Source organism: Carassius carassius, chromosome 1 (assembly GCF_963082965.1).
Source record: "Carassius carassius chromosome 1, fCarCar2.1, whole genome shotgun sequence".
Classification (NCBI taxonomy): domain Eukaryota; kingdom Metazoa; phylum Chordata; class Actinopteri; order Cypriniformes; family Cyprinidae; genus Carassius; species Carassius carassius.
The window spans coordinates 10,992,211-11,227,024 of NC_081755.1; the positions used below are offsets into that span (position 1 = coordinate 10,992,211).

The 234,814-nt window shown below is 39.8% G+C and overlaps 2 protein-coding genes, 1 long non-coding RNA gene and 1 pseudogene across 5 annotated transcripts; 1 reads left to right on the top strand and 3 right to left on the bottom strand.

Annotated features, from left to right (window-relative positions):
• Nucleotides 1-32,484: 32,484 nt before the first annotated feature.
• Nucleotides 32,485-225,764, bottom strand: LOC132148025 (zinc finger protein 271-like). 3 transcript variants are annotated; one of them, XM_059557150.1, is made up of 3 exons: nt 225,528-225,764; nt 142,880-142,967; nt 32,485-34,270 (listed from the first exon to the last, which is right to left on the bottom strand). In XM_059557150.1, the coding sequence occupies exons 2-3, from the start codon at nt 142,884-142,886 to the stop codon at nt 32,601-32,603; spliced, it is 1,677 nt and encodes a 558-aa protein (XP_059413133.1). In that variant the 5' UTR covers nt 142,887-142,967; nt 225,528-225,764; the 3' UTR covers nt 32,485-32,600. The 3 variants fall into 3 exon arrangements, with proteins under 3 accessions (XP_059413133.1, XP_059413124.1, XP_059413114.1); XM_059557141.1 differs by having other exon boundaries at nt 142,880-143,027; nt 225,306-225,764; XM_059557131.1 differs by lacking the exons at nt 142,880-142,967; nt 225,528-225,764 and adding an exon at nt 78,512-78,972.
• Nucleotides 80,732-89,774, bottom strand: LOC132152786 (uncharacterized). The gene is made up of 5 exons (XR_009436582.1): nt 89,658-89,774; nt 89,062-89,130; nt 88,880-88,915; nt 88,625-88,707; nt 80,732-80,993 (listed from the first exon to the last, which is right to left on the bottom strand). It is a non-coding gene; the product is annotated as an uncharacterized LOC132152786 (long non-coding RNA).
• LOC132127903 (zinc finger protein 501-like) lies at nt 118,968-131,682 on the bottom strand. The gene is made up of 3 exons (XM_059540152.1): nt 131,448-131,682; nt 121,135-121,199; nt 118,968-120,467 (listed from the first exon to the last, which is right to left on the bottom strand). Exons 1-3 carry the CDS (start codon nt 131,680-131,682, stop codon nt 119,424-119,426), a joined length of 1,344 nt encoding a protein of 447 aa, XP_059396135.1. The 3' UTR covers nt 118,968-119,423.
• Nucleotides 215,511-216,952, top strand: LOC132143009 (zinc finger BED domain-containing protein 5-like; annotated as a pseudogene).
• Nucleotides 225,765-234,814: the final 9,050 nt, after the last annotated feature.

Consider the following 234,814-nt stretch of genomic DNA (forward strand, 5'->3'; position numbering starts at 1 on the left):
TCAGGGACATGGTAGGGCCATTGCCGGATGATGACTCCGGCTGGGGTGTGGATCTAGTGTTGGATGACGTGGGTTCGCCCGGGGGCCGACGAGAACACGTCTGGGAACTGACCGACTAGGTGTTGCAGCTCTGTCTTTTGGGTCGCCGACAGTTCCGGGTTGACATCCACTATGACCGGGTCCCTGGTGGCGAGGGCCGCTAGCTGGTCTCTTGTCCCGACCCACTTTTTGAGTAAGTTGATGTGGTGAGGGCCGCTAGATGGTCTCTTGTCCCGACCCACTTTTTGAGTAAGTTGATGTGGTAGATCTGGTCTGGTTTCCGCCACCCCGGCTGGAGGACTCGGTAGGTGACGGGCCTGACTTTTTTTTAGCGACGGTGTACGGGCCCTGCCAGCTGGCCAGGAACTTGCAGGCGGAGTTGGGGATGAGCACATTACCCGGTCTCCAGGCTGGAACCCGCGGGGCTGGGCGGCCCGGTCATAGTGCCGCTGCTGTGCTTGCTGTGTCCTGGCAAGGTGTTCCCGGACTAATGGCATGACCCGGTCGATTCTTTCCCTCATTGCCTTCACATGTTCAATGATGGAGTGGTGGGGGGCCGGCTGTTGCTCCCACGCTTCCCTTGCGATATATAGCAGTCCCCGAGGCTGGCGCTCGAACAGCAACTCGAAGGGGGTGAAGCCCGTGGACGCCAGAGGGACCTCTCGAATGGCGAACAACATGTAGGGGAGCATGAGGTCCAAGTCGCGCCTGTCTTCGGCCACGAACCGCCGTAGCATTTGCTTGAGGGTTTGGTTGAACCTTTCCACAAGGCCGTCAGTCTGGGGGTGGTAAACAGAGGTTTTTAGCTGCTTTACCTGGAGGAGTTTGCACAAGTCAGCCATTAGCCGGGACATGAAGGGGGTCCCCTGATCGGTCAGTATCTCCGCAGGGATGCCCAACCGGCTGAAGAGCAGGAAGAGCTCACGGGCGATGGTCTTGGCAGTAGCCTTACGGAGGGGCACGGCTTCAGGGTACCGGGTGGCATAGTCCACAATCATCAAGATGTGCTCGTGGCCGCGGGCAGACTTAGGCAATGGCCCTACGAGGTCCATTCCGATGCGCTCGAAGAGCACCCCAATGATGGGCAGTGGAATCAACGGGCGGGGGGGGGAGGTTTCCGTGGGGACGTCTTCTGGCAGATTGGGCCAGCCTGGCAGAAACGTTTGACTTCTGCTTCCAGCCCGGGCCAATGGAAGCAATCCCTAACCCGGTGAGTAGTATTCTCGGGCCCCAGGTGCCCCGCCAGGGGGTGCAAGTGAGCCAACTCTAGCACTGTTTCCATCTTCGTCCGGGGTACCACTAACAAAGTTTTTTCCTCCCACCTTCGCTGTGTGACGCAGTAGAGTAGGGCATTTTGGACGATGAAGTGCGGGAGAGGATGGGCCCCGGTTTTAGTTCCTTTCCGTCCACCATGCGCACTTGGGACCTGCAATGCTTGAGATGATCATCCTCGCGTTGTTCTTGGGCAAATGAACCTCCCCCATTCACCTGTTGGAACAGATCATGGTAGAGGTTAGTTTCAACATCCGGGGACTCACCATCTCTCCCGCTGTCCGTGGCCAGTAGGGCCGGCTGCTGACGGGTTCCTCTTGCTGGCCTTTTCTTGGGGTGGCTCCCCTTTGTGGTGGCGGGCTGTACGGCGGCAGCCAGGAGGTGGTCGAACCCCGGCCAATCTCGGCCAAGAAGGAGGGGGACGGGCAGATCCTTCAGCATGCCCACTTCAAGGGGCCAGATGCCTGGGAAAGCGGAGATCGTCACTCTCCGGGTCAGGACATGGCGGGAGTCTCCATGCACACAGGTGATGGGGCAGGTAGCCTTGGTTTCTCCGCGCAGCATGAGGATGCGAGATTGCACTAAGCTGACCGCGATGCCGGAGTCAAGGAGGGCTAGGACTGGACAGCCGTTAATTTTCAACTCCGCTTCCGGCTCCCCCTTGGGCAGGTCGCGGTGTACGATACAGCCCGCCAACCACGTCCGCTTGAAAGATGCAGAGTCCGGGCATCGGTTCGTCCTTCGGGGAGGGAGCCGCCGGTCTAGCTACTGGTCGCAAGGTGCCCTCCGGCGTGCGCCGCTCCTGGACCACCCTCCGGGAAAATGGCCTTGACTGCTCCCCGGTGTCCCGTTGTTGGGCAGCATTCGCCAGTTCCACCGCCTCGACATTCCAACTGCTTGCTGGTGAGTCCGGGGAAGGGCCTGGAGGAATCGGTCCACGGCAATGCACTCTACAACTTGGGCAGCCGTGGGCTCCACGGCCAGCAACCACTGCCTTGCGAGGCGGGACAGTTCGGCCGCCAGGGCTCGGGCTGGGAGGCGGAGTTCATAGTCCCATTCATGGAAGTGCTGGGCAGCGCAGACCGAGGAGAGCCCCAACTGGTACAGGATTTCCTTTTTTAGCTCGCCGTAGTCATTTGCCACTTCCGTCGGCAGGGCAAAGAAGGCCCGCTGAGCTTCGCCGGTGAGGAGAGGGGCGACCAACCGTGCCCAGTCATCGCTCTCCCAGCCCTCCTGGGCGGCTGTGTTTTTGAACATTTGGAGAAAGGCCTCTATATCCTCATCAGTGGTCATCTTGGGCAGTAGCTGGGACACTTTCGCTCGTGGGTCGGGCAGTGAAACGCGTCGAGCGGGCGCCGCCCGCAGCTCGCCGGGTTCCCGCTCGGTCTGGTCCACTCGAGCAGCTAGGTGTTCCGTAATCTGTTGCTGGCGGATGCTGACCTCTGTTAGTCGCTGGAGGATTTCTTTCATTCTGGGGGTCCGGGGATCAGCGGCCACCTGGCAGAGAAAAACACAAAAAAAAACAAGAAGGAGTGTGAGTTGCTGGGGAATCGCAGATTTGTATTCCTTCCACAGTTATGCCCACATTCTCCACCAGTGTGGCGGGGTGGAAGGAATACGCAGGAGCAAACTCAAGTGTAAAGCCCTGGAGGGTGGATTTTATTATAAAGTGAAGGGTTGCGGGGGTGATGACGGTGATTCGGCGTGCGAAGGTGCTCTCACTCGGGTCCAGGTGCAGGTGAGTCGGTGGAGTGCTCGTGGCAAAGTCTTCCGGTCACAGGCTGCTTTCTGGAAGGCAGAGAGAGGAGAGTCAGTGTGCTAGCTCGTGGAGAGGCTTCTCACCCTTTTCCTGTGTGCATGCTGTTTATATGAGGCCCGGCTGATGAGAGGCAGGTGCGGGTGATCAGCCCGTGATAAGCCTCGAGTCGGTGCTCCTCGTGAATTACCAGGGAGACGCTGATGTGGAATCGGGACGCTCGTCACAATATATATATATATATATATATATATATATATATATATATATATATATGTGTGTGTGTGTGTGTGTGTGTAAAATGTACTGGCTTTCCAATGCCATTGCCATTGATAATAGGAGTAAGCAAGTTTAGAACACCTACAAACAAAAGTCCATGCAGACGAATGAAGATGCATAACAAATGTCTTTCTTCATTACTTGAGCTCCATTAAACATAATCTCGAACTTCTTGTGGCCTCTCCTTGTCCACATGTACACACAGAGCCATACCTTATGGACCACATAAAACTACAATCCACCTTGCGAGCTACTCTGTCATGCGCTGAAAAAAAACGTGTCCTTCCCAATTTCCAGTGCACACACTTGTTGCTCAGATGCTTTTATTAGAAATAGGCACAGCACTACCCAGAGTACAAAACCTTTACCATCCCTAAAATGCCTCCTACTATATATATATAAGAGATTTCTTAAGCTGTAACAACAAAAAACAATAACAATATAAAATATTGATTTTTTTTTTCTGATGATTAATGATCTCTCTCTCTCTCTCTCTGTATCAGACCGCCCCTCCCCTCCCTACAATCCACACACACTGTCAGTCACCAAAAATTCACAGTCAGTCACCAACCCATGTAAACCATGTACAGTTTCATGTAAATCTGAGCTTGTTTTCTGCCTCAAAATCACCAAAACATGATATTCAAGTTTGACACATTGCCATGGCAACATTATATTAGATATCAATATCCCCACAACAGATTTACATCGGCCTTGTTTTGTCATTATTCTGATGAAGTCTGAAGCAAATAGAGTAACAATAAGATGCTGAATTCAAAGCATTTAGAAAATGACTCACTTACTGCTGCCAGTTGGTGGCGCTATACCTTTGACTCTTAATAGTCACATATATACAATCGGCATCATACAATGAACAAACCGATGAAGTTTTATCAAACTACGGTAATGTAAGTGGATGTTATTAGGCATTTCCTGTTTCAAATTTTTTGCCCTAATTTCTAAGCCTCACCACAAGCAAATTGTTCGAGATATTAAAAATCCTCTGTCAATTTTTCATCCCAAATGTCTTGAGATCATTTTCAACAAGTTTTGTGGCAAACGGGTGGAAAACCTCAGAGTAGTATTTCAAATTCCAGAGAATGCTTTTTTTAAACAGCCCTGAATAGCTGACTTCTGGTTGGGCAGAGCCTATAACATAGTGCAAAAGTTGTTTGGCTCAATGAGGTCTATAAGTTTACTGAGTTTCATATAAATACATGCAAGTGTGTGTGAGCTATGTTCAAGATTCCTGACTGTGTGCCAGCTGTAGAGCCCCTGTGCCACGCCCGTGTATCAGTCTCTGCCCGGCCCTAATAGCCGCAGGTTCCAAGGTGTGTGCCAATTTTCAACTTTTTAAGCTTATTTTAGGGCCCCAAAAGCCCCCGAAACCTTGGAAAAAAATTAGAGGAATAATAATAACAAATAATCCTAAGGAAAACAATAGGGCTCTCGCCCTCCAGGCTTGAGCCCTAATAATAATAAACGGAGCAGATACAATAGGGTCCTCACACCATCGGTGCTCGGGCCCTAATAAGAATTAAAGCTGCAAGCAGCGATGAAAGGGCCCTTGCACCCGGGCTCACTACCACCCGGTGCCCATAGGAGGAACAGTGAACGTTGGGCCATATGCTTATAAAATAGTAAATATTTGTGCCACATTTCCTGCTGCCAACAGGTGGCGCTATGATTACAACTGAATATCGGCATGTTAATGTCTTCAGGCCAGGACTCTTACCAAACATGCAAAGATTCGGGCAGATCAGACATCTCATGTTTAAGTTAGTATAAAAGAAGTCATTTACTGTTGCCAGCAGGTGGCGATATACTTATAGTTGAATATTGGCCTTTAGTTGTGTTCAGGCCAGGACTCTTAAAAAACGTGAAGTTTGGGTCAGACTGGGAATGCTGGGTATGCATGAGTTACAACAACTTCCTGTTTCGTAGTATTAATAGCATCCTTTAGCACATAGTAAGTATTGCTAGCATGTTTGAGAATATTTCTAGCATGATTAGCACACAATGGCATATTTTAATGTGTTGCAAATAGTGCATAAAAGTGTTAAAGATGCAACTTCCTGTTGCCATTAGGTGGCGCTATGACTATAATCGAATACGGCATGTTGATGCATTCAGGAAAGGACTCTTACCAAACTTGTTCAATTTGGGGAAGATTGGACACTGTATGCCTGAATTACAGTATCTTCCCAATTCACTGCAGTAATATGATGCTTTAGCATTTAGCTAAGTGTTGCTAACATGTTTTAGTGTGTTTCTAGCATGCTGCCTGTGTATTTATCTCTTAATGGCACTTTTTAGTATGATGCTAGGAGTCCATAACAGTGTTACACATGACACTTCCTGTAACCAACAGGTGGCGCTATGACTATAACCGAATACGGGCATGTTGATGTGTTCAGTACAGGACTTTTGTCAAACGTGTGAAGTTTGGGGCAGATCAAACGTTGCCTGAGTTAGAGCAACTTCCTTATTCAATGCAATAGTTGCATGCTTTAACACTTAGCTAAGTGTTGCTAGCATGTTTTATTATGCTTCTAGTATCTTGCCAGCCTATTTAACACTTGTTGATGCTTTTTATTATTTTGGAAGGAGTCCATAACAGATTTAAACATATCACTTCCTGTTGCCAGCAGGTGGCACTATCATCGAATATGGGCATGTTGTTGTGTTCAGGAGAGGACTCTTATTAAATTTGTTAAATTTGGGGCAGATTGGACACTATATGACTGAATTGCAGTAACTTCCTGTTTCACTGCATTAGTAACATGCTTTAGCACTTAGCTAAGTGCTGCTAGCATGTATTAGTATGTTTCTAGCATGTTGCCAGCCTATTTACCACTTGTTAACACTTTTTAATATGTTGCTAGGAGTCCATAACAGTGCTAAACATGACACTTCCTGTTGCCAGTAGGTGGCGCTATGACTATAACCAAATACGGGCATGTTGATGTGTTCAGGACAGGTTTCTTGTCAAACATTTGAAGTTTGGGGCAGATAGGACATTGCTTGCCTGAGTTAAAGCAACTTCCTTTTTCTCTGCATTAGCAGCATGCTCAAGCACTTAGCTAAGTGTTGCTAGCATGTATTAGCATGCTTATAAAATTTTCAGAGCCTATTTAACACTTGTTGATGCCTTTTATTGCCTATTTAACACTTGTTGATGCCTTTTATTATTTTGCAAGGAGTCCATAAAAGTATTAAATATGCCACTTCCTGTTGCCAGCAGGTGGCGCTATGAATAAAATAAAATACGGGCATGTTGATGTCTTCAGAACAAGACTCTTGTCAAACATTTGAAGTTTGGGGCAGATCAGACATTGCTTGACTTAGTTACAGCAACTTCCTTTTTCAATGCATCAGTAGCATGCTTTAGGACTTAGCTAAGTGTTGCTAGCATGTTTTAGTATGTTTCTAGCATGATGCCAGTGTATTTATCACTTGCTGGCACTTTTGAATATGTTGCTAGGAGTCCATAACAGTGTTACATATGACACTTCCTGTTACCAACAGGTGGCGCTATGACTATAACCGAATACGCACATGTTGATGTGTTCAGAACAGGACTTTTGTCAAATGTGTTAAGTTTGGGGCAGATCAGATGTTGCTAGCCTGAGTTAAAGCAACTTCCTTTTTCAATGCAATAGTCGCATGCTTTAACACTTAGCTAAGTGTTGCTAGCATGTTTTATTATGCTTCTAGCATGTTGGCAACTTATTTAACACTTGTTGACACTTTTTAATATGTTCCTAGGAGTCCATAAGAGTGTTCACCATGTAACTTCCTGTTACCAGCAGGTGGCACTATGACTGTAACTGAATTTGGTCATTGGTGTTTGCTCAGGACAGAACACCTATCACAAGTGTGAAGTTTGGGTCAGATCGGACATTGCTTGCCTGAGTTACAGCAACTTCCTGTTTCACAGAGAAACATCAAACTTTGTCAGGCCGCCAGGGACACACCCCTTGACGAAAACTCAAAACCTTTGCAATTTAACAGCACAAAGGTCTTATGATGACCCTCACCAAATTTTAAGACAATCAGATTAAAACTGTAGGAGGAGTTCGTCAAAGTACGAGGCATGGAAATGGCAAAAACTGCACAAAAATTGTACAGGAAATTCAAAATAACTTACTTCCTGTTGGGTTTTGGATTTTGTACCAAGAGACTTTTTTGTAGAAAATGATGTGTTACATGTGTGTACTGATTTTCATGCATGTATGTGAAACGTAGCTTGAAATTTAACAGGTGGCGCTATCGAGCCATTTTGCCACACCCACTTCTGAAACCTATATCAGATGTAAATTTTCGCCAGTTCTGATGTGTGTGCAAAGTTTCGTGAGTTTTGGAGCATGTTTAGGCCCTCAGTGTGCTACAGCAGGTGATTTTAAAATCAAAATATAGCTGCAAGCAGTGATGGCGGGCTCAAGCCATCAGTGCGAACGCCACCCCGTTGACATCAGGTAAACTGTGCCCAGCGGGCACATGCATTAACAATATCCCTCTGGCAGTGAGGTTTTAAAGGATACGGCAGTTAAAGGGTTAATCCGAATCATCTAGACTTTAAAATCACATTCACAGAACAATATATATAACTTTAGTAACACTTTACAATAAGATTTCATTTATAAACATTAACTATGTTAACATGAACAATATTTATATAGCATTCATTCATGTCCGTTAATATTCCAAACTTAAACATTAAAACATTGTTTTATTATGATTCTTTTTCCAAGCACATTTTACCAATTCCAAACCATATCATTCTTAATAACTACCATTATTTTTTATTTAATCATTTATGAGTGATATACAATAGTCCAGGAAAGCTGGAAGAGAAAAGCTTATATTCATGTGTGCAGAATTTTTAGGCATATTTTCTTTTACAGATGAAATGCGCTAAAAAAGAGTTTTAACTCAAACTGTAAAGTCGAAAATTATGAAATCCCCATGAGAAATATCAAACACAAATGCAATACAGAAATTGATAAGTTAAGACTTGACCATTGTACAAAAAATGCTGACTGGGTCATGAGGTCAGAAAAAAAAAGAAAAAAAAAACAGGTAGAGAAGAACTGACAAAAAGAATTGCAAAAGAATTAGGAATTAATGTGAAGATTAATATTTAGTCAATTCTGCAAGACAAACTTATGTATTGAGATTATGTTGACCGAGTGTGGTGGCAATCGGGTAAAAAAACCTATGACAAGTATATCAAATTCCAGAGCATGCGCTTTTTACATAACTCTAAATAGCTGACTTCCTGTTGGGCGGAGCCTATGACATGCAATACGAAAGTTGTTCGGCACAATGATATCTATATGTGTACTGAGTTTCATATTAATACGTGCAAGTATGTGTGAGCTATACATCAACATTTCTGACTGTGTTCCAGGGGGCGCTGTAGAGCCCCTGTGGCACGCCCGGGTCCCAGCCTCTGCGGCCTTCTAAAGGCCACAGATTCCAAGGTGTGTGCAAATTTTCAAGAGTTTTTGAGCATGTTAAGGACCCCAAAAGCCCCCAAAACTTTGACGACAAATATGAATACTAAACCCAAAATAGCCAAATTCCTGTTGGGCGGAGCCTATGATATGCAATACGAAAGTTGTTTGGATTGATGAGTTTTATATGTGCACCGAGTTTCATAAGTCTACGAGCAAGTATGCATGATAAATAGCCCTTTATATTCCAGGGGTGCTGTAGAGCCCCTGTGCCACGTCCGTGTACCGTGTATTTAAGCATGTTAAGGGCCCCAAAAGCCCCGGAGACGTTGGAAAAAAAAATAATAATAAGATGAAGAAGAATAATAAATTAAAGCTGCAAGCAGCGATGAAAGGGCCTTCGCACTCGGGCTCAACACCACCCGGTGCCCATAGGAGGAGCAGTTAACGCTGGGCCATATGCATATAAAATAGTAAATATTAGTGCCACATTTCCTGCTGCCAACAGGTGGCGCTGTGATTATAAATGAATATCGACATGTAAATGTCTTCAGGCCAGGACTCTTACCAAACATGCAAAGTTTCTGGCAGATCAGACAAGTCATGTTTAAGTTAGTATAAAATAAGTAATTTCCTGTTGCCAGCAGGCGGCGCTATACTTATAATTGAATATTGGCCTTTAGTTGTGTTCAGGCCAGTACTCTTATAAAACATGTGATGTTTGGGTCAGATTGGGAATTGTATGCATGAGTTACAAACACTTCCTGTTTTATAGTATTATTAGCATCATTTTGCACATACTAAGTGTTGCTAGAATGTTTGAAAATATTTATAGCATGATTAGCACACAATGGCATATTTTACTGTGTTGCAAATAGTGCATAAAAGTGTTAAAACTGAATATTCCTGTTGCCAGCAGGTGGCGCTATGACTATAACCGAATATGGGCATGTTGATTTATTTAGGACAGGACCTTTGTCAAACGTGTGAAGTTTGGGGCAGATCGGACATTGCTTGCCTGAGTCACAGCATCTTTGCTCTTTGCACCTTTTTCACTGCATTAGTAGCTTGCTTTAGCACTTAGCTAAGTGTTGCTAGCATGTTTTAGTATGCTTCTAGAAGGTTGCCAGCCTATTTAACACTTCTTGATGCTTTTTATTATTTTGCAAGGAGTCCATAACAGTTTTAAAAATGCCACTTCCTGTTGCCAACAGGTGGCACTATCATCGAATACGAGCATGTTGATGTGTTCAGGACAGGACTCTTATCAAACTTGTTGAATTTGGGGCATATTGGACACTGTATGCCTGAATTACCCTAACTTCCTAATTAACTGCAGTAATATGATGCTTTAGAATTTAGCTTAGTGTTGCTAACATGTTTCAGTATGTTTCTAGCATGCTGCCAGTGTATTTATCACATGCTGGCACTTCTTAATATGTTTCTAGGACTCCATAACATTGTTACACATGCTAGGAGTCCATAACAGTGTTACACATGACACTTCCTGTTGCCAGTAGATGGTGCTATGACTATAACGGAGTACGGGCATGTTGATGTGTTCAGTACAGGACTCTTGTCAAATGTCCTGAGTTTGGGGCAGATCGGACATTGCTAGCCTGAGTAACAGCAACTTCCTTATTCAGTGCATTAGTGGCATGCTTTGACACTTAGCTAAATGTTGATAGCATGTTTTATTATGTTTCTAGAATTTTACCAGCCTATTTAACTCTTTTTGACACGTTTTCATTTGTCCCTAGGAGTCCATAAAAGTGTTAACATTGTCACTTCCTGTTACCAGCAGGTGGCGCTATGACTATAACTGAATTTGGTCATGGGTGTTTGTTCAGAACAGAACACCTATCACACGTGTGAAGTTTGGGGAAGATCGGACATTGCTTGCCTGAGGTAAAGCAACTTCCTTTTTCATTACATTAGTAGCATGCTTTAGCACTTAGCTAAGTGTTGCTAGCATGTATTAGTCACCTTTATTTATATAGTGCTTTAAACAAAATACATTGCGTCAAAGCAACTGAACAACATTCATTAGGAAAACAGTGTCAATAATGCAAAAATGATAGTTAAAGGCAGTTCTCCTCTGACCAGACGAAACCAGTAGTTCAATTCCAGGCTGCAGCAAAGTCAGATTGTGAAGAAGAATCATCTGTTTCCTGTGGTCTTGTCCTGGTGCTCCTCTGAGACAAGGTCTTTACATGGGATCTGTATCTGGGGCTCTAGTTGTCCTGGTCTCCGCTGTCTTTCAGGGATGTAGAGGTCCTTTTTAGGTGCTGATCCAGCATCTGGTCTGGATACATACTGGATCCGGGTGACTGCAGTGACCCTCTGATCTGGACACAGACTGGATCTGGTGGCCACGGTGAACTCGGAACAAGAGAGAAACAGACAAATGTTAGCGTAGATGCCATTCTTCTAATGATGTAGCAAGTACATAGGGTGCTATGGGAAGTGTTTCCGGTTCCGGTTTATGTAATAAATGCAGCCTAAAAATCCTTTAACGGATTTGGATAATAAAAGCATATTAGTATGTTATGTGTATGCCACATCTAGATTTAATCTAGATTTAGACTGCAAGAGTGTGTCTGCCTCCCGAAAAATGTTAGGTAGGTTATTCCAGAGTTTAGGCGCCAAATAGGAAAAGGATCTGCCGCCCGAAGTTGATTTTGATATTCTAGGTATTATCAAATTGCCTGAGTTTTGAAAACGTAGCGGACGTAGAGGATTATAATGTAAAAGGAGCTCATTCAAATACTGAGGTGCTAAACCATTCAGGCCTTTATAAGTAATAAGCAATATTTTAAAATCTATGCGATGCTTGATAGGGAGCCAGTGCAGCGTTGGAAGGACCGGGCTAATATGGTCATACTTCCAGGTTCTAGTAAGAACTCTTGCTGCTGCATTTTGGACTAGCTGTAGTTTGTTTACTAAGCGTGCAGAACAACCACCCAATAAAGCATTACAATAATCTAACCTTGAGGTCACAAATGCATGGATTAACATTTCTGCATTTGACATTGAGAGCATAGGCCGTAATTTAGATATATTTTTGAGATGGAAAAATGCAGTTTTACAAATGCTAGAAACGTGGCTTTCTAAGGAAAGACTGTGATCAAATAGCACACCTAGGTTCCTAACTGATGACGAAGAATTGACAGAGCAACCATCAAGTCTTAGACAGTGTTCTAGGTTATTACAAGCAGAGTTTTTAGGTCCTATAATTAACACCTTCAGAATTTAGCAGTAGGAAATTACTCGTCATCCAGTTTTTTATATCGACTATGCAATCCATTAGTTTTTCAAATTGGTGTGTTTCACCGGGCTGCGAAGAAATATAGAGCTGAGTATCATCAGCATAACAGTGAAAGCTAACACCATGTTTCCTGATGATATCTCCCAAGGGTAACATATAAAGCGTGAAGAGTAGCGGCCCTAGTACTGAGCCTTGAGGTACTCCATACTGCACTTGTGATCGATAGGATACATCTTCATTCACTGCTACGAACTGATGGCGGTCATATAAGTACGATTTAAACCATGCTAGTGCACTTCCACTGATGCCAACAAAGTGTTCAAGTCTATGCAAAAGAATGTTGTGGTCAATTGTGTCAAACGCAGCACTAAGATCCAATAAAACTAATAGAGAGATACACCCACGATCAGATGATAAGAGCAGATCATTTGTAACTCTAAGGAGAGCATTCTCAGTACTATGATACGGTCTAAATCCTGACTGGAAATCCTCACATATACCATTTTTCTCTAAGAAGGAATATAATTGTGAGGATACCACCTTTTCTAGTATCTTGGACAGAAAAGGGAGATTCGAGATTGGTCTATAATTAACTAGTTCTTTGGGGTCAAGTTGTGGTTTTTTGATGAGAGGCTTAACAACAGCCAGTTTGAAGGTTTTGGGGACATATCCTAATGACAATGAGGAATTAATAATAGTCAGAAGAGGATCTATGACTTCTGGAAGCACCTCTTTTAGGAGCTTAGATGGTATAGGGTCTAACATACATGTTGTTGGTTTAGATGATTTAACAAGTTTACACAATTCTTCCTCTCCTATAGTAGAGAATGAGTGGAACTGTTCCTCAGGGGGTCTATAGTGCACTGTCTGATGTGATACTGTAGCTGACGGCTGAATGGTTGCAATTTTATCTCTAATAGTATCGATTTTAGAAGTAAAGTAGTTCATAAAGTCATTACTGCTGTGGTGTTGGGAAATGTCAACACTTGTTGAGGCTTTATTTTTCGTTAATTTAGCCACTGTATTGAATAAATACCTGGGGTTATGTTTGTTTTCTTCTAAAAGAGAAGAAAAGTAATCGGATCTAGCAGTTTTTAATGCTTTTCTGTAGGATATGTTACTTTCCCGCCAAGCCATACGAAATATCTCTAGTTTTGTTTTCCTCCAGCTGCGCTCCATTTTTCGGGCTGCTCTCTTTAGGGTGCGAGCATGCTCATTATACCATGGTGTCAAACTGTTTTCCTTAACCTTCCTTAAGCGTAAAGGAGCAACTTTATTTAAAGTGCTAGAAAAGAGAGAGTCCATAGTTTCTGTTACATCATCAAGTTGTTCTGAGGTTTTGGATATGCTAAGGAATTTGGTTACATCAGGAAGATAACTTAAAAAGCTTTTAAGTCTTTTAAACATAATAATAGCTGCAGAAATGTACTTAGTTTTTGGAAATGTGTATATATACAGCCATTACAATGAAACGAAATATTATATAAATTGACTCTGGTGGTTTTTTTTTTCCATTTTAATATTTTATGTTTAACCACTAAAGAGACATCAGAGCCAGCAGCACATATCAGAAGGTCTAGCCGAGGTGAGGCTGCTCTCGGCGGATACATTATCACTGAGCTCCCGCTGATCGCGTGGAACTGATCGTCTCTGAAATCAGTGAAACACATTTTTGAATAGGCACTGTCTTTATAAATAAACCACAAATTTGAGTTTTAAACAACTACATTCTCGCCTGAAATACTTTTAAAATTACATTACACAATAACAGAAATATTTTGAAAATTATCAGAATAAATGGTGATTGAAATCACAATGCTGCGTGAACTCAACCAATCAGCATGTTTAGCGCCCAAGTCCCACCCCTGAAAGTTCCGGAAATTTGAAAAAGTACTACCTCGCCAGCAGGGACTTTCTGAGGGGCAATGTTTTACCTGGAACTTTATTTAGTTCCTGGTTCCTGTGGTGGAAACACACCGAGTACCAGCCCAAAGTCCCTAGTTCCTGGGTAAAGTTCCAGCGGTGGAAACGCAGCTTTAGATTTAAGCTGTGATCAAGTGCCCAGAGCAGCTGCTGTTGCACAAAAGAGTGGTGGTGCTGTTTCGAAAATCAGTGCAAACAAACACAAAAGAAAAGAGAACGGAGTGGATGCTGAAAACTAGACGTCTGTTGATGAGAGTCTTAAACGAGGACTGGTGGGACATGGTGGTGTTCCACTTCACATACACTGAGTGAAAGGGGAGATTTATAATGACAGGACACTTATTTATGACATTTTATTCACCAGGAAGAACACCTTGTTCCGCACGTCATACGTCATTATGCTATTTTCCAGTTTCGGTTTTCAATCCGATCAAGTGTTTACATGTCCTCTCGCTCGGATTACAAAAGGGTTAAACCACCCCTTACAATCTGATCGAAATTTTAGTCGGATAGAGCAAATTCAATCCGATTGACGTGTTTACATGTGACATTTTTATTCTGATTGTGCTTCTAGTCCTATTACGATCGGATTAGAAGGGTCCATGTAAATGCAGCTACTGACTGCACACAGAAACCTGTGTAGTCTGTTTTTCCTTTTTTTTCCTCTGATTTACTGCTTTTCAGCTTAGAATTATAAATTGGTACAAGATGTACCACATTATCATCCGATTTTGCAGCCGGTGGCCTTATCCGAGACACATATACTCCCTCCACATTTACAAAACATTTATCCAGTAAGTTACTCTTCTTTGTTTGCCCTGTTACATACCAGGCACGTGCACACATAGACATGAAAGGGGGCTTGAGCACCTGCCCTTTTTATTCCTGGAGAGAAAGTGCCCTTATTTCTGGGATGCTTTTTTTATTTTTGAAAAATAATATATATTTCTGTATGCACACAGCTTCCCTGTCAAACAAATATATTTATTGAAATATAGTATCTAAATATCAGGTCAGGAGTTCTGAAGCGCTCCCTCTCCCTCTCCCCCGATTGTTAAACCCGATTGTATTGCTTCCGCTAAAGAAAATAGTCCGCTCCGTCTCTATGGTTAGAATCCTGTGAGTCCATAGCAACGCTCTGTTTTTCATGGCAACGGTCTGTTATACTCCGCACAGCGGTCTGTTGGTTATAACAGACCGCATTCTACATTGGAATTCAACCAAGCCATGTAATAAAATAAGTTAATAAAATAAGCATATATCACCAGCAGGTGATATGCTTTAGTTATTTTGTTTATCCTATTTACATGCATTTCCCTGTCAATTAGATGCAAATGTGTGCATTTTAACTAGTTGACGCCTAATTTGCATACAGAACGTCCCCAGTTATTGACTTACATCATGAGTCTTTCCTCCTGAAATTTAGAAATCTAAATTGGTGAATTTAGAAGAAATCTACAGATGCAAACAGATGGAGGATACACTCTAAAAAATGTAGTAAATCTGAGTAACTGCATCTGGTACATTAATAAATAAAACTGGGTAGAAATAAGTTAACATTAAACTTTTAAAATAACAATATTTATAAATTAACTATTTAAGTAATTTAACTTTTTTTTTATTTCCTCGAAACCTTTATAAAATAGTATTCCATACCACCACAAATACATACATGACATTGGCTTTTATTGAATTTTTACTCAATTATTTTGGTAAGTTTAATTTTAAAGTCTTATGTATTCTGATAACACCAAAATAATTAAAACGATGTAGTGCCTTGTGCAAAAATAAACAAATTATTAGTAAAACACGCCCCTCTGTTTGATGCAGTTATTTAGGTTATTCTAAATATGAAGAGTTCAGATGAAAAATCCTCTAAGTGCCATCTGAAATTTCCTTCAATAATGATCATTTTTATCAAGCTTGTATGTTTATGTTCACTTATTTCACATTACTGGCAATGAAAATTACCTATTAATTGTCATTTAAGTTAAATTACTGAACTTAAATACGAGCTTGAAAAAAAAAGCTCATAAGAAAATTTCAGATGGCACTTAGAGGCTTTTGCATCTGAACTCTTCATATATACTTGAAACTAGTAGCATAGAAAATGTTTTAAAAACATGCATATTGTGGAATGCTTTCCTTTGCTGCTCTATAAACCTAGTGAATACTAAGGAGACCATGGTTTCTGTGAACTGATTATTTTGTAGACATCTTTTGAAAATGAAACAGTTGCGTGAGTTTGAGGAAGATAAAATTAATTAACTTTTTTAATTTTTTTTTTTTAAATGAAGTCAGAGTTGCGTTAATATATATATATATATTTTGTTAAAAAAAAAAAAAAAAAAACCTAATTATGAGAAGTGCCCTTTATTTCACTTGAGCCCCTGCCCCTCAAAATGTCTGTGCACGTCCCTGTTACATAATGCTTAAAACCTGGCATTGTTATATCCAGTTTACACTGGTTCATATCTCCCGCAACAATTACTAGGGGCCTCTGGATGCTGCTGCTGTAGCATATGAATACAATCTTGCCACTGGGAGGTACATAAACAACAACCCCCAGAACACATCCAAATTCCCTGGACAGGTAGAAATGTCTTAGAGTCAAATATAAATCTCCACAATCTGTGTCACAGATCCTCCCATTCCCTTTATACAGACGACGCCATCGATCATTTATTTAGACACAGAGCCCACATTATCTCTTATATGTTCTTTATACTTCAGTATCTGCAGCTGACAGTTTGGACTCTTCAGTTCATCAGAGAGCAGCTTTAATTCTGAATCATGTAGGTCATTGTTACTCAGATCCAGCTCTCTCAGGACACAGTTTGAGGATTGAAGAAATGATGACACCATTTCACAAGTGAGATTACATCCAGCAAGACTGAAAGAGAGCAGAACACACAAAAACAGTCAGATAATATACAGACACACACAGTCAGATCATCTACAGACACACATCATCAGTGTGATTAGTTAACTAAATTATCTCTTATATGTTCTTAATACCTCAGTATCTGCAGCAGACAGTTTGGACTCTTCAGTCCATCAGAAATATACTTTACAGCAAAGTCCTGCTGGTCATTTTTACTCAGATCCAGCTTACTCAGGACAGAGTTTGAGGATTGAAGAGCTGATGACAACATTTCACAATGCTGATCTGAAAGATCACAGCCAGAAAATCTAGAAGAGACAAATAATAATAATGTAGACATGTAAAGAGGATTTTTTTGGGAGGATCAAACTATAACACTGTGTGGCCCAACCAGACGTGATGCAACGGGATATAAAATGATCTTTTCCATGTAGTTTTTGTCCTAACCACCCGAGACAGTGAAACGTGACAATAAGCGACATGGAAATCTATTTTGGAATTTTTTTTTCAACATCTCGGCAGGAACAACATTCAAAACATGACAGTGATAATATCAGCTAATCATTATGTGCTTTATTCAATGTTAAGTTGGCTTTCTAAATCCTGATCAGAAAGTTTGAAACATTTTTCATATCCCCTGACCACTAGGTGGCGCTGCGTCGAAACACTGCAGGTAGTCTCCGGTCATAGTTATTAGGACACACACCAAGTTTGGTCTCAATATGCCAAACTGTTGCCGAGATATAGCCTCACATTTTTGCGTGCTTTTTGTCAAATTTGTTCACGTGTCATTCAAGAACAGTTGGACGAAACAACAATATAAATTCTATAACTTTTTGCCAGCATTGTCTGAAGATGATCTGAGCCAATTTTGGGAAAATCGGACTAACCGTCTAGGATGAGTTCGAAAAAGTAGGTATTTCGTACAATTGAAAATAGCAAAAAAACTAAACCTTGCGATTTTTGAATTCATTTGACTTGGCATGAGCCAATGATTCAAAAGAAAAAAGTTCATCAAGACAAACTTTAAGTTGGCTTTCGAAAGCCTGATCAGAATGTTTGAAAAGGTTTGAAAAGCTAAAAAATTCAATTTTAAGTTAAGAAAAAATAATTTTCATTTTCTGGCTTACGGTTCAAAAGTTATTAGCATAGAAACATTGAAAGTTTGGACAAGTGGTGGCGCTAGAGAGTTGGAATTAGAGACTTCAAATTTGCTATGGTTAATGTTGGGACTGTGCCAAATCTCACAACTTTCCCGCAAGTGGTTCTATGGGCTGCCAAAGACTTGCGGTGGAAGAAACGGAAGAACAAGAAGAGGAATAATAATGCCAAAAAATTCTATAGGTGTTTGGCCCCTAATAATAATAGGAAATCTAACGACTACAATAGGTGCCTAAGAAGAGAGATATAGATAGGCTACATTCTATGAGAACTTATATTTCACACGAAACAAAAGAAAATTAACGCAACAGTTTGCATTTTATTTTTAATTTTTTTTTGGAGTTTAAGGCAACTTCCTCTGAAATTAAGTTCTAATAACTAATAAACTATATTGCGCTATACAGTAGTCAACATTTGAAGTGGATCAAAACCTTTCTCCAACGTTATGACAAGGCAATTGTTTGGTTACTTTGGTTAAACCGGCTCTGCAAGTTTGAAACCCTCATAAGACACTGTCCATATGAAAGAGCAAGAAATTAACACCTTTATTTTGACCCCGACAAGCTACACAGAATTACCCCAAAAAACCCAGCCCCCTCCAGCTGGACTGTTGTTTGGCTGCGAGGAACAGGGTGTTGTCATGTTACTGGGTTGAAACATGCCTGCACTCACAGCAGCCATTCTTTTTTATTCATTATTACTCGCAGCCCATATAATTATTATCACTAGACCGAAATAATAACAAATTATCAATTGATAATTAATCATTGTTTTTACGAAAATCATTGTTATTTGTGAATGAAGGCATTTGTGGAAGGCTTTAAGACCAAGCGGAATCCTCCGTCAGCTGCTCCTGCCTCACAGCACGCAGGACTCGTGCCATCTGACCCAACATTTAGCAAAACATTCAGTCTGCCTGAAGGAAGACATTTTTCATTGTAAGTTAATGCTGTTAAATAGAGTTATACAAGAAAAAACTTCATAAATATATTCATGAAGCAACTTGGCGTTGTTGGCGGCTGTACTGCGTTTGAGCTCCGTCACTATATTCTTTTCATTGACTATTTTTAACTCAAAAATCAATTTTATACATCATCGTTTCCGTTTATATAACGTGTGAATATATCCTCTATTGTATTCTACAACAAAAACAATCAGAGCGCCTCGCTATCACTAGTTTTATTTTGATCTCCCGGGTCCGCTATTAGCTTTTAGCCCGTTAGCATCAGCGGCGTGGTTGCAGCTAACTGCGCTAACATTGCTAATACTCTATTCACACACATTACCACTGCTGTACTCACTGTTACTTGCTTTAATGGCGGATGAATGTCTCCACTCTGTGCAGCTCGAGCTCGAGGCCGTGGGAAAGCAGATTCGCGACCTGGAGGTGAGGCAGGCCCAGCTGAGAGAGCGGAGAGCCGCGCTGGAATCATCCCGGGCTGACACTCACAAGTCCGGGGTAAGTATACAGCGATCTGCTAACAGTCCCACCACGTCTACTCCGTGTGTTTCTCTGCACAGGCCCGGTGCACCCAGGACGCGATCTTCCCAGATGTCCTTCACTGCGACGCCGGGACACCACGGACCCTGGGTGCATCCACAGCGGAGGACGCGAGCCGGGTCCCGGGCGACGACTTCTCCCCCTCCTGCCTTCGACATCTCCACCCGGAACCGCTTCGCTCCCCTCCACGAGACAGGACGCGACGCTGTGATCATCGGAGACTCCATCGTCCGACACATAAGTGCTACGTTAGCCGAAGGTAAAGTGCACACTCATTGTTTGCCTGGTGCTCGTGTTCTCGATGTTTCTGCGCAGATACCCGCGATCCTGAAGGTCGACGAGAGCCCCAGAGCGGTCGTGCTTCACGCCGGGGTTAACGACACCACGCTGCGGCAGACGGAGACGCTGAAGAGGGACTTCAGGAGCCTGAACGAGACGGTTCGCAGCACGACGCCCGCGGCGACGATCGTCGTGTCTGGACCACTGCCCACGTATCGACGAGGACACGAAAGGTTCAGTAGACTTTTTGCTTTAAATGAATGGTTGTTGTCATGGTGTAAAGAACAGAAACTGCTATTTGTTAATAACTGGAATCTTTTCTGGGAGCGTCCTAGGCTGTTTCGCGCTGATGGATTACACCCCAGCAGAATCGGAGCGGAGCTGCTCTCTGACAACATCTCCAGGACACTTTGCTCCATGTGACTAGTAAGACAATTCTCTAATAACTATTATGATGACTTTTGTTCCACCCGCTTAAATGATAAAAGTACTTGTGCTGTAAAAACTATTAAGACTGTGTCTGTTCCCCGAATAGTGAGGTCAAAATATAAAGTAGGATCTAGAAAAAATCTTATCGTAATTAAACCAGAAAAATGTAAAGTAAATGAACAAAAACAATTTTTAAAGTTTGGGCTCATAAATATTAGATCACTCACACCCAAAGCAGTTATTGTAAATGAAATGATCACAGAAAATAGTTTTGATGTACTCTGCTTGACTGAAACCTGGCTAAAACCGAATGATTATTTTGGTCTAAATGAGTCTACTCCACCAAACTACTGTTATAAGCATGAGCCCCGTCAGACTGGTCGTGGAGGAGGTGTTGCAACAATATATAGTGATATTCTCAATGTTACCCAGATAACAGGATACAGGTTTAACTCTTTTGAAATACTTTTGCTAAATGTTACACTGTCAGACATGCAAAAGAAATCTAATGTATCTCTTGCTCTGGCTACTGTGTATAGACCTCCAGGGCCGTATACAGAATTCCTAAAAGAATTTGCAGATTTCCTCTCAGACCTTCTAGTTACAGTTGATAAGGCGCTAATCATGGGAGATTTTAATATTCACGTTGATAATGCAAATGATACATTAGGACTTGCGTTTACTGACCTAATAAACTCCTTTGGAGTCAAGCAAAATATCACCGGGCCCACTCATCGTTTTAATCATACACTAGATCTAATCATATCGCATGGAATCGATCTTACTGCTATAGATATTGTACCCCAAAGTGATGATATTACAGACCATTTCCTTGTATCGTGCATGCTGCGTATAACTGATATTAACTATATGTCTCAGCGTTACCGTCTGGGCAGAACTATTGTTCCAGCCACCAAAGACAGATTCGCAAATAACCTGCCTGATCTATCTCAACTGCTATTTGTACCCAAAAATACACATGAATTAGACGAAATTACTGACAACATGGGCACTATTTTCTCTAATACATTAGAAGCTGTTGCCCCCATCAAATTGAAAAAGGTTAGAGAAAAACGTACCGTGCCATGGTATAACAGTAATACTCACTCTCTCAAGAAAGTAACTCGTAGTCTTGAACGCAAATGGACAAAAACTAACTTGGAAGTTTTTAAAATTGCATGGAAAAACAGTATGTCCAGGTATAGACAGGCTCTAAAAACTGCTAGGGCAGAGCATATCCACAAACTCATTGAAAATAACCAAAACAATCCAAGGTTTTTATTTAGCACAGTGGCTAAATTAACAAATTACCAGACGCCACCTGATTCAAATATTCCACCAACATTAAATAGTAATGACTTTATGAATTTCTTCACTGATAAAATAGATAACATTAGAAATACAATAGCAAATGTAGATTCTACAGCGTCTAACACTTCAGTTTCATCCATCGCACCCAAAGATAAACTGCAGTGCTTTACAAATATAGGACAGGAAGAGCTAAATAAACTTATCACTGTATCTTAACCAACAACATGTTTATTAGATCCTGTACCCACTAAATTACTAAAAGAGCTGTTACCTGTAGCCGAAGAACCGCTTCTCAATATCATTAACTCGTCGTTATCTTTAGGTCACGTCCCAAAACCATTCAAGCTGGCGGTTATCAAGCCTCTTATTAAGAAACCAAAACTAGATCCTAGTGTACTGGCAAATTATAGGCCTATTTCAAATCTTCCATTTATGTCTAAAATTTTAGAAAAAGTTGTGTCTGCTCAATTGAGCACCTTCCTGCATAAAAATGATCTGTATGAAGAATTTCAGTCAGGTTTCAGGCCCCACCATAGCACAGAAACTGCACTTGTTAAATTTACAAATGACCTGCTTCTTGCGTCAGATCAAGGCTGCATCTCATTTCTAGTCTTACTTGATCTTAGTGCTGCGTTCGACACCATAGATCATGACATACTCATAGATCGATTACAAAACTATACATGTATTCAAGGGCAGGCTCTAAGATGGTTTAGATCCTACCTGTCCGATCGCTACCATTTTGTTTACTTAAATGGGGTGTCATCTCATTTATCATCAGTAAAATATGGAGTGCCACAAGGATCCGTCCTAGGTCCCCTTCTATTTTCAATATACATGTTGCCCCTTGGTAATATTATTAGAAAATACGGAATTAGCTTCCACTGTTATGCTAATGATACTCAGCTATATATCTCAACGAGACCAGATGAAACTTCCCAATTATCTAAGCTAACAGAGTGTGTTAAAAATGTAAAAGATTGGATGACAAATAATTTTCTCCAATTAAATTCGGATAAGACAGAGATATTAATTATTGGACCAAAAAACACCACACAGAATCTTGTAGATTACAATCTGCAACTAGACGGATGTACTGTTACTTCCTCTACAGTCAGAAATCTGGGTGTTATATTGGACAGCAATTTGTCTTTTGAAAATCATATTTCCAATGTTACAAAAACCGCATTCTTCCATCTTAGAAACATTGCCAAGCTACGAAACATGTTATCTGTTTCTGATGCAGAAAAGCTAGTTCATGCTTTCATGACCTCTAGACTGGACTATTGTAATGGACTTCTAGGTGGTTGTCCTGCTTCGTCAATAAACAAGCTACAGGTAGTCCAAAATGCAGCAGCTAGAGTCCTTACCAGGTCAAGAAAATATGATCATATTACCCGAATTTTACAGTCTCTGCACTGGCTACCTATTAAGTTCCGTATCAGTTACAAATTATCATTACTTACCTATAAGGCCCTAAATGGTTTAGCTCCTGCGTACCTAACTAGCTTTCTACCACGCTACAACCCATCACGCACCCTAAGGTCACAAAACACTGGACTTTTGGTAGTTCCTAGGATAGCAAAGTCCACTAAAGGAGGTAGAGCTTTTTCACATTTGGCTCCCAAACTCTGGAATAGCCTTCCTGATAATGTTCGGGGTTCAGACACACTCTCTCTGTTTAAATCTTGATTAAAAACGCATCTCTTTCGCCAAGCATTCGAATAATGTATCTCTTAAATTGTGATTGTAGTTGCATCTGCATTTTTATTCTTTAGCTTGGGTTAAACTAATTTTACTTTGTTGGATCAGCAGCTATGCTAATGATGTCTCTATTTTGTTTCTATGTTTTGCCACGGGGTAACTAGGATTTACATAAGCTCCAGTCTGGATCCAAAACACCTGAGAAGAGATGATGCTGACCCTCAGAGGACCCCAGATGATGCTAACCTTGAATCAACAAACAGAACTAACAATTATTGCTACATGTGTGACTGCATCCTATAATTACTATTAATTAATAATATTGATAGTTCATCATCTAGCTGACTACGTCTTGTATTATTATTATTTTTTTTATTTTTCTAAAATCCTGTCAAACGTGCACAAACTACTAGCTACTACTAAATATTGTAGAAACATCATTTTCTGTAAAGTTGCTTTGTAACGATTTGTATTGTAAAAAGCGCTATACAAATAAACTTGAATTGAATTGAAATAAAGAATAAAAGAATCTCAATTAGCCCTTATTTTACATTTATGAAGTCAATAGGCAACTCTAATGATGATGTTATCTTTTGACTCCCTGAGTGGCACCTTGCTCCAAAAAAAAAAACTTGTAGGAGATATGACAGCTATTAATAGATTAAAAATTTGAAAAAAGTGGGTGCTTGGTTTCGGGAAAATGAATGTAGCTCGTAAAAAATGCTATGATGAAAAAGTCATGTTAACATTAATTCATAGAAGAAATTTAAGCAATTAAAACCTTTTTAATAGATTCAACTTGAATATCAATAGCCTTGATTGCATGTTAGCATTAAACTAACAATATATTTAGATTTTTTTATTCTTTTTTTTTAACCCTTGTGGATTGTTCAAATTCACTACCCTTTCGAGTTGTTCGGGAAGCCAGAAACCAAGCCTTTTTTTGCACAGGCCTATTTAAAGGGTTAATGGTCCCACCTAGTGATCAACTGTAAAAAAAAATTTTTTTACCTCTTCCCAAAAGTGAAAACCACAAACAATCAAGAATGCATGATTATATGGTGTCATGGCTTTGCAATAAAAAAATCTCGTTATAATGGAAGTCAATGGGGCAAAAGCAGCCACCAACAACAAATTAAGGAGAAAAAATGTAAATCTAATGCTGCACAAAAACTAAAAATGCATCAAAGCCAATCTTGTTACTAATCTTTGACATGCCCAAGACTGTAATAAAAGGTAAAAAAAATCCAGTCCACAATCACTTTTTAATATGTAATTTTGTGTGTTTTTTTCCCCAAATCAGTGACATCATTTATGAACTTGGTAATTAAAAAGTAAAAATCTTGGAATTTAAAAAAAAAAATTTGGTAGTTTTGATCAGGACCGAGGTTGATTAATAGATTAATGCAAAAAAATTGAAAAAAATATTTATCTGATACATTTTTACAGCAGTTTAATTTAGTGGATGTTTTCATCCACAAACATCCCGAAAGGGTAGTGAATTTGCCCACAGTGTACCGTTGAGTTTTTGAAAAATTTCAAAGCATTTTCCCAAAACATGGGTCGAAATAAGATTTGTCACCAAAAATCATTCCATTAGCTCAAAAACAGAGAAAGTTGTGGCCAAAATAAGACTCAACTTTACCCCCTAGTGTACGAAAACGTCCCCCACAACACACTAGGGTTAAATGAACAGTTCATATATAAAATGGGACCGCAATCTTTATATCAAGCATTTTGTAATCATCCACAGCTGAGCAACGTGAGAGGCAGGTTCTGAATGCGCATGCACAAAATAATTTTTAGACACAATGAAAAAACTGGATTAAAACATACACAAAACCCAATACTCTAGGCCAGTAATTCTGGTCCGCCCCCTAGTGGTTCGCAAAAAGATGACCTAAACTAGGCAAGTCACTTGTTTAAGTAGATTTTTAATGTTCTTGCGAAACCGTTCTTGCCATTCTGTTTTAATAACGTAAAAATGGATCGGTGGCTAAAGAGAAAACGTGATGAGCTTGAGCGACACATGAGTAAAAACACCTCACAGTTTTTTATGCCCGGTGAAAATGCAAAGGTATTGAGGCATCATACAGAGTGTCTCTACTCATTGCAAAAACAGGAAAACCCCATTCAATTGGAGAGACTCTAGTTAAGCCTGCTGCAGAAGTTATTGCACACGTAATGTTAGGGAAGAAAGCTAGTGATGACATGCACAAAGTACCTCTGTCCAATGACACTGTCCAGCGACGCATAACTTCAATGTCAGAAACTGTCCAAGAGCAGCTGATCACACGATTACACCAGAGTCCCTTCTTTTCTCTTCAGCTGGACGAGTCCACGGATATTGGTAACAAGGCAAATCTTCTGTGTTTTTTAGGTACATCCATGCGTGCTCAGTCCACGAAGATTTTCTCTTCTGTAAATCCCTTCCAACGAACACCACAGGAGAAGCGATCTTTGATGCACTAAATGCCTTCATTGTGCATAATAAAATTTACTGGAAATGTTGTGTTGGAGTTTGCACTGATTGTGCAACTGCGATGACAGCCAAACACAAGGGCCTGGTAACGCGTGTGCGTAATGTTGCTCCATCCTCTGTATCTACTCATTGCTGCATTCACAGAGAACAGCTCGCGGTGAAAAAGATGCCCAAGTTGCCTTAAAACTGTTTTAGACAAGGCAATTAAAATAGTCAACTCAATCACAGGCAAGGCTCTCAACTCGCGTCTTTTTAAAGTCCTGTGTGAAGAAATGGGGAGTGAGCACACAAAACTTCTGTTCCACACTGAAGTGCGCTGGTTGTCCCATGGCAAGGTCCTGTCTCGTCTCTTTGAACCGCACGATGAAGTAAAATTATTTCTGCACCAAGCTGATGAACTGTATGATCGACTTCATGACTTTATGTGGCTTTCAAAACTAGCCTATCTTGCAGATATTTTCAGCATGCTCAATACACTCAACTTAGCACTGCAAGCTCTGGTGCGCACGTATCGATCGCCGTGAATTTGACTGTTTCCCCACTCTAGCAGACTTTCTTCTCGAAACTGAAGAGACCCTGGGTGACGACACCGTCACAGCCATAAAGGAACATCTACAAGGCCTTCACATGCAGCTGGGGAAAAACTTTCCAGAGCTAGATGTGGACTTTGAGTGGATCAGTAATCCGTTTGGCGACATCATTGAGCAATGTACCAAGCTCTCAATACAGGAAGGCAATAGACTTGTGGACATTGCATCAGATGGAGGTCTCAAAATGTCATTCAAACAACAGCCCTTAACAGACTTCTGGGCTCAGCTCCTTCCTGAACATCCAAAGCTTCCAAAATCTGCCCTCAAAGTGCTCATGCCCTTCCAAACTACATACAACTGTGAAGTTGGGTTTTCCACACTGGTTGGTTTGAAAACACAACAGCGCAACAGACTAAACGTGGAGCCTAGTATGAGACTGAAACTCTCCTCTTTGGAGCCAGACATTGAGAAACTGATAAGCAGCACCACCCGTCTCATTAATATTCACGTTAAGTTTTAGATGGAAATCTCAAAATCTAAAATTCACAGATCTATTCGTTTTGTAATATACTAGTTTTTGTTTCATGTGTAAAATCCCAGTAATTTCAGTGATATTGGACATTAAGGGGAACATTCTTTTCAGCATTTTATTGTTACCATAGTTACAACCATAGACATCCTATACCCACCACCTCAGTTTTAAACTAATGGCTCTTTGGAATGGCATTAAGTGGGACCTAGGCTGTTACAGTATGTTTAATTTTTTTTCCACATGTGCAGTTTGTTGTTCATATTAAGCTGCAACTCATTTCACATTTACTTTTTCAAATTAAATAAAAATTAATATAATAATTTCTGATCATATCATTGCATTTGTGTTTGAATAATTAGTTTTTGACTTGAAACAGTTGCATATTAAACTTAAATTTAGCTTATCCTTTCTATTTTGTTGGTTTTTGGGGGTGTGTTAGAGTGGGATTCTGTTAGGTGGTCCTCAGAAAAAAATTGTAAGATAAAGTGGTGCTTGGGCTGAAAAAGTTTGAGAAACACTGCTCTAGGCCAATACTCTGTTCCTAAGTATATGTGTTTTTTTTTTAACCCACAGTAACACATTTTAACTGATTAATGGCCTATTTTCTTTTGCTGCATGTTTTTTGGTTAGAGGAAAAAAAAAGTTGCACTTTATTACATTCAGAAAAAATAACGGCAGGCCTAATAATGTTATAATGTGCCAACAGGATATTTTTAGTTCCCCTCACTTTACAACAAATCCTTTACATTTAACAAATTTATCAGAACAGAACAATAATTAAAAATGTATAATTCCAATGGATAAATGTAATTGCAGTATACAGTATGATGCTTAGTTATATATAAATAATAATAATAATAATAATGATAATTTATGGAGAAATTCTGGAGAAATCCAAATGTTTTCATATTCGTGATGTTGCCCATTTCAAGCTTAACTATTATTCAGTAGGTAAAATAGGCTTTGTAGTTCACATGTTTTTTAGTATAGACGGAAAAAAATCATAATGAACAAAAATATACCAAAGTGAACCGCTACTCGTGCCGTATGGCTCAGTGAATGGCTGCTGTTTCCAATGAATATGTGCACAAGGCACCAGCACGATTAAACAGCTGAAACAGAAAATACTGAATTTTTGGTCACACAGTAAACGCATAATTAAAAAATGCAAAGTGTTAGCAGGTAAAAAAATCAATAATAATAACAGATTTAATAAGAATTATTTATAGATGCTGGACTGTTCTCATTTCGCTTTGCATATGGAACCTGAAGATTTTTTATTTTTTTTTAAACCAAGAATGAACCAACATGAAAACATTTAGCTTTTATTCCTTAATATTATATATATATATATATATATATATATATATCGTATTTTCCGGAATATAAGTCACACTTTTTTCATAGTTGGGCTGGTCCTGCGACTTATAGTCAGGTGCGACTTATCAAAAAGAACTTGACATGAACCAAGATAAAACATTACCGTCTATAGCCGCCAGAGGGCGCTCTTTGCTGCTCAGTGCTCCTGTAGACTCTCCCTGAAATCATAGAGCGCCCTCTCCTGGCTGTAGACGGTAATGTTTTCTCTTGGTTCTAAATAAATGAGACTTGTATATGTTTTTTTCCTCGTCATGACGTATTTTTGGACTGATGCGACTTATAGTCTGAAAAATATAGTATATATATTTATATACACACACACTGTAGACTGTAGCATAAGACTATTCCACGTTTTGAAATTAACTTATTGTAAAAATATTCCGTTCCCAATTCGTCCCTTTTTGCGCCATCTGGCGGTAGTTTCATGAATGATTTTAACATGCGACTGACAGTTAATGCCTCGGCCCTAAGACTATTCTAGGTCTGGCAGTAGTTTCGCGAATGATGACCCATTTTGGTTGTCTACCTACTGTACATTACTTTTTTCTCCATGAAATTTATGAAAATAAATGTTTGTTATTACAGCATCAACATTCACAGATCAGTTATTCTTAACTAAAGCAAGTGGTTGCTGTGTGCGTAGTTTATATGGTTTCGTGGAATGCCAGCAAAGAGCACTGCATTTATAATCTCTAAAAGACATCTCAGTTTATCCAAATCTCACAAATCTGTTACCACACAATAAAAATATGCATAATGAATCTACATTTTCCTCTTACTTCAAACTAGTGCTGGGTGGTTTAACCAAAAATTTATATCACAGTTTTTTTCAAAATTATGCTGGTTTTCCGGTTTATGACGTTTTTTTTTCCATGCATAATCAGGTGTACAGTCGTGGCCAAAAGTTTTGAGAATTACATAAATATTAGTTTTCAAAAAGTTTGCTGCTGAACTGCTTTTAGATCTTTGTTTCAGTTGTTTCTGTGATGTACTGAAATATAATTACAAGCACTTCATACGTTTCAAAGGCTTTTATCGACAATTACATGGCATTTATGCAAAGAGTCAGTATTTGCAGTGTTGGCCCTTATTTTTCAGGACCTCTGCAATTCGACTGGGCATGCTCTCAATCAACTTCTGGGCCAAATCCTGACTGATAGCAACCCATTCTTTCATAATCACTTCTTGGAGTTTGTCAGAATTAGTGGGTTTTTGTTTTTCCACCCACCTCTTGAGGATTGACCACAAGATCTCAATGGGATTAAGATCTGGGGAGTTTCCAGGCCATGGACCCAAAACTTCAACATTCTGGTCCCCGAGCCACTTAGTTACCACTTTTGCCTTATGGCACGGTGCTCCATCGTGCTGGAAAATGCATTGTTCTTCACCAAACTGTTGTTGGATTGTTGAAAGAAGTTGCTGTTGGAGGGTGTTTTGGTACCATTCTTTATTCATGGCTGTGTTTTTGGCCAGAATTGTGAGTGAGCCCACTCCCTTGGATGAGAAGCAACCCCACACATGAATGTTGTCAGGATGCTTTACTGTTGGCATGACACAGGACTGATGGTAGCGCTCACCTTTTCTTCTCCGGACAAGCCTTTTTCCAGATGCCCCAAACAATCAGAAAGGGGCTTCATCGGAGAATATGACTTTGCCCCAGTCCTCAGCAGTCCATTCACTATACTTTCTGCAGAAGATCAATCTGTCCCTGATGTTTTTTTTGGAGAGAAGTGGCTTCTTTGCTGCCCTTCTTGACACCAGGCCATCTTCCAAAAGTCTTCACCTCACTGTGCGTGCAGATGCCCTCACACCTGCCTGCTGCCATTCCTGAGCAAGCTCTGCACTGGTGGCACTCCGATCCCGCAGCTGAATCCGCTTTAGGAGACCATCCTGGCACTTGCTTGACTTTCTTGGACGCCCTGAAGCTTTCTTTACAAGAATTGAACCTCTTTCCTTGAAGTTCTTGATGATCCTATAAATTGTTGATTTAGGTGCAATCTTAGTAGCCACAATATCCTGCACGCGTTTCTTTGCAGGTCACCATGGTTAACAATGGAAGAACAATGATTTCAAGCATCACCCTCCTTTTAACATGTCAAGTCTGCCATTCTAACCCAATCAGCCTGACATAATGATCTCCAGCCTTGTGCTCGTCAACATTCTCACCTGAGTTAACAAGATGATTACTGAAATGATCGCAGCAGGTCCTTTAATGACAGCAATGAAATGCAGTGGAAAGGTTTTTTTGGGATTAAGTTAATTTTCATGGTAAAGAAGGACTATGCAATTCATCTGATCACTCTTCATAACATTCTGGAGTATATGCAAATTGCAATTATAAAAACTTAAGCAGCAACTTTTCCAATTTCCAATATTTATGTAATTCTCAAAACTTTTGGCCACGACTGTACAGTGGATTTTCTGCTGGTTGATATTCCAAGACGTGCTATGGTGCTGGAGCAAATTGCTCGTGTTGCCGCCTTTGGTGAAAATTTTAGCCCGACAGCACTTGCATAAAATGGTTGTTTGGTCGACGTCGGATTTTTGGAAACCTAAAAACCTCCAAACAACAGACCCGGCTTCCCTTTTTGGCTGTAACGCCTGTTTCACACATACTCCCCCTGCAATGCATATGCAGTCCGCAGCACGTAAACACATGTCCATAAACACAACATTTGTTCATTGTTTTGATTTCATATAATGTAAAGAAAATATACATTTAAATCTTTATCACAAGCAATCCCACGGGTCTTAATGAACTTTGTTTTTCTGCTTCCATAAAAGTTAATATATATTGTTTTCCTTGTTTATCTAAAGTGACCTTTTTCTTGTTTTAAACCTCGCCAAAAACCCATGTGTTGCTTGTGAAACACAGTAGGCTTTAATTAGTGTACATTTATTGTGAAATGACTGTTTCCATGTCAATCCATGTTAATTTTTCCCGCGAACAATTCGCTTTCACTTTAATTCAGCGCCTGCATCACAGCAAAAATAGACTCAGTACATTAACAATCGTTGCACTGCTGCAGACGCACCGCTCCTTGAAAGCACTGACGGACCACAACACCGCATTGCAGACGGACTATGTGTGAAACCGGCGTTTTAACGTAACACCAGAGCACTGCTGAGTTTACCCTCACCACGCCTCGCAGTCGCTGCTTAGAAGTGCAACATTGTAAAGGGTCCGTATGAAAGTGTTGCGCAGAAATTAACAAAATGAAAAAATAAAATTATATTGTAACCAAAATAAATAAGGTATTTTCCCTCTTTTAAAACAAATGCTTAGTTTGGGGTTCAATGTCTTATTTATTTTAAATGAAAACCGCAACAATAATGACAAACTTGCTTTATTAAAGGAATATTAAAGGAAGAAAGCTTTTTTATTAACAAAAGGTGTGCTTTTGGATCAGTATCTCCCATCAATCCCTGTTATAGCCTAAATAGTAACTCTGCATTCGCTTGCACCTGTTTATCATGTATATTTTGTATGATTTCATTTTGCTTTTGAGCAATAGATGAATAACTATTTATTTGTTTTAGATATTTTGTTTAGATATTTCTACTTTGCAGAGTCCCATGAATCCTTTTATTTTCCTGCACACACACACACACACACAAGTCCTGAATCCTGCACACACACGAGTCTTGTCCCACGCCGCTCTCTGTTGCGTTGGGTCTCGCGGGAGCAGGTCTGTAATCCACTGGCACTTGATTTGACAGTGCATGTGCTACATCCTCTTTACAATCTCTAGATTATAAACACTGCATTCTGTCAGCAATGTAACGCAGCAGTAATGTATTAGACTTAACTGTAACAGACAGTAACAGTTGGACTTACCTGAAGAATATAAAGCACATCATTTTTCTATTATATTTATCAATTATTGTAATTTGCTTTTTTTCTTAGTTAATTTATTCACTTACAAAATCACCCCAATCATTGATATATTTTTTTTTTTCAAAGACAGCTGTTCAAGTCATCTGGTGATTTTTTTTAAAAATCATATCGCAATATACATCGCTGAGAAAAATTATCACGATGTGAGTTTTTTTTTTCAATATCTGCAGCTCTACTAGTAAGTTTAGTCAAGCTTACAGACTCAGTAGCTTCTGTAGCATGAACACAAACATGAAGCCCTCCATTGTTGTTGGTGTTAAATGACGTAGCAGTGTCTGACTATGGTCAAGACGTGGGGTGAAGACATCAGTGTTTTACAAAATATATGGATTGGCAGTACACAAAAACCCAAAGGTGTCATTTTCAGATTTATCCACTCTGGGACCTGGTTTAAAAAAAATTGCATTTTCACTCCCCCGAATGCTGGATCAGTCTGGACGAAACACATATACCATACAAAATATTTACATATACAGCTAAATGTGTCTCTGCGTGTAAGGGGCCTTACTGGGATTAGTTTTTGTGCTTTTTATGTGCTTTCTCTCCAGTGTGCATCCTCTCATGTCTTTTCAGACTCGATGAACCACTGTATCTCTTGTCACAGTGTGAACACTTGTAAGGTTTCTCTCCAGTGTGGATCCTCTCGTGTGTTTTCAGATCTACTGACTGAATGAATCTCTTGACACAGTGTGAACACTTGTAAGGTTTCTCTCCATTGTGAATCCTCTCATGTCTTTTCAAATCTACTGACTGAATGAATCTCTTGTCACAGTGTGAACACATGTAAGGTTTCTCTCCAGTGTGAATCCTCTCATGTGTTTTCAGATGTGTTAACCGACTGAATCTCTTGTCACAGTGTGAACACATGTAAGGTTTCTCTCCAGTGTGAATCATCTCATGTGTTTTCAGATGTGTTAACCGACTGAATCTCTTGTCACAGTGTGAACACATGTAAGGTTTCTCTCCAGTGTGGAACCTCTCATGTGTTTTCAGATGTGTTAACCGACTGAATCTCTTGTCACAGTGTGAACACATGTAAGGTTTCTCTCCAGTGTGGAACCTCACATGTGTTTTCAGATTTGATGAACGACTGAATCTCTTGTCACAGTGTGAACACTTGTAAGGTTTCTCTCCAGTGTGGATCCTCTCATGTGTTTTCAGATCTCCTGTTTGACTGAATCTCTTGTCACAGTGTGAACACATGTAAGGTTTCTCTCCAGTGTGGATCCTCTCATGTGTTTTCAGATCTCCTGTTTGACTGAATCTCTTGTCACAGTGTGAACACTCATAAGGTTTCTCTCCAGTGTGGATCATCTCATGTGTTTTCAGATTTGATGATTGACTGAATCTCTTGTCACAGTGTGAACACTCATAAGGTTTCTCTCCAGTGTGGAACCTCTCATGTGTTTTCAGATGTGTTAACCGACTGAATCTCTTGTCACAGTGTGAACACATGTAAGGTTTCTCTCCAGTGTGGATCATCTCATGTTTTTTCAGATCTACTGACTGACTGAATCTCTTGTCACAGTGTGAACACATGTAAGGTTTCTCTCCAGTGTGGATCCTCTCATGTTTTTTCAGATTTGATGATTGACTGAATCTCTTGTCACAGTGTGAACACTTGTAAGGTTTCTCTCCAGTGTGGATCCTCTCATGCAGTTTTAATCTGCTCACTGAACTAAAAGCTTTTTCACACTCAACGCACACGTGCTCTCTCACACCATTATGTATTTTCTGATGTTCTTTATAACTTTGTAGATGCAAACAACTCTTACCACACAAATGACATGAATGTGGCTTCTTCTTTGCATGAACTTTCAAGTGTTTCTTCAGAAGTGAAGCCCGTAACAATTTTTTACCGCATTGATCACATGCGTGCTGCTTCTCTCTAGTGTGGATGTTCATGTGATTCTTAAGGTTTGATGATTGTGTGTAACTCTTCCCACACTGATCACAAGTGAATGGTTTCTCTCCAGTATGAACTCTCAGGTGACGATTAAGATTTGATTTACATGTGAAACTCTTTCCACACTGAGTGCAGGTGAAAGATTTCTTAACTATTTTTTTCTTTAAATCTTTCAGTTTACTTTGAGAGCAAATCAAAGGTTTTCCACCAGTTTCGACATGATTTTTCTCCTCAGCTTCACTTGATTCTTCATTTTCCTCTTTTTCTTCAATGAACTCTAAAATAAAAAGTAAAAATTATTTATTTTTAAATACACAATTTACTTTTCTTTCTTTAGATTTACCGTCTTGTCTACTGTAATGTTACTGTAATGTGTTTTACTAATTTAATAGAGACCCGTTAAACATTTTAAAGCATCATTGTTCTTTTCAGTCAGTTTGACCCCAGGGTCTGTAAGCTGTATATAACAAAAAATATATAAATCTTACTAGGGCTGTAATGGTGGCAGATTTTTACCACTTTACCACCATCACAACCCTAGTAAAATGTATATATTTATTTATTTTATATACATATACAAACATTTATATACATATATATAGAACAAAATTATAAACACAACACTTATGTTTTTGCCCACATTTTTCATGAGCTGAACTCAACGATCTAAGACTTTTCCTGTGTACACAAAAAGCATATTTCTCTTTTCTCTTAAACATGGTCTTATTCTGAAGGCATATATATACATATATATACATATACAGGTGCAACGGTACGTGTATTTGTACCAGACCATTTCGGTACAGGGCTTTCAGTACAGTGCAAGTGTGCACCGAATGACCGAATGCTATATCTGTGTGCGGAACATTTGAATGAATTGAACAAATGAATTTTCATGTTTCTACATGAACATATGAAGGGGTGGAAGTCTCCGCGTTCAGCGCAAATCCCGCCCTGCAGCTGATTCTAAAGTTTTCAAAAGGCATCACGCGAGTGTGAACAATGAACATCACAACAACTAGGAAAAAGATGACCATAATTCAAACGCAGCTCCCGTTGGCATTTAAACAGACCTTTGCTCTTAATTCCGATCGGGCCAACACCATAATGAAATCTGAGCCGGTCTAAAAACTGAAACTGTTGATGCCGCACATTACACTTTGGAAAAATTATATATACCGTATATTTTAAATAAGAGCAGGCCTAAAAGCTGGGATTGGTAATGCTGCACTGTAATCATAGTTATTTGTATATATTTTTCATTATATTTTATTATGTGATATTGGTTTGAGACTGAGAATATTTTATTTCTTATTCTTTTTTTATTTTATATATATCTTATTAAAAGTGTTTAAAAAAAAGTGTAAACCAATTGTTAAAAAAAAGTGTGAACCGAACCGTGATTTTAAAACTGATCTACGTACCGAACCGTGATTTTTGCGTACCGTTACACCCCTAATATATATATATATATATATATATATATATATATAATATATATATATATATACATACATACACACACACACACACACACATATATATTAGGCCTGGGCGATATATAAAAAATATATATATATCGGTATCTTGATTTTGTCAAAATTTGTATGATATTCGATATATATACCGTATTTTCCGGACTATAAGTTGCACTTTTTTTTCTTAGTTTGGCTGGTCCTGCGACTTATAGTCAGGTGCGACTTATCAAAATTAATTTGACATGAACCAAGAGAAATTAACTAAGAGACATAAACCAAGAGAAGACAGTACCGTCTACAGCCGCGAGAGGGCGTTCTATGCTGCTCAGTGCTCCTGTAGCCTACCACAAAGCAGCATAGAGCGCCCTCCCGTGGATGTAAACTGTAATGTTTTCTCTTGGTTCTAAATAAATGCGACTTATAGTTCAGTGAAACTTATGTTTTTTTTCCTCATCATGATGTATTTTTGGACTGATGCGACTTATACTCAGGTGCGACTTATAGTCCGAAAAATACAGTACCTCAATATATTTTTATTTTCATTTAAATAAAAAACTCTATACTTACAGGTTTTTATTAAATGAATATATATATGTATATATATAAATCAATCTTTTAATTGTGATGATTTTGGCTCACATTGAACAAAAACCCATCAATTCAACATTCATTCATCTCAACAAATTTGAATACTTCATAATTTAAAAAAAAAAACATTTTTAGTGAATTGTTGGCCTTCTGGAAAGTACGTTCATTTACTGTACATGTACTCAATACTTGGTAGGAACTCCTTTTGCTTTAATTACTCCCTCAATTCGGCTGGGCATGGAGGTGATCAGTTTGTGGCACTGCTGAGGTGGTCTGTAAGCCCAGGATTCTTTGACAGTGGCCTTCAGCTCATATGCATTATTTGTGCTCGTTTCTTATTTTCCTCTTGACTATACCTCACAGGATGGGCAGGTGCCAACCCTGCTGGAAATGAAATCAGCATCTTCAAAAAGCTGGTCAGCAGAAAGACACATGAAGTGCTCCATAATTTCCTGGTAAACAGGTGCAGTGACTTTGGTTTTCAAAAAAACACAATGGACCAACACCAGCAGATGATGTATATAATAATGTATACAACTTGCACCACAAAAATAAACAACAAAAATTTGTTTGTTCATTGACAACATGACATTTAAAAAAAGATTTTGAAAAACTAAATGTACCCATTTTTTACCACTGTTTTCTCTTGGCTAATGAAGTACACACACTTCAGTTTGGGACAGCCTTCGTCGCGCTGCTGTGATGCATTCACACTTCAAATGCACACTTCGGAGTCCATGCACTTAAGTTTGGGACACAGCAATTGTCTATATGACACTTGTAAGTAGAAAATCGCTGTGGAGAGATATGTGTTGTTTCTGCCATCAGTGAGTGTGCAACGGTAATGTTTTCTCTTGGTTCTTGGGTCTAAATAAATGCGACTTACATATGTTTTTTTTTTCTCATCATGAGGTATTTTTGGACTGATGCGACTAACACTCAGGTGTGACTTAAAGTCTGAAAAATACGGTACCTAAAATAATAAACATGTTTGGAGAAACTGTATTTGAAGAGTAGGCTAGTGTCACTTTTATGAAAAGTGTGGGACTTATGATGACCTGTAGCCATAATAGCCAGACATGAGGGGTCTCACTTTGACTGAATGTTATGTCCTCACCATAGGCTGTAATCACTCATCATGTCATCACTCTCTTTCATGTTCGCATAATAATAAACACGTTTGGAGAAACTGTATTTGAAGAGTAGGCTAGTGTCACTTTTATGAAAATGTTTGCATGCTTAAACGCCAGCAAGAGCCTATTTCCCTGCCCGCCCCTGACCAGGTATGGTAACTATTGACGCTACTGTCGTTCAAAATGTCCAACGAATCGGCGTTAGGCGAGAGCATAGGCTCATGCTGTCGTTTAAGCATGCAAACATTTTCATAAAAGTGACACTAGCCTACTCTTCAAATACAGTTTCTCCAAACGTGTTTATTATTTTAGGTAGTCATTATCACGATAATCCATGTCCAAGAGTCAATTTCCTCGGATGAGATGGTTTTTATTCATTACTTATTTGACACAATGCTATACACATACACTGACCTCATCGAGCTTTTATTTGGGCACTTCCGGTTAGTGGCATTTTGAATTTGCATATTAGCTATATATTTAGTTTCACCCTGAATTTAGATTAAGCATTTAAGATGACAAATATTGTTGTAAATGTGCTAAAAAAGTGACCGTCAAATGTGACAAAATGTTGCTGTTATTTTCAGCCTGAGCTGCTTTACAAACTTAATTTTACTAAACATATCAAGAAAATCTCTAAAACATAACAAAGAAATCTCAACTGTTTTAAATTAATCAGACACTATATACCAAATCAGGCAGCCCTACTGTACATGCATGCTATGGTGTTTTCACATATTTCATACTGTATGACAGTTTGGGGGCAAGCAGCTCCATCTGCAAAAAAACACATTGGTTCACTTTACAATTATGGATAAAAAGCCAATCCGCTATCATCACTGTTACATACTGGAGAAATATAAAATATTAAGCTTTGAAAGCTTTAGTAATTTATGTTTCCTAAAATTAATCTTCAAGTGTATTAATAATTTAGCACCTGAGCCTCTTAGTAAATTTATTGAAATACAGAACAACCAAAGAGTTACTAGAAGTAGTCCAAATCATAACTGTACAATACCATACTGTAGGACAAGCTTTGCACAGACTGCCTTTTCTGTTAAGAGCTGTAGGCTATGGAATGCATTACCATCTGATATTAAGGCCATATCTGACTTCAAAAAGTTCACTTCCAGGATTTAGCTGTGGCTAAAGACAAATCAAAATTGTATACATTTTTAATTGTTGTTATAATTGTGTATGATTATGTATGTATGTATGTATGTATGTGTGTGTGTGAATGTGTATATCTATATATATGTAGTATTTCTTGGTTTAATGTATGTATTTGTTTTATAATGTTCTTAGAAATGCCCAACCAGGAACAGGAGTTGAAAATTAGCTATAAACTCTATATGCTGTACATCAGTTACAGGCTTTGTATTTTAATAATGTTTGCTTGTATGGTCCCTGTTAAATAAACTTTAAATAAAAATAAATAAAAGAACGGCGCCCTATATATATATATATATATATATATATATATATATATATATATATATATATATATATACAGTCGTGGCCAAAAGTTTTGAGAATTACATAAATATTGGAAATTGGAAAAGTTGCTGCTTAAGTATTTATAATAGCAATTTGCATATAATCCAGAATGTTATGAAGAGAGCCCAGATGAATTGCATAGTCCTTCTTTGCCATGAAAATTAACTTAATCCCAAAAAAACCTTTCCACTGCATTTCATTGCTGTCATTAAAGGACCTGCTGAGATCATTTCAGTAATTGTCTTGTTAACTCAGGTGAGAATGTTGACAAGCACAAGGCTGGAGATCATTATGTCAGGCTGATTGGATTAGAATGGCAGACTTGACATGTTAAAAGGAGGGTGATGCTTGAAATCATTGTTCTTCCATTGTTAACCATGGTGACCTGCAAAGAAACGCGTGCAGCCATCATTGCATTGCATAAAAATGGCTTCACAGGCAAGGATATTGTGGCTACTAAGATTGCACCTAAATCAACAATTTATAGGATCATCAAGAACTTCAAGGAAAGAGGTTCAATTTTTGTAAAGAAGGCTTCAGGGCATCCAAGAAAGTCCAGCAAGTGCCAGGATCGTCTCCTAAAGAGGATTCAGCTGCGGGATCGGAGTGCCACCAGTGCAGAGCTTGCTCAGGAATGGCAGCAGGCAGGTGTGAGGGCATCTGCACGCACAGTGAGGCGAAGACTTTTGGAAGATGGCCTGGTGTCAAGAAGGGCAGCAAAGAAGCCACTTCTCTCCAAAAAAACATCAGGGACAGATTGATCTTCTGCAGAAAGTATAGTGAATGGACTGCTGAGGACTGGGACAAGTTATATTCTCCGATGAAGCCCCTTTCCAATTGTTTGGGGCATCTGGAAAAAGGCTTGTCCGGAGAAGAAAAGGTGAGCGCTACCATCAGTCCTGTGTCATGCCAACAGTTAAGCATCCTGACACCATTCATGTGTGGGGTTGCTTCTCATCCAAGGGAGTGGGCTCACTCACAATTCTGGCCAAAAACAGAGCCATGTATAAAGAATGGTACCAAAACACCCTCCAACAGCAACTTCTTCCAACAATCCAACAACAGTTTGGTGAAGAACAATGCATTTTCCAGCACGATGGAGCACCGTGCCATGAGGCAAAAGTGATAACTAAGTGGCTCGGGGACCAGAATGTTAACATTTTGGGTCCATGGCCTGGAAACTCCCCAGATCTTAATCCCATTGAGATCTTGTGGTCAATCCTCAAGAGGCGGATGGACAAACAAAAACTCACTAATTCTGACAAACTCCAAGAAGTGATTATGAAAGAATGGGTTGCTATCAGTCAGGATTTGGCCCAGAAGTTGATTGAGAGCATGCCCAGTCGTATTGCAGAGGTCCTGAAAAAGAAGGGCCAACACTGCAAATACTGACTCTTTGCATAAATGTCATGTAATTGTCGCTAAAAGCCTTTGAAACGTATGAAGTGCTTGTAATTATATTTCAGTACATCACAGAAACAACTGAAACAAAGATCTAAAAGCAGTTTAGCAGCAAACTTTTTGAAAACAAATATATCTGTAATTCTCAAAACTTTTGGCCACGACTGTATATTGTTTTCCTTGTGTATCTAAAAGTGTTCTTTTTCTTGTTTTAAACCTATGTGACTGTGTTCCCATGTCAATCCATGTTCATTTTTCCCGGGAACAATGTGCTTTCACTTTTATTCAGCACCTGCAGCACAGCAAAAATAGACTCAGTATGTTAACAATCGCTGCACTGCTGCAGAAGCACCGCTACTTAATTAAACGGTATATTCAAAATGAACATCGTAACGAAAATATACACACTAATGGAGCCATAGAGAATCGTAGCGAGAGATCGGTGCGCTTTGTGCTGCCGCCGCCCAACGAGTTCCACTGTCAGATCCCCACGTTCAGGCAATGCAGCTGTTGCCGAAGATGACCATACACTACGATGCAGAAAATTACTTGCAAATGTTCGAGGCCATCGCGACCAGGGAAGGCTGGCCGCGGGAGGATTGGTCACGTGTCCTAGCACCACTCTTGACAGAAGCACAACATGCATCACCTGCATAAATGGAGACTCACGACAGGTCCCCATCTCGGCTGCCCCAGGCACCTGGCTCATCGAAGTGGGAGTCATGAGGGATCTCCCTGTGCCCGTGCTGCTCGGGAGAGACTGGCTGGAATTCGACCAGCTGCTAGCCACTGCCCCTCAGCCTGCCGGGACCCGGAAAAACCCGAAGTCGACCCGAGGGCCTTGGCGGTGCCCTGCCTTGCTAGCCTTAGACTGTGCCGAGATGGTGAGCCCCACTCCCAAAGTACTAACCTTTACTTTGATGTGTTTAAACAGGTGCTGGGAGGGAGGGGGGGGGGGGGGGGCATTTGCAAAGGAACAACACAGGGATGATTTTCTTACACCTCTAGTGCATGTGGACCATATTTATGTGAATATAGACCAGTGCAGGCATGTTGAGACTCCGTGTTTTGGCCATTTTAGATGTTAAGTGTTCCACTCGGACCTCGCGCAAACAACATCCCGTCAGAAGCAGATTGAGTTCTGTTTGGCGGCTTTACTTTTCTTTTTTTCTTTTATATATTTTTAAAAAATTTAAACAAATTGTTAAAAAAGGTTTATAGTAATAAACAACCTGCAGTTGTTTGCATTTCTTTCCCTTACTGTACCGAAAATGAACCAAACCGTGACTTTAAAACCGAGGTACGTACCGAACCATGATTTTTGCATAACGTTACACCCCTAACTGCCACAGTGAGCATTTGTATGGAATTTGGCAAATAAGATTTGACAAATAAAATCAGCCACAAATGCAGAAAAAAAAGATATAAAGGAATGAGACCTAATGCGTGAGCGCGCACACACACACACACACAAAGACACTTACACTCACACAGAGATAAACACACATGCTCTCTTCCTCTCTCACTCTCTCTCTATCTCTCTCTCTCTCTCACACACACACACACACACACACACACAGCCACAGAGTATGATTGCCACAGAGACGATTTTCAAATTAGGCAAAGGTAATCAGCCATACATGCAGAACACGTGTGTGTGTGTGTGTGTGTGTGTGTGTTTGTGTGTGTGTGCGGCCTAATCCATGCACACACGTTCAGAGAGAGCACGAGAGAGATCAAACAGAGGTTAAAGACAACTGACCTTTTCCACTTTGAGAAAGTTTATGTTGAGATGTAAGAGCTGCATCTGTGTTTTGAAAACATAGAAATAGTTACCAGTGAAAGGTATAAAAGAGTGCCTTTGGTGTCCTGCACACGGATCAATCTGTGCTGGCAGCATGGCAATGAGGTACACACTTGTTGAGATCCTGGACTTTCTGCTGGTTTCCAGCGAAAATTAAGAAAACCCAGAAGACCCTAAACCTGAGGACTCCGAGCCAGAGGACTGCAATTCCCCTGAGGAGGAGGAGGATAACCAGGAATCAGAGGATGTCTGTGAAGAGGCAGATGGAGACCACACCCTGATTTCTAAAAATGGGCAAATAACCTAGTCTACCATTCCACCTGCACAAGTTGACATCTGGACCAACTAGGTATGTGTGTTCTCGTGTAGAGGACAAAGTTCACTTTTTTATAATTTTTTCCTCCAAGCATCCAAAGCGTCTTGGTGGAGATGACGAATGTAGAAGGAAGGCTTGTACATGGTGGTGACTGGAGGGATGTGGACTGGACCGATATGGAGGCCTATATTGGTCTGCTCATTCTTGCAGGAGTTTATCGCTCCAACAACGAGACCCTGGCAAGTTTGTGGGAGGCTCAAACTGGGCGTGCAATTTTTGGTGCTGTCATGCCACTGAAAAGATTTAAAATTTTGTCTAGAGTCATCCGATTCAATGACAAAATTTGCACGCCCAGTTTGAGCCTCCCACAAACTTGTCAGATGACTCTAGACAAAATGTTAAATCTTTTTAGTGGCATGACAGCACCAAAAATTGCACGCCCAGTTTAAGCCTCCCACAAACTTGCCAGGGTCGCGTTGTTGTATCGCTCCAACGAGACCCTGGCAAGTTTGTGGGAGGCTCAAACTGGGCGTGCAATTTTTGGTGCTGTCATGCCACTGAAAAGATTTAACATTTTGTCTAGAGTCATCTGATTCGATGACAGGGCCACAAGACCTGGCCAATGAGAAAATGACAAGCTGGCACCAATATCGGGAGCTGAGGAACTCATGGGTTGAGCGTCTTCCCATGATGCTCAACCCTGGAGTGTTTGGTGGCCTTCCGATGCCGATGCGTTTTCAAACAGTACATGCCTAGTAAGCCAGCAAAATAAGAAATTAAATTCTGGGCAGCATGTGACGCCAAGACAAGCATGCATGCAAGTGTACACCGGCAAGCCTCGTGATGGACCACCTGAGAGAAATCAGGGAATGTGTGTGGTCCTTGATTTGACAACTGGACTCCAGGAACACACAGTTACGTGTAACAATTTCTTCACTTCCTATGCCCTTGGCCAGGAGCTCCTGAAAAGGAAAATGACCATGGTCGGCACAGTTCGCCGAAACAAACCGGAACTCCCATCAGCACTTCTCACAATGAGAGACAGAGCTGTGTTTTCATCTTTTTTAGCATTCACGGACACACAGTCTTGTCTCATATTGCCCCAAAAGGCATAAAAATGTGATGCTCATGAGCACCTGTCACAAGGATGCCAAAATCAGTAATCAGCAGTTATACTAATTTCTCTGTGTGTATGTTTGCAATATTGCAGATGGTTGCAAGCTACAGCTGCAAGCGTAAGACTAATCGTTGGCCTATGGTTGTCTTCTCTAGGGTTGTGTTCCTGTAGCTCAATTGGTAGAGCATTGCATTATCAAGCGCAAGGTTGGGGGTTCGAACACATGATAGGTAAAATTTGATACCCTGAGTGCACTGTAAGTCACTTTGGATAAAAGCGTCTGCTAAATGCATAAATTTAATTTAAATTTAATTTTTATTTAATTTCTCTACCATCCTTGATGTCACGGCCATAAATGCATTTGTGGTGTGGAGAGAAGTCAATCCATTGTGGGAGAGAGGGAAGACCACGAAAAAGAGGATCTTTCTAGAGCAGCTGGGGATAAAGCTCTGGTGTCCCCTCTCATGGAGCGACGACAACACCTGCCTCGTGCACCAGAATCTGCAGCAATCCTAAAGAGACAGTGGGATTCTTCCAACGCTCCAGGGCCCTCCACTGAACCTCAACCTTTTCACTAACCTCCAGATGGCAGAATTCTACACCTAACACCTAGATCAATATCCAGAAACAATTTTAATTAAATTTAGATAATCATTTAAGTGATTTTTTTTTTCATTAAAAAAATATATTTCACATGCAAGCTAATGGTGTAGTTGCAGATTTTTGTGGTAAATGGGTAAAAAAGTACTTCAAATCTCCCAAAACACAGCATTAATGCATAGATGAGAAGTAAACAAAAAAATTTATATTATTTTTATTATTGAAAATTTATATATTTTCTACAATTATGCCTTCAATTTTGGGGTCACACTGACCCCAAAGACAAGATTAATAAATAGGAAACCAGGACAATTTGATGGATAATATTCACTCCCGATACCTGTGCACCGATACCAGAAACACGCTCCACCTTCACTCTGTGCATTAAGTATTTTAGTATGTTTGAAATGTTATGTTCATAACATAGCCTATAAAAAAAAAAAAAAAATAACAGGAGAGTTTCGAAGTGGCTTAGGCTATTGTGTAAACTTTTTTCCCTATCACATGCCAAACTAATAACATTTTAAGCATTAGGCCTAAATCTTTAATTGCGGCTTTCTGCTTTGCAAATTTTGTTTGCGAGGAAAACAGTACATTTTTGTCAGTTATTTTATATAAACAGATCGATGAATTTCTTCAAGATTTCAAAATCAGATAGCATGCTGATAATGTAGTTGCACTGTAAGATTATATTTGTTTGAATACATTATTGCTAAAGCGATTGCGTGTGAATGTGCTGTATCTGTTTAAATCATGCTTTAACCCGAAAATAATCAGTAAAAGAAACAGACAAACTCTTATAGCCTGTAACATCCTGCTCGACTATTGCAGTCTTTGTAACCGTCTGATCAAGCTATAGCTACATATGTTTAACATCAATTCTTGCTGAATATTCAGTTATATTACGGGCTGTTGGCATGAATTGTACTCGTGATGGAGTCTCTTGGAGCGAGTGAAAACCATGACGCTCAGACTCTTAATATCCTCTCCTCGCTCCAGTCAGAGTCACACAGCTCCGCTCATCCTCTGCTTGGCAGCGTGTCTCTGTCAGACTCGCGGGGAAGGTTGAGCCCACTCTGAACTACGGGAGTCTGAGTGTCGGTGGATGTTAAAAAGAAAACTGATTTTCATTCAAACAAACCGATGTACATTACAAATTCGAGTTAATCGATAAAATCGATTTATCATCCAGCCCTACTTGCTTTCATATAATTTTTTTTTTTAAATGCAGCTGCATTTAAATGCAGGTGTGTAACATATGTGCAAGATTTGCACTGCACGCGTGATGGTAGATGTGCAGCATTTATTCTTATTTTTTTTATCTTCATTACAAATCTTGTTTGGTTTTATTTTGGATAATTGCATGTAAAAAAAAATATTTACAATGCATATGCAAAATGTGAATTAATATTCATATTCAAGTCTTTGTGCAAAAATTATTAATGCACATTAATGACGGGGCGCATTAATATTCAACATTCAACAATCTGTGAATGTTGCATTTCTCTCGTCGGAGAGAGCCAGCACTGTGAATTTCATCTTGCAGCTGACAAGAAAACATTTGTTTATTAGTAGATAATTAAAATGTTAAATCTTTCACAATTATTAGGCTACTTCTGCATGTGCTTTGTGGCAAACTTAATGCATGTGCTTGAGCGCAGAATATATTAAGACTTGATTATGTAATATAATAAATGAACCACTAAAACGAGAGAAAGCTTACATGTTGGCAGACAATTTTTAGCCTATAACCCACACAACAGTCCTATATAAACCTGTTCAGCAAGTTTGAAAGCCTCATAAGACACTGTCCATATGAAAGAGCAAGAGATTCACACCTTTATCTCAACCCCACAAGCCATACATAACTACACCCAAAAAACCCAGCCCCCTCCAGCTGAACTGAACTCAGTCTGTTTTTTGGCTCTGAGGAACGGTGTGTTGTCAAGGTACTGGGCTGAAACATGCCTGAACTCAACAGCACTACTCTTTGTATTCATTATTTCCTCGCAGCCCATATTATTATTATCACAAGACCATAATGATAATAACTATCAATTAATAATTAATCATTATTTTACGAAAATCATTGTTATTTGTGATCATGGGTGTTTGCGGAAGGCTTTTAGGTAGAGTTGTTCCGATTCCGATATTAGTATCGGAAATATCACCGATACCACAACAAATTCTGGCATCGGCGAGTACATGAACCCAAATAGCGATCAGATACCATTTTCTTAAACAAGACCTAGTTATGACCGCTAGCTTTGCCTAACCGCTGCATGGTTCTTCTTCGCTGCTCAGAATGCATTGCAAACACAGGAAGTTGTGCTGTGTTGCCACAAGCAACCCCTGTTTTAGAGCAGCGAAGAAGAAATGAAAACACGTTAGCAGCACTGATCTATATATGACTGGATCGCTCATCGCATTCTAAACTGCCAACAGACAGTGAAGCCACTTCTATATTATAGATCAGTGGTTAGCAGTATGTCCGCTGTTTAGCAGTATTTCAGACTGGACCAACCAGACAGTAAAACGGCAACTAGGGATGCCACAAATACAGGCAATATTAAACTTCAAAATACTATTTAAATATTACTCCTGCAAATTCTACATCTCTGTGGGTGACGCTCGCTGTTTTGTAGTCTCTGCCGTGTGTCACTATATGAGGACACGAACGCACAAAACGTAACTTCATGAGAATTTACCGTTTCATTGGAGAAAACTGTTGTAACGGATATGCAGGTCATCGATTCATGGGTTCTGAACTAATGAATCACGGTTCGTTGAATCTAAAACAATGCAAACCTAACACTTTCAGATTTTAAACTCAGACATACAAATGAAACCTTTTTACTCTAAATGCCGGATTTAAATTATTTACGACACAGGATGAGACATTCCAAAGTCACGTGAGCAGCCTCAAAGGAGAAATTAACTCTCCTTTCAACTTACACACACCCACGCACACACACACCCACAAATGTTTTATCTTACACTCATCATGTAAATCCTTAATAATGAGTATTTTGAATAGGTTTGTGTATTGCATAAAAATGGTTAATCCTGTGATGCGAGGATTATAAGTATGACTTGTAAATAGGAAATGTTTATCCTAATTTTAACTTTCTCAAATAGAGTCATGTTTCTGTAACCCCACTCCTGAACAGGTCGTAAAACTTTATGACCTAATAAACAGGACAGGAAAGCTAACTCTTAGAAAGAGAATAGCACCCTTTTATTTTCTCAATGACTTTTAAAGGTATAGAATGTATCTCTTTTGTGCTTAGATGTCTCCCCATATCAAATTGGAGTATCTGCAATTTTATCATGTGTTAATCAAATTTTAAATATGTGTAATTCTGCATTTGAATGTAACTTCATGTTTTGATCATTTATATATGTCACTTTTGGTGTCTGTTTAATCGTCATGCTTTGACGAACTCATTTATCTAAAGCAAATTAATGAAAAATGTATTTAATCTTGAATTACGAACTTTCTAAAATATCACTGTTGAAATCTGATAAACCCTACTTTTTCCCGCTTTAGATCGCGGACGTTCATTAGTTGTTCACGCGAACAGAGGCATGAACCATTTCAAGCTATAAAGGACTGACCCAGGAAGCACTTCCCTGCTCTTTTTATTTTTGTTCTCTCTCTTCTCTGGTCCTCGCTCTTCTCTTATGCGCTGCTCGTCCCTCTGCGCGGCCTTGGGCCGCGCTCCTATCGCCGTCCCTCTCAGCACAGGGGCTGAGAGGACAGCCATTCTCATGACTCCTTCGGAAGCTTTCGTTTTCGTTGTTTTGTTTATTTTCTTTACTAAGTTTATTCACCTATTCGCCTCTCCACACGAGGAAGACGAATTCTGAAACATTGCTTTCTTTGAACTTTCAAATATCCCGCGATTCCGCAGCAGCCCGGAAAGCAGAAAGGACACACCCAGACTGACGCACGCTGCACGCTCGTTCGTCTTTCACATACACAAAGAGAACATGCAAGTATCATTCTCTATGGAGATTTTAAATGCTGCTTAAGTTGTCTATAATTTGATTTCTATGTTGCCTCTCAAGGTTTAATGTTTGTTAGTTTGCATATCACGCCTATTCTCTCATTCTCTCTTTCACTCTATCCCTCATTTGGATTCCGTTATGTCTTGTACAAAGTTTACTGTCTATATTGTCGTACGCGTATTTACTCTGTATAAATCGTAGTTTGATGTATCATTAGTTCAATTATTAAATTCCATATACTCCAGATTGTCTGTCTAAGTTGCTCATGTTACGAAGTCAATGAAATGTCGATCTTAGCTACAAAGCTCATTTGTTACTTTTAAGTAATATAAATTTTATAAGGACAGGAGAATGGTTTCATGGCCAGAAACTATTCGTCCTGGAATTATAAGATGTGATAGCGTTACTGAGAATTAATAAAACAAATCTTACGGCCGTTTGCTGGACGAACCACGTTTGATTTACATTAATTTCTAGTAAAAGATATCACAATAATTGATATGAAGAATAGAATATTGAAATATTAATGAGTAAATTACAGTGCCTTGTGATGAGTTATTATTATATGCAATTGACCTATTTTTCATCTTCAATAATTTTAATGCAACTGTAATATGATATATATATTAATCATATTCCTGATTAATTACCCAAATTCCCTATATATCATTTGAGTTAATTATTATGTACAACCCAGTGCGGCTACACTGTCATATCATAAACACAGACACTCAAAGATCTTCATGGCAACCCATCAAAGTTTAATAACAATAGCATGCATATGATCCTTTGTGTAAAGGTCTTCTTTTAATTTTTGATGAGTAGACTCTAGCCTAAGACTATCCTACATTTTGAAATTAACTCACTGTAAATGTTTTAATATTTTTAAAGATGTTACAATGTTATATCATAATGTTATTGTTGATTTACTTCCTCCTTTTATCTCATTTTACAATTACATTCATTTCACAATCCTATAAAATATATACAGTACAGACCAAAAGTTTGGACACACCTTCTCATTCAAAGATTTTTCTTTAATTTCATGACTATGAAAATTGTAGAGTCACACTGAAGGCATCAAAACTATGAATTAACACGTGGAATTATATACATAACAAAAAAAGTGTGAAACAACTGAAAATATGTCACATTGTAGGTTCTTCAAAGTAGCCACCTTTTGCTTTGATTACTGCTTTGCACACTCTTGGCATTCTCTTGATGAGCTTCAAGAGGTAGTCACCTGAAATGGTCTTCACTTCACAGGTGTGCCCTGTCAGGTTTAATAAGTGTGATTTCTTGCCTTATAAATGGGGTTGGGACCATCAGTTGTGTTATGGCCCAGGAAGGTGAGGGATAGGTCACGTGTAGGGGGACGAAGTAGTGACGCGCATCGGCCATTTTGAGTTGTTTGTTCATCGAGGAGTGCTTGGGAAGGTTTTGAGTGGATTGCAATAACCTACAATAATTAAGTCATTGCTTCTGCAATGCAGGACAAGGATGAAGGTGGGGGAGGATGGGATCAAAATAGTAAGGGGAAGAACAGGAAAAAGAGAAATAAAACTAGTGACTCGCAAGAGTCACATGGAGGGAGAGATCAGCAGGTAAAGATAATGAGAAGAAGCAGTATCCAGTTGGAAGAGTATAAAGTGATTTTTAAGTTGAAGGAGGGTCAGTCTGGGTTAAGTTCTCTCAACCCAATTAGGCTTGCTGGGGCATTGAAGGAAGAGCTGGGTGATATCTTGAATGCAAGAATTTTGGCTGATGGGAAACTGCTTGTATTTTGCAAGTCTGTGGCTCAGATGAATAAAGCTGTTTCACTGGATGCGATAGGGAAGAGGCGAGTGGAAGGATTTATTCCAGGGAGCAATTTGGAATTGGCCATTTGGAATTACTTAGTGTCAGTAGGAACATAGTTTCATGCCACAGAGCTTCTCTTAAAACCGCAGACAGTTGACAGACTTGTGTTCTTAGCTTAAAAACTTGTTAAAAAAATTAAAATAAAATACTTATCCCAGTTGCATAGTTTTAATTGTGAATTGCATGCACTAAAAAGTTGACAGAATGCACTTTCTTTAACTGTTATTAAATTTGCAATGTATTCATTTAATAAAAAGCAGTAAGTGATCTCTTGGTCTAGATTTTTTAACTGCTTAAATTAGCTGTTTAATCTAAAAAGTTTTTTAGTTTTGTTTTTAATGGGCAAAAGAAAATCATGTTTTATTTTTTATTATTTAAATGCAAATGCAAACATATCGAGATATATATCGAATATCGTAAAATTTTAGACAATATCAAGATATAATTTTTTTTTATATATCACCCAGCCCTAGGCCCGACACTGAGAATACTAAAAGGAAATACACCTTCAAGTACCATGTGCAACAAGGAGGCCAAAGACTTGCTGTTTGTAAGCTCACCTTTATGTCAGTCTTTCAACTGACCAACAGTCGCCTACAGGCAAGTTTTATACAGCCTAGCCTTTTCCATTTGTTAACTTTTTATTACATGCATGATTTTAATTAGATACATTGTCCATAACATATTTATTATATACTTATCTTTGAAAAGGTTATTCAAGAAAAGTTAGGCAGTCAGTCTGAGGGAACAGAGCAGGTAGTCAGGTCTCCATTAGAGGACTTCAGAGGAAAACATAAGAACAGGTAAAAAAAAAAAGAAATCTTGAAGGACCTCATGCTCTCGTCCTGTTAGTTTTTAAAAGCTGCACCAATGTCAGCATCAGTTGCCCTACAACATTCCCTGATCTAATGGTGCACTGGACGCTGGCATTATAGGGCGTCGGGTGCCTTGCCACCCTATAACGCCAGAATGCACAAACTGTAATGGTTAGGATTCAGCTCACTGTTGTTGCCCAGTCAGGAAACATATTTTTGCACTTTGAGATCAATATCAGAGGTAAAGTGCTATGCAAATGTAATGTATGATCCCGGGATTTCGAGATCGGCCAAAATGCCCGGGATTCGGCTTTTGCGTTCTACAGTGGCCATTCATTGTGTTTACTGTGGCAAGCAGGACGAGACTGAGGGCCGCGGGAGAACGGCGCGAGGCCGGTGGCGTGTTTACTGATGAGCGACACCTGTGAGACGCACCGGTCTCGTATCTCTCACGGAGGAGCGGGAATTTTCTTAGCAATGCTAAAACGCACACATCAATCGATCACATGTTTAGCATTCATGTAAACACTACATTCAGATTCACCAATCAGAATGAATTCAGTTAGATTGAAACAAAAGGTGTGCATGTAAACAATGATGATTTTTGCGTCATCGGAGGATTTTTTCCAGACAAAAAATACATAAATCTCTCATCCCAGGGGAATATGAGGGAGGAAAGCATGGTAATTCGAAAATACTACTGGTTTTCTACTAATACAAAGCTTAATGCTACATCCTGAAGTATCCCTTTAATGATTGTTTGTGGAAAACAAAATCCTATAGTTTAGAGAAAAGTTTACAATTATATTACATTTTATTGTCACAGAAACAATGCAATTGTGCAAAACAGACCAGCATAGTTTATTATAATTCCCTTGTTCATGAGTTGTGTTGTCTATTTTTAAGGCCTCATAGCATTCATCCTGCAGTGAGAGAGGGGATAAGAGAGCACATCCTGAGCTTCCCACGCCAACTAAACCACTACTCAAGGATGAAGGGAGATGTGGAGAGGGAGTACCTGAGCCCTGATTTAAACCTGCTCCGCATGTTCCGCCTGTACAAGGAAAACAATCCAGCATCCACTGCAAAGTTCTGGCTCTATAGGGACATCCTCAAGCAGCAAAACCTCAGTTTTGGGCAGCAAAGAAGTGATACTTGTGCAAAATGTGACGCCCTGTTCTCAAAATTAGCTACAACAGATGGAGAAAGGTTGAAGATCACAGCCGAGAGTGAGCTTCACCACCGGAAAGCCGAAAAAGCGTACACCCAGCTGCAGGCTGACAAAGAGTGGGCCAAAGCCAATGATGACTGCCATGTCATTTGTATCGACATGCAGGGGGTAGTGTTCCAGCCAAACTTGACACACTCCAACGTGTACTATCAACGGCAGCTGGCCAACTGCAACCTCTGTATCCAGGAGATGGGCACTGGCAAACCTCCTACAATGTGCCTCTGGCATAAGGGCATCGCTCACAGAGGTTCCATCGAGGTGGCAAGCTGTCTTTTGAAGTGGGCAGAAACATCTTTCGCTCCCCTAGTCCAGGCAAAGGAACGGAAGCTCATCATCTATAGTGACCGATGCTGTGGGCAGAACAACAATTGGCGAGTCCTAAACCTCATGGCCCTACTCGTATCTAGAGGGTACTTCAGTCAGATAGAGCAGAAGTTCATGGTCTCTGGTCACTCCTTCCTTCCCGTTCATTTGCCACGCTGGACAAGAGGCGTAAGGTGTCCACACTCCACACACCCAGCGATGTCACCGAGATGATCCGTGGAGCCAGGCAGCTGCATCAATTTAAAGTAATTGAGATGAAATGTGCGGACTTCAGGCAGCTCCCTGATGCAACATTAAAGCATCCACCTGGCTTCCTAATCACATCCATGATGTGGTTGAAAGTGACTAAAAAAACGAAAGAACTAAAGAACTAAAACTAAAACTGGAAGGAGAAGCACCGTGACTTTATGAAAATGCTAGCCTACATGCCAGCGGAGGCCCAAGCATTTTATGGGACATTAGAATGTGAAGTGTAGCCTGGTGTGTGTAGGTCATGTGCAGGGTACAGTGGGATATATTGTGTATATTGTGTGAAATTAATCATAAAAGTAGTTGTAGCTTATCTTGTATGCCTTATCTTATGTTGTATAATAGGAATATACAGGTATTTAATTTTATTTAGAACCAAAAAAAGGAAGACGTATATGGTAAACTAGCATATGGAACCAGCATGGTATGAAGATGATGTCTGTATTGTAAATATATATTGTTTACCGTTATTACTGTTCATTGTTCGTACCGTATTGTCCGTGTTTTTGTTCTGTGATTTACGTTAGCAAAAAATAAAAGAAATTGAAAGAAAGAAATGCTTAATATTTTCTTTAAGGTTCTGTTACTGTATTAAAACTAAGATAAAGGAATCAAATCTCCAGTGGTTTAAATTGATATGATTAATTGGACTTATACTGTTATTCCACATTAACTGGACATATACAGGGCAATTCCATGCAAAGCTCATCTTTACCTTGAAAAAATAGTTTTAACAAAAACCTTTTTATGTTGTCCATTTAGCTCTGTAATATGCTGTATTAATGTGCTTTAACAAATTTTTTAAGAAAATTTACATTTACATTTACCTTTAATCATTTAGCAGACGCTTTTATCCAAAGCGACTTACAAATGAGAACAATAGAAGCAGTCAGGTCAACAAGAGAACAACAACAGTATACAAGTGCCATGACAAGTCTCAGTTAGTCTAGTATAGAACGCATAGGTAGGTTTTTTTTTTTTTAATTAAAAGACAAGAAAAGGAAAAGTGCTAGTGTTAGTTGGTTAAGTGCAGGCGAAAAAGATGAGTTTTTAGCTGTTTCTTGAAAATGAGTAAAGACTCAGCTGTACGAATTGAGATTGGGAGGTCATTCCACCAGCTGGGCACAGTCTAGGAAAAGGTCCGTGAGAGTGATTTTGAACTTCTTTGGGATGGTACCACAAGGCGTCGATCACTTGCAGAGCGCAAACTTCTGGAGGGCACATAAGATTTAACCAATGAGTTTAGGTAAGTTGGTGCCGTGCCAGTGGTCGTCTTGTAGGCTAGCATCAGTACCTTAGTACCTTGAATTTGATGCGAGCAGCTACTGGTAGCCAGTGTAACCTGATGAGGAGAGGAGTAACGTGAGCTTTTTTTGGCTCATTGAAGACAACCCTCGCTGCTGCATTCTGGATCAATTGCAGAGGCTTGACAGTACATGCAGGAAGGCCCGCCAGGAGAGCATTACAATAGTCCAGTCTGGAGAGAACAAGAGCTTGGAAGTTGGGTTGCTTGCTCTGACAGGAAGGGTCTAATCTTCCTAATGTTGTATAAGGCAAACCTGCAGGACCGGGTAGTTGTAGCAATGTGGTCTGTGAAGCTTAACTGATGATCCATCACAACTCCTAGGTTTTTAGCTGTCCTCGAAGGAGTAATGGTTTATGAGCCCAGCTGTATAGAGAAGTTGTGATGAAGCAATGGGTTAGCTGGAATCACCAGGAGTTCTGTCTTCGTAAGGTTAAGCTGAAGGTGATGGTCATTCATCCAGCTAGAGATGTCACTCAGACAGGCTGAAATGCGAGCAGCTACCGTCGGGTCTTCTGGTTGGAATGAGAGGTAGAGTTGGGTGTCATCAGCGTAGCAGTGATAAGAAAAGCCATGCTTCTGAATGACAGATCCTAATGATGTCATGTAGATTGAGAAGAGAAGTGGTCCAAGTACTGAGCCTTGAGGAACCCCAGTAGCAAGGTGGTGTGACTTTGAAACATCACCCCTCCAAGACACACTGAAGGATCTGTCAGAGAGGTAGGACTTAACCCACAGGAGTGCTGTTCCAGAGATGCCCATCTTACTGAGGGTGGACAGGAGAATCTGGTGATTAACAGTGTCAAAAGCAGCAGAAAGATCCAGTAAGATGAGTACTGAGGATTTTGAAGCTGCTCTTGCTAGTCGCAGGGCTTCAGTAACCGAGAGCAGAGCAGTCTCAGTTGAGTGGCCACTTTTGAAGCCAGATTGGTTGCTGTCCAGGAGGTTGTTCTGTACAAGGAACATAGAAAACTGATTGAACACAGCTCGCTCAAGTGTCTTTGCAATGAATGGAAGAAGGGATACCGGTCTGTAGTTTTCAAGAAGTGCTGGATTTAAAGATGGTTTCTTGAGCAGTGGGCTTACCCGAGCCTGCTTGAATGCTGAGGGAAATGTTCCAGAGTGAAGAGAGGAGTTGATAACGTGAGTAAGCGAAGGTATGACTGAAGAAGAGATCGCTTGAAGGAGGTGAGTGGGGATCGGATCAAGTGGACAAGTAGTAGGATGATTGGACAGGAGAAGTTTGGAGACCTCCATCTCTGAGAGTGGGGAGAAGGAGAAGAAAGAGTGTGCGTCGGTCATTGTGAAGTTGTCCTCAGTCTGCGGTGTGGAGAATTGGTCGCTGATGGATCTTGTCTTATTTGTGAAGAAAACTGCAAAGTCGTCTGCTGTAAGAGTTGATGGAGGAGGTGGTGGCGGCGGATTAAGAAGAGAAGAGAAAGTCTTGAAGAGTGTCCGAGCGTCACAACAGCTGTTAATTTTTTTGTGGTAGTAGGATGTTTTAGCCGTGAAGACATTTGCAGAGCAGGAACAGAGGAGAGACTGATACACAATGAGGTCTGTAGAGTTTCTTGATTTCTGCCATTTCCTCTCTGCAGCCCTGAGTTTAGAGCGATGTTCACGGAGAACCTCAGACAGCCAGGGGGCAGATGGGGCAGTGCGTGCTGGTCTAGACAACAGTGGGCAAAAGTTGTCCAAGCAAGATGTTAAAGTGGAGCAAAGAGTGTCCGTAGCGCTGTTCGTGTCCAGAGCAGAGAACTGAGAGAGTGCAGGAAGCGAGGATGAAACCACCGAAGATAGGCGAGATGGAGAGAGTGAGCGTAGGTTCCGTCGAAAGGTGACCTGCGTTGGAGTGTGAGGCACTTCAGGAGTAAGTGCTAGGTTAGCAGTAATGAGGAAGTGGTCTGAGGTGTGCAGTGGAGCAACTGAAGAATTGTCCACAGAGCAACAGCGCGTGTAGATGAGGTCCAGTTGGTTGCCTGATTTGTGAGTCGCTGTAGTAGACACTAGCTTGAGATCAAATGAGGAGAGCAGAGTTTTGAAGTCAGCAGCCTGGGGTTTATCTAGGTGGATGTTGAAGTCACCAAGCAGTACCAGAGGAGTACCATCTTCAGGAAAGTTTGATAGCAGCACATCCAAGAAGTTTCCCAATTGACCTGGGGGACGATAGATGACCACAAAGTGGATTTTAACAGGGTGGGTTACAGTAATGGCATGTGATTCAAATGAACAGTACCTGTAGGTGATGGCTGAAGATCAAATTTCCATTCTTTTGATATAAGGAGACCTGTCCCTCCACCCCTCCCAGTGGTACGAGGAGTGTGGGAACAAGTGAAATTAGTGGAGAGGGCTGCAGGGGTGGCAGTATCTTCAGGTTTGATTCAAGTCTCTGTCAGTGCCATGAGGTTGAGACCGGAATGAGTAGCAAGAGAAGAAATTAATTATGCTTTGTTAACTGCAGACTGGCAGTTCCAGAGACCAACTGGAATAGAGAGCGTAGTAGTAGAGGTCAGATGGACAGGCTGTAGGTTTGTCAGACAGGCCTTCCTGTGACGTCCATAGCGTGCTCTCCGAGTGTTAGTAGTGATAGTAGAGATCTGAAAGCACATAGTGACTACAAGTGTAAGATATTTGAGAACAAGGTATACAAAAAGTGAAGAAAGAGGAGAAAAAAAAGCAATACTCAAGTGCCCTGTCGGTGTCCTTGCTCGTTGGAGTCGCACAGGTAGAGTCGATTGTCTTTACACTCGTCGGTCTTCACACGAGGAGGGCTCACACGAGGGCTGCCGCGACCGCTGCCACGGTGAAACTTATTAGCCTGATTATCTGTGATTGAAGTCAGCTGGCCACGCCTCACTATTTAGCAGATCGAAACCAGGCAGTCCCGCGATAGGCAAACGCAAAACCAAGCGCCACTTTCAGCACATATTAACCAGGGTAAGACACACACAATTTAAACCAAAAACTTTCCTAGCAATGACGATCACACACTAGTCTGATGAGAAAACAAGGCAAAACACTCACAAGCTGCTGTCCTTCTCTGTAGCTCGACTGTTTCTTCTGACAAGTGCTTTCTAAACAGCTAATTAAGTACTTTCACTGGCTTTGGCCACGCCTCACTATTTAGCAGATCGAAACCAGGCAGTCCCGCGATAAGCAAACGCAAAACCAAGCGCCACTTTCAGCACGTATTAACCAGGGTAAGACACACACAATTTAAACCAAAAACTTTCCTAGCAATGACGATCACACACTAGTCTGATGAGAAAACAAGGCAAAACACTCACAAGCTGCTGTCCTTCTCTGTAGCTCGACTGTTTCTTCTGACAAGTGCTTTCTAAACAGCTAATTAAGTACTTTCACTGGCTTTGGCCACGCCTCACTATTTAGCAATTATTGCCTTGTTTATCCACCAGATATGAGGTGAGCAACAATGCTTAAATTACATTTTCAACCAGGCATATTTCATGCTTTCAAAAAAAGGTATCAAAAACCCCCCTTTTTAAACTTTATTTTAACAGTAAGCATTTTGCAGAAAGATGGAGGCATGCCTGAGAAATAAATGTACTAATTTGGTCATAACAGCACTGCCTGTTGAATTTATAAGGGCTATAATAAAGAGGTCTTGGCGCTTCAGTGCACTGTCACGTCCATAACGTTTTAAAGGTTTAGTTTATTTAATATGACAATTATAAATACAAATAACTTGAAACTTTATTTACAAAGCTAAATTATGTTTATGCTTATTAGGATCGACAATTCATCTCATTACTTTGCTCTGAACAACCATAATAATGCGTTACGGACGCTTCATATTAAATCATGCATATGGACTGTTGTGATCTGATTCGAAACAGAAATGATTTTTGCCAATTCAGTAAATGTTTGATTTGTAGAAAGACTTTCTTTATAGTGAATTTCGTTTTGTATAAATTGTATCTTAATAAAATTGATGATTTTGACTTGCAACTGTGCATTAAAATCCATAAACGGCCGAAAACCGTGCGATCATTTAGACACAAAAAACGTAGGCTACATGATTGCTAGTGACTCACAGTGACTGCTAGTGACTTGCTAAGGACAATAATGTCCATCGGTTCACCTGACTGTGGAGGAAACCTGTGATTTGAACTCCTATATGACAAACATTAATTGTTAATGTATTTAATCTCGACTGTCTTCCGTAATAGTCTCTGCTTTGTTCCGTCTGTTTGTTTATGCCTATTCATTCACATCCTAGTCGAGAGGCGCCCTGCAATTGCGCGAGGAACCTGATTGGTTTAGGCGCGAAACAGGCGCCCTCTAATTCGCTCACGCTTCCTGTCATTCAAGCTCAGGTTTTGACAGCTCAAAGATAGCGTTATCTTAAAGCTATACGCCTACCACAACAACAGATGGATAAAATGGTAAGATGATACTAAAAACCACACACAATCAGGGAAAATAAATTGAATAAAAATCTAGTTATATTAATGTGTCATATCAAATATTGTCACCTCAGAGTCATTACCTCAGATGAGATACCATGACAATATAACAACCTACTTTATAGTAGGCTATATATGTATACATATTTGTGTGTGTGTGTGTGTGTGTGTGTGTACACACATACATGTTCACACATATACACACACATACTAGGGTGACCACCTGGCTATTGCTCTGTTGCAGGTCAGCAGATTTGATTTTGCGGGACAATGCTGGACACGAGGGAGATAACTTACTATTATTATACTAGGTGAATAAATATAGATTTTATATTAGATGTCTTTTTGCAGTCATGTTAACATGTTTTAAATTGCTAATGGGCTTTATAAAAATGACGGTGCTGGCTGGCGCTGTGTGAATGTCACTAATAATATAAAACTCTATTCAACAGCACGTGTCTATTCAGTCTAAATAATTAAGTAAAAATAATAATCCAATCGCTAAAAAGCACATTTCCAAATAAGCACATAAATTCCATTAGGAAAGACTAGAAATACTAAATGCGTTCTTACCGGATTCAGTGCATCTTGAATTTTTTTTAAAATATATATTTTTTGTCTGATCTGGCAGCTTCGAGTAGGGCCATCTCATTTATTATGTGTCTTTAGAACTCCTGGCAGGTGTAGCTGTAGTTAACTTTCACCAGGAGTTCAGTTCACTTTTTATGAGGTCCACAGTTGTGTCTCTGTCCACACAGCAGTCATCATCAGAGAAAACACCCTCTTTTTCTCAGTGTTTGTTTTCCCGCTCTGGCTAGAACCAATAATAATGGCTGCGCATGTTCAAAATGCAGGACAGGTGGTCACCCTAACACACACATATGTTAAATAACTTTATAAAAATTATAAATGTCAATGGACCTAATACTAGGCTGCTACACTATAGGTAAAAGCTATGTCCAATGCTGAACGTCAGAAAACTTTCAGGGAAAGGCACAAAGATGATGAAAACTACAAAGAAAAGAAGAGGAAAAGAAAGAGAGAGGAAAGGGCCAGAAAAAACCTCTGCAAACTAAAGAGGAGAAAGAGAGAGTTTGCAATCTTGCAAAAGAGAGACAAAGAAAAAGGAAACTCCGTTTTAAACGTCAACGTTTAGATGTACAAAGGGCTCCTGTCCCGGCATACAAGAGTAAGCAGTCTCTTGGGAGGGCAGTGAAACGAGTCCTCACTGCTCTTCCTCAAAGTCCAAACAAAAAAAGCAGTGATGAAAAAGATTGTTGACACAATTGGATGTGTTGAGCACAGTGAAATGAAACAAGTAGGCAGTTACAACTGATCACATTAAAGAAAAGGTTAAGCAATTTTATGTCCGGGATGACATCTCACGACAGGCACCTGGGAGGAAAGATTCTGTTACCATAAAAGAAGATGAAGTTAAGAAGACATATCAAAAGAGGCACTTAACTATGTCTATTTTAGAGGCATATAGAGTCTTTCAGCAAGAGTACCCAGAGATTCAAATCGGAAAATCTAAATTTGCAGCACTGCGGCCAGGAGAGGTCTTCACAAAAGCAGAAACACCTCGAAATGTTTGCCTCTGTAAATACCATGAGAACATACAAATGCTACTTGAGAGTGTACATAAACACATCCCACGACATGCTTTCGAAAGCATACCAGCATTTATCAGAGCTGTGGTCTGCAGTCCTGACTCTCCGGAGTGTATGTTAAATGGATGTGAAACATGTTGTGATGCAATTCTCCTTCAGAACATCATTAGCAACATCCCAGATGAAGATAAGAACATCCAAACAACATGGAATACATGGGAATCTGAAGGGGGGTTACAGGTTAAGATAATGAAGAGTGGAGTATTGCGCGGTGTGTTCGCATTGCTGCTGGCGTCGACCACTAAATTTCTTAAGCACTGCTTCATAAAAAGAAATCAAAGTGCAGTTTTCCAACAGAAGATGAAAGATGCAAGTTGAGACTACAGTGGTGTTGCAGATTGATTTTGCAGAAAATTACACTACTGCATATCAAGATGAAATCCAGGCAGCCCACTGGACCAGCAGACAAGTCACAATTTTCACTGCTGTTGGATGGAGCAAAGCAGAGGTGCAATCCTATGCTACTGTCAGTGATACACTGGAGCATGAAAAGAAGGCTGTTGCTACATTTCTCTCCAAGGTGGTGGATGACCTGATGAAAAAAAAACCAAGCATGGAAAAGTTGCACATCTTCAGTGATGGAGCAGCATCGCAGTTTAAAAACAAATTCATTTGGTCATTCATGTCCACAATTTTCAGGAACATCTTTCCAGACCTTAAGGTATGACTATTCAAATGTTATTGTATCATTATGGACTTGTGTGCTAGAAGGTTACATATGGTGTTCCTTAGTGATATTCATTTGACTCTTTAATCCAGGTGGAATGGCACTTCTTTGCCACAAGTCATGGAAAGGGAGCCGTTGATGGAGTAGGTGGGACAGTGAAAAGGTGCGTTAGATCAGCTGTGCTAAGCCGCAAGATAATTGTGAACGATCCACAGTCCTTTGCGGAAACAGCTGCACATTACTGCCCGGACATTAATATCAAACTCGTTTTGGAAAAGGACATCCAGATGTTCACACATGAACACCAGCTAGAGCGTCTGTGGACTAATGTAAGACCTCTCATAGGTAAGTATTGGATAGCAATTTGTGCTCCCTAATGAATGTGTACATAATGTTATTCAAAGCGATATCTGTATTATTATGATGACCTCTTTGCACTCTTTCTTAGGAACCCAAAGTGTGCACCACATTGAGCCCACCTCTTGGGGCCTCATCAAACATAGTCCGTATTCATCCTCAGAGGCAGCAACACATGCATTTCATCATTCAAGTGAGGTTGAGCCTCAAGCCCACCCATGTGAGCCATTGGGCAACATAAAAACAGGTGATTGCCTGCTGATCAGTTACAAAGGAAAGAAGTCCAGCAGGGAGTTTGTCGGCCTTGTCACTGATTTGGATCCTGATGGTTGTGAAATGCAATTCCTAAGGAGAAACGATGAACTGGGATTTGTCTATCTGGTTCTTCGTCTCAAGCCCTCATTTAAGGTGCATCCATACAGAAGGCCACCTTTGAGGTGCTTTAAATGTCAGAGGTATGGACATATTGCGGCTGCTTGTAGAGGAGATCGAAGATGTGGAAAATGTGGAGGTGAACATGAGTTCTCGGAGTGTAAGGAGAAGGTGGTAAAGTGTGGTTCATGTGGTGGAGGGCACATAGCTAGAAATCGTGAATGTGAACAATATAAGCAGGCTATGAGGGTGCAGCAATTTAGGGAGATTAACAAAGGGGTGTCTTATGCTGAGGCTGTTAAAAAGATTGCAACATGTAGTAAGGTGAGTGATTCAAGGAGAAGAGAAGAGGAATGCCCTCCGTCGGTAGCTTGTGTAACAGAAGATTCAGTGGTGGTGAGTAAGATGATATATATATATATACACACACACACACACACACACACATATATACATATACACACAAAATATCAGATTGTAGCCATATTTGTGCTAGATTTTCTGCTAGATTGCTGCTTTAATTTGATAAAAATGTTTATTTATGCCCTATTTAAATACACTCTCTCAAATATTTCTCAAATGTTATGCAGATGACAAACTCAACTGCTCATCAGCTAGATGGTTATCTGTCTGAAGTCCCCATCCCCAGAAGTGATAACAGTCTTGTCTACTGGAGAAGTAATGCACTTTCTAGTCCTACAGAGAACAATTTCAAATGCACTTCACCTGAACGCACTTTGTTTTTATGAGAGAACAGTTAATTTTAAAACCTTTCTGCAGGCCAGTAGGCCTGTACATTATTATTTAATATTCACATGAGTGGGATACATTTTTAGTTTGAATTTTATTTTATACTGTGCATTGTTGCAATGTGCTTAATAAATATTTGCATAATTTGTAATTATGTATTTTTATGTTTTTTTATAATTTATGTAATATAACTAAATAACTTTAAATAACTTTTATGCTATTTAAACTTCTTATTTTTATTTTTATTATGTTGGCTTGGCAAAGCCAACATACTGTTGTGTTATTTAAACTTCTCCTTCTTATTATTTTTCTGAGACTAAAAATTCTAAACGTATCTCCTCCTAGGGCTTTAAAGCCACAAGCCCCAAACTCGGCAGACACCTGCGGGATAGAGCGGTGGTGTGTGCTATATCTTTTCAGAGTGATCAGACTTAAAGTTTTTTTTTATTAATTTTTAAATGTTTAATACATTACCCATAGACTTACATTGTCTGAGAAAAATTGCGCCCCTACAGTTGCAATACCCGGTCTAAGGTTTAATTTCACTTTTAAATCGGTCAATACAAGTAAATAATACAATTTCCCTCAAACTGACAAGCTAAACCAACATATCTGATTATTACAGGGGTCAGGGCTCATTAATAATTGATTTCTAGGCAGAGAGCAGTCAGAAAGACGAGAGAAGAATCACGGCTTGTCAGCTCAGGCATTGTCTCCACGGAACTCACAACGAGCGAATTTATTCTTATTTAAGACCTTTTTAAATTAAATTATATCGGCGATTGCACGCAATCTACCCGTTAGAACACACCAAGAGCTAAATTCAGATGTTTCTGAACTGTTTAAAGTAATAACATGATATATTTGCGGCAGCCAACTGGACGCGAGCTCGAGATGTATTTCTCTGAACACTTGAAGTCCACATAGAGAATTTACAGCCTTTCACATTAAAACGCTGCAGCGAAATGGCACAAAACAATTAGAAGAATATATTATACATATGAAAATGAGTGTTTATATGTGCTTGTGAGATTTTCTCTGTCAGGCTGAAGGTCACAGCGAATGATCGGCGCTGCACAACAAAGCAGGGAACTACACTGCGACCAAAATGGTCACATATGCATCACTGATTATTTTTGTACCTACTTATGTGTTATGCTATGATTTAATATGAGCATTTATTAAAACAGAAATGTGTATTTTAAGAATACGTTTTATAACGTGCTCCGAGCATTCAACACATCAAGTTGGCTTCAGCCCCGCGATGAGGGAAAGCTGAACTGAGCAGCTGGTGACTCACGCTGTGTTCAGTCTGCGCGAGAGAGAGAGCCGCGTCTCACGAACAGCAACACTGAACCGAGCTCTCCTTCAGGACGTTCACGTCCTCCTGTACCTGAACGAACAAATACAAATCGCAGTTTAAATAAACAGAAAAAAAGAGCGAAAAGCGAAAGAGCTCAATTCAGCACCGTGGTGTTTTTGTGTTCAGGGAGCAAGCAGAGAAAAGTCTTCTTGCTTATGTACCGACAGCAAATAAATACAAAATATGTCGAAATACCCGACAGAAAGTCACATAGATTGATCGGCGCTGCACAACATGGTAAAGTCATTTATATATTTTTTAAGAGCTTCTTAAAATACAATATTACTCCGAATGCACACAATCCACCCTTTAGAACACAACAAGAGCAAAATCCAGGGTTTTTTGAGCCGTGTATGTGTGCAAAATGCAATATTTGACAAAGCCTTTTAAAACCCTCTGGAGTCGATTAATGCATATACGTGTTTTGAGTCATTTTCTCCTGATATACCCAAAAATTACTTAAATTACACCTTCAGTTTTAATCGTACAGATATGAGCAATACATCAATCGAATCTGTAAAGGGTCTACTTTTTTTGGATACAAATATAATAACAACAAAACTTTGTGCACTTATAAAATAAAGATAACAAACAAGGTGTGCTGTCTGCAGCCTTTGTCTGCGCTGATCTTCATTTACAAACACGTCATTAAAATGAACTGTAACTCTATGAATACTCAACGAAGAGACATGAGAGATATATCTATAGAAAGCTTGACATGTCTACTTTTAAACTAAACAAGTGCTGCCGAACAAATATTCTGTGATAACGTAATCCATATCAAAACAACGCGATGTCCTTTTTTCACGTCTCCCTTCATTATATCTAATGTGTATGGAAGGCCAAGAGGGTCAAATATGGAAGGCCAAGAGGGTCAGATACACGTGAATTTTAACGCGTCAACAACACGTTAAATACGTGTATTTCACGTGTAGACAACACGTGAAAAATCAGCACGTATTTAACGCGTATTTCACAACCCTCTGGGCTTCTTCGGGTCAAAAAAGACCGAAACCATGTACGTTTTAAATTTTTAAATTTTTTTGCTTCATCGGAGGGGGATGAAACTTGGTGACTTTTGTTGTATTACCTATGTGAACACACAAAAAAATCAAGGAGATGATTCTGATATGTTAAAGGGTCGTAAAAAAAATTGCACACTTAGCTTCCTACGGGTCAAAAATGACCCACATAGGAAATGAATGGGAAATACAAGAAAATCCGAAAACTCAGAGAACCTTTGGTGGTACAAACTACAGATCAGCCACTGTGCAGAAAAAAAGTGTACAGCAATGAAGGGGTGACACTCTAAAACATCAAGAGTGCAAATAAGACACCCTCCCCCCCACACACACACACCCACACACACAAACACACACACACACAGAGAAATTAACTGGTAAGACTGAAACAGCAAATTTTGCTATATTTTACTATATAATCATAATAACTCCAAAACTATAGCAAGGAGAGTCAAAAGGTAGGTATCGTTTGAAAGAACTCTTTTTAAATTTTTCAAAAATATAAATTAGATTACATTTAGACATTGTCCTGCAGAGAAATTGCGGATAAAAGACAAAATATATATATAATTTGTATTATGATTTTGCATATCTTTCTTATTTGTCATGGAATAACTCAGGAAGGAAATAAGGTAGGAGGAAAATTCTTTTTTAGTGAAGTCCCCCTACATGTTAGCTGCATCTGGATAAAAAATAATAATAATTTGGATAAAGGAATCAAAAGTTACAGCATTTGGAACAGAGATAGCCTTTTTGTACAGTCTTTGACGCCCCCTCATGGGCAATTGTTTCTCCATGAAGAATATCTAGTCATAAAAGCAATAGATTATGTTAATTTTAGGCTCATTGTAATTGTAATAATATGCTGTAAAAAATGAAGTGCCATTTTCAATGATCTGTGAATGTTTCATGAGCTGTATGATGTTTTTGACACATTGCAGTACATTATTTTATAGATTATGAAAAAAAAAGAAATTGTATTTATCACCAAATAACTCAGCAATACTTAAGATTTTTTCAAAGTGGATACATTCACTGTAAAGGTCATACCCTAAGCTTTCAAATGACATCAACTTTGTGTTAATCAAGGCAATATTTTTGAAAAATATGGTAATGAATATTTTCGCAGCTAGGTGGCGCCTGCTGGCGGTACACTCGGTTTTAGAGGGATTACTCAGCACTCGTTAAGAGTTAATAAATGTGATTAGATGCATTAAAAAGCTGAGATCCTAAGCTTTAAAATGATATATAGATTGTGTTGTTCCATTCAGTGGTTGCTTAGTAATTCGATTTTTTTTCTTTCCAAATGGGAATAAAAAAAATAAATAAAAAAAAGCTATGGCAGCCTATAGGCGGTTACAGGACATTACACACATTTATTATATTTTAAAGCCACTGGATGGCGCTCTTCTCACTTGAATTTTTTTTTATTTTAGGCCTGCACTCTATTTTGATGTGCAATGGTGCATTTATTGAAAAAAAATTAAAATTAAAATAAAAGAAAAATATATATATTAATTCTAATGGAAAAAATTGCTCATAAAAAATATATAATTAATGCAAAGTATCATAAAAATCTTTAAAAATTCTAAATAATATACAAAAAATATTATTGAACAAAAATATATTTGATTGGTTTTCCTGGGAAAAAAAAAGTTACATTTTTAAGGCTTCGGTCTTTTTTGACCCGGAGGAAGCTAAGTGTAACCCATTTACGAAGAAGCCCAGAGGGTTAAATACAAGTTAAAAACACGTGCAATACATGTGAAGTACGCATTCAAAATCAGTTTGAACGGGTCAATGTCATTGGCTGCTGAGGACTTGGGTCAAACCACTTTTGTGAGCTTAGAGGGGTGTACCATTCATAGACAGGCAACCACCATTTAACATGCTATAGATCAGCTTATTCAGCCTTATTATTTAGTCTTTTTTCTTTTCTTTTTTGTATAGCCTATAGAAATAATATATTTAAGTTTCAGTTTTATAAAATATTTATTTTTTAATAAATATAAATTAAAATTTTGTGGTGATAGTATAAAGTTTTGTTGAGCTCTTGACTCGCCGAAGTATACTATATATAGTGTCCCTTCTTTAATTTTTCAGTACTGTGTGATAACTTAAAATATGTTGTCAGTACTATTAAAATAAGATCAAATTGAATGGTATTTAGGAGATTATAGTTTTTGCATGACTTATTTCGCATTCAGATAGACAACCCTGTCCTTGCTGTTATCATAGCCTAGGCTTTTTATTAAAAAGGAAAACAGCAAGGGACCATGGAAAACGACTGTTGCAGGTGTATTTTTTTATGGTATTATTATTTTTTTTTTGGCAGCAGGGCAACTCAAGAGTGTTGGGCACACAAGTACTGTGGCTCTTTTGCCCCATGGCCAAGATGGCCAAGCCAACATCAAAGTTAGTACACTAACTTTTAATTCTAGTTATCATTGAAACTTTAATTTTTTATTTATGCAATTGCAATGTCTTAATTTTAGTAAAGTTAGTACACGGTCATAGCAATAAATGCAATGGAGTAATTGGCATAATTTCTTTCGGTGTTTCGGTTTCGGCCTTGGTTTTCTCTTTTTCGGTTTTGGCCAAGAATTTTTATTTCGGTTCATTTCGGTGAAGGCTGCGGAGAGGAGTCTTAGGGTTGTAGAGGTTGAGCCAGCTGCCCTCTATTGATATGTGTTTTCAAGAGACCGAAGGGGTAAGAATAATGGAGGTCAAATGGAAGATGATGACGATGGTGAAATTGATAGTTAGTATATTAATGTTTTGTATCTTGCAGTGGAATTCCAGGAGTTTGATAGCTAATGGACAGGAATTTAAAAAGTTTGTGGATGGTTTAAAAAATAAACCGCAGTTAATATGTATTCAGGAGACTTTAGATTTTGTGATGCCAGGTTTTATTTGTTTACGTAAAGACAGAAATTCGACTGGAGGGGGTTGTGCAATATTTGTTAAAAAAGGTGTTCAATACAAGCAAGTTAATATAACCTCAGGGCTTGAATGTTTAGCAATTGAGGTATGGAGTACAGCAGGTAGGTTTTCATTTGTGAATTTTTATAATCCTTGTCTTCGGTTAGAAATGGATAAGTTAGATGATATAATGGATCAGGTGAGACCTCCAGTAGTGTGGACAGGAGATTTTAATGCTCACAATCCTATTTGGGGCAGCAGAATCAGAGATGGAAATGGGGTTTTAATTGAAGATTTTATAGATAAAAACAATTTGGTGGTATTAAATGATGGAAGACCGACTAGGATACAGGTGAATAGTGGGAGTTTGTCATGTATTGACTTAACATTTGCATCAGGTGAACTTGCTGGGTGTGGGAAGTGGTATCCTATGGATCTTAACACATTAGGGAGTGATCATTTCCCTATTTTTAGTGAATTTGGCAGTGCTTTGCAGGTGGAGAAGGAGAGAGTGAAGAGAGGGTATAATTTTCTAAAAGCAGATTGGGATAAATTTAGAGATCAGTTGGTAGGAAGTTTAGGAGATGTAAATAGCCAAGGTAGTACTGATGAATGGAGTATTTCCTTTTGTGGAAAGCCATTAGAATGAAGGGAGAGAGGAAAGAGAGGAAATCAGTGCCATGGTGGAATCAGGCTTGTGATGAGGCTGTGCGGGCTAGAAATAGAGCTTATAGGCAGCTTCGCAGATGTCCTGTTGAGAGCCATGTTGTTGAATAAAAGCAACGGCGAGCTGAGGCTAGGAAGGTCATAAAGTGTGCGAAGAGAAAGAGTTGGCAGAAGTTCTGTGGCACTCTTGGTTCTGAGACTACTGTTAAAAAGGGTTCGGAATATTATTCATCGTATGGCGGGAATTAATAGAGGTTTTTCTATTCCTGTTTTGGTAGAAGGGTGTAGAGAAGTGGTTAGTAACCAGGATAAGGCTGATCTGTTGGTTAGGAGTTTCCAGCAAGTGCACAATGATAAGAATGTTGGTGGTGATGGTTTGATTAGGAGGGAGCTAATGCTTAAGCAGGAAGGGTATACACTTAAATTAACTAAATCATTATTGTCATTACTTTTGTTCTTTTCTTTACATGAATTAAGAAGGACAATAAGACGAGGGAGGCACACTACTCCTGGGAGAGATGAATTGGGATATGAGATCTTTCAGCATATGGATGACTTTGCATTGGAGGAGGTATTGGCGTTGATTAATACTGTGTGGGAGGAAGGATCAATTCCAGCTGAATGGAAACATGCAGTGATTGTGCCAATTTTAAAACCCGGTAAGGAAGCTGAAAGCCCTGGATCACATAGACCAATTGCCCTTACAGCTGTTATCTGTAAGATTATGGAAAGGATGGTTACTGATAGGTTGGTATATAGATTAGAAAAGAAAGGTTTTTTTCTCTACATATCAGAATGGTTTCAGACTTGGTCGTGGTACTATGGATTCAATTTTAGTGTTGGATGATGATATCAGGAAAGCCCTTGTAAATAAAGAGGTTGTGTTACGTGTGTTTTTTGACATCGAGAAGGCATATGATATGCTGTGGAAAGGAGTTATTATTAAGCTGTATGATGCAGGGATTCGGGGTAGAATGATTAATTGGATTAAGGACTTTCTGAGGTTATGGTGAATTCAGGTAAGAGTAGGTGGGAGTTTTTCTGAATCTGTGTTTGTAGATAATGGGACTCCGCAGGGTAGTGTAATCAGTCCAGTCCTGTTCAATATAATGGTTAATAATATGTTTGATGAGGTAGGAAGTGGATTTCAGCAATCTTTGTTTGCAGATGATGGAGCATTGTGGAAAAGAGGCCGTAATACTGGGTATTTTTTTTAAACAAATGCAGTGTGATTTGAATAAGGTGCAGGCTTGGAGTGATAAGTGGGGCTTTAGGCTATCATTGACAAAAACAAAGTATATGGTTTTTGGCAGGAAGAGGAATATAGAAAGTCTAGGTCTTAAGTTGTATGGGGAATCTCTTGAAAGAGTTGGGGTCTTCAAGTTTCTTGGGGTCTGGGTAGATGAAAAGCTAACGTATAACGAACATGTAAGTAGAATGGTGAGTAAATGTGGAAAAGTTATTAATATTTTGAGGTGTTTGGTGGGATGCTCTTGGGGTGCAGACAGGAATCTTATGCTGATGATTTATAAAGCTATTGATTATGGCTTTTTGATTATGGATGTCTTGCATATGGATCAGCAGCTAGGTCCACACGTAAGTTAGATGTGGTACAATCTAGGGATATGTACTGGGGCATTCCAGACAACGCCGATTCTGTCGCTGCTGGTGGAAACAGGGGAAGTTCCGCTGAGGCTGCGACGTGCTAAATTGACATTAAATTATTTCGTTTAAATTAAAAGCTCTGGGTCAGTTCTTCCTTCATTTTCTTTGTTAACAGAGTGTTGGGAGTTCAGGAAGGGTGAGAGTAGACTTAGATATAGTGTTTTACATTCCGTTAAGACATATGCAGAGGAGCTTAAGCTTAATGAAAGGAAAATGGTGCCTTCTGTCTATTGGCCATCTATTCCTCATTGGTTATTGCCTGTGGCTGATGTAGATATATCTATAAAAAAATTAATAAAGGAAGGAAGTGTAAGTAATGTTGCATACTATGTACAGGAGCATCTTAGGAATTTGTGGAATAGCTACATAGATATTTATACAGATGGATCTAGAGCCCCTGAGAGTAAAAAAATGGGCTTTGGTTTATATGTTCCGTATTTCCATGTTAGACAGTGTAATAGATTGCCTGAGGGTCTTTCAATCTTTACGGCTGAACTTGTAGCAATCATATGGGCTCTGAGGTGGGTGGAAGAAGGTGGGGTGGAGAAAGCCATCATTTGTTCTGACTCGCTATCTGGCTTGATGGCGATAGGGGGAGAAAGAGGAGGGGCTAGGTTAGAATTAGGCGGGGAGATCTTAACAAGTGTTTATAGATTAGAGAGACGGGGGTGTACTGTGGGTTTCTTGTGGGTTCCAGCACATGTGGGGGTTGAGGGGAATGAGGCTGCTGATGAGGCTGCTAGGGCAAGTTTAGTTAGGGGAAATGTGGAGGTGGAGGTGCCTATTTTTGATAGACTGGAGTGCCGCAGCATCATTAATGAAAGACTTACACAGCAATAGCAGCACGAGTGGAGTTAAGACATTAGCGGGAGAAAATTCTATGACATAAAACCATTAGTCAACCCTGGGAATTCAATAATCCTGCATCGGATGGATCAGATTAAGTTGGCCCGACTAAGACTGGGTTTGTGGATTGGCAAGTGGGCTGTTTCTGGTGGGAAAGCACATGGACGGCAAGTGACAAGCCTGTGGAGTACAGGAGTCTGTCAAGCATGTCATCATGTTCTGTCCGAGATATGCTGAAGAAAGGAGACTGTTATTCATTGGTCTGAACTTTCTGGGAGTTGATTTAGTGTCTGTTAAAACTCTGATGGGTGATGGCCCTAATCAAATAGAAAGAGCATTGGAATTACTTCACTTCCTATAGGCCACTGGCAAATATTGGAAAATATAGGCTAGGGGGAGCTTTAATGTAGATTATCTTTATCACCAGTGGGAGGCAGCAATGCACTAGAAGTGCCTAGTCTGCCGGAAAGGAATAGAAGAAGAAGTAGTGTTATGCAGAAGTCAGGTGGATACACAGCTGATAGTCCTACTGAATAGACTGTTAGAATTTGTATTATGGCAAGAAAAAAGCAGCTAAGTATAGGAAAAGGAGTGGCCATCATTACTTTAAGAAATGAAGGTCAGTCAGTCCGAAAAATTGGAAAAACTTTGAAAGTGTCCCCAAGTGCAGTCACAAAAACCATCAAGTGCTACAAAGAAACTGGCTCACATGCAGACCGCCCCAGGAGAGAAAGACCAAGAGTCACCTCTGCTGCGGAGGATAAGTTCATCCGAGTCACCAGCCTCAGAAATCGCAGGTTAACAGCAGCTCAGATTAGAGACCAGGTCAATGGCACACGGAGTTCTAGCAGCAGACACATCTCTAGAACAACTGTTAAGAGGAGACTAGGGATGGGTATCGTTAAGGTTTTAATGGTATTACTACTCTTACCGATACTGCTTAATGGTCCGGTACTTTAACGGTATTCTTATCGGTACTTTGTGTTTTGTTACTTTGTGTTGTGTTAGGCAGTCGAAAACTTTGCATTTCTCTGTCTGCACATAATGCACTTTTGAAAGATGCTTTGACAGATTGCTTGTGTTTCCGCCCTTACATGCAAAAATTTTGTTGCAGTTATTACAAGGAGCGTTGTCTGCATCAGCTCTAGTGAAGTTTAACCACACTTTGGAACGTTTTGCTCTCTCCGCCATCGTCACTCTTTGTATTAAGCGGGAGTTTTGGTACTGTAAGGGTCCGTTCACCGTGTGCGCGTCGAGACCGCGCCGCTTCCTTTATGAGTGCGCATACCGCGGTCTACATTTGAAATAAAGAACTTGAGCGCGCAAAAGACATGATATGTGAACGGCCCCTTATGTGTGTGTGCGCCACGCTCGTTCTTGTGTTTGTGTTACTAACAGACAGCCTCCGTGGCGCGCATGAAAGATCTCGCAGATCTCACAGACAAACGTATTAATAATATTGCAAATTTGAAATGTTTGTTAAGATAAAATGTGCACGATAACATAATTAAACAAATTTCTTTGCCATCGTCACTATTATTAAGCAGGAGTTTTCATACTGTTATGTCTGTGCGTGCGCCGCGCTCGTTGTGGTGTGTGTGTGTGAATGACAGACAGCCTCCGTGGCACGCATGAAAGATCTCGCAGATCTCACAGACAAACGTATTAATATGATCGCACATTAAAAATGTTTGGTGAGATAAAATGTACACGATAAGATTATTAAGCAAAAATACATTGTACATAATTTTTTTTCCCTCCAGTACCGAAAGCAGAACCAATAGCATCAGATCTTACTAATACTACGGTCTTTGAAAAATTTAGCCCTGGGGCCAGTTTAATACCGGGTTTCGGTACCCATCCCTAGAGGAGACTGTGTGAATCAGGCCTTCATGGTAGAATATCTGCTATTAAGCAGGAGTTTTCATACTGTTATGTCTGTGCGTGCGCCGCGCTCGTTGTGGTGTGTGTGTGTGACTGACAGACAGCCTCCGTGGCGCGCATGAAAGATCTCGCAGATCTCACAGACAAACGTATTAATAATATTGCAAATTTGAAATGTTTGTTAAGATAAAATGTGCACGATAACATAATTAAACAAATTTCTTTGCCATCGTCACTATTATTAAGCAGGAGTTTTCATACTGTTATGTCTGTGTTAATATCTGCTAGGAAACCACTGCTAAAGAAAGGCAACAAGCAGAAGAGACTTCTTTGGGCTAAAGAACACAAGGAATGGACATTAGACCAGTGGAAATCTGTGCTTTGGTCTGATGAGTCCAAATTTGAGATCTTTGGTTTCAACCACCGTGTCTTTGTGCGACGCAGAAAAGGTGAACGGATGGACTATACATGCCTGGTTCCCACCGTGAAGCATGGAGGAGGTGTGATGGTGTGGGGGTGCTTTGCTGGTGACACTGTTGGGGATTTATTCAAAATTGAAGGCATACTGATCCAGCATGGCAACCACAGCATCTTGCAGCGGCATGCTATTCCATCCGGTTTGCGTTTAGTTGGACCATAATTTATTTTTCAACAAGACAATGACCCCAAACACACCTCCAGCCTGTGTAAGGGCTATTTGACCAAGAAGGAGAGTGATGGGGTGCTGCGCCAGATGACCTGGCCTCCACGGTCACCGGACCTGAACCCAGTCGAGATGGTTTGGGGTGAGCTGGACCGCAGACAGAAGGCAAAAGGGCCAACAAGTGCTAAGCATCTCTCGGGGAACTCCTTCAAGACTGTTGGAAGACCATTTCAGGTGACTACCTCTTGAAGCTCATCAAGAGAATGCCAAGAGTGTGCAAAGCAGTAATCAAAGCAAAAGGTGGCTACTTTGAAGAACCTAGAATATGACATATTTTCAGTTGTTTCACACTTTTTTGTTATGTATATAATTCCACATGTGTTAATTCATAGTTTTGTGTGAAACAGCTTTAATTAGTATACATTTATTGTGAAATGACTGCATTTCCATGTCAATCCATGCGCTTTCACTTTAATTCAGCGCCTGCAGCACAGCAAAAATAGACTCAGTACGTTAACAATCGATGCACTGCTTTAGAAGCACTGCTCCCGGAACGCACTGACGGACCGCCACACCGCACTGTAGACGGACTATGTGTGAAACAGGCGTTATAACGTAACACCAGAGCACTGCTGAGTTTACCCTCACCACGCCTCGCAGTCACTGCTTGGAAGTGCAACATTGTAAAGGATCCGTATGAAACAGTGTAACGGCGCAGCATAACATTCGTTCTGTACGTTGAGTAATTAAATACATCGGTATGGCGGTATATAAAAAATGTATAATCTCACCAAAAATATACACCGGTTTTCGGTATGAACCGGTATACCGCCCAGCACTATTAGAAACCTAGTGTAGCTGAAGAAAAACCTTATATCTGCAGACGATGTACGTCTGTTTGTGGATGGAGACTTCATAGCGGCCAAAACTATGTATTTTGCGTGCTTCACATTATAGTGCGAAGTGCATAAAAATAATAACAAGGCAGCAGACTGAATTTATCCATGGTGATTCTCACGTAGTCCTTCTACGTCATCACCACATAGTGAGTGTTATAAGTGATCGGTCTTTAAGAGAAGGACTTTGTGAGAACTATTATGGATGATAAGTTCACTCTGCCACCTTGTAATTATTTTGCCTTTACTTTATTTGTAACACGAGAAAGAGGCCATCCTTAAAAGTATTTTGGTTTGCAGTAACAGTAATTTAAAAAAAAAAGGGTCGGTAGTTTCAATGTAAAAAAAAAAAAAGTAAATTTTTGTGATGGTGATGACGTCGGTATGAATTTAAACAAATTAGCATATCGTGACGTCACTGACTGGGTCTTCAACCTGTGCCTTCGGGCGCATCATTGCAAACCTCATTTTGATGCAGGCTATATAGACCACAAACAAATTTAAATCTTTGTCAAAAACATGTTTATTTCATGAATTTCAGGTGAGAAAAAAAATGAGGTACTGTTTTACTTGCATCCACCGCTACGTATCAATTCAACCTACAAATGAGAGACCGTTTACTTTGCTTTCTTGGGTTGTCACTTTTGTGAAAAAAATTCAGTTTGATTTGAGTGACGAGTGTTCATTGAATCGATTGTAAAATCAATTTTGCATGTCTAAAGTTTTATACGGCAAATAACACCAAATATAGGTAAATCCACGGACAACAGGCAGGAGTAGGGCTGGGACAACGCGTTGAGGTCATCGGTGACGTCGACGCAAAAAATACGTCGACGCAAAATATGCGCATCGATTCGTCGACCTGTTTTTATTTCTCTAAAAAACGTTTGCAAAACGTTTACCTTATGTGCCCTGAATATACGCGATGGCCGGATCATCATTCTGTCCAACGTTATATAACCAATCCAGGGGTTTTTCTGCATTGATCTTTTTTTTTTGGCAGCTGTCAAAGCCTTATTTGATCAGTGAGTGATGTAGAATAGAATGACTGTGCTGCGCCTGACAGGGCGCGTACGAGAGAGAGCCCCGGCTGTGCGCGCGCACTCACAGTCTTCAAACAACACGAGCGCTTCTTGCTCTCTCTCTCCCTCGTGCATATTAATCAAAATCATTAAACACGATAGAAAAAGGGCGAAACACCCAAGTTTCACGCGCGCTTACACACTCACAGTCTTCAAACTACACGAGCGCTGTCTTGCTCGCTCTCTCTCTCTCTCTTTCTCTCTGTCTCTCTCTCTCTCTCCCTCGTGGATATTAACCAAAATCATTAGACACGATAGAAAAAGAGCGGAACGCCAAAGTTTCACGTGGAGCATCCTGAGATTTTTTTTTTCTACATGACAGGCTGCTGGCTCCCACTGTTAATTTTTATTTTTTATTTTTTGGAAAAGCACTCTCTGTATTAGCTTAAAGTCCTAAAGTTTACATTGGTTACTGTATTCTTTCAATTGCTCTAAACAAGTATTTTGGGTGAACTTTTTTATTGAATGCTAGACATCAAGTTGTTGTTATTTTCATCTGAAAGAAGAACTTTTTTCAGTAAGCTTGGCCCTATGTGTTCAGTAAGCTATGTGTTTTCAAGGCTTCAAGGTTTTATTGAATGTTATCTCTATACAAGTGCAAAGTAATGCATTCTTAGTCAGTCTTTTATTTTGTAATTTCAAGAGCAATAAACATATATTGCAATGTTAAGGAATTCATGTTTTTTTTCATTCAGATATGTAAATCAACATGTATAAATTGTTAGTAGTCAATTAATGGGGAGATAATCGAAATCTAATCGGTCTGGAAAAATTAATCGTTAGATTAATCGATGCAGCGAAAAAATAATCGCTAGATTAATCGTTTAAAAAATAATCGTTTATCCCAGCCCTAGGCAGGAGGAATGTAAAGATTCAATATATTAGTAAAGACCAATATTTCTGATGATTTATTGGCGTGAAGTTACGTGCAAAATGACATACAGGAGTGCAACATTTTCGAAAAACAATAAGCAGAGTGGACTGCCATAATGCAAAACATTTACTGCAGGCTTCAACATAGCTGTGTTTACGATTAAATTTAAAAAAAACAAAAAAAAAAAAAAAAAACGCATAAGCGATTTTCTTAGGCTATCAAAAAAAATATTTTTTCGAATATTCGTCGAATTTTAAATAAAAATCCACATTCTAATGCGCATATGAATTTTAGGTGTGCATTAAGGAAGCTGCCTTATGAGCCCCGGTACGTGTTCCATTCCATCTGGCCGCGCGCACAGCTGTGTCTACACAACTTTCAAAGGCGAACGGGCTCGAGACGCAGTATCTGCTTTCTCATCTTCCACCTCGTGTACGCGCACGAGATGCGATGACAATATATATGTCATTGCATTATAAAGGTTATGTTAGCCTATCCAGTTGAAGCCATTTAAAAAAAAAAATCAATGAGGAGAAGATCTTGTTTACATCAAAACTGAAACCAAGCCGTTCACACAGAACACATATTTCGTGCATCTCATGTTTTTAAAACAAAAAATGTATCCTGTGTGACTGGTTTTCTGCCCTTTTTATTTAACAATGCATGCATACATGATGCTGTTTTGTTTATAGTTCTTTAAGCAACTTAATTAATAATAATTGGTTCATAAACATTATTTTAAATATTATGTAGTTTTCACATTCATGTATTCTAATGCTTTGAATAAACATGCAGTAATATTTTGCTCAATGCGCTATCTTGACCCTCAGCTTTTCTTCACCCTAACTGAAATTATGCATTTAAAATTCGAATACAATTCGAATCTTGATCATATTTAAGTAAAAAAAATTTGAATTTAGTTTTTTCAGCTATTTTGACAGCCCTAGGCAATTCAAGCCCGAAACTGTATGAGACTGAATACCGGCTGAATTCACATTTCTGTTGTAAAAAAGATCTGGGCACAGTTTTTCCAGAACTTTGTGCCAAGTTAAAGCGGTGTCGAGCTGTTTTAATGAATTTTTTTAGATGTATTATGGTGCCCGAACCCGTATGACTTTACTGCAGCCGCAGCCATCATTACCAAGCATGAACCGTTGACTCTGACAGTGAGTGAGAGTATGAGACGAAGCGAACGCACAGGCCACAGTGTGATATCCGTGTAAACACAGATGACGTCAAGGGTTTTTTTTTTTTTTTATTAAAGATGATAGCCTTCATTTGTATGTAGGCCAAGGCAATTTATATATTTACAATACTTAAATATAATTAATAGTATTTTATTGCGTTTGTATTAGTTGTATGAAGAGTAAAAAAATAATTGGTCGTTCTTAATGCAAATTTACAATCGGCAAGTCGGTCCGACTAAAAGCAAAAAAATAAAAAAATAATTGAGTTGGTGCTAAATTGACAGGGTCGGTCGGGTTAAGGCAAACAAGAATATTTTTAAGGATGGCCTAATCTTTCACGAATGAGAATAGCGCATCGTCGTGTAGCAGCCATTGTGTTGGACAACAACTCCTCATTCTTGGTCTCTATCATTTCCTGGATTTAACGAGTTATCTGAGTCAAAGCGGACAACTTCAGCAACTACAACAATTACTCTAATCCTCCTGCGTGCAGTGTGTGTGTGAAATGCGGTGCTAAAGTGAAATAGCTGGGCAGTTTGATAGCCGAATTATAATAAGCCGCCTAATAAAAAAAAATTATAGTTATTATTATAATCTAATACATCAATAGGAAAATTATACTAACGTCTATCGGCACAACCCTACTACAGGAGGCCTTTATTCATCCCTCGGAGCCATGTGAGGCACTTTTTATTACAGATGCGCATGCTTTATTTGACTACTTTTGGACTTTTTTATTTGACTTTTGGACTAAATACACCCTCCTATTCCAATTCCAACGCTTGGAAGAGCCAGGATAATTTTTTATATAAATAAGATTGGATTAATCTGAATAAAAACAGTCATATACACCTAAAGGATTCTTGAGAGCGAGTAAAACATGGCCTGATTTAAATTTTTTGGTGAACTAACCCTTTAAATTCTTTCTTGCGGTGAACACAAAAGAAAAAGATATTTTGAAGAATGTGGGTAACCAAACAGTAGCTGGTGCACATTTGATAGTAGAAAAAATACTGTTCAACTGTCTGGTAATACACATTATTCAAAATAACATTTATCATGAGATCAGGATATTGTTATGTTTTGTGAACAAATGTTCTGTATGTGTATCGTGGCCTTATTTTAGTGACTTAAAAAAAAAAATCTCACTAACCATAAAAGTTGTTTTTTCAAAAACACAAACATGTAGGCAACATCCATGCTGCACAGCATATTATTGATACACAGATTGTGCCGATTACAGTGTTATCACAAGTTATTAATATGCTTATTTTTATACAAACACACACACATAAGTCTGAATATATTAATAGTATTAATATGCGTGTGTGTGTGTGTGTGTGTGTATATATATATATATACACACACACACACACACACACACACAAATGTCTACACAGAAATTCTCCAGTGCTCAAAAATACCCAGAAAAGAAAAGCTTTTTAAGCCTAATGTACAACAAACAGTCATTAAAGATGAATGAAGAATAAACACCAACCTCCTTGTTCCTCGTGTTTTATTCTCAAAGTTTCTGGTTCCTTGTGTTTTATTCTCAAAGTTTCTGGTTCCTCGTGTTTTATTGTGCAGGTTTCTGGTTCCTCATGTTTTATTCTCGAAGTTTCTGGTTCCTCGTGTTTTATTATGCAGGTTTCTGGTTCCTCGTCTTTTATTCTCCAGGTTTCTGGTTCCTCGTGTTTTATTTCTGGTTCCTCTTGTTTTATAGTGAAGGTTTCTGGTTCACTCGTGTTCTCTTCTCTCTCCTCTTTCACAAACTCCATCTTCACAGCAGCAGATCTCAGTTCAGATGATAAACTCCTCCAGATATTCCTGCTCGCTTCAAGACTCAGTCACGAATATGAGGAAGAGAATATTACAGGTATTTACTGAACTGATTCAAAAACTGTATTTTTTTTTTAGAAACATGTCATACCGACATAACAACAAAGAGCGCGATGAAACTGAACTCTGAGGTTTAAGTTGTCAAACAAACGTATGTGTTAAGCGCCTCCCGCTGGACTGGAGCGAAGCGACGGGACTCTCTTGCCAGTTCGTCGTCATTTGGGGCGAATACCAAACTGAAGTGAGCATCCCTATAGCCTTTCGAATATGGGGTGTGGTTTATGCATTTGACTTGCAAACTAAGCAATCATCGGGTCGATCGTCGCGTACCTTGCCGTGACCAAAGACGTGTGATAAGAAGCGCGACACTTTCGTCGCCCCCCTTCTCGCGTGAGAAGCCACGTGACGTCATGCGCCTTGTCGTTTTTAATATCTTTTTTTTTTCATTTGTGTGTGTGATTGTGTCAAATGGCTTAAGTGCTGTAGGTAAGTGTTTTTTTGTTGTTTTTTTGTTCGGAGCAAAAAGAAAGAAAAACCTGCATGTTATAACAATTTAGCTCCTCCAAATCCCCAAATATTTCATAATCTTCAGAATGCTGACGAAAATATGAGTAAAATTAAAATTACACTGCAGTATATCTAATCAATGAACTTACAATGTTATTTAGAAGAGCACATGTAACACAACAACCAGGAACAACCAATTCACAGCTTTCTTGTAAGCATCATATATAATTAATGGCACCAAGATAAGGAGAATATAAACCAAAAAGACAACATTAGTATAAGTTTAAATGTTTTGTCCACCAGAAAACATAAATTGAAAAATGGCTTAATGCATTAATAGTTAAATCCAAAGGCCAAATTCGAAATTAACAATGGACCATGGGCCATGAGTAAACACTTCAATCATGTAATGTTTTAATTTAGTAGTTTAGAAATTATAATATTCATATATACACACATTACAATTTTTTTAATGATTTCTCCAAAGTTGGCCTCATTTTACAGATATTTTATGTTCTCATTTATAAAACACAAACACATCAAATAGTTAACTCTATTGTCACAGTGTGAACTCAAATAACACACAATTATCCATAAGCAAGCATTCAGTAGCATCTCAGGAAATTATGAACAGGAGCACAGGTGACTGTTTTAAAAATGCATCCTAGCACTGGACAGAGAGCTGAAAGAATCACACAGTGTAGTACAGTATAGTAACAGTACTTTATTACAGTTACAGTGTTCTGAATTGATCTCACTAGTGTGCACTGGGAAGGGAAGGTTGTAAATTATACACTGTAACTGTAAATTATAATGAGTAAACCTTATTTTAAAAAAGCATACAAACCGATTGCCTTGAAAAAAACAAGTAAAGTGAAATCAGAATAGGTTTACTTATAAGTGTTGTAAACTTACACGCAAGTTCTTGTAACTCAGAATCACTATTTTCAACAACTAAATTAAGTACATTATACTATGTACGTATTTCAAACAACTCGTTTAAATTTAGCTAAATCAAGTAACATTTCCTACAACTTGGAATTTCTAAGTTGTATTTACTTGAACAGAAATCTAGTTTTGACCAATTGCCTTAAAAAAAAAAAGTTACCGTTACTCTAGTAACTTAAATACTTCAAAAATCTATTACAAATTCATAACAACAATGTTCTATTCTTCACACACATAATTAAATCAAATGTAGTGACAGTTCAAAGTTAAAGATGATATATTTTTTTTCAATGTAGTTTTAACTTGTATTACAAAAATTCTGAAAAAAAGCAAAAATAATCTGCTTTTGGTTATGTTAAACAATGGAGGTAGCGGTAGAATGATTTTAAATACAGCAATGTGTTGGCCACACAAGTTGCCAATGTTTTTCTGTCCCAAGTCAAGCATCATATTGTAGGTGTTCTTCACAGTATCAGGGTAACCCACATGTAGCAGTGATGCAAACGTAGCACATGGTGGTCGGGAAGCAAATGTTGGAGGTAGACCCTGGAGACTGTTCTTTGCAGTACTACCCTGAACAATGATGGCAGAAGACACAGGGTCAAGATTTGGAGAAGTACTTCATCGTCAGTGATAGTCAGCAAGCCAACAGATACTAGTGCCCTGACTGCATCAACATCAGACACCTGTATAAAACCAAATAAAAACAATATTAGCAGGGAAATGTGGATGATCAGTTTTCAGTGTTTTCTGTCTTGCCTACACTGCCATGACATTGGGTTAGTTCACCAAACTTTAAATTCATGTCATCATTTACTCACCCATGACTTTAAGTTATTTTCAGAACACAAATAAAGACATTTTCAGTGAAATCCCAGAAATTTCTGTCCTTTAACTGAATGTCTATTTACCCAGAATTTTAGACAGTTGATCATATAGCAATCACGTCTCTTTCAAAGACTTGAGCCAAACCATTCTTAATTCTCAATGGTTAACCATTCCATTCTGAACCATGCCAAAACAGATATGGTTTAATTTTTCACTGTTGGGCTGTTAACAGATAGCCTGGTTCTACCAGACACTCGTACATTTCATTTGTACAGAGAGTCTGGCCTCGCTCCATTGAGAAACGTTTACTTCCTTGTAGGCGGGTTCTCTGTTAAAGTTCTAAACTATTGGATCTGCCCAGAGTCACTCAGGATCTGCCATAGCCAATCGCTAACGTGTGGTCGTGACGTATGTCATGCGTCGAAACCGGCCGGAAACAACAAGTCCGTTGGATAAGATAAGATGTCTGTCAACGAGAGCTGCAGGTTTTGTGCATTGAATTTAAGAGTTCAAGGAACAATTAAACATTCTAAATGTATATTTGACAAAAAGGACAGTGGTGTATTCAGTCAATTGTCGAAGCTGGGTCTAATCATTAGTAATACGCCGCTGCGGTCGTTTCGGATCTGCAGCAAATGCTGTACAGTCATCACCAGGCTACTGCGCGATACCGAAACATTTCAAAGGTGGAAGAACGAGGAGACGAAGGAGACATGCCAGAGGGGAGATGCCGGTTCCACTGACAAGAGAGACAGAGACCTCGCACCCTCTAAAACTCCAAGGGCCGTAAAAAAGTCCAGAAAATCCAGTGAAATACCATTGAGAAACAGTGTGACCGAGGTAGGGAAACTAAACCAGATTTTGTTTATCTGTAAGTTTCTGTCATGCTGTTTTGTCTTTAGTTATATTGCCTCAGATAAGAATCCATGTGATTTTTATCAACAGTAGCTGATAGTTTGTTTGAAAACGTAGCCTAACTAGGAGTCTCTGACCTTCAGCATCAGTTAAAGCCAGCTAGAGTTACTTTGACCAAATTAATGTTGCATGACTTATCCATTTCTGTTTTTAGTGTCACCATGAGATAGCCTGGTCCCACTAGACTTTTGGAGCCAGGCTATCCGTGAGACACACGCATGTTTAATGTCTTATTTATGTTTGCAACGTCTGACGTTGCGGATCATCTGTATCGGCTTGTTTATTAGTTCGGTGTTAGAGCAAGTCATATAGGAGGGGAGCTAGAGCCTGTAGAGCTAACTGTTGTATAACCTCCCCCCAAATAAGCATACCATAGACGTACTCCTATATGTAGATTTATCATGTGAATGATTTTCAAATAAAATTTTAATGCTTGATTACACTTTTGTTGTTATTTCAGGTTGTGATTATGGCAATGGATGCATGCCAGGCTGAAAGACTGGAGAGCTGTAGCACTTTAACCAGTTACTTGCGTGGTTTATAATGGTCCAGCTTTGAAGCTGTCATAGAATGGCTACTTTGAATGTTTGTGTATGCGTCTTTAAATAGTTTTTTTGTTATGTACAGACAAGGAATAAATATTGAAATAACATCTGTACACTAAGTGTCCCTGTATATAATGATGTTATTTTATAATAGTTTAAATAATCTGCAGTGCATACTCTCTATCTGCAGATGTGTAATAAACAAAAGATTTTCATATTATGTCTTATTTTTCTTAATTACCTTATTTAACTAGGGTATTCAAAGTCTTGTACATATTTTTGACATTTAGTTTATTAAAACAAATTAAATATTTACAACAAGTAAAACTGAAAATGAAACACAAATTAGTCTTCAGAGTATGTGTTTTCACATGTTTATTTTTTTTAACTATTTACAACATGTAAAACTGACACACCAAACATGCTCCTGCACGAGTACACAAAGGGCCTCAAAGTTTTCTATTCAACACAAGAATCACTAAATTTACTGTTCAGAATCTGAGCTACTGACATGACTCCTGAGTGCATCTTCAACAAAAGCATCATCATCATCATCATCATCATCATCAAAGTAGTTACTGTAATAAAGATCTGGATCAGTTAAATACCCCCCTGAATCATCTTGCAGATCCACATCAATATCACCAAAAACATCATTAATGATGATTAAAATCTCTCTCGCATGGTCCAATCTAAACACAGGGAGGTTAGCAGTAATGTATGTCAGGTCAAATATGTGTTGACAATGGTCCAAAACGGCATCCACCAGTTGCTGACTGAATCCAGTGCAAGCTGCATGTGAGGTGTACAGTCGATTACAGGATTTGAATAAACTATCACTGTACTCCTTGAGCAATTCTGCAATCAAAGATTTGTCTTTTGCATCCACATGCCTACATCTCAGAGTGATTGGTTCATCTTCAATCAGTTCATAATTAGGCGTTGGTTCTGTACATGTTCCAGACGAACAAGAGCAAACCTTCTGACAGTTTGTACAACAGAGATGGCGTGGCTCTACATGGCTGGTTTCTGCTTCAAAATGTGCATAGAGAAATTTCCTAAGACATGTGTTTTTTCCAAGATCAAGCAGTTGTTTTACTTCTTCATCCACCTTGAAATACCGTCCGGTGTTGTAGAGGATGGCATGTGCTAGTTGACCATGTCTTCCAGCCCTGCCGACCTGTTGTAAAATTGCCTCTATGTCCCCTGGAGCCCCATACATTACCACATGTGAAACATTAGGGAAATTCCACCCCATCCCCAAAGCTGTAGTTGCAACAACTACCCGGCACTTCCCTTCCCCCCTCAGTGAAGCCAACACTCTCTGCTTGTTTTGGGGTAGGGTTTTGCTGTGGAACATGCCAATGAGGAGGTTTTCACTTGTACAGGACGGATCACAGTCTTCCCAGGCATGTCCTTGCAGTTCAGCCTTTAGGTATGAGAATACTCTCCCCACTGATTTAAGTGTTTGACAGTAAATTAAAACGGGTTGCATGGTTGAGCCCTTGTTTTTAGCATGTTGAACTATTCAGTCTAGGCAGGTCATGTTATGGCTGGGCACCTTGCACAATACAAGACTGATGTTTGTCTTGTCGGGACTAGCAATGATTTGTACGGCATTGTCCATATGGAGTAATCTGATGACTCTGATGCTTCTGGACTTGATGTCAGCTGAGGCAGTCAGAGCCAAAACAGGTGTACCTGGGAGAATAAAAAATACAAGATAAACACAATTGCACACTACCAAACAATTTGTCAGGTGTGTTTGTGTTATAGGCTATGGCAGGGAGGACTTAATGAACGTCACTATGAACAGTACTGCACTAAATCCATGTAATCACGCAATCCTTTTTTATTACAGGGAAAGTAATTAATCTGTGCAGTAAGAGATTATACATAAACTAACTATTGACGTTACAACAACAGTTGGGCAGAAGCAACACAGGGGTCAGTGCATTTAACTTACCCTCCTTGAGGATAGATCTCAGCTCTCCGAGCTTGGCAAAACTTTCTATGAATGCCGACTCGCCTTTGGAAGCCTCGCCCCTGAGGTAAACGAAATAGAGAGTGCAACATTTCTCATGAATCTTGTATCATATTCTCAAATTACAACATTGTCTAAGCTATCGATTATGCACAAAACAGCCCTTATTTTGTTTTAACGTATTTAAGTGTTAACTTACCATTTGTATGTAACGTGGACCTCATCCACAACGATGCCAACGAGGTTGTCCTGGTATATTGTCGAGGCTAGCATTTGACGCCATTTGTTGTTTAGCAGCCAGGACTCGGGGCTTCCGAACACCAGGCTAAAGCGTCCGTCCAAAATGTCACGGTCATCGCGCATGCCGAGCTGCCCAGCACTAACTCCTAACTTTTCTGCCTCCTTCACTTGGTCCTCCATTAGTGCAACAAGCGGGGAGACGACAACAACTATCGGCTTTGCATCCCTATCGTTCGCCTTAGCTAACTCACTCACCACTAGCGGAGTGAGCTGGAAAATCAAACTTTTCCCGAACCCCGTGGGAAGGAGGGCCACAACATCATGGCCACCAACAAAACTTTGCAAACATTGTTCTTGCTCCGGCTTTAACTTCTGTATATTCGGCAGTTTTGCAACAACGGACCAAATAGCATTACTCACGTTTATCTCCGCTGCCATTACTCCAACTCAAACTGACGCACTACATCAACGTCGTCATTCTCAGCCACTCCCTCTGTTCGCTGATTGGTCCTACAAAAAATTTGGTTCTGGAAACCTAAGAATATACTGCAAACCCAGACGGAGTACTGAAGGGAAATGAAATTGAGCGGAAATACGTAGGAGGGCAGAGCCAGGCTAGTTAACAGGGCTCTTTTGAATATAACATAAACGTGTCAGTCGTTGCCTTAGTAATGCAATAGTTAAGATATCGAACCTGATATAAATAGCACCCACATAATGAAAGATTAAATATTACTTTTAATTTTAATATTACCTAGTTTACTTAACTCAAATAGCATGTCTCCCGTGAACTGCCAAAATACAGACAGCATGTTACATGTCCCACCAGAGACAGTAATATATTGGATCACTGTTACACCACAATAAAGGATGCATTTCACTCTGTTCCACGAGTAGCTTTGGGACGTTCTGATCACCTTCTGGTTCATCTTATACCGACCTACAGGCAGAAACTAAAATCAGCTAAACCTGTATTAAGGACCGTAAAAAGATGGACTAATGAAGCAGAGCAGGATTTACAATCTTGTTTTGACCTCACTGATTGGAGTGTTTTTGAAGCTGCTGCCACCGATCTGGACGAACTCACAGAGACCGTAACATCATATATCAGTTTCTGTGAGGATATGTGTATTCCTACCAAGACTCAACTAAATTACAACAATGACAACCCGTGGTTCACTGCAAAACTCAGACAGCTCCGTCAGGCCAAAGAAGATGCTTACAGGAAGGGGGACAATGTCTTGAATAAACAGGCTAAATACACACTGGAAAAGGAGATCAGAGTGGCAAAGAGGAATTATTCTGAAAAAATACAGACTCAGTTCACTTCGAACGACTCTAAGTCTAAAGAAGATCACCAATTACAAGACACCACCCCCCAGCACTGTGGAAAATCAACGATTGGCTGAACGAGTTTTACTGCAGGTTTGAAAGAACACCCATCACCTGCCCTGAACACCTCTCCACACAACCGTTCACACCAATAACAACTCCTGCAACCAACCCTGAATGCCTCTCCAAACAACCGTTCACACCATTAACAGCTCCTGGAACCCATCCTGAACACCTCTCCAATCAAGCACTCTCACCATTCACACCTCCTGCATCCCCCCTCTCCCCCACACCTGCAATACAGATCAGCGAGGATGCGGTGCGCCAGGTCTTCCAGAAGCAGAAAAGGAAAAAAGCACCAGGCCCAGATTGTGTTACACCAGCCTGTCTGAAATCCTGTGCTGACCAGCTGGCCCCCATCTTCACAAAGATCTTCAACAGATCGCTGGAGCTGTGCGAAGTCCCTTCATGCTTCAAACGCTCCACCATCATCCCCATCCCAAAGAAATCCAAAATTACAGGACTAAATGACTACAGGCCTGTGGCTCTAACGTCTGTAGTCATGAAGTCATTTGAAAAACTGGTGCTGGCCCACCTGAAGGACATCACTGGACCCTTGCTAGATCCTCTTCAGTTTGCCTACAGAGCAAACAGGTCTGTGGACGATGCAGTAAACATTGGACTGCATTATGTTCTGCAACACCTAGACAGACCGGGGACCTATGTGAGGATCCTGTTTGTGGACTTCAGCTCGGCTTTTAATACGATCATGCCAAACCTCCTCCTGCCCAAACTAACTCAGCTCTCCGTGCCCACCTCCGTCTGTCAGTGGATCAACAGCTTCCTGACAGACAGGCAGCAGCTAGTGAGGCTGGGAAAATACACATCCAGCACCCGTACAATCAGCACCGGAGCTCCCCAGGGCTGTGTTCTCTCCTCACTGCTCTTCTCCCTGTACACTAATGACTGCGCATTTAATGACCCCTCTGTCAAGCTCCTGAAGTTTGCAGATGACACCACACTCATCGGCCTCATTCAGGATGGTGACGAGTCTGCTTACAGACAGGAGGTTAAAGAGCTGGCTGTCTGGTGCACTCTCAACAACCTGGAGCTTAACACGCTCAAAACAGTGGAGATGACTGTGGACTTCAGGAGAAACCCCCCTGCACTCCCCGCACTCACCATCATGAACAGCACTGTGACTGCAGTGGAGTCATTCAGGTTCCTGGGAACCACTATCTCTCAGGACCTGAAGTAGGACATTCAAATTGACTCCATTGTGAAAAAGGCCCAGCAGAGGTTGTACTTCCTTCGCCAGCTGAGGAAGTTTAACCTGCCACAGGATCTGCTGAAACAGTTCTACTCCACCATCATCGAATCCATCCTCTGCACTTCAGTAACTGTCTGGTTCAGCTCAGCTTCTAAATCGGACCTCAGAAGACTACAGAGGGTAGTCCGAACTGCTGAGCGAATCATCGGTTCAACCCTCCCATCTATTCAAGAACTGTACTTATCCAGAGTGGGCAAAAGGGCTGTTAAAATCACTCTGGACTCCTCGCATCCAGCACACTCCCTCTTTGAACTGTTACCATCTGGTCGACGCTACAGAGCACTGAGCGCCAGAACGACCAGACACAGGAACAATTTCTTCCCTCAGGCAATCCATCTTATGAACAGCTGATACACACTGAACACACTACACTTTATATTTATATACACATAGACTTAATTTATCTAACACACATACTTAGTATACACTTAAACTTTGCACATAATATACATGTACATACATAACTGCATTTTTGTAATATACCTGCCTACAATTGTCAATTTGTATATTGTCATTCCTTGTCTACTTAATTGTATTTTTTGTATTTTTATATTCTTTTATTATGTGTTTTATGTTCTGTCGCTGTCATTCTGTTGTACTGCGGAACTTCTGTCACGAAAACAAATTCCTCGTATGTGTAAACATACCTGGCAATAAAAGCTCATTCTGATTCTGATTCTGATGTTGCCCAGCTACAGATAAACTGGTGGCTAGGCAAAAACAAACGACCAACCCTGAGCAGTGACTACCATCTAGGCTTTCTACAGCACGATCATTGTGTTCAGCTAAGAGTTCTGGATCAAGAACAGAGTTCAAGTGGAAATATAACTGAAACTGCTCCTTACAATTCATTGAACAGTTTGGCCCAAAAAGTAGATTAATCGGCTCCATTCATATAGATTAATTTGATGGTTTCTTGGGTGTCAGAGATTTGGGTTAAATATCTTCATTCGTGTCATGTTTTTTATCGAATAGAATGACAGGAGGGAGATTAAATGGCACATTTTTCATTTTTGATTGAACTAGGTATGTAATCAACATTAATCTTTATAAAGGTATCTCAGTAATATACCAGCAAATACACAGGTATTTTTTTCTAAAATGATGTGCTTCTTTAAGTTGTTACCAACTATGAGAACTTACCAAGCGGGTTAGTTGTAGAAGAATCGGGGGCGATCATGAATTAAAACAGGTAGGCCTCAGATGGGTGTGTAGTTCTGTCAAATCTGCATTTTTAATTAGTTAAAAAAGAAAAACTAAGTTTAAGAAAAGTAAAAATTACAATAGAAACATGTTTTTCAAAGTGTGAATAAAGAAGACATTGAAGTCAATAAACACTGTTTATTTTAAATATCATTAATAAATATAATAAAAATATTAAACATTTAAGGTAGCAACATACATTTTTATGGGTTCTAGGATGTGAAGTGTACTCTTAGATATGTGAAAAGAAACACGGTTACAAATACGGAAATACGGTTACAGGTATTCTGGAACTGCAATAAATTACTTGAAATTGCAAATAAAGCATAGCACATGACTGAGTCAAGAACTGCTCTACTGTTGTTGAAATACCTCACCTTTATTATACTGAGGCCGGTGATCACAAGACCGCTGCTCAGAGAAGACAGCTGGCACAAGCTTTTTTCCTAAATATGAAAAATAATTCTTCATATAAAGTCAAGTTCCACTAATGTTGTGAATTGTAGAACAAGGACACATTCATTTCTTGATATGTGCATGTTTAACAATAGAAATAAATGTTCTATACATCTCTATTTGAGGCCTCAGTAATAAAACCAATTCAAAAGCAGCATTTCTTCCGTTACAGTACTCAGTGTTTTTAACAGCAAAGAAAAAATTACTGCAAAACAACGAGCTCATTCAGTTGCATGTTCTTGAATTGTTCCTCGGAATTTACATGCTTTCATTTTTAACTAGAAAAACATTTTTCAATTTGAGAAATGAAATTAAAAAAAAGTCTTTAAAAGTTTTTACCTTTACCCAAATGTGCCACAAGTTGTGTATTTCTATAGTTTTTGTTTTAATAGCAGAATAGCAAAGATCGTTGCTCCCTGTTAGCTAACACTGGTGCTGACAAGAAGCTAATGTTAGTCAGTTCAAATTAGCAGCACACAGAAAGATACATCCACACACAATTATTTTTTTAACTTACTTTATTATTATTGTGTAGATGTAATCAATCATTCTTTGTCCAGAGGTGAAATGTAAACAAACTTTCTACTTCTTAATTTCACCAAATTCGACGCAGCTTCAAAACTTTGCTTGCTGCCATGCTCGCCGTCCTTCTTCTTCTTCTTCTTCTTCTTTTCGTTTTATGGCAGATTGCAACCATGACTATAAAGGTGCATACCGCCACCTACTGTATAGGAGTATGTAACATGAGAAAATATTATCATGACTATATCATCAATCAAAAAAAATAAAAATAATAATATACTACCTAAATCCTATTATATATTCCTATATTTTTCAAATATTGTACAACTGCTTTCTGTGCATGCTTTACCCCATCTCCTGTTGTGCCTAATAAACCTTCAATATTCCACTTTCTTCCTACCTGACTTATCTTTTGATTTAGTCTCATCCTCTCATCCCTATATTTCTTACAATGCATGGGAGATCATGGGAGATTTTAATATTCACGTTGATAATGCAAATGATACATTAGGACTTGCGTTTACTGACCTAATAAACTTCTTTGGAGTCAAGCAAAATGTCACCGGGCCCACTCATCGTTTTAATCATACACTAGATCTAATTATATCGCATGGAATCTATCTTACTGATATAGATATTGTACCCCAAAGTGATGATATTACAGACCATTTCCTTGTATCGTGCATGCTGCGTATAACTGATATTAACTATATGTCTCAGCGTTACCATCTGGGCAGAACTATTGTTCCAGCCACCAAAGACAGATTCGCAAATAACCTGCCTGATCTATCTCAACTGCTATTTGTACCCAAAAATACACATGAATTAGACGAAATTACTGACAACATGGGCACTATTTTCTCTAATACATTAGAAGCTGTTGCCCCCATCAAATTGAAAAAGGTTAGAGAAAAACGTACTGTGCCATGGTATAACAGTAATACTCACTCTCTCAAGAAAGTAACTCGTAGTCTTGAACGCAAATGGAGAAAAACTAACTTGGAAGTTTTTAAAATTGCATGGAAAAACAGTATGTCCAGCTATAGACAGGCTCTAAAAACTGCTAGGGCAGAGCATATCCACAAACTCATTGAAAATAACCAAAACAATCCAAGGTTTTTATTTAGCACAGTGGCTAAATTAACAAATTACCAGACGCCACCTGATTCAAATATTCCACCAACGTTAAATAGTAATGACTTTATGAATTTCTTCACTGATAAAATAGATAACATTAGAAATACAATAGCAAATGTAGATTCTACAGCGTCTAACACTTCAGTTTCATCCATCGCACCCAAAGATAAACTGCAGTGCTTTACAAATATAGGACAGGAAGAGCTAAATAAACTTATCACTGTATCTAAACCAACAACATGTTTATTAGATCCTGTACCCACTAAATTACTAAAAGAGCTGTTACCTGTAGCCGAAGAACCGCTTCTCAATATCATTAACTCGTCGTTATCTTTAGGTCACGTCCCAAAACTATTCAAGCTGGCGGTTATCAAGCCTCTTATTAAGAAACCAAAACTATATCCTAGTGTACTGGCAAATTATAGGCCTATTTCAAATCTTCCATTTATGTCTAAAATTTTAGAAAAAGTTGTGTCTGCTCAATTGAGCACCTTCCTGCATAAAAATGATCTGTATGAAGAATTTCAGTCAGGTTTCAGGCCCCACCATAGCACAGAAACTGCACTTGTTAAAATTACAAATGACCTGCTTCTTGCGTCAGATCAAGGCTGCATCTCATTTCTAGTCTTACTTGATCTTAGTGCTGCGTTCGACACCATAGATCATGACATACTCATAGATCGATTACAAAACTATACAGGTATTCAAGGGCAGGCTCTAAGATGGTTTAGATCCTACCTGTCCGATCGCTACCATTTTGTTTACTTAAATGGGGTGTCATCTCATTTATCATCAGTAAAATATGGAGTGCCACAAGGATCCGTCCTAGGTCCTCTTCTATTTTCAATATACATGTTGCCCCTTGGTAATATTATTAGAAAATACGGAATTAGCTTCCACTGTTATGCTGATGATACTCAGCTATATATCTCAACGAGACCAGATGAAACTTCCCAATTATCTAAGCTAACAGAGTGTGTTAAAAATGTAAAAGATTGGATGACAAATAATTTTCTCCAATTAAATTCGGATAAGACAGAGATATTAATTATTGGACCAAAAAACACCACACAGAATCTTGTAGATTACAATCTGCAACTAGACGGATGTACTGTTACTTCCTCTACAGTCAGAAATCTGGGTGTTATATTAGACAGCAATTTGTCTTTTGAAAATCATATTTCCAATGTTACAAAAACTGCATTCTTCCATCTTAGAAACATTGCCAAGCAACGAAACATGTTATCTGTTTCTGATGCAGAAAAGCTAGTTCATGCATTCATGACCTCTAGACTGGACTATTGTAATGCACTTCTAGGTGGTTGTCCTGCTTCGTCAATAAACAAGCTACAGGTAGTCCAAAATGCAGCAGCTAGAGTCCTTACCAGGTCAAGAAAATATGATCATATTACCCCAATTTTACAGTCTCTGCAGTGGCTACCTATTAAGTTCCGTATCAGTTACAAATTATCATTACTTACCTATAAGGCCCTAAATGGTTTAGCTCCTGCGTACCTAACTAGCCTTCTACCACGCTACAACCCATCACGCACCCTAAGGTCACAAAACGCTGGACTTTTGGTAGTTCCTAGGATAGCAAAGTCCACTAAAGGAGGTACAGCTTTTTCACATTTGGCTCCCAAACTCTGGAATAGCCTTCCTGATAATGTTCAGGGTTCAGACACACTCTCTCTGTTTAAATCTAGATTAAAAACGCATCTCTTTCGCCAAGTATTCGAATAATGTATCTCTTAAATTGTGAGTGTAGTTGCATCTGCATTTTTATTCTTTAGCTTGGGTTAAACTAATTTTACTTTGTTGGATCAGCAGCTATGCTAATGATGTCTCTATTTTGTTTCTATGTTTCCCGTGGTAACTAGGATTTACACAAGCTCCAGTCTGGATCCAGAACACCTGAGAAGAGATGATGCTGACCCTCAGAGGACCCCAGATGATCCTAACCTTGAATCAACAAACAGAACTAACAATTATTGCTACATGTGTGACTGCATCATATAATTACTATTAATTAATAATATTGATAGTTCATCATCTAGCTGACTACGTCTTGTATTATTATTATTTTTTTTTTTTTTTCTAAAATCCTGTCAAACGTGCACAAACTACTAGCTACTACTAAATATTGTAGAAACATAATTTTCTGTAAAGTTGCTTTGTAACGATTTGTATTGTAAAAAGCGCTATACAAATAAACTTGAATTGAAATTGAATTGAATTGAATAATACGTGTTCAACATCTTCCTTGGACCTACATTCTATACATTCAGCAGATTGGCTTTTACCCATTAAAAACAATGTTTTATTTAATCCTGTGTGATCAAACCTTAGCCTGGTTAAAACACTCTCCTCTCTTCTGTTACTTCTATTCACCCCCTGTGCCTTAATATATTTTTGCAATCTGTAATATTTCCTTCCACTTTTATCCACATCCCACCTGTCCTGCCATTTTTTCATCATTTCTTTTTTGATTATTGCCTTAGCCTCTCCTTTTCCAAGGGGTATATTTATTGTATCATTTGTCCTGGTTGATTTTTTTGCTATTTTATCTGCTCCCTCATTCCCTTTTATTCCTATATGAGCAGGTACCCAACAGAATCTCACATCTATCTGTAGTCTCTGTAATCTAAATAAACTTTGTTGGATTTCTAGCATTAGATCTTCTCTACTAGATTTCATATTTTGAATACTATATAGAGCTGCTACAGAATCAACACAACACACCACTCTGTCTGGTTTTACTTCCTCAACCCACTGTAGTCCTACAATAATCGCCATCATCTCTGCCGTATATACTGAAGCCTGATCAGGTAATCTTTTTCCAATACTTATGTTCATTGTTTATATATATATTCCTATTCCTACATTGTCCTTCTCATCCTTAGATCCATCTGTATAAATTTCTAAGTAACTATAATATTTGTTCCTTATATATTGACTTGCCAGGTGTCCTTTCTCACTCTCTTCCCATTCATTTTTTAGTTCCAAAATGTTTAAGTCTATCTCAGTTTTAGTAAATAACCATATAGGTACAACCCGAATTCCGGAAAAGTTGGGACGTTTTTTAAATTTTAATAAAATGAAAACTAAAAGACTTTCAGATCACATGAGCCAATATTTTATTCACAATAGAACATAGATAACATAGCAAATGTTTAAACTGAGAAAGTTTACAATTTTATGCACAAAATGAGCTCATTTCAATTTTGATTTCTGCTACAGGTCTCAAAATAGTTGGGACGGGGCATGTTTACCATGGTGTAGCATCTCCTTTTCTTTTCAAAACAGTTTGAAGACGTCTGGGCATTGAGGCTATGAGTTGCTGGAGTTTTGCTGTTGGAATTTGGTCCCATTCTTGCCTTATATAGATTTCCAGCTGCTGAAGAGTTCGTGGTCGTCTTTGACGTATTTTTCGTTTAATGATGCGCCAAATGTTCTCTATAGGTGAAAGATCTGGACTGCAGGCAGGCCAGGTTAGCACCCGGACTCTTCTACGACGAAGCCATGCTGTTGTTATAGCTGCAGTATGTGGTTTTGCATTGTCCTGCTGAAATAAACAAGGCCTTCCCTGAAATAGACGTTGTTTGGAGGGAAGCATATGTTGCTCTAAAACCTTTATATACCTTTCAGCATTCACAGAGCCTTCCAAAACATGCAAGCTGCCCATACCGTATGCACTTATGCACCCCCATACCATCAGAGATGCTGGCTTTTGAACTGAACGCTGATAACATGCTGGAAGGTCTCCCTCCTCTTTAGCCCGGAGGACACGGCGTCCGTGATTTCCAACAAGAATGTCAAATTTGGACTCGTCTGACCATAAAACACTATTCCACTTTGAAATAGTCCATTTTAAATGAGCCTTGGCCCACAGGACACGACGGCGCTTCTGGACCATGTTCACATATGGCTTCCTTTTTGCATGATAGAGCTTTAGTTGGCATCTGCTGATGGCACGGCGGATTGTGTTTACCGACAGTGGTTTCTGAAAGTATTCCTGGGCCCATTTAGTAATGTCATTGACACAATCATGCCGATGAGTGATGCAGTGTCGTCTGAGAGCCCGAAGACCACGGGCATCCAATAAAGGTCTCCGGCCTTGTCCCTTACGCACAGAGATTTCTCCAGTTTCTCTGAATCTTTTGATGATGTTATGCACTGTAGATGATGAGATTTGCAAAGCCTTTGCAATTTGACGTTGAGGAACATTGTTTTTAAAGTTTTCCACAATTTTTTTACGCAGTCTTTCACAGATTGGAGAGCCTCTTCCCATCTTTACTTCTGAGAGACTCTGCTTCTCTAAGACAAAGCTTTTATAGCTAATCATGTTACAGACCTGATATCAATTAACTTAATTAATCACTAGATGTTCTCCCAGCTGAATCTTTTCAAAACTGCTTGCTTTTTTAGCCATTTGTTGCCCCCGTGCCAACTTTTTTGAGACCTGTAGCAGCTATTAAATTTTAAATGAGCTAATTAAGTGGATAAAAGTGTAAAATTTCTCAGTTTAAACATTTGCTACGTTATCTATGTTCTATTGTGAATAAAATATTGGCTCATGTGATTTGAAATTCCTTTAGTTTTCATTTTATTAAAATTTAAAAAACGTCCCAACTTTTCCGGAATTCGGGTTGTATATTACTAATAGGCATAGGTGAATTAAACCATATATTTTTCACTCTATATTCCTCTGATTTTGTTTTTGTTACCCATCCAAAGCCATTACCTTTAAAATACCTATATTCCCAACATTCTTGAATAATACTTTTTGCATGATTTACATGTCCACATCCACTTAAGCGACTCCAATATGTAAGCATGAGCTTATCTCTTCTCAGATCTGACGGCACTTCTCCTAACTCAACCTGTATTGCTTTAATTGGTGTTGATCTCATTACACCTGCACATATCCTCAATGCTTTGTTACTAATTCTATCTAGCTTCAGTAAATGTGTTTTAGCTGCTGCTCCATATACATAACATCCATAATCTATTGTTGACTTCATTAAAGCCCTGTAAATATATATTAGTGATTGTTTATTTGCTCCCCAGTCTTTCCCCACTACTGCTCTCATTAAATTGATGACTTTCTTGCATTTTGATTCCACCTTTTCAATGTGTATTTTCCATGTTCCCTTTTGGTCTAACCACATACCAAGATATTTAAAACGATCTACTGTTTCCATATTATGTCCATATAACTGTAGGTTCTGTTTTTCTATCCCTTTCTTCCTTGTAAATATCATATGGCAAGACTTACTTAGAGAAAGCTTAAAGCCCCAGCTATACGACCATTATTCTACCTTTCCTATGGCTTCCTTGATTTTATTTCTTACCCTTATAGGATCTCGTCCTCTTGCCCAGATGGCCCCATCATCTGCATACAAAGCTGATCCAATCCTTCTGTCCAGATTTATAAAATTATCATTGATCATAACATTAAATAAAACTGGACTAATAACACTACCTTGTGGAATTCCATTGCCAATTTCGCTCGCCGTCCTTATTTCTTCTTCTGATGTTTTGTTCCTGTCGCACATTAGCGCACTGCTTCTTCTTCTTCTTCCTTTTAATGGCGGTTGGCAAACAACTTTTAAGTGTGCATTACCGCCACCTTCTGATATGGAGTGTGGATCACAATAGCCTTTTCTCACTGTCACTACTACCCTTTAATAAATAAATAAATACATAAATAAGCCAATAAATAACTTCACAAATATGTAATAACATTATTAATATTCATACATTATCATTATTATTAAATACAACTTTCTAATACAACTAAACTCATATCCTTCTACTAAGCCCTGTTTTATTCAAAAACACAAATATCGCTCTATACCCTACATGCCCTGAATTCATTTGTAATATTTCCTTCATTTCAAATCTAATTTTTTCTTTTCTAAACCAGTCTTTTAGCCTCATCCTTTCCTCCTTATACCTATGACAATTAAAAATTACATGTTCTACTGTTTCGTTAATATTACAGACCTCACACATCCCAGTCTCATGTTTCCCTATTATTTTAAGCGTACTATTTAATCCAGTATGTCCAAATCTCATTCTAGAAATAATGTCCTGTTCTTTTTTATTCCTATTATTTTCTCTCATACCTCCTACCCTCTTTTGGATACTGTAGTACATTCTCACTTTTGTTTCTATATTCCACTCCTCTTGCCACTTCTTTCTCATTTCTGCTTTAATTATGCTTTTAACTTCCGCTTTACTATACCTTATTACCATATCTATCTCTGTCTTTTTTGTAGCATTTTTTGCATATTTATCAGCCAATTCATTTCCTTCTACTCCTATATCGGCTGGAATCCAGATGAATTTTATTACTACTCCTACTCTATTAATTCTATAAACAGCTTGGGCTATTTCCAACAAAATATCCTGTCTTGCTTCTGATTGCATGTTCTTAATACTGGTTAACGCACTGCTTGAATCTGACCCTATTAACACTTCCCTTGACCTACTATTTTCAACCCACTCAAGGGCTAAGAGAATGGCCAGCATTTCTCCTGTATACACTGACAATTTATCATTTACTCTCTTAATAAACATAACATTCTTTTCTGGTATAATGAACGCAGCTCCTACTCTATCATCTTCTGTTTTTGATGCATCTGTATATATCTTAGTAAACATAGAATACTTCTCCTCTAGGTATCTACTAACCTGACTCCTATCAATATTATTCTCTTTTTTCCACTCTATAAAATGCAAATCTACCCCAAACTCCCCTAATAACCACGGTGGAACATTAGATAATGGCACAGTTGGGCTTACTGTAATATCTCCTATCCCTATTTCATTGACTGCATTGCTTATTATCCAACCAAAGCTCTTAATCTGTCGTCTTTCCCTTTCTTGATAAGGTTGTCGGGTGTCTTCCATTATGCCCTTTTAAATTTGCCCAATACGTTGATGTTATCTGATTTCTTCTAAACTCCAATGGCATTTCATTCATTTCTACTTGTAATGCTGCTACTTGAGTTGTTTTAAAAGCACCACAACATAGTCTCAGCGCCTGACTTTGAATAACATCCAACTTTTTTAATAATGTTCTTGAAGCAGACTGGTAAACTGCACATCCATAATCAATAACTGCCCTAATTAATCCAATATATACTGCTTTCAACGAGGTCCTACTTGCTCCCCACTCTCTACCTCTCAGACACCTTACTACATTCAATATTCTTTTACATTTTTCAACAACACTCTCAATATGTATTTTCCAGTTAAGTTTTTTGTCAAACCATATCCCGAGATATTTAAAACATTCCACTCTCTCTAGATTTTTGTCATAAAGTTTAAGTTGAATCTGTTCTTGATTTTTCCTTTGAGAAAAACAGACTACTTTGGTCTTTCCCACTGAAAACCTAAAACCCCATTCCATTCCCCATTTCTCTACTTCCCCAATTGCCTCTTGCATCTTCCTCACTAAATATTCTATATTTCTTCCCTTTTTCCACATAACACCGTCATCTGCAAATAAAGCAACACTTATAGATCTATCAACTCTACTAAACACTTCATTTATCATAATTGAAAACAAAACTGGACTAACTATACTCCCTTGAGGAGTTCCATTTTCCACTAAAAACTTTGTACTCACTTCTTTACCTACTCTTATTGCGATCCACCTATCAGTTAAAAAGTTTTTGATCCAACTATACATTCTCCCTCTTATTCCCATTTGATAAATCTTAATCATTAGTCCTTGTTTCCACAACATATCGTACGCCTTCTCAACATCAAAAAATACAGATACTTCACTTTCTTTATTAATTTGAGCTTTCCTAATTTCATTCTCTAAACATATAGCCGGATCTATTGTGCTTCGTCCCTTTCTAAACCCGCTCTGGTAATCCTTTATCAATTTCTTTGTCTCCAAATAATACTTTAATCTTTCATTTATAATTTTTTCCATAATTTTCCCTACATGTGAAGTTAAAGCAATCGGTCTATAACTTTCTGCCAAAGTCGGATCCTTACCTGGCTTACATATGGGGACAATAATTGATTCTTTCCACTGTTTTGGCAAACATCCCACTTCCCATACCTTATTATATAACTTTAATAACACTTCTTTACTCTCATCATTTAAAATTTTTTATCATACTATAACTTATTTTATCATTCCCTGGAGTTGTTTTTCCTGACTTTCTTAATACATTATTCAACTCACCCATTGTAAACATCACATTTATAGTACTTTCATTATCCCCATCAACTTGTATTACTTCCACACTATCTCTCACTGTTTTCTCCCTCTGTATCTTTTTCTCATTACTCAAATTACCATTACTATGTATTTTAACAAATGTCCTTGCCAGCAACTCTGCTTTACCTTTGTTCTCTACTATTACTTTCTCTCCTTCTTTCATTATAGGATATCCATACTCTCTTTTATTTCCTGACATTCTCTTAATCATACCCCATACTCTATCTAATGGTGTACTTCTTCCTAGAGATTCACAATACTTCCCCCAAAAGTTTTTCTTAACTCTCTTTATTGTCTTCCTTACCACAGCCTGCTTCCTTTTATATTCAATTAAATCCTGAAAGTTATGTGTTCTTTTCAAAACTTTAAATGCTTTATTTCTCTCTTTTATTACCTTTGTGCACTCTTGCGTCCACCATGATACTATTTTCTTTCTACTACTGCCTCCTCTTCTTGGTATTGACTCTTTTGCTGCATCTAAAATAATACTACTTATTTCTTCATTCAGATCTTCAACTCCCTGATATATACAAACCTCCTTTAATTTTCCTTTGGAGAAAATTCTAAACCTGTTCCAATCTGCTTCCTCAAATTTCCACCTACTTACTCTCTCTTTCTTTTGCATATCCCTTTCTATTCCAATTTCTGTATATACAGGATAATGATCACTCCCTATAGTACTTTCCTTATTTACTTCCCAACTACTTATCCCTACCAAAGACTGGGACACCAACTTAAGATCTATTGCGGTTTCTGTACCCATACTTAAATTTATCCTTGTACCAGACCCATCATTTAGACATACTAATTCCTTTTCATCCATTATTTCTTCTAAAATTTCTCCATTTAAATCTTCTCTTTCATCCCACACTGAAATGCTCTTACTATGTGCATTAAAATCCCCACACCAAATAATTTTCCCTCTCCACTCCTCCAGTATTGACTCTAGTTGTACTCTATCTAGCTTTTTACATGGGTTTTTTACTGCTGCCTCTCACTGGTGAATTAATGTCATCGGTTTTGTTGTAGCTACTTGAATATTTTAAGAAAGAATTACTCATTGCAGCATGTTGTTTTATTCGCCTTAAAATTAGCTGTAACTTAAAAAAAACCTAGTAAGTATAACAACTAAGTAAAGATAACTTATTATATTTAAGGAAGCTAAACTATTGTAGTGTGTGTATTTGTACTGTAGGTTTTGTCATCTGAGGCCAAAGTTTGATATTGATAGATGTAAGGGTTTTTGACTAGATAATTAGATTTTGACATGGAAGTTTGCACAAGTTTGTGGCCTAATGGTTAGAGACTTGGACTACTTACAAGAAGGTAGCCGGTTCGAGTCATGGTGCTGGCAGGAGTTGTAGGTGGGAGTGAGTGAAAGAACAGTGCTCTCTTCCACCCTCAATACCCATGACTGAACTCAGTACCCTGGCACTGAACCCCCAGTTGCTCCCCGGCGCTGGATCTGTAGCTGCCCACTGCTCCGGGTGTGTGTTCACTTCTCACTGCTGTGTGTGTGCACTTGGATGGGTTAAATGCAGAGCACCAGTTCCGGGTATGGGTTACTTGGTAAATGTCAGGACTTTCACTTTCAAATAGGCCTAATCCATATAATTTGGCTCACTCTAGTGGACAAAATGTATATCACAGCTTTTAGCCTCAGGTTATGTCATTTGATAATAAAATAAACTGCATAACAGTTTTTTTTAGCGCTCATTATAAGTCACTTTTCAAGCAATATCGCCTAAAAATCAATTTTTAAATCATGTAAGTCTAATCAGTGACTAACATGCAGGGGCGCTGCACAAGATTCCGGGCCCTATGCATAGAAAGTCCTAATGTCCCCCCCCCCGAAAATACAAACCCGATTGCAAAAAAGTTGGGACACTGTACAAATTGTGATTAAAAACTGAATGCATCCCCTCTTCTTTTTATAACAGTCTGCAAACGTCTGGGGACTGAGGAGACAAGTTGCTCAAGTTTAGGAACAGGAATGTCGTCCCATTCTTGTCTAATTAATGCTTCTAGTTGCTCAACTGTCTTAGGTCTTTGTCGCATCTTACTCTTTATGATTAACCAAATGTTTTCTATGGGTGAAAGATCTAGACTACAGGCTGGCCATTTCAGTACCTGGATCCTTCTTCTACACAGCCATGATGTTGTAATAGATGCAGTATGTGATCTGGGATTGTCATGTTGGAAAATGCAAGGTCTTCCCTGAAAGAGACGACGTCTGGATGGGAGCAAATGTCGTTCTATAACTTGGAAATACCTTTCAGCATTGATGGTGCCTTTCCAGATGTGTAAGCTGCCAATGCCACACGCACTCATGCAACCACATACCATCAGAGATGCAGGCTTCTGAACTGAGCGCTGATAATAACTTGGGTTGTCCTTGTCCTCTTTAGTCCGGATGACATGGTATCCCAGTTTTCCAAACAGAACTTCAAATTATGATTCTTCTGACCACAGAACAGTTTTCCACTTTGCCACAGTCCGTCTTAAATGAGCCTTGCCCCAGAGAAAACGCCTGTGCTTCTGGATCATGTTTAGATATGGCTTCTTTTTGGACCTATATAGTTTTAGCCAGCAACAGCGAATGGCACGGAGGATTGTGTTCACTGACAATGTTTTCTGGAAGTATTCCTGAGTCCATGTTGTGATTTCCATTACAGTAGTATTCCTGTATGTGATGCAGTGCCGTCTAAGGGCCGAAGATCACAGGCATACAGTATGGTTTTCCGGCCTTGACCCTTACACACAGAGATTGTTCCAGATTCTCTGAATATTTGGATGATATTATGCATTGTAGATGATGATAACTTCAAACTCTTTGCTATTTTTCTCTGAGAAACTCCTTTCTGATATTGCTCCACTATTTTTCGCCGCAGTATTGGGGGAATTGGTGATCCTCTGCCCATCTTGACTTCTGAGAGATACTGCCACTCTGACAGGCTCTTTTTTATACCCAATCATGTTGCCAATTGACCTAATAAGTTGCAAATTGTACCTCCAGCTGTTTCTTATATGTACATTTAACTTTTCCGGCCTCTTATTGCTACCTGTCCCAACTTTTTTGGAATGTGTAGCTCTCATGAAATCCAAAATGAGCCAATATTTGGCATTACATTTCAAAATGTCTCAATTTCAACATTTGATATGTTATCTATATTCTATTTTGAATAAAATATAAGTTTATGAGATTTGTAAATTATTCCATTCCTTTTTAACTCACAATTTGTACAGTGTCCCAACTTTTTTGGAACCGGGTTTGTATATATTCCAGACTTTTCAAGGGCCCTCTCTTCCTTTGGGGCCCTGGTAATCAGTACTGGTTTTACCCCCAGTCCGACTCCCCTGCTAACATGGAGTGTCCAAATATATTCGCAGTTACAGCTTAAATAAAATAATACAATAGTAATATAGGCTAATTTTAATCAGAGCATATATGAACTTACTGGTAGGCTAATAGTTAATACAACACGTCTCTAAAGAAAAAACGATCACTATACATTAGACCTCATTTCTGAAAACTAGATAATTGTATGATCAGCAGATGATTATTATTTAAGAGTTCAGGTTTTTTTTTTCATGTCATAAAGCTGCTTATTACAAGACGAGCAGTTTCTTGTAGGCTACTCTACATGTTCAAATTAATAGCCTATATATTGATAATTAATTAATACGTTTATATATGCCTATTTGAACATTTTTGAAACTGTTTTGACACATTTTCATTTTTCAAGTATTATGTCTATTAAAATAAGTTGGTACTATATAGTAGCCTACTTTTGTGTAGTTGTCTACTGAAGCCTTATGATCACAGGGAGTCTGTCATAGCGAGTCAGTTCCAGACATATATGCAAAAAACTTCTACGTACACTAAGTAGACATCCAAAAGGCCCTTTTTACCGCCACACGTACCGCCGCGGCGGCGGTATAAAGTGCATTTGCAGCCTTTGACCGCTGAGTGGCGCTTTGACCACAAGCTATCAAACAAGCGCATCAAAGCACATTTTCTCTAATAGACGTCAGTTTTGCCTCACTGATGTGTTAGATTTGATGGCTTCAGTCAGGGAAAATGAAAGAAAAACACTGTCGTTAAAATATTTAATATTTAATATTGAATATCCACAGATGAGATCCACAGTTTGGTACTTATGAAGTTATGTGCATTTCTTAGAACGAATTCAAGCAGGATAAATGTCAAGCTTGTGCCTGAACCTGTGATAATATTTTCTCTAATCTACATGGTATTAAACCATATTTTAGATTTGACACATTTAAAAGGTGTGCAGTATTATTTATATTATATTATGCGTTATATTATTCAAAAGAAATTGTGGTTTACTTTGCATCGGAGCATTAAAAGTGGTAGCCTATTTTAGGGGGGTTGGCTACATGGATTAATATGCAAAATGTCAATATTTTTATATATTATGCCTATAGCCTATTTTAATTTATATTTTCAATATAAATATATTTTGTTGTTTTCATAAGGATTACTTTATCACAGAATATCTGTTTTCGGCGGCACTTGTTTAGTTTAAAAGTAGACATGTCAAGCTTTCTATAGATATCTCTCTCATGTATTTTCGTTGAGTATTCACGGAGTTACAGTTCATTTTAATGACGTGTTTGTAAATGAAGATCAGCGCAGACAAAGGCTGCAGACAGCACACCTTGTTTGTTATCTTTAGTTTATAAGTGCACAAAGTTTTGTTGTTATTATGTCTGTATCCAAAAAAAAAGTAGACCCTTTACAGATTCGATTGATGTATTGCTCTTATCTGTATGATTAAAACTGAAAGTGTAATTTAAGTTCTTTTCGGGGTTATCAGGAGGAAATGACTCCTAACGCGTATCCGCGTTAATCGACTCCAGAGGGTTAATAAAACAACATGCATTTTTGTTATTCGTTACCTGTCCTTTAACTTATTGGGGAAAAAACATTTGTCTGTAAACTGATTAAGAAATTGTTGCATGTCTAAATGTGAAGCACTGTATAATTTCGTTCCCATTATTTAGGCCTAATTTGCTTAAAACAAGAAACGAATAAAATTAAACCGGCACGATTAAATCTTAGAAACTCTAAAGAATTAATAAAACGTCCTCACAATTAAACTCAAGTTCTCTCATTATAATCAACAACATTCACATGATGTAAAAAAAAAAGCTTTAGTAATTGACAACTAAAGTAATTTTAAAGGGAACCTTCTTCCTACTTGTTTTTAAAGTAGGATAATATCATATGGCCTAAAAAAAAATCCCTGTTTATTTTAGGGAAAAAAAATCTGATTTATGATTTAAACCGATTTTTAAATCAATATTCAAATGAAGAAGAAATTTTACAAAAGTTTTTTTAATAGTTCTTTATCATTCATTTAGCAGTCAAATTTATAACTGCAACAAGATGATTAAAAAAAACTGTACTGTTATTACCTTAATGCTGGAAAGATGCTATTTTTTTTAATACTAGCCCATCATGCATCTAACCACTCAGCTTTAAGAGCTGTTCAGATTAAAACTGCCAGCTCAGCAGTGAGTCAGTGTCATGGACGGAGGACCTGTTAATATTTTTTCTAGTTTATATTTCCATCTCGTTATGCCACTGGTTTAGATTTTTTTTTTCTTATAGAACTTATTTGTAAATAGAGCAGTCACTGTCTGTGTCTACACCAGATGCGAAAGTTGTCATCTGTGCCCCACAGCGAAAAGTGTGTCTAAACTTGAAGACATCACACTATAGTGTCAAATCATCTGAATGCAGTGTCAGAACATTTCATCATAAATAGAACGAGCATCAGTTCACTGATGGGGATCGTGTCCAGTGTATCCATCACTGTGTTCTGTTGTCTTTTGTTGGATCGTTCCACTTGTGTCCAGTGTAGACCTGGCATGCGTTTTTTATTGTTTTATTATACAGCCCTGCTTGTTTTAATGTTTTTATTAAATATCTGTGTTGACTGCATGGTCATAATATCGAATTATTTACTGCCATGCGACGTACAAAAGTAAAGCTTTGCGAGTCGATGAACGAGCATTGCTGCAGGTTGATTTTTGGCGGATATGCCGTGCTTGTGCTGCCGCGGTCGTCTTCATTTCATCAGGTGAAACATCTCTCTCACTCGCAGCAGAGTCTGTGAGAAGCAACAACTTCCCCTCCGCGCGCCCTGATACCAGAAACATAACATAGCATATAAAATAATAATAATAAAAAAATAACTGGAGAGTTTCAAAGTGGCTTAAGCTATTTTGTGTAAACTTTTTTTCCCTATAGCCTATCACATGCCAAACTAATAACATTGTAAGCATTACATCTTTAATTGCTGCTTTCTGCTGTGAAAATTTTGTTTGTGATGAAAATAACAGTATATTTTTGTCAGTTTTTTTTTTTATTTAAACAGATCGATTAACTTCAAGATTTCAAAATCAGATAGCATGCTGATAATGTAGTAGCACTGTAAGATTACATTTGTTTAAACGCATTATTGCAAAAGCGATTGAGTGTGAATCTGTTTAAATCATGCTTTAACCCGAAAATATTCAGTAAAAGAAACAGACAAACTCTTAACATCCCGCTCGACTCTTGCAGTCAACCTTCTGATCAAGCTAAATATATTGGCTGTTGGCATGAATTTTACTCGTGATAAGAAGCTCATATTCAAGTGTTTGTGCAAAAATTATTAATGTGCATTAATGACAGGGAGGCGCCGTCTAATCACTTTAATTTTTCATGATAAGGAATGTATAATTTTTTAATTAACATAATATCGTGGTGTCTCACATAGGTACATTAAAAATATATCTACAGAAAGCTTGAAATGTTTTTAGACGAAAAGGAATAGTGTAATGTGTGAATGTTGCATTTCTCTCGTCGGAGAGAGCCAGCACTGTGAATATAATCAAAACAACAGTCCTATATAAACCGGTTCAGCAAGTGAAAGCCTCATAAGACACTGTCCATATGAAAGAGCAATTCACACCTTTATCTCGACCCCCATAAGCCATGAATAACTATCCAAAACCCAACCCCCTCCAGCTGAACAGAATTCGGTCTGTGTTTTGGGTCTGAGGAACGGTGTGTTACTGGGCTGAAACATGCTTGCACTCAGCAGTAGCCTACTCTTTGTATTCATAATTTTCTCGCAGCCCATATTATTATTTTCACAAGACCATAATGATAATAACATATCATCAATTAATAATTAATCATTATTTTACGAAAATCATTGTTATTTGTGATCGTGGACGTTTGCGGGAGGCTTTAAGACCAAGCAGAATCCTCTGTTCCCGCCTCACAGCGCACGGGTCTCGAGGCTTCACTGTCTGTGGTTTGACTTTACTGAATCTGATTGAGGCCAATACAACTTATTGATCATGAGCCCAGGGTCAGCGCAAGCTCAAATGCCGCTCCTAGCAGAGCACGATCGTGCCGCCCCCCTCACATTCACTATTAGGGATCCTTAAGATGCATGTAAACTTTTTTTTTTTAATCTATGAAATTACACTAAAATAAAAATGTGCAAGCATGTTTTCAGAGTTTTTAATTTTTTCATTCTGCAAAAAGGTGAAAAGGGTAGCCTACACAATGCAACAGCTAAGTATAAATTCTGTTTTATAGGCTAATAGATAGTGTACAGAATAAAACTAAACATATGCACACTTTTTTTTAGCTCACAAAACTGTCTTCTCTTACGAGAGCTCTCTCGTACTGCGTCTTAGCTAAGACGCTACGGGAAAAGTCTCTTTTCATGAAATACTGAAGCAAAAAATTATCCTTAATTTTGTATTTTTGTAAAGCACGTTTGCAGCAGTACACAGCCATAGGAGAGACGGCTCGTTCGCTCATTGGCTTGTTCTGCGGCAACTGCACAGCCTATCGAGCGCAGGCTGATGCAACATCAGACCAATGAGGGCGCTTCGCGCCCTTCTTGCCACTTCCCGCCGAAACGGGTGTGGCCCAACCTATAAAAGGAGCTCGAAAAGGCTGACTCACCTGATTTTTCATCTCTTCAGCGAAGCTCACGCATCGCTGGATCACGAAGGAAGCAAGCGCCGTCTGAGAAGCATATCAGCGGGACGAGCCATTCTGAAGCTGCTGGCCTTTGCCGCCTTCCACTGCCGTTCCTGCTGCGCTGTCCGGCACCTATATCCTTTCAATTCTGTTATATCCAACTGTTCTTTATGTGTGTGTGTAAAAGCTCGTAAAAGAGCTTGCGTCTTTTTTAAGATGCCTTCCTGCGGCTCGTCAGAGCCCCACTCAGCGAGGGAGACCGGTACGTCATCTGTGTCTCCTGCCTGAGTGAAGATCATGCAGCGCTCGCGCTCGCTGACGGCGGATGCCCTCACTGCGAGCTGTTGCCATGGTGACTCTGAGGACTCGCCTGGCCTTTTTCTCTGAGCCTGCATTCTTCGCTGCGCTGAGGCGCCATAAAAGCGCCGCTTCCAGCGGATTCCGGAACCGTCTTCAGCTCAACCGAGCTCGCCGGTTCACCCTGCTTCACCGGCCTCCCCTGCATCGCTTCCCGATGGGCAGCGGCCGCTGTTTGCCTCCGCGTCGCACAAAGAAGTTGATCTCAGGGCCGCGTCGGGGGAAGAGGACACGCGCTCTCTGCTAGCTTCGGGCAGTGAGGGCTGGGCGAGCTCCGAGGATCTCGCGCCTTCTGCCCAGAAGCCCAGCGGACGAGCTGACATCGAGAAGGAGCCAGGGCGAGTGCTCGCGCTGGCCGCAACGAGTCTCGGCCTCGAGTGGTCAGCGCGCTCCCCGCCTCAAATGCCACAGGCGTAACGCCCATGGTGCAGCGCACCCAAGCGCCGCCGTTGCCCAGTCAACAGAGCGCGCTTCGCATCCAGCCTTTAGCCATTCATGCAGATGCATGGTCAATGCTTCCAGTAGTTTCGGATTGGGTGCTAGGCATTATAAAGAGAGGCTACTCGCTACAGTTTTTAAGACGCCCTCCACGCTTTTTAGCGGGCGTCGAAACTACGGTCAAAACAGAAATAGCACAAATACTTCGGGCCGAAATATCAAAACTGTTGAGCAAAGGGGCTGTAGAGCCTGTGTCTCGGGCTGTACAGCAGATACTTTCTGGTGCCCAAGAGAGACGGGGGTCTCAGGCCCATACTTGATCTAAGACAGCTGAACAAGGCATTGATGAAACGCAGTTTCAGAATGCTTACGACCAGGAAGCTCCTCACGCAGATTCGCAGAGGGGACTGGTTCATGTCAATAGATCTGAAGGACGCGTATTTTCAAATACAGATCAAGTCACAGGCGGTATTTGAGATTCGCCTTCGAGGGCCAGGCATACCAGTTTACAGTCCTACCGTTCGGCTTGTCCGGGCTCCTCGTACGTTTACGAGGTGCATGGATGCAGCTCTCGCTCCTCTCAGACTCAGAGGCATGCGGGTGCTGAATTATTTGGACGACTGGCTGATTCTGGCTAGATCACGAGCGGAGCTCGTGGAGCACAGGCCCGTTTTACTCGATCACCTCGAGAAGCTCGGTCTCAGTGTCAATTGGGCGAAGAGTTCGCTGAACCCCAGTCAGACGATTCTGTTTTTGGGTATAGTTCTGAACTCGTGTTCCATGACGGCGCGGCTGTCACGACGGCGCGCGTTGGGCATTCAGCGCGCAGCGAGTTCTTTCCGCTGCGGCGCGACCGTTTCGCTCAAACACTGTCAAAAGGTGCTGGGCCTCATGGCCTCAGCATCTCCGGTTCTGCAGCTGGGCCTGCTCCGCATGCGCCCCCTGCAGCTCTGGCTGAAGGCGCGGGTGCCGCGCAGAGCGTGGGTGTCTGGCCAACTGCGTCTCAAGGTCAATCAGAGCTGTGTCACAGCCCTGAAACCCTGGACAGCAAACGGCTGGTACCAATCAGGTGTAAGCCTGGGGACTTCCCCGAATGTGAAGATGGTGTTGACGGATGCCTCCACTTCGGGATGGGGAGCGCTGCTCGAGGGCAGACCGTCCTTTGGCCTGTGGTCAGAACGGGAAAAGCTCCATCATATCAACTGTCTGGAAATGCTGGCAGTGGAGAACGCGCTAATGCGCTTTTGTCCCCAAATCAAGGACCACCACGTCTTAGTCCGTTCGGACAACATGTCTGTGGTGTCCTACATAAATCGCCAGGGCGGTCTTGGGTCCCACATTGGTCAGGCCTTGCCTCGGCTGTGTGATGTCATATTGCCGCATCTACGGATGCTGCTAGATATGGGACGGAGGGCTTCCCCCCTTCCTGTCCTGGACTCTCTGTGAGTCCCTCAGGTGACTGTGCACTGTAAATCCTGGGCGTTGCTTCAGGTTTATTGGTGTGTGATCCCTGCGCGCACAGCGTTTTACATTGGGTTCCCGTAGCGTCTTAGCTAAGACGCAGTACGAGAGAGCTCTCGTAAGAGAATGTACTCGGTTACTAAACGTAACCTCGGTTCTCTCTAGAAGAGCGAACGATTACTGCGTTCTCTGCCGTGCGTACGATTCACTCTGGTTCGCTTCGGCGATGAAATAAATCAGGTGAGTCAGCCTTTTCGAGCTCCTTTTATAGGTTGGGTCACACCGTTTCGGCGGGAAGTGGCAAGAAGGGCGCGAATCGCCCTTATTGGTCTGATGTTGCATAAGCCTGCGCTCGATAGGCTGTGCAGTTGCCGCAGAACAAGCCAATGAGCGAGCGAGCAGTCTCGCCTATGGCTGTGTACTGCTGCAAATGCGCTTTACAAAAATACAAAATTAAAGGATAATTTTTTGCTTCAGTATTTTGTGAAAAGAGACTTTTCCCGTAGCGTCTTAGCTAAGACGCAGTACTCGTTCGCTCTTCTAGAGAGAACCGAGGTTATGTTTATTAACCGAGTATGTTTTTGATTGTTTTCTTGACTGATACACACATTCACACACCTTCATTTCAGAAGCGTGCGCGTCGGGCTTTCGCAGCGGCAAACGCTTTGATTGCGTCCTCGAGTTTAACTTGTACTTCGGAGATCATTTTTATCAGTTTAAGCTTTGAGAAACTGCGTTCTCCATAGCTCACAGTGACAGAGAGAGTGAGAAGCACTCTCAATGCTACAAAAACATTTGGAAAATTGTTTTCCATCCCTTTTTCACAGATGAATTTAAGCGCATCCAGTGGTTTAGATCCAGCAACCAGGCGTCTCCCTTGTTTTCCTAAAGAATAAACACGTATTTTTTTACAAGAATAAACATGATAACATATTAATTAATAAAAATAATTGAAGCAATTAAAACCTTTTTTTAAACTTGAATTTAAATACTATTAAACTAACTTTAAATTCTCAAGGAGTTTATAAGTAAAAAAAAAACAGTTCTAAATGAACTTGTGTTAACAATATAATTAGAACTAACAATATAATTTGATTTTTTAAAATGAACAATTCCTGTATAAAATGGGACAGCAACCTTTATATCAGTGGTTCTCAACCTTTTTTTCCAGCGGGCCGCACTATGGTCTAAGTGCAAGTCTACGCATATAATTTACATATTACGTCAGCAATACAAAAACCAACCTGATTTATAATATTATAGCCTAACTATTATGATATATAATCTATTACATTCATTGAAATTAACAATTCTACTCCCCATAAATAAAACACCTGATGCTGTCGGGAGCTGACCAATTTTGTGAGATTCAGCTTGAAAGGAATAACACAAAGAAGTTGCGATTGTAACGCCTGTGTTATACTTTCCGCATGAGCAATCCGGATGCAGACACGGCAAGCCCGGACGCAGACTTCTTCAATTTATACTTCTGAATGCGCAGGCTGATGGTCCGCTCTGCAATTGCCCAGAATTATTGCACATCTGACTGTCTTTATATTCTTTTGCTGACGGATTGCACAGGTTCGAGTAGCAATGAGCTTCTTCACTCTGCCTGCACATGTGCAATTTTGCTTTTGAAGCCTACTGACCTCGCGCACCTGTTCGTGCGGTCGTCTGCTCATGAGCCTCGGCACACACTTTCCAATGACGATAAGGATTGTTACATAGTGTATGGTGTTTCCATTTATCTGAACTTCTTCAAGTGAGTTGCGGGGCAAAAAACAAACAAACGAAAATCCAGCACTTCTCCTTCAATACTGATACTGCGACCATTCACAGTTTGTACATGTTCATTCGCTGGCATTTTTTGAATTTCTTTTTTTTCTCCCTTAAAAAACAAATGTGTCCATTCTGATGCGCAATTTTACCTAATGGCTGTTGATGACTATTTGAATTGAATTCTGCCAAAGTGCGCGCTTGTATGTGTTCGTTAAATGCTTATGCCAGTGCTCATGACTGAAAATAATATATGAAGAAAAAAAAATCACATAAAAACATTAGGATATAGCTTATATTTCATTAGTAGCATAATTTTTTTAAATTGATATAAACAATAAAATTTTAGAAAATGATAAAGTTTTTTTTATTTTTTTTATTCAGCATGTGGTGCGGGCCGCATTTGAATTCGTGACGGGCTGCGGGTTGAGAACCACTGCTTTATATCAAACATTTTTAAATTGTCCACAGCTGAGTTTTGCGGGAGGCTGATCTGCGCCAGATCGCGTGAAGTGAATGTAATGAACAAAGTCATTTTCAGATGCAATGAAAAAAAAAACCATGGATAACCTAGATTAGTCCCAGGCTCTGTTCTGAAGTAAAATAATTATAATTACTGTTAACCAAGAGTAACACATTTTTAACACATTTTAACGGATTAATCGCCTATTTTCATTTGCTGAATGTTTTCTTTATTTTTTAAACACAAATTAAGTTTGTCAGAGGAAAAAAATATATGAGTCGTGTATAGGTTTTATTTTAACGGATCAATCACCTATTTTCGTTTGCTGCATGTTTTTTTTTTAAACACGCTAAAAAATAAATCGGAGTTTGTGAGAGGAAAAAAATAGGCTATAAGAAAATATTTTACAACAAATCCTTTAAATTTAACAAATTTATCAGAACAAAATAATAATAAAAAATATTTAATTCTAATGGATAAATATAATTGCAGTATATAATAATATAGGCTTAATATTAAAACAAAATAAATAATAATAATTTAAAGCTAAGCATAAGGTAAGGTTTGGCTTTCTCAATCGGGAGAAATCAAACGTTTCCATATTTGTGATGTTGCCCATTTGAAGCTTAACTATTATTCATGAGGTAAATAGGCTGTGTGCTTTCAGTATCGATGGAAAAAAAATCAGAATTAACAATATGTCAAAGTGCTCAGGCCGAATGTCTGGTGAACAACTGCTGTTTCCAGTGAATATGTGCGCGAGGCACCAGCACGATCAAACAGCTGAAACAAATAATACTTCATTTTTGGTCACACATAAGGCATAATTCAAAAATGCTGGTAGTTTGAAAAATCTAGAATAATAACAGAGTTAATATACTAATTATTGCTAAATGCTGTACCGTTCCCATTTCGCTCTGCATATGGAACCTGAAGATTTTTTTAAACCAAGAATGAACCGAAATGAAAATGAAATTATAACATTTAACTTATATATATATATATATATAGGCCTTATATTTATTTACTGTTTAATAAAAATAGCATGCATATGATCCTTTGTGTTAAGGTCTTCTTTTAATTTTTGTTTAGTAGACTGTAGCCTAAGACTATCCTACATTTTAAAAATTGTAAAAAAAAATTTTTTTTTAAATGTTCCAATGTTATATCATAATGTTATTGTTGTTTCATTTCCTTCTTTCATCTCATTTTACAATTAAATTCATTTCGCAATCCGTCCCTTTGCGCCACCTGGCGGTAGTTTCGCGAATGATTTTAACACACGACTGAATTAGCTACCACCGCGGCGGTACACGCGGCGGTAAGCCCCAGATAGGATGGCCACCTACTGTACAACCAATAAACTTTTATGCTTAATTTAGTGAGATAATTTGTTCAGTAACTGCACATGAATCAATTATATTTTCCTCTTCAATATTTGCAGCACGAACATTAAACATTAATATTTGAATGAATGTTGAAAAAAAAAACTGGGCTGAGTTTCCCAAAAGCTTCGTAACTTAAGTAGCACTTGAAAATCATCGTAGATCTACGGGTGCTCGAGTAATCGTTAAGCCCTAAGTGCATCGTGAGAAGACAGATTAATGCGGTTACCTGCAGGACAATCAGCAGATTACACCTTTAACTTGATTCAAGCGTAATGTGATTATATTTACATTCACATTTAGTCATTTAGCAGACGCTTTTATCCAAAGCGACTTACAAACTTAAACAGTGGACGCAATCAAAAACAACAAAAGAGCAATGATATATAAGTGCTATAACAAGTCTCAGTTAGGTTAACACAGTATACGTAGCATAGGCTTTTAAATAATATAATAAATAAAAAGAAGTGTTAGAGGTAGTGTTAGAGGTATTTATATCTTTATACATACATACATACATAGATATAATTGCATAATACATGAAAAGATAAGATGGAAGTGATGGATTTTAAGACGTTTCTTGAAGATGGCTATAGGACTCAGCTGCTCGGATTGAGTTGGGGAGGTCATTCCACCAGGAGGGAACATTTAATTTCAAAGTCCGTAAAAGTGACTTGTGCTTCTTTGGAATGAACATTCAAGCGACGTTCACTTGCAGAACGCAAGCTTCTAGAGGGCACATAAATCTGAAGTAACAAATTTAGGTAAATGGGTGCAGAGCCAGTGGTAGTTTTGTAGGCAAACATCAATGCCTTGAATTGTATGCGATCAGCTATTGGAAGCCAGTGCAAATTGATAAACAGAGGTGTGACGTGTATTCTTTCCGGCTCATTAAAAATGATAATTATAAGGATTTGATTGTGCTTTATTGTACACTTTATGACTCATTTTCTTTATACATTTATAAATGAATTAATTAAAAGGGGGAGGAAAAAATAGAAATACACATCTAAATTAAATGACTGAAAATAATAATAAAAAAACGAATAAAAGAAATAATGTAGGAAATGCTTCAAAGACTGGGGGGGGGGGGGGGGGGGGGGTATGTCAACGACTTGCTGAAGTTCAGAAAACCAATAACGTCTCTCTCTCTCTCTCTATACTGTATATAAAGTACATTATATATGATTATGTAAAGTATAATAAACTATAATATAATATAATATTGTACTGTATTATAATGAATTATAATTATTATATCCAAGTTGTCTGTCTGGAACGCAGCGTTAGGTTAACATCAATAAGCAATTGTGTACTACTGTTACGAGCCATTCTAAGGTGAGATTTCAGCATTTGACAAAGGATAGCAACTCCTAAGTAGCACTTAAAGCACTACGTGCGATTGCTTTACGTGCATAGTTGGGAAATGCACGTGAAACAATAACGAACGATCGTAAAATTACTCGTAGAAAACACTCTTAAGCGCTAAAATCAATCGTTAACGGGAAACCCGCCCAGAACAGTTTAATACAAACGAATGTCTCATGAATCGATCAGTTAGTTAAAAAAAAAAAGTTAAAAGAATGATGGATGCCACAGACATCTTTTATTTCACAATATAATATAATTTTACTATCGTAAGCTTGACTTTATTCTTAAATTATGACGTTAATCTTATTTATTCAGTTATTTTTGAACGTGGCACAAAATGCTGCCTTAGGCTACTGAATGAAAACACAATTTTGGCACAGCGGCCCAAAAAAAAAAAAAAAAAAGAAAAAGGTAAAACAAGTGGCGATATATTTGTATTATTTATTAATAAAATAATGTCTTCTGAGTCAATCTTGCAAAAATGAATTTGACGAACCTGACTTGCCTCCTCATTGTACATGCCTTTGAAAGAGTTTTTGTTTTCGATTTGAATTATTACGTTTTAAAATAGTAATTTAAAACGCAAAAAGCATTCTATAGATATATTTATCATGTCGGTGAAGCGCTCCTGCTAAAGACAGAAATTGTTTTCCTTATTTTACAAAAGCATGAGGTTTTGTTGATATTGTGAGTGCACATAGCCTACAAGTAGACCCTTTGGAGTTCGAAATGATGCATAGGCCTACTCTTACCTTTATGAGCAAAAACGACGGCGCATTTTTAAGTTTATACTGTCATTAAAAAAAATCAAGCTGGCTCCTCCATGTCCTGCAAAGCGCTCACTCTCCGCACAGACGATTGGATATGCGCCTAACAGTGCTCATTTACCTAAGTTAAATGTTTAAATGAATACTGTGAAATGCATGAAGTGTAGGCCTATTATGTCTGTTTATTTTAGGCATGTCTTGTTGGTTTGAGAAGGCTAAATTGATCAAACATAATGCTCAACTTACTGTCTAAACGAGCTGCAGCTTGCTCGTTCCTTTAAAAATCAAAAACTTGAATTTACCAAACGCAAAATTTTCCAAACATATTTCAAAATTAACTTATAAAGAAACGAATAGAAAATGACAACTTTTCTATTAAAAATCAAAAGTGAACTATTTAAATAGCTGTGTAATAGGGAAGAGAGAGAGAAAAAAGTCACAGTATCCAGTCGACTCGGGCAAAGGCCGGGCCCATGCAGGGCTCTATTCGTTCCCTTGTTTTAATTAGAAGTTCTCCCCCAGCTATGTCCCAAAACTGCCCGGGCTCATATGCACCTGCATATCCTGCACCCAGACTATTCCACTGAGGAGACAGATGTGTACTTAAGGTGCTGTTATCATGATTATTACCTTAAAGCCTTCCTTAGGGCAAAATAGGACAAAGCCAAATTATTATTAATGTACTTATTCACACGTACATCATCCATGCGTACGTTATCCACACGCTTATCCACTCGTACGTTATCCAGACGCTTATCCACACGTACGTTATCCAGACGCTTATCATCGCGTACGTTATCTAGACGCAAAGTACAAAAAAAACCTTTCTTTGCTACGCCGCGACTGCGCAGTTTGAGCGCAGCTCCGACACGTGACCGTGACGTCTCATATCTTACGTCTGACGCCTGAATACTATGGGATTTTGGCCAGACGGCTGGCGAGCGTATACACGTTAGTTCTTCTCTCAGTTTGCTTAGTGAGTAGCAGAACTTGCACAAGATACACCTCGTATTCGAAGGGCCCTTTAAGTGAGATATTCGAAGCGTGTAGGGCATTCAGCGACATCCAGCACTACATCCGTTGCTAAAGTTGATAAAATATATATATATATATTTATTTAAAATGTAATTTTTGTCTAATTGTGTCTTATTTTAAATTACTTTCCTTCCGTCAGCGTGGTGTTTAATACAAATAAATGGAAATACATATACACAATCTAAAGTACATTTCCTGCCACTATAATTAGATTTAATTTGTTTTGTGTTTGATGAGAAATAAAACAAAAAGCTGAAGAGTTTTTCTGAAGATGAAGATTAGGTGTATTTATCAGTGTCTTTGCTATCACTATATATACAACTATGAACTGACATGACAGACAGTGATTAACCAAGCATTTAAGGGGCCTGCTAAAAAGGAAGCTATATTAGCGTACATATATATATATACATATATATGTATACATATATATATATACACATATATATATATATATATATATATATATATATATATACACACATATATATATATACCGTATTTTCCGGAATATAAGTCACACTTTTTTCATAGTTTGGTTGGTCCTGCGCCTCAAAATGAATTTGACATATAAAAACATTGCCGGCGAGAGTGCTCCTGTAGCCTGAAATCATAGAGCGCCCTCAAAGAGCACTGCATTTATAATCTCTAAAAGACATCTCCGTTTATCCGAATCTCACAAATCTGTTATCACACAATAAAAATATGCATAATGAATCTACATTTTCCTCTTACTACAAACTAATGCTGGGTGGTTTGATCAAAAATTTATATCACCGTTTTTTTTCAAAATGATGCCGGTTTTCCGGGTAATGACGTTTTTTTTTTCATGCATAATCAGGTGTACAGTGGATTTTCTGCTGGTTGATATTCCAAGACGTGCTTGCGGCTATGGTGCTGGAGCAAATTGCTCGTGTTGCCGCCTTTGGCGAAAATTTTAGCATAAAACTTGCATAAAATGGTTGTTTGGTCGACGTCGGATTTTTGGAAACCTAAAAACCTCCAAACAACAGACCCGGCTCCCCTTTTTGGCTGTAACGCCTGTTTCACACATACTCCCCCTGCAATGCATATGCAGTCCGCAGCACGGACTCATTGTGCTTTCACACAGGACTCGTTTGCAGTCCGCTACTGATCCACGGCTGTTTAGTCCATAAACACAACATTTGTTCATTGTTTTGATTTCATATCATGTAAAAAAAAATATACATTTAAATCTTTATCACAAGCAATCCCCAGAGGTGGAAAGAGTACAAAAATATTCTACTCAAGTAAAAGTACCATTACATTAATGAAATTTTACTTAAGTACAAGTAAAAGTACCAGTCTAAAAATCTACTCAAGTAAAAGTAAAAAGTAGCTCATTTAAAATTCACTCAGAGTAAAAATTACTTAGTTACATTTTAACAGTGGGAGGGAGTCAAAATGGGACAGGCCAAGGTTGTCAAACTTTGTTTTTCTGCTTCCATAAAAGTGAACAAATATATTGTTTTCCTTGTTTATCTAAAGTGTTCTTTTTCTTGTTTTAAACCTCGCCAAAAACCCATGTACACACAGTAGGCTTTAATTAGTGTACATGAGTTTCCGTGTCAATCCATGTTCACTTTTCCCGCGAACAATGCACTTTCACTTTAATTCAGCGCCTGCAGCACAGCAAAAATAGACTCAGTACATTAACAATCGTTGCACTGCTGCAGACGCACCGCTCCTTGAACGCACTGATGGACCACAACACCGCACTGCAGACGGACTATGTGTGAAACCGGCATTATAACGTAACACCAGAGCACTGCTGAGATTACCCTCACCACGCCTCGCAGTCGCTGCTTAGAAGTGCAACATTGTAAAGGGTCCGTATGAAACAGTGTTGCGCAGAAATTAACAGTGTAACGGCGCAGCATAACATTCGTTCTGTACGTTGAGTAATTAAATACATCGGTATGGTGGTATATTAAAAATGTATATTATAAACGAAAATATACACCAGTTTTGAACCGGTATACCGCCCAGCATTAATTCAAACGAATGCTTAGTTTGTGTCTCATTATTAGCCTATTATTATTAATAGCGAAACAGGCTAAAACAGTGGGATGAGAAATTCTCTTACACTTTGAACTTTTATTAACAAAATGAATAAGGAAAATATGTTTTATCCACATTGTAACACAAAAAAATTTAAAAGACTTTGGATTTCACCTTTCTTTAAAACTATAGTTTGTGGTTCATTGTTAGCCCATTAATTAAAACACATAAGCAATAAAATAGTACAGTGGTACAAATTCCCATTGGCATTTAAAGGCATTTTACTTTTATTAACAAAATGAAAAAAAATGTATATTATATAGCCTAAATAGAAGCTCTGCATTCGCTTGCACCTGTTTATCATGTATATTTTATGAGTTAATTTTGCTTTTGAGCAATAGATGAATAACTATTTATTTGTTTTAGATATTTTATGTTTAGATATTTCTACTTTTTGGGAGTCCCATATATAATTTTATTTTCCACTGTCCTGCACACACACACACACACACAAGTCTTGTCCTGCGCCGCTTTCTGTTGCGTAGGGTCTCGCGGGAGCAAGTCTGTAGTCCATTGGCCCTTGATTTGACAGTGAATGTGCTACATCCTCTTTACAATCTCTAGATTATAAACACTGCATTCTGTCAGCAATGTAATGCAGCAGTAATGTATTAGACTTAACTGTAACAGACAGTAACAGTTTGACTTACCTGAAGAATATAAAGCACTTTTTTATTTCATTAGTATCATTTTTCAATTATATCTATCAATTATTGTAATTAGCTTTTTTCTTAATTTATTCACTTACAAAATTACCCCAATCATTGATTTTTATTTCTTTCCAAATAGAGCTGTTCAAGTCATCTGGTGATTTTTTTTTTTCCATATCACGATATACATCGCTGAGAAAAATGATCACGATGTGATTTTTTCCCCCAATATCGTTCAGCTCTACTAGTAAGTTTAGTCAAGCTAACAGGCTCAGTAGCTTCTGCAGCATGAACACAAACATATAGTCCTCCATTGCTGTTGGTGTTAAATTACGTAGCGGTGTCTGACTATGGTCAAGACGTGGGGTGATGACATCATTGTTTTACAAAATATATGGATTGGCAGAACACAAAACCCCAAAGGTGTCATTTTCAGATTTATCCACTCTGGGACCTGGTTTTAAAAATAATAGCGTTTTCACTCCCCCAAATGCTGGATCCGTCTGGACGAAACACATATACCATACAAAATATTTACATATACAGCTAAATGTGTTTCCGCGTGTAAGGGGCCTTACTTTGATTGGTTTTTGTGCTTTTTATGTGCTTTCTCTCCAGTGTGAATCCTCTCATGTGTTTTCAGATTTGTTAACAGACTGAATCTCTTGTCACAGTGTGAACACTTGTAAGGTTTCTCTCCAGTGTGGATCCTCTCATGTTTTTTCAGACTCGATGACACACTGAATCTCTTGTCACAGTGTGAACACTTGTAAGGTTTCTCTCCAGTGTGAATCCTCTCATGTTTTTTCAGACCTTCTGACTGACTGAATCTCTTGTCACAGTGTGAACACTTGTAAGGTTTCTCTCCAGTGTGGATCCTCTCATGTGTTTTCAGATTTGATGAGTGACTGAATCTCTTTTCACAGTGTGAGCACTCATACGGTTTCTCTCCAGTGTGGATCCTCTCATGATTTTTCAGATCTACTGACTGACTGAATCTCTTGTCACAGTGTGAACACATGTAAGGTTTCTCTCCAGTGTGGATCCTCTCATGTGTTATCAGATTTGATGATTGACTGAATCTCCAGTCACAGTGTGAACACTTGTAAGGTTTCTCTCCAGTGTGGATCCTCTCATGTGTTTTCAGAGTTGATGAGACATTGAAACTCTTGTCACAGTGTGAACACTTGTAAGGTTTCTCTCCAGTGTGGATCTTCTCATGTAGTTTTAAACTGCTCACTGAACTAAAAGTCTTCTCACACTCAGAGCACATGTACTCTCTCACACCACTATGTATTTTCTGATGTTCTTTCAAACTTTGTAGATGCAAAAAACTCTTACCACACAAATTACATGAATGTGGCTTCTTCTTTGCATGAACTTTCAAGTGTTTCTTCAGAAGTGAAGCCCATAAAAACATTTTACCGCACTGATCACATGCGTGCTGCTTCTCTGCAGCGTGGATGTTCATGTGATTCTTAAGGTTTGATGATTGTGTGAAACTCTTCCCGCACTGATCGCAAGTGAATGGTTTCTCTCCAGTATGAACCCTCAGGTGACGATTAAGATGTGATTTACATGTGAAACTCTTTCCACACTGAGTGCAGGCGAAAAATTTCTGTTTAGTTTGAGAGCAAATCAAAGGTTTTCCACCAGTTTTGACATGATTTTTCTCTTCACTTGATTCTTCATTTTCCTCTTTTTCTTCAATGAATTCTGAAATAAAAGTAAAAATTATTTATTTTTGGTATATTGTTAAAAGCTGAGAGAACATCTTTAAATACATAATTACTTTTCTTGCTTTAGATTTACTGTCTTGTCTACTGTAATGTTACTGTAATGTCTTTTACTAATTTAATAGAGACCCGGTAAACATTTTAAAGCATCATTGTTCTTTTCGGTCAGTTTGACCCCAGGGTCTTTAAGCTGTATAAAACAAGAAATATATACATTTTACTAGGGCTGTGATGGTGGCAGATTTTTACCACCATCATAGACCTAGTAAAATGTATATATTTATATATTTTATATACATATACAAACATTTATATACATATATATATATATATATATATATATATATATATAACAAAATTATAAACAACACCTAAGTTTTTGCCCCCATTTTTCATGAGCTGAACTCAACGATCTAAGACTTTTCCTGTGTACACAAAAAGCGTATTTCTCTTAAACATTGTCTTATTCTGAAGGCATATATATATATATATATATATATATATATATATATATATATATTAGGGGTGCAACGGTACGTGTATTTGTACCGGACCGTTTCGGTACAGGGATTTCAGTACAGTGCAAGTGTGCACCGAATGACCGAATGCTATATCTGTGTGCGGAACATAGGTAAATTTTCATGTTTCTACACAAACATATGAAGGGGTGGAAGTCTCTGCGTTCAGCGCAAATCCCGCCCTGCGAGTGTGAACAATGAACATCACTACAACTAGGAAAAAGATGAACATAATTCAAACGCAGCTCCCGTCTGCATTTAAACAGACCTTTGCTCTTAATTCCAATCGGGCCAACACAATAACGAAATCTGAGCAGGGGCCCGTTCTTCGTACGTCACTAACTCAGTTAGCTGGATTTGAATGTTTACCAATTTGGCGTGATCTTGGATCATTTGGTTCTTCGAAGCTCATCCCGGAGCTGCTGTCATAGCAACAGGTCCGTAAACTTAAACCTGCTCGGGAGCAGGCTTATTTCATGTAAACGGGATTAGATCGCTTCTTTTCAACCAGAACTGATACTCAAAATATGTCTGCTACCACCGCTACTTTATTACAAGAGTATCGTACTGATCCACCGAAAACAATAAAAAATAATAATCATTAAAAAATGATTTAAAAATAATATAAAAGTGCTGTGTAGTCGATAACAGCCTTACTATAGACAGACAGTTTTACTCACTGAAATATTTATTTGTCATAAAAGTATTACTTCATAATTGTATTAGAGTCTTACACACATGCTATACAGATAATAGAGTCGTGCATTATTTTGAGTGATGACTGCTATTATAAAAGTGGCTTGATGGAGCGCAGGAGATGCAGATAACTTGATATTGACCCTTAAGAAACTTTCATTAATGCTGTCACGTAACAAATATGTCCAAATATAAAATTAAATGAATAGATAATTTCTACATTGAAATAAAAATGTAAAGACTGCACAACTATTATAAATTGCGAATCTGAATAATTGGGAATCATGAAAAAATTTCTAATAAAATAAAAACATGCATCTATTATCTGTTTCATGTATCAATTATAACATTTATGTTTCCTTATAAAAGTCCAGAAATTTGTCAAGTTTTTCGTCAGGTGTCGTTTTAAATTATATGACGTCATTACATTGCCGTCTTGCCACCAGCCAATCGCTGCACTGCTGATCATGGTTTCGAGTATCGATACATATCCCCTTTTAAGCCAACACATGAACGCGCAATTATCTCAGATAACTCAATCCAGCGATACTAATCATACACAACAGGTGTGTTCGAAGAACCCAATTAGCCGGATCATGATTAGCACGATGATATCATCTTGGATGTATCATTTGTTCTCGGATGTAATAAGCGTCATACGAAGAACGGGCCCCAGGTCTAAAAACTGAAACTGTTGATGCGGTAGGGTTGTGTGCCTATATATGTGCACTATTTTAAACGAGCGCTCACTGAGTTTAATGCCACAGTTATGTTAGAATGCATCTCATTCTTGTTTCTGTTGCGGTGCGTCAGACTCGTCATGAGGCGCGCGGTCCGGAGCGCTGTATGACTGATGCATCAGTTCAATTCAACTTTACTACAAATATATCAACTTACCTGTTTTAAATATTTTATATTTAAATGTTCGTTTATGCCCAATACTAGTGTTTTACTGTTGGACTTTAAATGAAATCTGCTATTGATTTTCCAAATAGTTATGCTATGACAAGAACAAAGAGTCTCTCTCTTGCTCCACCCATGCTCGATAATATTGTGTATTGTCGATCTCACGGGCTGACGGTATGAGGATTTGAAAAATGACCATATCGCCCAACACTTTGGAAAAATTATGTATACCGTATATTTTACATATAAGCAGGCCTACAAGCTGGGATTGGTAATGCTGCACTGTAATCATAGTTATTTGTTTATATTTTTCATTATATTTTATTATGTGATATTGGTTTGAGACAGTATTTTATTTCTTATTCTTTTTTTATTTGATATATATTTTATTAAAAAGTGTTAAAAAAAAGTGTAAACAAATTGTTAAAAAAGTTTATAGTAATAAACAACCTGCAGTTTAATGTTTGCATTTCTTTCCCTTACTGTACAGAAAATGAACCGAACAGTGACTTTAAAACTGAGCTACGTACCGAACCTTGATTTTTGCGTACCGTTACACCCCTAATTTATTTATATATATATATATTAGGGCTGGGCAAGTTAACACGTTTTTATCGCGTTAACGCATTAATTAATTAACGCCGACAATTAGTTTATCGCGCGTTAACATACTTTTTATTTTGAAAGTCCGTTGCTCACTGCGTTTCAATACACATAGCTAGACTGTAATAAAACAACCGAATACAACACAAACCATGGGTCACAGGAGGGGTGGGATGTTTATCAGTAGACTACTGGCTGCTTGGGATGAGCTACAGCGCAAAACAGAAAATATCAGGTGCGGACAGAAAAATGGAAAAAGGTACCGAAATCTTAAATGGACATTTTTATTTTAAACCTCTTTCACAGGGTGGAGTTGATAGAACTAAAGCTATTTGTAACCACTGCAAAGCTGAATTTTCTTATCATCGGAGTACTTCGAGTCTGAAGTATCACTTAAATGCAATGCACACCATTGATGCCAGCAAATCACCCACCCAAACAAACAGTGGAGGAAGGCTTCGGCAGACTACATTGGATGCAGCATGTTGTGCAGAGATACCATGACAGAACACTGGAGACTGTGCGCGTCGCAGGGGACGTGTTCAAAAGTCAGATGTCTCGCAGCAGCGATCATATTTCTTGCACTATCTGTGCTAAGTGTGCTGACTTTATTTGAAATGCCCCACTGCTGTGCAACATGAATAAAATGTTCAGCGCACGTTTCAGCAAAATGTCTCTCTTTATCATCTGAAAATGTGAATGACCTTGTGTGTCTTAGCAACTGGCTAGGTGCAGATGAGTAAGTAAATGTAAAGTTGGAAGAATGGATAAATGCAGTTAATTTTGTCCACTCAACCTGCATCACTGAAAGATTTTTTTTTTTTTTTTGGACTGAGATTCTCAGTCTCTTAAAGGAGATTGATGTTGCTCGGAAGGGGCCAGTTAAAATGTTATGATCGAGGTTCTGGACATAAATTTTTTTTACAAACTAAACAAAACTTTAATGTTTTATTTAATAAAACAATAATGTTTTATTTATACGTTAATGTTATATTTAATTTGATTACATTAATGTTTAAGTTAAGATTTACAAGAAATGTTAACTGCTTTAGTAGCAGTTAACATTTCTTGTAAATCTTAACTTAAACATTAATTTTTAATTAAATAACTTTTAACTGCTGTAAAAAAAGCACTATTTGTTTAAAGTTTTGACAAACCAAATTTTATTGCACTTTTGTTCATACAGCAGGACTTTGAAAGAATAAAATTACACAATACACTACTTTTGATTTCATTATTGAATTTTGCACATGCATCGCAGAAAATCATGCGATTAATCGCGATTAAAATATTTAATCGTTGCCCAGCACTATATATATATATATATATATATATATATATATATATATATATATATATATATATATATATATATATATATACACACACACACACACACACACATATTAGGCCTGGGCGATACATAAATATATATCGGTATCTTGATTTTGTCAAAATTTGTATGATATTTGATATATACCTCGATATATTTTCATTTTCATTTAAATAAAAAAACTCTATACTTACTGGTTTTTATTAACATATATATATATATAAATATAAAAAACTCAATCTTTTAATTGTGATGATTTTGGCTCATATTGAACCAAAACCCACCAATTCAACATTCATTCATCTCAACAAATTTGAATACTTCATAAAATTTTTTTAAACATTTTTAGTGAATTGTTGTCCTTCTGGGAAAGTACGTTAATTTACTGTACATGTACTCAATACTTGGTAGGAACTCCTTTTGCTTTAATTACTCCCTCAATTCGGCAGGGCATGGAGGTGATCAGTTTGTGGCACTGCTGAGGTGGTATGGAAGCCCAGGATTCTTTGACAGTGGCCTTCAGCTCATATGCATTAATTGTTCTCGTTTCTTATTTCCTCTTGACTATACCTCACAGATTCTCTTGGGTTCAGGTCTGGTAAGTTTCCTTGCCAGTCAAGCACACCAATACCATGGTCAATTAACCAACCTTTGGCATTGTGGGCAGGTGCCAACCCTGCTGGAAATGAAATCAGGATCTTCAAAAAGCTGGTCAGCTAACGCATTCTCATCCCAAGGCGTCATATACTGACACTCTTGACATTTCGTCAACATCCTACGCATATGGCACCCTCTAGCGTCAATATGAGACACAGATTATGGGTTAAGGTTAGGGTTAGGGTTAGACCGCTAGGAGGCGCCTTCTGGCCCATTTTTATCTGCTTCTAATATTGACGCTAGAGGGTGCCATGTGCGTAGGATGTTGACGAAATGTCAAGAGTGTCAGTATATGACACCTTGGGAAGAGAACGGGCTGGGTCAGCAGAAGGAAGCATGAAGTGCTCCATAATTTCCTGGTAAACAGGTGCAGTGACTTTGGTTTTCAAAAAAACAATGGACCAACACCAGCAGATGACGTATGTAATAATGTATACAACTTGCACCACAAAAAATAAACAACAAAAATTAGGTTGTTCATAGACAACATGACATTTAAAAAAAAGATATTGAAAAACTAAATGTACCCATTTTTTACCACTGTTTTCTCTTGGCTAATGAAGTAGACACACTTCAGTTTGGGACAGCCTTCGTCGCGCTGCTGTGATGCATTCACACTTCAAATGCACACTTCGGAGTCCATTCACTTAAGTTTGGGACACAGCAATTGTCTATATGACATTTTCATGTAAGCAGAAAATCGCTGTGGAGAGATATGTTTTCATATCATCATTAGCGTTTGTTCCGCCATCAGTGAGCGTGCAAAGGGTTGTCAGATAGCACAAATTAAATAATACACTGGGCAGAAAGTGTATCCTTAAAGAAGAAAATATCTGTTTTGGGGCTAAAAGTTCTTTACATCTGGCAACCCCAAGCATGAAAGCTAGTGAAGACTTGCTAGCAATGCTAAATACTGCAAATGCCAAATAACTTGTTTCGAGATAAATAACAAGCCAGCCAATATCGTGATGATTATTTTTAATTAATCGTGAATGGTGGATATTGTTATCAAGAATAAAATATGATTAACCCTCTGGGGTTCTTCATTTATGAGTCACACTCAGGACCTTCGGGTCAAAAATGACCCGGAGTGCGGGATTCAGGTATCCTTTTTTTTCTTTCAGTAAAATCTATGAAATGTATTTTTGTAAAGAGAGAGAGAGAGAGAGACGCGTGTCCTGAGCTCTCATCACCATTGTCCTGGAAACCAAGGAGAAACACCTGCATGCACTCAGCATGGGCTGGCTGGCCACAGCAGAGCTTCATCAAGAGAAAGCTACAAAAGCTGCCGGTGAGACACTGGTGAGACATGTCTCCAGAAGACACTGCGATAACTGATACTCCTCCTTTCGTCCAGAGAGCAGTGTGTGACCGGCCAGCCCCAACATGTGAGCACAGCACGGTAGGCTTGGGCGGTAATACGGTAATATGGTATACCACGGGATCTAAAAATAGCAACGGTGTCAGTTTCAATACCGTCATACAAAAAAAAAAAACAATGCACTTATATAGGAGACATGGATTAAATATTAAATATAATTTATTTAATGTCTAAAAATGTATGCGTGGTTGTCATTACGTGACAGCGTGGAGGAGAAAGAGAGAGAGGGGAAATATGGCTAGTCGCGCACCGAGTGACCTGGTCTCGAAAAAGAACACAACTTCTGCAGTTTGGCAGTATTTCGGGTTTTGACCGAACGAGAAGGGAGAGGCGGTAAATACGGACGAGGCAATTTGCAAATTGTGCAACAAAAAGGTGACCGCGAGAGATGGAAATACCTCGAACCTAAGGTCGCATATACGAAACCACCATCCACTCACTGCTACGAGGATGGACCCGAGTTCACTCAGTGCAACAGTTTCAACACCTCCCGATGCAGGACCAACAGCATCTAGGTCCACCGCCAGTATGCAGCCGCCGATAATGGGGGCCTTCGGGAAAACAACAAAGTACAAAAGGGACAGTGTCCGTTGGAAAACCTGTACTGATGCAGTGACAAAATACTTGGTGAAGGAAATGGTCTCTTTCCACACAGTGGAAAAAAAGTCATTTAAGGACATGGTAAAGGTCCTAGATGCCCAGTACGATTTGCCTGGACGGAAACATTTCTCACAAACAGCCGTCCCACATTTATATTGTAAAGTTAGAGACAATGTTCAAGTGCTGCTGTCAGCGGCAGACAGTTATTCCTTAACAACTGACATGTGGTCGTCAGTTAACATGACACCATATATGTGCCTGATTGTCCACACTATTACACCTGACTGGAAACTTGAATCCAAATGCCTCCAAACTACGTATTTTCCTGATAGTCATACGGCGGACAACCTTGCCGCTGCGCTTAGAGCTGCACTTCAGGAATGGCAACTTGACGAGAAAAAACTTTCAGCCATAACCACTGACAACGCTGCCAACATTTCTGCCGCGATCAGGTCCCTGCATTGGCCGTGGCTTAACTGCTTCGGTCAAAATCTAAACTTGGCTGTCACAAATGCATTGCATGACCAGAGGCAAAAAACCGAGCGCGCCCTCGGACTATGCCGTAATATTGTCGGGGCCTTTTCACACAGCTGGCAACGTAAACATGAACTACACAAGAAGCAAGTCGAATTGGGACTCCCAAAACATAGTCTAATAACGGTAAGCATAAAGCGTGCAGAGTTCCTCAGGGGCAGGGGCTCAAATGTAAAAAAATAGGGTCATATATACAGTATATGCTTTGCATCACATAAATAAATTATATTTAAAAGTAGGCTATAATAAAATAGAAAAACTTTTTTTTATTTTAATTTTTTTTCTGTATGTTTTATCAAATAAATGCAGACTTTATGCGCATAAGGGACTTATTAAAAAAATGTGCATGCAAATTTGACCAAATGGAATAATATACATTAATGGACTTATTTATTTATGCATTCATTCGTTTATTTAGGCCAATTAATTCATTGATTCGTTAAACGAATGTATTAATAGGCCTAAATAAAAGAATTTCGTTTATTTAGGCCTATTCATTCATTAATTTGTTTATTTAGGGCTATTCATTCATTTAATCGTTTATTTATTCGTCATTCATTAATTAATTCATCCATCCATCGGCAGGACTGCGCAACTCGCTGGGGCTCCAAACTGGCAATGGTGGAGCGCATCCTCGAGCAGGCCCAAGCGATCAGACGCGTCCTGTCTGATGACAGAAGGAGCAGCCTGTCCCTGACCTGGCAGGACATGGACGTCTTGAAAGCTGTTCACGAAGCACTGAAACCAGTCGGTGACTTCACTGATATTTTGTCAGGAGAAAATTATGTGACCAGTTCCTGTATCCTCCCCATACTACAGCTCTGCAGGGACAATGTGTTGGCTGCGTCAGAAAACGACCTCCAACTAACAAAGTCAATAAAAACTAAGAATTCTAACAAAGCTGGAGGCCAAGTATGAATCCGATTCAGTGCGCAAAATAATGCGAAAATGCACTTTCCTCGACCCTCGTTACCGTGGAGGATATGAGACGGATGACAACGCATTGGCTGAGACCAAGGCTGAATTACAGGCTGAGATCGTGAGCTTAGAGGCAGCAGGCCCAGTGGTAGAGTGGAAGAGGGAGAGGCGCAACCCGAACCCTCACGAAAAAAGATGACTCTGGGAAGTATGCTGCAAAAAAAAGCCGATGCAATGGCAGGTCCCGTCGGCATCGGCACCGTAGAAGACCGAGTCGGAGCTGAAATAACAGCCTACTGTTTGGAGCCAGTTGCTCAAGGAGACGAGGACCCACTTCTCTGGTGGAAAAATGCTACCGGGCGTTTTCACCAGATGTCGCGAGTGGCACGAAAGTACCTGTGCGTCTGTGCCACAAGCACACCATCGGAGTGAGTTTTCAGCACCGCAGGTAAAGTTGTCGGTCCACAACGTGCCCTGTTAAAGCCGGATAAAGTAAACATGCTGGTTTTTCTTTGCGAAAAATCTTGACTAGATTTGATGCCAGTTGCCATTCGTTCCTATTCGCAATGTTTATTTTTATTTAATTGATTCAGGTATTTTTATTTGGTTTTCGTTAAAAACAATATTGGAAAAAAAAGAATGGAAAGAAAAAGTTTGTATTTAGGCCTAATGCTTTGCAATAATTTTTAATATGGATGTTTATGTTAATTCAACTCCGGTTGACTGTTGTGGGTCTATTTGCACTTTTTTTATAAGCTGCTCTTTGTTATTAAAAGTTGTTCGGGCGGTGTGATTTAATTTAATTGATTTGTGTGCGTGTCTCAGCGCGAAAACTGTTCTGGATGTTTATGTTAATTTAATTCTGTTTGACTCTTGTATTTGCACTTTTTATAAACTGCTATTTGTTGCTAATAAAAGTTGTTTATATTGTTGTGCATGTTATTTTGTTATTGTTTCAGTATTAGTGTTTGGTATTCAGTTTCCGAACAGTTTAGGCACAAGCCAACAGTTTGGTGACGCTGTCTCAGCCTTACGTCATATTTTTTTTAAATTATTCACGGTAATACCGTATACCGAGGTAAAATAGGGAGGAGGTTTGACGGTATCAAAATTTGGATACCGCCCAAGCCTACAGCACGGTCACACTGCACTCGGAAGCACAGAGTACAGACAGCAGAGCACCAGTGCACCTCACCTGGACACGTTGACACAAATATCGACTTCAATAAATTCACCCTCCGTGGCCTTTATTGAATTCCCCTTGTCATGTGATTCTTCACCTCATTACACTGGTGGAGAATGCGGGCATAATTTGGGAAGAATCACCCACAAGCAAAACCCCCAAGAATTGAGTCTGCCCTGATCTACGACTGTCCTTTACCATTGTTGATTTCCCCCCTTTCCTTTTTTGTTTCTTGCAGGCAGCTGCTCCTCCCCAGCAACGGAGGATTTTTAAAAATGTCTCATGTATATCATGGTTTTTTTCAAACTTATACCGGTTTTCCGGTTAGATATTTCCGGTTGATAGGTCAACCAGTCAATAGAAAAAAGAAATAGAAATAGAAATAGAAAGCCACGTTTCTAGCATTTGTAAAACTGCATTTTTCCATCTCAAAAATATATCTAAATTACGGCCTACACTCTCAATGTCAAATGCAGAAATGTTAATCCATGCATTTATGACCTCAAGGTTAGATTATTGTAATGCTTTATTTTGTGGTTGTTCTGAACGCTTAGTAAACAAACTACAGCTAGTCCAAAATGCAGCAGCAAGAGTTCTTACTAGAACCAGGAAGTATGACCATATTAGCCCAGTCCTGTCAACACTGCACTGGCTCCCTATCAAACATTGTATAGATCAGGGGTCACCAACTACATTTGTCGGAGGGCCAGAATTTTACTGGACACTCACCTTGGGGGCCGGACCCCCAAAAAATTGAAATAAAAATATAATTTTGGCATAAAATTATCACTTAATGTTTATTATTTGTTTATATTTTTTCATTTCATTACAAAACTGAAGGCATTTTTAGCCTTTATGAGTCAGGCTCCTATCACTTGTACCACAGTCAACCACCAGGAGTGATAGAGATACTTTGTCTCAATTCAAGTAAACTTTATTTATAGAGCACTTGAAAAACAAACAGATGAAACAAAGTATCGATATAGGGCTGTCGTCCCTGGCTTCAGCGCTAATACAGTTTCAGTTAGTGGAAGGAAAAGGCCTCTTAACACAGGTAGGCTAAAATGGCACTCTCAAAGGCCATGAAACGAAAAGTTGACGCGGAAAACAGATACTTTAATGACGAATGGACTGAAAAGTACGCATTTATCATGCCAACCTTCAGAAATGCGTTTACTGTGTGCCTCATTTGCAACGAAACTGTTGCTGTTGCAAAAGAATATAATCTGCGCCGTCACCACAACACTAAACACACAAATTTCAAGGATTCATATCCTGAGCAGTCAGAGGCCCGAAAGAGAAAAATTGCCACATTGAAATCTGCGTACTCACGTGCAAGTGGCATTATTACTCAAGCTTTAACTGATCAAGAGAGAGCAACGTGTGCATCAATGCAGGCTGCCTGGGTTTTTTGCAAACATAATCGACCTTTCACAGAAAGTGAGGTTTTCAAGGAGTGCATGGTCACAGTTCTGGAGGAACTTGCCCCCGACAAATCCATGGACAGAATTATTGCAGCTGTCAAACAAATACCTCTCTCTGCTTCAACTGCCACGCGTCGTGTACACGTCTTGGCAGAGCATGTCCAGCAAGTTGTCATTGAAGGGATCAAGGAAGCCACATACATTTCGTTGGCCATTGATGAGTCCACGGACAATACGGATATCTCACAGTTGTGCGTTTTTGTCAGATTCTTTGATGGCAAAGATTTCCGAGAGGAGCTGCTGGCATTGCTTCCGCTGGAGGACAACACCACTGCTGACATCATCTTCGAAAAAATGGAGGATTTTTTTTAAAAGTCATGGATTGTCCTTTGATAAAATCAACCTGATAGTGACATATGGAGCACCTGCTATGATTGGCAAAAACAAGGGTCTGGTGAGCAGAATAAAGACTGTCGCTCCTAAAACTAACGCGTTTCACTGCATTATCCATCAAAGTGTGCTGTGCGCAAAGCTAAGTGGGGAGCTCAAAGAGGTGATGGAGAAAACAATGAAAATTATCAACCACATCAGAGGAACCTCAAGCACACAGCATCGCCTGTTCCGCAAATTTGTGCTCGAATCCGAGGCTTCTCATGATGACCTGTTACTCCACAATGACGTGCACTGGCTCAGTAAGGGCAAAGCACTGGAGCGCTTCGTTGAACTCAGTGCCCAGGTAGTGGAGTTTTTGAAACAAAGCAAAGCAAAAGCGGCAGCTGACCATCTCCGCACAATGCAGGACAGCGAATATATGTCCAACGTTGCATTTTTGACAGACATTTTCTCGCATTTGAATGCACTTAATCTCCAGCTGCAAGGAAAAGAGAAATCAGTGGTGGATCTGGTGGAATAACTCGATCCGTTTGGGAACAAACTTGACCTTTTTAACGCAGATTTGTTGTCGGGGAGGCGGTTGCATTTCAGCACACTGAAGAAGGTGGGACAAAGCCACGTAACAGACAAGATGAAGAAATTCATCACACAATTAAAAGACAACTTCTCCTCCAGGTTCGATGACTTTTTAATTCCCAGGGATGTCATTGGATTTGTGCGTGATCCTTTCAGCATCAACCCAAGTGGAGAATTCTCCACAAACGCAGTGAAAATGATGTCTTTGGACGAAGCGGCCATTCAGAGCGAGCTGGCTGAAATACAGACCGCAGGGGACCTGAAGGCTGCTCTCCGTGGTGCTGAAAACCTGGGCTCATTTTGGTTGTCCTGTCCCGAGGAGTATGGTACATTGAAGACGCTGGCTATGTATGTGCTCACCATGTTCGGTTCGACGTACACCTGTGAGGCTGCGTTCTCCAAAATGAAAAACATGAAAACACATGAGAGGAACCGGCTGTCACACCAGTCCTTGGATGACTCTTTGCGCATAAGTCTGACAGCGGCCAAGCCTGATGTAAAAAAGTTGGTGTCAGAGGGGAAATGTAATTTTAGCCATTGAGCAGTGTGAGTAACCTATTTCAGCCTTGTGATTTGAAATCGCTATAGCCCACTTAACGTTTTATTTGATGTGCAAACATTATTTGTATCCTGTTTTTGTTCGGATACCAGGTTAGTATTTATTTACCATGCTATTTTAAGTTATGCCAGCCAGTTGGTTTTCTCTCCTTTTTTTGTATGGAGAAGTCTGGTTTGAAGTTTGTTGAGACTTTGAAATAAAAACCAAACGTTAAGTAGGGGGCATAAGGAAAAGTTATGTGTGGAAAATAACAAGAACTGTGTGAAACAATAAATGTAAAAAAAAAAAAAAGTGGAGCGAGTTTGTCCTCATTTCGGAATAAAGCCTAAATAGAGTCATAATTGGTGGGGATTACTGATAGTTAAGAGTCTCAGTCATTGTTGCTATTTTCAGTTGCTTTAATAGTGTGGACCACATGATATATTCTCCTCTTTTTTTTTCTCCTCACAATTTTCGAATCCAGTCGCGGGCCGGATTGAACGGTTCGGCGGGCCAGATTCGGCCCGCGGGCCGCCAGTTGATGATCACTGGTATAGATTTTAAAATATTGCTTATTACTTATAAAGCCCTGAATAGAGATCGACCGATATGGGTTTTTCTATAGCCGATGCCGATGTTTAGAGGTCAGAGTCAGCCGATGGCCGATATGTGCTGCCGATTTTTAGGGACGATATCTTGAAGTTTTCCCCTTCATTTGCATGCTATAATGAAACACTAATAATAAGAAGTGGATGCACAACATTTCTAAACTTATCATCACTTATTGAGCACGGACTTGAACCATCTTTCGAATCTTAATTTTGTGCACTGCAATAAAAAATGTATCCAAAGTTAACCAAACAAAATCAATAAACTGACCAAGTATTAAATATATAAAACAGGTAATCTATATATATATTAGGGGTGTAACGGTTCACAAAATTCACGGTTCGGTTTGATACAATACACTGGTGTCACGGTTCGGTACGTTTTAGATACAGCAAAAAGAAAAAATTGGCAGATAAATTTCCTTGATTTTTAAAAAATGTTTTATTTATTAAAACAATGTTTTTTTGTTTTTTTTTACATTGAACAATGATGGAGCTATTCTTTACCCATCTTCTATGGTGTTTTCTTAGCAGCATACTGAATAAAACAAAAAAAGCTCCTTATAAAAAAAAAATGAAAATGTTATATTAGTTATGAACAAATACAAAGATGTAACTTTTTATATGGAACTCTATAACTCTTTATATTGAGTGTGTTTTTACTCAATTGGTTCTCTATAGGGCTTATGTTTTTTGGAACAAAGCAGGAATTACGGTCTGTCTGAAATGGGCTCGTGAAGGAATATTGTAACGGGGCTCAATTACATTAAGCATGTTCTTAAAACCTACGTTTTCCACTACAGAGTAAGGCGCTCGCTCACTCAGTACGCGCTGAAGGCTCGTTGCAAAATGGCTAATGCGTTTAACAGACCAGAAATAGAAGATCCTCCAATAACCAACAGGTCTGGTGTTTGGGTGCACTTTGGATTCCCTGTAAGCTATAATGGTGATGATAGAATCAATGGTAAATAGTAAGGTCTCATATCCGCGGCTATAACGTAAATGTAGCCTACCAATCACCGTGGTGATGTCTTTTGCCCTGTTTGAATCCGTTGGAAATGTCTGTCTAAATGCTGCGGGGATAGTTGTGTTGCGTGTATGTTTCTCCTTTTTTCCGTCTTTTCCCAGATACTGACACACTAAGGTGATGTCGGCGTAAATGAGTTGACATGTTTCAAGTATTCCCGCTGGTGTTTTTTTTTTTTTTTGTATTCCCGCTGGTGTACCCTAGATGCGACATATGGTTGTTTTTTTTATCCACCACTCTCTTGCCATCACCATTATAGCTTACAGGGAATCCAAAGTGCACCCAAAAACCAGACCTGTTGGTTATTGGAGGACCTTCTATTTCTGGTCTGTTAAACGCATTGGCCATTTTGCAACGCGCCTTCAGCGCGTACTGAGTGAGCGAGCGCCTGACTGAGTAGCCTAACATAAACATATAAGTTGGTGTTTTTTTCTTCTTCGGGGGTGTCAGGGGCGTTGCCTGTTACGTCGTTTGGGTTATTGGGCTACCTTGTTGAGCGCATATCATTCATTTGCATTAAAGTTATAGAGCATTTATCAAGTAGAATTTTTCAAGTTTGTTGGAACATAAATGTAAACTTAAATATACATTTAAATAAATACAATTTTAGAAATAAAAATCAATTAAACTGAAAAATATAAAAAAATTAATATATAAAAAAAAAAAAATAACAGTAGTGCTGCAAACACACTAGCAACCAGCACCATTTGTGTTTGATATTGTTGGGAACTCAGAAACGAAGACCAGGAGACTCTTCAGCAGGATTCTTTTTCTAGGATTCTATTGAGAATGGTCTACGTGGCGCTGCAGTCATCAAGAAGTCTAACTTGTCCCTAAGACATTGTAGTTTATGTACATTTTAAGGGGGCGGGATACACAGAGGTGGAGACAAACCTGAACAAAGCATGCAAATGCAATCAGGAAGGTGCCAGACACTGGCATCTTCCCAGCCTTGATCTCATCAGCATAACAGTGTCATTTAAATACAGAGGTGCCTGACTGTATCACTGATACCTTCACATTATCATAGAGACAAAAGGCACAGCTGTGCCTTAAGCTTAAAAAGCCAAATGGCAAGTAAGAGCACAAAGACAAAAGGACATTATCTCAGACACCTGATTTTCCTGATTTACCTCAAAATGTATATCAAAACGTTTTCAGTTCATATGCTATTACATTGGAACCTAGATTTAACATTTTATAAATTTGTAATCCCACAGTCCTCCCGTTGAGAGTTCTAATAACTCTCTTATAATAAAAATTTAAACATTTAAAAGTTCATTCTTGTAACCTGTGATCGTTACAGGCACATAGCACTTGTTTTGTGTTGATTGTCTGTAGTGACGAATGGCATGTTGACACAGAAACAAACATGCAGCTAGGGTCTGTCTAGTTCTTATGGGTAATAATCTTTTCTGGTCGGAATTGTCATTTCCTCGTGATGGGCATGAGTAAGTTGTTGAATAAAACACTTGATACTGTGGACGCATAGATAGTACACCAGTAGTAAGAACAACAGCAGAATTGCTATTTCCTTTATCCACAGCCATGGTTTACCTAACAGGTTTCCGAACCATGACGAATTGTCTTCAGTCATCTGGTGTAACTTTGATGAAAGTTCAAGAATGTCTTGTTGAATTTTGTTCAAGTTCCCTGTTGGATCCAGTAAACCGGTGCAGCACTCAGGTCCGATAATGGTACATGCTCCTCCTTGCTTTGCAAAATTGTAATCCAAGGCAACTCTGTTCTGTAAGATCATTATCTTTTGTGAAGCGAGAGTGTTTGTGATGTTACCCAAGGCCAAAGCCGTATCATTGGCCAGTTTCTGTACAGAATTCGATAGGCTTATGACTTGATCCAGGGCTTGCATGACACCATAAGATGGGATTAATGTTCCAAGAGTTCTGGACCACCATGTTTGTGCACAAGTGAGTCCTGGAATGCAGTGATCTTCTGTGTTCGTGGTAGGAGCTGAATCACTTAAACGTGGAATATTTTAAAAGGTGGTATTGCCTGTTATTAGGACTGGAGTGGATTTCACATTTTCTCTGACTGCAGGTAGGGCATAGACTAAGGTGCACCTGCCATTCAACTTCATCAGTAGCACACTATAGATTGAGGTTCCGCATAGCCAAAACATGCCTGTTGGGGGGGAAATCCTGCACCATTGGTTCACATTAAATAGCTTAGGGAATGATCGAGTTTGCATAATACATACTTCCACATCCTCATTCTTTTGTCGTGTGGATGAAATTTCTGTCTTCAGTGACATTCCCATTTTAATTATGAAACCACATGCAGATCCCAAATCTTTAGAGTCTAAGGATAGCTGTTCAACACACCAACTAAATGTCATTGGTAAGAGTAAGTCTGTCATAACAGGTGTTGTTGAGGTCAAATTGCAGGACCTTAAACCTGGAATGCAACATGGTGAGGCTTGAGGAACAGTCACCTCATGACATGTGCTTTGGTTAAAAATTCCATTAGTGACAACACCAAATAGAGTGCAGGTATCACAGTCAGAAATGGGGTGTGCTACCCATGGGATTCCTGCTCCTACAGAAGGTGGATGTGGCATGCAAACGTTCTTTCCAGCAAACAAGGAGTTTCTTGACATATTCATCAGCTCTAAGAATATGTTGTTTCTGGAGTCTATACTTTGTGCGATGTCCATGATGATTACTAGTACGGCAATCTTGATCATGTTGATGGATGACTGAAGTTCCCGTGTATGATTCTCTGCGTTGTGTATTTAATTTTTTTTTTTTTTCTTCCGTGACAGTTGGCTCGGTTGTGGGTCTAGTTGTCTTTTAAAAGTGGTGTCGTCATACACAAGTGAGGAGGTTGGTGTGTATGGGCCTCGGGGCAGCCATCAAGTGGTATCTGCACAGAGTAAGAAAGAAAACAAACAACGACAGAGCAGCATTTGTTGTAAAAAAAAAAAAAAAAAAAAAAACTGTAAACACTAGGGTTGGATCCTCTGGTCGATTTGAGTCTGCTATTGTTGTTCCTTTCTTTCCCTATTTCTTAATTACTGCAACACCTAAAGAACAGTGAGGTAAGGATGGACTAGTACGTGGGGGAATGCCTAAAAGGGAATCTTCACCGCAGGATTGGCCCCCGAAGCCTGTTGCATTCGGTTCTTTCCTGGGCTCCTCACTGGTCCATGTGTCCTATCCTATCCCTGTAGGTGAAGGAACAACTTTACAGTGTGAAACATGAGTCAATGTTTTCCTTCCCTGACAAAACACTGCAGCTGCTGTAATCAACATCAGCTTGTTTCTGAATGACTTTATCATGACCCACTGACCTGGGATGATTGTGTGTCCCCCTTCTGGTGGAGTCTGCCAACACGACTCAACTCTCTCTCTGGCACTCTGTACTGCCTTTGTGAGGTTTTCACAGTAAGTGATCAGGGCATCTGAGGCTGTGTACATCAGCATTTCTAAGATCAATCACACCTGGCATCTGCATTGGGCGTTCTGTAATAATCTCATGAGGGCTCAGTCCTACTGATCTGTTAGGTGACGCTCTCATACTACACAATACCGCTGGCAGTGCCTCGACCCATGGTACTCCTTCCTGGTGCATTTTGCTTAGCCTGGTTTTTATAGTTCTGTTTGCTCGTTCAACTTGTCCTGATGCTTGTGGCCTATAGGGGCAGTGAAGATTGCACTTAATTTTCAACATTTTAGACACTTCCTTGACTACCTGTCCTGTGAAGTGTGTACCTTGATCTGAGTCAATGCAATCTGGTAATCCCCATCTGGGAATGAAATCAGTGACTAGACATTTAGCAGTATGTGCAGCTGTAGCACGCCCTGTTGGATAAGCTTCTAGCCATCTAGAGAACTTGTCTAATACTACCAAAACATCAGTTTTTCCCTTACAAGGAGGCAATGTTATGTAATCAACTTCCAGGTGACGAAATGGTCCTGGTGGAGCTGGAGTATGTGTTGCTGCTGTAGCTGCTGCTGGCACATCATTATTTTTTTGACATGTAACACATCTCTTGACTGTTTCGGTTGCTACATTTCTGAATTTTGGATTCCACCATTAATTTGAGAACCTGTGATTCATCGTTGCTGGACCACTGTTACCCAAATTGTGTATTTGTTGAGCCAAATATGGCAGCAGTGATTCGGGAGCGACATACTTCCCCTCTTTGGTCCAGCATCCAGATGAATCCACTGTGGCCCCTTTGTCTAACCATGTCCATGCTTCATATAGAGGAGCGTCTTTGTACAGATCAATAATTGATTTAGGAGGCAGAATTGTCTTCTGTGCTATACTATCTGAACACACTTGTACAGTTGCATAGGAACAAGCCTGTTTAGCAGCTACATCAGCAAGAGTATTACCTTTAGCTTCTGCAGTGTTAGTTGTGAGATGTGCTTTCAGTTTGATCACAGCTAATTTCTTTGGAAGTTTCATGGAAAACAATAAATCTTTTACTAATCCAGCATGCTTGATGGGGGATCCAGCAGAAGTTAGAAACTGTCTAGTTTGCCAAATGACACCAAAATCATGAACCACCCCAAAAGCATATCTGGAATCAGTTTAGATATTTGCAATCGATCCTGAAGATAGCGTGCATGCTCTAGTTAAGGCTACTAGTTCTGCAGCTTGAGCTGAAAAATGATCTGGAAGACAGCCTGAAGCTATAACTTCAGTGGTGGAAGTTACTGCATAACCTGCTCATCTGTTTCCCTCAATGACTTGAGCTGAACTATCAACAAACAACTCCAATTCTGCATTCTCTACGGGAGTTTCTTTTATGTCACTCATAGCTGCATATGTAAGCATAACACAATCGTGAGTTATTTCACCTTCATCCTCTAACAAAACTTCAGTCATTGCAGACATCATACATGAGGATGGGTTTGTTACTGGTGCACGTTGTAAAACAATGTTCGGGCTGTGAGGGTCGTTAACCAATTTCCCCAGCGAGAGGAGGTGACAGAAGTGACTTTTGCTTGATTCATTAGTGCGGACACTGCATGAGGACATCTTACATTTATAGTCTGTCCTAGCACCATTCCTGTTGAAGCCTGAAGGGCTAGATGAACTGCCTGCACTGCTCTAAGACATGGGCCCATGCCTTGAGCAACTATGTCAAGTTTAAATTAATAGTAATGAATTGGGCGTAAACTGCCCCCATGATCTTGCATTAAACATGCAGTCATAAAGCCTAAGTGTTCATGTACATAAAGCACAAAGGGTTTATTAGATTGTGCAATTCCTAATGCTGGTGCTTGACAGAGTGCTCTCTTTAAATCATTGAAAGCTTTGAGGTGAATTTCTTCCATACAAACAGTATCAGAATCTTTAACCTGGCCTTTCAACAAGTCATGGAGAGGCTGAGCAATTGAGGCATATTCTTCAATCCAAGGTCTACAGTAACCTGCTGTTCCTAAAAATGATCTGAGTGTTTTAATGGTCGTAGGTGGAGGTATGGCTTTGACTGAAGCGGCTCGATCCTGTGTAATAGATCTATTTCCTGCACCAATTGTTTGACCCAGAAATGTGACTTGGTTTTTAGCAATTTGAGCTTTGTGAAAGCTACATTTGTGTCCTCTTTTCTGCAAATAGTCCAACAATGCTGCCAATTCAGTTTGATGTACCTCGTGATCTGTAGAGGCTACAAAAATATCATCGACATATTGAATCATAGTGGACTGTTTTACTGGACATTCTGGGTCACACAAATCACGTCTGACAGCCTGATGGTATAAAGTTGGGGAATTCTGAAATCCCTGGGGCAAACGTGTCCACTGATATTGTTCATAGTCAACTGTAAAAGCGAACCATGTCTGGCTGTCAGAGAGCAAGGGTACAGAAAAGAATCCATTAGACATATCAATTACAGAAAAAACCTTACAATCTAATGGTAAGCCATTACAAATTGTAGATGGATCTGCCTCTAGGGGGGTGATTTTATCAATATGTTTATTGGCTACTCTGTAATCTATGGTGAGTCTCCATGTCCCATTAGATTTCTTGATGGGCCATATGGGTGAGTTACAGTTTGTTTTAACTAGCACTCCTTGCTTCAGCAATTTTTCCACAATAGGTTTTATCCCCTGTATAGCTTCCTTACTGATAGGATATTGTTTGGTAACAGGAGGTGGCGTTCCTGTCAATTTGACTGGTTCTACACCTGTCAAAAACCCACAATCATCTTTGTCTTTAGCCCAAATTGGATGATTCTGTAAGAAAGCATACTCGGGAGTTATTACATTATTGGTAGAAACTTGTGCTGATGAAATTTTTATGCTAGCAGATTCTGAGGACATGTCTAAAGTCAGATGTACTTGTCTGAGTAGATCCATGCCTAGAATTGCACCTGTATTTAATGGAGCACATAGCAATTTTGTAGTCAGAGTCTTTGGGCCTAATTGTACATCTATGGACGGGGTTTCATACAAAACAGAATCTTCACCTATTACACCTGTTAAACAAAGTTTAGTTTTCTTGTATGGGATGTTTAAACCTTCAGCCAATTTTATAGGAATTACGGTCATTTCTGCACATGTATCAAGCAAAAAGTCAATCTCTTTCTCTTGTATGCTACCTTTCACAAAAATGATTTTGTCATTGTGATGGATTACAGGGTAAAGGTAGCTACTCACAGCCCCAACAATTAGTTTTTTTCCTGTTCTTTTTGTGCTTTTAGAAGAACCTGAGCGAGTTGTCCTAAAGTTTCTGTGGTCATTGTAGGAATTACTTCAGGATTGTAGGCGGGCTGAGAAGGAGCAGAATTATGTATAATATTTCTTCTACTATCTTTCAACTTCTTTCTACACTCTTTCTCCCAGTGACCTGATCTTTCAAAGTAATTGCATTTGCCTTCTCTTTAAGGCCATCTATGGTCGTGTTTCCTTGTGCTAAATGTAGCTGCTGCTGCTACTCTCACTTTTGTCTTAACATCCACACCTCTTTCCCATGTAGCTAAACTGTCTAGATTACTTCTGAGAGTTTTGTTAGACCAAGTGAGATCTAGGAATGGCAAGGCTTTTCTGTACTCCGCTACAAGGCCATCTGACCAGATGCGTACTAATGGTCCCTTATCATCTAGCACACTTTCAGGATCATCAACAATCCCACTGTACGTTACTGCTGACTGACAAAATCTTTCAGTGTATTCACTCACAGTTTCTTCTTTCCTTTGCACGCATTTAGTGATTCTAGACCAGTCTATTTTGGGTCCCATAATATTTTTTTGAATTTTCAAAACACCTTCCCTCAAATCGCCTTTACTGACATGTTGTAATTCAGAAGTAACAGCAGACTCAAAGGTGTTGAATTCAGATTCAGTTCGAATTTGTGACATTAGCTGTGTGACTTCTGCTAACGACATGTCGTAGAGACGCCTTTTGCTGATTAATGCTCTTCTAAATTCAGAAAAATGTGTGCGTGCTGAGGGTAAGCTCTGGGATAGTCTCTCTATATCTTTAGGTCCTAGAACTTGGTAACAGTTTGTACCTGGACAACAGCGGGTTGGGAGCAACACTTTGAGTTCCCTCAGTTCCCTGAGATCTCCTCCTAGCGCCACATAACTTAACAGAATCTACAGGCACATCAGTTACTGACTGGATGGCTACATCTGTTTCAAAGAAAGTTTGTAAATCAGGATAAATGCTATCAGTCTGACTAACTTCTTCCACATCAGTTTTTGCTGCAGCTTTGTTGCGGTTAAATTTCCTAGTCAAAGAGGATACTCTAGCTCTGAGCTCTTTGTTCTGTTCCTCTAGTTCTGAGTTACGCTGAGACGGTTGCGTAGCTAGCGCTAAGGCAAATTCTCTGTGGCAGCAGATAATGCCTTTCAAATTGTTCTTGCGAATACATGCTCCTAGTACCTTTTTACACTCATCTACAGACCATGTTTTGTCTGGATGGATATCATATTTCTGAGTTAGTTCTTGTCTAACTTTCTTAGTGACTATTAGGTTCATTTGCACACCTAACAGTGATTTGAATTTGCTATCAGAAAGGAGTCGCGAGACCACCTTTTTCAGTTGTGGGGATCAATCTAGCATTCTTTCTAAACATCTTGTGAGTTTCCTTTTTTACCACACAATCAAAACACTAAAATTTCTCTGATCAACAGAGAGTACCAAAAATTAACAATTCTTCTCTACCGACACAGAGGATAACACAAACTTCTAGCACTTTACGTTAAACTTCCCTGCCAAGACACAGAGGGTAGCAAAATATTAGCATGTGATGCTAATCTTCCCTGCCTAAACAGAGGATTATTTTCATCTCTAAAATATAATTTTTAGAGGGTAACTTAGTTAACCAAACCCTACAGCTGTCTGTTAACTCTTCTCTGACGGCGCAGAGGATAACACATTTGTTCTGGTCTTAAAGGTTCTTTTGGATAGATGTACACTCACCAACCATTGGTTGTACAGAAAGATTCAGTCTGGAATGAAGTCAGATCTTTGTTGAGATTGCAGTTTCAATCTGGATTCAGGTGAGAAGCTCTATCTGGGTCACGGCGCCAAAAACTGTTGGGAACTCAGAAACGAAGACCAGGAGACTCTTGGGTAATCTTCAGCAGGATTCTTTATTGAGAATGGTCTACGTGGCGCTGCAGTCATCAAGAAGTCTAACTTGTCCCTAAGACATTGTAGTTTATGTACATTTTAAGGGGGCGGGATACACAGAGGTGGAGACAAACCTGAACAAAGCATGCAAATGCAATCAGGAAGGTGCCAGACACTGGCATCTTCCCAGCCTTGATCTCATCAGCATAACAGTGTCATTTAAATACAGAGGTGCCTGACTGTATCACTGATACCTTCACATTATCATAGAGACAAAAGGCACAGCTGTGCCTTAAGCTTAAAAAGCCAAATGGCAAGTAAGAGCACAAAGACAAAAGGACATTATCTCAGACACCTGATTTTCCTGATTTACCTCAAAATGTATATCAAAACGTTTTCAGTTCATATGCTATTACATTGGAACCTAGATTTAACATTTTATAAATTTGTAATCCCACAGTATAAATGACACAGAACATCTAAAGTGCATTCTAATTTCAAACTTACATCGCAGTCTGTTCATTATTAAAATAAAGTACAGTCAACCAAACATATAAAAGGTTACACTGGTCAGTTTAAATAGACCATATACCGGTCCACTCTGCTGTTATTCCAAGGACGTTTTTGCTCATGTGAAGAGGATGATCTTTATCGTCTAGTTTACATTAAATAAATAAAAAAGATTATAGTTTAACATTCAGATACATTGCGAATATGGAAACATTTGGATATGTGCAGAACGAGAAGTGAGCAATAACCTCCAAAGACATCTAGTCAAACCCGCGCTCGCTCGTCCTCGTATGGATCGGATCATTTTTCGGATCAGCAAAAAAAAAAAAAGGCCAAGACAAATAAACATACAAATAAATAACCTCTTTCCTTCATCATTATATCTGACAGGGAATCCAAAATGCGCGGGTCGTTCAAGCTCCTCCGTTCCTCTGCTCGCCATTACCACTGAGTGTGGACTGAACATGTGCAACTTTTTTTTTCATAAATCAATCTGGGGGTCACGTGTGTGCCGAACCGAAGATATTGATCAGTGATGATCCGTTGCACCACTACTATAGTGTGTCATTTGAAAACATTGCAGTTGCTTTTTAAAATACAACAACTAGCACCACGAAACCATTTAAAGAGGCGCATTCAGCGGTCTTCCTTGACGGGAAACAGTCAACAAAGTAAAATGATATCAAACGTATGGCGCGCTCTCTTCATTTTATCAAATGATCATAATCACATCTATTCATTTTATAGTCCTGCTACTAGCATTTTATTCAGACTAAAACCCCTTTAATTCGGATGAGAAAGCTTTTTTTCCAAGTGGCTTTTGCACATAATAATAATACCGCTGCAGACGCATTTTGCAGCATTAAGGTAGATAATTGATCATTAATTTAAACGACGATCGATCATGGAAATTATCGAATATTGACATCCCTAAATACAAATGAGTTGGATGGAAAACTGGTTATTGTCTGCATCAAACCATGCTTCCGAACAAATGTGATTCACCGTTCTGGGCAGCTCCAGGACAGCTGTCTCTCCGAGCACGCTGCTGTCTGTGAGCGGGGCGGAGTAACGTCACTTTCGTAACGTCATGCTGCAGTATTTGTTAGAGCTGTCAACTTCTCCACCCCATTTACAGAGTGAATTTCTCTGACTACCTTTATCTCCCAGGACTGTTGTTGAATCTTCCAAAACTTTTGGCTTGGGGTGCTTCACATGCTGCTGCAGCAGCTCTTTCCACCACATCAATAACACGGGGCTGCCCGCCGACGTGCCTGACTTTAAATCGGCGCTATTAAACACGGATATCGGCCGATGTCGATATATTAAACAATGACAAATATCGGCTCGATATATCGGTCGACCTCTAGCCCTGAATGGTTTAGCACCTCAGTATTTGAATGAGCTCCTGTTACATTATAATCCTCTACGTCTGCTACGTTCTCAAAACTCAGGCAATTTGATAATACCTAGAATATCAAAATCAACTGCGGGCGGCAGATCCTTTTCCTATTTGGCGCCTAAACTCTGGAAATAACCTACCTAACATTGTTCGGGAGGCATACACACTCTTGAAGTTTAAATCTAGATTAAAGACCCATCTCTTATCTCTTTCCAGATCAAAGGGTCACTGCAGTCACCCGGATCCAGTATGTATCCAGACCAGATGGTGGATCAGCACCTAGAAAGGACCTCTATTGCCCTGAAAGACAGCGGAGACCAGGACAACTAGAGCCCCAGATACAGATCCCCTGTAAAGACCTTGTCTCAGAGGAGCACCAGGACAAGACCAAAGGAAACAGATGATTCTTCTGCACAATCTGACTTTGCTGCAGCCTGGAATTGAACTACTGGTTTCGTCTGGTCAGAGGAGAACTGACCCCCAACTGAGCCTGGTTTCTCCCAAGTTTTTTTTCTCCATTCTGTCACCGATGGAGTTTCGGTTCCTTGCCGCTGTCGCCTCTGGCTTGCTTAGTTGGGGTCACTTCATCTACAGTGATATCGTTGACTTGATTGCAAATAAATGCACAGACACTATTTAACTGAACAGAGATGACATCACTGAATTCAATGATGAACTGCCTTTAACTATCATTTTGAATTATTGACACACTGTTTTCCTAATGAATGTTGTTCAGTTGCTTTGACGCAATGTATTTTGTTTAAAGCGCTATATAAATAAAAATGACTTGACTTGATATTCCAAGACGTGCTTGCAGCTAAGGTGCTGGAGCAAATTGCTAGTGTTTGCTCATGCAAATTTTAGCCCAACAGTACTTGCATAAAATGGATGTTTGGTCGACGTTGGATTTTTGGAAACCAAAAAACCTCCCAACAACAGACCAGGCTCCTCTTTTTGGCTGTAACGCCCGTTTCACACATACTCCGCAGCACAGACTTATTGTGCTTTCACACAGGACGTGTTTGCAGTCCGCTACTGATCTGCATTGGTTTAGTCCACAAACACAACATTTGTTCATTGTTTTGATTTCATATTGTGTAAAAAAAAATTATATATTTTTTTTCAGCATTGTAAGTCTTTTATGACAGAACAGTAACAATCTTTCATATAGACATTAGTTTAAACTCAATTTATATAAACAACGCATTATTCATGCATTTTACTTCTAGGTTTTTATAATAAGCTGCTCAAGCAAGCGATAAATTATAACAATAATTAGCTTACTTTTTTATATTTAAAATTAAAACACCACAGACAGAAACAGTCTCGTGCATTTTGCATTTAAATCTTTATCCCAAGCAATCCCACGGGTCTTAATGAACTTTGTTTTTCTGCTTCCATAAAAGTTAATATATATATTGTTTTCCTTGTTTATCTAAAAGTGCTCTTTTTCTTGTTTTAAACCTAGCCAAAAACCTATGTGACTGTGTTCCCATGTCAATCCATGTTCATTTTTCATGAATCCATGTTCATGTTCATTTTTAATTCAGCGCCTGCAGCACAGCAAAAATAGACTCAGTACGTTAACAATCGCTGCACTGCTGCACACGCACCGCTCCTTAATTAAACGCACTGACGGACATAGTATGTGCGTGTACCCTCACCATGCCTCGCAGTCGCTGCTTAGAAGTGCAACATTGTAAAGGGTCCGTATGAAACAGTGTCGCGAGGCCGCAGTGCAGCATAACATTCGTTCCGAACGCTGAGTAATTAAATACACCGGTATGGCGGTATATTCAAAATGAACATCGTAACAAAAATATACACCGGTTTTCGGTATGAACCGGTTTACCGCCCAGCACTAATGGAGCATATGGCCGCCCGCCAGGGAGAATCGGGGCGAGATCCCCACGTTCAGGCAATGCAGCTTTTGCCGAAGATGACCATAGACTACGATGCAGAAAATTACTTGCAAATGTTCGAGGCCATCGCGATCCGGGAAGGCTGTTCGCGGGAGGATTGAGCACGTGTCCTGGCACCACTCTTGACAGAAGCTCAACATGCATTTTTTTTCCAGTGTCACCGGCTTTGAGCGATACCTATGATGAGCTGCGGAAAGAGATCCTGGCTCGGGTGGGGCTTTCGCCCATATGAGCGGCTCAGTTGTTCCATATATAAGATAAGGCCCGGCTGCCAGCCTGTGCCCAAGCAGCCGAACTCAACCTCCTAGCACATCATTGGCTTCTCACCGGGGCTCCCATCGCTGCCCAGGTGGCGGAGCGAGTAATAATAGATCACCTGCTACGAGCCCTTCCTCGTCCACTTCGGCTTGCAGCAGGCATGCAGAACCCACACACCGTCGGCGATCTTGACGAGTTTACTTTGATGTGTTTAAACAGGTGTTGGGAGGGGGGGCGTTTGCAAAGGAACAACACAGGGACGATTTTCTTACACCCCTAGTGCATGTGGACCATATTTATATGAATACAGACCAGTGCAGGCATTTTGAGACTCCGTGTTTTGGCCATTTTAGATGTTAAGTGTTCCACTCGGACCTCGCGCAGACAACATCCAGTCAGAAGCAGATTGAGTTCCGGTTGGGGGCTTTTAATTCTGTCTTTTTAATATCAAGCATGTCCCGCTCGTCTCACATTAATTTATTAATACTAACAGTCTCACCCGCTGAAAGCTGCGTGGAAAAAGCTAAAATAACCAGCAAAATGTTTCATACTGGCTCTTGGCACAAAGTACATGGTTTTCAGAGCTCACTTTTTTTTCTTTTTTTTTTTTACATACTTTACACTTTTTTCTGCTGTTCAAACAACAATGTTTTTGCTATTAATACAAACTAACAAACTACATAGCAGCTTGAGTTTATCAGCTCTATTTTACCATAGATAAGTCATTGGTTTGCTGTTGTGACTCTTGCGAACAGCACTGAATGCGTACTGAAAATGCACAGTGGCGTTAGGGGTGTGCGATATAACGATTTTTGATCATGGACGATAAAAATGTCTCCACTATCTGCTTTTGAAGAAATATCGTATGGTGCTACAGCCCACATTTTATCAGCTGCTGTTCTGGTCCCTCCATCATATCCTGTACAACGCCACATGCATTTACAGCAGTGTTAACTCAGTGCTAGGGTTACTCTCTCGTTTTCTGCGTGTGCTTTTAAATGTTTCATTCGCGTGCTGGTCTGACCTGAGCTTTTTCTGAGCGCCACATACACCCGAAGCGTGTGCACTAAAGCCTGTCAAACAGCGCCTGATTATTGAACCAAGTTATCTTTTGCGCTAATACAATAAAAACACACAAGGTTTACATGTAGACCCAGTTGGTCATGTCTAAAATGAAAATAAACAGTTGAGAGAAAAACGTATACGTGTCTGTATATTAGATGGTTGCAGGTCTTAAAGGGACAGTAGGCCTATTAAACATGCGACTGTCATTATAGCGACAGATCACCCCAAAATTTCATTTGTCAATATTTACTCACTGTCACATTGTCCCAAACCTGTATTAATTTCTTTCTTGTGCTGAACACAAAATAAGATATTTTGAAGAATCGGGTTACCCAAACAGTTGCTGGTCGACACTGAATTTCATAGTAGCAAAAAAAACTACGGAAGTCATTGTGGACCAGCAACTAATAAGTTCCCTTTCATAGGTCACTTTGATGCTGCGGTGACGTCACCGTAAGGGAACACCCCTCAGTGTGACGAATGTCTGAAGCCCTATACCATCCCGCCAATCCTATTGGCCGAACAGCGCTTGGCATCTCCCTACGCATGCGTACGCATCGTATACCTGAGTGCCATGCGATATTTCCCTCAGATTTCATTACTTCAGGAAAGCGAATCATCTGTGCCCCAAGGAAACCATCTCGCGTTCTCAGCGTTTTTTTCTTCGAGCAGTGTTCAACTCCTCTTCTTGGACACGATGAGTCAACGAAAAGTAAGAGTCATATAATGGGTTTATCACGAGGCACTCATGAGAGGTTCATTAGCAGCCTCTCTACATGTTCTCTCCGTGATAGCCTGCGGCTACAGAAAAAAAAAAAAAAAAAAAAGATTCTGCGCTCTGGAATGTATTTTCTATAGGTCGCCTTGCATCTAACCACCACCGTTACGCTTCTGCGGTTGCGGAGGTGCCGCACGAGGTGGTGGTTTGGGGCGATGTGTGCGGCTTTGACTATGAATACAGTGATGCACTGGAGTTTTTCCACTTTGCTCGCTCTCCCCCACTCGAGCTTGTTAATCAGCATATTTGCTTTTACAAACTGTTTGTCCACCACGGCTTCGGACTCAGAGTAGGCTCTGGCCGGCACATACGGTTCTCTCCCTCCGAGTGGACAGGAGAAACGCGCCTCCCCTTCCTCAGTGAGCTGCTGAATGTGGTTACCTGCGTGGTGGATAAACTATTCCCCCCGTGAGCCACTACCCTTCTTCACGGACCTCCACCAAGAGGTTTCGAGGTCCTGGAAGCAGCCTTAATCAGCGCACGTCACGAACGCCGTGGGTTTCGCCACCATTGCTGACATGGCGGACTGCTGTTATACAGCGATGCCGCTGTGGACGAACTCTCTAGCCGAACGGATCGCGCTGAACTCGTCCTCGGCCTAAAGTCTCGTCGAAGTAGTGTCGAGTCGCGTCTAAATTCGTTAAATTTACTTCATTTTATGGCGGTTCTTAACAAAAAAGATATTACAACCGGAGGCTGTGCAAAAAGCTGCTGGGGCAGCAGATTTGGCGCTAAGTGCTACCAAACATACTGCCCGAGCAGTGAACCGTTCTATGACGGGGATGTTAACGGTCGAGCGCCACCTTGGCTAATCTCGCCAACATTACAAAAACCTGAGTTGGCCGGCAAAAGCCTCTCGTCCTCAATCCCCACTCTCTAACATTGACTGTCTCGCAGCAAAGGCACCTCGAGCGTCATTGGATTGAGCTATCACTTGAGCGCCCCCTCAGACACTCTGCACAATCCAGCCTTCAGAGTTTGAGGGACGGCACAAGAGGCTGACAAAGACGACCAGTTTATGAACGGCTCACAGCTGCCACGTTCTCGCTAGCGGCGTGGCCCGATGTTTACCTTGTTGGATTAAATCCTGCAGTGGATACGCTTCAGGATTATACACAACGAAACGCAGCGACTGTGACGCATGCGCTTCCCTTCCTGTTAGTCAGGGACTGTGCCCTCCACTAGAGAGTGCTGTTGGACTGCTAATGCACATCCAACCCTCTCACTGCAGGCCCCACGCTCTAACATTGACTGTCTCGCAGCAAAGGCACCTCGAGCATCATTGGATTGAGCTATCACTTGAGCGCCCCCTCAGACATTCTGCACAATCCAGCCTTCAGAGTTTGAGGGACGGCACAACAGGCTGACTAAAACAGCCTGTTTATGACGGCTCACACAGCTGCTGTAATCACGCTAGCGGCGTGGCCCGATGTTCATTTTGTTGGATTTAATTCTGCTGTGGATACGCTTCAGGATTAGACAACAAAACATAGTGACTTTTACACATGCGCTTTCCTTGCTTACGGACACTGTGAGCTTTCCGTGCTCGGACGTTAATGCATGCGGGAACGCTGCAGGCGGAGGCTTGGAAACCACTACGTTTTATAGGCCGCAGGGTAGCGCTTTCCCGGCATTTTCACTATGGGAGTTACGCACAATTCGTCACGGATACACCATTAAGTTCAGAAAGGCCGCCTTTTTGCCGTGGAAATCTCCCATGGTTGTTAACCAAACCGTGGTGCTGCGGCAGGAGCATCTCTGCGGGGAACAGGGGCTATAAAAGTAGACCCTTCTCAGATTCACTTTAGAGGGCAAAGTGTATCCATACGGTGTTCTTCTTTCGACTTAGCCTTGGCTCGTCGAGTATTTTCGAAGCGCATGGACGCAGTTCTGGCCCCGTTGTGGCTCCAGGGCATTCATGTATTGAATTGCCTGGACGACTGGCTGGTGTTAAGCACAATCGCAGACTCAAGCACACTCCCATTGGGATCTTTTGCTGAATCATCTAAACAGCCTGGGCTTATGCACAAATTTCTAGAGGAGTGTTTTAATTCCCTCTCAGCGGATAACCTTCTGGAATAAACTTGGACTCTTGTGCGATGACAGCAAGACTATCTCTTCCGCGTGCTCAGTCTCTCGCGTCATGCGTGCGTCACTTCAAAGTGGGGTCGCACAGTGACGGTGAGTTTGTGCCTCAGACTTTTAGGTCTAATGGCAGCGGCATCCCCTGTAATCCGTCTGGGCTTATTTCATATGCACCCTTTTCAGTGGTGGACGACAAAACTGAACATTTCACCCCGTTGTCTTCCGCATCGGACGATTTCAGTGACACGGAGGTGTGTTATGTCAATAAGACAATGGATGTCAACCGAATTCCTTCTAGCTGGAGTTTGGCTGGGGATTTGTGCTTCCCGAGAGACTGTCACGACGGACGCATCTTTGACCGGTTGGGGAGCTGTTTGTCAAGGGCGCTCAGCTCACGGAGTATGGACAGCGACACAATGCAGTTGGCATATAAACAGGTTGGAATTACTGGCGGTTTTTCTAGCTCTCCAGTATTTCTCGAATCAGCTGATTGGCTGTCATGTACTAGTCAGGTCAGATAACATAGCGGTTGTGTCGTAACTGAATCATCAAGGAGGATTATGCTCTCGCCCCCTTTGCAGGCTGGCGAGAAATAATCGTCCTTGGTCTCAGAACAGATTTCTGTCGATTCGAGCAGTTCATGTCCCCGGACGTTTGAACTTCGGAGTGGATTTGCTATCCAGACAGACTCTGGAGCAAGGGGAATGGAGGTTGCACCCCCAAACGGTGAGCCTTTTATGGCAATTATTTGGAGAAGCAAGAGTGGACTTATTCACGTCGAGCATGACTACGCATTGCCCGCTGTGGTTCTCCATTAGGGCTGTCAACGAATATTCTAAATGCGAATATGTATTTGAATAGTTTTAAAAAAATGAATTTCGAAGGTGAAAATTAATATTCGAATAAAAAAAATGTGGAATCAGTTCATAGTGTTTTATTTTTATATTTGTTCATTCAATTTCTTGAATGCTCCTGCTAAATACACCTATTGTACCTGAAAATAAAGCAGTGTTTTTTATTTGTATATATAAAAAAAAACTCACTACTCTTTGTATATTGTGTGTAGTTGTAATGTGTATCTTTGTCATTCTTTTATCTTTGTTCTTAAAAATATAAGATAAAGCTCTTTATCTTTACTCCATTTGGCCTAAATATTTGCAAAAGAAAATTACTTTTTTGATACCTTGAAAGGTATTGTATTTATATTAGGGAAATTAGTTTGGCTGTAATGGTCAGACAACTTGCAAAATAGTAAAACCAACATGACTCATGATATTTCTAAAAGAAACCGTGATATATTTTTTCCATATCGCCCACCCCTAATTGGCATAAAAATAAAAATAAAATTTTATATATTATATATTATATATATATAAAAATGTAACCCTATTATCTTTAGCTTATGTAGGCTCTTCAACAAATCAATCACTGATCTCTGGTGATGTATTATTTTTTGTAATGGATCATTTTAGGGCTGCAGCTATTGATTCTTTTTGTAATCGATTAACCTAGCACTTAATTGATCGATTAATTGATTCATCTGATAAATGTGTATGTTTTTAAACAACCAAAACAAATAATGCATAACGAAAACGATGTGGCTGTAAAATGATGAAAAAAATAAACAGAGGTATTGATCAAAATATACCTAGATGAGATAGAGAGTGAGTGAGTGAGTGAGTGAGTGAGTGAGTGAGCGAGTGTGTGTGTCTGTGTGTAGGGGTTATTTTTTTTTAAGCTATTCTCACTTGCAGTTGAACGAATATGTTTACTACTTAAAAATATCAAAGCTAAACATCATATCTAGTCAAATCGCATCACGACATCGCTACAAATACAGTATGGGATTAAAATCAGCGAACATCAATGTATAGGCTAAGGGTTCGTTACCTTGTTTCAGCGACGCTTGGTGAAACAGCATGGATTGGATGTTTTTGGTTAAGATGCTGAATCATTGAAGTCGTATTGCTGTGGAATGCCAGGTCTACTTAGCAGTAGACACATTGCACCTTGTTCTCTTCTTTTTATAAGAATGTAATGATCCCAAACTTTAGACATTCTCTGCTGTTTATGGACATCTTTAGACTCCACCATCGCGTCAACTAAATTCAAAATGTATCACGCTCTATGGTGTGCTTTCTGAACACTGACCAACGGTCTGTGTGAATCAGATCCCTGCGCATACAGTGCGCGTCATAGGAATTTAACGAGGCTTTAAGGCAGAGTTTTTGCCTCGAGGAATTTTTGTAATCGAGTTAATCGAGTCACTCAATGAATCGTTTCAGCCCTAGATCATGTTGAGAGATCTGGCGAACCACATGATTTTTGGCAAAGAGCCAGGTGCAGCTCGCGAGCCATGCGTTCCCGACCCCTGGGCTAGGGCCTATATTTGAGACGAGTGGCGGCTCTTCATCCTAGTTAAATTAAGTTTAATGAGAAATGTTATTTTTCAGCAACATTTATTGTTTCCTTCATTTTTGAACAAGCTTACACACTATAAGAACATTACACATCTTTTTTGTTTTGTTGCTGAAAACCTTTAACAATGCGTGCAAACAAATAAAGGTACAGATTAAAAAAAAAAAAGTGAACAAAGAAAAAATGTAAATAAAGCAGTCTGCAGCAGTTAGGCTATTGTACAGAACGTAACCTACACTTAACTTTGAAACTTTTAAACTGTCATCAAAACTTTTTTTTCCTTTTTTTCTATTGTTTTACATGTTCTTGTTAAGGAACACATGCATGTAAACATGATTGGGGGAAGTTGGGTCCTTAGTCTGTTAACAATAAGGCCGGCCGCGGAGAAAATGCGCTCTGACGGCACAGACGTTGACGGGACTCACAAATAACGGTGTGCTAAGTGAATAAGTTTTCTGAAGCGCTTCATGTTTTCGTTTCACCACTGAATGGGATCCTCATCTGGTGGAATACATGGCTCCAGCAAAAATTGGCTCAGCCTTTTCTGATGAGTGGGCATTGCCGCATCCTCTTCATCGTTGGTGGTGGCGGCATCAAAATGTTCTGATAATGTTCAAAAAGTTTTTTTTTTCTTACTTCTCATGTTTTCATCGAGAAACCCGAGATGTTTGGGCCGAGGGTAGGGCTGTCGCGGTTAAGAAATTTCCCCTGCGGTTATTATGGGTGGCTCAATAGCGCGATATGCGGTATTACCGCCGTTTTTTTTTTTTTTTTTTACATAATTTATCCTGGTTTTGCTGCATACAAAGCTCTATCGTTGAGTTATGTAGCATATATTGTTGCTTTTTAACTGACAGAGAGACACGTTTTAAAACATTTTTTGTTTATTGTTAAATGCCAAACAGCAACAAGAACATGAGTTTTCCAAAAAAAAATTTTTGAAGAGATCAAAGAGTTCTAACATGTATTACACATATTTGCGCGCAACTTTGGACAGCAGCGGAAATCTAGACTGAATATCCCGGCACCACTGGCCCACCAGGACAGTGGATTCGCGTTGGAGTTGGAGATGCACTCCTCAAGCAGATAGCGTGTGAGCTCGTTATCTGCTCACGCTCTCTTGGGTATGGACACTGACGCGGATGTTGTCCGTGACTTCAGCAGGTATGCCTGTTACTTTCACGGCTGTATTTTACAGATTTCGCAAAGGCTTTATCTATTCCTAACTGTCGGCCGGTCTCAGCTGTTCTTTTTGATGTTGCTCCGCGACCTGATGCTTGAGGGGACAGCTGCGCTGGATGACAGGGGACACTCTTAAATGCTTACCGTGAAAAACGCTTAACATGGCTTTATGTACTAAGACAGTGATATTAACAGACCAAACTCACAAAAAAAAAATCATACTAATAAAGTATACTATCTACGTTAAGCCTTTTTTCTCCCATAGAAAACCGTTATAAGAAAATGCTTAATGTGGCTTAATGTACTAAGACATTGATTTTTAAAAAACAAACTCACTAAACATTATACTAATAAAGTATACGATGTACAAAAAAAAAAAAAAAAACAGATGATCCCTGAATATGAGTGCAAGTCGTTTAATAACACGTTAAGCCTTATGATGGTTTTCTATAGGAGGAAAAGGCTTAACGTGTTATTAAATGCGTTGAATTCATATTCAGGGATCATCTGATTTTTTATAGATAGTATACTTTAGTAATATGATGTTTAGTGAGTTTGGTCTTTTAATATCACTATATTAGTACATTAAACCACGTTAAGCGTTTTTCATGTTAAGTGTTTTAGAATGTCACGATGACCTCAAATTAGATTGTTTTGCTGTGTCACAGGAACCTTTTTGCAGCAAATTTTGCATGTCGGCTCATCTATATTCGCTGGCTCGCCCTTTTCATTGGGTTGAAAGCCAAAATGTTCCCAAACTGGTGACGTGACATTAGGTTTTGGGATGAGATCGAGCGCATCCCATCGTTTCAGCCGGCCTATTCAAAACAAACGAAGCACCATAAATCTACCACGGCTCGTGAGAAAATTACAGTCGTAACCATATTGTATCATTCATTTATTTAACATTGAATGCACGGTGACAAATTGAAAAAACAAGAAGGCCACAGCCTCATAAAAAAAAAAAAAAAAAAAACTGAACACTGCGGTTGCCGCGGTTGCTATCTTTCCTCTGTGGTTTGCTTGTCAATAACGCGGTATTACAATATTGCAGTTATCGCGACAACCCTAGCCGAGGGTCTAGGGCGGACACGAGAAGAGGAGTTTTCACTGCATTCTCCAAGTTAGCGTTGTGTGTTTATTCGTTGCTTCAGAGATGCCGCAATGTTCTTGAATTCGGTCACTTTCTGTGATTCTCCACGACATATTTGAAGTACTGTAGAAGACCGCAGTTCTTATTCATTCATTAATTATTTTTTGCTTGAATACATCTTCAAATATGCCATGGAGAATCACAGAAAGTGACCGAATTAGGTTTTATTGTGGATTTTTTCTATTTTTAATTTTTTTTTTTATGGCAAGCAAAAAATATAGCGAAAATCAAATATCATTTTTATTTATCGAATAATTAGAGCAGAACGAATATTAGAATGTTCGACTATCCGTGCACATCCCTACTTCATCCAACGCTCTTTTGCTCCCTTTTGTTTTCTGTGAGCATGCGCTTGATAAGCATTCATATAACTTTCTCTAGCAAAAAAAAAAGTGGTGTGCAATGGTCGGCAAATAATTACCACGGTTATGCAGTAATGCGGTTATCATCACAGCCCTAGCTACATTCAGACAAAGCCAGAGCTTTCCACATCTTTTTTTTCTTGTCTCAAGAAATATCTGCGTCCATACGAAACCACAAAACAATGTAGTATAAAATGTGAAGTGAAGTGACATTCAGCCAAGTATGGTGACCCATACTCAGAATTTGTGCTCTGCATTTAACCCATCCGAAATGCACACACACAGAGCAGTGAACACACACACACACACACTGTGAGCACACATCCGGAGCAGTGGGCAGCCATTTATGCTGCGGCGCCCGGGGAGCAGTTGGGGGTTCGATGCCTTGCTCAAGGGCACCTAAGTCACTTATTCTGAGTATGGGTCACCATACTTGGCTGAATGTCACTTCACTTCACATTTTATACTACATTGTTTATACATGCCAGACCAGCATGTGGCACTGTAATTCTGCCACAGAAATACAATTAAAATGGAGAAGACTTTAACTGGGACTATGCACATAAACCTTGTGTGTGGTTTACAAACGAGCGTGGAACAATACATTTATTAATCAGTGTTAATAAAAAGACAACCGTTCAGTGTTTGATCATGTTTTTTGTTGCCGTTACATGATTCAGTGACTGACTAGGGGCAAGACGTGGGTTGATGACGTCATCGTTTCATAAAATATACGGCTTCACTGTCCACACAAAAATGCAAAGGCTGCATTTTCAAATTGATCCACTTTGGGACCTGGTTTCTAAAAATATCGGTTTCACTCCTCCATTTAGTGTTGTCAAAAGACCCGGTACTTCGGTACCAAGTCGGTACTAAAAAAAATTTATGTGACGGTACCAGGTTTCTTTAAGTACCGGTAGTACCGAGGTCCCGTTCAAACCCGGTTCAGCGCTATGATTTCCGCGTAATGCGTTCTGCGCGTCTCTGTGTGAATTAATGAATGGCAGAGACGTGCGGGTTTGTTTACTACATAGACCGAAGCGCATGACGCTTGCATTAATTTCAGCATCTGAGCTTCAGAGTTCTCTCTCCATCAAGCGATCTGAACTTTTCAGTTCATCTCAATGGACGCACAGCGCAGATGCTCTGTAAACTCTTTGTGAAGGCGCACGACTCACCGTCGCTTTACTGATAGCTCTGTTTCTCACACATGCAACGAGAGAGAGAGCGAGAGTCTTACCCATAGACTGTATAAAAACACGCTGAATTGACACGCTATATGTAAACTATTCTTTGTTGTCTTCAGTCAAAATAATGGAGTTCATATAGAATTATTCATATTTATTTTCGAACAAGCAGAAGACATACCGGTTTCTCCGGTAGTGGGCGGAGCTAATGCGCAAATGGCAATTTCATTGGCTGGCGCTGATTTCTTACCGTACCTGTTTTGATTTCAGCAAATCAGTTTGACCGAACGCAGACAACGTGATTAATATTCATGAACCCAGCAGCTCATCAATTCATAGTGCATTGTATATACATTGGTATGATAGTAGAATTAGTAGTAGTATTGTCTTTTAATAATAATTAATATGATCTATTACTATTTTTTTACAGAAACCCTCAATGACCAAAAATATCTTAAGCATTACCACCAGTCTTAAGTTCAGTTAAAATGACAAATATGCATTCATTAGCTAGGCCTAAAAGTTAATTTTTACATAAAAGGCATTGTGCTAGAAATATTACTATTATTTAGTAAAATGTATGTGATACTGCTACTACTGTTGAAAAAAAATATAATACTTTATTTTTTAAAGAAATAAATCACAATATTTCTTCCATGTTTTAATTTTAATAGCAAATCCCCTTTATTTACCAAAAAAAAAAAGTTTAAATTTCAAAAAAATAAAAGACAAATTAAATTTGGGTGAAACTTGTTTAATGTTTTTCATAATTATATAACTTGTAGAAAAACTTTAAACACAGTTGTAAATAAGTATAAAGAATGGCATTGGTTTTAATTTTAGTGCTAAAAAGTTAATTTTTAATTAGCATATTTTTGTGTTTTGCTTTGGTACCGAAATTGGTACCGAGAACCGCGGATTTTCACTGGTATCGGTACCGAATACTGAAATTTTGGTACCGTGACAACACTACTTCCAATCCATGTGGCCGAAACGCCTATATGATACAAAATGTATGCGTATACAGCGAACAGTCTCTCTGTGTGGACAGGGCCTAAGATGTAGAGCCCGACCGATATATCGGCCGATATAAGCTAATTGCATTTAAATCGGCATCGGCATTTATAACGGCCGATGAAACATGAGAAACAGAGTCTCATGCTTCACTCATGTTATGAGTGTTGCATAGTGTGCCCACCAGAGGGAGCTCTGCAGCTCCAGAGTTAACAACAGCGCCTGAAGTCCACTACAGAAGAAAGCGATCAACTGTTTTGACGGTGAGTCTGTCGTTCGTCATGTGAAATGATTGTAGATTTAGTTCATACCCTGTATATAAAAACTGTGTGGTAGTTCTAGCTAACGGTCCTATCATTATCACTTCTAAATATTCTGTAACATCACTTACAGCCGCTAATGCATTGCTATATTAGATTAGCCACAAAGCTAATACCATGTTTATCAGTGGAAGAGCGCGAACGTTAATAGGAGGTCAAACTATAACGTTAGCGTTTAACTTATTCTTATTCTATTGCGGTGTGTTTCCCACATAATGACCGCGTAATTGGGCCTTTCACACAGTACGCGGTATGCACGGCGCTTGCCGCTGGGCTCAGCGTTGCCCTTCAGATACAACGCGATTTGCGCTGCGCTATGGCGTAGACGGAGTTTTAAAAACATTTAGCGGGAGCTCTTTCATAGTCTGTTCCTCCACCTTTTGGTCAGCAGCAAACATGTATCTGTCCCGTTGTAAGAAGCGAGCGATAGCGCTAGTCCTGCTGATGAGAATTAAGAGAGAAGCAAGGAAGAAGAGGCTACCCTCAGGTCCAGAGAACAATTTGGTGAATTCAGGCTGGTTACGTTACTCTAACGCTAATAGCTTCCTTTTTAGCAGGCCCCTTAAATGCTTGCTATTAACTTGTTTGAAGGTGGTTCTTCTCAAAATTGACAGCGGTGTGTTCATGACACTAACATTAACCATTCAACTTCGAATTGATTCCATAATCTTCCGGTAATAGTAGGCAAGACGATGTTTTGATTCAGACTGCACAAAGAAGAGGAGAAGATATACGGGTCTGTTGTGAATGTGTCTGTGAGAGCAAATATAGTGTAGTTACAGTAACTACAGTAGGTGCGTCAGAAATGATTAAACCAGAGGGGACATGTAAATAAATGTGAGCTGAACAAGCGCTTTTTTTTTTTTTTTTACATATTGTTTCAAAGCAGCTTTACAGACATAACAGGAAAATGTTGAAATAATATTGTTAAATATAAGTAGGTAATACCTATTGCTTGACAAATAAAAAATATATATATATTTCTCATTTTTGCCTATGTAGGAGATCCCAGTTTATTATTATTATAATTCTAATGATGACATGAGTAATGATGCATTGTGATATTATTAATACACATGCTTATTCTTTCTCCGTCTCTCTTTCTGCCTACAGATGGCTGAAAAAGGTGAATGCTGTAGCAGCGAAGTGTGGGACTACTTCTGCAAATACTTTAACTTTAGTATTATAATTTATTTACAGTAAACACACAGACTGTTAAAACCAGCTTCAACTGGAAGAAAGTAAAAGTGTTAAATGTTTAAAACCAGACTGTTTTTTGATCATTAAAAAAATATATACTTTTGATGTGCAATTGTTTAGTCATTGAGACTGTAATCTAAGGCTTTTTTTTTTAACATAGTCCATTCTGGAAAATGGTTTATACAGCCCACATACATAGAACAGGCAGATATTTTGCTATTGAATGTTGTGTAAATGCAGTTTATAGGAAATGGGTCTAATATCCAGATTATTTTTAAAATCAAAATATCGGCTTATAAATCGGCTCTTTTCGAGTTAATATCGGCATTGGCCCCCAAAAATCCATATCGGTCGGGCTCTACTAAGATGCAGTCTATTCTTTTATAATGGAAAAATTATGCAGTGGTATGTATAATAACTAAAATAGTTTGTTGCGCATCAAAGCACATTTTCGCAATAGACGTCTGTTTTGCCTCGCTGATGTGTTACATTTGACGCCTTCAGTCACGGAAAATGAAAGAAAAACACTATAGTTAAAATATTTAATATATTTAATATGTAATATTCACAGATGAAAGTTTGGTACTTCTTAGAACGAATTCAAGCAGGATAAATGTCAAGCCTGTGCCTGTGCTTATACTTTCTATAAGCTACATGGTATTAAACCATATTTTAGATTTGATACATTTAAAATGTGTGCAGTATTATTTATATTATATGAATTGTGTGTTATATTATTAAAAAGAAATTGTGGTTTACTTTGCATTGTTGCATTAAAAGTGGTAGCCTATTGTAGGGGGGTAGGCTACATGGATTAATATGCAATGTCAATATTTTCATATATTATGCCTATATTTAATTTTTTTTTTAATTCTTTTAATAAAACATGCATTTTTGTTATTCGTTACCTGTCCTTTATTTTGACAGATAACTTCTTGAGAAAAAGACATTTGTCTGTAAACTGATTAAGACATTGTTGCATGTTTAAACGTGAAGCACTGTATAATTTCATTCACATTAATTATGCCTAATTAGCCTAAAACAAGAAACGAATGAATTAAACCTGCACGATTTAGCAAAATCTTTGAAACTCTAAAGAATGAACGGATTAATAAACCATCCTCACGATTAAACTCAAGTTCTCTCATAAACAACAAAATGCACACAATGTAAAAAAGAGCTTCATTAACTGACAACATAAGTGATTTTAAAGGGAGCCTTTTTTACTTGCTTTTAGTGCTGGGCGATAGCATATGGCCAAAAAAAAAAAATCAGATTTATGATTTAAATCGATTTTAAAATCAATATTCAAATGACAAAGACAATTTTCAAAACAAGTTTTAATATAGTTATAAATTTATAACTGAGACAAGATGATAAAAAAACTAATGTTATTACCTTAATGCTGGAAAGACCTTTATCTATTATTATTATTTTTTTTTGTTAATACTAGCCCATCATGCATCTAACCATCCACTCAGCGTTAAGAGCTGTTCAGATTCAAACTGTCAGCTCCGCAGTGAGTCAGTGTCATGGACGGAGTTTTATCTTCATTACAAATCTTGTTTGGTTTTATTTTGGATAATTGCATGTAATAAATAATTTACATTGTAATGCATATGCAAAATGTGAATTAATATTCATATTCAAGTCTTTGTGCAAAAAATATTAATGCACATTAATGACATGTCGCATTAATATTCAACATTCAACAATCTGTGAATGTTGCATTTCTCTCGTCGGCGAGAGCCAGCACTGTGAATTTCATCTTGCAGCCAACAAGAAAACATTTGTTTATTAATAAATAATTAAAATGTTTCATTTTTCACAATTATTAGGCTACTTTTGCATGTGCTTTGTGGCAAACTTAATGCATGTGCTTGAGCGCGGAATATATTAAGACTTGATTATATAAATTTAATATAAACCTCTGATTAGTTGAATATAACAAATGAACCACTAGAACGGGAAAAAGCTTATGTGTTTATCTTTGTATTTATTATTTTCTCGCTGCCCATATTATTATTTTCACAAGACCATAATGATAATAACTATCAATTAATAATTAATCATTATTTTATGAAAATCATTGTTATTTGTGATCGTGGGTGTTTGCGGAAGGCTTTTAGGTAGAGTTGTTCCGATTCCGATACTAGTATCGGAAATATCACCGATACCACAACAAATTCTGGCATCGGCGAGTACATGAACCCATATACCAGTCAGATACCATTTTCTTAAACAAGACCGAGTCATGACCGCTAGCTTTGCCTAACCGCTGCACGGTTCTTCTTCGCTGCTCAGAATGCATTGCAAACACAGGAAGTTGTGCTGTGTTGCCACAAGCAACCCCTGTTTTAGAGCAGCGAAGAAATGAAAACGCGTTAGCAGCACTGATCTATGATTGGATCGCTCATCGCATTCAAAACTGCCAACAGACAGTGAAGCCACTTCTATATTATAGATCAGTGGTTAGCAGTATGTCCGCTGTTTAGCAGTATTTCAGACTGGACCAACCAGACAGTAAAACGGCAACTAGGGATGCCACAAATACAGGCAATATTAAACTTCAAAATACTATTTAAATATTACTCCTGCAAATTCTACATCTCTGTGGGTGACGCTCGCTGTTTTGTAGTCTCTGCCATGTGCAACTATATGAGGACACGAATTACATTCATTTCTCAATCCTGTAATATATATATATATTAGGGGTGTAACGGTACGTGTATTCGTACCGGAACGTTTCGGTACAGGGCTTTCGGTACGGTGCACGCGTGTACCGAATGACGCAATGCAATATTTTGTATGCAGAACATAAGTACATTTTCGTGTTTCCAAACGAACATATTAAGTGGCGGAAGTCTCCGCATTCAGTGCAAATCCCGCCCTGCAGCTGATTCTAAGGCCGGTGACACACTGGCTGCATGGTGCAAGTGTCTCAGCTGCGTGGCATGTCCGTTTTTAATTCGGCTCCCATGTTAACAGGTTAGAGCTTGCAGACTGCCTGCGTGAGACGTGCGGAAAACGCGTGCATGCTAGAAATAGAACCGACGCCTATTTTTCACGCCACACACAAGCGTGAAATAGAAGCGTTTCCAGGCAAAATAGAATAGGAAAATATGTTTATATGTCATTTTGTACACAAATACATATTAATTCATGACAATTTGATGTTTGAAAGTCTATAAGTTGACAAATTCAGATATAAATGTAATTTAAAAAATAAATAATTATCGATTTTCAAATATTGCACCTGTCAAACAGTCTTTTTTTGCTTTTTGCTTTTTTTTGTCCTTTATCAGTAGGCTTTATATTAGGGCTGAAACGATTCCTCGAGTAACTCGAGTTACTCGATTACAAAAAATGATCGAGGCAAATTCCTCTGCCTCGATGCCTTTATTTTAAAACTCACGTCAGGTGACACAAACGTGACAACGCGTTTACCTCACCCACAAAGCGGAAGGAAACACAGAAAATGCAGAGGGAATCGCGGAATACAGTCATAAAAACGGAATTTACAGTTTACCGCGGAATGGCACGGAATTTGCCACATTTTGACTGAATTAATCAAAAATAGGTCATTGCACTTACATCAAATCACGATATGGACTAATATCTGTAAATATTAAGCCGGAACGGTCTATTTAAATATGAATCCTGCATGTTCTGCGTGTCTCTGTTAATGAATGGAGCAGAAGCGCGTTTTCCTTTATTAAACACACTGAAGCGCGCGTGACGCTCCGGTAATTTCAGCTTCTGCTGTCTCACTATAAGGACGTGAACACATGAACAACATATGCAGAACTGCACTGACAGTCACTTCATGAGCATTTGACCGTTTGATTTGAGTTAAACTAGCTTCACATCACATACACAGAACTGTAAAGGTACGCCAACCCGTCAATATAAAAGTCCGGTTAAAGACTATTGTTCAGCAGAATGTACATGGCCTACTACAACAACAAAAAAAAATCAAACAATTTTTTTTAGGTTTAATCACACAACATTTCTTCCATGTTTTATTTGTAATAGTAAATCCCCTTTGTTTACCAAAAAGTTAAGGTAATTTTCAATAATTAAAAGATAAATTAAATTAATGATTAATGTGCATCTCAGAAAATGCTTTATTTAAAACCCCAACTGAATGGCACTTAAATGCACTTATTTCATCTGTCAACTTTATTGTCATTGTTCACAGTACAAGTACAGACAGAGAAACAATTGGTAATAATGAAATGTTTATTTTTGATGTATGCATTGCATTCTGTGCATTTAAAAAATAAAATATTTTTTTTTTCTAAAAAAGGAATCTTAGTTGTTAATTTTAAGAGACCCAGGAGTCTTATTTTCTCTTGCATAATTAATATTGCACTTAAATAAAGCAAAAACACATTTTATCCGATTACTCGCTTAATCGATGGAATTTTTGGTAGAATACTCGATTACTAAAATAATCGCCTAATAAAAAAAAATAATAGTTATTATTATAATCTAATACATCAATAGTAAAATGAGCCTAATACCATATTCACTATCGACAGAGAAATCTGCTTATGTGGATATCTCTGACTATCGTCGATACACGATACTATCGTCACAACCCTACTACAGGAGGCCTTTATTCATCCCTCGGAGCCATGTGAGGCACTTTTTATTAAAGATGCGCATGCTTTATTTGACTACTTTTGGACTAAATACACCCTCCTATTCCAATTCTAACGCTTGGAAGAGACAGGATAATTATTTATATAAGTCAGATTGGATTAATCTGAAAGAAATCAGTCATATACACCTAAAGGATTCTTGAGAGTGAGTAAAATATGGCCTAATTTTAATTTTTGGGTGAACTAACCCTTTAATATCTTTCTTGCGGTAAACACAAAAGAAAAAAGATATTTTGAAGAATGTGGGTAACCAAACAGTAGCTGGTGCACATTTGATAGTAGAAAAAATACTGTTCAACTGTCTGGTAATACACATTATTCAAAATAACATTTATCATGAGATCAGAATATTGTTATGTTTTGTGAACAAATGTCCTGTATGTGTATCATGGCCTTATTTTAGTGACTTAAAAAAAAATCTCACTAACCATAAATGTTGTTTTTTCAAAAACACAAACATGTAGGCTACATCCATGCTGCACAGCATATTATTGTTGCACAGATTGTGCCGATTACAGTGTTATCACAAGTTATTAATATGCTTATTTATATTATATATATATATATATATATATATATATATATATATATATACACACACACGTCTACACAGGAATTCTCCAGGGCTCAAAAAAACCCAGAAAAAAAAGCTTTGTAAGCCTAATGTACCACAAACAGTCATTAAAGATGAATGAAAAATAAACACCAACCTGCTTGTTCCTCGTGTTTTATTCTCAAAGTTTCTGGTTCCTCGTGTTTTATTCTCAAAGTTTCTGGTTCCTCGTGTTTTATTCTCAAAGTTTCTGGTTCCTCGTGTTTTATTCTCAAAGTTTCTGGTTCCTCGTGTTTTATTCTCAAAGTTTCTGGTTCCTCGTGTTTTATTCTCCAGGTTTCTGGTTCCTCGTGTTTTATTCTCAAGGTTTCTAGTTCACTCGTGTTCTCTTCTCTCTCTTCTTGAACAAACATCATCTTCACAGCAGCAGATCTCAGTTCAGATGATAAACTCCTCCAGATATTCCTGCTCGCTTCAAAACTCAGTTACGAATATTAGGAAGATAATATTACAGGTATTTACTGAACTTATTCAAAAACTTTTTTTTTTTTTTGGAAACATGTATAACCGTTTGTATTAAGGCAGCACACCTACATAACAACAACAGATAGCGTGGTGAATCTGAACTTCTTCCTCTGAGGTTTAATTTGTCAAACAAACGGATGTGTTAAGCGCCTCCCGCTGGACTGGAGCGAAGCGACGGGACTCTCTTGTCAATCCCGTCAGTCCAATCATTTTGGGCGAATAACAAACGGAAGTGAGCATCCCTATGCCCTACTCCCTTCGAAGGGCCCTTTAAGTGAGATATTCGAAGCGTGTAAGGCATTCAGCGACATCCAGCACTACATCCGTTGCTAAATGAATGGATAAAAAATATATATATTTACTTAAAATTTAATTTTTGTCTAATTGTGTCTAATTATTTTCAATTACTTTTCTTCCGTCAGCTTGGTGTTTAATACAAATAAATGGATATAAATAAACACAATCTAAAGGAGATTTCCTGCCACTATCATTCGCTTTAATTTGTTTTGTGTTTGATGAGAAATAAAACAAAAAGCTGAAGAGGTTTTCTGAAGATGAAGATTAGGTGTATTTATCAGTGTCTTTGCTATCATTATATATACAACTATAAACTGACATGACAGACAGTGATTAACCTCATTCAATAGACATTTGCATTGACAGGCGAACATAATCACCTAATTTTGTAAATGAAGCCAATTACATTTGCATTAAGCAGAGATTGCACTTGTCTATAATTTAAATTAATAGCTTACTTTTACAAACTGGGCCTTCCATGAACAAAAATGAGTTTTGCCTGTATGTCATGATAAGAGGTAAATCCAGCCCTGCTTTTAGAAAGACACAGAAGTAAATTCAGTGCTTTTAAAGGGGTCTTATTATGCACTTTTACAAAGTCTTGATTTTGTTTTGGGGGTTTACTAGAAAAGGCTCTCATACTAGGATGTTCGAAAAACATTATTTTTCACATATTTTACATTATTACCAAACCTCCGTTCTGGCATGAACGGCACGAATATTTCCTCTATCAAATGAAGGCCTGCCTTCTGAAATATGAAATGTGCTGTGATTGGTTAGCTGTGCCAGTGTGTGCTGTTATTGGTTATCTCGGCCAGTGTGTGTTGTGATTGGTAAGTTGGGCCAGTATGTGTTGTGATTGGTTATCTCAGCCAGTGTGTCTTGTGATTGGTTAGCTGGGCCAGTGTGTGCTGTGATTGGTTAGCTGGGCCAGTGTGTGTTGTGATTGGTTAGCTGGGCCAGTGTGTGTTGTAATTGGTTAGCTGGGTCAGTGTGTGTTGTGATTGGTTAGCTGGGTCAGTGTGTGCTGTGATTGGTTATCTCGGCCAGTGTGTTTTGTGATTGGTTAGCTGGGTCAGTGTGTGTTGTGATTGGTTAGCTGGGTCAGTGTGTGCTGTGATTGGTTATCTCAGCCAGTGTGTGTTGTGATTGGTTAGCTGGGTCAGAGTGTGTTGTGATTGGTTAGCTGGGTCAGTGTGTGCTGTGATTGGTTATCTCGGCCAGTGTGTTTTGTGATTGATCAGCTGGGCCAGTGTGTGTTGTGATTGGTCAGCTGGGCCCGTGTGTGTTGTGATTGGTTATCTCGGCCAGTGTGCATTATGATTGGTCATTTGGACCAGTGTGTGTTGTAATTGGTCAGCTGGGCCAGTGTGTGCTGTGATTGGTCAGCTGGGCCAGTGTGTGCTGTGATTGAATAGCTGGGCTAGTGTGTGTTGTGTTTGGTTAGCTGGGCCAGTGTATGTTGTGTTTGGTTAGTTTGGGCCAGTGTGTGTCATGATAGGCAGCACTGTGTGCCTGGTCGGGAAATGTCAACTTTTAAAACTTAGATTTAACCTTAATATTTTAGATTTTCATATTATGTTTATAATTTATTTTAAGATCTATTTTAGTGACTGAATTAAATTATTGAATAATTCAGTTGTTTTTATTAATATAGCAAGAGTAGTATTATTATTATTAATAATAATAAACAATACATTTGTTACGTACATGGACTTTGAGTTTCCTTATTTGGTCTTTTTCCTGTTCTTGTTTGGTTGATTTGATTAATCCCCACCTGTTTCCATTTCCCTGATTACCTCCCTTGTTCTTAAAAACCATGTCTGTTTAGTTCCTTCTCATCCGTTGATTACGTTTGTATATTCTGTTATGTTGAATGTGCCCTTATTCTCCTGCGATTATTAAAAGTACTATTTTGTATATGGTCTTCCTCGTGCGCCCTTCATTACACAACAGCTAACCCGTAACAGAATCACGGACCAAACAGTTTATTTAGCGGCATTAATCTTTCTTTTTGTTTTCCTCCCTCTCCCGGAATGGCATTACCAGCATTTCTGTGCCTGGAGCAACTGGACCGTCCACTGGAGGACCATGCCAGGGACCAACTTCCCTGACCGCTCGCTCTCTAACTTCTATTACACCAGAATGAGCGAAGATTCGAGACCGCGACTGACCAGGTGTGTGAGCCGGCAACACCGTGCATCATGGGAGTATTGGTGGAGATCGAGGGCGTGGAGAAAAGCCCTGCCCACACTTCTGCAACTGAGGGTGAGCTGCATTCGGTTTCTGGGAATTATATGGAGGACCTTATAGTCTGGTTTGTGGAGGTAAACCCTAAATCCTGTTTCTCCGCTGGTTCTGCCCAGCCCTGAATTTCCTGTTTCTCCGCTGGTTCCACCCAGCCCTGAATTTCCTGTCTCTCCACTGGTTCCACCCAGCCCTGAATTTCCTGTCTCTCCGCAGGTTCTGCCCAGCCCTGAATTTCCTGTGTCTCCGCTGGTTCCGTCCAGCCCCGAATCTCCTGTTTCTCCACTGGTTCTGCCCAGCCCTGAATCTCCTGTTTCTCCGCTGGTTCCGCCCAGCCCTGATCCTCTTGTATTCCCTCCCAGCCTCCCACTCCCACCTCCTCCTAGACCAGTCAGCTCCTCTGCTCCATTTCCGCTGGTTCCGCCGAGCCCTGAATCTCCTGTTTCTCAGCTGGTTCCACCCAGCCCTGAATCTCCTGTTTCTCCGCTGGTTCCGCCCAGCCCTGAATCTCCTGTTTCTCCGTTGGCTCTGTCCAGCCCTGCTCCTCCTGTGTTTCCTCCCGGCCTCCCTCTCTCATCTCCTCCTAGATCAGCCAGTTCCTCAACCTCATCTCTGCTGGTGCCAGTCTGTCCCGCAGCCCCGCAGCTCACCCTCAATCGGCGCCATCAGGGCGAGATGGTTCGCCGCAGGACTTCCAGTCTCCAGCTCCGCCTTGGCTTGTGGATTCCCTGTCTCCGCCTCCAGCCTCCGAGCCCTGGTCTCCTCCTCGGTCCTTAGACCCTGCGGCTCTGCCTTGGCACCCTGCTCCCTCATATTCACCATGCCCCGTCATCCCACCTGCTCCACTGGGCTCCCTCTTCCCTCCGGCTCCACCTTGGACAGTCATCGACCATCCACCGCCTCGGGACTCCACTATGCCTTCTCCTAATCATTCCATCCCTCAGGCTCTGTCAGGCTCCTCCTTCCCTCCAGCTACACCTCCGTCCTCAGTCGCTCCGACTCCGCAGCGGGCTTACGGAGCCCTGCCTCCGCCTCGGTCGCTGGTGCCTTCAGCGATCCCTTGGACCTCTGGACCCTCGGTGTCACCCTGGCTCTGCGACTGCTCTGCTCCATTTTGGGCACCTCATCCACCGGCGCAGTCTCCATCTGTCGGCCCCCTGGTGTCGTCGGCTTCTCCTCCACCATGGTTCCTCCCGCCGTCGACTCCACAGTGGATCTTCATCCTGGCTGGTCTCTGGAGCACCATCTGGCTCCTCCTGCACCGGGCTCCTCCCTGGTTCCTCCCTCCATCCACTCCACCCTGGTTCCATGCTCCCTCTTTGGCTGCCCCTTGCCTGCCCCATGCCCGCCTCCAGAACCCCCACCCTCCCTCCGCTGGTATTCCTCTTGCGGTGCGAAGATGCAATATTGTATATCGTGTTTATATGTTGGATGTGCCCTTATTCTCCTGCGATTATTAAAAGTACCCTTTTGTATATCGTCTTCCTCGTGCGCCCTTCATTACACACCAGCTAACCCGTAACAACATTATATTAATACATCATTATTTTAATATAATTAATAACAATATTATTAATATGAAATAATTTATTGTATTATTGTGGAATATCTACTGTTTATTTGGGCAGATTTCAGTACAGAGCGTTGGGATTCACAAGAAAAATATATAGGTATAAAAATTATTTCTGCTGCATTTTGTATTATGTTGTTTATTTCATTTTAATATAAATGCACTGTGTAAAGTTCTGTACAAAGGAAGCATTATGCATTAAAAACATTTCACTATAATTTATAAGTGACAGTGTATATAAAAATGAAAGTGTAAATGAATATGTTTTCAGTGTGTGTACAGCATTCACTCTTACAATTGTCTGGCTGAATGACAGGTCTTTCTTTCATACATGGAGGTCCTTGTACAAGCAGTTCACCAGGGTCTTCACAAAGATCTTTATCCTCTTACTAAAATCAGCCATCATCACATATGTGAACATCTGTTGTAACCAAACCCAGTTTTGGACCCAAAAGCAGAACACAGAATAAAAATTATGCAAATAAAATTAGTTTAGAGCAGAGAGATTAGTTTGTTGAACGGGCGTAGCAGGCAGAATGCAGGATGAATGCAGGTGGAGTGAGGTCTAAAGCACAAAAAAAAAACAGAATTAGAACTCCATAAAAAACATGACCCAAACACTGGACTGGTCCAAAGACACCGGGAGGCTTTAGCTCATTACCACATAAGCAGACTGGACGATCTGGCAGAAAATGACTAAAGACGTGTTAACCTGACCCCCCATTATGGGACTCACAGGTGAAAGTGCTCTACCTAACTTAAAAGTATAACATTGTCCTACTTCAGTGTGTTACAAACATAATTTTGGTGTCTTTGGAAAGAAGCCTTTACTTTTTATCCACCAGATTTTATAATGCTCAAAAATATTAAAAGTTATAGACACTGAAGTAGCCTTACATTTTTTTTAAATATTAAATAGATATTATGATAAATACTAAGTATTTTTTTTATTTGATATAAAAATACATGAAATCAGTCCTGGAGCAATCTAGAAAAGTAAAGGGTTGAAGGTCACATGTCTCATGACCTTCTATTTCAAATCTGAATAAGATATCATGAAAAATGAGGCTCCTGCAAATATTTTTATGAGATTGTCTACACCTCCCAACCCCCCAAATATAAAAAAATATTTACCAACTGTATTGAAGGGTTCTACAAACTATTTAGTCATTAAACATACCACTGCATAGTTTTTTCAATTATAAAACACTAGACAGAAACTTAGACATCATACAATATAAGTAATTTATTTGAGCACTATAAAAATACAATAAGAATTAAAGCTGCAAGCAGCGATGAACGGGCCCTCGCACCCAGGCTCACCGGCAGCGAGTGGCTTTAGTAAATAGGTGAACGGTGAGAAATATGCGTTTAAACTCATAAATATAAGAAGAATATATCAATTTTTATTCCATATATGTGCCAATCTTCCTGTTGCCAGCAGGTGGCGCTATTATTATAATGGAATATTGGCCTTCAGATGTGTTCAGGCCAGGACTCTTATCGAACATGTGGAGTCTGGGGAAGATTGAACATTTTATACCTGAGTTACAACAACTTCTCTTGCTGTGGCGAGACATCAAATTTTGTCATGGCGCAATGGACAAGCTCTTTAACAAAAACTGAACATCTCCACAATTTAACATTGCATAGGCCTTTAGATTAGACTGACCACAAAAAATACATTAATGTCAAAAGATTTCTAGGAGTAGTTTGTCGCAGCGTAAAACATGTCACTTCCTGTTGCCAGCAGGTGGCGCTATGACTATAATTGAATATGGGCATGTAGATCTGTTAAGGGCAGAAGTCTCATCTAACATGTGAAGTTTGGGGCAGATTGGATATTGTATGTTTGAGTTACAGCAACTTCCTTTTTCATGGCGAAACATCGAAATTTGTCAGGCCGCCATGGACACGCACTTTAACGAAATCTCAAGATCTTCCCAATTTAACTTCGCAAAGGCCTTTAGATTTAACTGACCAAGTTTGTTGTTGATCTGAATAAATCTCTAGGAGGAGTTCGTTAAAGTACAACCCCTGAAAATGCCAAAAACAACACCAATTTTGCAGAGAACATTCTAAATAACTGACTTCCTGTTTGGATTCGGATTTCGTACCAAGAGACTTTTTTGTAGGTATTGGTGTGTTACATGTGTATACCGATTTTTGTACATGTACGTGAAACATAGCTTGAGGCACACTCCGTTGAAAGTGTATATGCACTCAGTTGAAAGTGTATAGGTGGCGCTATCGAGCCATTTTGCCACACCCAATGGAATATTGGCCTTCAGATCTGTTCAGGCCAGGACCCTTATCACACATGTGAAGTTCGGGCAAGATCGGACATTTTATGCCTGAGTTATAACATCTTTTATTCCCATGGCGACACATCGAACTTCGTCACGGCGCCATGGACACGCCTTTTAACGAAAACTCAAGATCTTCACAACTAAACATCACACAGGTCTTTAGATTAGACTGACCTCAAAAATAACATTGATGTCATAAAATTTCTAGGAGTAGTTTGTCGCAGTGTAAAATATTTCACTTCCTGTTGCCAATAGGTGGTGCTATGACTATAACTGAATATGGGCATGTAGATCTGTTCAGGTCAAGAGTCTTATCCAACATGTGAAGTTTGGGGCAGATTGGACATTGTATGTCTGAGTTACAGCAACTTCCTTTTTCATGGCGAAACATCGAAATTTGTCAGGCCGCCATGGACACGCCCTTTAACAAAACCTCAAGTCCTTCGCAATTTAACATCGCAAATGGCTTTAGATTACACTGACCAAGTTTGGTGTTCATCCGAATAAATCTCTAGGAGGAGTTCGTTAAAGTACAACCCCTGAAAATGGCAAAAACAACACCAATTTTGCAGGGAAATTTCAAAATAACCGACTTCCTGTTGGGATTAGGATTTCGTACCAAGAGACTTTTTTGTAGGTACTTGTGTGTTACATGTGTGTACCGATTTTTGTACATGTACTTGAAACGGAGCTCGAGGCGCGCTTTGTTGAAAGTGTATAGGTGGCGCTATCGAGCCATTTTGCCACACCCGATGGAATATTGGCCTACAGATGTGTTCAGAACAGGACTCTTATCACACATGTGAAGTTTGGGGAAGATCGGACATTTTATGCCTGAGTTATAACATATTTTATTCCCTTGGCGAGACATCGAACTTCGTCATGGCGCCATGGACACGCCTTTTAACGAAAACTCAAGATCTTCACAATTTAACATCGCACAGGCCTTTAGATTAGACTGACCACAAAAAAGACATTGATGTCATAAAATTTCTAGGAGTAGTTAGTCGCAGTGTAAATTATGTCACTTCCTGTTGCCTATAGGTGGCGCTATGACTATAACTGATTATGGGCATGTGAATCTGTTCAGGTCAGGAGTCTTATTAAACATGTGAAGTTTTGGACACATTGGACATTGTATGTCTGAGTTATAGCAACTTCATTTTTCATGGCGAATCATCGAAATTCGCCAGGCCGCCACGGACACGCCCTTTAACGAAAACTCAAAATCTTCGCAATTTAACATCGCAAAGGCCTTTAGATTAGGCATACCAACTTTGGTGTTGATCTGAATTAATCTCTAGGAGGAGTTCGTTAAAATACAACGCATGGAAATGACAAAAATGACACAAAATTTGCTCATAAAATTAAAAATTACCGACTTCCTGTTGGGTTCGGATTTTGCTCCAAGAGACTTTTTTGTAGGTATTGGAGAGATACATGTGTATACCAATTTTCATACATGTACGTGAAACGTAGCTCGAGGCGAACACCGTTGAACGTGTATAGGTGGCGCTGTCGAGCCATTTTGCCACACCTAATTCTGAAACCCATATCAGACGTAAATTTTCGCCAGTTCTGAGGTGTGTGCAAAGTTTCATGACTTTTCGAGCATGTTTAGGCTCTCAAAAATGCGATTCATCTTAGAGAATAATAATAATAATACTAATAATAATAAACAGAGCAATTCCAAGAGGGTCCTCACACCATCGGTGCTCGGGCCCTAATAATAATAATAATAATAAACGGAGCAATTCCAAGAGGGTCCTCACACCATCGGTGCTCGGGCCCTAATAATAATAATAATAATAAACGGAGCAATTCCAAGAGGGTCCTCACACCATCGGTGCTCGGGCCCCAATTAAAGCTTCAAGCAGCGATGAACGGGCCCTCGCACCCGGGCTCACCGGCAGCGAGTGGCTTTAGTAAATAGGTGAATGGTGAGAAATATGCATTTAAACTCATAAATATAAGTAGAATATATCAATGTTTATTCCATATATGTTCCAATCTTCCTGTTGCCAGCAGGTGGCGCTATCATTATAATGGAATATTGGCCTTCAGATGTGTTCAGGGCTGCACTCTTATCGAACATGTGAAGTTTGGGGAAGATCAAACATTTTATGCCTGAGTTACAACAACTTCTCTTGCTGTGGCGAGACATCAAATTTTGTCATTTTTGCCATGGACACGCTCTTTAACAAAAACTCAAGATTGCCACAATTTAACATTACACAGGCCTTTAGATTAGACTGACCACAAAAATACATTAATGTCAAAAAATCTCTAGGAGTAGTTTGTCTCAGCGTAAAATATGTCACTTCCTGTTGCCAGCAGGTGGTGCTATGACTATAATTGAATATGGGCATGTAGATCTGTTAAGGGCAGAAGTCTTATCCAACATGTGAAGTTTGGGGCAGATTGGACATTGTATGTCTGAGTTATAGCAACTTCCTTTTTCATGGCGAAACATCGAAATTTGCCAGGCTGCCATGGACACGCCCTATAACGAAACCTCAAGTCCTTCGCAATTTAACATCGCAAACGGCTTTAGATTAAACTGACCAAGTTTGGTGTTCATCCGAATAAATCTCTAGGAGGAGTTCGTTAAAGTACAACCCCTGAAAATGGCAAAAACAACGCCAATTTTGCAGGGAAATTTCAAAATAACGACTTCCTGTTGGGATTAGGATTTCGTACCAAGATACTTTTTTGTAGGTATTGGTGTGTTACATGTGTGTACAGATTTTTGTACATGTACTTGAAACGGAGCTCGAGGCGCGCTATGTTGAAAATGTATAGGTGGCGCTATCGAGCTATTTTGCCACACCCGATGGAATATTGGCCTACAGATGTGTTCAGGCCAGGACTCTTATTACACATGTGAAGTTTGGGGAAGATCGGACATTTTATGCCTGAGTTATAACATATTTTATTCCCTTGGCGAGACATCGAACTTCGTCATGGTGCCATGGACACGCCTTTTAACGAAAACTCAAGATCTTCACAATTTAACATCGCACAGGCCTTTATATTAGACTGACCACAAAAAAGACATTGATGTCATAAAATTTCTAGGAGTAGTTAGTCGCAGTGTAAAATATGTCACTTCCTGTTGCCTATAGGAGGCGCTATGACTATAACTGAATATGGGCATGTGAATCTGTTCAGGTCAGGAGTCTTCTTAAACATGTGAAGTTTTGGACACATTGGACATTGTATAACTGAGTTATAGCAACTTCATTTTTCATGGCGAATCATCGAAATTCGCCAGGCCGCCACGGACACGCCCTTTAACGAAAACTCAAAATCTTTGCAATTTAACATCGCAAAGGCCTTTAGATTAGGCATACCAACTTTGGTGTTGATCTGAATTAATCTCTAGGAGGAGTTCGTTAAAATACAACGCATGGAAATGACAAAAATGACCCAAAATTTGCTCATAAAATTAAAAATAACCGACTTCCTGTTTGGTTTCGGATTTTGCTCCAAGAGACTTTTTTGTAGGTATTGGAGAGATACATGTGTATACCAATTTTCATACATGTACGTGAAACGTAGCTCGAGGCGCACACCGTTGAACGTGTATAGGTGGCGCTGTCAAGCCATTTTGCCACACCCACTTCTGAAACCCATATCAGACGTAAATTTTCGCCAGTTCTGAGGTGTGTGCAAAGTTTCATGACTTTTCGAGCATGTTTAGGCTCTCAAAAATGCGATTCATCTTAGAGAAGAAGAAGAAGAAGAAGAAGAAGAAGAAGAAGAAGAAGAATAATAATAATAATAAACGGAGCAATTCCAAGAGGGTCCTCACACCATCGGTGCTCGGGCCCTAATAAAGCTGCAAGCAGCGATGAACGGGCCCTCGCACCCGGGCTCACCGGCAGCGAGTGGCTTTAGTAAATAGGTGAACGGTGAGAAATATGCATTTAAACTCATAAATTTAAGTAGAATATATCAATGTTTATTCCATATATGTTCCAATCTTCCTGTTGCCAGCAGGTGGCGCTATCATTATAATGGAATATTGGCCTTCAGATGTGTTCAGGGCTGCACTCTTATCGAACATGTGAAGTTTGGGGAAGATCAAACATTTTATGCCTGAGTTACAACAAATTCTCTTGCTGTGGCGAGACATCAAATTTTGTCATGGCGCCATGGACACGTCCTTTAACAAAAACTCAAGATTCCCACAATTTAACATTACACAGGCCTTTAGATTAGACTGACCACAAAAATACATTAATGTCAAAAAATCTCTAGGAGTAGTTTGTCTCAGCGTAAAATATGTCACTTCCTGTTGCCAGCAGGTGGCGCTATGACTATTATTGAATATGGGCATGTAGATCTGTTAAGGGCAGAAGTCTTATCTAACATTCAAAGTTTGGGGCAGATTGGACATTGTATGTCTGAGTTACAGCAACTTCCTTTTTCATGGCAAAACATCGAAATTTGTCAGGCCGCCATGGACAATCCCTTTAACGAAACCTCAAGATCTTCCCAATTTACCTTCGCAAAGGCCTTTAGATTTAACTGACCAAGTTTGATGTTGATCTGAATAAATCTCTAGGAGGAGTTCGTTAAAGTACAACCCCTGAAAATGCCAAAAACAACACCAATTTTGCAGAGAAAATTCTAAATAACTGACTTCCTGTTTGGATTCGGATTTTGTACCAAGAGACTTTTTCGTAGATATTGGTGTGTTACATGTGTGTACCGATTTTTGTACATGTACGTGAAACATAGCTTGAGGCGCACTCCGTTAAAAGTGTATATGCACTCTGTTGAAAATGTATAGGTGGCGCTATCGAGCCATTTTGCCACACCCAATGGAATATTGGCCTTCAGATCTGTTCAGGCCAGGACCCTTATCACACATGTGAAGTTTGGGCAAGATCGGACATTTTATGCCTGAGTTATAACATCTTTTATTCCCATGGCGACACATCAAACTTCGTCACGGCGCCATGGACACGCCTTTTAACGAAAACTCAAGATCTTCACAACTAAACATCACACAGGTCTTTAGATTAGACTGACCACAAAAATAACATTGATGTCATAAAATTTCTAGGAGTAGTTTGTCGCAGTGTAAATTATGTCACTTCCTGTTGCCAATAGGTGGCGCTATGACTATAACTGAATATTGGCATGTAGATCTGTTCAGGTCAAGAGTCTTATCCAACATGTGAAGTTTGGGGCAGATTGGACATTGTATGTCTGAGTTACAGCAACTTCCTTTTTCATGGCGAATCATCGAAATTCGCCAGGCCGCCACGGACACGCCCTTTAACGAAAACTCAAAATCTTCGCAATTTAACATCGCAAAGGCCTTTAGATTAGGCATACCAACTTTGGTGTTGATCTGAATTAATCTCTAGGAGGAGTTCGTTAAAATACAACGCATGGAAATGACAAAAATTACACAAAATTTGCTCATAAAATTAAAAATAACCGACTTCCTGTTGGGTTTCGGATTTTGCTCCAAGAGACTTTTTTGTAGGTATTGGAGAGATACATGTGTATACCAATTTTCATACATGTACGTGAAACGTAGCTCGAGGCGCACACCGTTGAACGTGTATAGGTGGCGCTGTCGAGCCATTTTGCCACACCCACTTCTGAAACCCATATCAGACATAAATTTTCGCCAGTTCTGAGGTGTGTGCAAAGTTTCATGACTTTTCGAGCATGTTTAGGCTCTCAAAAATGCGATTCATCTTAGAGAATAATAATAATAATAATAATAATAATAATAATAATAATAATAATAAACGGAGCAATTCCAAGAGGGTCCTCACACCATCGGTGCTCGGGCCCTAATAATAATAATAATAATAATAATAATAATTAAAGCTGCAAACAGCGATGAACGGGCCCTCGCACCCGGGCTCACCGGCAGCGAGTGGCTTTAGTAAATAGGTGACCGGTGAGAAATATGCATTTAAACTCATAAATATAAGTGGAATATATCAAAGTTTATTCCATATATGTGCCAATCTTTCTGTTGCCAGTAGGTTGCGCTTTCATTATAATGGAATATTGGCCTTCAGATGTGTTCAGGGCTGCACTCTTATCGAACATGTGAAGTTTGGGGAAGATCAAACATTTTATGCCTGAGTTACAACAACTTCTCTTGCTGTGGCGAACAATCAAATTTTGTCATTTTTGCCATGGACACGCTCTTTAACAAAAACTCAAGATTCCCACAATTTAACATTACACAGGCCTTTAGATTAGACAGACCACAAAAATACATTAATGTCAAAAAATCTCTAGGAGTAGTTTGTCTCAGCGTAAAATATGTCACTTCCTGTTGCCAGCAGGTGGCACTATGACTATAATTGAATATGGGCATGTAGATCTGTTAAGGGCAGAAGTCTTATCTAACATGCGAAGTTTGGGGCAGATTGGATATTGTATGTCTGAGTTACAGCAACTTCCTTTTTCATGGCGAAACATCGAAATTTGTCAGGCCGCCATGGACACGCCCTTTAATGAATCCTCAAGTCCTTCGCAATTTAACATCGCAAAGGGCTTTAGATTACACTGACCAAGTTTGGTGTTCATCTGAATAAATCTCTAGGAGGAGTTCGTTAAAGTACAACCCCTGAAAATGGCAAAAACAACACCAATTTTGCAGGGAAAATTCAAAATAATCGACTTCCTGTTGGGATTAGGATTTCGTACCAAGATACTTTTTGTAGGTATTGGTGTGTTACATGTGTGTACCAATTTTTGTACATGTACGTGAAACATAGATCGAGGCGCACTCCGTTGAAAGTGTATAGGTGGCGCTATCGAGCCATTTTGCCACACCCGATGGAATATTGGCCTTCAGATCTGTTCAGGCCAGGACTTTTATCAAACATGTGAAGTTTGGGGAAGATCGGACATTTTATGCCTGAGTTATAACATCTTTTATTCCCATGGCAAGACTTTGAATTTTGTCACGGTGCCATGGACACGCCCCTTAACGAAAACTCAAGATCTTCACAACTTAACATCGCACAGGCCTTTAGATTAGACTGACCACAAAAAAGACATTGATGTCATAAAATTTCTAGGAGTAGTTAGTCGCAGTGTAAAATATGTCACTTCCTGTTGCCAATAGGTGGCGCTATGACTATAACTGAATATGGGCATGTCAATCTGTTCAGGTTCGGAGTCTTATCAAACATGTGAAGTTTTGGGCAGATTGGACATTGTATGTCTGAGTTATAGCAACTTCATTTTTCATGGCGAATCATCGAAATTCGCCAGGCCGCCACGGACACGCCCTTTAACGAAAACTCAAAATCTTCGCAATTTAACATCGCAAAGGCCTTTAGATTAGGCATACCAACTTTGGTGTTGATCTGAATTAATCTCTAGGAGGAGTTCGTTAAAATACAACGCATGGAAATGACAAAAATGACACAAAATTTGCTCATAAAATTAAAAATAACCCACTTCCTGTTGGGTTTCGGATTTTGCTCCAAGAGACTTTTTTGTAGGTATTGGAGAGATACATGTGTATACCAATTTTCATACATGTACGTGAAACGTAGCTCGAGGCGCACACCGTTGAACGTGTATAGGTGGCGCTGTCGAGCCATTTTGCCACACCCACTTCTGAAACCCATATCAGACGTAACTTTTCGCCAGTTCTGAGGTGTGTGCAAAGTTTCATGACTGTTCGAGCATGTTTAGGCTCTCAAAAATGCGATTCATCTTAGAGAATAATAATAATAATAATAATAATAATAATAATAATAAACGGAGCAATTCCAAGAGGGTCCTCACACCATCGGTGCTCGGGCCCTAATAATAAACGGAGCAATTCCAAGAGGGTCCTCGCACCATCGGTGCTCGGGCCCTAATAATAATAATAATATTAATAATAATAATAATAAACGGAGCAATTCCAAGAGGGTCCTCACACCATCGGTGCTCGGGCCCTAATAATAAACGGAGCAATTCCAAGAGGGTCCTCGCACCATCGGTGCTCGGGCCCTAATAATAATAATAAACAAAGCAGATACAAGAGGGTTCTCGCACCTCGGTGCTCGGGCCCTAATAAACGGAGCAATTCCAATAGGGTCCTCGCACTGCAGTGCTCGGGCCCTAATAATAATAAACAAAGCAGATACAAGAGGGTCCTCGCACCTCGGTGCTCGGGCCCTAATAATTTGAGTAAGAAAAAAAGGTAATTTCTTTTATGAAAGGTAAATTCTTTTTATGCCTATACAAAATCCTGAGATTGCTAGAAATGCAGTATTTACAATGAATTACAATGCAAATAAGTGCTGATGGCCACTTATACAGATGGTAATAACACAAATGCGCCATGGAGTAAATAATCCACACTCTCTATTCATATAACATTGATATTCTCAATGTTACCCAGAAAACAGGATAGAGGTTTAACTCATTCGAAATACTACTGCTAAATGTTACATTGTCAGACATGCAAAAGAAATCTAATGTATCTCTTGCTCTGACTACTGTATATAGACCACCAGGGCCGTATACAGAATTCCTAAAAGAATTTGTGATTTCCTCTCAGACCTTCTGGTTACAGTTGATAAGGCGCTAATCATGGGAGATTTTAATATTCATGTTGATAATTTAAATGATGCATTAGGACTTCTGTTTACTGACCTAATAAACTCTTTTGGAGTCAAGCGAAATGTCACCAGGCCACTCATTGTTTTAATCATACACTAGATTTAATTATATCACATGGAATCTATCTTACTGATATAGATATTGTACCTCAAAGTGATGATGTTACAGACAATTTCCTTGTATCGTGCATGCTGCGTATCACTGATATTAACTATGTCTCAGCGTTACCGTCTGGGCAGAACTATTGTTCCAGCCACCAAAGAAAGATTCGCAAATAACCTGCCTGATTTATCTCAACTGCTATTTGTACCCAAAAATACTAATGATTTAGACGAAATGACTGACAACATGGGTACTATTTTCTCTAATACATTAGAAGCTGTTGCCCCCATCAAATTGAAAAAGGTTAGAGAAAAACGTACTGTGCCATGGTATAACAGTAATACTCACTCTCTCAAGAAAGTAACTCGTAGTCTTGAATGCAAATGGAGAAAAACTAACTTGGAAGTTTTTAGAATTGCATGGAAAAACAGTATGTCCAGCTATAGACATGCTCTAAAAACTGCTAGGGCAGAGCATATCCACAAACTCATTGAAAATAACCAAAACAATCCAAGGTTTTTATTTAGCACAGTGGCTAAATTAACAAATTACCAGACGCCACCTGATTCAAATATTCCATCAACGTTTAATAGTAACGACTTTATGAAATTCTTCAATGATAAAATAGATAACATTAGAAATACAATAGCGAATGTAGATTCTACAGCGTCTAACACTTCAGTTTCATCCATCGCACCCAAAGATAAACTGCAGTGCTTTACAAATATAGGACAGGAAGAGCTAAATAAACTTATCACTGCATCTAAACCAACAACATGTTTATTAGATCCTGTACCCACTAAATTACTGAAAGAGTTGTTACCTGTAGCCGAAGAGCCACTTCTCAATATCATTAACTCGTCGTTATCTTTAGGTTACGTCCCAAAACCATTTAAGTTGGCAGTTTTTAAACCTCTTATTAAGAAACCAAAACTAGATCCTAGTGTACTGGCAAATTATAGGCCCATTTCAAATCTTCCATTTATGTCTAAAATTTTAGAAAAAGTTGTGTCTGCTCAATTGAGCTCCTTCCTGCAAAACAATTATCTGTATGAAGAATTTCAGGAAGGTTTCAAGCCCCACCATAGCACAGAAATTGCACTTGTTAAAATTACAAATGACCTGCTCCTTGCGTCAGATCAAGGCTGCATCTCATTGCTAGTTTTACTTTATCTTAGTGCTGCGTTTGACACCATGAAAAAACAGTACACAGAATCTTGTAGATTACAATTTGCAACTAGACGGATGTACTGTTACTTCCTCTACAGTCAAAAATCTGGGTGTTATATTAGACAGCAACTTATCTTTTGAAAATCATATTTCCCATGTTACAAAAACTGCATTCTTCCACCTTAGAAACATTGCCAAGCTACGAAACATGTTATCTGTTTCTGATGCAGAAAAGCTAGTTCATGCATTCATGACCTCTAGACTGGACTATTGTAATGCACTTCTAGGTGGTTGTCCTGCTTCTTCAATAAACAAGCTACAGGTAGTCCAAAATTCAGCAGCTAGATTCCTTACCAGGTCAAGAAATATGATCATATTACCCCAATTTTACAGTCTCTGCACTGGCTACCTATCAAGTTCCGTATCAGTTACAAATGATTATTACTAACCTATAAGGCCCTAAATAGTTTAGCTCCTGCGTACCTACCTAGCCTTCTACTACGTTACAATCCATCACGCACCCTAAGGCCACAAAACGCTATCCTTTTCCTAGGATAGCAAAGTCCACTTAAGAAGGTAGAGCTTTTTCACATTTGGCTCCCAAACTCTGGAATAGCCTTCCTGATAATGTTCGGGGTTCAGACACACTCTCTCTGTTTAAATCTAGATAAAAAACACATCTCTTTCGCCAAGCATTCAAATAATGTATCTCTTAAATTGTGAGTGTAGTTGCATCTGATCAAATGCGCATTCTTATTCTTTACCTTGTGTTAAACTAATTAATTTTTACTTTGTTGGAACAGCAGCTATGCTAACGATGTCTCTATTTGTTTCTATGTTTTGCCACGGGATTTACATGCCGTGGTAACTAGGATATAAACAAGCTCCAGTCTGGATCCAGAACACCTGAGAAGAGTTGATGCTGACCCATCAGAGGACCCCAGATGATGCTAACCCTGAATCAACAAACAGAACTAACAAATATTGCTACAAATGTGACTGCATCATATAATAATTGCTGTTAAAAATGTTCGTCTGGCTGACTACGTCTTGTATTAATTTTTCTGAAAAATCCAACACGTACACAAACTGACAACCACCACTTATAAGCTACTACTAAATATTGTAGAAACGTAATTTTCTGTAAGTTGCTTTCTAACGATTTGTATTGTAAAAAAGCACTATACAAATAAACTTGAATTGAATTAAACTTGAATAGACACGTTCACTTTGATAGCCATGATCATACAGTAATAGCGCCCTGATTTGGGCTGATTTGCAGATGGTAATCATGCCATTTCATTCACATTCACATTCAACATAAAACACTCTCACATGTATAAAAACTGTTGAAAAATAAAACAAACAAAGAAAAAGGCGATCACTATAAGTTCCGCCTCCATTAGCTGACAGGTGCGTCAAAGCACGTCATGAGCCGTCACGAGAGAGTGCCAAAATTCAAATATACTATCTGTCGCCTATCTTTCATTCACTTTTTTTCCCGGTGGATCATCACATTCTGTTTGTTACACTGTACGCTGCAAAACCATGCCGTTTTTTTACTTCCAAGATGCAGTTTCTGATCGTCAGTTATTCTATAACGGACACAAACAGTTCTGTCGCTGAAGATACACAAGAATAAACAAATGTAGCAAATACAGTGTATATAATCTTTCTATTGAAAAACAGTGAACTATCGTCGATGCTTGAGGCTTAGATCTTTATAATGATATATAGTTTGTCAAGATTAAATTTGTCCCGTTTCATTTAATGTATTCGTAAACACTGACACGTGTGAGTTGAGGAGCGTTGAGGATGCCCGAGCCGGTATGCTGGCTAACAGGTTAAATACTGGAGGCAGATGAGTTGATTTGCAGCAGGTGATTCACATTCAGCAATCAGCCACAGATATCCACAGTGCATATCCACACCCCGGGAAACCCCAACTCACAAACACACAAGCACAAAAAGTGGACTGACATGAACTGGTTGGAGACTTGAAAGGAGGGATGAATTCTCATGGCACTAGGCAGTTTGAGTCTAACCACAGAAGGGCTGATGACAATTTCAAAAGTTCCAAGGTAGCGAGGAGAGCGTTTCTTAGAATCTGTCTTTAAAGGAATGTCTGTAGAAGAAAGCTAAACTTTCTCACCTGGTTGATACATGGGTGAGGTGATTCGACCATGGTCAGCAAGGTGGCAAGTACGATCAGCTGAAGGGAGCAGAGCAGACTGGGTTGCCCTCCACATCTTATGACAGCGACGGATATGGGCTTCATCTGATGGAACAGCAATGTCATTCTCCTTCATATTCAATCCAAATGAGGTGTGTACTACAAGACGAATGATTAATTATCGCCACACACTGTAATGCTGCTTCCAACACCTGGTTAGCCCGCTCTGCTTGCCCATTAGACTGGGGATGAAAACCAGAAGACAAACTTACAGTAGCACCAAGCGCAGAAGGCTTTCCAAACCTGTGGTGTAAATTGGGGCCCGCTGTCTGAGACAATATCTAGAGGGATGCCATGAAGATGGAAAACATGCTGGGCAAAGAGCTCAGGACTCTCACAAGCTGTGAGCAATTTAGGGAGAGCCACAAAATTCACTGCTTCAGAGAAACGGTCCACAATAGTTAGGATAGTATTGTTGCCTTGTGAAATAGGCAGTCCAGTAATAAAATCAAGAGCAATGTGAGACCAGGGGCGGCTGGGAATAGGTAAAGGACGAAGCAAACCTGCCAGGGGAAGATGTGAAGTTTTCTCACATGCACACTAGAGGCTGAAATTTTTTCGGGACTCCCGCAGGTCACAGGAATTGGGACGGGACAAAATCACTGTTACTCACAGGATTGGGACGGAACAGGAAAAAATGTCAGTGGGAGTGGGCGGGACCAGGAATATACTCTGATCCCCAACTTTATACACAAACATAGCCTACCTTTTATATAAATAAACTATAGGCTTATATTTGTATTTTGAACTCAGTTCTACTTGCCCTGTCACTTTATGCTCTCCTCCTGTCTGCTTTGGTGTGGCTGGTTAAGTGAATGACCTGTGCGTGACGGACAGATCGTTAATGGCTGTTCTATCTGCTAATACAGTAGCCTACATTGGGCAGTACATCCAAAAGCCCACCTATCATTCATAGAGCTCAAACATAGGTTTTCATCTAAAGGATGTATGTAGTAACAACTTTACATGGCTGCTCTATCTAATGTTAACCTACAGAAATATGCGCTATTGAAGTGTGTGTGGAAGCTGAATAGCAGCGCTCACAGCAGGACAGATGAAGGCACCTGTGCTCTAATGCGCTCTTAAAATACTGTGTAATTTTTGGCCCTACAGATAAAAGTAATACTTCTTTTGAATCTGTAAACGTTTATTTGTTTGCACTCAGAATAACAACGAAAGTCTGTGTCTGAAAAATAAATCTATAGAAAGTGAAATGTCTTCATTCAAATGTAATATATATATATATATATATATATATATATATATATATATATATATATATTGTGGCGGGGTGAAAGAAGGATGACTCGAGGATGAAGGTAAGTTCGCCGAAGGGTGCTCTCTGTAGGCACAATGAAAGAAGGGGTTAGCCGAGTCTCGCAGAGACATAATTCACCTCTACGTTCGTTTGCCAGGTTTAAATAACCAGAGCTTGATGGGGCGCAGGTGTGGCCGCTCATTCCGTGATGAGCAGGTGCAGGTGTGCCTGCTCCGTTTCCAGGGCGACGCTGACGAGAGTTTGAGACACGTGTCACACTCCCCCTAAGCGTCATCCTGTTCCTATGGAGAAGCGGGGAGATTGGGGGAGGGTGGGGAGTGGACCCTGACAGACATGCGAAAACTGCCCAAATCTGGGAGAGTCCGTTGGCGTTGGCGGTCCCCACTCATTGTTGCACGGTGAAGTTGAAGTCCTGAAGCGCGAGGAACCACCGCGTCACCCTAGTGGTCGGTTATGAGGGTGAAGTGGCGGCCAAGGAGGTAATACCTGAGCTCCAGGACTGCCCACTTGACGGCCAATGCTTCCTTCTCCACTTTGGCGTACCGTTGCTCCACAGGGGTCAGGTACTGCCAGTGGCCACTTGGGGTAGAGAAGGCCGTCTTCGGTTTGGCCTGTTCCGTTAAGGGGACCTGCCGGACAATGGTCCCCGGTGGTGTGCGGATGTCGTGCTCCAAGACGTGGGTCCATCCAGGCTAGGGGGAGAACACATCCGGAAACTGACTGACCAGGTGTTGCAGCTCCGACTTCTGGGCGGTGGAGAGTTTGGGATCCATATCAACAACCACGGGAGGCGAGCTGGTGTAGGCCCGAGAGCTGGGGCCCGGTCCCGATCCTCCTTCCTCCTGCCTGGTTGCCGCACACGGTACATAATGGGGCTGACCTTTTCGGTGACGGTGTACGGCCCCTGACAGGTTGCTAAGAACTTGCAGGCGCTGTGGGAACCAGAACCAGGATGTGGTCTCCTTGCTGGAACTCCCGTAGTTTGGCTGCCCGGTTGGAGTGCTGCTGCTGCGCCTGTTGTGCCTGGACGAGATGCTCCCGGACGATGGGCATGACTCTGTCGATCCGCTCCCGCATCTCGTGCACATGTTCTATGGTGGTGCGGTGTAGCGCCAACTGTTGTTCCCAGGCCTCTAGGGCAACGTCAAGCAGACCGCCGGGTTGATTGCCGAAAAGCAGCTAAAGCCTGTGGAGGCCTGAGGGATCTCTCGGATACCGAAGAGCACGTAGGACAGCATCTGGTCCCAGTCCCGCTTATCTTCGGCTGCCTCTCTGCGCAACATCTGCTTGAGGGTCTGATTGAAGCGCTCAACGAGCATGTGGTACACCGTGGTGCAGAGCTGTTGGACATTCAGGAGCTTGCAGATGTCTGCCATCATCCGGGACATGAATAGGGTGCCCTGGTCAGTTAGAATCTTGGAGGGGATGTGTGATAGTGTGAGGAGATCCTTCAGCAGGATCAATGCACATAAAGCTCCGGGTCCTGACAACATCCTTGGGCATGTACTGAGAGACTGTGCAGTGAAACTCACTGATGTTTTCACAGACATTTTCAACATCTCATTAAGTCATGCTGTTGTCCCCACATGCTTCAAAGCTATCATCATCATTCCAGTCCCGAAGAAGCCGTCTCCATCCTGCTTTAATGACTACCATTCAGTTGCACTGACTCCTATTATCATGAAGTGCTTTGAACAGTTAGTTATGCTGTTATCAAGTCTTAGTGTCTCTCTACCCACCCTCCAAGACATTTATGGAAACCGTCTCACCTGCAAATCCCTCTGCATCGCAGGTGATCCCACACACCCACCACACAGCTTCTTCAGTCTGCTGCCATCAGGGAGGAGACTGCGGAGTCTCCAGGCCAGGACCAGCAGACTGAAGGACAGCTTCATCCACCAGGCTGTCAGGAAGCTGAACTCGCTCCACAAGATTCCACATCCCCATGTCCTTCCACCCCCCCGAACCAACATATGATGACATGCACCACTTTGCACTGCATTTGTCTGCTCACTACCTCATTCACCATAGAACTGATGTCATTCTACTACCTCATCACTGAGTTTAAATAAAACCCTTTGTCACTTTAATCAAACTGAATAAGCTTTTTTTGCACTAAATTCTTTTTATCTGCACTGTTTGTTCACTGGTTTGCACTCTGTCTGACATGTGCCTTGCACTGCTTTATTTAACTTAAAATATATATAAATTTTTGCATGCCCTTATTGTATAGTTGTATTTAATATTTAATCTAGATTTTTAGGCTCTACTGTTAGTGTTATCTGTATACACCATGGGTCTGAGAGTAACGCAGTTTCAATTCTCTGTATGTATGTATTGTACATGTGGAAGAATTGACAAAGCAGACTTGACTTGTTTGGGCATAGAACCAAGCTTTTCCACTAGATGACCATCAAACCCCATTAGTAACCATTTAAGGGTGTCTTCATTTCCATAAATGGTTTGAGTAACCTCAAACATTTTTCCATATTTTTCTCAATATTTATGAAGTAGACAATCACAATCAGATGTATTATGGGTCAGTATTAGGGATGCCCGGGTCGTCTCATAACCCGCGGGTAACCCGCAGGTCGGGTTGGGGCGGGTTAAGAAATTGGCACTTTATTGCGGGGCAGTAAAGGGTCACTAAAAACAACATTTTTAAAAATCCATTTATGTTGCATGGAATTTTTGGAATCATGGAAATTTTGATTCTTTCAAGAGATTTGTTGATTTTCAGTTCGTTCACCAAAGTGATTCATTCACTGATTTGTTCAGTGACCATTTCTTCATATTACACAAATACGCCAGCAGTAGGCGAAAAATAGTGTCTTATGTGTTATGTCTTAAGTCAACGAACGTATTTACTTGTGAAAAAAATCTGATTTGGCTTTATTAAAGTGTGTGCATGATCGCATTAAATAAATAGTCTAAATAAATTGTTCAGATTAACAAAGCACGAGGTTTTATTGGGGATTAAACGTCGAGTTATGTTCTGTATTTCAAATATGTAAACAAGCGTACGTGCCCCAATAATTGCGCTTTGTATCTGCTGATTGCTGATCGAGATTTACATGCTTGGCCGACTGACCCTGTATACTCTCATTCATTTCATTCACGAAGGAGATGTATCAGTTCATTCAACTCTTTCACCTACGAGAAAGTCGTATTCGTTCAATACATTCAACAAGTCACATGCTCCTTCACATCTTGAGTAACTCTTTTTGACAGGATGAAACATTTCACAGAGCTGTTCACGAGCTACTTGCACGCTGCTGTGGGAGGAAATCCATTGAATGAGAAATTAGTCTTTTACTGTCTATGGTCAGTGGATTACGTAAATGAGAACGATGCGTTCACCTAAAAGATTTGTTCACGAACGAACCATCATAGTGCAATTACCTATAGGCTATATTTAATAAGGTTACAATACGAAGGTCTAAGTAGCAATGCAACTTCCGTGATGTCCCCGATAAGCGGGGCGGGTCGGGGCGGGTCAAGAATTTTTACTTTATTTGCGAGGCGCGCTGGGGCGGGCCAAATAATTTCATAAAAGCGGGACCCACGGGTTGGAAAAAACCCAGACCCGCGCATCACTAGTCAGTATGGCAGTATTTGATTTCAAATCAACCTAAAAAATAAAAAAACACACACACACAAAAAGACATGCTACGAGAACCCTGAACTTGCGATATACTTCAATGCATCAAAAAAGGATAATCTGTTTCCCCATGCATCACTATTTCAAAGTAAAGGTCAGAATGCACTCTATGACTCTGATGAGTACTCTTCTTGCATTTTAATAAATGACAGTTACTCTGTAAAATATTTCAAATATCAGTCACCAAATATCAAAGCTACACTCTTTAAGCTTTCCAATGATATATGGTTTGTCAAGATTACCTTAGGTTCAGACTAAGATATTAACATTTAAAACATGTAATGTTAAGTGCATGACATTTAACATTATTGTAAAACTCTTCCCACACTGATCACACGTGTTTTTCTCCAGTGTGGATCCTCTCATCTGTTTCCAGGTTTCCAGTGTGAACACCTGTAAGGTTTTTCTCCAGTGTGAATCCTCTCATGCTGTTTTAAATAGTTCAGACAGGACCACTTTGGCAAGTTACTTGAGTTTATTGAACACATTTTATCTTTGGCGGTATGGTCCCTTATGGGGGTTCTTGCTCCCAAATTAATTGAACATACAAGAGCTTAAATATTAACCCCCCGGAACCATCAGCTTAGAAATACATGACAATTAAGACACTTAATAAGTGTCTTTAAAAGCAAACCGTATTAATCATGTAGATGTGGCAGCGGGACGTCTATCCTGTATGTCTGTGGACCTCAGAGAGATCCATGCCAACTGGGACTTGAAAGACTTAGTGATCTGAAACAAAGAGATGACAACCAGAAGGTGCACGGTAATGTGCTCATGCTTATAATGGGGAGGGAGGGAGGGTTGCGAGCCATTTGAGCATACTTACCAAGCAGTAGTGCCACTCACATATGTCTAATTGGAAAATGGTAGTGATTTGAGCTATTCGACAGCTAACGGCATCAGCTGGTCGCAGCATATGTCTCCGTGGCCTGACTGAACTGACTGTTGTGGGAGGAGCTTCACTAAACATGAATTTCAATAAATCAGTCAGTTTTTTAACTAATTAACACATATGTAATTAAAGCAAATGTCCTCCATATTCTATCTTTGACAAGACCAGAGTCTAAGTACAAAGTGTTGTCTCTTGTAAATCATTACTACATTAGAAATAACAGCATAGACAAAAATAGCACATCAAGCTCCTTTAGTAACACTGCACATTTCACACACTGTAATTTCTGAAATGTTTCTAACATTTCTATCCATATCTATTTTTTCATTCTGCCACATTTATTAAGGTAATATCTGTCTAGAAATATAGAAAAGAATATACCGTATTTTTCGGACTATAAGTCGCACCTGAGTATAAGTTGCATCAGTCCAAAAATATGTCATGACGAGGAAAAAAACATATATAAGTCGCACTGGACTGTAAGTCGCATTTATTTAGACCCAAGAACCAAGAGAAAACATTACCGTCTACAGCCGCGAGAGGGCGCTATATGTTTTTAGTGTAGACTACAGGAGCACTGAGCAGCATAGAGTGCCCTCTCACAGGTGTAGAGGGTAATGTTTTCTCTTGATTCATTTCTCTTAGTTTATTTACTTCTATTGGTTCATGTCAAATTAATACACTTAGAGTACATAATGTATAAATACAGCTTAATTTTCTAATAAGTGCATTAAAGTAGCTAATTATTTCATGAACATGTTAGTTTTATGAGTGCAATGACAGTGATCTCAAAATATAATTTACCACAAAGCTAAATTTACAGTGTAACCTGTAGCCTATATTATTGTAACATGGAGTCAGAGACGTTCGGTCCCACATTAAGTGGTTTAATAAAAAGAATGGTCAAACAGGCAATGATCAGAGAAAACATTGTCAGGTATGTCCAGAATCTGCAACAGTAACAAGCAGAGGTCGGGTAGGCAGCAGAGAATCCAAGTTGGTATACACAATCCAAAGTCAAACACGGAAGGAACAAACACAGGGAAAACCGCTCAGAAATGCCAGACAGATTTAAACAAGACTTCGCCATAATTGAGAGTCCAAACACAGTTTATATAGGGGAGTGGTAATGGGGAACACCTGGGTGCCCTCTATAGATATCATGGGCACTCCAGCTGATGATCGTGACAATTACAATTCTCTTCATATTTAAAATGTATAAATTTAAAATGTCCCACATGGCTCGTTTTATAGGCTCAATATTTGACAGTATTTGTTCTTAATTTTAACCACATAAAGAATAACACATTTCAAATATCACAAAAAAATTAAATCAGCAGAACTTGATATCAGTTTGGCATCCATTCCTCTCACAGACCACGATGCATTCAGTAACATGAACATTGTCACTCCAAACATCGTAACAATCCTTCCCAAAAACACAGAACCGCTCAGTTCTTGATGAATGTTTTGATGAATGATGCATGGTTAACAATGTCTCGTAAAGACAGCACATACAGTATTGTGGAACATAAAAACTGTGTTTGCTAAATACGTTTATAATTAATATAATTTAATTAGTCTATTTAAGAAACTTAGCATCATTCAAATTAACTGAATTTCAATGGACACAATTACCATTTTAATATGTGAAAATTATGTCTGACTTTTCATGTTTAATGTAGTCTAGAGGAATGCAACAAATGTTATTTCAGAATATATATTTCCAACACTTTGAAAACATGTCTCCAACTGCCCTATGTCAATATGTTGTGCACGTATCTCTCAATGCTGCATTCATTGTATAAAAGAAGCAGTTCAAATGAGACATTTTGTTTCAAAAACATCATGTAAAACATTTTGCTAGCTAGGATGTTGATAAATTCAGTACCATATTCATATTTATTAAATTTAAAGCTGCTGGTTTTTGCTGATGTCTCATGATTTGAAGTTCACTGTTTCTATTGTTATTATGATTCTACCCTAGCATTTCATTAAATATTTTAAAATAGAAACAAAGAAAATCAATAGACAGGCCCATAATCTAAAAGTCTTTCACATGTGAATGCAAAACATGTTGGGTGATACAGACTGACAAACTAGGGTAAAAATATCTGCAGATACCTGTCAGTTACTGTACTTCTAGTCCAGAGGTGCCGAAACTAGGGCACGCAGGCCAAAGTTGGTCTTTTATAATATATCCCTGTCACATTTGACCCTGGGCCACAAAACATAAGTAAACTCATAAGTAGCACATGTAGGTTATATTTGTAGCATTAGCAATAGCCAACAATACATTAAATGGATTAAAATAATTGATTTTTCTGTTGTTAAAAAATATTAGGATATTAAAAAAGTTCCATAAAAATAATAGTAATGTAAATATATTTATTGGTGTTTGTGTGAAGATCACTACATTTATCAAAAATATATTTATCATTAGTAGCCTAATATTTGTTGCTAAGGACTTCATTTGGACAACTGGGGATTTTCTCAATATTTTTTTTTTTGCCGTTTTTTATTGTTGTATCTTTGCCAAATATTTATAAAGTAAAACTCAAAAAAAAAAAAAAAAATTTACCCGTCCAGGGACACATATTATAAATTTTATGTAAGTTTAATTGCTATATCAAAATAACTTATGTTATTGGTTCTGTTGAAAATGTCTCATGATTTGAACTTCAATGTTTCTGTTGTTATTATGATATTGCAATCCGTTAAATCTTTCAAAAGAGAAGCACCAGAATGGATAGACATGTCCATAATCTAAAATGCAGTCTTTCAAATGTAAATGCAAATGCATGTTAGGTGTGCAATTCAGTGGCCCATACAGACTGACAAATGTCACCGGGTGACTATTCTGAGCTGAGGGAAGGAAGCAGAGATATAAAAGGGGCTGGTTTATGAACAGGAAGAGAAGTTTTTTTTAGTTCCGCTGTTGTTCCACACGATACGGAAGTGGCTGGTGTGGCGTGGATGTTGTGATTTACGGGCTGCAACGGAGAATCCAAGGAAAGTGGATTTTGGAAGTGCGGAGGAAGATAAGTGCCCAACCTTTTTGTATGTTGTGTTTACATCTTATTGTGGATTGGGTTGAAGGAGCGATCCTATGTTTGGAAGGCCCCTGGGTGAAGGAGATCATTGAATACATATTGGGAGAGGACAACACTGTGTACTGACGGGTGAAAACTTTATGAACATTCCTTGTATATTGTGGAGAGTGGATGACGGATGAGGAGGGAGACTAACTGCCCTTGAGAGAGTTCCGACTGCATATTTCCCCGTAGCAGTGGGTAATCCCCCCCCCCCCCTCTCTTGTGTTGATCTAATAATCCTCAGTGCTCGTGTGTTTACTCAGGGTTGATAGTAGTGCCTTGTGTTGGAGATCGCTGGGAAAGACTGAGACTCCGGTGTACGATATACGCCTGCCGTGGTCTGCCCCCTGCCTTCGTCCATCTTACACGCCCCGCCAGGACTCTGAGCCCGAAACGGGAATACACCACGGATCTTCTTTCACTGAGTGTGGAGTGTGGTGAGTGCTGCTATATTGAAGTGTACACACGAGAAGAATTGTAGTGCCTTTGTGGTGTGGTGTTTGTCCGTGGCTGTGTCCCCGGTCGTAGGAAGAGATCTGACGGAGAGGAGCAGTGTATTGGTGGCGACCACAGTCTTTACCTTAAGTAAGCTGGAGCTTGGACGTGTTGGAGGCGCCTCTGGAGGAGGTTGGATTACGTCGCCCACGCAGCGATCTCTGTAAGCTTTTAAATCAAAGCCTTACCCTTGCATCCACGTGACGTTGTGTCATTTGCCTTGTCAGCAACCACTGGCCTTGTACATGTCGTTTGTGCTGTCTCTTCGAGGTAAGCGAAGGACAACAGCCGATCCTCCCCCGTGTGCCCTCCTGCCAAGCTGGGCGGGAAGCCCAGTATTGTTTGCAGTCTCACCTGTAAGGCCCACCAGCCGTCAGTCATCGACCAAACCCGTATCTGCTTGGAATACCGACCTCTGAATATCTTCAGTGGTGAGTAGCCAGTTCACAGCCCAGCCCTGTGAATACTCACCTGTGTATTGAACTCTGCACTTACCTGAGAGCTAGAAACCCCTGCATGCTAACAGCCCAGCCCTGTGAATACTCACCTGTGTAATGAACTTTGTACTTACCTGAGAGCTAGAACCGCTGCACGCCAACAGCTCAGCCCTGTGAATACCCACCCGTATTGAACTTTGTACTTACCTGGGAGCTAGAACCCCTGCACGCTAACAGCCCAGCCCCGTGAATATCCACCTGTGTATTGAACACTGTACTTACCGGAGGGCTAGAACCCCTGCACGCTAACAGCCCAGCCCTTTGAATACTCACCTGTGTATTGAATTCTGTACTTACCTGTGAGCTAGAACCCCTGCACGCTAACAGCCCAGCCCTGTGAATACTCACCTGTGTATTGAACTTTAAACTTACCTGGAGAGGAGTCTGCTGGAAATCAAGGGCTGAAGTGGAGTGCTGTCTAGGAAGGGCTGAAGAGTAGCATTATCGAGGACTGGAATCCGTATCTGTGGACAAAAATAGTTCGAGTCATCAGTAGTTTTAAAGTTTTCTCTCCCCTTTTCCCCAAACTTTTAAATAAATAAAATTGTTAATTTTTAATCTTGGTTGTCTGTCCGTTCATTGGGGTGTTGTGGGACCTCCTCGAGATGGAAGTTAGAGGGAGGAGTGAGACCCGTTAAATTGGTTGTCCGCTCTGACCTGCGACACAAACTTAGATATGTCTGCAGATACTTGTCTGCAAGTCTCTTGAGCATTTGATATTGCATGCTTGTACAAAGTCTGACCACCTTTCATAATGTTTGTCAATCAATCCCTTTAAGCAAAAAAGAGAATAGATAGTAGTCCAATTTTTCCACTGAGCAGTAAATCCACTAAACCCAGAGGCAATTTCCCGAGGAATCCTTCCCACATCATGAGGCACCTTTAAGGAGTCTATTCTTTTTTTTTGTATTTCATCAAGCTTTTTGGTGCTTAAAACACCAAGCTCAGTCCATAACCTGAATATGTGCCTGGCTGTCCCAAGAAGTAGATTATGCATTGGGTCAATGACAACAAATTTTATGGCATTATAATACTTGAGATGAAAGTTCAGACCTTTTCGCATTATAATACTTGAGATGAAAGTTCAGACTTTTTTGTGCTGCCCTTGTTGTTGCTTTCTCAGTCATTTTTGCATACCGCTTGTGTTCCTCTGAGGAGCGTGAGACCCAAGATGAACGGTCAAAGCCAGAGTAGTCAGTTTTACCCCCAAAGGAAGTCTTAAATGTTTTCAGGCATTTGTTACATCCTATAAAACACAAATACAACACTATTAATAATGCATTTTAAAAACGGATGCACTAAGTTTGAAACAACGGATGTAAATGGTACAATAGCAGAAAACTAACCCCTAAGAGCTGCATGGCCCACAAAGCCACCACACTTGCCTGAAGCTGGAATGTCTGGTGAAAGGCAAAGAAGAGCAGCTCTGTAGACTTGACACCCCAAAAATGAAGAATCAAATATGGGAACTCCATCCCACAGCTCACGGAGCTCATCAACCAAAGGGTCAAGATAAGTGGTTGTTCTTCGGTTCTGTAGGCCCTGGTATTATTCCAACTAAAAGTATGTTCTCTTCCTTAAAATGCTCCTCTCGTGGCAAATTCAAAATGGCCAGATATATTACCCCTACTGAGTATGGGGAATTCTTGAAGGGTTGATACCAATCAACATTCATCATGAGAGCAAAATTGTTTGGTTCTGCTAAAAATGGCTTTCCATTGACATACTGGAAGTCTTTCCAAATCTGTCCATCATATACATCTGCCATCACGGAGTTAGCATTTTGTCTTTGTCTCCACTTCTCACACTTTTCCAAAAATCCAGGTCTTCTAATCAAGGTTTCCAAAGAATGAATTACTTTCTTGTAACAATAGGTTTGTTTTGGGTACAAACTTTCAATGCCATTGAAACGTGTAACTTTGGTCATTAAGAGAGAACCACATTTCTTTCTCAGGGCAGATGTCTTGTGTGGATGCTTGTAAAATGGAATGTATCCACATGTTTTACTGGTAGCTGAACCATTCCTGGTGATGTGATAATCAGAAAGTGTACATGTTGTCTTACACTTGGGACAGACAGCATATCTGGCGAAGTTGTCTCTGTTAACACTGGTCAGTTTCCTAAGTGAATGTAAAGTCTTTGGAATCATATTAGCAAAACTGCTGAGTACATGCACAGAGAGAATATTACCAATGAGCCACATAAAGTGTCTGAGGCATAGCAGCAATGCAACAATGGCATTGTCTGATATGTTGAACACAGCCTGCCAAGTCAAAAGCATGAATGCTAGGAGCTTTACAAGTAATGGCGCTTTTCCACTACACAGTACCAGCTCGCCTCGGCTCTGTTTGGTTTTCCACTGTGTAAAAGTTGTACCTGTAGCGGCTTCCAGGTACTTTTTTTCGTACCACCTCCGGCGAGGTTCCAAGCGAGCTGAAGTGATACTATAATGTGACCTGAAAACACAGCAGACTGCTGATTGGTCAGAGAGAATAGTCACTATTCACTGTGTCATTACACGCGCCAGTACGAACAGATGGACGGTATCTACGGCCATAGACCGGCGAGCAACGGGAGGGAGGGTGGACTTGACTCGGCCACCAGTTTGCTGGAGTCGCTGATGGAGGAGGATGGTAAGTGTTTTAAGTTTACATTACATTAACCCTGTAGCTAGGCATTCTCTGCGTGAGTTTTTTTTTTCTGTAGGCTGGCTTTTGGAAAGCTGAAGCTCACTTATAACAACGAACACTGTAAACTTGTTGTTAGCTCTAACGTTAACTAGTTGCTAGCTGCTATTGCTTTTTCATAGTGTGTTGACTTTTGTACTATCTTTCTATTCAAGATTCCTTTTCAACGAGCGAGAATGCTTCATTGTCTCCCACTGATGCCACGTTGGCATCGGCTTCGGCACCAGATCCAACAACGGTACCAGAACCAGTGGTACCATCGACACCCACACGATCAGCAGCATCAACACCGAGACCCGCAGCAGTGTCGACACCAGCAAACGGTTAGTATAATAGGAGAAAATGTAAACCCTTCTAGCCTATTGTCTGTGAATCTATACACACTTATTAATATATAATTAATATGAATCATTAATCGTATCAATAACTCATTATTATATAATATATTATTATTATTAATATAACGTAAACTTACTTGCATAACAACAGGAAGCATTCCCAGTTATGGGAATCAAGGATTCATTAATAAACCTGTTCAGTATTTTTATAACTTTACAGATGTACACAGTGTACGCCTTTACTGTACACATGGTAATTTAAAGTTGACATTTACTAATAAACATTGGGCTCAGATGTTAAGTCGTTATATTGTTAGATTCTATATATGTAATAGTAAGTTGTGGGCTTTTATGTATGTATTTTTTATCTTTTTATGTCTTTTTTTATGTAGCAGATGTAATGATAATACATGTGAACAATTTAAAACATACACAACCTGTGAATGAAACGTGTGTTTCTGTTTTTCTTTATTGTAACTCATTCATTGTAATTATTTTTTGTCCAGGACAGAGGAAACGACGGAGGGAACAGGAGCATCTCACTGTCCTGAGGGAGATGCAGACATCTGATGTCGAGCAGATGGAGTTGAACCGGGCACAGCGGGAGCGCCATTTACAGAGGGCACTCGATGATGCAGCACAGGCAAGAGAGTTAGAGGCGGCTTTGAGGAGGGAGGAGATTGCTGCAATGTCATCCTTCAACCAGGCCTTTCTGGAAACCCTGAGCCAGCTTGTACAGGCACTGAACCGGCGGGACGCTGTTCCACCACCCCTGGACTGAAACCCCAGTTTGCTCATTTGAACCTCATGTTTGCACTACAATGTAACATATATATATATATATATATATATATATATATATATATATATATATATATATATATATATATATATATATATATTGTGTGTGTGTGAATTTATATTATAGTTCTTTCTATTTGTGTGTGTGTGTTTAAATAAAACCTTTTTGAAACTTATTACAAAAGTGTCTTTTTTGATGGGTTGCTTTTTTTACAAGGATTTGACCATGTGTTTTCAGATGTTATACTGTGATAACCTTAAAAAAAACAGCAGAGACAACATTTTTAAAGATAATGTATTTATTTCTTAGCAATTAAAGTAATGCATCAGACCCTCTCGTACATCCCTGCCCTCCTCCTCTACACCCTGTTCCACTGCCACCACAGGCTCTGCTGCTGCAGGTGCATCCCAGTCATTGTCATAGTCCTCTCCATGACTCTCGCAAAGGTTATGCAAAGCACAGCAAGTAAGAATCATAGATTTCACGATTGTAACATCACAGTCATTTCTTTTCATGAGACAACGCCACCTTCCCTTCAGTCTACCAAAAGCATTTTCAACCACGACCCGTGCTCGACATATCTTCTTGTTGTAGATCTGCTGTTCTGCTGTCAGCCGTCCAGTGTCAGTGAATGGTTTTATGAGCCAGTTCTGCAGGGGATAGGCAGAATCTCCCAGGATGTAGTAGGCAACATTCACCCCACCAATATTCCTGGTGTAAGCTGGAAAGAGGTTGCCACGGCCAGCCAACTCCCACAATGTGGACAGTCTTAAAACACGGGCATCGTGCAAGCTGCCAGGCAGTCCTGCAAACACGTTCCAGAACAGTCCTTTTCCATCTACAACACCTTGAAGGATAATGGAGTGCCAGCCTTTACGGTTGAAATATAGCCACAGTGGTACTCCTGTGGTGCCAAAATGGGTATGTGTGACCCATCAATTGCACCAACACACTGCGGGAGCCCCCATCTGTTTTCAATGTAGGCAGCCATTTCTTCAAACTTCTCCTGGTCTGGGAAATGAATTTGTTCAGGAACCAACAAAGTTTCTGCAGCAGCAGTGAACTCTTGAACACACCGGCAAACAGTTGTTATGCTTACTCCGAAAAGATGACGACAGTTCTGTACTCTGAACCGGTCGCAAGCTTCCATAGTGCGATGGCCACTCTCTTCTTTACAGGAACACACTTGCGGAAGCTTGTGTCCTGTCTCTCCATCACTGGACGCAGTTTGTTGTACAAGTATGTAAATGTTTCTTCGGACATTCTGAAGTTCTGAACCCACTGCGCGTTTGTGAAACCGGGAACAACAACATCCCACCACTCGGTAGCTCGGTTGAAAGCCCAAACAGACGGTCTGCCGCGGCAACTTTGCAAAGCGAAACAGATCTGAAACATATAAAGAATACACATTTTAGTACGTAATACTGGTAGCTATAAAGTTGATAAAATACTTTGTATATAGTATAGTGTTTATACATAAGCAAACGTTAGCTACGTTAGCATAACTTACCCTCTTGCGTCGGCTTTGAACAAACGGATTCGTCTCGTAGTCTGAACTTTGTAGTAATTCCCAAACTCTCCTGTTTTTTTCAGCAGTGTTTCGTTTTGCTGCCCTCAGCCTCTCCTGAAACAACGTTTGTCTTTTTGCTGTGAGAAACAGCCACATCCCGAGGATCAAAAACAACATGCACTCGATTTCCTCCATTGTCCTGTGTGTGGGTAGCGGGTGTGTGTCGCGTAGAAGATTACGTCACGGCAGTTTCCTGCAGCGTCGCTATGACAACCAGGTACTATTGTGGAGGTACTATCTGCAATGGAAAACGGAGCGAAAAGCGAGCCGAGCCGAGCCGAGTCGAGTCGAGCTGGTACTGGTAATGGAAAAGCGCCATAACTGTCTGGAGTCATCGCCATTGGTTTTATTTGCGTCAGTGTCATCATCATCTGCAAAATCCAAATCTTCATGGTCTTCTGTAAAGATCACCTCTTCATTGTCACTGTCATCATCTGAAGACTCTGTTTCACTGAGCTCCAGGAAAAGCCTGAGCTCACTCGTGTCCTCTTAATAAAAGACAAAAAGAAAAACATTATTTGTATGCACAGAACAAAAAATGATGTATATGCAGAGTTGGGTAGTAACTGGTTAAATTTAATCTGGATTATGTAATCAGATTCCAAAAATCAAGTACTTTTAGTTAAATTACTTTACATTTTAAAATACTCATAATCAGATTACAATTACTATTTTATTGTTACAGATTCCTTTACATTGATTTCATTACATATTACCATCTTATTTTTTCAAATTCTTAAATTTTTTCATAATATTACAAAAGCTTTTATAAGCCAACTGATGCACAAGGGTGGGCCTTGGGTTTTATGTGTGTATTCTGCAGTATTAATCTTCACATTCTGTATAGCATTATAAATGTCAAAGGATTTAGAGTAATAAATACACAAAGTTTTGATATATTCTTCAGTGTTTACCACAGATTTTATATAGTATAGTCATTGAGTCATTCTAATCATTGATGTTTTCTAACAAAATATGCACATTGTTACTGTGGTGACATCTGACTAAATCTTACCTAAATAACAATATAATTGCTGATATGTTTATTTATGTTTTACATACAATGTAACGTCAAATGCACTTATAGACATGACTTGTTTAAAATTGGCATACGTTTTTTTTTGGGGTCGTTGTACTGTTTCAAATAGTACAATACAATACTACTTAAATATGTGTGACATCAAATAAACATAGGTCAAGTGTAATCTAAATGTAATCAAAAAGTACATACTGTTACAAACACGCCAGGTTCCACCTCCACACAATCACAGCGCACACCCTCACCTGAATACTAGTCATCACCACCTGCTCCTCATCACCCACTAATCAGCGCTGCACCATAAAAGCCACACACGCACTCAGTCATCGTCCGGTCACGTTCGCGACAAGATCATTTCTGTATGCTTACTATTAGGACTAACTCCTCTTCTACTCTCTCTCTAAGGATTGCCTTCGAAGATACCGATTCCCCTAAAGTGCGTGCGTGTGTGTGGTTCACCTACCCTTCCAGAAGTCACTACCTTCCCGGCATGGATCCCAACCACTCCTCACTTCCTGCTCCTCTGCTTGTGTCTTTAATTAATCACTTCATCTGTTACTCCTCTGTCTCCAGTGTGATCCATAACACATACCATCAGAAACTGTTTGCAAATCAAGCAGTTCTTCTGATGAGTCTGGATTTTCATTTAAATGCAAGTTGTAGCATGTTTGGTCCAAGCTCCATCACGAAAAAAATTTTTTTTGTGACGATAAAAATTTGCATGTGAAACAAAATCGTTGCAGTGATCACAAAACCGCCGTGCTCTCTTTCTTCTCACTAAATCCACTGACGACCTCAAACGCTCTTCAATGATGACATGCAACATATCAGACAGTATCATTTTCCTACAGATATAAATACAAACCATATGGAAGCCGTGGGCGGGTTGAAAGCATTCAATGGGGAATGTTGTGTTTGTAAAGTATCCACTCATAACAGAGTTCCGGCCGTTATGTCGGTGACGTAAGGGAATGCAACCAATGACATTACAGTACCATTTGCGTGAACACAATTTAAATTGTCGGCATTGTGTACAGAAGTCATTTTTTGCGAATTGCGACTTGGAGAAACTGACTATTGTTTGTTTAACTATTGACAACTTTAACTAAACTGCACTGGTTTTGCAATTTTAATAATTGCACTACAAACTGCACATTTTCACGTATTCTCTTCTATTTTATCTTATTCTTTGTATACTTATTAGGTTAGATTTATTTAGTTTCATATTCTGCAACTTATTTTCTTTTAATATTGTTTGTGTTTGCTGTGTTTGGTTACATTTTAAACACTTTGTGCTGTGTGTACATATTAAGTAGTTTATTTAGTTTTATATTCTGTAACTGTTATAATATTGCTTGTGTTTAGTAAAGTTTTATAAAAGTACTTTGCTTTGTGTACATATTTCGTTTTATATTCTCTAACTGTTATAATATTGCTTGTGTTTGGTTAAATTTTATAAAAGTACTTTTTCCCCTGTACCGTTCCTATAGTTTTATTTATATATTTAATGCTTTATTTATATATTAATTCTTTAAGTGTTTTGGTTTAATTTTAATAAAAAGAAATTCTGAATCCATTCTGTTTTACATTTTTGAGGGGTTGGGTTGTATAGTGGGTGGGGTGGTTATGGTTTATTAACATAGCTGGCCAAAACCAATCAAGTCACCATGCTATGAGGGCTTGGGTTGGGCTAAATGAAAACCGTGACCAATCAAATACTAGTATCAGGAAATTGACAGGTCACTGTCCCAATAGTTGTCAGGGTTTGGGGTGTGTTTTTTTAAAACAACCAATCAATGTTGAGAAAAAACACCAATAAGGACAGCAGAGGTGTTTCAATGTGTGAAGTGAAAGGGCTCTTGAGGTGTGAAAATGTCTCCTGACAACATTCTTCAGGGATTTACTTGCCATGGCAACAAATGGCTGCATATACCACGGGGATATCCCTTCAGCAAGATACATCTGAATTGGTATCATTACGGGAGTTTCCTAACTTGGTGGAATTAGAAATTTACCCTCAGTGGAACTAGTAGATACTTCCGAAAATCAGTGGTGTATACAGGAGTTTCCTAGGACGGATACACCTCTTTTCATGCAGTGAAGGCAGGTCGGTTGATGGGAAAGGAAGCTTTGAGACAGGCAATGGATCAAGGCAATTAAGATTGGCTTTTTGGGAAGCCTGTTTGGTGTTTGGTCTGTGGTATGACCAGCGATGCATCTTTATTCCGGAGCCACGTCTGACTTCTGAAATCTGAAATGAGACGAAGAGTCGGTTACAAGATTTAGGAGTCTTGGTATAGGAGTTGCTCGGAGGAGGAATTGTCGTTGAGTAGATTAAGTAGGCATATGCATGAATTGCATAACTGCCAAACATAGCCGTCCCTTGTTTATCGTTTCAACTCCTACTGCATAGTCTGAGTGGTAGATTCGGACTATTCAAACCCCTAAGGATGGCTGTTATGACTATGGGATATGTTTAATTCTATGCTTATTAATTATATGCTTTTGACTGTGGATTGTAGTAACTGAATTCCAGAGGCTGTTCAGAATCAACCCTGCAGTCACCATATTAACTGCTGAAGTATATTTAGGGTGTTGCATAAGTATAAAGTTGGATGCATCCGGGATGAGAGATGTAGATATTATTTAAAGAAATGTTATTCCATTTTTTGCCGGAAGCGCAATTGCATTGGATGTTTATCTAATGTGACTGTCGTTATCGAAGAGATGGTTTCTGCTTTTGACCGAATGTCTGATGCAAACGATTTCCCTTGAGGTATTATCTGGATGGCATTGTTAAGGTGGCCTAGAAGTCCTGTTAGTTGACGCTTAGTACATCTAGCTCAGATGAACTGTGAGGCTTAGCGGTTTCTATTCTGATAATGGAAGGCAGAGTTCAGTGAAACATAGATTTGTGTGGATATCCATTATGGTGGTGCAGATGAAAGCGCCACTATCTGAAGTCTTCAAGGAGGTGAAGAACGTAAGGAGACTGTGGTTGTTAGTAGGAATCCTTTGTAGCTTCGGAAGGAGCACCAACATCCTTCTGCAAAGGAATGAGGCTCACAATGAATTAAAGGCACCTTCCCAGAAGCCTCACAGGATTCTTGATGGATAGGCAAGACTTGGTATTTAGTGGTATCAGCTTTGGCTAGCCAAGCTCCGTGACTTGCTAATTGAATGAGTATTCTGTGGTTGTGATGATATGGTCATTGGTTGGAATGGGAGTGTCATGGAAAGAAGATAAATTGATTTAATTCAGACTCTTCTGCTCAACCTGTCCTCCAACCAATACGCTCGTATAGGTCGTTTGTCCAAATCCCTGAAATACGACCCATCAGAGCGTATTCTAGAATTGCGCCTCTATTGGCAAAAGGTTGTTTTCATATTAATGTTTTGTACTCTTTTATTTGCACTCTGATTTGTGTTTCGTGTAGCTCAGTTGGTAGATTAGCCCACACATTCGATTACAATAAACGTACGTTTTGATTGGTAATGACGTTATATGTCATTTCATGACGACAGACGCAACGCGATGCTCATTTTTTTTTACGCCCGCTAGAGGGCACTTAGCTTTAAAACATAAATATAGGTCGTAATAAGGTGCTTGCAAAAACTATCTATATGGTCGTTTTTGTTGGAGGACAGGCTCCTTCTGCTATTGGCCTGTCGACTATGTCAGGTTCGTGATAGAAATGCAGGGGTGCTTTTTAAGTCAGTCTGCTGGTGTCACAGGTTTATGAGAGTAGGAGTTTTTCGCATGGCTCCATCACAGAATGCGTAGGAGTGAAGGAGTCTGCAGTCAGACGAGAGGCAGCCCTGACAATGGCTTAAAGAAGGGTGGAAGAAAGGATGCTGGGATGAAAGGATGTCTTTGAGTGGGGGATGGGAGTAGAGGATGAGAGGATATAGGAGGGGGACAGGAGGTAGGGAAAGGAAGGGAGAGAGTGCGATTGAGAGGTAAAGAAAGGGTAGAATAGGTTGCAGGAAGGGTGGAACAAGTGATGTTGGGATGAAAGGATGTTTGTGAGTGGGGTGTGTTGCAAGATGCAGGAAGGGAGGGAGGGGGAGAATGGAAAGAGGTTTTGGAAATAGAATTGGAGGTTAAAGGAGACTGGTCTCTGTAAGCAAACACTATAGAATATGCAATGCTCAATAGGTCGCTAAATCGCATGAAGCCCTGTCCTCCGAATGAAAGAGCCAACAGTAAGTTTGCAGCTGCCATTTGAAGGGTCCCAGTTGCTATAGAACCAGTCAACGGTCTTAGACATGCGCTTAGTACTGCACTGCCCTGATGGTGCGATTAGCTACAGGCTCGTCCGCTGAGGAGCTGCCGTGTTGGTGGGGTTAGCTGCAGGCTTGTCCGCTGAGCCGCTGCCACGGTGGTGCTGTGGTAATCTGTATGACCATCCACCTGAGGGGCTGCCGTGGTGGAGATGTTGTTAGCTGTATGATCGTCCAACTGAGGGTCTGCCGTGGTGGTGCTGTTGTTAGCTGTATGATCGTCCAGCTGAGGGGCTGCCGTGGTGGTGCTGTTGTTAGCGGTATGATCGTCCAGCTGAGGGGCTGCCGTGGTGGTGCTGTTGTTAGCGTTATGATCGTCCAGCTGAGGGGCTGCCGTGGTGGTGCTGTTGTTAGCTGTATGATCATCCACCTGAGGGTCTGCCGTGGTGGTGCTGTTGTTAGCTGTATGATCGTCCACCAGAGGGGCTGCCGTGGTGGTGCTGTTGTTAGCTGTATGACCTTGGAGGTGCTATTGTTATGAGCCTCTGCTCCCGAACCTTTGTTAATACCAATTAACTCCATTTATTTATTTATTTATATTAAGAAATTTTTTTGATGCAGTCCGAAAGGTCTAACTGAATCTGATATCATTATCACATGGCACAGCTGATTGGTTCTCTCCTGTATGGGTAGCTATTAAGCTCTCTGCTCAACATTCAAACATATGACTAGTGCTTGTTGTAGCAGTTTCACAGCATGCTTCAAGAAAGCGGAATCAATGTCTAAGATAAGTGAATGCTCTTCTAATCCATATCACTGTGTGTATTACATGGTCTCTCTAATTACATCCAAAAATAAGCAACGGCAACTATAATCAAGTAAAATAGCTATACAGTTATGCTAGCTGTTTGCATTGCATGCAGGAGCAAAATATTAAGCACATTAGCAGCATCTAAATGCAATTACCAGCTAAATCCTTAATGCATGTGCTTATACAGCTAGAGCGAAATGCAGTTTAGAGCAAATGTAATCACTCAAGGACACACCAATTGTAACTATCGAAATTCGATTCCATTTTAGAACCGACTGCAAATTTTACGATTCCTGCGTTCGCATTTCAATTTGATTAAAAACAAGTGCAGGAACGGAAAGAATTTGCACCCTGTTTGTGTGCAGCACAAATGAAGCGCAAGTGCTTGCACACAGAGCAGCGGTCAGCAATCGCGCTGTGGGTTCCCGGTTTGTGTCCATTCTCGGACCATTCCATGTATTTCAACTGTAGTAAAGGTTGTTCTGAGCTGAACCTGACTTCTTTCATATTTGTCGACCAATATACAGAAAACTACATCAATATATCATCATGAACACGTTTTTGTCTTACGTGAACGTAAACACATGAGAAAGAAAACACATGTACAGTATTGTTGCTTAAAGAGGCAACAGCCTAATAAACGTGCTGCCAGTCATTAAAAAAGAAAACTATGCATTGTTTTTAAACGTTTAATTAGTTTCTGTACCTGAAATTTTGTTAAATTGTATTTATTTATGATATTGCTGATTGATTTGTTTCTTCCTATCTCTTTTATTACTGACTGTTTACTTGTCTTTAACACTTTAATATTTAAAATTTATATTAATCTAGTTGTTTTTGCTATACTATTTTCTTTCAGCACAGGCAAAATTCCTCTTGCAGTGTTTTGTAGGCTGCTGATGTTTTATCATGTCATTCAGCTGCAAAAAGAATGCTTTGTAAAAAGACAGAATACATGTTTGACATCTAAATGTTTGACTTAATTTTTTAATCCTATTGGAATCATTAAGAATCGGAATCGATAAGCAGAATCTGATAAAATTCAAATGATACCCAACCCTAATTGTAACGGACATGTAACAGGTTAAGTGAAATAAGCATTCTTATGTATGCATTTTAGAGGGGGTTCACCATGTACATTGGCGTTATCTCACTGTTTGCATTCCTTATTTCAAAAGTTGATGTTTCATTGTGATTAGTGTTTGGTTGATTTCAGCTGCACGCAGCGTCAGAAGCATAAGCTTATCACGGTTATATCAATGACAGTGTTGTGGGAGAGAGATCACTAAGGCCCAATCCCAATTCTACCCCTTAGCCTTTCCCCTTGTCTTGATTCTCTTTTGGAGGGGTAGGGGTAAGGGGAAGGGCCAGATATCCCTTCAAACTAAAACTTTTCAGGACCACATTTCATCATGCAGACACTGTAAATGTAACAAAATTGGTCTTTTTCCACAGGATCCTGTAGATGAGGAGGCTGCATTAATTCATAGGAAGTTAAATTTACATCAGAGGAGAACTATTTTATTTTTATTTAAATTTTCCATATTAACATGCATATATACCACTTTTAAAGGGACAGGTTGTAGGACCAGCCGTGAGAGGGCGCACTACCAAAACAATAACAATCATGTGGTTTGATGACGCTAAGGAGGAGCGTGAAACGATTGGATTTGTTGTCTTCTACAATTCTGGATTCAAGATGGCGCCAGTGTGTGTGGCGTGCCGTCTGCTGCTTCTAGTCCCGCTTGTGTTTGTGTTGTTTCTGTCAATTATCTGTAAAAATGTCGACTCTCTACTGCTATATGATGGCCAAATACTACTAAATATAAGATCTGCCACAAATGACTTGGTGAACTATGATGGGAGTGAACAGAGAACTTCTCTCCCATTCATATCTGCAATCCCTTTCTACCTTTGGCACGCGCCAGTTCCTCTTTTCCGGAGGAGGCGTTATAGATGCCGGGGTAAATGCAGTAGACTGCTGGTAAAAATCAAATGCTATCTGGCGAAATGTTTCTGGATTAATCATTATACCACACTTGCTGAAAACAAACTGGATCGACGTTGCGTTATTTCCTGGCATTCTATAGATTCTGTATACACTGGGCTGATAACGCTCGTCGGCAAGGACGTGGATGTCCCCCCTCCCCGCTCACCCGTCTCCGTAGAGGTGGCGTGAATCTCTAAAGCCTTCGGCCGCTGGATCGGGAACCCTTGATGGCAGAAGGCCTGACTCCGACCAGGATAGCACTGCAATGCTAGATCACTAACAAACAAATCCTTCATTTTTAATGACTTTTTCACCTCCCGTGCACTGGATTTTTTTATGTGTGAATGAAACATGGCTAAATGCTAGTGAAATAAGTGTTTTTCAGAAGTTTTACCGAATGATTGTACATATTTAAATTCTCCGAGGTCTTTAAGACGAAGAGAAGGAGTAGCGACAATTTTTAAAGAAAAATTTGAATGTCGTTAACTGTCATCAGACATTTACTCCAGCTTTGAACTTGCCAGCCAGTGTTGTGTGCTGTAATATACCGACCACCTAAATATAATGACTTAATCAATGATTTTTCTGACTTTTTGTCTGGAATTAAATATTTTTGTTGTCCTATGAAGCCACTAGTCAAAGATTTTTTAAATGTTATTGACTCTTTTAATTTGGTCCAGATCCTACACACAAGCATGGTTACACATTAGATCTTGTTTTATCATGTGGTTTACAAATTTGTAATATTGAAAGTTGTGAAGCGTCTTTTTCAGATCACATGCCTGTTTTATTTGAGATCTCTCTCCCTTATTCTAAACCGAGTGGACCAGCTCGGCGATGTCATGTGTTTAACTCTTCTACGGCTGAGCAGTTTTCTATTGTTTTTCAAAGTTTGGATGATGCACTCCCCCCACCCACAATTCCTGCCGGCCCGGGACTCGAACTCACAACCTTTCGATTGGGAGTCCGACTCTCTAACCATTAGGCCATGACTTCCCCAATTAATTTGATCCTGCTCGTGGCATTCCTTTTCCGATCTACGATTCAGACCTAAATTCTTCACACTCTTCCTTAAGCACTCCAAACCGATGTGCAAGGTTCTGGTGCTACCTTAACAATTTCCAAAATCAATAATTCTGTCCCTTCCTTGCCACGGTGGAATTCCTTAAAATCCGGCCTAGAACTTCTAAAAACGCACCGCTCTTTACTCTACCTAACGGAGTACCCGTTTCCAAGGCTGTTTTAGAACTCACTTAACCGCTGTTCTCAAGCTGCAGTCTATCCCCCTCTCTCTATACCAGCAATTCAGAATTGGGCCAGCTACTTCAGCAGCTGAACGAGGAATCTCTACGTCCGCTATTAAGATCATGGGCAGATGGTCTTCCTCCGTGTTCGAATCATACATCAGACCTGACCATTCTCGAAGCTCAGCAAGCTCTCCTGATAGAAATCAGGTAAATTCATGCAATTACTCGTGGTGGTATTTAATAATATAAAAAAATAAATAAATAAAAAAAAACACACACTATCTGTATGGCCTATCGAGGCCTGTCTGTGTCTGCCTATCGTGGCTATTTCTGTATGGTCTATCGAGGCCTGTCCGTGTCTGGCTATCATGGCTATTTTTCTGTACGGTCTATCGAGGCCTGTCTGTGTCTGCCTATCGTGGCTGTCTGCGTCCAGCCTATCGTGGCTATATCTGTACGGATCTATCGAGGCCTGTCTGTGTCTGGCTATCATAGCTATTTCTGTACGGTTTATTGAGGCCTATCCGTGTCTGCCTATCGTGGCTGTCTGTGTCTGGCCTATCGTGGCTATTTCTGTATGGTCTATCGAGGCCTGTCCGTGTCTGGCTATCATGGCTATTTTTCTGTACGGTCTATCGAGGCCTATCTGCGTCTGCCTATCGTGGCTGTCTGTGTCTGGCCTATCGTGGCTATTTCTGTATGGTCTGTCGAGGCCTGTCTGTGTCTGGCTATCATGGCTATTTCTGTTCGGTCTATTGAGGCCTGTCCGTGTCTGCCTATTGTGGCTGTCTGCGTCTGGCCTATCGTGGCTATTTCTGTATGGCCTATCGAGGCCTGTCTGTGTCTGCCTATCGTGGCTGTCTGCGTCTGGCCTATCGTGGATATTTCTGTTGGTCTATCGAGGCCTGTCCGTGTCTGGCTATCATGGCTATTTTTCTGTATGGTCTATCGAGGCCTGTCTGTGTCTGCCTATCGTGGCTAATTCTGTACGGTCTATCGAGGCCTGTCTGTGTCTGCCTATTGCGGCTATTTCTGTATGGTCTATCAAGGCCTGTACATGTCTGAAATAAAACTTGCATATATTTAAAAAAAAAAAAAAATAGGCATATTAGGTTAATCTAACGTCATCATACTGATCATGCTAACTCTCTCTTTTTATCTTCCAGGAACCTTAGGATTCACAACTGGTTTGTATACTTTCATCTATTTATTTTGGGGGGAAGGCTGGCCCGTCTGGTGGTTTCATAATCCACCTATTTTGGGGGTCGGCTGCGCCCCTGCCTTCGTCGTCAGGCAGGAAATGCAGGTCCGCTACCCTCGGATTACGAACCATGGACGGGGCCTTCCGCCAAAGAAATTTATAATTATGCTTGCTGTGTTGTCAATAAATGCATGCTTCGTACATTTTATCTCCCGAGTCTTTCTGGTAGAAATGGAAGCTTCAGCCTAAGTTCTGCCAGGAAGACTCAATTACTTCATCACTAATTACCTTCCTCATTATCCAATCACGTCTTTATACTTTGGTATAAAAGATGGTACTTACACATGTTTGAGTTCACAGATGCCGACGTGATAACAACCTCCACCCTCCCCACCACCACCAGGATGGTCCTGTCCTTACCTTCCAGGGGGGGTCGGCTGCGCCCCTGCCTTCGTTTTCAGGCAGGAAATGCAGGTCCGCTACCCTCGGATTACGAACCATGGACGGGGCCTTCCGCCAAAGAAATTTATAATTATGCTTGCTGAGTTGTCAATAAATGCATGCTTCGTACATTTTATCTCCCGAGTCTTTCTGGTAGAACTATTCTGCAGTACACCCGAGACTGTTAATGAAAACTGTGCTTTATGCTGGACAGTATTCAATTATCTCCAGTTTTTTATATCGTGGTAATCTAATATGGTTTTAAAGATAATAAAAAGATGAAATATAACCGGGGGGAATATTATCATGATTTATCGTCAAACCGGTAATAGTAATATATCCCTACTTGAAAAATAAACATTATCTAATGTTTTCACAGTGAATAAAGTTATTCATCAAAACCAGCAGATTCATCTGTGAGATTCAGATCAACACAAATATGTAGTTACTCCTCAAAGAACAATGTCAAAATGTGAGTTTTATAAGTCTTACGCATATGTTTAATGCATATGTACTGTTAGATTCAGATCAACTCAAAAGCAGTAAATGTTACAGTGGTCTTTTGGGACCTCCCCGTTAGGACTGCATGATACATTGTTTCAGCATCGATGGTGCTCAGGATCTATTAATCATTCGTCAGCATCCTCAGTCATCTCTCCTTACCGTTTATAAGTAAAATCTTACTGTACTGTGCTATTTCAAACATACTGAAATACTTCAGACATGGAGCTGTGTTTCTGATATCAGTGAGTGTGGAGCAGGAGTGGGATAGACGAGCATTAAAAGTTGTAGTTTATTTCAGTGAGCTGCCTATATTTAAATTTTTGGGGAAAAAGATATTTGTCTGTACACTGATTTAGAAATTGTTGCGTGATTTATAAATTATTTCCTTTATTTTAGTAAAACGTGACACACTGTAATTTCGCTGCCATTATTTTGGCGAATAAATTAAACCTGCATGATTTAGCTAAATCCTTGAAAGGAGAGGTGCCCTCTCGATCACTTGAATTTTTTCCTGATAATTAAATAAATAAAAATTGGGGTGTCTCACATACATGAGAAATATATTTACAGAAAGCTTGAAATGTCTTTTAAACAAAACAGTTCAAAACGAAAGCATTATGTAATTGTTACAGACAGGCCAGGCTCCAACACCAACCACATCACAGTGCACACCCTCACCGGAAAGTGAAAGTGAAAGTGAAGTGACATTCAGCCAAGTATGGTGACCCATACTCAGAATTTGTGCTCTGCATTTAACCCATCCGAAATGCACACACACAGAGCAGTGAACACACACACACACACTGTGAGCACACACCCGGAGCAGTGGGCAGCCATTTATGCTGCGGCGCCCGGGGAGCAGTTGGGGGTTCGATGCCTTGCTCAAGGGCACCTAAGTCGTGGTATTGAAGGTGGAGAGAGAACTGTACATGCACTCCCCCCACCCACAATTCCTGCCGGCCCGGGACTCGAACTCACAACCTTTCGATTGGGAGTCCGACTCGAATAACCATTAGGCCACAACTCCCCTTTAATATACTAATCACACTCACCTGCTCCTCATCCACCTGCAATCAGCCCTTCCTACAAAAGTCACACACACACACACATGCAGTCACTGTCCGGTCGCAACTAGGTCAATACCTACCTGGTAACCATTTTCCCTCCTTACCTCTCTCCAGCGTCTACCTGTCTCCATAGTGTTTGTCATCTGCCTCCATCGCCTTATGCCACTACCCTCCGGATCATCTCACCACTCAAGTCACCAGCACCATATCCTCACCTATTGCTCCTCCATTCACTACCTGCTCCTCTGCTTGTGCTTCAATAATTCGTGATTCTCTGTTATTCCAGTCTCCTGTTCCTGACTACCGCAACAGTAATCTGTGAAGCTTGCACTTCTCTTTTAAACAAATCAATTCAAAATTAAAGCTTAATGTAATCTGTGAAGGTTGCATTTCTCTCTAAAGATGCGTCAATATGGAGAGTCAGCACTGGGAATTTCATCTTGAAGCCGACAAGAAAACATTTGTTTATTAATAAATAATTAAAATTTCTCCTTTTTCACAATTATTAAGCTACTTCTGCCTGTGCCTTGTGGCAAACTTAATGCATGTGCTTGAGTGCAGAATATATTAAGACTCATTATGGATTGTAGATGTAAATTCAATATAAACCTACGATTAGTTGAATAATGACAAATGATTAACTATTAACTAAAAAATCTTTTGTGGGGGCAGACCTATTAAATACCCTCAGGACATCTCTGTTAAAGTTTTTAAAGCATTTTATATGCGTTAATACATTTTTCTTTCAGAATGGTCTGGAACAGAGATGTCTTAACTTTGATTTTTACTTTTCTCAGTGGCATGAGCCAATGATTCAGAAGAAAAAAGTTAGTCAAGACAAACTTTAAGTTGGCTTTCGAAATCCTGATCAGAAAGTTTGAAAAGGTTTGAAGTTTAAGAAGTTTAAAAAGTTTTAAGTTCAATATTAAGTTAAGAAAAAAACTCTGTGTGACTTATCAATGACACACACAAAGTTTGGTGTCAATATGCCAAAGCATTGCAGAGATACAGCCTCAAGTGTCATTTTTTAAGTTTTCAGCATAAATCAAAATGTCGGACAGGAAGTATGGCCAATTTTGGCATCATTGGTATCGATGTTCTCCGCATGACCCAAAGAATATAGGGAGACCATTTTCATTTCAATAGTCTAATTTATTCAAAAATGTAATTATAACTTTGAGTACCTTATGTTCATGGAGCCGAATATTTTTGTATTTATTTTCATAAGGAAACGATACGTTCATGCATTCAAAAACTACACCATTTTAAAATATAATTCAAAATGTTCGACGCCTAAAAACTGGCTGACACAGGAAAACTGGATATCATTCAACTCGAAATGACTCACTGAATTTAAAGAGACCAGTTGTGTGATTTTTAGCCAAACCATTCAGAAGTTATAAGCAAAAATATTCATTTTTCATATCTCCTGACCACTAGGTGACACTGCGTTGAAACACTGCAGGTAGTCTTAGGTCATAGTTATTAGGACACACACCAAGTTTGGTCTCAATATGCCAAACGGTTGCCGAGATATAGCCTCACATTTTTGAGTGCTTTTTGTCAAATTTGTTCACGTGTCATTAAAGGCGGGTTGGACGAATCAACAATAAATTCCATAACTTTTTGCCAGCATTGTCTGAAGATGATCTGAGCCAATTTTGTGAAAATCGGACTAACCGTCTAGGATGAGTTCAAAAAGTAGGTATTTCGTACAATTGAAAATAGCAAAAAAAACTAAACCTTGCGATTTTTGAATTCATTTGACTTGGCATGAGCCAATGATTCAAAAGAAAAAAGTTTATCAAGACAAACTTTAAGTTGGCTTTCGAAAGCCTGATCAGATAGTTTGAAAAGGTTTGAAAAGTTTTAAGTTCAATTTTAAGTTAAGAAAAAATTATTTTCATTTTCTGGTTTACGGTTCAAAAGTTATTAGCATAGAAACATTGAAAGTTTGGACAAGTGGTGGCACTAGAGAGTTGGAGTTAGAGACCTCAAATTTGCTATGGTTAATGTTGGGACTGTGCCAAATCTCACAAGCTACACAGAATTACCCCAAAAAACCCAGCCCCCTCCAGCTGGACTGTTGTTTGGCTGCGAGGAACAGGGTGTTGTCATGTTACTGGGTTGAAACATGCCTGCACTCACAGCAGCCATTCTTTTTTTATTCATTATTACTCACAGCCCATATAATTATTATCACTAGACCGAAATAATAACAAACTATCAATTGATAACTAATCATTATTTTTACGAAAATCATTGTTATTTGTGAATGAAGGCATTTGTGGAAGGCTTTAAGACCAAGCGGAATCCTCCGTCAGCTGCTCCCGCCCCACAGCGCGCAGGACTCGCGCCATCTGAGCCAACATTTAGCAAAACATTCAGTCTGCCCGAAGGAAGACATTTTTCATTGTAAGTTAATGCTGTTAAATAGAGTTAAACAAGAATAAACATTGTAAATAAAGAATAAAATAATCTCAATTAGCCCTTATTTTCCATTTATGAAGTCAATTGGCAACTCTAATGATGATGTTATCGTTTGACTCCCTGAGTGGCACCTTGTTTAAAAAAAACAAAAAAACTTGTAGGAGCTTTGACAGGTATTAATAGATTAAAAAATGTAAAAAATTGGGTGCTTGGTTTCGGGAAAATGAATGTAGCTCGTTAAAAAAAATGCTATGACGAAAAAGTCATGTTAACATTAATTCATAGAAGAAATTTAAGCAATTAAAACCTTTTTAATAATAGATTCAACTTGAATATCAATACTGTTAAACTGACTTTAAAATCTTAAAGAGTATATGAGTTGAAATGGTAAAATGTCACAGTGCATGATAAATAGCATAAATGAACATACATCTTATATTATATCAGATGACCTTGATTGCATGTTAGCATTAAACTAACAATATATTTAGATTTTTTTTTTATTTTTTTTTAAATAAACAGTTCATATATAAAATGGGACCGCAATCTTTATATCAAGCATTTTGTAATCGTCCACAGTTGAGCAACGTGAAAGGCAGGTTCTGAATGCGCATGCACAAAGTCATTTGCAGACACAAGAAAAAAAAAACTGGATAAAAACACAAAACCCAATACTCTAGGCCAGTAATTCTTAAAGAGTGGTCCGCCATCGCCCCCTAGTGGTCGGCGAAAAGATGACCTAAACTAGGCAAGTGTTTAACTTATTTAAGTAGATTTTTTATGTACTTTCGAAACCGTTCTTGCCATTCTGTTTTAATAACGTAAAAATGGATCGGTGGCTAAACCAAAGAGGAGACAAAAGAAAATATCAAGCGTCCACTGAATGCAGCAAAACTACAGCACCACAAAGGCCCACTGAAGCCAGAACCGAAGATACCGAGTCATGGCCACTGGCCACCACACTCCCGCAAACCACGGAGCTAGCGCACCATGGAAAACCATGTGAGAAAGTTAAGCAAAAATATCACAATGAGTACATGAAGTTTGGATTTTTCTGGACTGGGGATCTTGAGGATCCTAGACCTCACTGTGTTTTGTGTTATGAAATATTGGCTAATGAAGCAATGAAACCATCGAAATTCAAGCGTCACTTTGAGTCTAAGCACAAAGATTGATTATTTTGAGAGAAAACGTGATGAGCTTGAGCGACACATGAGTAAAAACACCTCACAGTTTTTTATGCCCGGTGAAAATGCAAAGGCTACTGAGGCATTATACAGAGTGTCTCTACTCATTGCAAAAACGGGAAAACCCCATTCAATTGGAGAGACTCTAGGTAAGCCTGCTGGAGAAGTTATGGCAAACGTAATGTTAGGGAAGAAAGCTAGTGATGACATTCACAAAGTACCTCTGTCCAATGACACTGTCCAGCGACGCATAACTTCAATGTCCGAAACTGTCCAAGAGCAGCTGATCACACGATTACACCAGAGTCCCTTCTTTTTTCTTCAGCTGGACGGGTCCACGGACATTGGTAACAAGGCAAATCTTCTTTTTGTTTGTGTTTTTGAGATACATCCATGCGTGCTCAGTCCACGAAGATTTTCTCTTCTGTAAATCCCTTCCAACGAACACCACAGGAGAAGCGATCTTTGATGCACTAAATGCCTTCATTGTGCATAATAAAATTGACTGGAAATGTTGTGTTGGAGTTTGCACTGATTGTGCAACTGCGATGACAGCCAAACACAAGGGCCTGGTAACGCGTGTGCCTAATGTTGCTCCATCCTCTGTCATCATCATCTCTGCATTCACAGAGAACAGCTCGCGGTGAAAAAGATGCCAAGTTGCCTTAAAACTGTTTTAGACGAGGCAGTTAAAATAGTCAACTTAATCAAAGCCAAGGCCCTCAACTCGCGTCTTTTTAAAGTCCTGTGTGAAGAAATGGGGAGTGAGCACACAAAACTTCTGTTCCACACTGAAGTGCGCTGGTTGTCCCATGGCAAGGTCCTGTCTCGTCTCTTTGAACCGCACGATGAAGTAAAATTATTTCTGCACCAAGCTGATGAACTGTATGATCGACTTCATGACTTTATGTGGCTTTCAAAACTAGCCTATCTTGCAGATATTTTCAGCATGCTCAATACGCTCAACTTAGCACTGCAAGGAAAAATGGTCACAGTCTTCACTGTACATGACAAAATTAAAGGGGCCCGCACCAAATTAAAGCTCTGGTGCGCACGTATCGATCGCCCTGAATTTGACTGTTTCCCCACTCTAGCAGACTTTCTTCTCGACACTGAAGAGACCCTGGGTGACGACACCGTCACAGCCATAAAGGAACATCTACAAGGCCTTCACATGCAGCTGGGGAAATACTTTCCAGAGCTAGATGTGGACTTTGAGTGGATCAGAAATCCGTTTGGCGACATCATTGAGCAATGTACCAAGCTTTCAATACAGGAAGGCAAGGAGGTCTCAAAATGTCATTCAAACAACAGCCCTTAACAGACTTCTGGGCTCAGCTCCTTCCTGAACATCCAAAGCTTGCAGAATCTGCCCTCAAATTGCTCATGCCCTTCCCAACTACATACAACTGTGAAGTTGGGTTTTCCACACTGGTTGGTTTGAAAACAAAACAGCGCAACAGACTAAACGTGGAGCCTAGTATGAGACTGAAACTCTCCTCTTTGGAGCCAGACATTCAGAAACTGATAAGCAGCACCACCCGTCTCATTAATATTCACGTTAAGTTTTAGATGGAAATCTCAAAATCTAAAATTCACAGATCTATTCGTTTTGTAATATACTAGTTTTTGTTTCATGTGTAAAATCCCAGTAATTTCAGTGATATTGGACATTAAGGGGAACATTCTTTTCAGCATTTTATTGTTACCATAGTTACAACCATAGACATCCTATACCCACCACCTCAGTTTTAAACTAATGGCTCTTTGGAATGGCATTAAGTGGGACCTAGGCTGTTACAGTATGTTTAATTTTTTTTCCACATGTGCAGTTTGTTGTTCATATTAAGCTGCAACTCATTTCACATTTACTTTTTCAAATTAAATAAAAATTAATATAATTTCTGATCATATCATTGCAATTGTGTTTGAATAATTAGTTTTTTACTTGAAACAGTTGCATATTAAACTTAAATTTAGCTTATCCTTTCTATTTTGTTTGGTTTTTGGGGGTGTGTTAGAGTAGGATTCTGTTAGGTGGTCCTCAGAAAAAAATTGTAAGATAAAGTGGTCCTTGGGCTGAAAAAGTTTGAGGAACACTGCTCTAGGCCAATACTCTGTTCCTAATGGTGCGTTCAAGTCATCTCGTTTAGATCGTATTTCCGAGTTGAATGCACATGAACGCCACCACAATATCGTAAATACCAGTGGGTAGCTCGGGATTTTCTTTAAGCCCCGATCTGTACGAGTTGGGGGCGTGTCAGTGATTAACATGGCGGAATATACAATACTTAAAGGTATTTAGCTGTGATATTGTCAGGCTTTTCTATTTGCAGCGCAGTAAGTTAATCGACGACACATAATATGGTGGCATTAGCCTATAATATAACAATGCAAATAGTAACAAAGTTGGCAGCGGCTTCATAAAATAATTTAAAACATTAAAAAACGAAGTATACCTAATGCACATTTCTTTGTTCTTAATTTTCTAGAACAAGAGTTAAAAAACATTGCTGTATTTTTGTGTTTTTAATTAAGAGAAAGTACACGCCATCTTGCTCCGACGAAAGTGACTTGAACGCACATGCCGTCATAAGCACGACTTCCCAGAAGGACTTGAACGCACCATAAGTATATGTATTTTTTTAACCCACAGTAACACATTTTAACTGATTAATGGCCTATTTTCTTTTGCTGCATTTTTTTTGGGGGGGGGGGGCAAGAGGAAAAAAAAGTTGCACTTTATTACATTCAGAAAAGACAGGCCTAATGTTATGATGTGCCAACAGGATATTTTTAGTTCCCCTCACTTTACAACAAATCCTTTACATTCAACAAATTTATCAGAACAGAACAATAATTAAAAATGTATAATTCCAATGGATAAATGTAATTGCAGTATACAGTATGATGCTTAGTTATATATAGTTAATATATATATAAAGTTATTATATATATAGTTAATAATAAAGATAATTTAAAGGAAACATAAGGTAAGGTTGGAGAAATTCTGGAGAAATCCAAATGTTTCCATATTCATGATGTTGCCCATTTCAAGCTTAACTATTATTCAGTATGTAAAATAGGCTTTGTAGTTCACACATTTTTTAGTACAGACGGAAAAAAAATCCTAATGAACAAAAATATACCAAAGTGAACCTAGCTACCGGCTGTAGACGGTAATGTTTTCTCTTGGTTCTAAATAAATTAGACTTATAGTCCAGTGCGACTTGTATGTTTTTTTCCTCATCATGACGTATTTTTGGACTGATGTGACTTACAGTCTGAAAAATACGGTATATATATTTATATACACACACACTGTAGATTGTAGCATAAGACTATTCCACGTTTTGAAATTAACTTATTGTAAAAATATTCCATTCCCAATTCGTCCCTTTTTGCGCCATCTGGCGGTAGTTTCGTGAATTATTTTAACATGCGACTGACAGTTAATGCCGCGGCCCTGTGGCAGCGGAACGTGCGGCGGTATTACCCGTTTTGGTTGTCTACCTACTGTACATTACTTTTTTTCTCCATGAAATTTATGAAAATAAATGTTTGTTATTACAGCATCAACATTCACAGATCAGTTATTCTTAACTAAAGCAAGTGGCTGCTGTGTGCGTAGTTTATATGGTTTCATGGAATGCCAGCAAAGAGCACTGCATTTATAATCTCTGAAAGACATCTCAGTTTATCCGAATCTCACAAATCTGTTATCACACAATAAAAATATGCATAATGAATCTACATTTTCCTCATACTTCAAAGTAGTGCTGGGTGGTTTAACTAAAAATTTATATCACTGTTTTTTTTTTAATTTATGCCGGTTTTCCAGTTTATGACAGTTTTTTTTTTCATGCATAATCAGGTGTACAATGGATTTTCTGTTGGTTGATATTCCAAGACGTGCTTGCGGCTATGGTGCTGGAGCAAATAGCTCGTGTTGCCGCCTTCGGCGAAAATTTTAGCCCGACAGCACTTCCATAAAATGGTTGTTTGGTCGACCTCGGAATTTTGGAAACCTAAAAACCTCCAAACAACAGACCTTCACACATACTCCCCCTGCAATGCATATGCAGTCCGCAGCACGGACTCATTGTGCTTTCACACAGGACTTTTTTTTGTTTGCAGTCCACTACTGATCCACGGCTGTTTAGTCCATAAACACAACATTTGTTCAGTTTTGATTTAATATCATGTAAAAAAAAAAATGCATTTGTGGGATTACAAATTTCTAAAATGTTAAATATAGGTCAATGTCAATGTCACCTTTATTTATATAGCGCTTTAAACAAAATACATTGCGTCAAAGCAACTGAACAACATTCATTAGGAAAACAGTGTCAATAATGCAAAAATGATAGTTAAAGGCAGTTCATCATTGGATTCAGTTATGTCATCTCTGTTCAGTTAAATAGTGTCTGTGCATTTATTTGCAATCAAGTCAACGATATCGCTGTAGATGAAGTGTCCCCAACTAAGCAAGCCAGAGGCGACAGCGGCGAGGAACCGAAACTCCATCGGTGACAGAATGGAGAAAAAAACCTTGGGAGAAACCAGGCTCAGTTGGGGGGCCAGTTCTTCTCTGACCAGACGAAACCAGTAGTTCAATTCCAGGCTGCAGCAAAGTCAGATTGTGCAGAAGAATCATCTGTTTCCTGTGGTCTTGTCCTGGTGCTCCTCTGAGACAAGGTCTTTACAGGGGATCTGTATCTGGGGCTCTAGTTGTCCTGGTCTCCACTGTCTTTCAGGGATGTAGAGGTCCTTTCTAGGTGCTGATCCAGCATCTGGTCTGGATACGTACTGGATCCGGGTGACTGCAGTGACCCTCTGATCTGGACACAGACTGGATCTGGTGGCCACGTTGACCTCGGAACAAGAGAGAAACAGACAAATATTAGCGTAGATGCCTTTCTTCTAATGATGTAGCAAGTACATAGGGTGTTATGGGAAGTGTTTCCGGTTCCGGTTTACCTAATTAATGCAGCCTAAAAATCCTTTAACGGATTTGGATAATAAAAGCATATTAGTATGTTATGTGTATGCCAGGTTAAAGAGATGGGTCTTTAATCTAGATTTAAACTGCAAGAGTGTGTCTGCCTCCCGAACAATGTTAGGTAGGTTATTCCAGAGTTTGGGCGCCAAATAGGAAAAGGATCTGCCGCCTGCAGTTGATTTTGATATTCTAGGTATTATCAAATTGCCTGAGTTTTGAGAAAGTAGCGGACGTAGAGGATTATAATGTAAAAGGAGCTCATTCAAATACTGAGGTGCTAAACCATTCAGGGCTTTATAAGTAATAAGCAATATTTTAAAATCTATGCGATGCTTGATAGGGAGCCAGTGCAGTGTTGACAGGACCGGGCTAATATGGTCATACTTCCTGGTTCTAGTAAGAACTCTTGCTGCTGCATTTTGGACTAGCTGTAGTTTGTTTACTAAGCGTGCAGAACAACCACCCAATTAAGAATTACAATAATCTAACCTTGAGGTCATAAATGCATGGATTAACATTTCTGCATTTGACATTGAGAGCATAGGCCGTAATTTAGATATATTTTTGAGATGGAAAAATGCAGTTTTACAAATGCTAGAAACGTGGCTTTCTAAGGAAAGATTGCGATCAAATAGCACACCTAGGTTCCTAACTGATGACGAAGAATTGACAGAGCAACCATCAAGTCTTAGACAGTGTTCTAGTTTATTACGAGTTTTTAGGTCCTATAATTAACACCTCTGTTTTTTCAGAATTTAGCAGTAAGAAATTGCTCGTCATCCAGTTTTTTATATCGACTATGCAATCCATTAGTTTTTCAAATTGGTGTGTTTCACCGGGCTGCGAAGAAATATAGAGTAGAGTAGAGTAGAGTATCATCAGCATAACAGTGAAAGCTAACACCATGTTTCTTGATGATATCTCCCAAGGGTAACATATAAAGCGTGAAGAGTAGCGGCCCTAGTACTGAGCCTTGAGGTACTCCATACTGCACTTGTGATCGATAGGATACATCTTCATTCACTGCTACGAACTGATGGCGGTCATTTAAGTACGATTTAAACCATGCTAATGCACTTCCACTGATGCCAACAAAGTGTTCAAGTCTATGCAAAAGAATGTTGTGGTCAATTGTGTCAAACGCAGCACTAAGATCCAATAAAATAATAGAGAGATACACCCACGATCAGATGATAAGAGCAGATCATTTGTAACTCTAAGGAGAGCAGTCTCGGTACTATGATACGGTCTAAATCCTGACTGGAAATCCTCACATATACCATTTTTCTCTAAGAAGGAATATAATTGTGTGGATACCACCTTTTCTAGTATCTTGGACAGAAAAGGGAGATTCGAGATTGGTCTATAATTAACTAGTTCTTTGGGGTCAAGTTGTGGTTTTGTGATGAGAGGCTTAATAACAGCCAGTTTGAAGGTTTTGGGGACATATCCTAATGACAATGAGGAATTAATAATAGTCAGAAGAGGATCTATGACTTCGGGAAGCACCTCTTTTAGGAGCTTAGATGGTATAGGGTCTAACATACATGTTGTTGGTTTAGATGATTTAACAAGTTTATACAATTCTTCCTCTCCTATGGTAGAGAATGAGTGGAACTGTTCCTCAGGGGGTCTATAGTGCACTGTCTGATGTGATACTGTAGCTGACGGCTGAATGGTTGCAATTTTATCTCTAATAGTATCGATTTTAGAAGTAAAGTAGTTCATAAAGTCATTACTGCTGTGGTGTTGCCACTGTATTGAATAAATACCTGGGGTTATGTTTGTTTTCTTCTAAAAGAGAAGAAAAGTAATCGGATCTAGCAGTTATTAATGCTTTTCTGTAGGATATGTTACTTTCCCGCCAAGCAATACGAAATACCTCTAGTTTTGTTTTCCTCCAGCTGCGCTCCATTTTTCTGGCTGCTCTCTTTAGGGTGCGAGTATGCTCATTATACCATGGTGTCAAACTGTTTTCCTTAACCTTCCTTAAGCGTAAAGGAGCAACTTTATTTAAAGTGCTAGAAAAGAGAGAGTCCATAGTTTCTGTTACATCATCAAGTTGTTCTGAGGTTTTGGATATGCTAAGGAATTTGGATACATCAGGAAGATAACTTAAAAAGCAGTCTTTTGTGTTAGAAGTGATGGTTCTTCCATACTTGTAACAAGAAGTAGAATTTACAATTTTGGCTATATGAATTTTGCAAAGAACTAAATAATGATCTGAGATATCATCACTTGGCTGAATAATTTCAACACCATCAACATCAATTCCATGTGACAGTATTAAATCTAGAGTATGATTTCGACAATGAGTAGGTCCTGAAACGTGTTGTCTAACACCAATAGAGTTCAGAATGTCTATAAATGCTGATCCCAATGCATCGTTTTCATTATCAACATGGATATTAAAATCACCAACTATTAAAACTTTATCTGCAGCCAGAACTAACTCGGATGTAAAATCACCAAACTCTTTAATAAAGTCTGTATGGTGCCCTGGTGGCCTGTATACAGTAGCAAGTACAAACATAACAGGGAATTTATCATTAACATTTGTTTCTTTGGATAATGTTATATGAAGTACCATTACTTCAAACGAGTTATACTTGTAACCTGCCCTCTGAGAAATCCTGAAAACGTTGTTATAAATTGAAGCAACACCTCCACCTTTGCCTTTTAGACGTGGCTCATGTTTGTAACAGTAATCTTGGGGGGTGGACTCATTTAAAATAATGTAATCATCAGGTTTTAGCCAGGTTTCTGTCAAACAGAGTACATCTATATTATGATCAGTGATCATATTATTTACAAAAAGTGTTTTCGTAGAAAGGGATCTGATATTCAATAAGCCAAGCTTTATCATTTGTTTATCCATATTGCTTTTGTTTTTTATTTGTTGAACCTCAATTAAATTGTTAATCTTAACTTGGTTTGGACGTTTTTTGTATTTTCTAGTTCGGGGAACAGACACAGTCTCTATAGTGTGATATCTAGGTGAAAGAGTCTCTATGTGCTGAGAATTAACTGACCTCTGTGACGGGAGGCAGCTAGCAGACGGTCGGTTTAGCCAGTCTGTCTGCTTCCTGACCTGGGCCCCAGTTAGTCAAGTATAAACACTAAGACTATTTGCCATATTTCTAGAGAGAAGAGTGGCACCACCCCAGGAGGGATGAAGACCATCTCTTTTAAACAGGTCAGGTCTGCCCCAAAAGCTCGTCCAATTGTCTATGAAACCTATGTTATTCTGTGGGCACCACTTAGACATCCAGCCATTGAGTGATGACAATCTGCTATGCATCTCATCACCACGGTAAGCAGGGAGGGGACCAGAGCATATTACAGTGTCTGACATCGTGCTTGCAAGTTCACACACCTCTTTAATGTTATTTTTAGTGATCTCCGACTGGCGAAGTCGAACATCATTAGCGCCGGCATGAATAACAATCTTACTGTATTTACGTTTAGCATTAGCCAGCACTTTTAAATTTGCCAAGATGTCAGGCGCTCTGGCTCCCGGTAAACATTTGACTATGGTGGCTGGTGTCTCTATATTCACGTTCCGTACAATAGAATCACCAATAACTAGAGCACTTTCATCAGGTTTCTCAGTGGGTGCATCACTGAGTGGGGAGAACCTGTTTAATGTTTTGATCGGAAGAGAAGAGCGGTGTTTTGACCCAAGACTACGCTGCCTCACCGTCACCCAGTTGCCCTGCTGCTGGGGCTCTGTTTCCGGAACCGAACAATGTACAGGAATCCCTGAGCTAGGCGCATCCAAAGCCGTATCTAGAGCCCTAACATTCTTACTGTCCTCAATTAAACTTTGGATGCGTGTCTCTAATTCTGAAATCTTCTCTGTCAGCCTAACTATTTCCCTGCATTTATCACATGTGAATCCCTCATCAGCGACAGAGATAGATAAACTGTACATGTGGCAAGAGGTGCAAGTAACAATGACGGGAGAAGCCATTACTCACCGTGCTTGATGAAATATTCTTACTGCGGTTGTTTGATGAACTTGTGAAAACTGGAGCGAGGGAGAGGAGAAAAGGAAACAGCGATAGGTTCGAATGAAAACGCTAATGACAAGCTAACGAGTTCTAAAGCTTTGCAGGTGTACTGCACTCACGGATATAAAATAAAAGTGAACGATCAAAGTTAATCTGATAAGATTGATCGATAATATCAGAAATATGGTGTGAATTAAGTTATATTTTACCACTTTAAAAAACAGAGAGTGATAGTAAGATAAAGATTCTAGAGAAAAAAAAATAAAAACCAGCTACACGGAGCTACAATTAGCTACAGAAGGCCAACAGGAAGTAGAGAAAACACTGTCCAACAGCGACACCCGCAGGCAGGACAGAGTATGGGAGCTGTTCCAATATAATAGTAGGTAATAAAGCTGACATATCCAAGAAGATCAAATCAAGAAAATCAAGAGTCTGAGATAATGACCTTTTGTCTTTGTGCTCTTCCTCACCAGTCTTGCCAGACTGATTGAATTAGCACCTATGCATTTGAATGACACTGTTATGCTGATGAGATCAAGGCTGGGAAAATTACAGTGTCTGACATTTTCCTGATTCAATTTGCATGCTTTGTTTACGGTATGGATCCCTCCCACTTGAATGTATAAAAACTACAATGTCTTAAGGACAAGTTAGACTTTTGATGACTGCAGCGCCACGCAGAGCGTTCTCAATAAAGAATCCTGCTGAAGATTACCCAAGAGTCTCCTGGTCTTCGTTTCTGAGTTCCCAACAGTTTTTGGCGCCGTGACCCGGATAGAGCTCCTCACCTGAATCCAGATTGAAACTGCAATCTCAACAAAGATCTGACTTCATTCCAGACTGAATCTTTCTGTACAACCAATGGTTGGTGAGTGTACCTCTATCCAAAAGAACCTTTAAGACCAGAACAAATGTGTTATCCTCTGCGCCGTCAGAGAAGAGTTAACAGACAGCTGTAGGGTTTGGTTAACTAAGTTACCCTCTAGAAATTATATTTTAGAGATGAAAATAATCCTCTGTTTAGGCAGGGAAGATTAGCATCACATGCTAATATTTTGCTACCCTCTGTGTCTCGGCAGGGAAGTTTAGCGTAAAGTGCTAGAAGTTTGTGTTATCCTCTGTGTCGGTAGAGAAGAATTGTTCATTTTTGGTACTCTCTGTTGATCAGAGAAGTTTTAGTGTTTTGATTGTGTGGTAAAAAAGGAAACTCACAAGATGTTTAGAAAGAATGCTAGATTGATCCCCACAACTGAAAAAGGTGGTCTCGCGACTCCTTTGTGGTCTGATAGCAAATCCAAATCACTGTTAGGTGTGCAAATGAACCTAATAGTCACTGAGAAAGTTAGACAAGAACTAACTCAGAAATATGATATCCATCCAGACAAAACATGGTCTGTAGATGAGTGTAAAAAGGTACTAGGAGCATGTATTCGCAAGAACAATTTGAAAGGCATTATCTGCTGCCACAGAGAATTTGCCTTAGCGCTAGCTACGCAACAGTCTCAGCTTAACTCAGAACTAGAGGAACAGAACAAAGAGCTCAGAGCTAAAGTATCCTCTTTGACTAAGAAATTTAACCGCAACAAAGCTGCAGCAAAAACTGATGTGGAAGAAGTTAGTCAGACTGATAGCATTTACCCTGATTTACAAACTTTCTTTGAAACAGATGTAGCCATCCAGTCAGTAACTGATGTGCCTGTAGCTTCTGTTAAGGTATGTGGCGCTAGGAGGAGATCTCAGGGAATTGAGGGAACTGAAAGTGTTGCTCCCAACCCCTCTGTTGTCCAGGTACAAACTGTTACCAAAGTTCTAGGACCTAAAGATATAGAGAGAGTATCCCAGAGCTTACCCTCAGCACACACACATTTTTCTGAATTTAGAAGAGCATTAATCAGCAAAATGCATCTCTACGACTTGTCGTTAGCAGAAGTCACACAGCTAATGTCACAAATTCTAACTGAATCTGAATTCAACACCTTTGAGTCTGCTGTTACTTCTGAATTACAACATGTCAGTAAAGGCGATTTGAGGGAAGGTGTTTTGAAAATTCTAAAAAATATTATGGGACCCAAAATAGACTGGTCTAGAATCACTAACTGCGTGCAAAGGAAAGAAGAAACTGTGAGTGAATACACTGAAAGATTTTGTCAGTCAGCAGTAACGTACAGTGGGATCCTGAAAGTGTGCTAGATGATAAGGAGGGACCATTAGTACGCATCTGGTCAGATGGCCTTGTAGCGGAGTACAGAAAAGCCTTGCCATTCCTAGATCTCACTTGGTCTAACAAAACTCTCAGAAGTAATCTAGAAAGTTTAGCTACATGGGAAAGAGATGCGGATGTTAAGACAAAAGTGAGAGTAGCAGCAGCAGCTACATTTAGCAAAAGGAAACATGACCATAGATGGCCTAAAAGAGAAGGCAAATGCAATAATCAAATGCAATTAAGTCACTGGGAGAAAGAGTGTAGAAAGAAGTTGAAAGATAGTAGAAGAAATGTTATGCATAATTTTGCTCCTTCTCAGCCCGCCTACAATCCTGAAGTAATTCCTACAATGACCACAGAAACTTTAGGACAGCTCGCTCAGGTTCTTCTAAAAGCACAAAAAGAACAGGAAAAAAACTAATTGTTGGGGCTGTGAGTAGCTACCTTTACCCTGTAATCCATCACAATGACAAAAGAATTTTTGTGAAAGGTAGCATACAAGAGAAAGAGATTGACTTATTGCTTGATACAGGTGCAGAAATTACAGTAATTCCTATAAAATTGGCTGAAGGTTTAAACATCCCATACAAGAAAACTAAACTTTGTTTAACAGGTGTAATAGGTGAAGATTTCTTATTTGTATGAAACCCCGTCCATAGATGTACAATTAGGCCCAAAGACTCTGACTACAAAATTGCTATGTGCTCCATTAAATACAGGTGCAATTCTAGGCATGGATCTACTCAGACAAGTACACCTGACTTTAGACATGTCCTCAGAATCTGCTAGCATAATTTCATCAGCACAAGTTTCTACCAATAATGTAATAACTCTCGAGTATGCTTTCTTACAGAATCATCCAATTTGGGCTAAAGACAAAGATGATTGTGGGTTTTTGACAGGTGTAGAACCAGTCAAATTGACAGGAACGCCACCTCCTGTTACCAAACAATATCCTATCAGTAAGGAAGCTATACAGGGGATAAAACCTATCGTGGAAAAATTGCTGAAGCAAGGAGTGCTAGTTAAAACAAACTGTAACTCACCCATATGGCCCATCAAGAAATCTAATGGGACATGGAGACTCACCATAGATTACAGAGTAGCCAATAAACATATTGATAAAATCACCCCCCTAGAGGCAGATCCATCTACAATTTGTAATGGCTTTCCATTAGATTGTAAGGGTTTTTCTGTAATTGATATGTCTAATGGATTCTTTTCTGTACCCTTGCACTCTGACAGCCAGACATGGTTCGCTTTTACAGTTGATTATGAACAATATCAGTGGACACGTTTGCCCCAGGGATTTCAGAATTCCCCAACTTTATACCATCAGGCTGTCAAACGTGATTTGTGTGACCCAGAATGTCCAGTAAAACAGTCCACTATGATTCAATATGTCGATGATATTCTGGTAGCCTCTACAGATCACGAGGTACATCAAACTGAATTGGCAGCATTGTTGGACTATTTGCAGAAAAGAGAACACAAATGTAGCTTTCACAAAGCTCAAATTGCTAAAAACCAAGTCACATTTCTGGGTCAAACAATTGGTGCAGGAAATAGATCTATTACACAGGATCGAGCCGCTTCAGTCAAAGCCATACCTCCACCTACGACCATTAAAACACTCAGATCATTTTTAAGAACAGCAGGTTACTGTAGACCTTGGATTGAAGAATATGCCTCAATTGCTCAGCCTCTCCATGACTTGTTGAAAGGCCAGGTTAAAGATTCTGATACTGTTTGTATGGAAGAAATTCACCTCAAAGCTTTCAATGATTTAAAGAGAGCACTCTGTCAAGCACCAGCGTTAGGAATTGCACAATCTAATAAACCCTTTGTGCTTTATGTACATGAACACTTAGGCTTTATGACTGCATGTTTAATGCAAGATCATGGGGGCAGTTTACGCCCAATTCATTACTATTAATTTAAACTTGACATAGTTGCTCAAGGCATGGGCCCATGTCTTAGAGCAGTGCAGGCAGTTCATCTAGCTCTTCAGGCTTCAACAGGAATGGTGCTAGGACAGACTATAAATGTAAGATGTCCTCATGCAGTGTCCGCACTAATGAATCAAGCAAAAGTCACTTCTGTCACCTCCTCTCGCTGGGGAAATTGGTTAACGACCCTCACAGCCCCGAACATTGTTTTACAACGTGCACCAGTAACAAACCCATCCTCATGTATGATGTCTGCAATGACTGAAGTTTTGTTAGAGGATGAAGGTGAAATAACTCACGATAGTGTTACGCTTACATACGCAGCTATGAGTGACATAAAAGAAACTCCCGTAGAGAATGCAGAATTGGAAATGTTTGTTGATGGTTCAGCTCAAGTCATTGAGGGAAACAGACGAGCAGGTTATGCAGTAACTTCTACCACTGAAGTTGTAGCTTCAGGCCGTCTTCCAGATCATTTGTCAGCTCAAGCTGCAGAACTAGTAGCCTTAACTAGAGCATGCACGCTAGCTTCAGGATCGATTGCAAATATCTACACTGATTCCAGATATGGATTCCAAAAAAAATTCATGATTTTGATGTCATTTGGCAAACTAGACAGTTTCTAACTTCTGCTGGATCCCCCATCAAGCATGCTGGATTAGTAAAAGATTTATTGTTTTCCATGAAACTTCCAAAGAAATTAGCGGTGATCAAAGTGAAAGCACATCTCACAACTAACACTGCAGAAGCTAAAGGTAATACTCTTGCTGATGTAGCTGCTAAACAGGCTTGTTCCTATGCAACTGTACAAGTGTGTTCAGATAGTATAGCACAGAAGACAATTCTGCCTCCTAAATCAATTATTGATCTGTACAAAGACGCTCCTCTATATGAAGCATGGACATGGTTAGACAAAGGGGCCACAGTGGATTCATCTGGATGCTGGACCAAAGAGGGGAAGTATGTCGCTCCCGAATCACTGCTGCCATATTTGTCTCAACAAATACACAATTTGGGTCACAGTGGTCCAGCAACGATGAATCACAGGTTCTCAAATCAATGGTGGAATCCAAAATTCAGAAATGTAGCAACCGAAACAGTCAAGAGATGTGTTACATGTCAAAAAAATAATGATGTGCCAGCAGCAGCTACAGCAGCAACACGTACTCCAGCTCCACCAGGACCATTTCGTCACCTGCAAGTTGATTACATATCATTGCCTCCTTGTAAGGGAAAAACTGATGTTTTGGTAGTATTGGACAAGTTCTCTAGATGGCTAGAAGCTTATCCAAAAGGGCATGCTACAGCTGCACATACTGCTAAATGTCTAGTCACTGATTTCATTCCCAGATGGGGATTACCAGATTGCATTGACTCAGATCAAGGTACACACTTCACAGGACAGATAGTCAGGGAAGTGTCTAAAATGTTGAAAATTAAGTGAAATCTTCACTGCCCCTATAGGCCACAAGCATCAGGACAAGTTGAACGAGCAAACAGAACTATAAAAACCAGGCTAAGCAAAATGCACCAGGAAGGAGTACCATGGGTCGAGGCACTGCCAGCGGTATTGTGAAGTATGAGAGCGTCACCTTAATAGATCAGTAGGACTGAGCCCTCATGAGATTATTACAGGACGCCCAATGCAGATGCCAAGTGTGATTGATCTTAGAAATGCTGATGTACACATAGCCTCAGATGCCCTGATCACTTACTGTGAAAACCTCACAAAGGCAGTACAGAGTGCCAGAGAGAGAGTTGAGTCGTGTTGGCAGACTCCACCAGAAGGGGGACACACAATCATCCCAGGTCAGTGGGTCATGATAAAGTCATTCAGAAACAAGCCGTTAGAGCCTAAGTGGCACGGACCACATCAAGTGATGTTGATTACAGCAGCTGCAGTGTTTTGTCAGGGAAGGAAAACATGGACTCGTGTTTCACACTGTAAAGTTGTTCCTCCACCTACAGGGATAGGATAGGACACATGGACCAGTGAGGAGCCCAGGAAAGAACCGAATGCAACAGGCTTAGGCATTCTCCCACCTACTAGTCCATCCTTACCTCACTGTTCTTTAGGTGTCGCAGTAATTAAGAAATAGGGAAAGAAAGGAACAACAATAGCAGACTCAAATCGACCAGAGGATACAACCCTAGTGTTTACAGTTTTTTTTTTTTTTACAACAAATGCTGCTCTGTTGTTGTTTGTTGTCTTTCTTACTCTGTGCAGATACCACTTGATGGCTGCCCCGAGACAAGTTAGACTTTTGATGACTGCAGCGCCACGCAGAGCGTTCTCAATAAAGAATCCTGCTGAAGATTACCCAAGAGTCTCCTGGTCTTCATTTCTGAGTTCCCAACACATATAAATCTTTATCACAAGCAATCCCACGGGTCTTAATGAACTTTGTTTTTCTGCTTCCATAAAAGTGAACATATATATTGTTTTCCTTGTTTATCTAAAGTGCTCTTTTACCTGTTTTAAACCTCGCCAAAAACCCATGTGTTGCGTGTGAAACACAGTAGGCTTTAATTAGTGTACATTTATTGTGAAAATGTTTCCATGTCAATCCATGTTTATTTTTCCTGCGTACAATTTGCTTTCAATTTAATTCAGCACGTGCAACACAGCAAAAACAGACATAAAAACCAGTACATAAACTATCGGTGCACTGCTGCAGACGCACGGTTCCTTGAATGCACTGACTGTCCACAACACCGCGCTGCAGACGGACTATGTGTGAAACAGGCATAATGTAACACCAGAGCACTGCTGAGTTTACCCTCACCATGCCTCACAGTCGCTGCTTAGAATTGTAAAGGGTCCGTCTGATACAGTGTTGCACGGCGGCAGCGCAGCATTACCTAGTCTTTTTAAAAAATTTAAACGACTTTGGATTTCACCTTTCTTTAAAACTATAGTTTGTGATTCATTGTTAGCCCATTAATTAAAACACATAAGCAATAAATTCGCATTTAAAGGCATGTTACTTTCATTAACAAAATGAAAAAAATATTTATTGTATAATTATATATTGTAACCAAAATAAGGCATTTTCCCTCTTTTAAAACAACTGTTTAGTTTGTGGTTCAAGGTCTTATTTATTTTAAATGAAAACAGCAACAATAATGACAAACTTGCTTTATTAGAGGAATATTAAAAGGAAGAAAACATACTCGGTTACTAACATAACCTCGGTTCTCTAGAAGAGGGAACGAGTACTGCGTCTTAGCTAAGACGCTACGGGAAAAGTCTCTTTCACGAAATACTGAAGCAAAACATTATCCTTAATTTTGAATTATAGTAAAGCGCATTTGCAGCAGCACACAGCCATAGGCGAGACAGCTTGCTCGCTCATTGGCTGCTCTGCGGCAACTGCACAAGCCTATCGAGCGCAGGCTGATGCAACATCAGACCAATGAGGGCGCTTCGCGCCCTTCATGCCACTTCCCGCCGAAATGGGTGTGGCCTAGCCACTCTCTTACGAGAGTTCTCTGCGCGCAGGGATCACACACCAATAAACCTGAAAGCAACGCCCAGGATTTACAGTGCACAGTCACCAGAGGGACTCACAGAGAGTCCAGGACAGGAGGGGGGGGGGGACCCTCCGTCCCATATCTAGCAGTGTCCGTAGATGCGGCAATATGACATCACACAGTCGAGGCAAGGCCTGACCAATGTAGTAATGCGGGTCTTACGCAATACTGCCCATATAACAGTCGGCAGCGCATAACGCTTGCGATCTCAGAGTTCCAATCAGGGCCCTGATTCGGCTATACCGACAGCAGCCCTGCTTGCAGGGCGGGAACCTCCAGGTTATAGAACCTGATAAATGTAGACGGCGAGGCCCAACCAGCCGCCATACATATATCCTGCAAGACGCCTCTTGTGGAGTGTGCTCTGACGCCCAGTGGGCACTGAAGGCCCCTGGAAGCGTAAGCTAGCGCTATGGCGTCAACTATCCATCTGGATAGGCTCTGTCTCGAAACAGCCATTTCTTTGGAACGTCCACTGAACGAGACAAACAGCTGCTCAGTCGGTCTAAAGACAGCGGAGCGAGACACATAAGCTCTTAAAGCCCTAACGGGGCAAAGAAGACTCGAGTCTCCATCCTCTACTGACACCGACAGGGCAGACAGGGTAATAAACTGAGCCCGAAACGGCGTGTTGAGGGATTCCGGCACATAACCGTGCCTAGGTTTGAGTATGACCCTTGAGTCATTAGGCCCAAACTCCAAGCACGTCGGGCTCACCGAGAGCACGTGCAGGTCACCCACAGCGTTGCCATAAATGTCTCTCAGCCACAGTAGCGGAAGCCATAACCCGTCCCATGGCCTGTGCAGCGGACTTAGTAGCGCGGAGGGAGAGATCCAAAGCACTCCTCAGATCCGCGAGACAGATAGCTTCAGGTCCCATCTCATCCAGCTTGCGGAGGAGATTGTCCTGGAAAATCTGCAGCGTGGCCATGGTGTGTAACGCAGATGCAGCCTGCCCAGCAGCAGAAAAGATCCGTGAGAGCAGAGATGACGTCATGCGGCAGGCTTTCGATGGCAACGCCGCTTTCGTCCGCCGTCCAGCAGAGGGCGGGCAAAGGTGCATTGCTATAGCCTGTTCCACCAGCGGAAGTGACTGGTAGCCTCTGTTTTTAGCATCGTCCAGTGTGGAGAATGCTGGCGAAACAAACGAGTTTGCGCCGAGTATGGAGCGTTCCAAGCTTTCGCCACTTCTTCATGAAGCTCAGGAAGAAAAGGGGCGGGCTTCGAGCTGGGAGAAATACGCTCATCCGGAAGAAAGCTACCATCCAGCCGGGAACGAGAGGGGGGCGCTGGTGCAGACCATTCGAGGCCTGGGTTTTCCCAGGCTAGGGCCTCTGAGCAGAAGGCGCAAGATCCCCAGAGCTCGCCCAACCCTCGCGGTTCTGGTATTCGCTGTGAGCGGCGCTTTTTCCGGCGCTGCGACGCAGCGAAGGATACAAGCTCGGAGAAGAATGCCAGGCGAGTCCTCAGAGTCACCATCGGCAGTAGCTCGCAGTGAGGGCAGCCGCTGTCAGCGAGCGCGAGCGCTGCATGATCCTCACCCAGGCAGGAGACACAGATGCCGTGACGGTCTCCTTCGCTGAGCGGGGCTCTGCACGAGCCGCACGAGGGCATCTTTAAAAAGACGCAGCTCTTTTACAAGTGTGTGTCGCCTAGGCGCCGGAACGCGCAGCAGGAACGGAAGTGGAAGGCGGCGTAAGTCAGCGGCTTCAGAAGTGTCTCGTCCCGCTGAGATGCTATCAGACGGCGCTTGCTTCCTCTCATGATACAACGATGCGTGAGCTTTGCTGAAGAGATGAGAAATCAGGTGAGTCAGCCTTTTCGAGCTCCCTTTATAGGGCTAGGTCACACCCATTTCGGCGGGAAGTGGCATGAAGGGTGCAAAGCGCCCTCATTGGTCTGATGTTGCATCAGCCTGCGCTCGATAGGCTTGTGCAGTTGCCGCAGAGCAGCCAATGAGCGAGCGCGCCGCTGCTGAAAATGCGCTTTACAATAATTCTAAATTAAGGATAATTTTTTGCTTCAGTATTTCGTGAAAAGAGACTTTTCCCATAGCGTCTTAGCTAAGACGCAGTACGAGAGAACTCTCATAAGAGAACTTTTTTTTAACACAAGGTGTGCTTTGGGATCAGTATCTCGCATCAATCCCTGTTATAGCCTAAATAGAAGCTCTGCATACGCTTGCACCTGTTTATCATGTATATTTAATATGAGTTTATTTTGCTTTTGAGCAATAGATGAATAACTATTTATTTGTTTTAGATATTTTATGTTTAGATATTTCTACTTTGCGGAGTCCCATGAATCCTTTTATTTTCCTGCACACACACAAGTCTTGTCCTGCGCCGCTCTCTGTTGCGTAGGGTCTCGCGGGAGCAGGTCTGTAATCCACTGGCACTTGAATTGACAGTGAATGTGCTACATCCTCTTTACAATCTCTAGATTATAAAAACTGCATTCTGTCAGCAATGTAATGCAG

Coding starts and splice junctions, on each gene's coding strand:
- LOC132148025 (XM_059557131.1), bottom strand. CDS start 78,791: ATGGAGTTTGTGAAAGAGGAGAGAGAAGAGAACACGAGTGAACCAGAA. Junction 34,271..78,511: donor AAAACACGAGGAACAAGGAG/GTTGGTGTTTAT, acceptor TTTTTATTTTAG/AGTTCATTGAAGAAAAAGAG.
- LOC132127903 (XM_059540152.1), bottom strand. CDS start 131,682: ATGATGTCAGCAGTGGTGTTGTCCTCCAGCGGAAGCAATGCCAGCAGC. Junction 121,200..131,447: donor GGCAGTTGAAGCAGAGAGAG/GTATTTGTTTGA, acceptor TTCCGCACACAG/ATATAGCATTCGGTCATTCG. Junction 120,468..121,134: donor CCCTGTACCGAAACGGTCCG/GTACAAATACAC, acceptor CAAACTAAACAG/AAATTTTTCGCCTGCACTCA.